This window comes from Kogia breviceps, chromosome 12 (genome assembly GCF_026419965.1).
Source record: "Kogia breviceps isolate mKogBre1 chromosome 12, mKogBre1 haplotype 1, whole genome shotgun sequence".
Taxonomy (NCBI): Eukaryota; Metazoa; Chordata; class Mammalia; order Artiodactyla; family Physeteridae; genus Kogia; species Kogia breviceps.
Window position 1 is genome coordinate 87,663,413 of NC_081321.1, and position 246,575 is coordinate 87,909,987.

Below are 246,575 nucleotides of genomic sequence, written 5' to 3' on the forward strand. Positions count from 1 at the left end.
CCAAAACCAGACAAAGACGTCACAAAGAAAGAAAACTACAGGCCAATATCACTGATGAACATAGATGCAAAAATCCTCAACAAAATATTAGCAAACAGAATCCAACAGCACATTAAAAGGATCATACACCATGATCAAGTGGGGTTTATCCCAGGAATGCAAGGATTCTTCAATATACGCAAATCAATCAATGTGATACACCATATCAACAAACTGAAGGAGAAAAACCATATGATCATCTCAATAGATGCAGAGAAAGCTTTTGACAAAATTCAACACTCATTTATGATAAAAACCTTGCAGAAAGTGGGCATAGAGGGAACTTTCCTCAACATAATAAAGGCCATATATGACAAACCCACAGCTAGCATCGTTCTCAATGGTGAAAAACTGAAACCATTTCCACTAAGATCAGGAACAAGACAAGGTTGCCCACTCTCACCACTCTTATTCAACATAGTTTTGGAAGTTCTAGCCACAGCAATCAGAGAAGAAAAAGAAATAAAAGGAATCCAAATAGGAAAAGAAGAAGTAAAGCTGTCACTGTTTGCAGATGACATGATACTATACATAGAGAATCCTAAGGATGCTACCAGAAAACTACTAGAGCTAATCAATGAATTTGGTAAAGTTGCAGGATACAAAATTAATGCACAGAAATCTCTGGCATTCTTATACACTAATGATGAAAAATCTGAGAGTGAAATTAAGAAAACGCTCCCATTTACCATTGCAACAAAAAGAATAAAATATCTAGGAATAAACCTACCTAAGGAGACAAAAGACTTGTATGCAGAAAACTATAAGACACTGATGAAAGAAATTAAAGATGATACAAATAGGTGGAGAAATATACCATGTTCTTGGATTGGAAGAATCAACATTGTGAAAATGACTATACTACCCAAAGCAATCTACCGATTCAATGCAATCCCTATCAAATTACCACTGGCATTTTTTACAGAACTAGAACAAAAAATTTCACAATTTGTATGGAAACACAAAAGACCCCGAATAGCCAAAGCAATCTTGAGAACGAGAAATGGAGCTGGAGGAATTAGGCTCCCTGACTTCAGACTCTACTACAAGGCCACAGTAATCAAGACAATATGGTACTGGCACAAAAACAGAAATATAGATCAATGGAACAGGATAGAGAGCCCAGAGATAAACCCACACACATATGGTCACCTTATCTTTGATAAAGGAGGGAAGGATATACAGTGGAGAAAAGACAGCCTCTTCAATAAGTGGTGCTGGGAAAACTGGACAGCTACATGTAAAAGTATGAAATTAGAACAATCCCTAACACCACACACAAAAATAAACTCAAAATGGGTTAAAGACCTAAATGTAAGGCCAGACACTATCAAACTCTTAGAGGAAAACATAGGCAGAACACTATACGACATAAATCACAGCAAGATCCTTTTTGACCCATCTCCTAGAGAAATGGAAATAAAAACACAAATAAACAAATGGGACCTAATGAAACTTAAAAGCTTTTGCACAGCAAAGGATACCATAAACAAGACCAAAAGACAACCCTCAGAATGGGAGAAAATATTTGCAAATGAAGCAACTGACAAAGGATTAATCTCCAAAATTTATAAGCAACTCATGCAGCTCAATAACAAAAAAACAAACAACCCAATCCAAAAATGGGCAGAAGAACTAAATAGACATTTCCCCAAAGAAGATATACAGATTGCTAACAAACACATGAAAGAATGCTCAACCTCATTAATCATTAGAGAAATGCAAATCAAAACTACAATGAGATATCATCTCACACCGGTCAGATTGGCCATCATCAAAAACTCTAGAAACAATAAATGCTGGAGAGGGTGTGGAGAAAAGGGAACCCTCTTGCACTGCTGGTGAGAATGTAAATTGATACAGCCGCTATGGAGAACAGTATGGAGGTTCCTTAAAAAACTACAAATAGAACTACCATACGACCCAGCAATCCCACTACTGGGAATATACCCTGAGAAAACTATAATTCAGAAAGACTCATGTACCAAAATGTTCATTGCAGCTCTATTTACAATAGCCAGGACATGGAAGCAACCTAAGTGTCCATCAACAGATGAATGGATAAAGAAGATGTGGCACATATATACAATGGAATATTACTCAGCCATAAAAAGAAATGAAACTGAGTTATTTATAATGAGGTGGATGGACCTGGAGTCTGTCATACAGAGTGAAGTAAGTCAGAAGGAGAAAAACAAATACCGTATGCTAACACATATATATGGACTCTAAGGGAAAAAAATGTCATGAAGAGGTTAGTGGTAGGACGGGAATAAAACACAGACTCACTCGAGCATGGACTTGAGGATATGGGGAGGGGGAGGGGTGGGCTGTGACGAAGTGGGGGAGTGGCAGGGACATATATACACTATCAAATGTAAATTAGATAGCTGGTGGGAAGCTGCTGCATAGCACAGGGAGATCACCTCTGTGCTGTGTGACCGCCTGGGGGGGTGGGATAGGGAGGGTGGGAGAGAGGGTGATGCAAGAGGGAGGAGATGTGGGAGCATGTGTGTATGTATAACTGATTTAGTTTGTTGTAGAGGGAAAACTAACACACTATTGTAAAACAATTATACTCCAATAAAGATGTTAAAAATATATATATATATATATGTATGGGGAGATGGATATATATGTGATAGTAAAATGTTCATTGCCGTATCTCAGTGGTAAATGTATGTGTTCACTGCACAATTCTTCCCATTTTTTTGTCTGAATTTTCATAATAAATTGTTGAGAGAAGAAAAAAGATATTAAGAATAATATAATGAATGCCCAGGTAGCCCCCACTTAGCCGAAGAGATCAATCTGAATGTGGATAGTCAGTATCCTAGCCATTTACTAGCCTTTTACTATAATATATAGCATTACTTTGTATGTTTCCTTAATTTTATATACAAGTTTTCATACTGTGTATTTTCTTCTGCAGCTTTTTTTTTTTTTTCACTCAGCATTTAGTTGAGCGATCCATCCACACTGATACACAGGATTCTGGTTTAACTCATTTTTATTATTGTTTTGAGGTCCAGTGTATGAACAAGTGACAAAGTAGTTATTGATCAGGTTACCAGACTTTTTAGGTGTTTACAATTTTTTTAGTCATAAGCAGTTGCCACTATGCCCATCATTTACATGGTTCCATGTCACCTTGTGTCCGTATAAAAGGCACGATGGTGTACAATTCTGTGTGGTAAAGAACATGGCCTGTGGAGCTTCAGGCACAGCTGGATCCAGGTGCTCATACTATGTCATCAGTAATCTGTCTAGTACCATCTCTTGGCTTTGCTTTCCTCTATGCTGGCTTCATTCTCAGTGGTCTCTCCACATAGGGTAGCCCCTAGCAGCTCTGGGCTTATATCCTGCCAGTGGACAGAGGTCACTCCTTTCTAAAAAGTTCCAGCCACAATGGATAAGATTGGGATATATGTTCATCTTGAACAAATCAGACCAGGAGAATGGGATTTTTCACTGGCCAATCCTGGGTCATGTGCTTATCCCAGTCAGTCTCATCAAAGCACAGTGGACTGAGAATGGGGAAGGGGTGATGTTCTGAAGAAAAAGAGGAGTTGTTGCCAAACAAGGGAGGACTGATGCTGGGCAGGCAAAAACAGAGGTCCAGGACCTCATCAGTCCCTCCTGTATGCACCCCTTTACCACTGCACACGTCACACTACATGTGCCATTTACGTATCTGTGTCCCTTTTTCAGCTGGGAATTTCTCAAGGAAAGGAGACCTCATCCTTCATTTCATCTCCCAGAGAGAATGCAATTCTGCCTGGTTCATAATAAACAGCCACTTGTGGAATCCACACTTTAACCAAACACAGCCTGAGGAGGGGGAAGGACTGTCAAAGTCCCTGCCTCTGTGGTTTTCACCTCTTTCCCTGTGGACCCAGCCAGAGAGGCGAGAGGAAGAACATTTCCACCACACCTCACCCTCTTTTTTCATCTCAGAGTCATTGACCAGTAAGATGGAGACCCCAAAATGTGTTATCCAGCTCAAAAATCCTTATGCACTCAAACAGATGCTGTTTATTGAGCACCTACTATGTGCCACATTTTTAAAATATGTGACAGAGGCAAGGTTTGTCAAATAAGAATGTGTCCAGCCTTCTGTAAATATACTAAGAACAATTGTACACATTTTTTTTTTTTTTCAGTACGCGGGCCTCTCACTGTTGTGGCCTCTCCCATTGTGGAGCACAGGCTCCGGACGCGCAGGCTCAGCGGCCATGGCTCACGGGCCCAGCCGCTCCGTGGCATGTGGGATCCTCCCGGACCAGGGCACGAACCCGTGTCTCCTGCATCGGCAGGCGGACTCTCAACCACTGCGCCACCAGGGAAGCCCTGGCAGGCAGATTCTTAAACATTGTGCCACCAGGAGAGTCCCAGGACTAGGTATTTTTAAGTGAAGAAAATAAATCAGTTATAGAGTAATTCAGAGCACAGGTTTTTAACTGGTATTTTCTTCTGAAGCCAAAGGGGAGACACTGAAGGATTTAGTGGGGAAAGGACACAGGCTAACTTTTGAGAAAGTCTCTTTCTCAGAGCTTTTGAGAAAGATCACACCAGTTACCCATGGAGGATTCCCTGAATGGGAACCAGGCTAGGGACAGGGGAGGCCAAATAGGGGCTGTTCATATCCTTCAAGACACGGACTGCAGTTTGTACATTTAGCTCTGTTTCTTTCCACATTTACTGCTGGTCTCCTCCCACCTGGACTGTAAGCATCATGAAGGCAGGAACCGTATCTGTCTTGTTCCTTGTCATCTCCTCCTTGTCCAGCAAAGAGTGTTGCTCTCCAAGTATTGTTGAATGAATATTGAGGGCACAAACCACATTTCTGTGGTAACAGGCAGGGGGTGCAGTCAGGGGTTGCTGCTGGAATTCAGGCACCATCTGGTGATGGAGTGAAGGCTGGGAGGAGTGGGATGGGGGTGGCTATGTCTGGGCTTCAACCTGAGCGGATGTGGAGGGACAGGAAAAGAGAGAGGTGGGGAGACATGGGTGACTCCTGAGCTTCTGTTTCAAGCAACGAGGGAGCAGTGGTTCCACTGACTCCAGGGGAAAGTGATGACTTCGGTTTCGAACCCTGTGAGATGTTAGGCAGTGGGGGCAGGGTGTCCAGATGTTACTGGAAAAACAGATCAGTAGCTCAGAATCGTGTTTTGAGGAAGACATAGGGTGACTGCAAAATATTTAAGCCCTGGCAAAGCATGGGTGCCCACCCATGAGAACTAATGCTTCCATGAGGGTGGAGCACGGTCCTGGAGACCTCACTACACCAAGGTTTTAGCCTATTAGTTGTTGGACTGTAAGGTTAGTGGTCCCGGGGGAGGGCACTCAGGGGGCTCAGGGGTGCAGCGATTTACCAAGCAGCACATAAGTATTTCCATCTTTTACCCTCTAGTGTGGCTGCACATGAATGAGCACTGGAGCTCTGTGTGCCAGATGCTGTGTCAAGCTAAACCCTCTCCACCCATATGGCCTCATTCAACCCTCACAATCATCTGTGAGGTGTCATCATCACCATCATCATCATCATCACTATCCTAAGTGACGTGGGATGTGGTGGAGCAGTCTCTTTAGCACGGCGCTACCAGTCTTGCTTGGGGAATTTCACTGCAGCCTGGTGAAATTCACTGGTCCTGGTGCTGGACCATCTGCAGTTTCATCAATACCTTCAATTACTTGTGCCTATCGTCTGTTCAAAGGGCGGGGCAAACTCATGTTTCCTGAGGGTTCCCATTACTCATGGACACATTCCAAGAGACTTCCCATAGGCCTTTGCAAACCTATTCTAACCACCCCAGCCCAAGACTGGCAGAACTGGCCACTCCCTATTCTGTACCCCATTACCCCCGGCTATAGCACCTGTAATTCCTTATGACATCTACCAGCTTACATGACTGTCGCTCCCACTTGGCTACAGGTCCTTTCAGGATAAGGATCCTGTCGAGTGCATCTTGAATTCACTGATACCTAGCAAAATGTCTGGCTATGGGCTCAATAAATGTCCACTGAATGAATGAGTGAGCAGACATGAGCAAGACTGAATTGTGATTGTTATTTGGGGTGAGATCTATCTCATAAAGCATTCTTTTTATTTTCACCACTTGAATTTATATCTAACTACTTCTCTGACGCGTGTAGATGTTTTCAACTATTAATATTAAATGAGAATATATTAAACTACTCCACAGTCTGAGGTTAGACTGCAGAAATGATGGTCAAAGAGCAAGAATATGCCTGATGCAGCCAACCAAGCTGAGAAGGAACAAGAACTTAGTTGGCTCGTGTCACACGTGGGAATTTATGCTGTTCAGCACCTTCCCCCAAAGAGGGCTAAACAAGCTATTAAAACATAAACTCTTTGACCTCAAAATAAAAGTACAGATGATTTCTAACACCTGTAAAGGGCCCATCCTGATTGCAGACTGCTTCGGGAGAAAGAGGTGTGAAGCCTTAAGGATCTGCCTCCCTCCAGGACGCAGAATGACTGGCAGAGAAGTTCAAAGATGAGGGACCCTCCAGCCAGAAAGGAGGCTTAAAGCTCCATATGCACTCAGGTCTTGGCCTCCCTCTACTCCCTGAGTGGGAGAGAAAAGAGCTCCTGTAGACTTTGGCTCTGAAATAATGGACGGCAGGTGCTGCACAGGTCAATGTGACCCTGTACTTGTGCTGCTGGAAGCTGGAGGATGCTGTCACAGTTAAGAGCAGGGACTGGGTTCAAACCTCAGTCCTGCCACTTCCTAGCTAATGATCATACATGATGCTTCTCAGACTACTGCCCCTCTGTAAAACGGGGAATGATACTGCCTACCTCCAGGGAATATTAGGAGGAATAAACAGAGGCCTATGAAGTGCTAAGCACCATGCCTGTTATACAGGTACTCAATTCAGTAAACAGTATCCCTTATTAAGTGGCAGGTGGATGGCAACCTGGGAAGTAAAGGAAACATGCCCAGGTTTACACGGGGGCCAAAGGTCACCAAGATAGTCCAAGACAGTGGTCCTTAAACCTGGCTGTGCATTAGAATCAGCAAGGGAGCCTCTAAAATGCTAGTGCCAGCCCTCTGTACACCCACTGAATCTGAATCCATGGGGATGGGCCCCAGGCATTTCTAAAAGCTCCTGGAAGATTCTAACAGGTAGCCAGGGTTGAGACCCTCTGCTATAGCTAAGAATTGGAGTCAAGCAATGACCTATAAACAAACCTAATAATCAATCAAAACTATGCCCCCAGGCCTAAGAGGGAGGCCATCTTGGTTTTAGAATTGAGAAAAATAGCCTTAAAATTGAAAACGTACCCATCTTTCTAATCCTGAATACTGCATGTTAGTAACATACATCATTCAAAGTTACTAAATTCTTAGAAAGCAACCACTCTGGAAAAGTCATAACAAAGCTCAAGTGTTTATTAAGAATTAAAAATACTGTAAATAAGCCATACAGTTCATTTCACAGTAAACTAAACAAACCTTTTTTTTCCTTTTTTCCTTTTTTTTCTTTTTTTCTTTTTTCTTTTTTAAAGGGCAAGACAGCCATTAAAGGACAGTACAGCTCAAAGGAGAAGGGAAACAGCAAACAGCTACAGAAAATGCACGTGTTCCTCACTGATGGATGGGGTCTGCTGACGGCAAACCTCTTCAGGGACATCGTGGTAAAATAAAGACGTGGCCTCCGTTCCCCAGGGAGGCAGCCCATGCCTTTATGAGCAGCTCTCATAATACATTTCTTTAAAGAATCCAAGGATTCCCTTTTCAGGGATTCTAAACCCTTATTCTAAACACATTATTTGGGGACCCTACCAAGAGGCGACATAGGTCGGCCTCAGGGGACTCTGGGGGGATTTTGTGCCTTCACATTCTGAACCATCTGGATTCTTTTGCATAGTTATCATTGAGATGGAGAAATGGTTCGGGAATGGAAAAGACACGTACCCCACGGACCACCAAGCAGTTGATTCTTTTCAACTAAAGATGGAGGGGCTTGTCCCCCTCCCAATTCAGAGCTGACATTTATGAACTGTAACCAGTTTAAAGTGGAAGACAAGAAGTGAGTGACATCTCATGAAAACCTCGGCCAGAAGTACTAAAAAACAAACCAAAAAAAAGTGAAATGAATTTTCCTTAAAGACAATTAGAAAAAAAGTACCTCCTCCCCCGACTTTTTTTTGTTTTTTTTTACTTGAAATCTGCCAGCCAGGCAGGGTTTTTGAGGTTAATCTGCTTCTGTTTATCCTCGGTTGCAGCCACTACGGTTCTTCCCTGACACTAGGGAGAAACATCCCTTCTAGAAGGCACCTCTGACGCACAGGGGCCGGGCCTTCAGGAAACCCACCCAAAGCAGAAGCAGAAGGCCTGCGCAACCAATAGCGCGTGGTAACCATCGTAAATAAACTAACCGGGCGCAAAGACAAAGAAGGCCCCAGTGGTCCTGGTGGTGTGGCCGGCTCTTCGGGAGGGACCAGGCCCTGGGGGGAGGGGCGCGGGAGCGAACAACACATTTTTTGGTCGTGAGAAGCTGGACTCGCGCCATCCGCGCCCTGCACACGCAATCCATTTAGACTTTCTCGTGAATCTTTTCCACTTTCACAAACAACCTATCCAGGTCATTCCTCAGGTCCTCTAGCAAATTTTTGGCTGACTCCAAGTTGTTCTCGTTGGTCTCGATCTTCACTGAGTACGCGACCAAACTGTCCACGGCAGTCCTGAGCATTTTCAAGTCCGACTCCACCTGGCCCACGGAGGCTCTGAGGTTGTCCAGAGAGGAGAGTCTGTCCAGCAGGTCCTGGGGGGGCGCGGCGGCGGCGTCGCGGCTGAGCAGCGTGCGGACCTGCTCCTGCACCTTCTGCAGCGCCTCCACAGTGCCGGGAAGCTCGGCCACGTGACGCTTCAGCTCGTCCACGTCTCCGACCAAGGAGAGCTGGGCCTCACCGAGGCCGCGCACCCTGCCCGCCAGGCCACCAGCGGCGGCGTCAACGTCTGCGTCGGGGGCAGGGCCCAGGCTGGCCACGCGCTCCTGCAGGTCCGCCAGGTGCCGCGCCTGCTCCTCGCTCTGCGAGCGCAGCGCCTCCAGCGTCTTGCGGTGGTGCTCCCAGGCCGCCCGCGCTGCCTGCACCCCATCTTCCACGCTCTGCAGCCGCGAGTCCAAGCCCTGGGTCTCCTTCTGAAGCGTTTCGAAGGCCTCGGAGGGTCTGAAGACCCCGTCTTCTTCCGGCCTGAGGGCTGAGGCCTTCAGCTGGCCGAGGTCCTCCTCGAGTCTCCGGATCTCCTCGGGGAGGTGGGCGGCCGACTCCTCCGCCCGGAGGACCTTCTCCATGAGCGCCTGCAGGGTGTGGTGCTCCGAATCCGCCGCCTCCTTGAACCTCTGCTGCTCCTGTTTGAGGCTCACCAGCTCTTTGACCTCCGTGTAGACATCAGACTCCATAGTCTGGACTGTGCTTCTCAGGGCCTCAATGTCCTTCTCTTTGGACTTCACCGAGGTTTGTATTTCCTTCACCGCTTCCTTCAAGGCTTTCAAATCCTGCTTGTATCCCTCCGAGTCTTCCAGAGAGGCGACCTTGGCCTTCACGTCGTTTATTTCCTTCTGGCTCCTCTTCTGGACCTCGGTGAAGATGGCGATGTTGTCATTGATGGACTTGGTGAGCTCGGTCAGCCTTTCCTCCACCGTGTTCTCCAGGGACGTGAAGTCCCGCTCCCGGGCGTCCTTGACCACGTGGATCCCATCCGAGAGGTCTTTGAGGATCTCATTCTGGAGTTTTTGTAGAACTTCACTGATGCGGTTGATCTCACTCTCCCCTTGCTTCACGGCTTTCTCTGTGAGATCTTGTTTATGTTGGGAGCTTCTCACGAAGGATTCAAAAGTCCCGAACGTGGCTTGCAGAGACTGCACCTGTAACCAAAATCCAGATGTTAACCACGGAGAAGAGCTGACGATTTTATGCAATTCAGCCGTATTTCTTTTCATTTGCCCAGCTTACAGGTCCCTCCTCCTCCAGAACAGTACCATAATTTTTCCTTTAGGGAACCATCCTTGCACATAGCCCATGTGGTTTGGGGGACCAACCCCAAGGCCGGCTCCAAGTGCTCCAGGCCTGACCAATCAATGCTTTCCGTCCACCCACTTCCCCACCCGCTCCTGGAACCACAGTGATTAGCCCGCGGATGGGCATGTGGCCTAAACCAGACCAACAAATCGATTCCAAAACTTCTTAAAACTGTTGGGAAAGGAAACCTCTTTCTACTGGGATTGCTGGCTATAGGATGAGGGAAGCCTGTTACAGCTCAGACCAGCACATGACCAAAGCCTGCCTACAAATCCAGCCAGCACAGAGGGAAGCAGAACTAAGAGATGGCAAGATCAAGTTCTGAAGACACAATTTAAATCCCTGGATACAGCTATACTGAAAGAACCTACTCTGGAACTTTTTTGTTGGAGCCAATAAATTCTTTTCCTTCCTCCATCTCTGTTTACACCAGTTTAAGCTGAATTTTTAGCTCTTGCAACTGAAAGAGTCTCAAGTTTTCATAGAAACAAAGCTGAGGCACATGGGAGACACTGGGCAGGGAGGCAAGAGACAAGGTTCAGGTCTCTGCTCACCAACTGTAGCTGTGTGGCCCTGAACAAATCATTGTCCTCACCTGAAAATGTGGTCAGTGGACCAGTGACCCTTAGCATTTTCTGGCTTTGTGGACACATTATGATCCTATTTGCCACTACACCTTCATTCTAAATAAATTCTACCCTAAACAGGGTCTGACCTGGGAACCACCCCCAGGAGCAGGTTTAATGTACTGAGAGGCTGAGTATGATAATTAATGGCCTGGGCTTCATCCTGATGTGGCACATGGTGCCACCGAAAATGGTTTCTTGCCAAAAAAAAAAAAAGAGAGAGAGAGAGAGAGAGAAGAAAAAAAAATCCAAATCTGTCAAGTTTCTAGCTCTAACCACCAATTCACAGAAAACATACAAGAGTGAAACATGCCATGAGGATACAGTCAAATCCACAGTGTAGAAAATTCTGCAGGACAAATAATCAGGATCTTTGACAAATAAATGGCATATTTAAAGGAGGAAATATAAGAAACTATTACAGATTAAAAGAAACTTAAAGAGATTTGTCAATTAAATGTAATGTATGGACTTATATGGATCCTGCTTTAAACAAACCAACTGTAAAAGAGACATATTTTTGAGAAAGTCAGGGAAATCTGATTTTGGACTGGGTATTAGGTGATAATCAAGAATTACTGTTAACTTTGTTAGGTGTAATATACTGTGTTTTGCCAAAAGAAACAAGCAGAGAAGAGGAAAAGGAAAGAACGGAAAGGAGCTCTTTATTTGTTAGAAATAAATCCCAGAATACTTTGGGTCAACTAATGTGTCAGTCAAAATTAAAATTAGATCACTATCCACGGGGTCTGCCAGGGCAACAAGGGCCCTTCAGAGGGTCTAGAATTGAACTGACAATATCTTCTGAAGCCCTGCACCCACTTGTGCCCACTGAATCTTCCAGGGAAGGACAGGCCAGCTTCTCTGCCCATGCTTAAGCCATTCAGCAGACCTGGGCCATTTCCCAATACCGAGAGCATCAGAGCATCTGAGAACAAGACAACCAGGTGTGCACCCAACACGGTGGTGGAGTAGAGTGCTTCAGACCCATACCGCTCCACCTCCAGCCCAAAAACAGCACAACAAAATGGGAGGAGGAAGGGCTGGTGAGGGGATGAAATTAAAATAGCAAAAAATGGATAACTATTGAAAACAGTGTTCCCTATATTGATCTCTTCTTTTGTTTATGCTTGAACATTTCCATGATGGACAGCTAAAAAAATAAAATAGCATGGGTTCTGGAACCAGACTGCCCATGTTCAAATCCTAGCTTGGACACTTCCTATCTGTGTGATCTTGGGCAAGTTATTTAGCATATCCGTGCCTTGGTTTCCTCACCCACAGGATGGAAACAAAGATAGTACTGTACCTAAGTCATAGGCTTGTCTTGTGAGGATTAAGTGAGCTTAATCCACTTTACATATTAATATGTAAAGTGCTTAAATTGTGCCTAACACATAATGATCAATAAACAGTAACTGTCACCTTCATTATCATTTAATCTTTCTTCTGGAGTAGCTCAGAAGTCTGGAGATTCCTAGCCCACCCTTGGCCCAATGCCAAAGGGCAAATGCTATAGGTATGTGAACAGGACCCCGGGCTCTAGTTCCAGCACCACCAATAACCAGCTCTGTGAGCACAAGTAAGTCACACTCATATTCCAAGTCCCAAGCTCCTCATCTACTAACAAATAGGTTTCTAAAGTCCTTTCTGGCTTCCACCGGTCTGTGATTTTAAGATTCTCAAGGACTCCAGAATACTAGACGATTTCCCTGCTTAACCGAATATAACCTAGAGCTCACCTCTGAAATTAGGTTATTCAATCACAGAACCTGCCTGTTCTGAGCACAGCATTCAGAACAAAGGTGTGAACAGGTAGGCACACTACCTGCAACATGGCAGGCGTTCATCACCGTTTTCTGAATGAATCAAAGAACGAACTCATTTACAGAGAAAGGCCTGATGAAGACGGAGCTGGTCCATTTCCCCCGACCCCTGACTGTCACTCCTAACCTGGGCTGGCTCTTTACAAGTGGCTAGGAAGGGGACTAGATCAGAAATTATGGATGAAACCAAACAAATCAACCCGTGACACTAAAAAGAGCACAAAAAGTGTCTCCCTATGATGGTGTTGTGAGCTGTTCACCTTCACATGAAAAGACCTCATTATAATCAATATGCAGGGGACTTCCCTGGTGGCGCAGCGGATAAAACTCCACACTCCCAATGCAGGGGGCCCAGGTTCGATCTCTGTCCAGGGAACTAGATCCCACATGTAGGCCACAACTAAGGAGCCAGCAAGCCACAACTAAGGAGCCGGCAAGCCGCAACCAAGGAGCCCACAAGCCACAACTAACACCCAGCGCAACCAAATAAATGTTAAAAAATAATAATAATCAATATGCAGTGGATACATGTTGCCCCAACATATGGGGGATACCCACTAAGTGGTGGAAAAGATGCCAGAGCAAAGTAACGCTAAGACAGGTTCCCTGTCATCAAGGAGCTCACAGCAGGGGGTAGGAGAAGAGAATAGTGGTGGCTCACATTCAACAGGACACTTGATGTATACCAATGATTATGCAAAGCACTTCAGAGACATCATCCCAATCCACCCTGATAATAATCTCATGAGTTGGTAGCTCCTATTAATCCCCATTTTACAAAACAGGAGCCTGGGAAGTGGTAGAGCTGAGCATCAAAATCCAAGAATGTCTGACTTTAGAACCTGCGCTCTTAGCCTCCAGTGATACGCTCAGGCAGAAGCATGCCCAACGTGCACTGAGTGCTTGGAGGAGATACTGCCTCAGCTTCAAGCCTTGACTCCTAGCCCAGAGTCAAGATGAGAAAACAAAGAAATACGACCAGAGATCTCACTCGTCCACAAACAGCTTTTAGTCTCATTAAACTGTCCCCACCAGGCCTAAGCCTACTCCTATACTCTACGCCACCCTGGTTCTGCCAGAGCAACCCAGGCCCTTCAGAGGGCCTAGACCGGAACTACAAACATTTTCTGAAGCCCTGCACCCACGTGTGCCTGCTGAATCTTCAGGGTAGGAGCAGACCAGCCTCTTGGCCCATTTAGCAGACCTGGGCCGTGTCCCAATACCGAGAGCATCTGAGAACAAGAGAGACCAGGTGGGCCCCCAGAAGGGCAGTGGAGTAGCATGCGTCAGAGTCACACTGCTCTGACTCCAGCCCCACCTCCACCGCTGAGGGTCTGCACGTCCCTGAACGAGTAACACAGCCACTCCAGGGTCAGCTGGCCCATCTACGAAATGGTGCTAACGCCTCAGAGGGTGTCTGGGAATGCCTGGCCCACAGTGAAGACTAATTATGAACAAAATAATACAGTAAGAATATGTCCCTGCGAAGAAGCAAACCCCAGCCCCCATCGAACCTCACAGGGCTGTGAGAGGCTCAAACTTAGGTTGTCAGAGGGCCCATCCATCACTACTCACTCCTCAATGCAGAATAACATTTCCTGGCCACCCCGAAGGTGCAGAGGGACGCGGTCACACACTGTGGAAGATCCTGTGTGCCAAATGCCCCCGTTCTGGGCACGTTCTGAGTTCCAAGTCAATGAAATAAGCATTAATTGAACACCTACTAGGTAGCAGGCAAGGCATGGGAAAGACAGCACGATGAACAGGCGACTGCTTAAGAGTGTCCTAGGAGTTCGCTGAAGTTTGAGTCCTAGCCCTGCCACTTGCTAGGTGTGTAACCACGCAGAGTTCCTTAGCCTCCCTGAGCTCACTTTCCTCATCTGTGAAAGGGGGATCATAACAGTCCTTACCTGTTGGTCTCGTGACAGGCAACAAAGATGAGTGCACAGTAAATACGAGGCATTAATTATTAGCTTGATTACACCACTAAATTAAAAAAGAAAGGTCATGATTTCAATGGTGTTACACCCAGGTGGACTCTTAAAAATCTGGACAGAGCCCCTTAATGTGGACATGGGAAAACTGGGTCCCCAAAAGGAAAGGAATCTGTACAAAGCTGTGATGGAGGAGGGGTGGGAAGCCGAAAGGAGACTAAGGGAGGAGCAGGGAGGAAGCAGAGAGAATAAAGTTCAATTTCTTCCACCTCAGTTCAAGACCTCCACCATCTTGGCCTCGACCTCCGCCTCCCCCTCCACAGCTTCCTACATGTTACTCTGCTACAGGCAGGGTAGCCACGTGCTGTCCCCCAAACCAACCTGTCTATTCTTCACTCCTCTCAAAAGTTATCCATTACCATCCAGATCTAGGCCGGCACTTCCCTGGCCACCAGGATATGGGCCTGGGCAAACTCCACCCTCTCTCTCTCTTCTGAACTCGCACAGCCGTTACCCTCAACTGAAACCTACCTGTGTGCTGCTTCACAAATAGGATTTGTCTTTTGCACCTTTGCACCCTCCGCGGGGCCTACGAGGAGCCATACGACCATCAGACTTCACCAAATATTATGACTGATTGGTAAGTGGGTGGATCGAAGAGAGGAAACGGAGAGGCTAGTGATTATACTCCAGCAGTATGTCTACTTTTTAAGAATGATTTGACGTTCAGGATAGGCAAAGCAGCACTGCCTACTTAATTCCCTGCGAAAAGTCACCCCCCTTGGCCTGCAGCATAGAGTGAGATGACTCACTCCAGTGGCTCTGCCAGTCTTGAGAGGAAATTCCTAGTCCTGCATATTCCACACAAGTCGATAGAAACTTGGCAGGGCAGGCAGCATGCTGGGAAAAGAAGGCAGCAGTTCCGGGCTCAGAAGTGGTGGCGGGATTTTTTGTTTCGATCATGCAACCCAACTTTCATTGAGCAATGACATTAGGGGAGGACGCGGGAATGAGGCTGAGGGAGCTGCACTCGGTGTAAGAAAAAAAAAAAAACAGAAAGAGTGGAACCTAAGCAACTTCGCGTTGAAAGGGAGATCCATCCAAACCTGAAATAGGCCCCTGTGGACCCTGCACTCCGCAGTGGCCTAGACACTATCATGCAGTCTGCCACTCAAGAGCTGGGGTCTTTATCAATTCACTTAATCTCTAAACCTCAATTTTCTGGTCTGGAAAATGGAGTCAGAACTGCCAGTCCTCCCTCCCAGGGTTGCTATGAGAATTAGATAATAAGTGAGTAAGCCCTCTAAACACCATATAAATGTGGTATTATTCACCGGTATGACCTAGTATTTTGGGCCTTTCCTTTCCTCTAAAGCTGAAATATGCTACTTCCAAGGCCCACATAGGTACACTGGTCCAATAAAGGGCAAGGAGCCTAAAGAGATGAGCTACTTCATTAAAACTACACAAATGAGTAAGACTACTAGCTTTTCTTTCCCCAGGCTCCAGGTCTATTAAAATCTGGCTCAGATGTCTCCCACTGGGAGAGCAGAGGTGAGGCCTTGCCCGAGGCTTCCAGGGATGCGCTGGCTTCCCTTCCAACCTCCTCTTCAGACAACTCTGCCCATTCAGCGATTCCTAATCCAAAAAGAATGGGCTTCCCAGAGCCTGCCGGCTTCCTTACAGGTCACCGCTAATGTCCTGTGACAGGCCCTGGCCCACCCTCCCGGGCCGGCCAGACCATTCTCGAAGCGGTCCATCCCTCGGGGCCGATTCCTCCGCGGCCATTAACAAAGAGGATCTGGGGACTCCTTTGGAACTAGGGGGCCGGGGCGGGAGCACCCCGGGCCGCTGGCGGGCCTAGGCCGGCGAGGGGCCCGGCTGAGAGGACACGAGGGGGCCCGGCCGTGGATGCGTGGGCAAGCCGCCGGGCGCACGGGGTTTGGGGAGCCGGGGTACCCACCTTCTGCTCGACGCCCTGTAAGCCCTGACCCAGGTCCTCCCTCTGCCGGGAGAAGTCCTGGTGGCCTCGCCGGACCTGCTGGACCTCCTCCAGGACGTGGTGGACACACCAGCCCGAGAAGGCGGCCGCCGCCACCAGGGCGAGGTAGAAGAGAAAGTTGAGCACCCGGCCGAGCCTGCGCGAGCAGGACGCGGAGGACGAGGCGGCGGCGGCGGCGGCGGCGGCAGCGGCGGCGGACTTGCCGCCGCGGTGGCCGCCCTTGCCGTGCGCCTGGTTCTGCGGATGCTGCGGCGGGTGCTGCTGCGGGTGCGGCGCGGGCGGCGGCGGCGGGTGCTGCTGCGGCGCCGGCGGCGGCTTCTTCGCCACGTCATCCGCGCTGCCCGACGGGTGGGCGCCCTTCTCCGAGGGGCTCGCGGCGCCGTGGCCGCCCTTGGAGCCCCTTTGTTTGGCCGAGGGCATGGCGGGCGCGGCGGCGAGTGAAGCCGCGGGCTGCGAGGCGAGCGAGCGGGGCGCGCGGCCCAGGAAACTTCCTCGGGTTCCCCCGGGGCTGGGCGAGCGGCACGCGGGCGCTGCTGGCGTCGGAGCGGCAGGGAGAGAGAGAGCGAGCGGGCGGGCGAGGAAGGAGGCCGGGCGAGCAAGGAAGGAGGAGGGGGCCTGCCTCCGCCGCCGCCGCCGCCGCCGCGGCGCCGACCCCGCCTCCCGGGAAGGGAGGCCGGCAGAGCAGAGCCGGGAGCGCCTGCCACGCACGCTGGGGCCGGCGGGCGGCCCCTCCCCCTGCCGCCACGACCCCAAAGAGGGAGGGCCGAGCGGGGGGCCGCTCCGCAGGGTTTAGGGGGCTGGACCAAGTCGGGGATGGGGTCGGTCGAGGGAAAGGTGGCGGCCCAGCGGGGACTACGGGAGCCGGGGTGGGATGGGGGTGACCGAAGGGAGAGGGACGGCCCAGCAGGGTCCGGGGGTCGGGGGTTCGGGGTTCGGCGGAGGGGAGGGTGGTAGCCGAGCGGGGTCTACTGGGGCCCGGTGGGGGTGGGGGACGAGGATGGTATCCCAGCCGGGTCACCGGAGGTCGGGGCAGGCGGCTGAGGTGGGAGGGGGCAGGAGGCGGCCGAGGTGGGAGCGACCGGGCTGGGTCAACGGAGGCGGGAACCGGCGCCGAGTGGCAGAAGGGAGTGGGCGGAGGGCTGGGTCGACTGGGACCGGGACTGGCGACTAAGCTGAGGCCACGGGGGCCCCGGGGATAGGCGGCCGAGATGGGGGTGGCCAGGCGGGTCGGAGAGCGGAGAGCCGGGGAAGACCTGGTGCAGTGGGCCACGTGGGAGCCCCGCTCCTTTCTGGACCTGTGCGGAGAGAGGAAATGAAGGGGGGGGGGGGCAGGAGCCTTGCCTCTGGGAGTGGGAGCAAAGGGGCGGGAACACACACCCCCCATTCCTTTCTGCTGGGAGTTGGGGAAATCCCCACCCCCCCTCCCCCCATCCCACCCTCCAAGCCTCTGCTGGTTGGACCTTGTCCCTTTCCTGGGGTTTGAAGGCGGAGGCAGAAAGGGCTTTCTGAAAACTAGTTGGCTCCAGGGACATGTTTAAGGGAAGTTAGCAAAGATTCTCGGACTGCGTGAAGACTGTTCAAGAGAAGACTTGAGCGGCCCACTTAGCCCAGCCAGTACGCCGTCAACGCTGTTGACTTTTTTTCTAAAGGCCTTTCAGCTCCATTTTCTCTTTGGGGGCCCACGCTCTGGCCTCAGCCCCTACCACAGACAGGCTCTGGGCTCTGTGCTGGGAAACCAGGAGCAGCTACAATGAGAGGGAGGCAGATCAGGGTCACCCCTACTTTGGTAGAAGGAAATATAATAATGCCAGGCTCTGTGCTTAGCAACTTACATATATATTCTCCAGACCTCACTGATAGCTTCTAAGATAGGAATTATTTTACCCACTTTATAGGAAGGAAACTGAGGCTGAGCCCCACCCCAACTGATTGGCTCGAGGTCTCACACACCGTGATTTGAACCTTGGTCTGCTCCTTTCAGAGCCTGTGCCGCTTAATGGGCCCCAGAGAAATTAAGCAATTTGCCCACTCTCAATAAGGCTAGTTAGTGCTGTGGCAGGGACAGAGCTCCACTCTACAAGCTACTTTACCCCTGAACCTGGTGTCTGTGTGTGCCTGTGCGTTAGGAACCCTGTTTCTTCAGCCTGGAAACTTCTCCCAATTCCTTCTTTTTAAAAAAATATTCCTGGGGTTCCCTGCTGGCGCAGTGGTTAAGAATCCGCCTGTCAATGCAGGGGACACGGGTTCGAGCCCTGGTGCGGGAAGATCCCACAGGCCAAGGCGCTAAGCCCGTGCGCCACAACTACTGAGCCTGCGCTCTAGAGCCCGTGCTCCACAACAAGAGAAGCCACCGCAATGAGAAACCCACTTGCCGCAACTAGAGAAAGCCCACTTGCAGTAACGAAGACCCACTGCAGCCAAAAATAAAATACAAATAAATAAATTTTTTTAAAGATGCTTTTAAAAAAATCACTCGTGAATGAATGAACACTTGTACCTGCCCTCAAGAGGCCTGCATTACATTTGGAGAAATGTGCAAAAACATTTCGAAGACTAAATTGTGTAGTTGAGAATATAAATGTAAAGGGAACTTGGAAAGCAAACCACTGGGCAGCGCGTGGGGAAGTCTTCTAAGGCTGAAAGTTCTTGAGCAAAGCCTTGAAGAATGCATTTGCATAGGAGGAGCAGGGGGGATATTTCTGTGTCGGAAATGGGGTGAGCCCAGGACACCTGTCTGACACGAAGGGTGTGAGCTGCGATTAAGAAAGAGACAGTTGAGCTGGGTGGAGTGGGTCCAGATTGCAGAGGTTCACAGAAGCCAGCTAGACAGGCGGAAGAGTCGCTATTTGTGTGGGAGGCCAGAGTAGATTATAGCAGGTTCTGGACTAGAAATATAATCATTTGCCCCAGACAGGAATGTTCCCACTCCTGGTAAATACCAGGAGCTCTTGTACAAAAACGCCTAGCTCTGGACCTACAGCGCTGATCTAGGAAGGGGGAAAGGAGATGGCAGAGGAAATCAGAAAACTAACTCATCATGAAGCTGCTAGAAGAACCTTGTTTAAAAACTTCAGCTAGGGCTTCCCTGGTGGCGCAGTGTTTGAGAATCTGCCTGCCAATGCAGGGGACACGGGTTCGAGCCCTGGTCCCGGAAGATCCCACATGCCGGAGAGCAACTAAGCCCGTGCACCACAAGTACTGAGCCTGCACTCTGGAGGCTGCAAACCACAACTACTGAAGCCCGCGAGCCTAGAGCCCGTGCTCCGCAGCAAGAGAAGCCACTGCAATGAGAAGCCCGCGCACCACAACGAAGAGTTGACCCCCCGCTTACCGCAACTAGAGAAAGCCTGTGCACAGCAACAAAGACCCAGCACAGCCAAAAATAAATAAATAAAAATTTAGAAAAAAAAACAATTTCAGCTGAATTCAGATTGTGTTTCAAAATCTCTAGTGCAAAAAAAGTAACCATCCTCCTTCAAGCAGTCATCCGTGTTAGGGGAGAGGTAGTGATAACTTGCAAAGCAGCTTTGGGGGCCCAGACAAGCTCTGGCCTGGGAGGCAGGTGCCCTGCTTTTTAGCCTCAGTTCTGCCACCAAACTAACTCTGTGACCTTGAGAAGTGTACTTAACCTCCTCTCTGTATTTCAGGGTCACCACTTGTGTATTTCTAAAGGCCTTTCTTTTTTTTTTTTTTTTGCGGTACGCGGTCCTCTCACTGTTGTGGCCTCTTCCATTGTGGAGCACAGGCTCCGGACGCGCAGGCTCAGCGGCCATGGCTCACGGGCCCAGCTGCTCCGCGGCATGTGGGATCCTCCCGGACCAGGGCATGAGCCCATGTCCCCTGCATCAGCAGGCGGACCCTCAACCACTGCACCACCAGGGAAGCCCTAAAGGCCTTTCTTATTATTAATCTATTTCTTAGAGATAGTAGTCATCTGATTATTATGAGAAATAATTAAATTTTTAAAAGTTGATTCAGAACATAGGCCAGATATAAGAATGACAGGTTTCTCAACTTTCTGCCTCTACTGAGCCCTGGAAGAATGAAGGGAGGGGGGAACTCACTGTGACTATTGAGAAATGACCTCCTAGAACTTCGATGTCCAGATGACGGGGACGATGATGATGATGATGATGGCGACAATGATGGGAGAGGATGACAGAGAGGATGACCGCTCACACCGTGAGGCTGTAGGGTAGCTGCAATATCACAGCCTGCTGACAGTCACTGCTCGCTCACTTCAGGCACTACGCCAGGAATTTCACATGCTTTACCTCCTTGCATGCAGTGAGTCTTTGATGTAGGCACCACAGTGGTACTGATCCAGTTAACCGATGAGGGGGAACAACTCTTACACAAGGTGACACATCTTGAGAATGGTGGGAGTCAGGCTAGAATCCAGGCGATTGATCCTGGAGCTCATACCCTCAACCAACACATGAATGTGTAGACCAATAAGAAGACAAAGCCTAGTATGATGAGGTAATTTATCCAAGGCTAGCCAGCCTTCTGATGCAATCCAGGCTCTTAATAAGCACCATGAATCTCAGACTGGGAAGGACAGGGGAGGGCTGTATCTCAACCTGACACTGGTGATTTACCTCCACAACTGCTCCTGATGGACCTATTTTTCACCCCTCAGGAGTGCTGTAGGAAAAAAAGAATTATGAGAACCACTGCCTTAGCATGACACTAAAAAATCCTTCATAATCTGGCCCCTGCTTCTCTCTCTCTAGCCTCATGTCTTCCTCAAATCTCTTCCTACCCTGTGTTAATCCAGGCTCAGCTTTCCTATAGTTGCCCCAATTTGCCATATTCTCTCAGGAACTCAGCTTCCTTGACCCTTTTCCTGCCCCACCCCCAGTCTGGATAAGATGTCCCTCCCTGGTGCTATCCCAGCTCCCAGATGGGTCGTAGCACTTACTATGATGCTATAATTGCCTGTTTGCTTACTGTCATTCACACTGAATCTTTCAGGGCAGAGACTGTCATCTGTTCCTTTTTCTCAACCCTAGTGCCAGGCACTTTGCCTGGATTGAGGAGGTGCTCAGTCCACAATGGATTGCTCATTGAATGGATACAACACTGTGTGACTTAAAATGCCAGACTTCTGATTCGCAGCCTCCCCCGTTTCAGGGTACCCACTCTTTAGTGGGTGGGGGTGTTGGGAAAGTCTCAAAGTTTTGAAAGTTTAGAAGTGGGTACTATGGGGAAATGCAATGTTTTGTGATAGGTTCAGATAATTTGTTAATTTAACCAAAAAACCAGGAGAGGTGTGTGGAGATGATGGATTCCTCAGTGAATGGAATGGAGAGGTAGTGCAAAACCTGTACTCTTCAGAGACCATTTTCATCCTGCCCCTGCCTTGATCAAGAATCTCCCAAGGGGCTTTCCTGGTGGCGCAGTGGTTGAGAATCCACCTGCCGATGCAGGGGACACGGGTTCGTACCCCGGTCCCGGAAGATCCCACATGCCGCGGAGCGGCTGGGCACGTGAGCCACGGCCGCTGAGCCTGCGCGTCCAGAGCCTGTGCTCCGCAACGGGAGAGGCCACAACAGTGAGAAGCCCACGTACCGCAAAAAAAAAAGAATCTCCCAAGTCTCCTTATTAGAGTCAAACCACAATGGCCAGGAGTGTGTTGGGGGGATGGGGCTATGAGAACTAAGCCTCCCCACTCACCAAGGATTCTACTCAACCTACCTCTCCCTGACCTACAGCCGCCTGCAAGCCTTTATTCTTTGTTCCAGCTCTTCTCGCCAGCCCTTCCGCCTGGAAGTTCCAACTGCCTCCTCCTCTAGGAAAATCTAGTCCCTGACCACCCCCTCCCAGCACCCCAGTCAGTCCCTCCATCAGGTGGGTTGTTTGGAATGAGGAAGGGTGGTAAGGATGCGGGTTGGGTTTGATGCTAACTGGTTGTGTCCCTCTGGAAAGTTGTTTAACTTCTCTAGTCCTCATTTATAGTGTAGGATGACTACTTCACAGGATTCATGGGAAGTAATGAGTATGAAAAAGACCATTATAACTGTAAGTTACATGTACATAATTATTATTACGTTAATGTGTGCCAACTAGATAAATCCAGCCCCTCTATAATTCAGAGCCTATCTGTGTATTTTCAGCTAGGAAAAAAAAAAAAAGCATCCGTAAACTGTGGTTTATAGTACCAATGGCCTAAGGTTGTGGTGAGGTTTCAGTGAAATAATATCAGTAAAGCACCCAGCATGCCCTATTTCAGCAGAATGGAGATTTTGTGATTAGTGTGATATCTTATCCCCACTAGGCAATGGACCTCTAGAGGGCAAAAACTTTGCCTCATTCACTGCATTATCCTTAGTGCTTATTGTTGTGTGGATAATTGACACTAAGAAAGCATTTCATGTGATTCATGCATTGGGCAAATTTGAGCATCAGACCTAGGCAAGGGGGCCAGAGCAGTGAACAAAGCCATCCAAAGTCCCTGCCCTCATGGAGCTTTCATGCCAGCAAGGGAGACCAGACAAATAACACATTAATAACTACAGCATGCTGGATAGTACTGAGTGCTAAGGGCAAAAAGTATAGTGTGGAAAGGGGAGCAGGATGGCCATGGGATTGGGAGGGGGGTTGCAACTTTAGGTTAGGTGGTCAGGGAGGTCTCACTGAGAAGGTGACATTTGAGTCAAGACCTGAAGGAAGCGAGAGGGCCAGCCATGCAAACACCTGGAAGAAGAGTCTTCCAAGTAGAGAAAAGAGTGAATGCAAAGTCCCTGGGATGAATCTGAGAAGCAGAGAGGAGGCCGGTGTAGCTGGAGCAAGTGACTAGTTCAGTCAACAAGTATTTATGGAGCCCCTACTATGTTTTGAATAAATGAATACATGAGCACAATGCCTGGGACGTGGTCAGCTCTCAGCATGTGTTGCTGTTATTATCATCACTGTCATCATCACTCTTATCTCTAGGTCACTCTCACCACCACCCAGTACCCAGCCCACGACCCGGCACCTAGTAAGAGCTCAGTGAACTGAATCTCACTATGTCCCTAACCATTAACACCTGGTTATCTCTTGAAGTTTAGCTTCGTTGGAGATATTGTTTCTTTACGGCTGACCTTTTGCTCTGAAAATCCTTCGGTTTTAAAGTAATACCAGAATTGTATGTAAGTGCAGTATTGTATCACATGGATTGAATTCCTCAACCTTCAAAAAGGTAGACAGGGCAGTCTACAGTTCAGATCCTGTGACTTCTGATTAGTCCTGGGCCTCTTCGTTTTATAGGGACAAACAGCAAGTGTCTGGGCTCTGGGCCCAGCATCCCCATCAGATTTGGGATATCACCTGGAACCCAGTGGCCAGAACTAGCAGCCTGCTGTCCACAACTCAGATTAGCCTCTGAAAAGGTTTCTGCCTAAAAGGGGGTGGATGAGAGTGAGGGAACTAGGAGCTCACCACGAAACTTTCAAACACAGCAATACTCACCGTTATTTGGGAGGCTTGTCCAGTGATGTGGAAATGATGTGGAAGAGCTTAAGAGTCACTAAGGAACAAACGAACTCCTCTCTGAGTCTCTGCCAGCCAGGAGGTTTCAAGTCACTTAGGAAGGAGACTCCTTGGTGAGGTAGGATAATCTCCTACTTTTCTCACAGCGAGGAAGTCAGTATTACTAATTTAATCCCCTCTTGCTTCAATAAGCCTAGGTCCCCTTGTTCTCTCTTCAACTGAAAAAAATACCACCCCTTTCTTGGTCTATTTCTCTGACGTCCAATGAAGGCGAAGCAGACCTCTAATTATAGGAAGCTGGCAATTCAGTTGCAACATCAGTCTTAATGCATTCATCCCTTCTGCAGCTCAAGTCCCCCCAGGGACTTCCAAGACATCTGTTCTAAAGTGGACTGTGACCAGGGGGCAGAAGGGCCCTTCTTTTGCTGTCCCAATGTTGTCTTTCATTGTTCCCAAACACACCCACCCCATAGGCAGCTGACCTCTTTCTCTCTCCTCCCTGGTACCACACAAGTTCCTGTCTTCTAGAATGAATGAATTCGTTCCTCCTCTCCACCCAAGAAAATGCAGTTCTTCCAGGAAGAGAGCACTGGCTTTACAGCAAATAAGACATTCTCATTTTAAAGAAAAATAAGGCTGCAGCCCAGAATGTTTTAGCGATTGGCCTAAAGTCACACAGCTCGTCCCTATAAAGAGTCAGGGTTTGAACCACGTGTGTCTGATTCCAAACCCCTCTCCCTTTCCACCAGTCCCCACTGCCTCTTGGATGAATGACCTCCAAGGAATACTGATTAGCACCCAATCCCAAAATAAATATTTGGTGTCAATTTGAAATGCAGGGAAGCATGGAAAACTGGTTTAAATGAGTACTGTGTAGAGAACAGATGTGGTATCAAACAGAAGTGAGATCAATAAATATTTATCAAACCACTGAATATCAGTGAAATGAAGTTAAGGCAGGTGGATCTTCTGAGAAGGAATGGCGTTTTCCATCCTCGAGAAAGGAGATTCTTTGCACTGTGAACAGATCTGCATGAGAATTTTTTTTTAATGACTATGCCTCTGTTATTTTCACAACAGCTGTCTTTGGTTTACAGGCTAAGCTGCCCAGGGGCTGGGATTATCTGTGCCACTGAGTAGAGGTGGCCTGCAGTGGAGCCAGATTTTGCCTTTGCCTAGTTTATGAAGGCAAGGCCTTGGTAAAGTTCAAAGCATCTCTCCATTTCTCTAAGGGAGAAGGGTTCCTTTCCTAAAAGGTACAGCCTCTCTGAAGGTTTCTGAAATCTCTGGGATTAAAGGACGACCTGGACCTCTTTCCGTTTGTCATCCTGACATGTATTTGCATGTTTTCTCTGGAAATATCTTATATCAGTTCATCCTGAAGCAGCCCCCTGTGCGAGCCAAAGATTCATTCAAGAGGAAGAGGGGAGAATTGATTAATGTGTCAGGTGCAGAGCCAGGCATTTTATACCTAATTTCCCATTGAATCATCACAACCCTATTAGGTAAATGTTATTAAGTCTGTTTAGGGCAGAAAAATAAGAAGACTCAGTGCGGACAAGCGATCTGCCCAGATAACAAAGCCTGCAAGTGGCAAAAATAGGATTGAAACCTACATCTCTGCCTGAGTCTAAAGTCCACTCCGTTCTTTCTACTTCTCCCCCAGAGGCTTCCTGGACGTGCAACTGAATTCAGCTTGGCATTGACAACTCTCTCCATCAGCTCCCTACTTATCCAATTAGCTTTATTCTCCACAGTTTTCTACATCATCAGTGCCCAGGGAGTTTTTAAAAACTAGTCGAACCCTGACCCCATATCAAAACTGCTAATGGCTGGCACCTTGATCTTGGACTTCTCAGCCTCCAGAACAGTGAGGAATTTCTATTTACAAGACACCCGGATTATGGTATTCTATTATAGCAGCCTGAGTGGACTAAGGCACTCTTCATATTCTTCCTAAATTTTCACAAAGAGAAAACATTTATTATTTGAAGGGAGATTTACTCCAAGTGTGCAGACGTATATTAAGATGTGGTTACAAGGCAGACGACTTGACTTTCTCCATGTCCAGGGCAAAAAAGCTACTCCTTTCCTACTGCATCGGCTTGTTCCCAAAGAAAAGCCTTGCAACCTGCAAGATTCAAGATGTCCATACAAATACATAGATTCAGAAAATCTCCCTATTGCTCACACATACTTGAGAGTTGCAATATTAAGCATGAAAGTTATATGTAAATGGTAATCATGTTTGTCACTGTAAAACAAGAGTGGGGATTTGCATGATTTGCTATATCGGATGTACAATAGAGGCAAAATCTTTGGGCGACGCATCTTTTTTTAATACATTTATTTATTTATTTTTGGCTGTGTTGGGTCTTTCTCTAGTTGCAGCAAGCGTGGGCTACTCTTCACTGTGGTGTGCGGGCTTCTCATCGTGATGTCTTCTCTTGTTGCAGAGCACGGGCTCTAGGCGTGCAGGCTTCAGTAGTTGTGGCACACAGGTTCAATAGTTGTGGCTCGCGGGCTCTAGAGCATAGGCTCGGTAGTTGTGGCGCACGGGCTTAGTTGCTTCTTGGCATGTGGGATCTTCCCGGACCAGGGCTTGAACCCGTGTCCCCTGCATTGGCAGGCAGATTCTTACCACTGTGCAACCAGGGAAGTCCCTGGGCGATGTATTTTGAATTAACATAGTTGAAAAGAAAGAAGCTGACCTGTTGAAGGTTAGTAAGAAATTTTTTTTTAATGTTTCCACTTCTTATCTTCTAAAAAAAAAAAATCCAAAAAAAAAAAAAAAAAAAACCATAAAACTGCTAAGGACCAAGGCATGAGTACTTCTTTAACTCTTCACAGTCAATAGGTATGTCCATCCCTGGTTAAGAATCACTACAACATCTGGACCCTTTATTCCAGACAAACCCCCATTAGTGCCTTATATTTCCTCCCTTCCTCACCATTTCCCATGCAAGTTCCCTAAACTGAGCAATTCCAGTTGTCCTTCAACAACCCCTACCTCACCTCTCCATCAATCACAATTCTGTCTGTCATTTTTACAAATCAGTAAAGAAGACTTCAGTAAGTGTTAAATGTTTGGGAAAAAATGACCAATTTTGATGCTCAGGTCACCCACACACTGTGACAAGCTACAAATGAATTAAATCATTAAATACAAAAGTTTCAACTTTAGGCAAATAGAAACTAAAGTGAATCATATCTTAAGATTTTGGTGAGGAAATGGAATTTAAACATAGAAGAAAAAGGTTTTATTAAAAGGGGAGAGTGGATCAGATTTAACTACACGAATACATAAGACTACTATATTAAAGAATAAGGAAAAAATATAGGAAAAATATTTGTTGTAAATACGGCAAGCAAATGTTAGTATATTATTATCTAAAAAGGTCATACAAATAGGGTAAGTGCTCTGAGGACTGGAACCCTATCTTGTTTGCTACTGTATTTCCTAAATCTATAGATGCTTGCCCTATAATAATGGATCAGTAAATATTTGTCGAATGAAGAGATTTTTTTAGAAACCTTAAAACCCCAGGAGATAAGTGAGAAAAAGACATGAAAATAATTCACAAAAGAAATACGATTACTCAACACATAGGAGCATATTGCTAACCTCACTTGTGATATAAGAAATAAAATATTTAAAAGACCAATGGGTTATTATTTTTGCCTATGAAATTAGCTGAGATTGTTTTTAAAACCATGACATATAATGCCAAGGCAGGTTCCTTCATGCTGTCATTGATTGGGCCACTTTGGAGGCTAGTAGAAATGGGGAACAGGTTCTAATGGTATCGAGATCATCACTGTAACGGTAATCATTGGTTGTATCTGACCACAACCCTCCATCCCCCTCTTCTGACAGACCCTACGATTCTCAGGCAGTGCACCTACCTTCTGAGTCAAGGGGAAAGGACAAGATTAAAGGCTGCTTGACCCTTTGCTGGGACTTTCACACCAGCGCTGGCTGGAAGAGAAGCCCTTCCTTTTCTCTGGTTGTGATTCAGTAAAGATGTGACTCTGGAAGCTGCCAGCAGTCATGTCTGTTGAAGCATGCCGAGAGTATATCTGTAGTAGAAAAAAACCCCAAAGATTGGTTTGCAGAAAGAATCCGATTGGCACTAGATTCCCTGGTTCCCATCATTCCTGAGGTCATTTTCTGTGTCCCTGCCCTCCCCACGTGTTGTTGACATGAGCCAATCAACCCCCTCCCTTAATGTACACCAGGTTGGGCTCCTTCTGGCTTGCAAGAGCCTATCGTTATATTTTTAGGAATTTTGCGAACAGGTTGTTAAACAGTTAGAACTTGAAATCAGCCCTGTTAGAAGTATTTACTCTATAGCCACAGGGGAGTTTCCAGCCCATGGAAATCTGCAAACACTGCAAATCAGGAGTTTTTTTTCTTTTTTTTTTTTTTTTTTCTGGAGAGGCAGTTGTTAAACATTTACCGGCACACCACTCTCTGTAAGCTACCCGAGCTGGATTTCTCTTAGCAATCCAGAGAACTTCGGGCAATGCAGCCAAAGATGCTGACAGCACCCAAATCCCACCTGAAACTTTTATTATCCCCAGTTTACAAATAAAGAAACCTCCCCAGGCAGTCCCCAAAGGAGGCAAAACCCCAAGGGGGAGTTTTCTTTTTAGCTGGGCTTTAGAATCTGCACCTCAGAGCAGAATTCTGATGCATGACTGTGTAGCAAGGTCACAGCTAGACACCTAAGAGGGCAGCCTTCTCCCCTGACCTGAATTCTGGGTCAGCCATTTGCAAGGAAAGGTGATACAGTGCACATCCATCAGTGCTGGGTGAGATGGAACCACAGAGAAAGAGATCTCAAGAAAATGTGCATTTGCCTCTAAGCCTAGTAGGGAGCCCTGGCAGGACCAGGGTGGGTCCCAGGCCTGCTTGTCATATGAGAGTTTTGAGAGCAAACGAAATTCCCAGGCATCCTTTGGGAGTTCATGCTCTGGGTCACCTGTTCTCTCAGACTGCATTCAACAAATCGGCAGAAAAAAGAGAAACGGTACCCATCTCCAGACTCCGTTCTGCGTGGTGATTCTGCCCACTGGCAAAGATGACCCAGTGAGTGCCTGGGCATCTGGTTAATCACTTCCCTCCTCTTCCACCTCCTCTTGGAAAAGAGGCAAAAAATAGGGCTGTAAGGAAAGAATCTGGAGATAGGAACCCCTTCTCCAAATGCCCTCAGAATTCTCTTGACAAGTAGGAACATTAAAACTAGTCATACCTTCTACAGCCCGGATTTTATTCCTAGGAATCATTTCTAAAGAAACAATATAAAATAACAGAAAAGGTTTGTGCACAGACTTGTTTATTATTGAGTTATTTTGAATAGGGAAAAAAACCCTGGAATCTACACAAATGTCTAACAATAGGAGAATGATTTAGTAAATCACAATACATCAATTCAATTTAATGTATCGCAGTCATTAAAAATGTTTTGAAGAGATTATAATAAGATGGAAAAAATTCTTATGTTAACTAAATAAAAATGAGGGTTTAAATTTTATATTCGGAATGACTGGCAATATAAAAAGAAAAGAAAAAAGCTATCTAAACTATGCATTAATTGAAACTGGAAAGGCATACTCCAAAATGTTAACTGTAGTTTTCTCCTTTGGGTGGTGGAACTATTGATGGTTTTCCGTTCTCCTTTCCTCTGTATTTTCCAAATTGCATTCAATAAACGTACATAAAAATGGATACCATATATTGAGTATTACTGAGTATTTACCTTGTGCCAGGCCCTATGCTAAGTACTTTTCATAGATTATTTTATTTAAATCTCCCAGCAAGCCTATGAGGTGGGTACTTTTAGTGTCTCCAGTTTACAAACTGAGGCTCAGAGAGCTTAAGTAACTTGCCCAGAGTCACACAGCTGATAGCCAGGATTTAGAGCCTGGCCTGTTTCATTTCAGAACCAAAGCCCACTATGCACCCCATCGGCCCCAATAAGAGAAGAAAATAGATAAATACTTTATATAGAACGATATATATATAATGTAAGCTTCTTTTAAGCAGTAGATCCACCCTTCAAGGCTAGTCCAAGGCCTACCTCTTTTGTGAGAACTTCGGTTCCTGTCCCTAACTCTGGCACTGACGTTTACTCCCTTCTTTGACTCTTACATTGCTGGCTCTCTTTTCTGCTCACTCTTATTCTTTCCTTCTTTTCTTCCTCTCCTCCCTTTTGCATCCTAGATGTTGGCTGCAGTGTCTCTGCACCATAAGGTAAAATGAGTTAGGTGCTCCCAAATTCATGTCCTAAGGGAAGTTTAAAAGCCTTACCCAAATATATGTGTTCTAAAAAAAAAAAAAAGTGGTTCTGATGAACTTAGGGGGAGGACAGGAATAAAGACACAGATGTAGAGAATGGACTTGAGGACACGGGGAGGGGGAAGGGTAAGCTGGGACGAAGTGAGAGAGTAGCATGGACATATATACACTACCAAATGTAAAATAGATAGCTAGTGGGAAGCAGCCACATAGCACAGGGAGATCAGCTCGGTGATTTGTGACCACCTAGAGGGGTGGGAGGGAGACACAAGAGGGAGGAGATAGGGGGATATATGTATATGTATAGCTGATTCACTTTGTTATAAAGCAGAAACTAACACAACAATGTAAAGCAATTATACTCCAATAAAGATGTTAGGAAAAAAAAAAGAAAAAAAAAAAGCTTTACCGAAGATTTCTGCAAATTCCCCGGGAGCCTCCTTTCTTAAGATTATTTTCTTAAGGCTGTTTCTGCCTCTAACTTCGGACTCCATTGAACTAGTTCATTCAGGAAATGGTCTCACCTTTCTGTCCCTGACCCAGATGGAAACTCAGCTCATTCCTCCGTTTCTATAGAAAACCTACTCTACCAGGTGATCTGAACATGTAGACTTTATCAAAGGCATTGGAGGGTGAGGAGAGGTTTACACAGCTGAAACTCAAACAACTTCAACGGGAATATTTTTCCTGTGAAAACAGAACAAAACAAAGCAGAACAAAACACAACCCTCTGGCTCCCAGGCCCTAGAGAGAATGTATTATTTATTGGCTGCTTTGCTCTCTGACTACCTGATTGGATCATCCCTCCCTGGCTCCCTCCCTTTGCCCTCCTGTCCCGCCCACACCCCACAGCCAACCCGAACTCTCTCTCCAGCATGCACAGCACAGGCAAGCCCCAACCCCCAGACTCAGCACCTGACCCTTCCAGGTGCCCAACTGAACAAAAGGACTTTTCATCGAAGCCGAATCCACTCCTTACAAGGCAATTGTATTGGTGACTTCTTCTGTTACTCTTAAATGTGTAAATATCATTGAGAACGTGCTTTGTGCCAGATGCTGGAGATATACAAAATTGGAAAAATACACAAGCAACAGTGCTAAGAATTTAATCATTAAGTTCCTTAGAACTCACAGCTTATGGAACAACTTATCCCCATACCAGGTCATTGGTGCTATAACAAAAATGGGGGCAAAGTGCTGTGGGACTTCAGGGGATGGAGCAGCCTGTAGATTGGGGCCCCTTAGATATTCAAGTTTGAGACCCAGAGGAGTCTTGAATTCTGAGTTCCTTTCTCAAGCCATGGGTTCAGCTGGTGTTCCTCACATTTCTCTTCTAAAAGCTTCTCCTTGGCTGTGGCTGCCAAGGGTCTTTCCATTGCATTACACAATATACAGCATTTATGACGGACAATCACCCCAATTTGAAACACGCAGAACATTAGCTCCGCACTAGTGCTGTACCACCCTGCAGGGTACCGTGAACGTCTGCAAGTCTATTTGGTGGGTTGAGCAACAGAGGATATTGAGGGTTCTCCAAGGAAGTCAAGGTGTGCTAAGTAACTCAATAAAGTCCATTTTCAACCTAAGTTTCCTGTTTTTTTATCTCCCGCTTTCAAAACCAAGTGCAAACCAGAGGTCTTTTGTCAGATTCTTTCCAAATAAATGGGGGCGAGGGAGGGCTGGTAATCTCTGTTATCACAAAGGATGTTGCCTGTCTTGACACTGGTTTCAACAGTTCCTTTACAAAATACTGTGACTGTGCTTTATTTAGTTTTAGCTTGAATTTTAAGCATGGAACCATTGGTTGTCAAGACACTCAAACTGCTTGTCTTAGAAGTTCTAATATTTGTGAAACACGTTACATGCTAGTTATTGTGCTAAATATAATATCAAATTTAATCCCTAAAATGAGCCTATAGGGTGAAGGATATGTCAGATCTAAAAAAAAAAAAAAGAAAGAAAACGGAAGCTCTGAGAATTTGCCCCAAGTCACACAGCTGATAAGTAGAAGAGCTGGAGTTTGAAGCCAGGTTCATTTGAGTCTAAACTCAGCGTATCTCTCAAATGCAATAATCTAGTGAAATAAAAATGTTTGTCTTGAGGTCATTTCCTAGTAATTTGAGATTGGAAACCAAATATTTTACCTTTTAAGGATATAATCAGGATTTGCCTTCAGTATCATCATATACTACTATTAAGTTTGAAGTGCAGATTTTAATTATTATTGTACTCTGGATTGAGATGTTTTAAATTCATTTTATTATAAAAGAGATATACAGTTGCTGTAAAAATGTTAAATGTTATGAAATATAAAGCGAAATAGAAATGTCAATAACCCACAAAAATTTGAATAGACACTTCACCAAAGGAGAGCTACAGATGGCAAATAAGTATAGAAAAACACACATCATTAATCATTAAAGAAATGAAATTTTAAAATACCCATTAGAAGAGCTAAAAGTCTTAAAAGTCTGATCCTGCCAAATGCTGGCAAAGATATAGAGAAACTGAAACACTCATACAGGGCTGTTGGGATGTAAAATGGTACAACCACTTTGAAAAACCAAATTTGCAGTTTCTTAAAAAGTTAAACATACACCTAACATATGATCTGGCTATTCCATTCCTAGGTATTTGCAAAAGAGAAATGAAAGCACGTGCAAGTACAAAGAGTGGTCCATGAATGCTCATAGGAGCTTTATTTGTAATATCCCCAAATTATTTGTTTTTAACAAATAATTTTTTTTTTTTTTTTTTTTTTTTTTGTGGTACGTGGGCCTCTCACTGTTGTGGCCTCTCCCTTTGCGGAGCACAGGCTCCGGACGCGCAGGCTCAGTCGCCATGGCTCACGGGCCCAGCTGCTCCACGGCATGTGGGATCTTCCCGGACCGGGGCACGAACCCGTGTCCCTTGCATCCGCAGGCGGATTCTCAACCACTGCGCCACCAGGGAAGCCCAAACAAATAATTTTTTAAAATTAATTTATTTTTATTTTTGGCTGCCTTGGGTCTTTGTTGCTGCACACGAGCTTTTCTCTCGTTGTGGCGAGCGGGAGCTATTCTTCTTTGCGTTTCACAGGCTTCTCACTGGGTGGCTTCTCTTGTTGCAGAGCACGGGCTCTAGGCGCACGGGTTTCAGTAGTTGTGGCACTCGGGCTCAGTAGTTGTGGCTCGTGGGCTCTAGAGCACAGGCTCAGTAGTTGTGGTGCACGGGCTTAGTTGCTCCGCAGCATGTGGGATCTTTCTGGACCAGGGCTCGAATCTGTGTCCCCTGAACTGGCAGGTGGATTCTTAACCACTGCACCACCAGGGAAGTCTCTCCCCAAACTATTAACACTCCAAATGTCAATCAGATGAATGGATAAGCAAATTGTGCTACAACCATACAACGTAATGCTATTTAGCAATTAAAAGGAATCAATTACTGTTACACTTAACAATATGGATGAATCTTAAATCAATTTCATTAAATGAAAGAAGCAAGACCAAAAAATAAGACATATTGTCTGATTCCATTTATGTAAAGTTCTAGAAAATTGAAACCTTTAGTGACAGAAAGCAGATCAGTGGTTGCCTGGAGATGGGGGCGGGGCAGGGTGGGATGGTAGAGAGGGAATACCAACAGGTGTGAGGAAACTTTTGAGGGTGATGGATATGTTCACTATTGTGATTGTGGTAACAGTTTCATAGGGGTTCATATAGGTCAAATTTTATCAAATTGTACACTTTAAATACATGCAGCTTATTGTATGCCAATTACACCTCAATAAAACTGTTAAACACACACACAGTGAGTAAGCCCAAAACCCTCTCTTGAATTTACCACTAATATCAATTTTTTTTTTTTTTTTTTTTTTTTTGCGGTACGCGGGCCTCTCACTGTTGTGGCCTCTCCCGTTGCGGAGCACAGGCTCCGGACGCACACGCTCAGCGGCCATGGCTCACAGGCCCAGCCGCTCCGCGGCATGTGGGATCTTCCCGGACCAGGGCATGAACCCTTATCCCCTGCATCGGCAGGCGGACTCTCAACCACTGCGCCACCAGGGAGGCCCTGATATCAATTTTATGATCATCTTTCTGGACATTTGCACAGCAGGGATCATATTATACACTATGCTAACAACTTGCTTTTTTCACTTGGGTATTTTTTATGCGGTACACACAAATCCACCTCATTCCTCTAAATGGCTTACTGGTAATCCAGTGCATGAATGTTTTGTGATATTTAACATATCCTCCATTTGAGGACATTTAAGTGACTTCCAGTTTTTGCTGGAGAATTTTTTTAATCAGTACAGTTCTTTTCTGAATTATGGGCACCTGACTTAGAAGCTTCCTGCCGGTGAAAACAACCCCTTGCTGGTGCTTTCTCCTCTTCTTTGCCAGCAACCAAGCTGTTCTGGCTTACTTACTCCACCTGGTGGGAAGTGTGGGAAACCGCCAAAGATTTGTTATTTTTCCTGTGTGAGTGGGTCTTCTTGACACCAATTTGCCCTTCTCAAATCCATCTTGTCCCTGGATACCAGAGTGACGTTTCTAAACATAAATCTGATCCTCTCACTCTCGTGATGAAAACTCATCACCTAAAATAAACACAGAGCCCCTTATCAGAACATACAAAGTATTAATACTCTGGCCCTTGCCCAGCTCTCCGGCCTCAATTTTGGTAACTCCCTTCCTGGCACTTTGTACTCCAGAAATACATAACCAGTTATAATTCTCTAAACACACAGTGCTGCTTCATACAGCCACATCTTTGTAGCTGCTATTTGCCCTTCCTGGAGTGTCACTCTGCCCTCTCCTATTCCATGTTTTCCTAGTAAACTCCTATTCAGCCTTCATAACCCTACTGAAGAGTACCCTCCTCTCTGCAAGGGGGTTTGGTTTTCAGTTTACAGTCTTGTCCGTTTGCAGGCTACAAGGAAACTATCCTAGCAAATGGAGAGTTTCCTGACTTTTTCCCTATTTCCTCAGGAGAGAAATTGTGGAGTCATCATGACTCTCTTTTTGCCTCCTTTGGGATCCAAAGGAAGATATTTCATCCTTTTACTCATTCACTCAGCAAATATTTATTTGTTTCATTGTTTCAGGCACCAATATAGGCAGGTAGTATACATAAGTGAATGAAACAATGAACCCTGCAGTAATGGAGGTTAATTCTAATGGAGAAAGAAAAATAACACTAATAAACATAAGTAAGCACATTTTGTAGTGTGCTAGAAGATATTAGGGAAAAAAGAAAAAGTCAAGCAGATCAGAGGGTTCTGTTTATAAAGATATGCATATCAAAATGTACAAGCAAACAGAATATTGCTGCTATGGGAGATGATTTCCCCGCTGTTTAAGCCAGTTTGAATTGGATTTCTATTCCTCAAAGCCAAAAGCATCTGAACTAAACCAAGGCACCCACCTTGGCATGCCTTCCTTAAGAGCAATGGTTGACATCCACTAGTTCCATCTGTTCCTTTGACAAGGAAAAATTAATTACAAGGAGATGCCATAGTCTCAGATTCCATTTGGGGATTTTCCTGAGGGCCTTTGATGACACTATGTTCTTACTCATGTACCATTCAATTATTTCCATCCCAGGTAATCTCCTTCTCACTGTCAGACATGGAATTAAGACAGCTTCACCTCAAAGGGAACTCCCAGGTCAGGATTCCAAAGGAGCACAGCCACCTGCAATTCATAGGCATGATCTATGCAAGGGACAAGGCCACCAGCACGACCCCAGGACAACCAGCATCATCTCCAGCCTGAATCGCAACCGCAGCCTCCCAACAGTTCTCCCTGCTTCCTTCTTGCTCTGCTAGGCTGTTACCTTCACACAGTCAGGGTGACTCTTTTAAAACATCTATCACATCCTGTCCTTTCTCTCCAATTGCTTTTCATCACTTACAGGCCTTGTGTGATCTGGCCCTGGGTTACTTCCAACCTCCCACCCCCAACCCCTTCCTTACCACATTCCAGCCACACTTGCTTCCTAGCTGTTTTTTTAAGTATGCCAATGTGCTCCCACCCCCTTTGCACTTTTTCCCTAACATCTTCTCTTTTTTCTCCATTTTCCATAGGATTAAAAAAAAAAAAAGTAGATTGGCGAGTCTAACAAAGAGGAAACAACTAAATAATGTGGGATGTAGCCATTTGCCCTTGCTTTTAAAGTCTGCATGCACTCCTATTTCTCACTTCTGTGCCTTTGGTCATGCTGTCTTCTTATTCAGAACACTGACTCCCTTTCTTCTTCCAGCTAACGCACTAACTCACCCATCAAGACAGCCTCAGGGCAGCTCATTCATTCACAAAATATTTATGTGGAAACAAACAATGCACCAGATACTACACCAGGCACTGGAGAGACAGCCATGAAGAGTGATGCAGCCCTTACCTGCATGGGGTCCAAGTGGAAGGAAGAGATTTAATAGGATATTGAATGAGAAGGCGATGGTATCTGTTTCATCTGCAGCCACAAGAAAGTGGCCGACAACTACTGCCCTGTCTCTAAGAGAGATGTCAGACTACTTAGATAGGACTTACAAATGAGGCGGTCAAAAACAAGTTGTGTGACTGGTGGCTCCTCATCCACTCAAAGGTAGAGAGGGTTAGACGTAGAGAGTCCAGGAGAGACACAGCACAGAAATAGGGAAGTCATGGAAGGGGACGAGGGAAGAGATGTGGGCAGGTCGAGAACAAGAGGGACAAGTCATCTAAAGGGCTCCTCAGGGGATGAAGAAACTGAAAAGACTGGGAGGGAATAGACAGAGAGGTGGGAGAGTTTGATGCACAGAAACAAAGCAAAGAATGTGCTTGAAGATGGGGAGAGGGTCCAAACTGCGACATTTACTATACAGAGATCAAGTAGCTTGAGGACTGAGAATTCACCATTGGATTTGGAACATGTCGGTTTTCCAGGAACCTCCCTCACAATTCTCAAACTAGCCTAAATACACTTCTTCTGTGCTCCCTTGGCATCCTGGGTGCTTTTTTTTTTTTTTTTTTTTCACATACTCCCTTGAAATTATCTGTGTTATTCTCTCCCATCAGACCATAGCTATTTAAATTTAAATTAGTTAAAAGGAAATAAAATTCAACATTGTGTTCCTCAGTTACACTAGCCACATTTTAAGTTCTCGATAGCCACCTGTGGCTTGAGTACACTGAGGTTATAGAATAGTTCCATCATCGCTGAAAGTTCTATCAGACAGCGTTGCTCCAGTCTTGGTCACTGACCACAGCAGTAGCATTTCCGAAGTATCACATCAAGTGACATTCTTAGGTCACTACTTCCCATCTTCCTTCTTCCTCCAGTGTCCCCATCCTAATGGATATTCATTCCCACAGAACCTCAAGCCCCTTGACTTTATCCGCAGAACTGAGTCTCAGACCTCAGCTGGGGCACCCACGGAGGGGCTTAACATATCTCTTCCAGCCTCAGCATCTCCCTCTAGCGCACAACCCCACCCCAATTTCATAACCTTAACCAGGAGCCCCTAGCAAAGGAGAAATGTAACCTGTAGGGTCTCAGCCTCAGCCTCAGCCTTTTCAAATCAGCCTTTGCATTACAAATCAGAGCACAGAAGGTGGGGTAGGGGTGAGAGTCAATCATTTAATAACTGGCTACCCTAACAAACCTTCCCTGACCGATTCTCCCATCCACCTCCCCCATCATGTTCAGTCCCCTTTCTGGGCATTATTTTTTCCATAGCTTATTGATACCTAAAGTCATAGTATATATTTGTGATTTGTTTTCCAGCTTCCTTCCTAAATTGTAAGCTCTTGGAGGCCTGGGCCCTTCCTTGACTATCTTGTATCTCGAATGCCTAGGATAGAGCTTGACCCATGGTAATTGCTCTATAAAAGCATGCTCTATATTTATCATATGTTATGTATATGCTATATGTCATGTGTGTTATTATTAAAAATTATATTTAATAAAGGTATATAATACAGCTATATTTTTAGTTTATATATTTTTATTACATGTTATATAATAAATGAAATGTTATACCTTTATTTTATATATTGTATATATAATAAATGAAGGTATATATAATTATAATCTATTATTATATATGTATATTATGTATGATTATATTAATATACTTTTTTTTTTTTTTTTTTTTTTTTTGCGGTACGCGGGCCTCTCACTGTTGTGGCCTCTCCCGTTGCGGAGCACAGGCTCCGGACACGCAGGCTCAGCGGCCACTGCTCACGGGCCCAGCCGCTCCGCGGCATGTGGGATCTTCCTGGACCGGGGCACGAACCCGTGTCCCCTGCATTGGCAGGCGGACTCTCAGCCACTGCGCCACCAGGGAAGCCCTGTTTTCTATTCTTGACCAGCCAATTCAATGAGTCACTCAATATCCCTTTGCTCAGTCATAAACCCTGTAATACCTTCTACTAGAACCCTCTGGAACTTAAGTAAAAACTATTGTACAGACACCTGAATGTTCGGGGCTCTCAATTTTTTATCCTCAAAAATAATATATATTTTTTAATATATTTTTAATATATATTTTTAATATATATATATAATTACTTAAGTCCCATACCACTTTGGTTTATCATCAAAGGAAAGAAACCCTTAGAGGTTGCGGGTGGGGCAAAACATGTTTTTAAAATCAAAGGAAACTCCATGCACCTTGACTGTCTAAGAATTGGGCTTGAAGGGAACAACTTAAAAAGTAAAGATGAGTATTCCACCCCCCCCAGCATAAATAAGTTTGACATACTTTAGTGAAGGGCCTTTTGCAAATCTATTCCTTTCCAGAGTTTACATAAAAAGCTCCTTTTCTTATCATGACTTTAAAAAAATATGAATACAAAGGAGATGGGAAAACTATTGTGTAGTGTTAATAGCCCTCCATCACTAAGGCATATTGAGGAGGACATTCAATGATAAGAGTAGTATCATTGTGAGGCCATGTGAAATTACATTAATAATGTATGAATGAATATATTCTCATTGTAAAAAAAACAAGCCATTTGTATGTATATAGAATAAAGGAGGAACATCTCCCAACTTGTCTCCTTTACAGCTGGAAGGCTAACTTTTTAGTCCATTTCTATGCATGTCACGTATACAAAATACATACATGTGCTCTCTAGTGCCTGCTCTCTCTCAAGCATAAATGGTATCACCGCACAGTGACTGTTCTATAATTCATGTTTTTATGTTGAACCCTGTATCTGAAGAGTCACATTTCTTAATCTTTTCCTTTATGTCTTCTGGGTTTTGCCTTTAATTTTAGAAGCTCTTCCCCCACCCCGCTGGGCGTTCCAATTGATTTTTAAATTGAGGGCCCAAATCTTCATCCATGGTTGAATGAAGGACTATGAAGACATTTAGAAAACAACTGCCTGCTGGCCCAGAGGTGGGGTAGAGAGCATGGCTGTCTTGGCTGAGCTCTGAGCCATCATCTCTTTGGCCTCTCATAGATGTTCCTTTGAGCTTCATCTCTCTTTGGCCCCTCCCACTTCCTGCCCAGAGCTGTCCTCACTGCTGGCCCTCGCTCTCTTTTTTGGCTTTCCAAGGGACAACAGTGGTTCCCAGGTAAGTGGAGGGGGCCCATGGAGGGTGAAGGGGGGGTACTAATTAAGAATGGTTTTCTTTTTAGTATGGTAGGTGTGAGGCAATTGGAATGAGAAATAATCTCCAATTTTACACCAATTCAGGTGAGTAGAGTCAGGGGAAAAACTGGTTTTGGTGAGTTGGAAACTTGATCAAGAATCAACATTTTGCTTCTCTCTCAGAACTGGTAAATGATCTAAATCTGCTTTATATTCAAGACCAAAAGAAAAAAAAGACAAATCTGCCAAGGTGTGGTTAAATTTTGAACATTTAGTGACCGATCATCTTGTTCATATATTAGCCAAATTATTTTTCTTCCTTCTACTTTCTATTGCCTTTTCCCCCCCTTTATTGCTTTTTAATCCTTCCTAGCACATTAAGATGGACAGGGGAGAGAAAAAGAGATGGGATTCCATTCAATCAATTTTTCTACTTACAGTGGAGTCATATATTATTTGAGGGGTTAGGTTCTAAAGAGAGACCATAAGGTCAAAATCATGTGCAGTCAAAGTTATCCTTAGAAATTCCTTAAGTGGACCATAAGACCTTGGAAACACCTTTTTTCTTTTCTTTTCTTTTTCTGGCTGTTCAGCTTTCGGGATCTTAGTTCCCCTACCAGGGATTGAACCCCGGCCCTGGCAGTGAAAGTGCCCAGTCCTAACCACTGGACCACCAGGGAATTCCTGGAAACAGATACATGTTTCTTCACCTGAGCACTAGATAAAGTAATTGACTTGTATTTGAGGACAGATAAAGGGAAAATAAGCACCTTCAAACACTAGACTCATATTCTGTGTGGTGAGATCAGGACCAGCGACATGATTTTCGAGGTCTTGTGCAAAATGAAAATGCAGAGCTTCTTGTTTAAAAAATATTGAGAATTTCAAGTTGGCAGCATCAGAGCATTAAACCTAGTACGGGGCTCTTCCAAGGTCAGGGTCTTGAGCCACCGCATGCTCACGAAACCAGCCTTGGAACATAATTGAGAAGCTTGGAAACTGAGATCAACTTAGGAAAGCGAAGCCTCACAACTCCCACAGAGAGGAAAAGGGGTTAAAATCATTGGCAGAGTTCCAGTTATGCTGCTGTGCTCCACACTCCCTGTCCCATCTCTGTCCAGTTGAATTTGCATTATGCTAGATCAGCACAAGATGCAGGCCTGCTATGAAATTTAATGGCTGAGAGGTTGCAAATCCATATTAAAATTACATTTTGGGGTCTTCCCTGGTGGCGCAGTGTTTGAGAGTCCGCCTGCCGATGCGGGGGACGCGTGTTCGTGCCCCGGTCCGGGAAGATTTCACACGCAGCGGAGCGGCTAGGCCCGTGAGCCATGGCCGCTGAGCCTGCGTGTCCGGAGCCTGTGCTCCGCAATGGGAGAGGCCACAACAGTGAGAGGCCCGCGTACCACAAAAAAAAAAAAAAAAAAAATTACATTTTGGGATTTTCTGATTTATACAAGGCTTCACTGTAATTTAAAATAATTACACCAGCTAAGGCTCTTAGCTGGTGTAATTATTTTACACCAGCTAAGGTTGTTTAGAGTGGTTTGCCAAATAGTTTCAACAACACTGATTGAGTGCTTACCGTGTACAGCTCTAAGCACTGCTTTATCTCATTTCATCCTCACAAAAACCCAATGAGACAGTTATCATGTTTTCCCATTGACCAAGATCTCATAGTAGTGTGAGCCCATGTTGTGACACTGAATGATTCCATCTAGGTTAACTGGCTTTCTGCCCTCCTTTAAAATGTTGCTTGTCTGGTTTTTTTTCTAGAACCAATTTTGCCTTCACAATCCAGACATGATTTCAGCACTAAATGGAAGTACTTGAGCCTATATAAAAGTCACTTACATTCTTGCATGAAACTGTCTCTCAGATAACACCAATGTACACCTGACAGAAGATACAGTGGCTTTCATGTGTGCGGTTGGGGGAAGGGTGTTTCTCTACACTCTGAAGCACACCCACAGCAGAGCCGAACAGTAGGCCTGACCGCACCGAGCTCCCTGGGACTGCTTATTTACATTAACCACTGTCGAAACTTCTCCGGGAGACAGATGGTGAAGAACCCTAGGGGAAGTAAGATGCTTTATCTTTTGGGTGCACACGAAGTTTATGTCTTCAGAGAGCCTGGATGGGTGTGACTCCCAGCAGCTAATCATCCTGTCCAGCCATATGCAAATCTGGACTCCTGTTTCTGTGGAGGTGCAGACACAAACATAGGTGACAAGTTGGTTGCTGACGTGCGTAGGAATGCACTTGCCCGTTTGTGGTTGCGTTGTCTCAGTTTAGACCGTGTAATAGTGGGCACTTAACTTGGATCGCCCAGTCTAGATGAGGGGTGTTCGGGCTGTAAAAGTTCCACGCGCGGCCGGGAACCTAGCAGCATTGCTTACGGTGGTGCGCCCCGGCAGCCCGGGGTCGGGGAGGGTCAACCCAGCGCTACACAAGCACCTCCGCCAGTGGCTCCGCCCTGTCCCCAGAATCCCCGTTCCGCCCCCAGAATCTCCGCTCCGCCCCGTCCCCAGCGTCCCGACAGGCCCCGCCTCCAACACCAAGAGCTGGGGATGGCACCGCTGCCCCAGTTCCGTAAACACTTCTCTCCCCGCCCCAGCAGTCCCCGGACCGCACCACTCTCAACCCAAGGGGGGGGAACCGTTCCCACTCGCACCCAGAACACACCCAATCCGAGATCTCCTTGGCCTCTTTCATCCGAAGACGAGGCAAATGCCCTGTTTTAGGTCAGATCTGTCAGATGTCGGACATCGAAGCTGAAGTGTCCTAGATTTCCCCTTTTCCCCGATGCCGTCTTCCCCCCTCTCTCCGCTTACGTGGTGGCCACGCCGTGGCTGCCTCTCTAGAGTCCCTCCCGGCCCTTTAAATGCCGCGTGGTGAGGAGGGGGGGGCGGGCCGGGGAGGCTGAGGGTTGCTGGACTCGTGGGCTTCTGAGGTGTTTGTGCCGTGCTGGGCGAGGGAACACCCAGAGACGCCTGAACCGGGCTCACTCAGTCGCCTTTCTCCTCCGCCTGTCGCCGCGCCGGAGCCGGTGCGTACCATCCCGGGGGAGTGGGTCGCGGGCTCTGAGGCGATGGGGCCGCGCCGGCGGAGAGGGACACGTCGCCCCCGGGCAGCCTGAGAGTCTCCCCCACCCCACCTCGGAGCGCCGTCCTGGGACCCGGGGGCAGGGGCGGTAAAGGCCCGCTCCTTGCTTCCCCAACCCGCCACATCACCTTGTTTGACCTCGAACCGCCGTCCCTCGTGGGATAGGGGCGCGGGCGCCGCCTGGCCACGGTGGGTGTTAGGGCGGTCGCGGGCTTCAGGCCCTGGAGGCGCCAGGGTCGGGGCCGCTTGGCCTCTCCTTACATCCCCCTGGGTCCGTGCCAGCGACCGCGCCGCTAGCGGCTTCCCACCATCGGGGCTCCGGGAGGGGGCATCCTGTCGCCTGCGACCCCTGGCCCGGGTGGGCGAACTGAGTCGCTGTCGGGGCCGGGCGGGGCCCCAAGTGTGTGTTTGGGGTTTGTTGCCCGGGTTTCCTCGGTGCTCGGTTCGGCCGCCGCCGTCCCCTCCCCCAAGGGTTTGTTTTGACAGGAAACGTGCTGCTGGAGGGGAGGGGCCCCCAGAGGACGTGGGCGAGGGGTGTGCAGATGCGTCCCCACGACTGTACCCTCAGTTGCGGGGAAGAGGCGGGACATGCCCACCGGGCCCGGGCTCGAACCCCTGGGGCTGTCAGGTATGCTTGTGCTTCCCAAGGCTGCTACTCTGTGTGGCGCCACTTCGGGTCACAGCGATGATTTGAGGTGGCACGTGGGCGAACGTGGTTAAGTGTTTTCGTTAGTATTAAGAAAAACTGTTCCCTTAAACCGAGCGATTTCACAATGATATAAAGTTTCCTTTCAAACTAAGTATCTGAATGCAAAAATCTAGTTCAGGTAAAGAGAAGTGTTTGACAGAGCACAGGTGAGGATGGCAATGTGGAAACAGGCGTGAAGAGTGGCCCTCAAGTGACTAAAGTTTATGATGTCTTCGATGGTTATCCTGTTACCTTCACCTTGAAGAAACTAGACAAGCTGTCCTTGTTCCCAGTCGGCTCCTCGGCCCCCAAGATCCCCTTGGTCCCATGGGTCTCCAGCCCAGTCAGAGACCTTGCTCTGTCCCACCTGCCACTTAATGAGGTTATGACAGTGGTTCCCACTGCAGGAGGCGCTCTGCCTGCCTTTTTCTCTTGCCTCCAGGGATTTCATCTATCACCCTGGCAGCCCGTGGAGTTTGCCTGACTTGAAGTGGCCGAGAGCTGAAGATACCCAGTCGTGTGTGGAAGCAGCTTCAATGCCATTTTGTAGAGGGTTGAGGGCCCAGAGGGGGAAACAGGTACTAAAACAGGCCAACCCGGGGTGGGAGAAGAAGTGTTTCCAAGTGTGAAAAGTGCCTAGAAATCCTTCTCCCTGACGTTGTAATGTTATGTGTGGCGTGAACATCTGCTTTTTTAGACAATCACTGGCTTTGTTGGCTTTTATCTAGCTCTTTGTTGGCTCTAATTTGATGAAGACCAGTATTCTCTAGCTGAATGGAGCAGGCACCTACCTCTCTGCCCTGTGGTTTTTGCTTTGCTGCGTATGAATAACTTTTTAGGTACTGCTGCTGTTTAGGACTGGTTCTAAAGCAGCACTTTGCAGAAGAAGATTTTTCCTTATCATCTGCAGTGTTCTTTTCAGAGCCCAGTCCTACTCCTCTGACTCCCTGCCCTTTACTACAGATACATGAATGCTTGTCCTTGCAGCTGACCTTGATCAGGTCTTGAAGAATGATACCTGCTAGATATTTCTTGACATTTTCTCTTTTCATGACTTAACCTTAATTGAATGGGTTCCATTCCTCAGGGCCCTGCTGGATAATCTGAATAATTTACTTCAAAATGCTTTTGACTCATGCTAGCTATAAGCAATTAACCCTTTTGATAATATTTGGGTTTTAAGGAGGGATTTTGCAGTGCGTAAAGAATGGCTCCCTGATAGAGGATTTTCAGTCACTCTAGTGGGGTCGTTGAGAATAATTTTGGTCAATGGACTCTTTCAGTGATGCCCTTCACGGTATAGCACTTAAGCAGACACCCCGGGGGTAAGGTCAGCTTGTTACCACATGTGGAAGTATCCACATGGTAGTGCGTAGGTCGATGGCATAGTGGGAGCGGAAAGAATGAGCAGTACACCAGATTTTCTCCAGCCATCCTAGAGTGGTAAAGAGCACAGGCTTTAAGGATCCACTGCCTGGCTTAGAGTTGTGCCTCTGCTGCTGCTATTAACCCTCGAGCAAATAACTTAACCTCTCTGAGCCTCAGGTTCTTATCTATAAAACAGGGATAATGATGATACCTTAGCCAATAAGGTTATGATGAAGATTCAAGAAGATAAAACATTTTAAGCACTTATCATGGGGGCCGAGTCATAGTAAGTATTCAATAACTGTTAACTCCAATTGTTATTATTTGCTATCAGTTAGCATTAGGAGGTTGGAAAGTCACAATGTAAAAGTTTCTCTAACCTCTGGGACTGTGAATCTTTGCTAATTTGCTAATTTGCACTGGGAATTGGAGAAGGGAAACATAGCTTCTTCCCACAAGGAGCTTAAAATTTAGTGGCAAGGCAGATTTGCAGAAAACAGCTATCGTACTTTAAATGGCTGCATAACGGGAATATGAACAGTGTGAGTGAGGCAGAGGAGAAGGGCGGCGCAAGTTGTCTTTTGAATAGAACGTGGCTTAATTTGTTCATCAGTGATGCTCACTGAGGTCCTTCTCTATCCCACTCGGGTGTTCTAAGCTCTAAGATGACGAATTTGAATGGAATTAGTGGAGATTAAGGAAGGTCACTTTGAAGTTGTAACATTTGCTTTCAAATCTGAATGACAACAAGGCTCCAACCACACAGAGATCAGGGAGAAGAACATCCCATTGAAAGAGAAAAGCAGGTACAGGTGCTCCAAAGGAGGAAGTTTGACATATCTGAGGAGCCCAAAGAAAGCCATTGTGTCCAGAGCATGAAGGATTGGGGAAGAGTGGTAACAGAATGAAGTGGGCAGAGGCCAGATCACAGAGGGTTTATAAACCACTGCCAAGAGACTTCTTAAGAAAAGGGAACCCACCTGGAGAAGAACTCTTAAAAGGGATGATTTCTTTTGCCTTTCCAGAAGGGCTCTGGATGATTTCCTGTTTTATTCACTAGGCACTGTTCAAGAAGGGCATTGGGATGGGTTTGACTGTCTAGAAGAGCTTCTGTAATAGAGTAGATCTAAGCTATTGTCATGGTGGGAACAATCAAGATCTGAAAACTACAGGAGACTGGGCTGTTCTGAATTAGACTTGAACTTTTGGTTCAGTACTTCTCTTTTAACCTTTTGCTTGGAAATAATTTCAAACTTACAGAAAAAGTTGCAAGAACAGTACAAAGAACTCCCTATTGTCTACCTTTTACTCATATTCACCTATTAACCTTTTGCTCCATAGGCTTTATTGTTTTGTCTTTTTCTCTCTCGTTGGAGAGAAATTTGCATATATCGCGGGCCTTTTTTGCTAAATGCATAATCACAGCACATTTATCAACTTCAGTAAATTTAACATTGTAATACAGACAGTAGATTCAAGTATTGTAACCATGTTGTCAATTGATGTAATAATGTTCTTTTTTTTTTTTTTTAACAGAAATGTTCATCTGGAGTGTTTTGGGAAAGGTATTATTACGGAGCCTCTGAGGCCACTGAGTCTGTATGAGTAACGAGGGGAGGTGTGGAAATCACGAGGTGGCAGCTCCAGCCGATGGGCTTGACCTTTAGTAGGTGTATTCACGTTTACAGGGAAATGGGTGTTGTTGTTTTTTTAAGAAGATGTTGGGGGTAGGAGTTTATTAATTAATTTATTTATTTTTGCTGTGTTGGGTCTTCGTTTCTGTGCGAGGGCTTTCTCTAGTTGCGGCGAGCGGGGGCCACTCTTCATCGCGGTGCGTGGGCCTCTCACTATCGCGGCGCGCGGGCCTCTCACTATCGCGGCCTCTCTTGTTGCGGAGCACAGGCTCCAGACACGCAGGCTCAGTAGTGTGGTTTACGGGCCCAGTTGCTCCGCGGCATGTGGGATCCTCCCAGACCAGGGCTCGAACCTGTGTCCCGTGCATTGGCAGGCAGATTCTCCACCACTGCGCCACCAGAGAAGCCCCAATAATGTTCTTTATAGCATTTTTTTCTTTGGTACAGGATGCAATCTAGGATCATCTATTGCACTCGGTTGTCAAGTCCTCTTTCATCTGGAACATATCCTCAACCTTTCTTTGTTTTTTATGACATTGATTTTTTTTTTTAATTCATGACTTCCTCTAATAATAAAATAATAATTGATATCTCTCGAGCACTTAGTAGGAGTTTAAGTACTTGACACAGACAATTTCAATTAATCTTCACAACAATTCTACAAGGTAGATAATAGTATTGTCCCCAATTCATAAATGGTAAGTTCCCTTTCTCCAGTCAGTAAATATCACGAGTCGAGATCAAAGATCCAGTCCACCTGGCTCCAGAGCCAGTGTTCTTACTGCTTCGGTGACATGTGCATTGTCACTGGTGGATCTTTGCAATCCTGAACCAGTGCAGGATCATTTGCAGATAGAGTTTGCTGCAGAAAGGAAATAAGGAAGTAAAGTCGGTAATCTGGATGCAGCCTGAGGATCACTGGCAAATTAAAAACTGATCTCTGCTCCATATGTGCTGGAACACAGGACTAGCCCCTTCAGGTCTCTGTACCTGTTCCCTCCTCTCTAAAATGTCAGTGGTCATACTGCCATTCATTCAACAATAACTATTCAAGTGCCTGCTGCTTCCCAGTCATCGACCTTGGAAGGAATGACATAATATTGCCTTTATTATTATAAAATGTGGAAAAGTACAATGAAAAATGTGATTATTCTCTTTGAATAGTGAAACACTGGAGTGTTGGAGGCTTTGTTTTGGCATTATCTTCTCTCTTCACATTGACTTTACTTTTGGCCAGTGAGTGAATCCTCCCAGGTAGGATGAGAAGTGGTGTTCCTGGAAAGTTGTTTGGTTTGTTTGTGAGTCGCAATGGTGAAGGTTAAGTAAATCTAGGTTTGTCAGTTTGGGAAACGTTACCTTTCTTAAAGAAACAACCTGTTTTCGTTATCACTATTCTAAGAGATAATCCAAAATAGCTTTAAAAACAGTCTAATTACCGTCAGTGTCTTTGAGTCAAGTAGCTTTGTCCCCAGATGACCTGTATGGAAACCCGAGACCAAGAAAGGTAAGAGCAAGTGTGAAGGAACTTGCAGAAAACTATTTACACCATGATGGGCCATTTGCTTTTGATTTTTGTATTTCAAACAAATGCAAGCATTCTGTCCTAGGTTAAATACCAGTCTTTGTTATCTGTAGGGTAACATGCTTTTATCATCATGGAATAGAACTGTTCTTCCCTCTAGAGTTTTTAATGACTGAAATGATGATAATAACAACTACTAAAGCAAATAATACTAACAATAGCCAACATCTGTATCCTGTTTACTCTGGGTCAGACACTGTTCCAAGCACTCTACCTAGATTGACTGAATGAAATCTCACACCAACCCTGTGAGTTAGGTATTATTAATATGAGGATGCAGGCGATTTCTTGATAGAGTAATAGTGTGCATTTTGGCCTCAAAGAAAAGTTTCTGCTTGCATCCACTAAAACCCAGTTGTAATGTGGAGGCTTAACTAAACAAGAGTTTCTAAACATTTTGATGCTTTTACATTTTCTGTTACATCCTCTATGCCAGAAACTCTACCTCCAGTGAATTGTTGGAAGAAAGCATAGTTGTATGTTATTAAGTATGTCTGCCATGAGCACATTTAATTTCTCAGAGCTTCTAGTGATGCCTCATGGAACTCTGGGTTTATAGCATGTTAGCAATTCCTCACTAAAAGGCACCTGGTAGCTGGCCCAGCCCCCTCAGAAAAATGAGGTGAAGAGAGCAGAGTCGATGTGGATAGAGTCATGCAGCAAATCAACAACAGACACAGGCCTTACACCCAGGACTTCTACCTCCTAACCTAGAGCTTTTTATTTTTTTTAATCTTTGTACTTAGCTGCCTTGTTAAAACACAGTTAAGAAACCTATGAAGTGTGCTGTTCAGCTGGAGTAGAAAAATGAAGTGGATAGTTATATCTGTTTACCCAGTTCATAAATTCCAGTGGATGGAAGCTCTTATTCACTCTTACTTGGAAAAATAGCCAAAGTGAAGAGAAATTGAGGGCAGAGCATCACAGCACAGTTGTTACAGTTGAATGAATGAAAGATATACTAAAATGGAAACAGAGTTTTAGATATTCTAGTAAGAGTGTGACAGGACCAGGGAATATTGAGGCTTAAGCCTAATAAAGCAGGTTGAGGTGGTAGGTACTCTGCTCCAGGCCTTGAACTTTGACAGCAGCAGGCCTGTAAATGTGAAGTGATATCAGTTTGCAAATATTCTGGCTGCAGCTATACCAGATGGGATTCAGTGATTCCCATTCAGCTAAGACCAAATGAATATTTGTCACATACTTGACAATGATGATGGTGGACGAGACACAGTTCCTGCCTATTAAGGAGAGTTGGAAGTAGCCATAGGAGGAAAATAGCTACAAAGGTCTAAGTGCTATTGTGCAGATACAAGAAATGTGCTGCAGGTGTACAAGGAAGAGTGCCCTTAGCTCTGGCCACGGCGTAGAGGGAAGGCTTCCTGGAGAAGCTAGCATTTTTGAGAAATGCCGTCAGTGAGAATTAAAATGTTGGCGAAGATAGAAGGCTAGAGGGAAGGGTAAGTGCACCATTTGGGATTTGGGGTTCGGTGGAATTGAAAGGGTTGGAGCAGACCCCTTTCTTCTGTCCTCTATCCTCACCCCCACCTGTCCCCCTTCCAGCAGATGGGAGTTAACGCTCAAGGAGAATCTAGTTTGCCTGGGGTAAAGGAGGTGAGTTCACTGCTGAGGATGCCAGGGGTTGGTCCTCAGTCTGTGTCTGAGATGGTTGGCTTCTGGGCTTTAGGAGAAGGCGAGTGTATCTACGGGGGAGCTTCCTGGCAGCTCATCCCCACTCCCTCCCTGCCCTTCGGTTTGCAGAGGCAGCCTCCAAGTTGGTGGTTTTCTGTTTGCCAAAGTGGTAGGCTGAGCACGGATGCATTCTGCAAGTGGCAGGACTGGAGAGGTTGTTTAGGTGAGGCCAGGGGCAAGCGCCCTTGGCTTTTGACCTTTAGTAAGTCCCTCTCAGGCCCATCCATTTCTCTGTCATCACCCGAAGGATAAAGAATAGCACTGTTTCTCTCAGCAAAGGCTCGATCCCCCTACCTTGGTCCCAACCCTGCCTCTCCTTTCTCGTGCTTCCTCAGCAATGCCTTGGTTTCCCTTTCCTTGTCCTCCAGCATCTGGCACACACAATTTTAGGTAACTGGACTTGAGAGCCATGAGAGGATGGCCCTGTGTATTTTGTTCACTGTTACTTTTCCCAGTGCCTGGTGCATAGTAGGCACTTAATACACGTGAAAGGAATCATTGAAGAAACTGCAGGCATTTCCAGGCATTCCATGGGTAGTTGTGGTTTCCCGTTCTGATAGCTTTAAAACCTCTGAGTACCTCATTGCTGGCTCAGGTTTAAAGAGACTCAGTGAACCCTTACTATCATTACCATCCGTTCAGGATTTGAGGTGCCTTTCTCCTCGGGCCCAGGTTTCCCCTCAGTGTCAGCTATCACCACACTCATATCACGGCCAGCTTCCTCACAGGCCTGGCTGAGGATCCTGATATCAGGCCTGAGCGTCCTGTATACCCAGGATCTCCTTTCCAGGGGCTGACTGGGCCCAACTGCCCTGCCCTTCCCTGGGAAGCAATCTGATGTCCCAGAAACAGCCGTGGATATAGAGTCCAGGGACTGGCTTTAAGGCACAGTAGGTCTCCTAGTGTCTGTTCTCCCCCCAACCTGTGAATCAGGATCTTTTGTGAGTGTTTGTTCATTGGATGACAGTGAGTACTGTCTAAAGCACAAACCAAATATCAGGCCTTACTCTTCAGAGCGTGACAGTTCATGAGAAAATGGAGGAGAAAAACCGATATACTTGCCAGCCAGAAGTTTTAATTAGTCTTCCTCTTTCCCTAGGAGGCTCACAGACAGCTAAAAAGGCTGATTTCAAAAATATTTTATTTAAAACAAAGAGGAACGATAATAATAGCAAACATTTGAATGCTGTGCTAAGCACTATCATAAGATCAATCCTATTTCATCTTCAAGCAGCCCTATGAGGTTAGTCTTTCAGCCCAGCTTGACTCATGAGGTAGGGAGTTAAGTGACTTATCCAAGGTCACATGTCAAAAGACAGAACAAGCTTCAAACCCAGAGCCCCACACTCTCACTCTTACCCTCCCATGCTTAAGCAACCCCAGGAGGAGAGAGTGTGTGCTCTGCGCATTGTTTTTTGAGGATGCTTTATTGCTGGGGGCTGCTCCACGTTCACACCAAGTATGTCCTGTTTGAGCTTACACCTTGGCTGTGGAATCCCTTTTTGGAAGGCAGTCTTGCAGGCCTAGTGATAGCCTTGCCCGGGTGCCATGGGAGGAAGGAGGTCATCTTCTGGGGGCCTTTCCAGTGCTGTGACACATGCGACACGGCTGTCTTCATTGAACGAAGCACCACGACCACTGGGGGGAGTACCGCAGAACATTGACACAGGGTCTGTTTGTCTGTGCAGGTGCTATCTCTTTACCTACACTCCAGTGACACAAAATGCCCTTCAATGGTGAGAAGCAGTGTGTGGGCGAGGACCAGCCAAGCGACTCAGACTCTTCCCGGTTTTCCGAAAGCATGGCTTCGCTCAGTGACTATGAGTGCTCCAGGCAGAGCTTTACAAGCGACTCTTCTAGCAAATCCACCTCTCCTGCTTGTAAGCCAATGGGGAATGGAGGTGGTTCTAGACACGCATGTTGGATTTTAAAACTCGGAAATGAATGAGAGCAAAGTACTGACTTTTCCCTTCTAGATGAACTGGAATGGCACTGCTGGGGCCCTGCAGCTGTCTTGTACGCGCTCTCAGCAATAAGTTGCCACTGACGTTTACAATCTGCCTATTTTTTATTGTCATCGCTGCCTCTGATCTGCTTTGGTTTGGCTATAAATCAGTTCTCCCAACCCCACCTGTCTTCTCTCTCAATTAGCAGAAAGCTACTCCTTCTTGAGATCATTTTTTGAGCTACATTCAAGGGTAAATTCAAATCGGTCCTTTCTTATTTACATGCAACGAAACTTGCCCCAACTCAAGGGTCAGGCAGGAAGTGAAATAATCTAGAGGGTTTCCTACTGATTTCAAAAACTGTTGTGCAAATCACCCCAGAAAAGTGCCCACGAGAAGAATTACTGCACTAGGAGTATGAGAAGGAATGAGAGAGTGCCATGGGGAAGGGAGATGTCTTTTTCCTTTTTTGTGTGTGGAAGCTAGAAATGTGTGAAGCCATGTGTTTGTCTTTTGGGGTTTTTTTTTAGCTTTTTAATTGACATTTTGTATGGGAAGTAATAACTCCTTAAGCTGCCCGAGCAAATGCGGAGAGAAGCAACTAGCATTTAATATGATCAAATGCCCACTTCAGAAGAAGTTTGTTCATTTGTATTTATTTATTTATTTTTTTAACATTCTTATTGGAGTATAATTGCATTACAATGGTATGTTAGTTTCTGCTATATAACAAAATGAATCAGTTATACATATACACATATCCCCATATCTCTTCCCTCTTGCGTCTCCCTCCCTCCCACCCTCCCTATCCCACCCCTCTAGGTGGTCACAAAGCACCCAGCAGATCTCCCTGTGCTATGTATGCGCCTGCTTCCCACTAGCTATCTATTTTACATTTGATAGTGTGTATATGTCCATGCCGCTCTCTCACTTTGTCCCAGCTTACCCTTCCCCCTCCCAGTGTCCTCAAGTCCATTCTCTAGTAGGTCTGCATCTTTATTCCTGTCCTGCCCCTAGCTTCTTCAGAACCATTTTTTGTTTTTAGATTCCATATATATGTGTTAGCATACGGTATTTGTTTTTCTCTTTCTGACTTACTTCACGCTGTATGACAGACTATAGGTCCATCCACCTCACTACAAATAACTCAGTTTTGCTTCTTTTTATGGCTGAGTAATATTCCATTGTATATATGTGCCATATCTTCTTTATCCATTTATCTGTCATGTATTTATTCTAAATTAGTACATTCTCATTTAAAAAAATGGAAAGGTAGGTAAGTAGAAAGAAAAGAAATTATCGCCTATAATGTCACCCAAAGATGACAGGTGATAGTGCTTTGTCATATCTTCATACTGCACATAGACATACGTATGTATATGTATGTGGACTTTTTTCACTTACTATTCTAACTAAAACATTGACTCATGATAATGTTTTTTTTTAAACGTTTTTATGACTGCTTACTACTTTACCAAGTGAAACTACCATCCATTTATTTAACCTCTGATTTATCATTGGGCATTTAGTTCATTTCCTTTTTTTTTTTTTTTTTTTGCTGTTACAAATAGTGCTTTATGAACGTCGTGGTGCATAAAGCCTTTCTAGGAATTCCTTTGGATATAATTGGATTGCTGGACCAAAGGATACAGACATTTTTAAGGAGAATCTTAATGGAAAAGGCAGAAGAATTTATTAGCAGCCCCCCAGCTTTCAGTGCTTTTTCTCACTCTTTATTACTATACATGGAATTGATGTCTCCAGCAGGGTACCTAGGTGTCCTGAAGAAGGGTTTTACTAATTGTATATCAGCATTCCTTCCTCCTCCTCTTCTTCCTCTTCCATCTCCACCTTCTCCACTACCTCCTCCTCCTCCTCCTCTTCTTCTTATTTATAAAATTATTTTAAGGACTTCTCTGGCAGTCCAGCGGTTAAGGCTCCGCGCTTCCAATGCAGGGGGTGCAGGTTCGATCCCTGGTCTGGGAATTAAGATTTTATATGCCGTGTGGCACAGCCAAAAATTTTTTTTAAATAAATTATTTTAGGTAGCAGAGTATTGCCAATCAGGATTGTTGTTTGAGGTAATGATTTTTAATTAACAGAAGCCAAGAGTTCCAACAACAATTTCAAAAAGACATGACTTGTTAGAATAATTTTTTGAATAATCTTTACAGATAACTAAAATAATTCTTTACCCACTATTTCCTACTGAGAAGTAGATTATCAGCTTATCAGATTTATTTTATTTTAATTATCTACATTTATTGAGTTCTTACCATGTTCTTTGCTTAAATTATCTTGTTTAGTCACCTCAGGACAGTCCTACGAGGAGGTAAGTTATGCTTCAGTGAAGTCAAATGATAACTACCAATTAGCAAAACTTAGAATTGTGCTATACGGCATATACTTTTCAAAATTATAGTTTTAAAAAATCAGTTCATTTTGAGTCTGCTTAGATTAATGGGAGTTAAGAATTACAGAATAAAAAGTAGTCATCAATTTCCTGTAGAGTACATGTAATAAATGCAGATATCAATATTCACTAAAAAATGAGGTGATTTAATTTTTAAAAATAACTTACAATAGCCTATATTAATAAAATTTTCTCAGAAACATTTGACAATTTCTTTTCTTTCTTTTCTTTTCTTTTTTTTTTTTTTTTGAAGTTGTAAAGAATAGTTTTATTGCTTTGCCAAGCAAAGGGACCACAGATGGCTAATGCTCTCAAAACTGAGTGTCCCGACCTGGAGGGGGTAGTGAGGAGTTTTATAGTAATGGTTCAAAGAGGAGGAGGTGATCAGCTCATGGGCTTTCTTCTGATTGGCTGGTGGTGAGGTACGTGGGAGTCAGCATCATCAACCTTCTGGTTCCAACCGGTCCTGGGTCTGAGTGTTGTGGCAGCATATAGTTAACTTCTCCCACCTGGCGGGGGTTTCAGTATCTGGTTTCAGGATTTAATGAAGCTCAGGTTCTTGATGTCTCATGGCAGAAAGAATTCAGTGAGAGACAAAGTGATAGGTAAGAAGTGGATTGATTTAGAGAGAAACACATTCCACAGACAGAGCGTGGGCCATCTCAGAAGGCGAGAGCGGCCGACAATTTATTTTCAATACAGTAACTGAAGCTATCAAAGGAGTTCTTAAATTTTTGGAGCCTTAAGTATTAAGCAGGGGAATCGATCTATTTTGATATATATTCTTCTTACCGAAAATATATGTTGGAGTAACTTAAACCCTGTGTGCATCAGGAGGCTTCATTGGATGACAACTCCTCTTTCAGAGCATTAACTGGTTTTTGTCTTCCTTTCAGCAACAAGCCCTCCTAGGGTTGTAACATTTGATGAAGTGATGGCTGCAGCAAGGAACTTATCAAACATGACTCTTGCTCACGAGATTGCTGTAAATGAGAACTTTCAGTTGAAACAAGATGCCCTCCCTGAGAACAGGTAACCTGGAGGCATGTGTTGTGCATAACCTGTGCTGCAGACTCTGTGTGTGTGTGTGTGTGTGTGTGTGTGTGTGTGTGTGTGTGTGTGTACTGCAAACACAGATTTTCACACTGATTCCTGGACAGTCTTGTATAATATCCACTGGGAGTTAACAGTATTTAGTTCTCTAACAAGGTCTTATAGTTGTTTTTAAAACCACTCTTCTAGGGTATATGTTACTCATAATCTTTAGAATTCAGCTTATATGTCTCTTCCTGAAGGAAGCTTTACCTGACATTCCTGAGCCCACTAGACTACATTAAATCCCCTTCTAAAGACTCCTATAAACCCCCTCTACCTCCCTCTTGTTAAGATGTTTTATAATTTTAGGTTCAAAGTTTGTCTTTCCCACTTGACCAAAAGCCTCATTAACAGAGAAACTATGTCTATGTTGTTTGCTCTGTCCTTATTGCCTAGCAGAGTGCCTGACATGTAGTACCTGCTCAAGAAATATTTGCAGCCTGACTTATTAAAAACTAATATTCAGGTTGTGAAAGATAAATAAATGCAGCTGAGCTGCCAAAGTGGTAAGAGGTGATTCAGAAGCCTCTGGAGGGAGGAATCACAGCTGCATAGGCACCCCTGGTTAACCTTATGCCCAAGGGATCTCTAGTTAGAGCCATGCCCTTATATCCTACCTCAATCTTTCTGGTTTCAGTGGCTCACAGGTCCCCTGGAACAAAGAGGAGAAAAGGCTTGCAGCCATTACTGCAGGTAAATCATCTTTAGAGGCAAAATTGGCTCATGGATAACGGCACTGAATCTTAAAACTCACAGTGCCAGGGCTTCCCTGGTGGCGCAGTGGTTGAGAGTCCGCCTGCCGATGCAGGGGACGCGGGTTCATGCCCCGGTCCGGGGGGATCCCGCATGCTGCGGAGCGGCTGGGCCCGTGAGCCATGGCCGCTGAGCCTGTGCGTCCAGAGCCTGTGCTCTGTGGCAGGAGAGGCCACAGCAGTGAGAGGCCCGTGTACTGTTAAAAAACAAAACAAAACAAAACAAAAAAAACTCACAGTGCCATTCATAAATTGGAAGGCATTCTCTCTGTCATTTAAGACAACATATAATATTTGATTCCATTCAGAACTCTTTTTGTTTTAAAGCAGGAAAATAGTAAACACAATAATTTTCCTTCTTTAAAATATGGATCATAGTCCTCCTCCTGGGGATGTTGTTTATAATAATCACTAATACTTTTTAGGATTACTGGCCAAAGTAGTTTTATCTGTTTGGTTTTCTATGGTGACTGCATTTCACCATGATCCTTTATATCAGCTGTGCTGCTTACACCCCCAGGCCAGGCCACCATCGTCTCTGACCTGGACTCTCTGTGTCCTAACTAGTTGCCCAGTCTCCATCCTTAGCTCCCGCACTGTCCACCCTCCACATCCACAGGTAGCCACAGTGATCTTTCTAATGGATAAATCAGATTAGATCATGTCATTGCTTAAAACCCTTCAATGGTTCTATTACACTTAGAATAAAAATTCAAACTCTTTAGTATGATGAGCAAGGCCCCCCCTTCGCTGACCATGTCTCTTACTCCTTTTCCTCCTGCTTGCTGTGCTTCAGCCACACTGAAGCTTCCTTGCTGGTCCTGGAGTACACCAGCTTGATCCTGTCCCAGGGACTTGGACCTTCTTCCTTCTTTTTTAATGTTTTTCCCATAGATCTTCACCAGCTGCTTTCTTTTCCCCATTTGGGTCTCAGCTCTAAGGTCGCTTACTGTCTTAGAGAAGCTTTCTTCAACCACCCCGCCAAATCGGCACCTCTTCATCACTGGACCACATTGTCTTCCTCTGCCTTCCTTGTGGCTCTGAAATTGTCTTACTTACTTTCAGTGTGTTTTTTGTCTTTCTGTCTGCTAACATGTAAGCTTTTTGAGAGCAGAGGCTTTCTTCTCACTACACCCAAGCACCTGGAACAGGGCCTACCACATATTGAATTTTGAATAAACATTTATTGACTAATAAAAATGAATTTTTGAAGTTAAAATAAGTATGTTTTATGAAGTACAGAAAAGACAAATTGGGAGTGTTTGTGCTTTAAATTCAAAAGCTGCAAATACAGGCAGAATGAAGGCCCTTTAGGATCAGACAGACCCCGGGGTTTGAATCCTGGCTCTGCTGTGACCATATCTGAGCCTCGCATTCTCCACAACACTCACTCTAAATGCATGCTCCTGGGCATAATAGTGCCTGCATGTAAGTACTTTGATACTATGGAAGATACGAATTCCCCTTCTCTTCATTTTCTGCCATGGCTAGAAAATGTGAGCAAGGGAAACAACACGTAGAGTTGGGACACATTACCTTTGTTTAAAAGTGGAATAACATATCATTAGCTGCTGAGTTTTCAGATGACCCTCCACAATGACCAAGTCATTACTTTTTTTTCTTTTTTTTAATCAAAGCGTAAGTGTTTATTATTTGTGACAAATAAGGAGACAGGGTGATAGCTCTCAAAGCACTGTCTCTTGTTACTCTTTAAAGTATGGCCGACTCTCATATTTTACCAAGTGGGGGGAAACACTTGGTAAAATAAGTCAGATTTCTGATACCAGGTAGGAATGCTTATAAATGATTTGACTGATTTCATCTCCACCCCTTCCTCCCTACCTCTTCCACTCCCCCAAATTAAAAAGCTTGTAGCCTTTGGGAAAACTTAAACTCCGACAGTCCCTCAGGAAGCTATAAAGTTGTTTTAGCTCACTCCTGGTTGGTCCATTCAAGCCAAGTACATGAGGCTTGTAAAGTTCAGAGCAAAAGTCTGTCCCAGCAATTTATGTCTTTCTAATTGTTCTGTAATTGCTCAAGAGAGTCTCAAACATTGGAAATGGCAATTATGTTGAATAAATCTATTCAGGCAACTAGAATAAGTTTTCACATTTAAAGTGGCTGAGTAGAATATAGTATTTGCAGTTACAGAAACAGTTTTAACTCATACTCTTCAGAAAGCTAATTTTCAGTTCTCATAGCATTATTGTATATTTAGCTATTTGTACTTTAAAAGAAAAATTAGGAGATATGCTTAACTATCAAATTATTAATGCATTCACCATGCATTCAGTGAACCCTCAGTAAATGACAAGTGCTATGCTAGGTACAGTGGCAGGTACCTAGAAGAAGTGGCCTCTACCTGAGAGAGGTGTATAGCTCTGTGTGGGATAGAGACTTGCAAGTAATTACAGTTCAGGGAAATATGCGCTTTTCTAAAAGCTGTTGCAAAATGGTGTAGGAGTTCAGTAGGGATGTGTGTTTTATTTATTTATTTATTTTAAAATTTATTTATTTATTTTTATGGCTGCGTCAGGTCTTAGTTGTGGCACGCAGGATCTTCTTTGAGGCATGCAGGATCTTTTGTTGCGGTGCACGGGTTTCTCTTTAGTTGTGGTGGGTGGGCTTTGTAGTTTGTGTCTCACGGGCTCTAGTGAGGCACACAAGCTCAGTAGCTGTGGCGTGTGGGCTGAGCTGCCCCGCGGCTTGTGGCATCTTAGTTCCCCGACCAGGGATTGAACCTGCATCCCCTGCACTGGAAGGCGGATTCTTTACCATTGGATCACCAGAGAAGTCCCTGTGTGTTTTAACATACACCTATTTTAGGGCACTGACATACAGGGTAAAGCAAGGTGGCCACCTACTCTATTGTTAGCTTTTCCTAGGAAGGCTCCTATTTCAGCAGTTTTGGTCTGGCCAACTTTAAATGGGACATCTAAGCTGAAGCTGGCAGGCAATCAAATGCATGTCTCCATGGGCCAATCTGTTCTGTTCCATTCCATGAAACTTCAGCTGTTAAGGAAAGAGCAATTTTGCCATCTCATCCCCAAAATCTAGACCAAGTCTAAAAGTCTCTGTAGAAGAGTAGCTAGGTAAATTATGGTGTCTCCTTAGGACAAAATTTCATGAACATATCAAAAGCTATAAGGAGGAAGCACTTAAAAAATCTAGGGGAGACACTTAAGACAGAATATTAAATGAAATAATATTGTACAGACTCAGTATTAAAACAATTATATTAAAACAATGCATTCATTGAACATATGTCAAATATGTCAAAAGATTAATAATAGGATTATGAGCAATTTTTATTCTGTTTTTCTGCATTTTCTAAGATTTCTACAATGAGCATCTTTCTTTTATAATCAGGAAAAATAGTGCTTATTTTAAAAAACGATCCATTTCATTCCTGTAGCTTGGCTGGTAGAGTGAGGCACATTGTCCACCAGGCCTTCTGGGACGTCTTGGAATCAGAACTGAATGCTGAGCCCCCTGAGTATGAACACGCCATCAAACTGTTTGAAGAAATCAGAGAGGCAAGTTGTTGTTGTCTGTATTAATTAGTAATTTTCCCCCCAAAGGCTGTTTTCATGTCCTGCAAAGAGTATTGGAGACTCTTGAAACACTGAGCCAGTTCAGTCACCAAAAGGGTTTTTTCCTGCACCTCCTGAAATGGGGTGCAGGCTGGGAAAACGGCAGCGGCAGGAACTCAAGCCAATGCTTAGCATGTAGGACAGTGGCTGTGGTGCTTCAGAGCACAGAGCCTGAGTTAGATAGACCTGCTTTAGTGACAGGCTCTCTCTTCTTAAGTCTGTCTTCTCCAGGGTAGTTGTGAGAATTAAATCAGATGACAGTCATAGCTAACTTTTACAAGACACTTGCTCTGTGCCAAGCACTAGATTATTCATCTATCCTTACCATAATGCTGTGAGGTAGTTATGCCTGTTATTATCTCATATAAAGAAACCAAGCTCCCTGACTCACCCAAGGTCACGCAGCTTTGAGGGGTGAAAGGGATTTGAACTGAGGCACTCCGGCTCAGAGCTTGTTCTCCTAACCACGTGTTGGGTCTATAAGTACAGTGTCTGCTGTGTAGTGAATGCACAATATAGGTTGTTCATATAATATGGAATATTTCACATGTAAATATACTAATAGAGCCCATGGGGATGTTTCTATTTGCCCTTCTTTAAAGGGTTGTTTTGGAGCTATTATCTGCAACTTGTCTTTGCATGGTTTCTCTGTAAACTTTTTGAAGTTCTTTCAATAGTATTGCTTCCTTGCCAGTTGTTTTCATTCCGACAGTGTTAGTAACTTCCCATGGGAGGGGAGGGGAGGCTTTCATTCAGAAGACAGAGCTTTCTTTTTAGAGTCAGGACCCTGGAGTGCTCCCCTGATCCACCACTCAATGCAAACTTCTATGGCATCTGGGGCATTAAAATATGGACAGGGAGCTTGGTCATCTAGACATTGAAATTAGAAATGACAACCTTTATTCATGTAAGGATGCTTTTAATTTTTCTTTCCTGTCCCTGTATAGGTTCTCCTCTCTTTTCTGACTCCTGGTGGCAACCGGCTTCGCATCCAGATTTGTGAAGTTTTGGACACAGACCTCATTAGGCAGCAGGCTGAGCACAGTGCTGTCGACATCCAAGGACTGGCCAACTACGTCATCAGTACAATGGGAAAGCTGTGCGCTCCTGTGCGAGATGATGATATCAGAGAGTTAAAGGCTACCTGCAACATCGTGGACGTGCTGAGGTTAGCGGTTCTGCTGCTTGCATTTTCTTAGAGTACCTTTAAGTTCATTCAGAGGGGAAGTGTGGGAATTGAGGAACACAGAATAAGGGTTCCTCCTCTCCCAAAGGGACCCTTGACCCTAGGAAGAAACCACCTAAGCAAGGGACAAGTCAATCATTTATTGTGTGCATGGAGTTTTCACACTGAGTCACCCAACAAGGTTGTTAGTTGGCAGTGCTGGGCCCTAGAGGTGCAGTGATGAAAAAGGCAGATGCAGTCTCTGATCCCAGGGAGTTTACAGTCTAATGGGGAGACAGCTCTTGAACAAGGAATTACAGTTGTGATAGTTCTATGAAAAGGGAAGTAGAGGGGATTAATGGAGCTTCCAGCAGGGGGACCTAACCTAGTTAAGGATCCAGGAAGGCTTCTTCATTAGTTAGGGTATTGCTAGCTGCTATGACATGTAAACCCTGAGTTCTCAGTGATTTAACCAATAAACGTTTGTTTCTCACTCATGTCAAAGTCCGAGTCAGGGATTCTTGGTCAGGCAGCCTTCCATGTGTCATTCAGGGACCCAGGCTCCTTCTCTCCTTGGCTCCACCCTCTCCCAGCTCCTTGGAGTCCTTTACATTCAGCTGGTGAATGGGAAAGAGATCATGAGGAAGGCATATCCAGTATTTAACCACCTAGGCCCAGAAGCAGTGCATTACATTGACTATACCTAGTCCCATGGTACCACCTACATTGAAGGTGGCCTGGGAAATGTGGCTGCTGTCTGGAAACACATTTCCCAGCCACAAATCCACACTGCAGGAAGGCAACATGGATCTTTGGTGGTCGGCTAGCTATCTCTGCCACAGCTTCCCTCAGGAAGTGATGTGTACAGTAAGATCGTAAGACTCTAATCTGGCTGTGTAGACAGTAATTTCTTTGTGATCCCAGAGGAGAGAGGAGTCTGCAGTACTTTTTGCCATTGAGGGGAATTCTTCTCCTTTTTTTGTGAATACAGCCACATTGAAAATTAAGTTTCACGTAATAGTATAGGAAAGGGAAAGGGAAAGGAAGCTGGTTTGCATATAATGGGTTACTTACTTTATGACTCTGGGAAAGTTGACAACCTCTCAAAGTCACACTTTCCCCATCTGTAAAATAAGCTGTAAGTATCCTTAGAGTTGCACTCAGCTCTGGCAGATTGAAATTCTCCAGTTGTAGAATCCTTGCTTTGAAGGATTTTCTGTGGTGCTCATCCTCCTCATGTATTGAGCTCCTTCTCGTTGTCACTCTCCCCTGCATTTTGCATTCATTATCTCATTGACTCTTCACAGCATCCTCCAAGGTTGATCTTGTCCCTTTCTTTCACAGATGAAGAAACTAAGGCTCAGGTAGATTGAGTAACTTGTTCCTGGCCACAGAGCTGGTCAGTTGTAAAGCTGCAATTGAATACAGGGCTGCCCAACTCTAAAATGCAGTGTTTTTCCCCTGTGCTTTACTGCCCTGTCCTTTCTTTCCTTTTCTTTTTCTTCTTTCCTTAGGAACAGAAACAATGTACACTATGTTCAGACTCCGTAAAATTTCAAATGAAAATTTCTTCTTGAATCTTTTTTGTCTCATTGTTAAGACTCATTGTTTATGCTTCTTAGTGTCTATCAGTTTATGGCTGAATGTAATGGATCAGCTGGAGGTATATTTGCTAAAGTAAATACTCTTGAGATATCTGGAAGAATACATTTGGAATGCATGTATAATGGCTTTTGTGAAAAGTGACCTTATCAAAGTGATTGGAATTTCAAAACCATTTCGTGGATGTTTATATTTTCCAGCCTGTAAAATTAGTAATAGTTAATGAATTTCAGATTGATTTCTTAATCACCTCTCTAACTATTTTAACTCTAAAATTTTTAGACAAATATTTCATGTCCTTGACCTCATGAAAATGGACATGGTCAATTTTACAATTAGGAGTCTGAGACCACATCTTCAACGCCAGTTGGTAGATTATGAGAGAACCAAGTTCCAAGAAATTTTAGAAGAAACTCCGAGTAAGTACAATATAAGTGTGTATATATATTGAAATTGGGTGAAAATATGATATTTTTATTTTTGACATCTTAAATAGTATCACTAAAGACTTTTGGCATTTCTGTTCAACATTTTTTTAATTTCTAAATTGACATAATAAACTTATAGCTATTGACTCTGACCCAGGAACTGTGCTAAGCACTATTCACCTTTTTTTAAAAAATTTATTTATTTTTGGCTGCATTGGGTCTTTGTTGTGGCGCGCGGGCTTCTCACTGTAGTGGCTTCTCTTGTTGCAGAGAATGGGCTCTAGGTGCATGGGCTTCAGTAGTTGTGGCATGCAGGCTCAGTAGTTGTGGTGCACGGGCTTAGTTGCTCTGCAGCATGTGGGATCTTCCCGGGCCAGGGCTCAAACCCATGTCCCCTGCACTGGCAGGCAGATTCTTAACCACTGCGCCACCAGGGAAGCCCTTCATACATTTAAAAAACAAACAAACAAACAAACATTTATTAAGCACCTCCTGTGTCCCAGACACACCTTGGGTGCTATGGATAGAAGAAAACAGAATAAAGCTGCTGTCACCAAGGAGCTGACCTTCTAGTAGGAATGACAAACAAAAAACGTGTATTATCAGATGTGTTATTAAGTGCTATGAAGAAAAGTAGGATAAAGGGACAGATAGTAATGGGACAGGAGTGAGGGTAGGGGGTGTTTTTTTAGATGCAGTGGACTGGGAAGGCCTCTCTAATAAGTAACTATTTGAGCAGAGTTTACAAAGGAATGCGGAAGGGTCATAGGAAGATGTGAGAGAATAACATTCCAGCTAGAGAGAACTGCACATACAAAGGCCCTGCAGCAGGAACTTGCTTGTGAAATTGGACAAACACAAGGCAGACTGTGTGGCTGGAGTGGAGTAGGCAGGAGAGAGTGGTAGCAGATGAGGCCAAGAGGTAGGCAAAGGCAGGTCACAAAGAGCCTTGTTAGGAAATTAGAGTAATTTAGATTTCATTCCAAGTGTGATGGGAAGTCACTGGAGAGTTTGAGCAGGGGCGCAACATCTGATTTTGATATTTTAAGTATACACTGGCTCCTGGATAGAGAACAGATTGTACAGGAACAAGAAGGGAAACGGGTACCAATTAGGTGGTATTGCAGATGGTGGACTGGTCCAGGTTGTAGTGGTGGAAGTAGTGAGAAGAGGTCAGGTTCTGGTTGTATTTTGAAAATGGAGTAACAAGTTTTGCTGAAAGTTGGATGAGAGAAAAAAGAGAGTTGAGGGTGACTCTAAGCAACTGGGTGAAGAGTGATGCCTGTTAGAGAGATGGGAGGGAGAGACTAGGGAAAGAAGGGTGGGAGATGGTATGGAGTCAGCATTCAGTTTTAGATGTGTGAACTTTGAGATCTTGTTTGACATCAACATGAATATGCCAAGAGGCATTTAGATTTAAGAGACTGGAGTTCAGAGAAATGGTGGGCACTGGGGATATACATCTGGGAATCATCAATACCTTTATGGTGGATAAAGCCATGGAACTGGATAGTAGCTAACATGTATAGAATGCTTACCACATTCTAAACACTTTACCTGTTTTAACTGATTTAATCTTTACTAAAACTTGAGAAAATTACTCCCCATTTTATGGATGTGGAAACTGAGGCATAGAGAGGTTAAATCACTTCCCTCCACAACACTACCTGTGAGTTACAGAGCTGGGACTCACCCCAAGCAGTCTGACTCCACACACTCTTATCCTCTCCATGCTCTTCTCCACAGTATTGCACTGGATGAGGTTACCTGGGGAGTGAGTGTAGATACTGAATGGGCTTGACCTGGGACTCTAGAGCATCTAGAGCTTGAGAAGAGGAAAAGGATCCAGCAACAGAGAGTGTGAAAGGGTATCCAGAGAGGTGAAGACAGCCAGGAGAGGGTGGTGTCCTGTAAGACAAGTGAAGAAAGTGTTTGAAGAAGGAAAACACGATCAACTGCGACAAGTGCTGCTAAGTGGTCAAGAAAGATGAAGGCCAAGGCTTGACTATTGGATGTGACCATGTGAGGATCCTTGGTAACCGTGATGGGAGCAGTTTCAGTGGACTAGTGGGCATTAAAACCGGACTGGAAGAAACGTCAAGAAAGAATGGGAGTAGAGGAACTGTTACCTCATTGAATCCTCACAATTACTCAGTGAGAGAGGTACTGTTATTCCCTTTGTTTCACAGGTGAGGAAGCTGAGATGCCAGATGTTTGACAGCTGGCAAGAGGCTGGTTAACTGGTTGCCTCATTGACAAACCCTTGACAGCAGCCTCTGGGCTTCGGTTAACCACAGTCTAAGGCTGGGTTAGGTGAGGCACCCACCCCACCCTACCCCTCGTGGACTGAGCTCTTCTGTCAAGATAGTCAATATGATAGCCTCATGTAAACAAAGCCAAACAGATGCCACTTTAAAGGGGCTCCAGCAGGCTGGAGCCTGTCCAGGGAAGAGGGCATGGGCCATGGAGGGGACAGGAGGAACAATCAGTGAAGCTGGGCCCATTCTGCTTGATAACAGGGAGACTCAGGTGGGCCATGAGCACTGCCTTCCCTGTCGTTAGTGCTTCAGGGCTTTGGTTAAGCTCTGTAAGGCAGATGAGGACCCATGGGGAGGAAGCAGCAGACAGCCAATTTTGGCCTTCCTAGCAGCTGGAGCTGCTGTTTTAACTTTGGAATGGGCCTCTCTATTACTAATAGTAGCCCATGCTAGCTAACATTTTGTTTGAGCACTTATTGTGTGCCAAGTCCTTACTGTGTGCCAAACACCATACATTTATTAGCTCATTCAAGCTTCACAAGTCACCCTATGAGGCTGGTACTGTTATCACCTACTGTTTATAAAAGAAGAAACTGAGGTTAAGGTATTTACCCTAGGTGACTGCTAGTAAGTGGTAAAGCCTGGATAACCCAGCTATGTCTCTGCCCCAAAGTGTGTGCATTCAACCACTATGCAAAACTGACTCTCTCCAGACAATGTATCGACTATCTTGGGGGGATTTGCAGAGGGAGCTCTAGCATCAAGTGACAGATATGACTAGATGACTTCTAAGGATCCTTCTACAACAAAAATTCTATGACTTCAGAGCTATATTGTTTTGGCTTCAAAGGCAGAGAGGTATTATGAGACATAGAACCCTACATAGAACCTGGATCTGAAACCTGAACTATGATAACCACATTCTTAGCAGCATTTTCCTGAGATTCATTGGTTGGTTTCATTTGTGTCCCTGTATATGTGTATATACACATGTGTGCAAATGTCTCCATGTCTTGAGTCAAGATAGCCTGTAATCTTGAACAAATTCCTTACTGTAGGGTTGAACTACAGTTTAGTTCATCTGAAATGATTTGTTTCTCTCCTTAAAACCCAGGCTTAGTGACTTATATTTCATTTGCACCTCTCACATTGACTTGGATATTTCCAGAGATTTAAGAATAGAATAAATCCAGCTGTGCAAGTAGGTCATTGTTGCCCAGATCTAAATATGTTCCCAGAGAAATCAAGAGTCCAGGAAGCAGAGTGTATGTCAACTATTAATTATATCCTCAAGTCACTCTGCTAAAAGTCGGCCACTGTGCCCTAGTATCAAAATAAGAGTCTTACAGTATTGCACAGAAGGACAAAAGTGTTGGATTTTTGTGTGTACATGATTTTTATAAAATAATTATTCAGAAAATTAATACAGAGAAGTACTCTGGGTTTCTTAATTGACTCCCCCCAAAATTGTATTTTGCCGACAGAGAGATTTTATATAATTGCCCTATTAAAATATACCCAAGAGGGCTTCCCTGGTGGCGCAGTGGTTGAGAATCCGCCTGCCGATGCAGGGGACGCGGGTTCGTGCCCCGGTCCGGGAAGATCCCACATGCCGCAGAGCGGCTGGGCCCGTGAGCCATGGCCGCTGAGCCTGCGCGTCCGGAGCCTGCGCTCCGCGATGGGAGAGGCCACAACAGTGAGAGGCCCGCGTACCACAAAAAAAAAAAAAAAAAAAAAAAAAAAAAAAAAAAATATACCCAAGAAAGCCTTAGGCAGTGATTGGGTGAATGTATTAAATGTCAACAAAGTAACCACATTAGATCCAACAACTAAATTACCTGTAGAAAGAATGGCACATGACCCCTGGGGGGCCAGGCCACAAGTAATTTTTCAGATACTCAGAAAGAAAAGGTTTTATTTATTTAGATAATCTCATATCTGATAAAATGTTCTCAGGAACTTCATTTCTTGTGATTCAGAAATCCTTATGGGACATAAATGTTTTTCAGAAATATATAAAACTGCATTATGATTGTCTTTGCCTGGCACCCAGGGCATTCAGGAAATATTTATGAAACATTTTAGAGATGAGCAAGCTGATGCTCGGCAACGACCGACCGCAACGAGCCGCACAGCTGAGATGTAGCGGAGCTGGGACCGGAAGCCAGGTCTCTCACGGCCAAGTCAGGAGTAAACCAAGCTGCCGCTTTGGCTCCTTTCTTTGGATTTTTCTATTTTGTGTTATATCAGCTGGGGTATATCGCAGGCAACAGAAACTAACTGGCTGATTTAGCAGAAAAGGAAGTGAATGGAAGGAGTGGGGCAGTTTACAGAAAAGCGAGAATACCTGAGTCTGCGCAAGGCCAGAAATTCCTGCGCAAGGGCATCAGGAATCTGGGGAGGAAAAAAACAAGGGAAAGTTCCAAGCTCCATCCTCAGATGGTTAATGTGCACTTCAACATGGGCCATCCTTGAACGCTGTGGTCATCATTCAGAGTCCTAGGAAGGAGTCTGATGGACATATGACTCAGTGAGGCCCAACCCCTGGTCAGGGAGGTTGCCTGGTCATGGGACCTCTAATTGATGTTCACAAAAAGAAAGCATGGAGTGAGGGAAAATGATTTCTCAAAATCAGTACCAAAAAAAAGGGAAGGTGAGGTATTGCTAGGCATAAAAGAGTGGATGTCATGGATAAGAGAACTACATTCTTCTAACTGAAAATTGGGGTATTTGCTCTGAATATTTTCCAGAATATTGAAAATAGAGGCCATCTAAAGCTTTGGACAACATCAGGGACTCCCATCCATGTATTCTGCACCATTCTCCTAGTTTATTGAATGGTGCCTGTTCAGAATTGTACAGACCAAGAGCTAGCCTGGCCATCCCCCAAGTCCAGGATGTAGAGTCATTGCCTTTTTAAGGGTCACTGAGATTTCATGCTTAGGTACCATATTAGAAGTCGGTAGAGAAGGGAATTGTATTCCTTGATGAATCCATACAGGGATACCCTTGATGCATTCATCTCAGAAAGCTCAAATACTAAACTCATTCATACCAAACTGGCAGAGTTCACAGGGCATTCCCTGGACTGAATTCTCTGAAGCACTAAATAGCACAATCAATGGCTTTTACATAATGTAAATATTTACATGTGTGTTCTATGTTGATAAAGCTTTATGTGAGTTTATCACATAGGTTGTTTGCTAGGTTTTTGCCTTAGACTCAGTGACTTAGTTGGCCAACCCGTAACCCATATCTTTTTTAAAAAAACTTCATTGAAGCATTCAATACATACAATAAAAACATGCCAACTCTAAGTATACAGTTCTGTGAGTTTTGACTAAAGAATATACCCATGTAACCACCACTAGAAACAAGAAATAAAGCATTTCTGTCACTCCAGAAAGAATCCTCAGGCCCCTTGCAACCAACCTCCCCCCATCGAGGTAAAACTGATAAAATTTTTGTCAATGTAGATTTTTGGCTTCAATGTAGTTTTGCTGCTTTTCAAACGTCATATTAAATGGAATCACACTGTATGTTCACTTTTCTGTCTATAGCTTCTTTCTCTCAACATAAGGTTTTTGCTAGTCATCCATGTTGTTGTGAGTATCCATAGTTTATATTATTGAAAGTTATCCTATTATATTGTAATCCTATACGATTACATACCTCATTTATCCATTTAGCTGTTGATGGACATCTGTGTTGTTTCTGGTTTTAGGCTACTATGAATAAAGGTTCTGTGAACATTTGTGTACCAGTCTTTGTGTGGGCATGTGTTTTCATTTTCTTGGATAAACACCTAGGAGTGGAATGGCTGAGTCATGTGGTAAATATATGTTAATTTTAGAAAAAACGGCCAATTATTTTTCCAAAATGTAGTTGTGCCATTTTATACTCACCGTCAGTGTATGAGAGTTCCAACTGCTTCACATTTTCACCAGCACTAGGTATTATAAGTCTTTTAAATTTTACCCTATATATATTTATAGAGAATGTGAAAGTATCTCATGTGGTTTTAATATACATTTCCCTGATGACTAATGATGTTTAGCATCTTTTTATATGCTAAATGGCCATTTATTTATCTTCTTACGTGAAGTGTCTGTTCAAATCTTTCACCCATTTTTAAATTGGGTTGTCTTATTAATTGATTTGAAGAGATCTTTATATATTGCGGAAGCAAGTCCCTTGTCAGATTTTTGTGTCATGAAACTTTCTTCCCATCTGTGGCTTGCATTTTTCATTCTCTTAACCCTATCCTTTGAAAAGAAGAAGTTTTTTATTTTGATGAAGTGCAAATAATCAAAATTTTCTTCTATGGTTTGTGCATTCAGTGAATTGTTTACAAAATCTTTGTATATCCTAAGGTCATGAAGATTTTTTTTGTATGTTTCTTCTAGAAGTTTTAGACTTTTAGGCTTATGAATCATTTCAAGGCAATATATTTCAAGGTTCAAAATTTTCCATTCATATATCCAATTCTAGAACTATTTGTTGAAAAAGACTATCTTTTCTCCTTTGAATTGCTTTGGCATTTTTGTTGAAAATCAATTGACCATACATTTGTGATTCTATTTCTGAACTCTTTATTCTTTTTTTAAATTGAGATATAATTTACATACCATAAAATTAAATTTTAAAAGTGTATAATTCAGTGTGTTTTAATATTTTCACAAGGTTCTGCAACCATCACCAGTCTTTAATTCCATAAGATTTTCATGCTTCTAGAATAAACCCCAAACTCATTAGCAGTATCTCCTCATTCCTCCCTTCCCTTAGCCCTTGACAACCACACTTCTACTTTCTGTCTCTATGGATTTGATGGTTCAGGACATTTCATATAAATGGAATCATATAATACGTAGCTTTTTGTGTCTGGTTTCTTCCACTTAGTATTGTGTTTTAAAGATTTACCCATGTTGTAGCACATATCAATACTTTATTCCTTTTTATTAGGCTCTCTAGTCTTTTCCATTGATCTGTATTTCTACTCTTAGCTGATACCACACTATCCTGGTTACTGAGGCTAAGTCTTGAAGTCAGATAGTGTTAGTCTTCTAACTTCATTCTTTTTCAAAATTGTTTTGCCTATTTTAGATCCTTTGAATTTTCATATGCATTTTTTAATTAGTTTGTCTCATTCTGCATAAAAGCCAGCTGGGATGGTGATTGGAATTATGTTGAATTGACATCTTAATAATGTTGAGTCTACCAATCTGTGAACTCAATATCTCTACTTAAATCTTTAATTTATTTCAGCAATATTGTTTTAGTTTTGGTGTACTGGTCTTGTAATTTTGTTTTTTAATTTTATTTATTTATTTATTTTTGGCTGCATTGGGTCTTCGTTGCTGCACGCAGGGTTTCTCTAGCTGCAGTGAGCCGGGGCTACTCTTCATTGTTGTGCGCAGGCTTCTCATTGCAGTGGCTTCTCTTGTTGCATGCAGAGCACGGGCTCTAGGCGCATGGACTTCAGTAGTTCCGGCACGCGGGCTCAGTAGTTGTGGCTCATGGGCTCTAGAGCACAGGCTCAGTAGTTGTGGCACATGGGCTTAGTTGCTCTGTGGTGTGTGGGATCTTCCCAGACTGGGGATCGAACCTGTGTCCCCTGCATCGGCAGGCAGATTCTTAACCACTGTGTCACCAGGGAAGCTCCTATTTTGTTAAATTTAATCTCATTTTATGTTCTTCTGGTGTTATAAATGCTATTTTATAAAACTTTTTGTTTTCTAGCATATAGAAATATAATTGATTTTTGATGATCAACTTTGTATCCTGAGACCTTGCTAAATTAACTTATTACTTCTAATAGCTTTTTGGAGTATTCCTTAGGTTTTTCTATAGTATATACAATTATGTTGCCTTTTATTTCTTTGGATTATCTTATTGCACTGACTGGGACCTCCAATCAAATGTTGAGTAGAAGTCATAAGAAAGGGCATCCTTGCTTTTCTAGCAGAAGAATGTTTATTGTTTGACCATTAAGTATGATGTTAGCCACAGCTTCTCATAGATGTCGTTTTTGGGGGTTAAGGAAGTGTTCTTCTATTTCTAGTTTGTTGAGAATTTTTATCTAAATAGGTCACATATTAAATTTGTTCACATGCTTTTTCTGCATTTACCCAATTGGTCATATTTTTCTTCTCCTTGATTGTGTTAATGTGGCGAATTAGAGTGACTGATTTTTTTTCTAATGTTAAACCAAGCTTGCAATCCTGAGATGTTTATGCAGTCACTTGGCTCTGGTATATTATCTTTATCTTATTGCCTTTCTAATGCTTCCTTAAGGATTTTTACATCTGTATTTATGAAAGATGTCCCCCTGTAATTTTCTTTTCTTGTAATGCCATTGCTTGGTTTTGGTGTCAGAGCAAAGCTGCCCTCCTAAGATAAATTAGGAAGTGTTCCCTCCTCTGCTTTCTAAAAGAGTTAAAACACCCTGTGTCTTCTAGTTTGATTTGCATGCACAGTGTATATTAGTAAACATTTTACTGCATGACAGTTGAAGGGAAAGATATCTTCAGGTATATAGGACCAAATCAATTTGAGTCAGTACCTCCAGAGATGGTGAATTAAATAGGAAACCTACCGGGTCCCTCATGCCAGGTATAGAGAGCAGAGGCTTTTTGAGAACCTACTAAGTGACAAGTACCACTGGAAAAATGTTTGATTAGTTTCCAATGCAAAGGGGTCTTCCAAGACAAGGCCAGATATCTCACACACCTATCAGGTTGTGCTATGAGCTAAGTCAAGGCAAAGCTAGATAAAAAATAAACGTCATAGGCTTGGACGCTCAAGGAGTCTCATTTTCATATCATTAGTAATATTAAAGGCACATGAACTATTTAATAACTTTTTTTTTTTTTTTTTTTTTCAGTACGCGGTCCTCTCACTGTTGTGGCCTCTCCCGTTGCAGAGCACAGGCTCCGGATGCGCAGGCTCAGCGGCCATGGCTCACGGGCCTACCGCTCCGCGGCATGTGGGATCTTCCCGGACCGGGGCACGAACCCGTGTACCCTGCATCGGCAGGCAGACTCTCAACCACTGCGCCACCAGGGAAGCCCTAATAACTTTTTTTAATAAATAGAGAAGCTGTTTTTCAGGTCAGCTATTTAAGAGAAATTACAGCTAGATCAAAAATTCAAAGGCAGATGTGCCTCAAGAAGGCAGTGATAGGGCTTCCCTGGTGGCACAGTGGTTAAGAATCTGCCTGCCAGTGCAGGGGACATGGGTTCAAGCCCTGGTCCAGGATGATCCCACATGCCGTGGAGCAACTAAGCCTGGGTGTCACAGCTACTGAAGCCCGTGCACCTGGAGCCCGTGCTCCGCAACAAGAGAAGCCACTGCAATGAGAAGCCCACGCACTGCAACGAAGAGTAGCCCCCGCTCGCCCCAACTAGAGAAAGCCCGTGCAGTAACGAAGACCCAATGCAGCCAAAAATAATAAATAAATAAAATAAATAAATAAATAAATAAATTTATATTTTAAAAAAGAAGGCAGTGATAAGGATGGGTCCATACAATCAAGAAAGGCTTCCCACAGGAAGAGGCTGGACCACTAAGGACTGGCAGGATATGGATTGAGAGAACCAGAGATGGTTTCAGGGGGGTTAGGCCAAGCCTTCCTGGCAGGAAACAGGAACATATATTGGTGGGGAAGTGCTCTTGGGCCTCCACTGCCCCTGAGAAATTCTTAGGTAAATGCACCTGTAAAACCATTGCCTATTGTTCTGTTTCTCTCTCCTGGTAGATAAGGAGGTTTTTGAGTATGGGGACTGTGTTTACTCATCTGTGAATTCTCTGCACTTGGTATAGTATCTGGTGTATAGTAGGTGCTCAGTTGTCATTGAAGAAATGAATGGAGAGGCTCTTTTCCATATGACAAACCGAGGGTACCAGTGCCTCATAGGGTTGACCTCGATTTTGGAGCCACATAGAACAGTCAGTGTACTAGCCTGTGGGAGTGAAATCTCAACAGATCCCTTAGAGAAAAGCCCATGTTTCCCCCTAAACTCATGCTCTTTCTGCTTTACCAGTTGTACTCAATTTTGGCTACATATTAGGATCACCTAGGGCGTTTCAACACAGTTGCCTGAGCCCCATCTCAGACTGATTAAATCAAAATCTCCAAGAGCCAGTGCCCAAGATCACATTTCTTTCTTTTTAAAGTTCCCCAGGTGATTCTACAATCAGCCAGGATTGAGAACCTCTATGCTACCCGGTTGCTTTTGTTTGAGATAAAGAAATGGGCTTTAAAATCTGTCAGCTGTAAATGATTAAACTTGCAGCATAAATGCGTATTACAGCCATATTGTAATTATATCCATGATGTTTTCCACTTTTTCTATCTGTGGGGTACCTTTTAAATAAAAGACTGCAAGTCTTTTATATCTTTATAAACAGAACTGGGAAAACCAAGAACAACATTTGCCAACTGAGGAGAAACAAAGTTGTGAAATTCTGGAGGTGGTGTTGCTTAAGTGTGGCAAATGGAGCTGCTCATAAATTACCCCTGTTTTCAGGGTGACTAGTCTTTCTTTTGTCCTCTGGGTCTTTTTAAAAAATCTGCACCTGTGTTCAGTCTGCATTTTTAAGCAGTTGCCACCTTATAAATTCCACCAAATACATAATTTTATAAGAAATGTGGTATAAAAAGCAATTTATTTCTAGGGGGAAACCTTAGAACTGGGTCTGAAGTAAAATAAAGTGTGCACACCAGCATGCTGGGAAAGGCATAGCTCTTGCTATTCAGACCCTCTGAGGGGTCTGGAACCCAAAAATGTTTAATCATCAATGCCTTTAATCTAAATACCTTCTCTGCACAAGACTCAGGTCATGTGTGAGCTGGCCTGTCTATCCATCTAATGCCATCCACTGCCACTCTCTCTCCTGCCTAGTTCTTTATAGACCAGCAGTACACATTTGCTTGTAGCATCCAAATTACCATATTTTCTCACTATTCCGGGTCTTTGTGTGGGCTCTTCTCCTAGTCTGGAGTGACAGCTCTTTTCTCTGTTTGCCTTGTATCCTGAAGTGTCACTTATGGAGTTCTTCCTCTTACAGTCTGTCCTGGACAGCCTCTCCTCCCTCCACTCCTGCTGTGTCTTCTAGTATTCACTGTATTCTGCTGTAATTGTGAGCTTACAGGTCTGTCTGCCCATCTGGACTCTAAGCTCAGCTCCCTGAGGGCCATGGCTGTCTTGTCATTTATGCCCAGCACCTAACGTGACATCTGTCATGTAGAATGCACAAATGAAGGAATCCATCAGCTGTAGGACAAATATGTGGCCTTTGCACTTACAGGTGCTCTTGATCAAACTACAGAATGGATAAAAGAATCTGTACATGAAGAATTACTTTCTCTTTCTGAGGCTGTTTTAACTCCCGGGGCCAAAAACAGCTCCAAGCCAAGCCTGAGCCCTACATTGGTGCTAAATAATAGTTATTTGAAATTGTTACAGTGGGATTATCAGAAAAAAGAATTACCAGAGGTGAGTGATTTTTTTTTTTCCTTCACTCAAGTTTTCCAGTATTCTAATTCTTAAGTTCAAACTGTGAATCAGCTGGTCTGTCTGTGTTGTATGTGATTTAATGACTTTACTGAAATCAGATAAAAATGGGGGTTTGGATGTAACATTGCTTATTTTACAAGTTCATGGTATTGAGCTTCCCTTACTATTTTTACATTTTAAATAAACATGCTAGACACTCATGACAGATGGAGCACGTCTTCAGGAACTGACAGAAAAGCTGAATCAACTGAAAATGATTGCCTGCCTGTCCCTAATCACCAACAACATGGTGGGTGCTATTACAGAAGGCCTACCTGAGCTTGCAATCAGGCTAAAAAAGATTTCAGCTGTTCTACTTGAAGGCATGAACAAAGAGTAAGTTCCAAGCATTTTTATCTGCTCCGCCTTGTATTCAGGGTCTGCATGTGTTTCAGAGAATGTGAATAGCTTTGACATCTGGATGTGATATTCAGGACTGTGCTTTAGAGAAGCTTAGCTCACACCTTCTCCTATTAGAATTTCTTTTAATATCACTGAAGGCTTAGATGTCCCATCGTAGGAAAGGAAAGGTCTTTTCCATAACAAGTGCCAGGGTGAGTATAGTGTTTCCACTTAGGATGGGTGTGTGCAAAAGCTCTCCTTTGACAGTGTTGTGGAAAAAACCAACAAAATGCAGAAATCCACCATGCTCAGTGTTTAGAACACCCTATCAAAGAGGCTTTCCGACTCAATTGTTCCAACTCCATAGGTTTTCTGCCATGAAATGTTTACCAGCTTCACTGATCCAGCCTCTGTGAATCTTCAGAGTGGTGACATCTCTGTCCTTCAGAGATGCTCTGCAAGTCCAGTGAAAGTTTTGTTTTTGCCAAATTCATTTCCCAGTATCAAACCTTCATTGAATACTAGAATCCCATTTCAATTTTGCATGTAGATCATCCTATTGGGAATCCTGTCCAAGTTAGAAAATTCCTAGTCTTAGCCAATGGCCAGATGTTTCCATGAGTCTCACATGGGTCAGCTCCTCTTGCTGGTTCCCCTTTCAGGTGTTTTCAGGGACTTTATTCCTCTCTTTGAAGGGAGATACACCCAGCCTCCCAGCCTCTTGCCCATTACTTAGAGAGCACATAAATGACTTGATAAAATCCTAGAATATTAAAAGCCAAAAGAAGCCCAAGTGGTTATAGCATCCAAAGTTCTCATGTTGACCTGAAGCTCAGAGAGAGAATAAGATTTGCCTTGGGCTGCACACCAAGAAAAGGACAAGCCAAGGCCTGAACCCTGGCCTGTGTCAAGGCCCTGCCCTTTCTACTGATCCTGGTGCTAACTTGCCAGGCTCTTTTATTTCACATTTCAGGACCCAAGACCTATAATAAAAAGAAACCTGCTCTGGCTCTGGTTTTGCAAAAAAATCTTATCTTAGCATTTTCCCACACTGGGTAACCATTATTTTCCAGGAATTCTAATTTATTAAGCCTTTAGTGAACCCCCAGTACTACTTAAGTATTACTATAAAGCACATAGCAAAATGGTTACTAAGAGGACAGGCTTCGGGGTTAGACAAACCAGGGTTTAAATCCTAGCTATGCTACTGACTTGTTACGTACCATTGAATAAGATCCTGAATCACTCTGAGTCTCACCTCCTCATTTGTAAGAAGGGAATAATTGTACCTACCTTAGGGTTAATGGAAACTTAAGATGACTCGTGTGAAGCACTTGGGGCAGGTGTCTGGCACATGGTAAGTGCTTGATAAACGTTAGCTTTTAATAATTACTTAGTTGTTAAGTCATCTTCTTTATAGTTGTTCTGCCTATCTGATTATATTATTGTTTTGTCTAATTTCCCCCACCCCATCCCCCCATCTCTTATCCTTTAATTCCCATTTTGCACAAAGTTGTCTTAAAGACCCTTTCTGACTAGTGAGCAGCAGTTTTCCATCATCATTCCCCAGTAGTGCGGATCCAACAAACGCTGTTTCTAATTACACCTTTTTCCTTACCTGTTAAATAACCCACCACTAACTACTTTTTACAATTTTCTGGACTGTATATATTTGGGATTACTGATCACTTACTTGAAAGTAACAATGAGAAGGAGTTTCTTACCTTTCATCATGATAGGTCAAGAGTTTTAGGTAACTTGTCTTTATGGTATTGGCTTCTGAATATCTTCATTTCTTGTTTTTGACTGGTGTTAAAGATTTACTGCTCAGGCATGGATAAAGGAATTGATCGCACCTCATTTTCCAAGCACATTAAAAAAAAAAATCGGTGAATGAATCCACTAAGACCAGAGGGTTTATTTTAAGAAGTAAATAGGTTACTTTTTAAAGAACCTACTCTTTCCCTTTCTGATAGCCCTGCCTGAAGATGGGGTTGCAGACTTATTTTCAGGGACCACATTTTTCTGTCTGTGCTTTCCTATTTAAACATTACCCACAGAATTGAGTGGTTTTAAGCATTTACAAATCTGCTACATATAAAGGATGGTTGGGAGGAGTTACTATTTTCTAAGCTCATTCTAATAGAGGTAATTATTGTCGGAATGGGGGGAAATTGGTAGACATTTGAAATAAATAAGTTGGTATATTTTTAAAACAACAACAACAACAAAAATCCTGCTAAATAAAAACTATCCCTGATAGGATTTTTGTTTCATGTTTTGTAGGACCTTTAACTTGAAGGAAGTCCTAAATTCTATCGGTGTTCAGACTTGTGTTGAGGTAAACAAGACCCTGATGGAGAGAGGTTTACCTGCTCTAAATGCTGAGGTTCAAGCTAATCTTGTAGGTCAATTCTCAAGCATCGAAGAGGAGGACAATCCTATCTGGTCCTTGATTGGTGAGTCTTCATGTTTTTACTGGTTTCTGCTTCAATTCCAATTTGCTTTACCATGCTGGTTTGGGCTAATGTTAAGTGTCAGTCAAATTTTAGTCTTAAACAGATTACCTGCTTCTTTTGGTGAGTGAATAAATATTGAAAATATGAAGAAAGCATTAATATTTTCAAAGGTTTGGGACTCATTGCTGCTTCTGTGTGTATATGTAGCAGAGTTGGGGGATGTTTCAGAGCCTTCTAACTTACTACCCAGCTGGTAGGTTTTTATGAAGAAAATAACATCATGCTGCCAGTAATGTTAAATTCCTAGATCAATAGAGCAATCCAAACCAGCTGGCAGTATGTTCACAGAAAGTAGACACGGGCTTTGCTGGAAGCTAACCTGTGTGAGCTGAGGCCCCTATGTTGGTCAGGCTTAGAGAGACAAAGAGTTAAAAAGACCCTGGAACTGAGAGGCATAGTGGGTAGACTTTTTTTTGTACTTGATTGCTAAGAAAATGAATATCTTAAGGTCAAGTTGTATTGGTGAGTTGGGGAGAAATGTATCAGTTAGGACTTTTTCTATTACTTGTAACAGAGAACCTAAGCTTCTAAAGTGGCTTAAGCAAAAAGGGAATGTATTTGCTCATATAACAGAAAAGAGCAGGGTGGGATTGGCTGCTGGTACAGCTTAATCAGAGCTTAAACTATGTCCTGGGCGCTGGTTTCCCCACTTTGGTCCCTCAGCACTGCCTTTCTCTGGGCTGGCTGTCTCCACAGATAGTCTCTTCCCAACATAGCAAGATGACTTCAGCTCCAGCCTACATCTTTCTGTGTTTAAGTCAAGCCAAAAAAAAAAAGGGAGTCAGTTTCCCTCCCCTCTTAGCTCAGACAGTGACCCCAGAATTGAGTCTCATTGACTCCAGATGGTGGTCATGTCCCATTGTTCATTGTTGACTCAGTCATGGTGGCCAGAGGGGAAGAAACTTAAACTTGAGACGTGTTCAGTTCCTGGTGAGTCAGCTTTACCTGTAACACCTGGTCTGAAACTAGGGAAGAGATCGTTTTCCCCCCAAACAAGATCAGGGTGCTGTGGCCTTAAGAAGGGAAGAGGGCGATGTGGGACACAAAGCAAGTGTCTACTGCAGAGGGTGAGGAATGGACCAGACCGAGGAAAGAGTGTGGCATTCGAATATACTGACATTCCAGGACTAATCTGCAAGTTTTCAAAGTACAGATTAGAATACAAGTACTTGTTATTATTTAGTTGAGGCTCTTAAATAGTTTCTCTCATTCTTATCCCTGGGGACACGGGATGCTGGAGATCTAGGCCACCCAGGCCACTTAATAGCTCTAGGCTTCAACCCCACCCCCAAGGAAAGAGCCATCTGGTGTGTAGCATGTGGGCTGCTGAGGCGTGACGGGTGAAAACAGTAACACACACAGCATAACCGCAGCTGCCTGTGGCTGAGCCCTTCCCTGCGTAACCTCACTGCTGACATGCATCTCATGGCCTGTAGTCTCCAGCTGTACGCTAACACCTGGGAGATGGTGTTCCCCAGAGAAAGAGGGGCAGGCCTTCTGCAGTCTCCGCCCCGTACCAAGAGACCCCCCACTAGTGCACAGGATGCACTCACGAGGATGGGGTGCATATTTGCTCACTGCTATTTCCCCATACCATGCTGGGCCCAGAGATGACCTTTAATAAATATCTGTGGAATGGGTGAATGCATGGAGACTTAGAGCAGTTAAGTAACTCTCACCTGAAGTCGCATAACTAGCAGCTTGCAGAGTATGGCTTCTTCCTGAGCCTCTCTGACTCATATTCTTAACTGCTCCAATGGGCACTACAGTCAAAGCTGGAGCCCTGCTGCTCATTGGCAGGGTGGCCAGAGCATCGGGTGTCCTCCATGCCCTTGCTTTAGATCAGGGAAGTACTTGCAAATTCAAGGGAGAGGGAAGCTGGGGTCCAGGAGATGCCCCACCCCGAGGTGGCCTCTTAAAATCCAGTTAAGCAACTTTTTTCCACCCAGCTCTCCGCAGTGCAAGTTTCCTGTTCTTTTGCAAACTGGAAGTATTTTGTAACCTCATTCAAAGTATTGTTGCCTAGCAACTTGAATGACTCACTTGAGCGTCCTTCCCTGGGCTCTGGAAGCCAAGGGCACGTCTTTGGCAGGGGCTCAGTTTGGCTGGTCCTAAATGGACAGCCGCTTCTGTCACCTTAGTCTTGGCCTAAAAACTGACTCATCCACAGAAGAGATAGAACCACTTGTCAGCATAATAACAGTTTTGAAAAAGTTTCATTCTTTAAACAGCCTTGTGAAAAGTGTTTGGACCATATCTGTGATGAAAATAGACCCAGCTTCTGAGAGTCGAGCAGCCAGCCTAACGGGGAATTTAGTAGACAGTTTCCTCTTAATTCTCGAGGAGCTGGAATACATTAAGCACTTAGAGGGATCCCTGGGACAGAAGAAGGGCTCCAATTTACCCCTGGCTTTCCTCCCCTGTGGTTCATGGTACCCACAGTCTGCCTTCTTTTGTTCTTAGTTGATGTGCTATTTGTTTACAATGGAATTACAACTCCCACTGTGTTCTTAGCCATTAAAAAAGGTAATTAGAGAGGGAGTTTTCCTTCAAACCATTTTTTTTCAAATATATACCAAAACCATGTGGATTACCTGCTGTATAAATTATTTGCATGCTAATAGCCACCTACATTAAAAAAAATAATTTTCAGTTATACAAGTGATACATCCATGAATAATTTCCTCTTGTTGACAAATTATGGATAAGGCCCAGATCATCTTGACTGCCTTCCCCACCCCCATTCCTCTCTGGCTCCCATTGCTTTCAGTTTGGGGTTTATCTTTATAGACCTTTTTCATTCCAATCTCACTTTAATTCAAGCAGCATTTATGACGTGCCTGCCACATGCCAGACCAGGGATATTATAAGACAAAAAAATAGCCCTAACCCTTAGAAAGCCCACTGTCTAAGAAGGGAGAGATACATTCTCAAGTAACAGTAATATGGGGTGATAGTGTAACAGTTGCTAGGAAAAACCACAGAAAGGAGGTGACTTTAGCATCAGCATTGAGGTATGCTCTCGACTTGGGCAGAGATGAGGTGAGATGGAAAGGCATTCTGGTAAGAGGAAACAATTTGGGCTAAAGATATGGACATGGGACACCGGGGACTTTGAGTTCTAGGTCAGGTCTGGCTGAAACGTGTGATTTTGGGGAGAAGTGTTTAGAGATAAGTTTCAGCAATATATAGTTATCTGTATTCGATGGAGTGTATTTTCCTTAGTAAACTTCCTTATTTGTGAGATTTCTGTTCCCAAAGCCAGAGAACATCCTTGGAGCAGCATGGGCTGGGGCATGTCAGGCTTTTCCAGTACCATTTGTCCAATACCACTGCAGCTTCACTTACTTATGCATTTGCGTGCTTTTATGAGGTCGTCTCAAATGCAGATACATTGAGGCACTGAAGCAGGAAGAATGGAGAAGGTGGCAGTGCCAGTTGGGGTGGCCCTTCCTTAGTGACTCCAGATTGTTGCCCACTTGGGGGGTGATCATATAATTTATTTTCCACCCCAGGACACTGTTGAGAGTGCTCTTTTTAATTATGCCAAGACAGCCGGTGTCAACTTTAACTGTCCTGTGAAAACTCGGATGTGTGCTCACCCTTGCCATGCGGCGGTTTGGGCCCCCAAGTTTGCCATCCAGATCTGTAGATTTTTCAAGAAGAACCAAAAATTTGATTTTCTATGTGAAATCCCCTCAATTTAAATGACTTCTATTTTTTAAAAACACTACGTGGACCAAACTGGCAGTGCCAGTTTACAAACTCAGCTTTAGGATACAGAACTAAAATTATGGACGTTGAGTTTTTGTAAAAGATTCCCCCCCCCACCCTGAAAATGCTATGCATGTTTTGTTAGCTAGCTATTACTGCATAACAAATCACCCCAAAACTCCATCTGTCATCGCTTACAAGTCTGTGGGGCAACTGGGTAGTTCTTTTGGTCTTGCTGCACGCACGCGTGCATTCTTGGTCAGCTGTGGCTTGGGTGGCTAGCTCTGCTGATCTTGCCTGGGCTCTCTCAGGTGCTTGGGAGTTGGTTGGCTGCAGGTTGGTCTAGGATGGCCTAAGATGGAACAACTGGGCTTCCCTCAACATGGTCCCTCATCAGGCCCAGGCTTGTTTACATGGTGGTGGTAGGCAGAGAGAGTGGGTTCAAACCATGCCTCTTGAGCATGGAACTCACGTACCAGCACTTCTGCCACATTCTGCATTGGCCAAAGCAAGTCGTAAGGCCATCCCTGCTCCAAGGCATGGGGAAACAGACTCCAGTCTTTGATGGGAAGAGCTGCAAGGCTACTTTGGAAAGGTTATGAATATAGGGAGAGGTCAAGAATTGAGAATGTTGCTGCAATCCACCTACCACAATTACTATTCTCATTTTTCAAAATCATGTGCTTTAATAATGGGACAGATAAAGATGCTTTCTTTTTCCCCAGAAAAACGAATCCAGCTATACATGAAAAGCCTACTTTGTCTGCCAAACCCTCAAAAATGCATGCCTCCCGTGCCAGGAGGCCTCACTGTCATTCAGCAGGAGCTAGAGGTGCTAGGCTCTCAATATGCAAACATTGTGAATCTCAACAAACAAGTGTATGGACCATTTTATGCAAATATACTTCGAAAGCTGCTCTTCAGTGAGGAAGCCACGGGGAAGGCGGAAGCTTCATCATCTACTAACTAAAGAGGAACTGACATTGGATAAGAGATTGGAAGCCCAGCACTTAGGTACCCAGTCTGTTTCCATCAACGGCATTTCAGATGTGATACCTTCTCAGTCCTGTCTGTGGCACAGCGTTAGCCCAAATCTGTATAATCCAGTAATATTAGCATTGCAAAGACATGCACGTCATAATGACCCTGTTTGTGTACCATCTACAAGTCCAAAAGGATGTTTTTAATGAACAGAAAGCAATTTGTAATTAATTATATTACATATATAATACTTGTAAATGTTTTCTTAAGCATATATATCTGGCTTATTCATTCAACCCATAAGGAGTTGTATTTCACATCAAATCTAATGATTTTTTTTAACTTTGGTACAGCTTCTTAAAGGGTTGAAAGTTGTGAACATAACCAAGGGGATTGATGTTCTGAATAAATGATGTGAAGTAAGGGGTAATCGTATTTGAAATGTACAATTAAATTTTATTAATGTGTAATAGAAACTTACATAGTGTAAGTCCTCAAATTCTACAAATATACCAAATCACATTTTGTGATACCAATTGTCAGTATTTGTTTAGAATTTCAATGTATTAAATACATTTCAAAGCTGCATACAAATTTTAGATAAAACCTCCCTTGTTCATTTAGTGAGAATAGAAACAAACCTCTTCTAAAATTTTATTCTAGAGGGTGGATTCTTCTCACTTATCCTGCTCTCTGAGGGAAACAGTTTTTGCATACATCTCTTCGTGAATGTCCCTGCATTTCTCAGGCCATTGATAAGGTTTATATAAGATTTTAATATTTTTACATAAGGCAGGAGTGGTTTGAATTGTTTTACTTGTAAGAAGAAGAAAAATTGATAAAATGAGATCCCCATTCTCAGTGAAATTCATGTCTGAAAAAGAAACAGTTGAACTTTGGAATTTTTAACCATATAATGTGCTAGCAAATGCCTTCTGTGCTGATTAAATTCTTACCCGCTGTGACCAAGATGCTCTTCTAAGTATCATCATCATTTGCCATTCTTATGCATTAAATTAAACTTTGCCAAGATGGCACTGGTTGTCAGGATTCTAGAGAAATCTGCATACTGTCCTGGAATTACATACTTCTTCCGAAGTGTTAAGTGAAGCACTACCTTTTGGACGGACTCAGCCTGGAAAGTGCTTTATTTGCATGAAATGCATTTTGATTGTTTGGTTTTCTTAGGACTCATTCAACCTTAGTAATCTGATGGGGAAGAGTGGGTAGGAAGTAAAAAATAATGCTCCTTTCTTCCTCACCTCCTCTTCCTCACCACGACCTTCACCATTATGGTGCTACCTAATTATTTGATAAAGTTCTAGGAAATGATTGTGTGAGTAAATTATCTCCGGTCTTTACAATTTGGAGGGGTCTGCCAGAACTTGAGGAAATTTTGAAAGTCAGTTTTTTTCTCACATGACCAATACATAAATCAGCCATTCTGTCCATTTGAGCAGCTTTGTATAAATGGAATTTTACTGAAGAGCACATCATTGGTCTCACCCATTGTTTCCCTCTTCCTGTATTTCCATCCTGCCTGTTTCCTATGCTTAGAAACCATAAGGTGCTGTAGATTATTGTTTTCATTTTCTCTTAAGTTGAAGTAGTTTTCAACTGTGTTCACTTTGGGGCCTGGACAGCAGGGAGGGTCTGACATAGAAATGTAATGTGTAGCATAACTTTTTGTTGCTTTCTGAGGTGAACTGTATATTTAACCAGAAGACCAGGTGGTACACTTTTTTATTATCAGATTGGAATCCGTCTGGTATTCTTATATACTTGATTATACTGAGTTGCCAGCAGGAAAACAATGTGCGTTTTTTTAAAAATGCATTTAAAATGAAGGGCATTCTGCCTTTTTTTTTTTTTTTTTTTAAGTGACAAAGTAAATCTCAATGTCTGAAGTCTGGATTGAGGCAACTACATTTATTAGGATTTTAAAATCCTATCCCTTAGCGTGTTGTTTACTTGGTTTTTACTGAAATGTTTACTTCTACTTTTGAGAATTTTCTTAACATGGTCTCGTTTTGTAATGTCAATTTTATTAAACACCATACACACATTTTCATTCTTCCACTGCTAAAACATGTATTGTGTGCACTAGTTACATTTTAAAACATTAAAAATTATTTCAAGATAGCTGGTGTCTCTGTTTTCTAAACCACCTTTGGGTAACTCAGGGCTGGAATGCTGCAGTCTTTATTGCAGTTGTTTTAGAAGGATTCTTCTGCTAATCATCAGAGCCTCACAGACATCAGATCATGTTCATTCATTCATTGAGTCAACAAATAGCTAGTGAGCATCTACAGTGTGCCAAGAAGTATCCTAGATCTTTGATACACAGATGGCTAGACAGACACTGTCCTGAAGTAGTTTGTAACCTAGTAAGAAGGACAAACTTGTGAACAATTGCAATAAAGTGTAATTCGGGCAATAAAACACATACATGTGGTGTTAGAGGAAATACTGCCAGACCGTATTTCGTGGAGGTCACCCTTGAGCTAAAGCATGAAGGGTAGGCAGGAACTTGCCAAGAAAGGGAAAGGCACACGAGGCCAAGTGCACAGTGGGTATGACGGTGTGGAGACATGGTAAGCCAAGGGTCCAGCCTATAGAACAGGGGAAGTGATGAAAGGGGAAACAAGCAAGGTAAAAGGCTTCCAGGATGTCATGCTCAAAAGGGACGGTTTTGTCCTGAAAGAGATAACCACTGAATCTTTTGAAACAGGAGAAGGTTACAAGCAATTTATGTTTTGGAAGGATTTCCCTGGCCAAGGACACTTGCTGTTGGTGCTAGAATATTCTGTGTTGTGTGCGTATGTGTGTACACACTCACACATGAACATATGGCACAAGAGTCCACGTAGAAATGGACTCTAGCTAGCAGAAGCAGAAAGAGAGTTTATTGGAGAGGTTTAAGTACCTCATGGAATCTGTTTTACCTGGGGAATTAAGCTTGGAAGATGGGTAAGAACCAAGGCAATGCAAGCGTAGGACCTCAGCCAAGCTGGATTCAGAGATTGGTTTCTCAATTGTCCTTGCTGCTTTGCCTCATTTGCTCAAGATTTAAAGTCTCGGATATCAACATTCAGTTGGAAGAATCTCTGTCAAGGGCCCAGGCTCTAATTTTCAGGGGCTGGAACAAGACAGTAGCTGACCCTTAAGACTCCTGTGTTCCCACCTAGGTCACCCAACTAGGGATTTCTTCCAAATAGGAAGGAGCAGAAAGTGAAAAACAAATCCACTATCATGTGCACTCATGATGTCTTTAAAACTTGAATGGGAGGAATGTGTGAAGAGGTCCCCCAATCCAGTGTCGCCTCTAAGAATGACACGAAAAGATAATTCCAGGAAGGGCATAGTCATTGAAGTCAACCTTTATTGGTGTGTGTAGATGAACTGCTGAGCAAAGCCTCAGCATAACCTTATTTCTCAAATTGTAGTTCAAAGTTTAGGGAAGGTTGGTTCATTCAGCCACTTAGAGACTCAACTTCCATCCATCTTGTAACTCAGCAGTCCCCGAAACCTTCAGCATCTCCTTAATCACTAAGAAGATAAGGGAAAGAAAAGGATCACCCACTTCTACTCATGGTGCATTGGCCAGAACTAACTAGATCGTTAGTTGATGACTAGATGGCTAGATGGTCATCTGGCCCCATCTAACTGCAAAGGAGTCAGGAAGATGTGCCCAGGAGGAAAGGCAGGCATGGGTGTTGGGTATTGTAAGCATTAGCAACAGTCTCCACCTCAGATCCCTCCAGTTTCCTTGAGTAAGCCCTATGAATCATCTTTTTATGAAAATAAGTTTATTTTTTTAATGAACAACAGAACTTACTGGGTCCTTACATTAATGAAGTGCTGGGCATTGCCTAGTAGACCATGCAGGAATTACCTGATTCCCCGCCCCCCTCCCCCCTACTTTGGCCATGCCACACGGCATGCAGGATCTTAGTTCCCCAACCAGGGATTGAGTCCGAGACCCCTGCATCGGAAGGGCAACGTCCTAACCACTGGACCACCAGGGAAGTCCCATTAAAATAAGTTTAAGTTCATGTGTCTGCTCTGATCTTTTAGTATTAGCTCCCAGAGCACTGTGTTGAGAGGATTGTGAAGCTAAATCCAGGACAAGCAGTAAAGAATTCTGTAGCTGATTAGCTAAGTATGCCATGGGTGTGGGGAGTGCCATCTTCTGTGCAACATATTTTTTTCACTTGAATCCTTCTTAAAACTAAAATTCAGCCTGTTCTACCTCTGGGGATGTTAGGTACCAACATTTTCCACTCCTTATTCAGTAAAAGTAGCATGGGACTGAGAGTCACAGGACCTGAGTTTGAATTCACTTCTGCTTCATAGCTATATGACCTCGAGCCAATCCTTTAGTCTCCCTGAACATCCATTTCCTAACCTACCTGACTGTCTCGCAGAGCTATTGTGAGAATCAAATGAGATAATGTATTTGAAATTGTCTACAAACTCTAAAGCATAATGTGGACAGAATACATTACAATAGCTCATTTATTTGTCCTAAATCTCCTTCACACTTTAAGAGGTTTTAGTATTTTGAGAAGTGATGATTGAGTACTTAAGTACAGAAGACCAAAAATTGTCAAATCATATCACAACCGTGGTTCATTAAGCCCAATATTGTTATTGGCAGAGAAACTCAAGGGTACATAGAAGGCTGCAGTTATTGTCCTTGCCGTCAACTTCAAAGGATAGTGACACACCCAACATGTTCTAATTTCATTTAGTAAATCAGGTATGACTTTATCCTCCATGATTTAATCTAACCTTTTAGAAGGTACATTTGTTCTAGCAGCTTGTACCCTCTTGTTCTCTGTTTTTCAAGTGAAGCTTTATCTTTTCATGTCTCAACTTGGTATGTTAGCCTTGTTCAGCTTTCAAGGGAAACGGACCTAGGGATTTATCGCAAGGCTTTATGAAGAAGAAGGGAAACCTAGTAATCTGTCCCAGCAGCTGCACTTGACGGCATGGTAGAGAACCTGAATATAATTTTTTTCTTTCAGAATGTAGTAAAATAATTACTTACCATATGGCCTAAGCACTTTATATAAATGATCTCATATAACTGCACAACCCGCTACAATGCAGGCTCTATCATTTTTAAAAAAATGTTGCGTCGGGTCTTCGTTGCTGCGCATGAGCTTTCTCTAGTTGCAGCGAGTGGGGGCTACTCTCGTTGTGGTGCGTGGGCTTCTCATTGCGGTGGCTTCTCTTGTTGCAGAGCACGGGCTTTAGGCGCACGGGTTTCAGTAGTTGTGGCATGCAGGCTCAGGAGTTGTGGCTCACAGGCTCTGGAGCGCAGGCTCAGTAGTTGTGGCGAACGGGCTTAGTTGCTCCGTGGCACATGGGATCTTCCCGGATCAGGGATCGAACCCGTGTACCCTGAACTGGCAGGCAGATTCTTAACCACTGCGCCACCAGGGAAGTCCCTGTAAGTTCACTTTAAATTAGGGATGGATACCAACCCTTTCTCTTCTGCCAACTTGTATTTCTTGAAAACCATTCATGGTGATTTTTAACCATCTGTTCAGAAAATTTTAAATTTTCCGTGGAATCATAAAACTATGGCTAGAATTATATTATCCAATCTATGAATATTTTCCTTTATGATTTCTGACTATATTGCTATCCTTGAAGGTGGCCACAGCTCAATGTTATGGATTTATTCATTTATATTTTCTTCTAAGGTTTTGTTAACATTTAAATATTTAATCCGTATAGGATTTACTTAGATGTAAGTTTTTTTCTAAATGGCTAATCAGCAGCTCCAACATCATTTTTTGGGTAAGCCATCTTTCCCCTGCTGATTTAAAATGTCATCTTTTCATACTAAATTTCTGCTGGAATTTACTCCTGTATCTTCTGTCTAGCCCTTTTAGGATATAACACTATCTTAATTACCGTCCTGTTATGCTCTTCTCTCTAGGTAAGTTAACTCCTCCTCACTTTGTGGTCATTTTAATGATTGTATAATAGGCCATCACACGCATGTACCTTAATTTTTTAACCAATCCCCTCCTACTAGGCATTCGGTAAATTTCCTATTTTTTCCATACTATACAATGTGTAGTAAATTAAATGAATTCTATGCCTCGGTGGCTCAAGTTGTGCAAATTATCCATTTACCGTTTTCTCTGAATTATTTTTAAAATGACAATACCCGTTGTTGGTCTTGATTGTGGGATAACGGATAAAATCTGCCTGCTGGGGTTTAAGATTACCTAGGCGAGACTTCCGAGCGACACCAGGGGGCGCAGTTTCCAAGCTCCGCCTCAGCCACATCCGGGTTCAACCGCAGGTTCTGACCGAGAGCAGGCGGAACCTTTCTTCCGCGCCTCCAATTAAGTTGCGCGGTGGGGACTATTTAGGCCACCGCGCACCGCTCTCCACGGGTACAGCAGTTTTCCTGGAGCAGCGAAGGCGCGCGTGAGGGTTCTGTTTGTTCCTTCCTTCGTCGTGAACAGCATGGACGTGCTTGCGGAGGAGTTTGGGAACTTGACCCCGGAGCAGCTGGCTGCACCGATCCCGACTGTAGAGGTGAGGGCAGGGTACGCGGCGAGCGGAAGAGAGGCTGGGATGCGTCCCCGGGAGGCGTTGCCCCGAGAGCTCTGGCCGTGGAGGGGGCGGGCCGCGACTTCCGCGCATGCTCAGGACTCCTCGCGTGCTCGGGGCTCCGCGCGTGCTTGGGGGCTCCGCGCGCGAGTCCTTGCCGGAGACGGCCACCGCTCGTGCGTGCGAGGGTCAAGCGGAGGGGAGATATCAGCCGCCGCGCAGACCCAGCGGCCCCGCGTACGGCTCTCGGGTTGGACGAATTTTAGTGTTCGTGTGTTGTCAGGGGAGGACTGACTCTCGCCCACCTTGGGGGCCCGTATTGCATCTTTGACGGCTTATAAGGCATAATGAGGTCCAGGAAACTTAGGCCGCGTTGGTGAGGTCCCACAGCTGGCTGTGGTGGGAAAACCAGATCGTCTGAATCCCAGGCTAGTAATTTCCCTGTTTCACCGGGAACTCAAGTTTGGCCTGCAGGAGTATTTTAAACGCCGAGAAAATTTACTCCAAATTTTGCCTAGGTGTTTTCGGGGGAGTAGCCCCGTAGCTTTCATCAGATTCTCAGAAGTTAAGGATGACTGTCCTACAGTGAGCTGCCTAATGAAGTTCAGATGTTGACTTAATTTTATTTTCTGGAAAGGTACATATAACTTCTCTGGGCCTCAGAATCTTAGTTGGCATGGGATGGGAAGTGGAGAAATAGTCAAGGGAGAGATTCAGGTAGAGGGAACAGGACACTGGAAGCCTGGAGTCAAGACCATCTGTTTTTAAGGAATTAAAACAAATCCAGTAGTACTGGAGTGAAGAAAAGTAGAGGAGAGGTTACGGGTGACAGATAAGGGTCGTGATTATGAAAGGTTTTGTTAGACATCTAAAGGAGGCCTGGGATGCCATTGACAAGTTTAAGGAGGAGAATGGCCGACAGGATCAGTAAATCTATTTCTTTAATAATTATTCGGCAAATAAAGGAATTACAATCAGTCTTAGATTCAGTCTGTGAGTGCCTGCAATACACTGCTGATCTTCATTGGGCAATACTGGATTTTTAACTTTTTTTTTTTATATTGGAGTATAGTTGATCTGAATTTTTAGCTCTTGAACAGCTATTTAAAAGCCAGCATTTACTGAGCACGTATGTGCCAGCTCTGTTCAAGGCTAACGAGCGTTATGTTATTTAATCATCTGAAGCAAGTAATATTTTTGCTCCATTTTGCCAGTGAAGATTTTTAAGGCCCAAAGAGGTTACGTAACTCACCCAGTTTTCAGAAGGCTGTTTAATGGCGATCTGTATTTTGGACCCTGGCAGTCAGACTTCAAAGCCCTCATCCTTAACAGCTGACTGGACTGCTGCTCCAGAGAGCTGAAGGAATAAGCCTAAAGGATTTCTGTTTCTTATCTGAATTTGCACAGCTGTGAAGGGACCAGTACTACATTTCCAGTCTTCTGATTCAGGAATAACAGTTTCTTTTCCTGGCCCTTTGCATCCAATCCACCGTCCCATCTTAAGGGCCCCCAACTACAAAATGTACTCAATTCTGAAACTTCATTTCTCCTGTTCTCCATGTCTGAATCACTGTCATCTCTTATTTCCTAGGCTCCTGACTTGTCCCATTCCAACAGTCTGTTCTCTGCTCTGTAACCAGAGCCATCAGTTTAAACAGGCAGATATGATCACGTTGTTCCCTTGGTTAAAATTCTTCAGTCTGGCCATTGCTCTCAGAGCAAAATCTAAAGTCCTTACCATATTTATATGAGTCCTTTTCTTATTCTGGCCACTGCTTACTTCTCTAACCTGTTTCCCCCCCGCACCCAGATCTCCTCAAGATCTTTCTACTCTCCTCATATAGTCTTCTCTGATCTTTCTCACATTCTTCTTTGCAGATTTACATACAGTAAGATGCATGAGTACTAAGTGTTGATTTACATTAATTTTGATAGTTATGTATACCCAAATAACTAGCACCCCGTACAAGATATAGAACATTTTCAGCATCCCACAAAGTTCCCTTTTCAGTCTGTGCCCTACCACACCTTTTGATTTCTATCATCATAGATGAGTTTTGCCGGACTCAACATCTTTTTTTTTTTTTTAAGATTTGACTTAAAAAATTTTTAGAGTAGTTTCAGGTTCACAGCAAAATTGAGAGGAAGGTATAGAGATTTTCTACATACCCCCTGCCCCCACCTACCATTTTTCTTGAAAAATGTTTTTACTTTTTCCAGGTTGTCTGCCTCCCTCTCAGGCCATTCCTCAGTCTTCTTTGCTACATGTGCTTTCTGCTCCTCATCTCTAAATGTTGGAGTGTTTTTGATCTCACTTCATGGAACTCTTCTCCACCTATATACTCTGTAGGTGATTTCATCTGTTACACGGCTTTTACTACCATCCATTTGCTGACTTCTCCCTGATTTAGACCTCCAGGTCACTCTCTTCCCAAGTTCCAGACCTATATTTGTTGTCTATTTGGCATCTCCAAATAGACAAATGGATATCTCAAACTTAACATGCCCCCAACCAAACTCCTGATGACCCCTGCACACCTAAACCTGCTGCTCTGACAGCATCCAGAAATCCAGCATCCTCCTCATCTCCAGAAATGTCAACTCTAAGGTGTCAGTCTCAACTCCTCTTTCTCTCAGAGTCTCCACCTAACCTACTGTCAAGTCCTGTTGGCTCTAACTTCACATTGAGTTTCCTAGCCAACAGTTTCTCACTACGCGTATTGTTATCAGCCTGAAGTTTTGCAGTGAACTCCTGAATGGTCTCCCTCCTTCTCACCTTGCCTGTTCTCACCCCAGCAACTAGAGTGATCCAGTTAAAATGAGTCACGTCATCTTGTCACTCTTTTGCTCAAAACCTTCCAATGCTTCTCCTGCTACTCAAAGTAAAAAAGTTTACAGTTCTTGGAAAGTCTTACATGATCCTGGGGCCCTTACTCAGAAACTGTATTCTTACTTAAGACTCACTTTTCCCATTAACAGATTAGATACCATTCATGAAGAGTTTTATCATGGTAAGCTGTTTATGACCTCAGGAATTTGTGAAGAGCAGGCCTAAGAACTCAAGAAGTGTGGCAGTTTGCAGCCATTTAAAGTAGGAGGTGGACACCATGTGATATCCTTCTGCAGCCTGAGCTCTGACCAGGCACTAGTGGAGAGAAAATAGGGGGGAGAAAGGACTCCCTTTGGGTTGAGAGACCTAGCTTCCACACCAGACTCTCTGAAACTTACTCACCCTTCCTCAAACAAGCAGGGTTTGCTTCCTCAAAGCAAACCCTGCTTACTCAGAAAGTGTCATGAGAATAAAATAAAGATGAAAAGTACTTGGAATCTTGAGTCACCAAGAAGAGATTAAAGTATATTCTATTTAAGAAATCTGTGGTTTATATATACTTGTGTGTGTATATGTTTGTATACATGTACATACACAGCACATACATGATTTCCATAAAAGTGGTTGCAATGTAAAAATTGTTCTTTTTGTTTTCATTTACTTTCTTTTGCTTACTGTGATGAAGTGAGTCATTTTGGGTTCATTAAAATAACTTCTCATGAAAATATTGTGATTGCTAGCACAGAGTTCTGATACTTTTGTTGTTCTGATTCACAGGAAAAATGGCGGCTGCTTCCAGCATTTTTAAAGGTAATTAATATATAATAATAATTAGTTTTTCCAATGAAGAGTCAAGAAATAAGCCTTTAAAAAAATTTTTTTTTCACCATTTTTTTGACTTTGTACAACTGTGTGCTTTTCTAGGTTTTAGAAATACAAGAAATTATAAGGCAGTATCCCTGTCTAGAAAATACTAGTTAGGGGATTGCTAATCTAATTTTAGAGATAGGAAGTAGTATACATTGTAGCATGGCACATGACTAATACAAACCAAATTGCTATTGGCAGTAGTGATGCCACATGTGGTCAGAGAGGGCCTCCCAAAGGAGGTGAGATGTAAGCCACATCTTAAGAGGAAAGGAATTAACTGAGCTGAAAGGTAGGATGCAGGGAGCATGGCTTAATAAAAGTGCTCAAGAGGAGCCTCCACAGGGTCTGTAGGAAACAGAGTCCAGTCTGCTTGGCTGGAACGGGTGAGTAGCTAGGCAGAGGAACTACAGATTATAAGGTTCCTATTATTATTGAATCTCAGTTTTAAAGAGCTTATGCTGAGTAGTAGCAGGTTCCACAATGATAGACCCCTTGACACACAGTAGGATGGTTATAGTCAAAAAAAGAAAGACAGTAGCAAGTGTTGATGAGGATGTGGAGCAATCAGAACCCTAATACTCTACCGATGGGAAGGTAAAATGTTGCAGCCGCTTTGGGAAACAGCCTGGCAGTTCATCAGATGGTTAAACATAGTTACCATCTGTCTGATCCTGCCATTCTACTCCTAGGTATTTACTCAAGGTAAATGAAAACATATGTCCATGCAAAAACTTGTACACAGATGTTCATAGCAGCATTATTCATAATAGCCAGAAAGTGTAAACAACTCCCATGAACACCAGCTAATGGATGGATAAATAAAATATGGTATATCCATACAATGGAATATTATTTGGCAATAAAAAGAAATCAAGTGCTGACATATGCTACAACATGGATGAATCTTGGAACCATCTTGCTAAGTGAAAGAATGAAGACTTGAAAAATGAGTAGAGTTCTATCCAACTTAGTTTTCTGTTAATAGGCGAGGGGAGAGTGCTAGAAGATGAAGCTGGGAAGCTGTCAGGGCCAGATTTCTGACCAGATTTTATGGTTAAGGAATTAGATGTGGAGGATTTTGGCTTTTCTTCTGACAGCAATAGGAAGCTCTTGAAGAAGTTTTAAGTAACCAAAAATGAAATAAAATGATAGTAAGGTTAAGGGAAGTTTTGTTGTTGTTGTTTTTAATTATGACTTTTTTCTTTTTCAAAGGGAACTATGTATCTATACATATGCATAAGCAGAGAAGGGGTAGGATTTATGATTCAAAAAAGAGGAGACGGTGGTATGTGGTCCAAGAAGAGGTTGTCTGTTACATATTGGCATTTACCATTGGCACTTGCCATCTACCTCTACAATGATTAAATCATGTGCCGCTGCAGCTGCTGACTTTCAACACCCCCTGAAAGGAGTTCAGGGTGGAGAGCAGAAATGAGGCACTGTGTGCTCTGGGAAAAACTGGCAAAACAGGTCTTCAGATAGTTAGATATATATATTTTAAAAGTTACTTTATTTGGGCTTCCCTGGTGGCGCAGTGGTTGAGAGTCCGCCTGCCGATGCAGGGGACGCGGGTTCGTGCCCCTGTCCGGGAAGATCCCACATGCCCTGGAGCGGCTGGGCCCGTGAGCCATGGCCGCTGAGCCTGCGCGTCCGGAGACTGTGCTCCGCAACGGGAGAGGCCACAAAAGTGAGAGGCCCGCGTACCGCAAAAAAAAAAAACCAAAAAACAATAAAAGTTACTTTATTTATTTTTATTTTTGGCTGCGTTGGGTCTTCATTGCTGTGTGTGGGCTTTCTCTAGTTGTGGTGAGCAGGGGCTACTCTTTGTTGCGGTGCACGGGCTTCTCACTGTGGTGTCTTCTCTTGTTGCGGAGCGCGGGCTCTAGGCACGTGGGCTTCAGTAGTTGTGGCTCACGGGCTTAGTTCCCCCTCAGCATGTGGGATCTTCCCGGACCAGGGATCAAACCCGTGTCCTCTGCCTTGGCAGGTGGATGCTTAACCACTGCGCCACCAGGGAAGCCCGATAGTCAGATATCTTCTGGAGCAAATTTTATGAGCCCAATTCTTGCATCTCCTCGTATCTAGAAAAGCACTAAAATCCTTCATGGGGACGTCTGCTCCTCGTGACTAGCAGTAACCTTCATGAGACTAGCAGAAACCTTCTGCAAAAAAATGTGCTTGATTGCATGTATTCCCCCTTCACCAAAATCACATATATACTGACCTTCCCCCCTGCATCTTTGGAGCAGTTTCTCAGAGCTCTCTGGGATGCTGTCTGGTGGCTGCAGTCCTCATTTTGCCCCAAATAAAACTTAACTCGCAACTCTCATGTTGTGCATTTTTTAAGTCGACAGACAGTTACTATGGCAACTATGAAAGGACTGGAACCTTCAACCTTCTGACCTGTTGACTAGAATGTTAGTGCTTAGATGGCAGGTGCGAATGGAAAATGCCACTTTGTAGTTGACAAGGTAGAGAACTTAACAGAGACATGAGACTACAGCTATTTCATTCATTTAAAGTTGGGGTTCCCTTTTACTCAGACCACCTTGAAATATATTTGTCCAAGAACAAAATATAAAGATTTTTTTAATATGTAACTGAAGACAGGAACTTGAAGCTTGTGAGGCTGCAGTGCTGTGGGCAGGTAGAATCGAGACTTGGAATGTTAGGTTGGGGTGACAGCAGTGAAGAGGGACTCACGTAAGTCCTTCTTAGTTTTGCACAAGTACCAAGTGGGGTGTGCTTGACTTAATAGCATTCTTTTGTGAACATAAAAATTACCTTTTGAGTTTTAGTTGATCAGCCTGTAATGTGACCTTGTTTTTTAATAGCAGTGGTAAAAACATCCAGAATGAGGGAGGTATGTAGTAGCCCCACTGTGCGCTGGTCAGACTGTGGAGGGTTGTCGGTGAGTTCAGGGCATCCATGTGATGACCAAGTGGAGCCCACTCAGAAGCAGTTCATGGGCTGCTGAAGGGTCTGGAAGGCATGCCTGCGAGAAATAGTGGAAGTGCCTGTTCAGCCTGGAAGTGAGAACATGAAAGAGAGACGTGATAACATACCATAACATACCATAGTCTACAGACTACGGTAGAGCAGGCATTTTCTCCAGAAAAGACAGTTAAACCCAAGGGGTGGAAACCGTGGGAAGGCAGACTGCAGATCATTATAAGGGTGAATTTTTCCCCTAGCAATCTGGACTATTTCATAATAGGATGGCTGCTTTGTAAGCCAGTGAGATCCTGAATAAGGAGGTGGAATTAAAGCAGAGGCCTTGTGATTATCTGTCTGTTGAGAGTGTTCTAGAAGTGTTGAACTAATTGTGTTTGAAGATTAATGTAAAAAGATGAACATATTACAGTCCTTTAAATCCTAAGACTGGATTCTTTGTGTTTATCATTTCAGTGTTTTTCATAGCGCTTTGTGCAGCCATACTGACTTCCGAGATGAAAGGAAGTCACTCACTGCCAGCTGATCGACCTTAGGTCCCTGATGTTCACTCTGCTTCCAATTTTAAATGCAATTATTTTTAGTTTTCTTAATAGAGATCCTTGTTTTTTCCCTTCAAAGTGTTATGAAAGACAGATATGTGGAAATCATAAAACTGCTTACATAGGAGCAAGACAAGAAAGAAAATAGACATTGTTTGAGGGTTGAAGAGATGATGCTCAACTGCTGTATTTTTTCTTGGATGTTTTTTGTAAATTCAAAGCATGTAGGGAAAATCCTGCCTTATTTGTTAGCTCATGGGGAGTCATTAGGTATATTCAGGTACTCATATCTTGAATTCCAAAGGTCAGATTGTTTTTCAGGGAGGAAAATTTGAGGGTGTTCTAGTAAGATGGAGGAGAGATGGAGTGAGGACACATAAATGTAAAGCTTTGCTAAGTAAAATTCATGGAGTTTTTTTTCTCACTTTGGTTTTGAGGAAAATTTATGGATCAGGTGAGATCCATTGTGTAATCTGCTATTTTGTTGCTAACCCACTTTTTACTTTTTATCTGTTTAGGTGAAAGGCCTTGTGAAACAGCATATAGATTCATTTAACTATTTCATTAATGTAGAGGTAAGCATCAGATCTTGGAAAAGAATATGGTTAAGAATTAACTGGAAGCCAGAGTCTTTCCTCATGTTACTCTTTCCCCTGCAGATAAAGAAAATAATGAAAGCCAATGAAAAGGTTACGAGTGATGCTGACCCCATGTGGTACTTAAAGTAAGGAATCAACTACTCTTAATTTGCTATTTTGATTATGTCTAACATTTTTTTTATAGTGAATGTAGTTGCTGTCAAAACTGTTTTAACATAATTCTCCTTTTATCTGTTTGATAGGAAGATATTTATCAAATGCTTAATTTTTAATTGGTAAGCTAAGGATAACAGGTAGTTAGGAGTGAAAAGTTACTGAAACTATTAGGTTTAAACTTTTTAAAAAATAACTTTAGAGGAAAATTACAAAAATAGGACAAGGAGTTCCCATGTTACACTTCACCCAGTTTATACTAATATTAACATCTTATGTAGCCATAGCATAATTAGCAAAACTAGGAAATTAGCACTGATATAATACTGATGACTAATCTACAAATCTTAGTTTTCCCACTAATGTCCTTTTTCTGGTCCAGGATTCAATCCAGGACCTGCATTATGTTCAGATGTCATATGTCTCCTTCATCCTCTCCAATCTATGACAGTTCCTCAAGCTCTCTGGGTCTTTCATGACCTTGACACTTTTGAAGAATTCTGGTCAGTCGTTTTGTAGAAAGTCCTTGATTCGGGTTTGTGCGGTATTTGCTCGTGGCTACATTGGGTTATACCTTTTTGGCCAGAATACCACAGAAGCGATGCTTCATGTCATTCTCACTGTACCATATCAGGGGGTACAGATGTCAATATATTTAACGGCTGGTGATTTTAACTTTGTTCACTTGATTAAGATGTTATCTTCCAGGTTTCCCCACTGTAAAGTTACTAATTTTTCCTTTAGTAATTAATCACTATCTTATAAGGTGATCCTTCGAGACAATGCAAATATCTTATTTCTCATTGCACTTTACCCACTACCTTTAGCATGTATTGATGCTTGTTGTAGCAATTACCTACAACAGTAATTGCTGTGGTGTTTACCTATTGGCAAGTCTCTATTTCCATCATTCTTTCTACATTAATATTAGAATTCTACTGTGAGGAAGAGCTTTTTCTTCCCCTCTTTTACTCTCTATCTGTAATTTTATTTATACCAATATGAACTCATGGATGTTTATTTTATTCTATGCATCATAATCCAGTACTGTCATTGTTTTATTTCTCAAATGGTCCCAGATTTGGCCATAGGGAGATTCATCAAGTTGACTGCTGCATCCTTTCAACATGCCCCTGTGAATTTTCGAGCACTCCTCTACTTTCTGGTACCATGAGATGTGGTTCATCTAGTATTTTTCCTGTCCCAGCCTGGAATCAATAGTTTCTCCAAGGAGCTTTAGTCTCTTTTATTGGAGAGTAGTGTTTAGACACCAAGATATGGGTACTAAAGTCTCAGTAGACAGAGCTATATTTACTTATTTATTCAATCCTAGGATATACATAAAGTAGTTTCAGAATTGTTAATTCATCACTCTGTGGGAATAAAATTTACTGATATTTCTATACTGCTTTTCTGTCTTTGCTGTATCCAATCAAAATACTGTTTTCTAAAGTTACTCAGGTTATTTTCTTTCTTACCTTTTCAGTGCCGTTATATTATTCATTTGTAGTGCAGTAAGGTTTGTATTCCATTTTGGGTGTGTGAGACATCATTATGGTTGTAAGAGTTAGACCTATAGAAAAAAGTCTATTCAGAAAATTGTCCCTCCCCTTCCAGTTCTTCCCGCCCTGTTCCCAGTGCTCCCTGTAGGTAACCAGTCTCATTAGTTTCTTCTTTCTTCTTCCTGTTTCTTTTGCACAAATGAGCACATATATTTTTTCCTCTTATATCCTTTCTTATGAGAATGGTAGCGTACTATAGCTACTCTTTTGCATTTGCTTTTTTCTGTAAGTATCATTTGTAGGGAGCTATAGTTTCAATATTTTTGTAAAGAGATTTACAGTATTTTTTTTAAAAGATAACTTGATAACATTTTGTAAACTGTGTGTTCTATGACTTTAAGATCTCCAATTATAATTTTTAAATTTGTCATCCTCTGCAAGATAAGCATTTGTCAAAGGGCAGTCTTGTATTTGGGAGGAAAATAGCTTGATTGTTTATATGTTCTTTGAAGAACTGTAATTGGTTCTGGAATAACTTGCTTTTCAGATATCTTAATATCTATGTTGGACTTCCTGATGTTGAAGAAAGCTTCAATGTAACTAGACCAGTGTCCCCTCATGAGGTAATTATCAACCTTAATTTAATTGGATTTGTTTGGTTTAACTGGAAGAGTCAGTGCCCTTAAAATATATTCTTAAAAAATGATTTAAAAATGGGAAAAAAATCTCTTATGAGACAAGATAACCAAAATAAATAAGCACCTGTATAATACCATACTATATTAGGAAACAGTTTTGTATGAGTTGGTTTATCATTTAATCCTAGTTAACTTGCATTGTTAGGTCACTGTGTCTTATTTATGTCCCGTTTCTGAGTTTTTTCATGGTCTCTCCACCCCCCATCCTTGCTGACCCCTGGTATCTGGTGCTGTGTGCTGTTCACTGCAGGGGTTTCTCGCTTAGCGCGTATTTTGAGGGTCAGCAGGCCTTGCATTTGCAAAGGGACTGAGGACAAGGAACTCACAGTCTAGCAGAAGAGGCAGAGGAGAAGAAAATGTAAATGCCAGAGTTTTAAAAGAGCTACAGACAACGGCTTCTAGAAGAGGCCTGTTTATTGGCCTTTAACGGATTCTAGATTTCTCTTCAAATTCTTCCACTTAGTGTTCATAATTGGGCACTGATTGAGGAAGGAAAATGATTTTTGTAGATTTTTCTGGTTTGTATTAATGTAAAGCTAAAATAGCAATTAGGAAACATAGCACAGGAATGTTTAGTAAAGAACAAGTAAGGTGTTAGAGTGCTATGGTTGTTGTCTAAGCAAGGTGAAACAGGAAGTGTGATCAAGTAACCAGATATTTTATATAGGTAATTTTGGTATTAATCACCGAGTATTGATTGAACATTTATTTTGTGCTGCAAAATTGGGAGATACAAAAGAAATAAGACATAATATCTTTGCTCAAGTTCATACTCTTGTGGATTAAAATAACAAAACAAATGAAACAGAGACACCAGAGTTTGCAGCCTAGACAGTAGGTAAGGCAAATATATGTGACGTTGGATTGAACAGGGAGTAGTGAGGACTGGATGTTGGAAACTGTGTGCCCCGATTTGGCTTTCCCCACCTCCGCTTTCCATTTGGCTAGAACTTTCCAATTTTTCAAGACTAAACAGCCAATTAACAATTTCCAAGTCACCTTCTAAACTAGTATATTACTGGGTTCAGAGAAGGGAGAAGACGAAGAATTCGAAGTAGTTCAAGAAGGCCGAAGCCACAATTGTCATTATAATAATTATTCCTGATGTTGAAAAAAACACATGGGTTTTTACTGCAATTAGAGAAAGAGGGTGCAAAGATTTCTTGGAGGGATATTGACTCTTAGCGAGATGGGGAGCGTGGGAGAGTAGGTGGGTGGGCCGTCATGGGACCCACAGCAGGACCGGGGATCCAGGTACTGCAGGCTCTACCCACAGAGCCCTATTCCTGTTGATAAGAGAGAGTGTGAGGGGGACAGAGGGGGCCCCAGAGGTAGTTTGGGGCTCCATGTTTACCACTTCTGTCAAATTTCATTTCCATTTGAAGGGATGAGTTTGTTAAGACCTATGAATGTCTGCCTATCATGGGTGTTACATTAGTTTTATTAACAAAAATGAGATAATATTTACATAGTACTCTGTACCAGGCACCATTCTAAAAATATATACTCATACTCTTGGGAATTTAAATTATTCACATTCCCATTTTACATATGAGGAGACTGAGATGCAGAAAGGTTATTTAAAACTTAATTGGTAGAGCCAGGATTTGAGCACAGAAAATAGAGTCCACACTCTGATCACCATGCCACCCTACCTTTGGTCAGGCCTGCAGGAGGCTTGATATAATTAAATATAAGGTAATATACTGGTCAATAATAGGACTATATAATATTTTTAAATCCTAGGCACTGTTAGGCTAGAAAAAGTTTGTATCTGTCTTTGGTGCAGTAAAAGCCAGAGAGGATTCAGCATCATGAATTGTATGGTTGAGGTTCAGAGAAATTCTCTTTTTGAGACTGCAAGGCACCTGGTGGCCATCAATATAATGGAGAAGGTCATCGGAAGATTTTGATGGGGTTTCCTGATCATGGCCCAGGCAAGGGCTTCTCTTAGTGAGTCAGCTCCACGTGAAAGGAGAGCACGCACCAACAATTCTAAAGTTCCACAAGTGACTCAGAAATTGTTAGAATGATGTGTTGAGTGATTCATGCCCTGACATATCCCTTGGAAAGGAATTTTGTGATATGGTTTAGTTTGTTTGGAGAATAAAAGGCAATATAGTTTAATTCCTTTAGTTTGTGCGTGTACATACTTTAGTTATTATTATACTGGTTGTTAACTATTTTGAATAAGCCAGCCACATTGATGACTTTACAAGGACCCAGTTTGCCAAGGATGATCTAATGGCTTCAGAGATGTGGGAGCAGACTGGTGATGGCATCAGATCAGTGAGAAGAAAATCAGTACCACATTTATTGTCCCATTTCTGGGCTGGCAGGGGTGGGGGTGCTGTGGCAATGTCTAGATCCATGGCTGGCATCGCCCCCTCATGGAGAAGGTAAGCTTGTAACTCCCAGTGCCCTTAAGGCAGCACAGGGGGTAGCTGTGTTCCATGGAGGGATCAGAGTCCAGCATGGGCCATACTTCTACTCGAGAAGAGCTCTTTGAGGCTGCCAGGATCCTATCTTTTCCAGAGGGGAGGAGCCGTGATTGTCTGATTCTCTTTCAGTGCCGGTTGCGGGACATGACGTACTCCGCCCCCATCACAGTGGATATTGAATACACCCGAGGCAGCCAGAGGATCATCCGCAACGCCTTACCCATTGGCAGGTGAGGACTGACACCTCCTGGAGCCTCACTGCCAGCATCGCGGCCCTGTGAGGGGACCGCGAACAAGTACTAATGCTCTTCTTGCCCTATTTCCTCATCTGAAAAATGGGGCAGATGGATCATACTTCACGGGGTTATTTTATGGGTCCAGTGAGTCAGCACATGGAAAGCACTTGGAGCAGCGTCCGTCACGTTGTTGTGGTTGTTATATTTAAGTTGTGAAACCTTTTCTATAAAGTTAAGGAAATTGCTTCCATTTCCTCCTGTAACTCCAGGCTCTTAGGGAAACATTGGGTAAGATAGCATTTCACCGAACTCTCCTGGGCTGGTCTTCTTGGTGGATTCTTACATATTTTGAGTTTTCCTGGAAGAATGAGTGTTCATAGCAGTATTTAAGGCAGAACTTATTTACTTGCCCAGAACAAGTTTGGAAGTAATAGATAGCATCAGCTAGCATTTTTGCTGCCTGCTTTTCCTAATTAGGGAAATATATTGATTCTCCTGTAGAAATGGACAAAATCCACAATATTTAATAATGAGTTTAATAATGATGGTGGACTTTAAACTTAGTGCAAATAATTACCACTCAAGTGTTCCGCCCCCCTTCAAAAGTGCTAAGAGTTTAATAAACATCCATTTGTTCATTAAATATGCACCAGCTAACTGTCATTGTCTGCACTCTGCTGGGTCCTCAGGTAAGTAGAAGACGCTTAAGACATCACTTGTTTGGCTACATTCTCCTCATTCTTCACTTAGGAAAAGAAGTAGGGATATTAAAATGTTAATCTTTGTCTTAGCACGACTGTTTATCAGTGTTAAGATCACAGCTTCTCTCTTTCTTATAAATGGACCATACTTGTGTCCAGTTAAATCTTGGACTGTTGCTAAATGATCATTCAGTTTGAGTATTGTGAAAGAAAGGCAGGAGATCCTGGAGCAAACCAGAAATACATTTAGGGTTCAGATCCTGGGTTAGAGAGGGGCGGGGAAGGATGGGCATGTAACTGGTATTTGTTGAATACCTGCCAGGTGCCAGGTCCTGTGATAGGTGATTTCATTTGTTAGTCCTGCATTCCAAAAAACGACTCTGTTAATTAGACTGCTTATATGTACCATGTACTACCATAATTGGAAACGTTATCTCATTTAATTGTTTTTTTGAACTAAGAAGTTTTTCGTTTAATCCAAATAATATTTATACTTGGTAGCAAATCAAATAGTACATAAGAACATTTGATACAAAGCAGGAGTCTTCCTCCCTACCCTTCCTCATCCCTAGTCCCATTCCTGACCTTGTAACCAGTTCTGTTATTTCTGCCGGTTATTACATCCATAACTTTAAATGCTATGCTTATACCTTTTTTTCTTGCTACATCAATTTTAGATAACTATTTTTTGACTCCTAATATAGAAGGTGTGGATTGGTTTATTTGTATCATTCACTTTCCTTCTCCCTTCCTCTTCCAAATTTTGTTTCTTATTTTTAATTCTTCTTTTGGTTATTCTGGTAATTTTAATATTCTTAAAATTTTTAAAATAATATTCTTATATATTAGTCAGTGTCTTTTTTCTTTATTTAAATATCAAAATGAGGACTTTTTTTTTCTGGGTGGTTTTTTTTTTGTGTGTTACAGCGGGCCTCTCACTGCTGTGGCCTCTCCCGTTGCGGAGCACAGGCTCCGGACGCGCAGGCCCAGCGGCCATGGCTCACGGGCCCAGCCGCTCCGCAGCATGTGGGATCCTCCCGGACCGGGGCACAAGCCCGTGTCCCCTGCATCGGCAGGCGGACTCTCAACCACTGCGCCACCAGGGAAGCCCTGGCTGGGTTTTAAATCTTCTCGTTGTCTTTGATGTTTCGCATCTTGATTATGATGTGGCTTTCTCTTTATTTATTCTGAATAGATATTGTGTGGTTTATGCTTTCATACATTTTTTAGAAGTTCACAGCCATTGTTTCTTTGAATAGGACTTCTCACATATTCTGTGTATTCTCACTGTGTAGAAATCTGATTAGACATACATGAGGCCTTCTCACTCTTTCCTTCCAGTACTCTGAAACCCTCATATCTTTGTCTCTAAAATACATTCTTAATAATTTCTTCAGATCTCTTTTTCAGTTCAGTAATTCTGCCTTCAGCAGCATCAAATCTACTATTCAGCCTACTCCTAGATTTTTAAGTTAATGCTTACATTTCTCATTTCTAGAAGTTTTGCTTAGTTCTTTTTCAAAATTGCCTGGTTAGTTTTGATAGTCTCTTGTTCCTTACACTTTGATTCATTGTGCTGTTTCTGCCTAAGGGGAGTCACTTTGTTTACCACAAATGAAGTGTTGCCATTTGTGACTTTTGCTCAGGCTTGTCTGCAAAGTTTAAGGAAACCACGCATTTGAGTTTTTGTTATCTGTACCAGAAGAGCAGTGTGCCTGAGGAAATACTTCATTTCACTTGGCTCTTTCATGCAATACCATCTCTCCACCTTTCCTAGCATGTCAAACAGGAATGCAGACCCCTTGGTGATGTGTGCAGTGCCCAGTATGTATTATTTTCAGCTTTTTTTTACCAGTGACAACCTGTATGTGACATTTTCTTTTGTTTTATTTTAAACAGAATGCCCATAATGCTACGTAGTTCAAACTGTGTTCTTACAGGAAAAACACCAGCAGAATTTGCCAAACTGAATGAATGTCCTTTAGATCCAGGTATGTGTGATTTCTTGATTTGTGTCCCCTTCCTTTTTCTTTTTTTTCTTTTGCTTTTGTTTTGCTCTTGCTGTTGTTTTACCACTTTTCCTTAGAAACAATACCAGCCTTTCTGCTTTATAGTCAACTTGGGTAAAACTTTGCAAAACATTGAGAAATTTGGTTCCAACTTTATTCTATTAGTCTGTATTTTTAAAAGATATACCGTTTCCTCTTTTATTTCAAGTTTAAAACTTTAATACCCCAAGTTCTGATTTATTGCTGTGGCTTATCAGGCTTTCCTTTGTCTCTTTGCTCCGTGGTTTCTTTTGGTATGCTTAAAAATTCAAGAGTAATCTCACAAAGTTCCTTGTCTACCTCATCTGAAAAGTCACAAGTAGCTCACTTCAGGCTGTTTTAAATGCCGTATAGGGACAAGAAATGAAGGTCTTCTGTTTAAATTTTTTTAAGTTATGTTTTTGTACTTATTTCTAGGCAGTATTTTTTTTAAGTTTCAATATTAGCACTTAACAGAAAGTTCTTTTAATTCTTTAATTCATGTTTCACATTGATTTAGTTTATAGTTGCTCTAATCTAATTCCTTTAAATTTGCGTTGATATAGAATCCCAGAGGGTTTTGGAAAGAGGTTAACAAAGAACATGACTTTATTAGAAACAGAATTTTGCATAAGTCAAATATATTGCCTTGTTTTTGCTTATATCCTGAAGGTAAAATGAAGTCTCACTTTATCCTGTTCTGAATTGTGTGCAAAAGTATGTCATAATGTTTTACGAGTTTTATTGAATTTTGAATATTATTTTGGAAACCTAATCTTAATCTGCCGTTGTCAATGATTTGTTAGAAAACTAAGAGCAAATTTTAGATTATATTGAAGATTGTCAGTTAATTCTGTGCTTATAAAATCTGAAGACTAGGGCTTCCCTGGTGGCGCAGTGGTTGAGAGTCCGCCTGCTAATGCAGGGGACACGGGCTCGTGCCCCGGTCCGGGAAGATCCCACGTGCCGCGGAGCGGCTAGGCCTGTGAGTCATGGCTGCTGAGCCTGCGCATCTGGAGCCTGTGCTCCACAACGGGAGAGGCCACAACAGTGAGAGGCCCACGTACTGCAAAAAAAAAAAAGAAAAAAAAAAATCTGAAGGCTAATTTATTTAACATTTTTTTCATTCACCTCTCATATATGTCAGCTACTGGTGATCCATAGACCTTGTCTTCAAGAGTTTATCATCTTGTGGTTCATCTGTATAAAATTACGTGCTGAGACTATTACCGATTCGTAAAACAATATTGACAAACCCCTTCGAGCTGAGTGATGGCCAGCACCGTGAGGTGATGGAAGAGTGATCAGGAGATCACCGCCATTACTAAATCACGCTGTTGGGAGAATAGCTGGTGACACCTTTCTTGTTTCCCTTGGGCAGGGGGCTACTTCATTGTTAAAGGAGTAGAAAAAGTTATTCTTATTCAAGAGCAGCTGTCTAAGAACAGGATCATCGTGGAGGCTGACAGAAAAGGAGCCGTGGGTGCTTCAGTTACCAGGTATGGATAGCAGGGATGGTGTTCTTAAGAAATATTGATCATTCCATTAGTGTCAGATGATTATCGTTCAATACGGAGGTAGCCAGTTATTTCTCTCCAATCTGCATTCAATTAATTGTGTAAGTCTGTAAGCATAGAGTATTGATTTAAAATTTCCAGTGATGAAAGTGTGAGACATTGCTCAAAAGGCCATTAGTTATTTTATTCAAGTTGAACTTTATGTTAATCTATAGCATTAAAGGAACTTTTAAAAAAGAAATTTAAAAAACCACGCTTTAGTTTTTCATGTGACTTTTCAGTCTTTCACCATTTTACAAATGTATTCCTACTCTGATATAATCAGAGACTTTTATACTTAATGAATTGTATATCATGTACTTAACATTGTTAGTTTTCTAGACCAACCTCCTTCAGAGTGTACTCATTTTTCTACAAGAGTATCCCGTATATCACCCCTGTAACTTCTTTTCTCTGACTTATTATTATGTAATTTGAAATTTGGATGTTAATGAGTTCTGGGAATAAAAAAATGTGGCATAGTTAAAATGTCAGTATGCAATAGAGTTTCTCTTCTGACAACCTACAGTGAACTGCTTGGCTTAGAGTTTCTGCATTTTTCTTTCTGGTGGAGAGGCAGCTAACAATAGTGCCCATTTATTGAGCAGTTACTAGGAGCCAGGCAGTGTACTAGGTGCTTTATATATATTTAATTGTCACCTCAGCCCTCCAAGATAAGTGCTCTTATTTCCATCTGAGTAACAGGCCTTGAGCACAGGGTGACATCGATCATGAGGAAGCCAGCCAGCATTTGAATCCAGATCTAATAATTCTGCAACCCACATCTTCCTGTTGTACGCAGCTTTTGAAGCCAGGGCAATCAGGATTTGAATCCCACAGTTGTTCACTAGCTATGAGCTAGTTGGGGGGAATAGTTACTTAGCTTCTCTAAGCCTTGGTTTCCTCGTACGTGATTTAGGGGCAACACTTCGAAATTAGTGTTAGTATGTAGGAGATTAGAGCTAGTGTAAGTAGAGTGAGTAACAGTGCACACAGCATGTAGTGGGTGATCAGTATGTGTTATTATTGTGGTTGATTAAAGCTTGGAAATGTTTTAAAATCCACTAGGAAAATTACAGCTAACAGAGATCAATAGAAGGAGATTCCTTAGTTTCTTTTGGCTTCACTGTATACCAAGATTGTAGGTATATTTTATTGGATTATTAGTTTAAAAACTCAGTATTTATTCATTTCCGTGTAGTTTTCCCATTATAGTCTAGGCTCATTTTGAAGTTTTTCATTTCAAATGTATAAAATTGATCAGAAATATATCCCACACTAGATCAAAGCAATTCAGGTGGAATCAAAGTAAAGTAGGTCAAAATGAATTGGTGATTGTCACTCATTCACGCACAAAACTTCCACCGTAATCTCAAAGCTAAAGAAACAATTCTAGTGTTTTAAAATGTTGATGGAATTGGCGGTGGAGGCAGGAGAGGAGTTGTGTAAAAAGACACCTATTTGGAAGGACCTCATTGATCGTTGTTGATCAATTGAATCTTATTGATGGGTGGTCATTTGCTACTACCTGTTAACTAGCTTGGAACTAAGTGGGGATGTAGTTTAACCAACTTGTGTTTCCTTACAGCTCTACCCATGAGAAAAAAAGCAGAACCAATATGGCTGTGAAACAAGGACGATTTTATTTGAGGCATAATACTTTGTCAGAAGATATACCCATTGTCATCATATTTAAGGTGAGGCTGCAGGTATCTACTGAAAATTATAAAGAATTCTTTTTATGGTTTATTTTCATATGTAATTAGAAATTTGGAGCATAAGGAGTTCTAGGAATAAAAAGATTTGTGGCATAGAGAAGCTGTCAGGATTTAAAATTAAAAGCTAATAAGATTGGGGTTCAGGTACTTTTAAGAGTAGTGATTGGGCTTCCCTGGTGGTGCATTGGTTGGGAGCCCGCCTGCCGGTGCAAGGGACGTGGGTTCGTGCCCCGGTCCGGGAGGATCCCATATGCCGCGGAGTGGCTGGACCCGTGAGCCATGGCCGCTGAGCCTGCGCGTCCGCAGCCTGTGCTCCGCAGTGGGAGAGCAGAGTGAGGGGCCCGCGTACCGCAAAAAAAAAAAAAAAAAAAAGTAGTGATCTATTTTGTTTTTTTAATAGATACATGATAAAGAATTCCAGAAGTACAAAAGGGTATATAGTGATTAGTAAGCCTCCCACCCACCTGTACCTAACCGCAGTTATCCTACCAAAGGATACCACTGCTGCTGGTTACTTGTGCACGTCTCTAGAGATAGTCTGTGCATATACAGCACATGAGTATGTAGTAGGTTTCTTTTCTGTTGTTTTTTACTTACATACATTGCACACTGTTTTGCACTTGTTTTCTTTTTTGTAACTTACATCTTGAAGATAGTGTTATATTAGTTCATACAGAGCTACCATATTCTTTTTTTTTAAAATAAATAAATAAATTCATGCATGTATGTATGGCTGTGTTGGGTCTTTGTTGCTGTGCACGGGCTTTCTCTAGTTGTGGCGAGCGGGGTCACTCTTCATTGCCATGCACAGGCTTCTCATTGTGGTGGCTTCTCTTGTTGCAGAGCACGGGCTCTAGGCATGCGGGCTTCAGTAGTGCCACAACTATTTGTTGCAGAGCACGGGCTCTAGGCACGTGGGCTCAGTAGTTGTGGCTCGTGGGCTCTATAGCACAGGCTCAGTAGTTGTGGCGCACGGGCTTAGTTGCTCCATGGCATGTGGGATCTTCCCGGACCAGGGCTCAAACCCATGTCCCCTGCATTGGCAGGAGGATTCTTAACCACTGCGCCACCAGGGAAGCCCTACCATGTTCTTTTTAACAAAGGGTTCCATTTATGGGTGTACCATAATTTATTTAACCATTCTCTTATCAGTGGACATATACAGCTTTTGCTATTACAGAGCTGCTGTAATATTTTATACAGGGCAAGGATATCTGTAGGCTAAGTTCCTAGCAGTGGAATTTTCTAGGTCAGAGAGTATGGACCAAGTTTTTTGTTCTTTTTTATGGACTTCAGGATTCTGGTGAATTTCTTCATAAACACGAATCTTTAAAGCTGATTTATCTTGTTTGTGAATTGTTGACTTAGAACCCAAAAGACATTTTCCCATAGAAATAATGTTTAAATGGTAAAGTCTTCTCAGATTATTCTCAGATAATAATGGTCCATTTAGCCTGCTCTGCAACTTAAATATTATACATATTCGATGAATGGTTATTTGTAGTATTAGTCATTAATCAAACAGAAAAATAGTCAGCATTATGTGATACAGTTGATGCTCAGTAATTGCAGATTCTATATTTGGCAATTCTCCCACTTGCTAAAATTTATTTGTAACCCCCAAATCATCATGTATGGTGATTTTACTGTTATTCACAGACACGTGCAGGCACAGAGCAGCGAAAAATTCGAGTCACCAAACTCGTACATTCCCAGCTGAGATCAAACATGGGGATACCCTACCTTCTCATTTCAGCTCTCGTACTACAGACAATGCCCTTTTTGCAGTCTATTTAGTGCCATGTTTTTCAAATTTTTGTGCTTTTTGTAAGCGATCTTGTTGTTTAAAGTGGGCCCAGGCATGGTGCTGACGTGCTGTGTAGTGTTTCTAATCACAAGAAGCCTTCAGTGTGCCTTACGGGGGAAAATGTGTGTGTTAGATAAGCTTCATTCAGGAATGAGTTACAGTGCTGCTGAACACAATCGCAGTGTTAATGAGTCGAAGATGATGTATGTTAAATAAGGTGTCTTTAAACAGAACACACCTAAAACAAGGTTCTGTATTGATCAGTTGAAGAAAATGTAACCAGAGGCTCACAAGAACCTAACTCTGCATTTCTCCTGGGAACAATGTTTCACTGTTCACTAATTCAGTGTTTGCAGCAACTTTGTAGAACATGAGGTATATGGGTATAAAATGAATCTTGACAACTAGGTTAATTGAAATAAAGAGCTCAGGTTATTTGAGGAATTACTGAAAGATACTGGGTAATTCAGATAATTTTAGAGGTTGATAAGCCACCACTTGTTCATAGGTATTGAATGGATATTGGCAAGTCAGGTTCATTAACTCAGGACATATCCATATTCTAAAAGCAATTACAAGAAGGAGGTTGTAGGAAGTTTTTTTAATGCTTAGTATAGCTTAATGTGCTTTTGATTTCTCTAAGTGAGATGATGCCATTTATTTTCCTTTTAGGATGATGATGATGATCATAATAGCAGTACCATTATATCAGGGGGCCAGAGAGAATTCTTAAATTTACTTTTTTATTACCTTTCTTCAAAGTTTATATTTTTTGTAGTTATAATTTTTGTAAAAGGCAAAGTAATTTTGTCTTTTTTTTATAGGGATCCCACAGTGCTCAGCTCAGTATCTTGTGTACATAGTGGGGTTTAGTGGATAAAGAAAATTTTATCTGTGTAAAATTACATCTCCAGCAGAGGGCAGTATGGTACCATGCATCAGAAGGACTTTTATGGATGGTTTCAATGCTTGAAGGTGCATAGGACTGCTTTCCTTAGACCAGAAATTATAAATTAATTATAATGCAGATAATCTTATATCACTCATGTGGAAAATGGATCACTAGACACATGCATGCCTTCAAACCAGAAAATCTTTATTAAATACTTTTTTTGACTAGTTGACAAAAGTTTGATAAGACAGTTTCTTCTGTCAAATTTGTTTAATATTATGTTGTAAATGTATACATATATTTATAGCTGACTTATTAAATCCTTTTTAGAATGGGGCTATAAATTAACAGTGTGCATTTTTATGTAGCCAGTAGTTGAGATTTCAAACTTCTCCCTTTCTGACTATAAAATAGTCCTTGCATTGTAAAAATTCAGAAAGCCACTAAAATGTATAAGTACTTTTTTGGATATATTTTTTTCAAGACCTTTTTTCCTTTGCTTTTGTGATACACACATTGATTTTATTTTATTTTTTTTCATTTAACAATGAATTGTGACTAGCTTTCCTCATCTATTAATAAAATCCACATCATTATTTTTAGTAGGTATTGTATAGAATGTGTGTATGTGGTATAATCTATTAAGCAAATTCCTGTAGTGTGACGTTTACGTGTCGTTTTTTTTCCCCTAAGTTTTCACTCTTATACACAACTCTGGGGGTCCTTGTGCATACATATTTGTGCATGTTACTGATTATTTTGTGAGACTTAATTCCTGGACGTGGGATTATATATATTTTTAGAAACTTGGTGCATGTCATTATTTTTCTCCCGAAACATATTCATTACATCTTAATCAGTATATATGAATTAAAATAAATATTTATAAATTTTCAGTTCAAATAAATTAATTAAATTCATTGGTCACACAGTCACTTTTTTTGGTCTCCCACAATAGGGACGTTTTAATAAACTTGTTTGATAACCGCTATTGAGACTTTCCCATCTGGGAGGGAGCACAGAATATTGGTATCTTAGAATCAGACTGATCTAGGTTGATTTCCAGCCTCTCCACTTATTAGCTATGTGTCCTTGGGCAGATTTCCCAATCTTCCTGAGTCTTGGATAACTATATCTAGTTATTTATCCAAGTGAGCATTTCACCTAAGGGGTTTGTTTGAAGAGCAAATGATATAATACATATTTTGAACAGTAGACTGCATAGAAAGACAATGCTATTTCTTTTTACTGAGTTCTTACACATTTAACGTCAGAAGCCCCGGAAAATAAAGTAGGATACGAGAAAAGTCACATCATTTCTCTTTTTGTGTTGTGTGGCCCTAACACAGACCTTGACAGTCATGAGGACTTGATGGTTGTTGATTGTAGCCAACAATTGGCTAAAAGTGACAGAAGCAGCAGGGTTTCCAGACTCCATGCTGAGTCTGAATATGACGGATAAAGCTTTTAAGGCCTAGATCAGCCTTATTAATGGACTTGAATCACTACAGACGTTCTCCTGCCCAGGAATCTTCCCTACTTTACATTTGTATCCCTCAGTATTCAACAGTTGCACTATGATGGCATCTGTAGTCTGAAAATTTTTATGGAAGAGAGGACAAATATCAAGGGTGTTGGGCATTGTGTTATATTGAAATTTTTGATCTTTAAAGAGAAAAAAATTACAAAGTTAAAGTGGGCCATCACAGTTCTTTTATTATCTGCTAGGACTGCTTTTGGTAATGATAGGTTGACTTCTGTCTACTTTAAAGAAAAATTAGTGATTTCTGAATGTTAGATATTTTAACAACTTACCCATTTCCCTTCTTCACGTGATATATTTCAACATGTCACCGTTAGCTTACATGTCATTCTCTTCTGCTCATTAGTATTCTTCTTTCTGTCTCTAAAAATCACACTTTTAGTCACACTTAGTGGATATCCAAGGAGAAGACTTCCTGCCACTTTTTAAAGAGCACCTCCCCTTATTTTTGTTCTTATTGCTGATCGCCAGACTGGGTGACCTTCTGCTGAAACGTATTCTCTCTGCTGTTTTTTCATAAGGTTATTGAATAGCATTCACTTTTGACTTATTAGTTAGGTGAAATGATTTCAGATATCTGGAGTACAAAGAGTTCCATATAAAGCTAGTTTTCAGATGTCTGAATTATGTCTGTAAAGCAAAATGGTTGGGCGTTTTGCTGTCATTTCCATAGCAGTATGTCATTTATTTGTAGCTGTGACTTCCAAAGGCTAAATAGTCCTAAAGTCAGCTCCATCTTTGGAGCTGGAGCACAGTTGATGATAACCTGGCTGAGTTATCACCCTGTGTTTCAGTGATCTGTTATAGGAAGAGTTTAGGCCTTTTAGAGCAAAGCTTTGCCACTGATCATACTTTCTGCACATATGGTGTCATTTACCGTGTGCTTGGCATATCTTTGCTTCAAAGCTTAGAAATATTTGGTAGGCCTAAGTAGTCTGTTGAGATTCACGTTAGGCCACTCGAGAGTTTTGTGCAATTATAAAATTACTGCCTAGATCAGCAAGCATCAGGACAGCTTGAAGTGGCAATCCATATGTCAAATAAGGAAGGACTTTTTCATTATTAAACTCCAAAAGAGGCAATCAAGTATATAGTCTTTTTTACTTGGAGATTACTGAACTAAACAGCATTAAGGTAATATAGGTGGCATTCAGATGATTTAGATGTTAACTTGCCTAAAGAAAGGGGGCTCAACCAGAAAGCCACTGCCATTTCAACTCTAGGATTCTATTTATGTTTTAGTGAGACTTCTTCCTGCTGCTTGGTTTGCCATCTGTCCTGTACAGCAGCGCTCCCCAACCTTTTTGGCACCAGGGACCAGTTTCGTGGAAGACAGTTTTTCCATGGATGGGGCAGCAGGGGGGATGGTCCAGGCGGTAATGCCAGCGATGGGGAGCGGTGGGGAGCGATGCTGTGCGGCTCGGTTCCTAACAGGCCAAGACCGGTGCGGGTCCACAGCCCAGGAGTCGGGGACCCCTGCTGTATAGGTCTCTTTTTAGTGTTTAGGCTTTCCTCTGAGAAGGGAGGTGCATTCGTAACAAAGTTTCACATCAAAGGTTTTAGAGAAGGTGACTGCAAGCTATTGCCTTAGTATTGTTTTTTTAAAAAAATGCTTTGGTTCCATTGAAACCCATATAACATTATTTTGAGAGATTGACAAGTAAAAATTAACCTATATTCTATTTAGCTTTTCACAGAGAAATATTCTCATCTGATGTTTCTGAGTGGCTACTTGGCAGACCAAGGAGGAAGTGCAGGTGGTTCTACATATACGCCCTCCCCATTGGAGTAGATGCAACTCAGTGTGTTTGATCAAAGGATAATCCAGTTTTCTGTTTTTTGTTTTCATTTGTTTACAAATTAGAACTGATAATTTTTTAGGATTGCTTTCTTCTTTAATCCATGAAAGACTAAATGCCTTAATGAAGTTGTGTAATTTTTGGAGTCAGTGTCTAGTGTCCATTTGAATAAGTGCTTCATATCAGAGAGTAAAAAAACACGAAGATTAACGTATAAAAAAGAGATCTGTATCCTTAGAACTTCTTTATTTGTTCACTAAACAAAACTTTTTTTGAACAAAACAAGTTATACACTTAAAATATATTTTTTTAAGTTTAGTAGATTTAATTCCCAAAGTTGGTCTATTAGTTACCTGTGCTGAATAACAAACTACATCAGCGTCTCTGTTGGTGAGGGGTTAGGGCATTGCTTGGCTGAGTGCTTCTGGCTCAGGGTCTTTCATGAGTCGAGGTGTCAGCCAGGGCTACAGTGGTCTGAAGGCCGGAGTGGAGGTGGAGGGTGGCTCACCCTCAGGGTGAGAGCCTTTGCTCCTCACCTCAGGACCTTCCATGGATGCTTGAGTGTCTCCATGACATGGCCGCTGGCTGCCACAAGGGAGCCAGCAGGAAGCGGCAGTGCCTTCCGTGACCAAGGCTCCAGAGTCATGCAGCCGTTTCCACCTTTTCTGTATAAATGAGTCATTAAGTTTAGCCCACACTCAAGGGGAGGAGAATTAGTCTTTACCTTTTGAAGAGAGTGTCAGAGAATTCATGAATGTTTTCAAAACCATCACAGTTGGCCTGAAAGGGACATAGCATCTATTTAACTGCCCCCGAAAGCTTCAAAACTTTCAATAAGCTTGCATCTGATCCTAAGGTATCCAAATCGAATTTTAAGATACAGACTACTAAAATTCAAATGTTGAGTTGTAGGATGTTGAGCTGGAAGGGGCCTGGTTGTGCCCTGTCGTGACAAATGAAGAAACTGGGGTGGAGGAGGTGACGTGTAATAGTGGTTGTCAGGCCTGTTGTTGACATTCTCTCTTGGCTTTGGAGAGGTTCCCTTTCCGTTGTACTCAGGTTCATGTTCTCCATGTTCTGCCTCGGACTCAAAATTCCTTTTTCCTCTCTCTCTCTTGTGTGTGGAGAACTGAGAACTAGATCATTAAAGTTTAACTAGACAAGTACCCCTGGTTCTCTTTTCTCTATGTAGCTAAAGGAAGAGTTTTAATACAAACACAACTTTCCCCTTCACTCCTCTGCCAAGGGAGGTTTAGTGAGATTATCCTGTATTTCTTGATACGGCAGAATGCCAGGCAAATGTGTGAAGGAGTAAGCCTTAGTACCATATGGAATCTACAAAGACCTGCGTTGCCGGCTGCCACCTTGAAACACTTAAAGATAAGTGGGTTTCTTAAACCTAAGTGTGTTCTTGGTTTTATAAAAATCTCTTTAAAAACCTGCATAAAGTAGAGCTTGATATCTCTAGAATAGTGAAGTAAAACATCCATTAAGAAAAATTATTTTAGCCTGAAGGTGCATGATTTGACAATTCTCAGAGAAATTAATCTTGTGGCAAAACTAACTGGGGTTCTGTTTATTTTCAGCCATGCATATTTTCTGATTTACTGCTCTTTGCCTGTTTTGTCTTGTTTTGTTTTTTTCAGTTTGCCTTTGTAACGGTGACCAGTGTCTCCACTATACCTCCCTACTTCCTTTCTCATGATGAAAATCATAGGATACTTTAAATTAGAGAAGACAGTACACGTACAAAAAGTGCTTGAGAATGTTTGTTTTCCTCTTCCTAATCAAAATTTCTGTTTCAGGTTCTTCTGCAGCTTGGGCTATGGCTGCCAATGCCAGATGGCACCGTTTCTGAGAAAAGAGCTAGCTTTTGCTTAGAAGTAATACCCACAAACAATGCCAAATTAGCATAAGCAAATGTCAGTGAGTTAACACAAAGCCAACACTCATTCTATCTTTTCTTTCCTTCCTAGGCCATGGGTGTTGAGAGTGACCAGGAAATTGTGCAGATGATTGGAACAGAGGAGCACGTGATGGCTGCATTTGGGCCCAGTTTGGAAGAGTGCCAGAAAGCTCAGATTTTCACACAGATGCAGGTGTGTCTTTTCATGTTGTCCTTTGCTATGAAAGGGCATTGGAGATTTAATGCTGCTCATTGATAAAGCATCAGATGCAGTGACTTCTAAGGGTATAGGTTTGGGGAGGATGTTGGGGAGATGGGGGGAGTGGTAGAGAAGCTTCTTTGACTCATTATTTGAGGGATTGGAGGAAGCAGTTTGCCTAGACAAATTATCAGCCTTTGGTGTGTAACTTAGAAGCGGGGGGACCAAGAGGCTTTTGTTCTGATAGAATAGCAAGTACTCTTCTTTTCCTTATTTGCCTGAGTGATACAAGTTTTTAAACGACAGCAACCCTAGTGTAGAAGGATTTTTTTTTCATGTGTTTCTCTTTAGTATTCCTTTTTATTCCCTACTTCCAGTTGCTTTCAGCATCCAGTTGTATGTGGTCTGTATCCCTTTTCCTGAATTCGCAGTGTGTCCAGCAAGAAACACCCAGGTTTAGAACCCCTTTACCACTACAGAGCCTTCGTTGACCTGCCTTGGGCACTACCAGTTGGAACCTGTGGATTGTAGGACAAGACTCAAAGATGAAGTTAGGGAACTGTATATATGCTAAACGTAATCCGAACCATTGTACTTCCCTTCCTATGTGACAGGGAGCCCTAATTGCCATACTTAGGATGTTTAGTTATACATTTGTAAAGTGCTGTCCTAAGTGTAAATCAATAGTGACATTCCTCATAGTCATCCTGGGAGGTAGGAATTCCTTACTGTAGAAGCACAGTGGACAATTCTTATATATCCGTACATATATTGTCTGTTCTGTGGGTTGTTTACAAGGTATAAATTCCATGCTGCTTTTTTCTTGTCACCCAGGATGTTATTAGAGATAGCATCTTATATCTGTTAGTGTGTGTTCTGAAAAGTCAAACCACTCTTGATATTTTCATAGACTGAGCCAAACATTTAGGAAGGTTGATTGTCGTATGTAAGTACATATAATTCAAAAGCACAAATCAGTAGGGTTTATTCTTATCACTGCCTTCTTTTTCTGTAGTTAATTAACAGTCAACTCCAGTTATCAGGCAGGCAGCATCAGGAGAAGTTGTGTGGATTTAGGAGATTCTACTTTTGCCCTTCATTGAAAGTGAAATATTTAGTGAATATGCATTTTTGTTATAAACTGAAATTACATTGTCCAGGTGCTCCAAGAACGTGAAGCGAAAGCGTTAAGAAACACGGAGGAATTGGCTCAATTTTGGAAGACGCACTCTATGCTTTAAAGCTGTATAATGCCTTGGAAGAACGGTTTACCTTAATGCTACCCCTGTGGGTTCAGTGAGATCCAGTATTCATTTATTACAAACATCATCATTGTCGGTCAGAGAACCTTTTCACTGTAAAGCTATTTGAGCAGGGGCTAAACAGTGGGTTGGAAAATCATTCATTGATTTCTCTTAAATAGGTACTGACAGAAAATTTTAGCTAGCGGAACTAGAAAAGTTCAGTTAAAAGATGAGGAGAATGTGCACTTATTTAACTTAAGAAAGACAAATGTTCCTAACGTGAGAAAGACAAACAGGAAGTAGAAGTTTGAGATGGCTTGTTCTCTGTATGCTGGATTAAAGCAAAGATTAATTATTTGCAACTGATGAAAGGTTACAGAGGCACAGGTAATCCAAAATGGTGGATAAATTGAACATATGAATTAGGGTAACATGAATATTTTACGTTATTCTAATCGAACATGTAGCAAGTACGCTTTACCTTACGTAATAGAACTTCTGACGACATGGCACTTTAGTGGATTGCTTAAAATCTGTGTTTTGTTTTGTCTTTAATGCTTCCCTTTTCAGTGATTCCTCCACTTCTGCTCACAAAGCCTTTTTGCTGTTATATTGGTCACGGATGTTTTACATTTTCATTGCCAGGGGCTCTGATAAATAGAGAAGAAATTCGTTATTACCTTTTTGGGAGGATAGGATGCACTAGGGGTGTCATCTTGGCCTGTTTATGAACAGATTGGGCTCTTACCCTAACCCTCACACTGTGAACCCCTGGCAACTTTATTAGGTATTCTAGGGAAAAGGTGACTTTCTGCTACATCAGAAAGAATACCAGGCTCCCCTGTGTTCCTCTGTTTCTTCCTCAAAGAAGTGAAGAATCTTTAGCCTCTTTCCCAAGGGAACTAGAAGACCAAAATTTAATGAAGACAGCTCAGTTTAGGGAAAACTGAAGTGCCTATCTTCGTGGTTCCCACCAACTGCTGACTTGCCTCAGTCGGTTACTTAGTTACTACTTACTGCCAGGTTATGTAGCTTGTGTTTTAAAGGTCTTAGTTTATTTTACACTCTAAATGACCTTTTTTTTTTTAACCAGGGAAGATCCCTAGATTTGATGTCCAGTCTTAACAGAGGAGTTTCATTTAGTTCTAGGCACTATTTTAGTCATTAGGAATTGAGGGAAAAGACGACATGTCATCTAGTAAGAGAGCCATACAGGTAAATAGACAATTAAAATATAGTGTGATCTGAACATGAATGGAAGTACTCAATTCTTTATACATAAGGAATTAAAATAGCACAGAGAAAGGAGTGTGGTTAGGAAAGGCTTCAAAGAGGAAGTGATACCTGATCTAGGTTTTGCAGCATGGAGAAGAAATTTCTCAGGCAGGTAACTGGGGACAGGAATTCCAGGATAAAGAATCAGCCGTTTCTTCTAACTGAAAACCAGTTTTAAAAAAAAATGCCTTCAGGGCTTCCCTGGTGGCGCAGTGGTTGAGAATCCGCCTGCCGATGCAGGAGACATGGGTTCGTGCCCGGGTCCGGGAAGATCCCACATGCCGTGGAGCGGCTGGGCCCGTGAGCCATGGCCTCTGAGCCTGTGTGTCGGGAGCCTGTGCTCCGCAACGGGAGAGGCCACAACAGTGAGAGGCCCGCGTACCACAAAAAAAAAAAAAAAAAAAAAAAAAAAAAAAAGCCTTCATTGCTTTTACAAAATAATAAGAACCACATTATCCTCTTCTTTTCGAACTTTTTTTTATGGAAAAATTTCAACATATACAAAGTATACGGAATAGTATTATGAACCCCATGTGCCTATTACCCAGCTTCAACGATTAAAAACACTTTGCCATTCTTGTTTCATCTAAATCTCTACCTCCTCCTCACCTATTACTTGATTAGTTTTTAATATTTCGTTTTTTAGGTAAAATGTATATACACTGATAAGTACAAATCTTCATTGTATAATTTTTATAAGATACAGAATATTTCCGTTACCCCAGAAAGTTCCCTCATGCCCTTCCTAGTTAGTTTTCACCTCTATTATCTTCTCCCCCCACTGATCTTATTTTTTTCACCATAGATTAATTTTGCCTGTTCTAGAATTTTATATATGGAATTGTGCAGCGTAAACTTCTTGGTGTCCAGCCCTTTTTGTTGAGCATATTGTCTTAGATTCAGCCAAGTTGTTCCTCTTTATGTCATCTATCCATGTGGTCTGTTCCTTTTTATTGTTCTTTTGTTTTCTGTGTGGTTTTTTTTGTCTTTTTTTGTTTAATTTGGCCACATTGTGCCGCTTGCAGGTTCTTAGTTCCCGGACTAGGGGTTGAACCTGTGCTCCTGCAGTGAAAGCACAGAGTCCTAACCACTGGACCACCAGGGAATTCCCATGTTCCTTTTTATTGCTGAGTAGTGTTCCATTGTATGAATATACCACAGTTTGTCATCTTTTCCTGTTGATGGACGTTTGGTTTGTTTCACTCTTTTCCTGTTATAAATCAAACTGCTGTAAACGTTTGTGTACAAGTCTCTGCCTGAACAGTTTGGCATTTCTCTTGGGTAAATAACTAGGCGTAGAATTGCTGGATCAAAAACCAGTTGTGTATGTAACGTTTATAAAGTTGGAACTGCCAGATCTTTTTCCAAAGTGATGGTACCATTTTGCAGTCCCCCCAGCTGGCTCTGAGAGTTCTGATTGCTTCACGTCCTCACCAACATTCAGTGTTGTCAGTCTTTTTAACTTTAGCTGTTCTAGTGGGTGTTCAGTGGTATCTCATTGTGGTTTTTTTTTTTTTTTTTTTTCGGGCCTCTCACTGTTGTGGCCTCTCCCGTTGCGGAGCACAGGCTCCGGACGCACAGGCTCAGCGGCCATGGCTCACGGGCTTAGTTGCTCCGCGGCATGTGGGATCTTCCCGGACCAGGGCACGAACCCGTGTCTCCTGCATCGGCAGGCGGACTCTCAACCACTGCGCCACCAGGGAAGCCCTCATTGTGGTTTTAATCATGCATTTTCCAGATGACTAAGGATGTTGAACACTTTTTCATGCGCTTATCGACTTCCTGTGTGAGGTGTCTGTCCAAATCTTTCACTCGTTTTCCTTATTGAGTTGCCTTTTTATTATTGAATTTCAGAGTCCCCTTTAAAAAATATAAATATAAAAAAAAAATTAGAATTAAAAAATATACATACATATATCCTGGATATAAATCCCTTGTCAGGTTTATGTATTGCAGGCATTTTCTCCCAGCCCATTACTTCCCTATTCATTATCTTAACTGTGATGAGCAGTTTTTAATTTTGATAAAATCTGATTATCAATAGGGTGTTTTTATTTGTTTTTTTATGGTTATTGATTTCCATTTAAAGAAATCTTTGTCTACCCCAAGAGCAGTAACATATTCTCCTATATTTTATTCTGGAAGCATTATAGTTTTACTTTTTATGTTTATGTCTAAAATCCATCTTAAACTAATTTTCTGTTTGGTGTGAAATAAGGGTCAAGGTTAATTTTTTACTTTATGGATATTTAGTTGTTTTGACATCATTTATTGAAAAGACTTTCCTTCGCCCATTGAATTGCTTTGGCACTTTGGTCAAAAATCAATTGACCATAAAAGTGTGGTTTATTTCCGCACTTGTTATTCTCTTCCACTGATGCGGTTGTCCTTACCCTCGCATCTCACTATCTTGATTACTATAGCTTTATAGTTGAAATCACGTAATGTAAATCCTCTGACTTTTTCAGGATTGTTTTGGCTATTCTTTTTCATTTCCAGATATATTTTGGAATCTATCAATTTTTGTTTTTTAAAAAGCCTGCCAGGAGTATAATTAGCAAGTATGATATATCTCTTGGTCAGTTTGGAGAGAATTTTAACAGTAAGCCATCTTAACACTATTATATGTTCCAGTCCATGAAAATGGCATAACCCTCAATTTATTTAGATTTTGTTTTCTTTCAGCAGTGCTTTGTTGATTTCAGGATAGAGGTCATACGTGGTGTAATTCCTTCTTGAGGGGAAAAACTATTACCCCAAAGTGTTAACTATAGACTGTGGTGCTCTCTGGGAGGAAGATTGATGGCTGATACATCTATCTCCTCTGTATTTTCTAAATTTCCTACAATGATCATGTATCAATTTTATAGTAAGAAAACAAATTATAAAATAAAAAGGGAACCAGTATATTAAATAGCATGTAAATGCTGCTTTGTCATTGATTTATGACAAATGTTGATTTTTGACTAGGACCAATTCAGCTTTCTCTATAACCAGGATCCTTGTCTGTTTTGCTTATAGTGTCATGTATGGGTAGTTTAACAAATTCTCTCTGATGATGTCATTCAAACATTATTATAAATATATCCTGTTTTTTACAGGCATTAAAATATATAGGAAACAAAGTAAGAAGGCAAAGGATGTGGGGAGGTGGACCAAAGAAAACCAAAATAGAAGAAGCAAGAGAGCTCCTGGCTTCTACCATTCTGACCCATGTACCAGTGAGTAACCCCTTTGGAACTGAATAATGATCATTGTGGGGTCCATGCATTTCTGTTAAAGAATTTTGAATACAAGTTTACATTAATTAAAGTTTAGCTCCTTAAGAAAAGAGAGAATCCTAAGGAGGACTCTCCAGTGGACTGCCCTGGAAATAATCTTCCATTATCAATAGTGTATTTGTACTTAGAGAGTGTTAGCTGTATTGTATCATCATCATGTTTACTCTCTCTTGGTTCTTCTTTCAATCCAAAATTACAGTTTTTTTATATTCATGTATATAGTAGCACTGCTATTAGATTTCTCCTTTTGAAGGACAGGGATGGTGTCTTAGATATTTTTAAATAACTTAAAACAAGCTTACAGTGCCTTGCCCATATGGATACTTTTTTAAAAATTGTGGTAAAATATACATAACAAAATTTACCTTTAAAAAATTTTTTTCTTTAATTTATGTATTTATTTTTGGCTGTGTTGGGTCTTCGTTGCTGCGTGCAGGCTTCCTCTAGTTGTGGTGAGCGGGGGCTACTCTTCGTTGCGGTGCACGAGCTTCTCATTGCCGTGGCTTCTCTTGTTGTGGAGCATGAGCTCTAGGCGCCTGGGCTTCAGTAGTTGTGGCACGTGGGCTCAGTAGTTGTGGCTCATGGGCTCTAGAGTGCAGGCTCAGTAGTTATGGCACACAGGCTGGGATCTTCCCTGACCAGGGCTCAAACCCATGTCCCCTGCGTTATGAGGTGGATTCTTAACCACTACGCCACCAGGGAAGTCCCCCAAATTTACCATTTTTATATGTACATTTCTGAGGCATTAGGTACATTCTCAATGTTATGGTACCATCACTACCATAGATACTTATTAAAATATTGGACGGGCTTATCTCCTAGACCTTGAATTTTAGAGTTCACATTGTCCAGCCTCCTTCACTTACAGTGAAGATGCTCAGGTCTGGAAAAGCTAGATGATTTACCTTGTCATCCAGCTGGTTAGTTGTCAGAGAGAGAGAGAGCTAGAATCCCATCTTCTGACCCTTAATATTTATTTTTTTTAATTAACTTATTGTTAAACAGAGATCAGCCATGTTGGCAAGAGTCTTTCTTCCCCCACTCCCATTTAATATATATGCTACTCTTTCTAAATTATAAAATTATTTGCTAGTCAGACTGTCTTGTTAACCAAATAGTCTGGTTTTTGATGAATTGGCATGTGTATTATGCACAATGATCTAATTCAGGGATTGCAGACTCTACATTCCGGGGCTGATTATAAATAAAGGAAAGTTGAAGGCACTGCAGAATTGGACAGTGACCACCTAAACTGCATCTTAGTGATTGTTTTCTTATTTTGAAACACCTTGTCAGCCAAATAATATGGGTCTCTGATTCTGCCCTTTGGCTGCCACTCATTTATGTTTATCCTTGATCTAATTCAAAGAATTAGAAAACTCTTAATGTTAAAGCTGTGTCTGAACTGAATTTTAGGTGATTAGAAAAACAGTGTAAAACTCAAAATAGCAAAAATGAGTAGTGGAAACAACAAGGGCTTTAGAGCCAGAGAGATAAGGGTTCAAACTGGGTTTCTCAACCTCCTAGCTGATTTTACTTTGGGCAAATCTTAACTTTTCTAAGCTTCAGTTTTCTCATCTGAACAATGAAACTAATACCATTGTGCCAATTCAGTGATAGGGTGCACATAAAGCTCCATGGTTTGCTGGCTCCCAGACATGGCCATCACGTCTCCATTGGAGCCTCACTTAGCTTTGTACGACAGCTGAGGAGACCTTTTGGTTAAAGAGCCTTACCTGATAGAATGCTGGCTATACCGAAATTTATTTATGTAAATTGTAAAGCTGAACATTGTTATTTTTGTGTGGTTGCAGTGGGCCTAAGCTGCTGTTTTTATAGTTTTGTTAGGGCTTCCCTGGTGGCGCAGTGGTTAAGAATCCACCTTGTAACGCAGGGGACACGGGTTTGAGCCCTGGTCCGGGAAAATCCCACATGCCGTGGAGCAACTAAGCCCGTGAGCCACAACTACTGAGCCCACGTGCTACAACTACCGAGGCCCGCATGCCTAGACCCTGTGCTCTGCAACAGGAGAAGCCACCACGATGAGAAGCCTGCGCACTGCAATGAAGAGTAGCTCCTGCTCGCCGCAACTAGAGAAAGCCCGTGCGCAGCAACAAAGACCCAATGCAGCCAAAAAAATAAAAATAAATTTTAAAATAAAAGAAGTTTTGTTATATATGATCCAGTGAGGAGTAAAGTCAGAATAGATAAACCAAGAAAAGACCTTCATTTTCCAGAATGGTTTAGGACAATATTTACCTAAGAATACTGTTAGAGGTGATTTTAGATGATATAAGGACATTTTTCTTTAAATAATTATGTACTTATTAGAAAAAATACAACTAGCACATTAAATCCATTTCTGTGGTATTTAGGATTTTATGGTATTATAGTATAGATGAAGCTTACTTAAAAATGAGTTGTTTAGGGCTTCCCTGGTGGCGCAGTGGTTGAGAATCCGCCTGCCGATGTGGGGGCCACGGGTTTGTGCCCTAGTCCGGGAAGATCCCACATGCCGCAGAGCAGCTGGGCCCGTGAGCCATGGCCACTGAGCCTGCGCATCCGGAGCCTGTGCTCCGCAATGGGAGAGGCCACAGCAGTGAGAGGCCTGTGTACCGCAAAAAAAAAAAAAAAAAAAAAAAGGAGTTGTTTAAAGTTGACTAAAAATATTAAATAATTAGTACTTTAAGTGTTACAGAGATATGACAGTAATCATGATGGTGGTACTTGAATGACTAAAATGTAGAAAGCACTGGTTCAGATGTATCTACATAGAGGGAGAGAGATGGGCAGGAGGCTCAGCAGTGCCTGCACTTGTACTTGACGCTTTGGCTCCGAAGCCCAGCCTCTCAGTTCCTTGGAAGTGAGAGTTTTTCAGACTACGTAGTAGAGTCAGCATCACCTGGGAACTTGCCACAAGTTCTTGGACTCTACCATAGACATACTGAGTCAGACACTCTGGGAGTGGGGCCCAGCAATCTGTTCTAACAGGCCCTGCAATAATTGTGATGCACACTAAAATTTGGAAACCACTGCTCTAAGGGTTTCCCCAAGATGCCTAAGACCTCTTTTTCCTCCAAGATAATATTAAAAGGATTCCAGAGTTTTGGCGATAACAATTCTGTTTCAGTGTTCCAAGCTCATTTGGTAGGTCTTTTTTCTTTCCCTCTTTCAGATAGTTCACAAAGGGATAACGGAACTATTATTGGCATTCTACCAAAAAGTGATGTCAGCTACTAGATTAAAGGATTCCCACTCTCCATATCAGTAGGAAAAATGGGCTCAGTATTAACTTATTTTTTTCAATTTAGACGTAAGGTTTATTTTTCAGCATATAGTAGTTTAAAAAGGGGCGAACGGCAAAATGAGTTAATGTTCAAGTGCCTTTTAAAGTGCAGTGGGGCATCTGCTGTAAATATCCATATTTATTTCTACTTATAAATGTCTTGGGGGCTTCCCTGGTGGCGCAGTGGTTGAGAATCCGCCTGCCGATGCAGGGGACATGGGTTCGTGCCCCAGTCCGGGAAGATCCCACATGCCGCGGAGCGGCTGGGCCTGTGAGCCATGGCCGCTGAGCCTGCACGTCCGGAGCCTGTGCTCCGCAACGGGAGACGCCACAGCAGTGAGAGGCCCGTGTATCGCAAAAAAAAAAAAAAAAAAAATGTCTTGGGAGAGTCTCCCACTATTTATGCAAAATAAACACATGATATGGACTTTGTTAAAAGTTGAAAATTTGCTTCATTTTTTTCATTAACAAAAAAAGTAAATACAACTAGAAGAGTTACATGTTCAATGTAACTCACCACATTAAAATCAGAAAAAAAAATAAATTAGATGTATCTGAATGGAGGACCATACAGTTTGTAAATAGCAACTGGGAATGTAAATCACTTACAGCTACTCAAAGACTGGGTTCTTCTGCTCAGTGTTGTGGTAATTGGGGTTAGGTTGTAGGGGTTTTTGTTTGTTTGTTTGAGGATGGACCAGAGATTTTTCTTTATGAAGATCTAGATTTATTCCAACCTTTCTTATTGATGTAATTGTTTTGTGAGTAAAAAATGACAAAATAGCTTTTAGGGCTGCTTTTTCTCTTACCACATTCCAAAATTAACACATTTCTTTTAACACATTCTAAAGTTCTCAGTAATAGAAAGGGGATAAATAGACCTAATGAAGACGTGAAACTTCCTTTAAAGGAGAATGAACTTTTGGAAACATATACAGAATTTCTAACATCCTATATTATTTAGTGTAATTCCTTAGCAGCAACAGAAAAATGTGTGAAGGAGACCGGTTGCTGTTTTTTAATCTGTCATAGTGATAAACTTAATAGGATGTCATTGGGATCTTACTCAGTGATTAAGGAAAGTAAAACAGAAATTTTATAATATGAATTTTCTATAGACAAGCCTATAAAATGTTCCTTAGAATTGGCAGAAGCTTAGTCCATACTCTCAGAACTCATCGTTTAGGTTGTAGAGAAAGAATTAACCTAGTTACCTAAGGTTTTTGTCTCCCCAAACAAACCAGTGCAATGATTTAACCAGTTCTGATTTAACTTACTGATTGGGCCAGATTTGTTTACGTAGATTTCAGTTGTAGAAGAGAAGATTGAATAGAACATTTGCAGCAAATTTATTCATCAGTCTGTTGATTCATTCCATAGATATTTGGTGAGTCCTGACAATATACCATTCCTGTTATTTATTGCTGCATAACAAACATTTCCAAAATTTAATGGCTTAAGATAACTGTTTATTGCTCTCTCTTATTGGTTCTCTGGTTTGACTGGGCTCAGTGGTGGGGAAGGAGGTTCTCACTTTGGGTCTCATGAAGTTGCAGACAGATAGCAGCTGAGGATGGAGTCATCCAAAGGCTCGACTGGGGTGGGTATCCAAGATGCATCTTCACTCATATCTCTGGCTCCTCATTGCTTTTCCATGTGGCCCTTTTCTCCCCGACAGAGTGTCCTAGACTTCTCACATGGTACTTCAGGACTTTAAGAAAAAGGAAGTGGAAACTTCTAGTTTACAGGCCAACCCAAAGGGGGTGGTGGACTCCACCTCTTAATGAAGGAATGGCATAAAACATATAGGGAGGGAAGGAGTTGATGGTGGTCATACTTGAAGAAAAGCTACCACAGGTATTGAGTACAAAGATGAAAAGTCATCATCTCAGCTCTCAGGAAGTTTATAGACTAGTTGAATTTCTTTGAATAGGGAGAATCAAAACAATTCATTATGTTCTTATTTAAATATGATAACATTGACTGTTTTCTTGAGGCACCTTAAATTTTAATGTGCATTGTCTCAAAAATTTTCTCTGATTTCTGAATTACAGGTTAAAGAATTCAATTTCCGAGCCAAATGTATCTATACTGCAGTGATGGTGCGAAGAGTAATTCTGGCCCAAGGAGATAATAAAGTTGACGACAGAGATTATTATGGTAACAAGCGATTGGAGTTGGCAGGACAGGTGATTTAATTATTTTATGTCAGGAATCTTATTTTATTTTCCTCAATAAAAAGTAATTTAGTGTTCATTTTAGATAGGAAGAGATGGTTGAATGGAATATGGGTTTTGTATATTTGGAGTATAAACATTCACACATGACTTACTATCTCTTTGACTTAACAATTGCTATGAAAACTCTTAGTTCTTTAAATATGTTAATAGTGTTACCTATATTATATCTTCTTTTGAGATGATTACCCTCATTCTGTTTAACGTAGGACGTGATGTATGGCTTTAAGTAATATCATTTATTTAGTTAACACATATTTATTAAACTCCTATCGTGTGCTAGGCATAGTTCTAGAAACTGGTATACAGGGAAAATAAGACAGACAAAGGTCCCTTTTCTCTTAGTCCATATAGTCTAGTGAGAGAGATAGACAATAAACAAGTAAACAATCCCCTAACGTTTTTGGTGATGTAGTAGAAGTAGGTTAGTGAGGACATCTTTTATCTCATTTTCAGTCTTAGCCTGATACATTTTATCTTATTTTGAGAGTATGTATCTCCTTCAACTGGGTAACAGGTGTCTAAAACTTTGAAACTTCATGTTTCAGCATTTAAATCAGAAATTCCCTTTAAATCAAACAGCTAGAATATAGACCTGGCTGCTTTTGATACTTTCTCTCTGTTTTACTCATTTATTTATTTATTTATTTATTTATTTAGTTGGTTGGTTGGTTGGTTGGTCGGTTGCGCTGGGTCTCAGCTGTGGTGGGTCTTAGTTGTGGCAGGCAGGCTCCTTAGCTGTGGCTCCAGGGCTCTTTAGTTGCAGTTTTCCAGCTCCTTAGTTGCAGCACATGGGCTCCTTGTTTGCAGCAGGCGGGCTCCTTACTTGTGGCATGCAAACTCTTAGTTGCAGCATGCATGTGGGATCTAGTTCCTTGACCAGGGATTGAACCCAGGCCCTCTGCATTGGGAGTGCAGAGTCTTATCTGCTGTGCCACCAGGGAAGTCCCTATCTTTGGTTTTAAAGAAGTGCCTTGGTGTGGTGGTCTCTGTTAATATCCTACTTAGGGTTCACTAAGTTTTTAAGTCTGTAAATTTATGTCTAACCAAATTTGAGACATTTTTAGTCTTTATTTCTTCAAATATCTTTTTTGTACTATTCTCTCTTCTCCTTCTGACTCAGATTATATTGTTAGACCCTTTGGTATTAAGGCTCTGTTGATTTTTTTTCAATTTTACTCTCTTCTTCAGATTGGATAATTTCTATTGCTCTATTTTCAGGTTCCCTTACTTTTTCTTATGTTGTCTCTAATATGCTATTACACTCATCCAGTTAATTTTTTAGTTTAGATATTATATTTTTCAGTTGTAGAAATTTCATTTGGGTATTTTTTCTCTACTGAGATTTCTTGTTTGTCTATTCATCACAACCATATTTTCATTTACACACTTGAACTTTAACAGCTATTTTAGAATCCTGGTCTAATTCCAACATATCAATCATCTCCGGATCAATCTCTTGATTAAATTTTCTCTTGAGTATGGGTCATGTTCTCCTTTTTCTTCATGTGTGTAACAATCTTGGATTGTATCCTGATGGACATTGTGGATGATGAATGGTAGAGACTCGGGATTCTGTTTTATTCCTCTGAAGAATGTTTGTTTTTTGTTTGTTTTAAAGCATTTAACTTGGCTGTAAACCTCTGAATCCTGTCTCCTTGCAGCAAACAGCTGAAACATTCTATATAGTTCTTTCAACCATAGCTGGGCTGTAGGATGTTCCTTCCCCCTTCTTGTGGTTATTTGTCCTACCAATTTAAGCAAGTATTTTTAATTTGTAAAGAACAATGTTATGATTAAAAAGTAATGTAACAGTAACCATTATAAAACAGATATTAAAATAAAACTAATAATACACAGTAAGAATGTTTTTAAAACAACATATTAGCACAGTAAAAAGACTTTCAGGGCTTCCCTGGTGGCGCAGTGGTTGAGAGTCCGCCTGATGATGCAGGGGACACGGGTTAGTGCCCCGGTCCGGGAGGATCTCACGTGCCGCAGAGCAGCTGGGCCTGTAAGCCATGGCCACTGAGCCTGAGCATCCAGAGCCTGTGCTCCACAACGGGAGAGGCCACAGCAGTGAGAGGCCCGCGTACCGCAAAAAAAAAAAAAAAGACTTTCAAACAATTACAAGTAAGTTTACAGTGAAAATGAGTCTTTCTCCCACTCTGACCCCCCCACCCTTTCACCTGATCCAGTTCTCAGATCCTCCCCCCAGTAATGGTCACTTTTCTCTTCATCTCCTCTATCCTTCCAGAGACACACTATGCATATACAAATATCTTTATTAACTGGATTTTTAAAGTTTTACTGTTGGAAACTCATGGCTTGTGGACATTCAGGCCTTTGTGAATTTATGCTAAGTTTTCTGGCCTCCTTTGGGGTCCTTTGTCAAGGGCAAGTTTGGAGTCAGGCTTTGCAGTTTTAGAAGAAATCACATAAAGGAACATTTTGTCCTTATTAGTATGAAACATATATTCAAAGTAGTATGTCTGCTTACTTAGTGGGGATTTAATCATTAAATGTGTGTGTTGCCACAGAAATTGACATATGCCTGCTTTTGTGTGTGTGCTTTTTAGTTATGAAAATTTTCATGCATACAGGACTATATATAACACATATGTGTGTTTGTGTATTAAGACTCAAAGCAAATATTCACATGTCCCAACTCAAGGGTGAACACAGCATTAGTATATTTGAATCTTTTTATGTGCTTTCTCTGATTCTCACCTGCCCCTCCCATCTGTCTGTTCCGGAGGCTCTGGCCAGGTGCCTGCCTTTTTACGTGGTGCAAAGCCATCCCAACCCATTCCTGAGCATTTACTGTGAGACTGGGTGAAGCACAGGTCCATTTCCCGGGAGCACCCCTCAGCAGGCCTGAGCTTCAGATGTGAGTTTCAAGATTTTTAAAGCATGAAGTCTTACTCAGAATCCCAATATTGAAACAGGTAAAAGTTGAGCCTCTCTGGTTGAGGTGGGCTGTAAGGGCTTGTTTCTCTGCTTGTTTGCCCTTCCCCTGAAACTCCTGTGTGAAGTTCATAAACACAGTCTTACTGCTCTACAGAACCACGTGTAGACTCTCTTTTTTTTGGCCCCGAGGCACGTGGGATCTTAGCTCCCCAACCAGTGATCGATCCCGCACCCCCTGCACTGGAAGGTGAAGCCCTAACCACTGGACCACCAGGGAGGTCCCCAGGTGTAGACTCTTTAGCAGGCTTGTCAGGGTCCTTGATTCTCTTGCCCCTGTGCACCTTTCCAGCCTCGTCTCATGCTAAGGTGATGAGCCACTCCTTCCCAAACACAGTGTGATGCTCTTTCATCCTTTGAGTTATGTCTTCTGCCTAAGTTGCCCCTCCCTTCTCTCTCCTTCTTCCCCATCATGAGGGGCTCCTACGCATTCATCATGCTTTGACTCACCCTCTTTGAAACCACCTGTGAACCCCAGGAGTAGTTAGTAGCTCGGTCGTTTAGGTCTTTATTTGCACGCTGAATTACTACTGTACAGTTCTCTACCTGCTCGCTTCTCTCCCCCTTTAGACTGTAAACTCATTGAGGGCAGGAACCACTTACATTCATATGCATCTCTCTGTCCCCAGATAAAGTACTAGACACCAGAGATACAATAGTGAATGAGACTTGATGGGGCACCTGCTCTCAACAGTGTACATTTTGGTAGAGGAGACAAACAAGGAACAAGTAAACAGTAAATAAATGTGATATTAGATGGTCGTAAGTGTTTAAGGCAAACCAAAAACAGACTAATTAATATTAGAGTGTTGGGATGTTGGTTGGGGGAAGGGGGTTACTTTATTCTGGATGGTCAGGAAAGACCTCTTTGAAAAAGTGATATATTTTAAGCCGAGCCCTCAGACATTTCAGCTGAGACTTGAGTGAAGAGAAGCCAGTCTCACGCAACCTCAGGAACTACCTTCCATCAAGAGACCCGCACAAGCAACATACATCCCCAGGCAGCCGCCTGTATTGGAGGAACTGGAAGAGGACCATTGTGGCCAGAGTGTGAGGTTTAGGGGTGGTGAGAGAGGACATTGTAGAACTAGCATCGTAGGCCACGGCAAGAGTTTTGGATTTAATTTCGCATGCAGTGGAAAACCACGAGAGAGTTATAATCGGGGAAGTGACACCATCTGATTTGCAGTTTAAGAGATGTGATTTGGAGATGAACAGGCCAGGAGTGGACAAGTTAGGAGACTATGCAGTATTCCAGATGTGGCTGGAATGATAACAGCAGATATTAATTACCACATCTAAAATGTAAAAAACTGGAATTGAAAAATTAGAGCAGTTTTAGGTTTTGAGAAAAAATTAATGCCTGGAATACATGGGAAGTTCTGTTTATAGTTAATGGCTAATGCCAACAGGTGGGTTTTTGGCCACCTTCAGATTGACCACTGTTCAGGGGACTGTGCGAATCCCCACCACCAACAATCCCAATTTTTACAGTTTTTTATTTGGAAAAGAAATCGTGCTGTTAAATGAGTCCTTTAAGAACAATGTTGGGTGTTTGGAGGACTAAGGAATGGAGTTGAGAGGGGAGAGGAGAGACTATCCTGTTGCTTAAAAAATTAGAATTACAAAGAGGGTTCCCATGTGCAAGGAAACATTGCTTTATAAACAATGTAAAGGCATAAAAGACATTGTGTTGGCAAAACTGTGTAAAAGCAGTATCTGCTAATTTCACACCCCGTGGGATGAGGGAGTATAAATGTGCTTCAGCTTTAGATAACAGAGCTGTATCCACTGGCCAAGCGGGTTCACAGAGCTTTCCCTTAGTCTCACTGCCACCAGAGGGCTGGCCGGCCAGCCGCCAATAGAGGTGTTAGCAAAACCTACCGATTTCAGGCTTAATCTTTTCACCTACCTTTTCTTTCTCAGTAATGTGTTCATTATTTGCTGAGCATTACTCTATTCTTCGTCTGCAAATTTTTTTGTTTCTAATGCAGCTTGCTTTGTATGGGTGAGATATGGAACGGCACCAAAATCCGGCACCCTGGAAAGCCAGGGATTTCCACCCTGTGACAAAAGAATGCCGTCTTGACTTCAGAGATTGCCTAATCCCAGCTGTTCTGATAATGTAATTAAGGCTGCCTAATGTCTTTAATTTTGCAACCAGCTTGTGTGAAAAGGAGAATTTGGCACTCTGAAGGCTTAAACACTAAATAGCAATCTCAAGACGCCTAATTAGAATTCTCTGACATTAAGCTAATTGGTGAAACTGTATTTCAGCAGCTTAACTTCTTTATTAATTTTTTTAGCATTTTCATTGAAAATCAATTGATGAGCTGTCAGCATTTTTTCTTAAATATAATTTGCTCTTTAGTGCTCCTGTCTTAGGCAGGCTGAAAGGCCTCATGCTAGCAATGAAAGGTATTGAATATTATCACCAGCATTCCATCCCTTTTAATCATTTTACTCTTGACCTAAATAATGTGGCTTATTGTGTGACTTGGCCTTGTAGCTTCTCACTGCTCTGTGAACTGGAGAACGTTATTTCTCTTACGGTGAAATTTTAAGGGTGGAGAAATGTATTAATGAGGCATTAGTTTTGTTGAGTGTACTCTTACATTTTACTTATTTAGTACGGGGCATTTCCTTGTGCTTGAATCAGGGGGCTACAACAAATTCAGCTAGGATCCAAAAAAACTTTGTCATAATTTGAGACACAAAAGTCTAAGTGTACGGAACTAATTAAAATAGAGCTGAGCTTTTGTGGTTTAGGTTAAGGGCATTTGCTTCTGTTCAGGATGCTTATTCAAGTTCCTTTTGCCAGTTTACACAGGAAGTTGCTGAAATGGGCTTCTCCGTCCCTCTCCTCCCCTGCACCTGCTTCCATTCCCATATTCTTTCTTCCGTGAAGGAAACTGCTGGGTCTGAGTGGAAGATAGGATTAAGCTCTCAGAGGAGGAAGTTTTCTTTTTAGAACACTTCTGACATGGTAAATCAAGTTCAGGATCCTGGCTATCCCGTCTGCAAAGTTGATTTTAGTAGAAAAGTGGAAGGACTTGTCTACCTTAAGGGGGAAGAGTGTAAAGTAACATTCCACTTAGGAAATGCTTTCTTCAGCAGTGGCTGGAGGAGACTCATTGGTTTTAATGTCTTCATTTTGAGTCAGAAAACTACCAGTGGGTTATAAGCATTCAAGAATAGTGTGAAATTTGGAAAATCTTTAGCTTACAAGATTTCACTGAACTTCAGGATTCCTGTATAATGGGTGCATATATAATGTCCCCTAATAGTACATTATTGTTTGGTTAGGTAGCTTAGATTACAAATATATCCTACTTTTTTCTTCCTCTATAAAGGAAAAAAACTGAATATAATTAATTTTGCAGGGGAATTTAAGTCGTTGTAATAATATATTTGATTATTGAAGAACTATGCCTGCTATTTATTTGTCATAAGCCACTTATTTAGTTTTGCGAACTGTATATAAATGGTGTTCTGGTTATGTCTTTCTGCGTTGCATGGCTTAAGACAATCACCGTTTTTTTGTATCTCACAATTTTGTGGGTCAGGAATTCAGGCAGGATTCGGCTGTGTGATTCTTCTGTTTCACATGGAGCTCGGTTGGTAGTTGTTCTGCCAGAGGTGGTGAGGTGTCTGGAAGGCTGGGGTCAGCTCGGTCTTGACCATTCCAGTGCTGTGGCATCAGAGTGGCTCAGGACTCCAAGTGAGTTTCACATGCACAAGAGAATCTGTGTGGCCGTAATGACCTGGTCTTAAAAGTCACTTACTTACTTCACTTACTTTACTTTATTGAAAGAAGACTTTATTGAAAAAAGCAGTCACAACCCACACCTGATTTGGGGCAGTAGGGGACATGGGCCACACCTTTCACTGTGTAGTTCAGGGGTCAGCCAGAGAGTTGGGCAAAGTTTATATACATCATCCTGGGGTTTTCTCCCAAGATTAAGTTGGTAGTGGATTTGAGGGTGTTGATTTTATTTGTGGTTCTTTCCTTTCTGTGAATTTCCTCTCACTTTCCAGCTACCATGGTGGCTCAGATCTTTTCCCTCTGGTCCTTCAATCCAGTAAAACTGTGGGTCTCTCTCCAAGTTTTAGCTTCCAATGTAGCTTGGACCCTTTTTAAAGTGTCCTACCATTAATTGAAAAGCCTTAAAAACGGAAATGCACTTTCGTTAAGTGTCAACTTTCCTCCAGTTTCTGCCTGCTTTTACTCTCCAGTGCCTTCAAATAGTTTCAATATTTTGTCCAGCGTTTATAATTTATATGAGCAGATGAATCCATCTGGTAGGAGCTACTCCATCAATTCTGGAGACAGAACCATCCTAGTCTATTTTTATGACTTCCTATTCCATCCCATTGATTTGTTTTCCATGGTTACTATGGTTTAATATCATTTATTATATAATTTTTAACATAAAAAGTATAAATAAAAATGTCACAGATATGTAAGTTATGAAGGGGACAAATAAAATCAACACCCTCAAATCCACTACCAACTTAAGTAATTCTTAATAATTGACCATTAATTACCATTTCATTTACTTATATATTTCTTCCTTACTCTGTCTTCTCTTTTCCCCACTATCCTGAATTTGAGTACTTACTATTTTCTTTTTTAACGCGTCATTTATTTAAATTTTTTAAAACAGTTTATTACAATATAAGTTTCATTTTTTTAATTGAAGTATAGTTGATTTACAATGTTGTGTTTCAGGTGTACAGCAGAGTGATTCAGTTATATATATGTTTGTGTGTTTGTATGTATGTAGATTTATATTCTTTTTCAGATTCTTTTCCATTATAGGTTATTACAAGATACTGAATGTAGTTCCTTGTGCTATACAGTAGGTCCTTGTTGTGTATCTGTTTTATATATAGTAGTGTGTATCTGTTAATCCTACGCTCCTAATTTATCCTCTCCCCCCTACCCTTTTCCTTCTTGGTAACCATAAGTTTGTTTTCTATGTCTGTGAGTCTATTTCTGTTTTGTAAATAAGTTCATTTATATCATTTTTTAGATTCTACATATAAGTGATATCATAAGATATTTATCTTTCTCTGTCTGACTTACTTCACTTAGTATAATAATCACTGGGTCCAACCATGCTGCTTCGAATGGCATTATTTCATTCTTTTTTATGGCTGAGTAATATTCCATTGTATATATCTACCACATCTTCTTTATCCATTTATCTGTCAATGGACATTTAGGTTGCTTCCATTCTTGGCTATTGTAAATAGTGCAGCAATGAACATTGGGGTGCATGTATCTTTTCAAATTATAGTTTTCTCAGGATATAAGCCCAGGAGTGGGATTGCTGGATCATATGGTAAGTCTATTTTTAGTTTTTTAAGGAACCTCCGTACTGTTCTCCATAGTGGCTCTACAAATTTACATTCCCACCAAGAGTGTAGGAGGGTTCCCTTTTCTCCACACCCTCTCCAACATTTGTTATTTGTAGACTTTTTAATGATGGCCATTCTGACTGGTGTGAGGTGGTACCTCATTGTAGTTTTGATTTGCATTTCTCTAATACTTAGCAATGTTGAGCATGTTTTCATGTGCCTGTTGGCCATCTGTATGTCTTCTTTGGAGAAATGTCTATTTAGATCTTCTGCACATTTTTTATTGAGTTGTTTTTTTTTTGATATTGAGCTGTATGAGCTGTTTGTCTATTTTGGAAATTGATCTCTTGTTGGTCACATTGTTTGCAATATTTTCTCCCATTCTGTAGGTTGTCTTTTCATTTTGCTGATGGTTTCCTTTGCTGTGCAAAAGCTTTTAAATTTAACTAGGTTCAATTTATTTATTTATTTTTTTATTTATTTATTTTTTTTAATTTTTTTGCAATACGCGGGCCTCTCACTGTTGTGGCCTCTCCCGTTGCAGAGCACAGGCTCTGGACACGGAGACTCAGTGGCCATGGCTCACGGGCCTAGCTGCTCCGCAGCATGTGGGATCTTCCCTGACTGGGGCACGAACCTGTGTCCTCTACATCAGCAGGCGGACTTTCAACCACTGTGCCACCAGGGAAGCCCCAATTTATGTATTTTTGTTTTTATTTCCATTACTCTAGGAGATGGATACAAAGAAAACATTGCTGTGATTTATGTCAAAGAGTGTTCTGCCTGTATTTTCCTCTAGGATCCAGTATTACATTTAGGTCTTTAATACATTTTGAGTTTTTTTTTTTAATATATAGTGTTAGAGAATGTTTCATTTATTTTTTGAATTAATTTTTATTAGAGTTAGTTGATTTGCAATGCTGTGTTAGTTTCTGCTGTACAGCAAAGTGAATCAGTTATACATGTACATATATTCACACTTCTTTAGATTATATTGCCATATAGGTCATTACAGAGTATTGAGTAGAGTTTCCTGTGCTACGCAGTAGGTTCTTATTAGTTGTCTCTTTTTTAAAAAAATTTTTATTGGGGTACAATTGATTTACAATGTTGTGTTAGTTTCAGTCTCTTTTATATATAGTAGTGTGTGTATGTCAATCCCAGTCTCCCACTTTATCCCTCTCCACAACCCTTTCCCCTAGTAACCATAAGTTTGTTTTCTACATCTGTGACTCTATTTCTGTTTTGTAAATAGGTTAATTTATATCATTTTTTAGATTCCACATATGTCATACTGAGTGAAGTAAGTCAAAGACAAATACCATATGATATCACTTACATGTAGAATGTTTTAATTTCATTCTTTTACATGTAGCTGTCCAGTTTTCCCAGCACCACTTAATGAAAAGACTGTCTTTTCTCCATTGTGTATTCTTGCCTCCTTTGTCATAGATTAATTGACCATAAGTGCGTGGGTTTATTTCTGGGCTTTCTATGCTGTTCCATTGATCTTTGTGTCTGTTTTTGTGCCAGTACCATACTGTTTTGATTCCTGTAGCTTTGTAGTGTAGTCTGAAGTCAGGGAGTGTGATTCCTCCAGCTCTGTTCTTCTTTCTCAAGATTGTTTTGGCTATCTGCGGTCTTTTGTGTTTCCATACAAATTTTAAAATTATTTGGGCTAGGTCTGTGAAAAATGCCATTGGTAATTTGATAGGGATTGCATTGAATCTGCAGATTGCTTTGGGTAGTATGGTCATTTTAACGATATTTGATTCTTCCATTCCAAGAACTTGGCATTATTTTTGAGTTTTATAAAAATGGATTCATATCATATATGTTCTTCTGTAACTTTTTTCTTCATTTAACATTGTTTTAAAGATTCATCTATATTGTTTCATGCCACTGTATTTCACTTTCATTTTTGTATTCAATTGTGTAAAGATATGATACATTTGATAAATATCCCTTTATCCATCCTACTTATCAAGACCTCTGTATGACTTCCCTTTTTAAAAAAAAAAAGAACTTTTTTTTTTTTTCTTTTGCAGTAGGTGGGCCTCTCACTGCTGTGGCCTCTCCCATTGCGGAGCACAGGCTCCGGACGCGCAGGCTCAGCGGCCATGGCCCACGGGCCCAGCCGCTGCGCGGCACATGGGATCTTCCCGGACCGGGGCACGAACCCGCGTCCCCTGCATCAGTAGGCGGACTCTCAACCACTGCGCCACCAGGAAAGCCCCCAAAAAAGAACATTTTTATTCATATCTTCTGGTGCCTACATGACAGTTCCTACAAATAGGATTGCCCAGTCATGGAATCAAGTTAAATCTTCAACTTGACTGGAGAGTGTCAAACTAGTTTCCCAAGTATTTGTACACTGCACTGTATGTAAGTCCTGATGGTCTCCATCCTATGACTTAGTGTCGAAATTAAACATTTTTGTCTGATCTAGGGGTGCACAGTACCATCTCCTCGTGGGCTTAATTTGCATTTCCTTCATTAGTAATGAGGTTAAGCCTCTTTTTCATATGCTTATTGACCATTCCTGTTTTTTCTTAAATGTCTTTTGGGTTGTTTGTATTTTCCTTATTGGTTTTAAGATTTTTTTGGTGTTCTTTGGATCCAGTTTTTTGTCAGTTACATGTGTTGCTGGTATCTTCTCCCAGTCTGGATTTTTTTTTTTTTTTTAACTTTATGGTATCTTTTAATTCTAGAAGTTTGTAATTTTAATTTGTCAACCCTTTCTTCTTTTTAATAGTTAGTACTCTTTATATTTTAAATGTATGCCTTTGGTATTTGTTCTTTAGTCATCTGGAATGGATTTTGGGTATGGAATGAAGTAAGGAATGCAGTTTCATTTGTTTCTGAAATGAATAACCGGTTGTCCTAGCACCATTTATTTGTAGTCTTTGATTTACTTACTGATCTGAAATGCCATCTCTATCATATGACAAATTTTAATATATGTGTTGTTTGTTTCTGGACTCTTTGTTCTGTCCACTGGTCAGTTTATCTATATGTTAATCAGTCCATTTGCCTTCTTTTTCAGGAGCGTCTTGGCTATTTTAGGGTCTTAGCTTTTCCACATAAATTTTAGAGTTAGCCTCAATTTTCATTAAAAACCCAGGGATTTTGCCTCAGTTTTCATTGAAAACCTGGGGATTTTGATTAGAGGTGCATTGGAATTGTAGACAAATTTGGGGAAAATTAGTAATCTTAAAATAGTCTTCTCATCCATGAATATTTTCTTCATTTATTTAGGTCACTGGTCAATGAAATCTCAGTCTGGGAATGACTGGTCTAAATTAAAAATCTTTGAATGCAGGGATTGTCATCTTTGCTCTTATTCCCAACACCAAGCATAGTGATAAGCACATATATCAATAAAAGTACATGTCTATCAAATTGAATTTTAAAATATTTTTTTCAGTTTTAAGCAGTTTCTCCATCTTTTTTTAAACAAAGTTTAATAAGGACCTAAAATTTAGTAAATAAGCTAGTAATGCATTTTGAAAGTTCACCATATACTTTTTTTTTTCCTTTAGCTTTTATCTCTTCTTTTTGAAGATTTGTTCAAAAAATTTAATTCTGAAATGAAGAAGATTGCAGACCAGGTGATTCCTAAGCAAAGAGCAGCCCAGTTTGATGTCGTGAAACACATGCGTCAGGACCAGATTACCAATGGCATGGTGAATGCCATTTCAACCGTAAGTCTTCAGTCATTTGGGTAGAGTTTTGTAACTTACTTGTAAATCTGTTCAGTGGGAAATTTAAAGTACTGATACTTTGAGAAGCTAGGTGAAAAAAGTATATATATATTTAAGTCATAAATTTTCTACTTTGAAAGATAATCTACAGTTTAAATCAGTAGGAATTTTACTACTATATGACTTCATTGCCAAATTATAGTTCCTGTTACATGAGGCGATAAGAAAATAGATATACTTTTACATAAAGGAAAAATCTTTTAGTTTAACTGTTAATAACCATTCTTTCAATGGATACTTTTCCCCATTTTCTTCTGTCATAAAACTGATATATTACAAGTAGGTTTATTAATGACAATGTTTGTCCAAAACAGTACAGAATGTTTCATTTCATTGTAGGTTTATATTCCTCAAAGAGCTATCAGCTGTTCTCACGTGAGTGATGAATTCAGGCCTCAGCAGCTGCTGTGTGTTCAGGGCCTCCGGCTGTTCATAAAGGGTTATCAGATAGGTTTTTGCTCCCTTTCTTAAAGCGTAACATCTATAGGTCTATCTGATAAAGTCTTGTTCACGTTTTGTATGCCAGGCATAAAATTAGTTTTATGGATGGGATTTGGTCCCAACAAAAGAATAGTATAGTGTAGCACGTGGACTCCCTTCCTTAACAATGAAAGAATTAGTGGTTGACTTGCTGCCCTACTTGACTTGAGAAATTTGCAGTGGGTCTGTTTGAGCAGCCCTCGCCATGACAGCTCCATCTAGACCTGAGGGGAGCCTGGCCTTTGTGCCTCTTTGGGCCCCTCACGCTCCTGTGGCCCAAACTTATCTGGAAGTAGATTCCTGAATATTTGAAGAGAAGCCTCCAAAGAGCACTTGAACACGCTTCTGTTAGAATGACTTTTCCTTGCTTTTGACCCATAATTTTCAGGTCAGAATAGCTGTTTTGAGTATTTGTTTTGCCCCTAAGTGACACCACTTTACGTCTGGGAGCTGACTGCTTATTAGGAAAATCAATAGTAGGCCTTGTTACAGGTGAACCCCAATCTGTAGACAACCAGAAAAAGATCAACTTCTAAAATTGTGATTGTTGTCATATGTAGACTATTTTCAACAAATAAATTTTCTCAGAGGAGCAGTTTTAGACCCTTTGTCTGTTTCTCCTCTCTCCCTTTTTAAAACTCCTGAAGAACATTGGAACAGATTATCTTGCTGAACATCTCGGCTTCACCCCTCATCTACTTCCTATTTGCCAGCAGCTGTGGTCTTAGTTGAATTCTGTGCTGAATATTTATTTATCTTCCTTGCTCTTACTTTCTGGTCATAAGTCAGTTTACTAGGTTCATTCTCATTCAGAGAATAAAAGGAGTTAACTGAACAAGCAATATGAGAAGTTAACTTGTGGGATCAGTGTGTTTGCTCCATTTCTTTGCTTTGTAATGCATCAAGTTTCTTCCTAGGTTTTAGCTTTTTTCCACTCTATCAAAAACTCAAGTTTCTGAAGTGATAGATCTTCACTGAAATAATGCTTAAACTTTAATTTGTGAGGAGCTCCCCTGAAGTCAAATATTTAAATTCAAACAGATGAGTTTTTCTACTGTGAGGGGTTTTAATCTGGGATCTATGAGTCCTTCCTTGCAATTGAAGGCAAATTTTGTGTTTGTGGTCCTATGTGCATTTTTCTCGAGAATAGTCATAGCTTTCATCAGATTATCCAAAAAATTAAGAACCACTGTTTAGCAGATGTAATTTTTTCCCTTTGAATCAGGAAGATCATTGAATCAATCACTTTTTGACATTTTGTTTTCTACTTTGCTTTTTCTCTGCATACTATTTTCTATTAATTCACGTTACCATGAGTTGAAAACTTAATGATTCCTAACCTTAATCTTGAAATATCCATGAGGCTATTTAATGTGTACAATTAATACCACTATAAAATAATATATTTAATATATTTCAGTACTTTTAATGCATAGGAAATAGGTAAATTTAATGTTTAAAATTTATTTCATATGAATCTATTTTAAGATTGACATGGTAGCCAAAGAAGGTATATAATATTTATTAATATGAATATATGTGCAATTTTTAGCCTTGATTAAGAAGCCTATTCATTCATTTTCCCCGATAACTGCTATTAGAGTCTTTTTTCTATTGCTATATTTTCCTCTCATTAAAACTAATTTTGGAAGACATCCAGATAATGGCACATTCCAACATGAAATTACCTCTATGAGCTTCAAGCTAGTTTTGCCTTAAATGTGTGTAGAAACTGCTAGTGTTCTATTAGTTAGCTTATTGCTTCCAGTGGAAATCTTTGAGCTGGCTTGTTCAGAATATAATTAGTTCTTCAGAAAATACCCACTCTGATGTGATAATGTTGATACATTGAAGCATTCCGAGGTGGTTGCTAGATATAGGTAATATTCATTAAATTCCTAGAAAACCCCGGTGAGTAACTTGGCTGAATTTTAATTGTGACATTTTGATTTCTGAATATATATCATGGCTCTCATTTCACAAACGAGCAGTTCCTATGCTGAGCCTCTCCCAGTGACTGCAGAGTATCAGGCCACATGAATGGATCAGGGGTAGTCTCATGTCTTTCCTCTCCCTTCAGGGAAATTGGTCGCTGAAGAGATTTAAAATGGATCGCCAGGGTGTGACTCAGGTGCTGTCTCGCTTGTCATATATATCTGCACTGGGCATGATGACAAGAATCTCTTCCCAGTTTGAAAAAACAAGAAAAGTGAGTGGTCCTCGATCCCTCCAGCCGTCTCAGTGGGGAATGCTCTGCCCTTCAGACACTCCTGAAGGAGAGGTAAGGTCCCCAAGGAGTCTCTGCTGTGTCAGAGGTCATAGCTGTTGGTGATGCTCTGCTTCTTCTCCCGTTCCCCCAGGCTGTATCCTTTTTGGGGTCAGCCGTGTATCTGGCAGAGAAATGTTGATGCAGCCACCAGAATGTCATCAGTATCATTCCTGAACGGTACCTACAGAAGTCTTTGATTTATTATCTCACCTAAATAGAAATATTGTCCAAATTTTCTTGCTTGTTTTAGTTTCTCCCAAGAGTCAAACCAGGCAATGAAGAGGGGATAAGAATATGAAGGAAAATTAAGAGACCCATCACCTTTGCTCACAAGGAGCTTGTTTTAAGTAACTCCTTATTTTCTGTGGCTGTACTTAGAGGACATCAGAGTCACAGATGCAGCCAACTAGGAGCACACAGTCCAAGACCTAAGTGGGATTCCAACTCAATTATATAGGAAACATAAGCAGCTACCTGAACACTAAACCAAGGAGTTTAAATTGGTTTATATCCAATTTATATCCCACTACTTCCTGTGTCATGGCCCTTTCTACTTCATGTTAACCACTGTTGGTTTCACTTGATTTTATGCCTTCTAAATTGTAAAATTCTGGAGGAAGGAACCATGTTAGGTTCACCATTTTATCCCAAGCTCCTAGCCCAGAGCCTCATTCAGACTAAAGGCCCCATAAATGTATGCTGAGTGAATAAATAAGTTAAATATGACAGATAAAGGATATACGTTCCAAAGTGTAGGAATTAGTTATGACTTGGGAGAGGTGAAAAAAACAAGTCCATACAGGGTTATAAATTTTAGAAATTATCATTCTTCTCCTGATTTATCTTAAACCATATGGAAATTCACATTAAAATTGTGCAGCTTGTCAAATTTGCATAACTTACACATCTTGAGTTTTGGAACACTAAATTTCCCAGAGATTGCTTCAACTAATCTAGATAAAGTACCTGTTTTGTGCATCACTACAGCAGATGGTTTCTAAGATTGAAGATGTAATCTTTACATGTCACATGTGTCTGAAGTGTTTTTGTTTTTGTTTTTATTCTTAATTTGCTGTATTACGTATTTGTTTATATGTTTGCTTTAGATTTTTTTCCGCTGGTTGTATAGAAGTTTAAAAATACTTTGTTCATTTCCTTTTTACTTTGAAATGATTTCAGACATACAAAAAATGTTGCAGGGCTTCCCTGGTGGCACAGTGGTTGGGAGTCCGCCTGCGGATGCGGGGGACGCGGGTTCGTGCCCCGGTCCGGGGGGATCCTGCGTGCCGCAGAGCGGCTGGGCCCGTGGGCCGTGGCCGCTGGGCCTGTGCGTCCGGGGCCTGTGCTCCGCAGCGGGAGAGGCCACGGCAGTGAGAGGCCCACATACCACCAAAAAAAAAAAAAAAAAAGTTGAAAAAATAGTGCAAAGAATTTCCATGATCCTTCACCTAGATTCCCCAAATGTGACATCTTATGTAACTATAGCACAGTTATCAACCTCATAGCCCCAGTTATCAACTTTCATAACCCCAGTTATGAAATTAATATTGATAACAGTATTGTAATCTGTGGACCTGATTCAGATTTTGCCAGTTGCCCCACTGTCTCTTTTTGACCCAGGATTGCTCTCAGTTGTTGAGTCTCCTTAGCCTCTTGATCTGGAGCGGTTCTTCAGTCTTTGTCTTTTATGACCAAGAATCTTGGAGAGTGCCGGCCAGTTATTTTGCAGACTCTTTCCCATTTCAGGCCAGCAGTTTTATATTTTTATGTATTCACAATTATCAATGTTTTCCTTTACTGTTTTTATACAGTGTCATCTTAATGACTGTGGTGTTCTGTTGTCAGGGAATAGCAATTTAGGTAATTGGTTTCTTTGGGGAGGGGACATTTATAATGCCATCATTATTTCCAGTTCAAATAGTACTGTGCTGAGCATGTCTGTGGCTAAATCTACGTTTATATCCTTGCTTTCTAGTTCAGGATAAATTCCTCTGGGCTAAGGGGTAGGTATGTCCTTAAGGCTTTGTATGAATCTCCAAAGTGTTCCCTACGAGGCTGTACTGCTTTGCCTTGTCACCAGTGGAGTGGTGAGCTAGTTTCAGACACAAACTGTACTTTGTGTTACTCATGTTCATTCTTAGAAATGACTGTCTTTTGTTTTTTAGGCATGTGGTTTGGTTAAAAACTTGGCCCTTATGACGCACATCACAACTGACATGGAAGATGGACCCATTGTTAAATTAGCCAGTAACCTGGGGGTAGAAGATGTGAATTTATTATGTGGGGAAGAGCTGTCTTACCCAAATGTGTTTCTTGTCTTTCTTAACGGTGAGTATATTATGGAGACATGTTGATCCTGAACAGTCTGTGGGGAGGGGGAGGGAATCGACTATTATCCATGTATGTAGAGCACAAATGTACTTTAATTCTGCAGTCAAATTCTCTGCCACTGAGCTGTACCCCCTGAGTATACTTTAATTCTGGACCCAGGATGACTTTAACTGAAAGGTAGGAAAAATGGTAACAGAAACAGTTATTCCACTGGCTGAGTGATCCAGGTACTGAGACAATACAGCTATCAGAGCTAAAGGGTAATAGTGCAGAGGCCATTTGCTTTCTACCCTTTGACAGCTGGCAGCGCATCCACAGTGGAATGAGGCTCAATACGGTATCTTTAAGTTCAAGTTAAATATATGAGACGTTCTGCACAAATAATCAGATCAGCCCTTATAGTGAGATGACTTGTATCCAGCCACTGAGTGCGTGATTGTCAGCAGCCTCTGGCCAGAGGGTCCCTTTCCTTCAGCCCCTGCTCCAGTTGCTTCTCTCGCACCCCTTCCCAGCCACTTCAGAGTCCTCCAGAGATGCTGCAGCAGGTGTGGCGTGGCGGCCCGGGTGCCTGTCCCCTCACCGGTGTGCGGCGTGTGCTCATCCTGGCCTTAGCCCCCGTGCTCTTCTCCCCCTTCTTCCTGCTCGGGGAGGCCTGCAGCATTTTCCGCGTGGGCTGGCGAGAAGGAAAACAGGGCTGTTGGCTGCCTGCCTCGCTTAGTGGATTCTGGCAGCTGACGCTGAGTGCGCCCTTACTCTGGGTACTCGCCTGGTATCTCTCTAAATCCTCACACTAACCCTGGGAGCCAAAGGCCATTTCCCTCATTTCTCAGATCATGACCACAAAACCGGTTTAAAAATAGCAGTTACTAGGCGCTGTGTCCAGGTCTAAGTGCTTCCCAGGAGATCAGCTCATTTAATCCTCACATCGACCCTGTAGAAGTGGTGGAGCCAGTGTTCAGACCCAGGGCTGTGGAACCCGAGTTCATGTCCCTGCACGGTGCTGACAGATGAGGAGACTGAGGCTGACTTCACCAGCGTTGTGCAGCCAGGGTGTGGTAGGCCTGGCCCTGGACTCCGGTCCCCACCCCGGGCTGCCCTTGACCACTCCACTTGCTGCTCCCTCCAGCCTTGTGGATTGGCTGCAGGCTTAATAACAGTACTTCCAAATGACTGCTCAGTGCTGCTTATTGTTTTTATTGAGTAGATATTTTAAATCCCATTAGATTTATTTTTTATTTCGGTCTTGAATAGTCTTACTTCTTTCTGCTTAGGTAACATCCTGGGTGTCATTCGAGACCACAAGAAGCTGGTGAATACATTTCGACTGATGCGAAGAGCAGGATACATCAATGAATTTGTTTCCATCTCAACGAATCTGACAGATCGGTGTGTCTATATTTCCTCTGATGGAGGAAGGCTGTGCAGGTAAATGTGGCTAGAAAGAGTTGTTAAGATCTCTTTATGTTTGCTTTTGAAAGAAATGGACTTGTTTTTATTTTTGAAGCTGCTTTAACCTCTTTCATTGTTAAGATAAATTTAATTCACTTAGCAAACATCTCATGAATATGCATACTGGCTACTGGGGATTCAAAGATTAATGGGAGTCAGTCTCTGCCCTCAGAGAACTCAGTCCGCTGGGAAAGGCAGAAATAATTAGTAATAACAACCAACTCTGTGAATAATAAGTGCTAGCCATTATTTATTATCTTAATAGATGTACTATGTGTAAGGTTTTAACTGCATTCAACCCTATAAGGTTGGATTATTATTTTCATTTAATGAATGAGGTACTGGGGTTTAGTGAGACTAAGTAAATTACCCAAAGCCAGATAGTGGTGGAGTCTGTTTTTCACTCAGAAGTCTTTAGAATTCATTTGACTCCAACAGTCCTGATTTTATCCACTATATTCTGTTGCTATGAACTGACCTTTAAAGGATGAGTAGGATTGCTTTAAAGGATAAAGGAGGAAAGTAGAAAGGCTAAGGAATGGCAAGAATAAGCAACATAGCAGCATGAACAGATACCATAACATTAGATCTGGTAGAAAAGTAGGTGCCTTATATTCATTCTGCACATATTTAGGGCCTATTTTGTACAGGTGCTGTGTCGGAGGTGGGCTTACAAAGGTGAACATGACATGGTATCTGGTCCTTTGGGGACAGGCAGGGACTTCAGCTGAGGATGTCACCTTGTTTCATAGGCCTTCACTTGATTCACCAAAGTCTTTCTTTGTGGGCCTCAGGTAGTGTGAGGGCACAAGTCAGTGAGCTGGCAGTGGTTAGAGTGGTGGCAAGAGCTTGGAAGTCTGCCCAGCCGGGAGAGTGGACTGCCAGTGTCTGTGTCTGTCTGGCATCCTTGTTTCCTTCCAGTTACCCTCCTCATTCTTCTTTGAGGATTGCCCTTCCCCACTGGCAGTCTTCTTGGGATGGTCAGTCAGGTGCTGTCTCCTGCTCAGCCAAAGGTCAGGCGGATGACCCAAGCCAGGCCAGTCAGACTGTCTCTTCAGAGAGTTTAAATCCCGAAGAGAATAGCTCAAGGGAAGAAGTGGTCGGAACAGATTCATCCTGGCAGCGATGCATACAAGAGACTGCTCATTACCCCTGCCTTTCTGGATCCTTGGGACTGGTCTAGCTCCTTTTCTCTCTGAGGCTGAGCCTTGCACCTTTTTCTTTGATTCTTAGCCTTCTAGTAAATTCTTAGCCTTTTGGTAAATTCCTTAAAATTTTCTTCTTATGTTTTAGTGAATTCCGTCTTTGCTTAAATCTGCCAGAGTTGGTTCCTATCCTTTGCAACCAAAGAGCCCTAACTGATGCTATACCTTTGTTTGAATCCTAATGTCCCACTTACTGACTTGTGTGACTCTTGAGTTTATTACTTAAGTCTCTGGGCCTTGATTTCCTCAGCTGTAAATATGTAAATAACAGTGCCTCCCTAGGATTGATATAAGGTCTGGTTAAGTGCCTTGTAGGGTGCCAGGCAAACACTGGATGCTTATTTATAGCTATTAACATGGTCCAATTAAGGGTGGGGAAAACACTGACATTTTCTAGTTTACTCTTTTTTAGGATTTTTCTCTTTCATTACATCCCATGTAATACGGCATAGCCTAAAAGAAAATGAGTTCTTTATTATTATTTTTTTTTTTGCGGTACGCGGGCCTCTCACTGTTGTGGCCTCTCCCTTTGCGGAGCACAGGCTCCGGACGCGCAGGCTCAGCGGCCATGGCTCACGGGCCCAGCCGCTCCGCGGCACGTGGGATCCGCCCGGACCGGGGCACGAACCTGCGTCCCCTGCATCGGTAGGCGGACTGTCAACCACTGCGCCACCAGGGAAGCCCACGAGTTCTTTTTCTTTTTTTAGAAGTCATTGTATAACAACACAACATAGATCTGGCAGGAAGAATTAGTAGAATTCATTGAGTAAACTGAAAGGTAACTGAGGTGGCCAAGTGTGGTCCCCTCCCTCTCCTACCCCTGCTCTGCCATCACTTCTCAGCCTCTTAAGCTGAGCTACAGTACAGGCCCAAATGAGGGAGGCAGCAGGGTCTCTGCTTCCCTGCCAAGGGGCAGCCAGGATTTTGAGGCAGTGTTGAATCCCATGAAGAGCTCACCCTGTTCACTTTCCAGCAGCTCGCGCCCCCTTTTGTAACTGTGCAGCTCCTCTTCTTAACTGCTTACAAGTGCTCATTAGTCCTCAGATAGTTATTTGGACTTGAGGGTGGAGCGCACGAGTGTCTGCTGGTTGCTTGCTCCTCTCCGTAAGAGCTGCTTGTCCAAATAGCAACAGCCCTTGACGTTTCGTGCCGCGTGCCATCCTTTGTGTCGGGTGTTTCCTCGTGGTGGTGAAGCCCTCAGAGGCAAATCACCACTGACAGTTACAGGTTAATCTACCAGGACATGTGGACCAAAGCTCTCTACCTTATGCCCATGACATCACTAAAAATCCCGAAGTGAAAAAGCTATATTCCCTGCAAACTCATACCCACTCTTTGGTTGTGTGTAGCTTTAAGTACCCTGCTAGCGTAGCCCAGGGATGTTTATCCTAAAGCAAACCACTCTAGACAGCTGATGGTCATCAGACCCTCACTACAAAATGCCATTGTTTTCCTTGGTGATGGTTTTCTGCCTGCTGACCTCTCCATATTCCCAGTATGAAATCAGGAGATGCTTTTGGTATGATGGATGCATTTACACAGTTTTTTTAAAAATATGATGTTAAAGGTATTAAAGATTTTTTTTCTAGACTTTATTGAGTATCATTTCATACTGCTTTCTCATTCAGAACCAAATATTTCCTAAGATACTTGGAGAAAGGACTGTGTGTTTATACATGTATGTGTGCACACATGAGCTGGTGTGTGCGTGTGTGTGTGCGTGTGTATGTGAGAAAGAGAAAATAGGCCCCTGTGCACTCACACTTGTAAAAAATACCTGGTTTCCTCAAGCACTCCAGAAATAAGTTTGATCAAATCTACCGCTTCCCTCATTTCACTATAGTAAACTTACTGATTTAATTCTTTTGTTGAGCTACTGTAAATCTGTTTTGTTTTTTGTTATTTTTTTCTGTTTTTCTATTCCAGACCCTATATAATTGTTAAGAAACAGAAGCCTGCAGTCACAAATAAGCATATGGAAGAGCTGGCTCAGGGGTACAGGTAAATAGCCAAAAGCAAAACTCCTCAGTCTCCTTGATACTCATTTATATGATCTAAACAGAAGTAATGTAATTTGATCTGAGCTTTTAAGAAAAGTGTTACATATTTTCATTTTTAGTCTCTTAATTCCTCTCTACCAGATATATCAACCTGTTAAAAACCTGTTCTTTTCTATGTGAACTTGCTTGGACATTGTAAAGTATTTATCAATTTAGATCATGAGGATTACAGAGTCTTGGTGTAAATTAGCACACTCTTCAGTGTTTCTAGGACGAGAAGGATATGTTGATGTAGACATCTGACATACTGTGGGTCTCTCATCATATGGGGGTTTTAAAGTCATAGAAGGTATTTTTTAGAAGTGGGACCAGGTTGACAAGAGTCACAGATGTTTAACTGTTTCTGTTTTGGTGATTTGTGATAACTCTATGATCTAAGAATAACATGTTTCAAATATCCCAACGTATTGATACTTTTTGGGAGAGAATGATGCTTCGGGCCTAAATGAAAGCATGTGTCTTCCACTGTTGCATATAAAATACTGCAGTAAAATGCTTTTTAACAATGTCCATTTCACCAATATTTTCCCAGGAATTTTGAAGATTTCTTGCATGAGAGTCTGGTTGAATATTTAGATGTGAATGAAGAAAATGACTGTAACATTGCACTCTATGAACATACAATTAATAAGTAAGTAACAACCATAATTAAAACCCGTTCTGATGATAGACACTACCTTCTTTTTTCATTTCATCTTCAGTTCTGTTGTGTATTCTTAGTAGGAACTGTTAGAAGTATACTGTTTTGTAAGGAAGCATAACCCATAGTTTATCCCAGGAATATCACAAAACTGCTAACAAATAATCTTTAGATTTAATTATCCTTCCTTTTCATTTTACACTCACTGTACATTTCTTAAAAGGAATTGCTTCTCTGATTTTAATATTCGATTACTGCCAAAATTAAACTAATGAATCAGGATACATAATGGTGTATTTATCTGTTCCAGGGTTGATTTTGTCAGTGGATGTCTGAATTCCTGTTGTCAATGCAGGAATTCCCTACCTTGTATGTTGTAAAGATATCTTTAAACTTATGTGCAATATAGACGTGAAATGGTAAGATGTTCACAGTGTTTCTTCTAGAACAGTGATATTTTTAGAAACATCTTTGTTCCATTTGGAATACATTATAGGACATTTATATAACTTGCTGTCTGATGCATGTGGCTGAGGTACCACTTACCTGAAATTAGAATTTTTGCAATTATGCTATTAAGTGGTTAGGGAGTTTAATACTGCCACCTGATAACTATTCATGTCTTCAGTCAGGAAAGTAGTTTTCTGTTTTCCACTACCAGATGAGATATACCACTTTATTTTTGTCCTACTGTAATTTAGTAAATAATGCTTTTCAGCAGAATTTTTATTCCTTAAAGGTATGAATCTCTCAAAGTACTATTTTTATACCCCTCGTTTAAAGATTGACTGGAGAATTATATAGTAACCCCACAAATAACGATTCCATCCTCGTTACTCAAGCCAGAAACCTCAGTTTCAGCCTTGACTCCTCTTCCCCTCTACACCCACATCTAATCTCTTAACATACCATGTGGACTTGCAAAGTATACCCGGAATCTGAGCTCTTTTCACCACCTCCACCTACTGCCCTACTGCAGGCCACTGCCATTGCTTGTCTGGATCCTTGCAAAAGGCTCCTGACTAGTTTTGCACTTGTTCCCATATAGTCTGTTCTTCATAGATCAGAATGGTCTCATCACTTCTCTTCTCAAACCACGCCCCCAGCCCCACACCACCCAGTGGCTTTCCATCTCCGTCTGAAGTCCTTACAGAGACCTTCATGTTCCTACAAGGAAGCTATGGCTGCAGTGTCATTGCCTCCCTCTCCCTCCTCACTCTATTTTAACCACACTGGCCTCTTCTTCATGCTCCTGCCCCAGCCCCTCTGCCCTGGCCGTCCCCTCCACCTGGAACGCTGTCACCTATCTGCATGGCTCACTCCTTCACATCCTCCAGGTCTTCACTCAGGTACCACCTTCTCAGCGAGTTTCCCTGACCACCCTATTTAAAGCAGAAATCCCTCCTCTGACCACCCCTCTTCGCCGCTTTATTTTTCTAGTGCTTAAATCTTAAAATCTGTAAAATGTGTATTTTATTGATGCATCTGTGTATTGTCTATCTCCTGCCACTAGAAGCTTCATGAAGGCAGGGATTTTTCTCTGTCTTGTTCACTGCCATAAAGGAATATAACTATCAGTATCACCCAATCACCAAGCTAGCCCATACATCAAATTAATTTATTTTAAAATAAGAAAAAATTCGTATTAATTCATACTTATGACATTTGTTAATATGTAGAAATGCATAAAGTAATTCCCCATCCCACCAAACTCCACCCTCCAGAAGTAACCAGTGCAAATGGTTTAATATGTACTCTTCTAGATTTTTTTCGAAGTGAAGGCAAACATACATACGTTTTGCAATTATTTTTCAGTGTCTTGATTTTTTAACTTAAGGTAATTAACATTATCATCCTGGATATTTTTCTACATTAATGTATGTATATATATATAATTTTAATTGCTTTTTATTACATTGAGTACATATAGATAACTTATTTAATTGTTCCCCTATTGATGACTATTTAGGCTGTTTCCAGTTTTTTCACTTGCAAGCAACAGGTCACTTAGTCTTAATTTGAGCTAAATTTAAGGCCCTAATGCATAGTGAACAGGAAGTCTCCTATTTCCTGTTCAGGATAGAAACTTAGGGTGGTTATAACTTTGAATAATAATATTCCTCTCTTTTGTAAAATTTGAATCCAGACTTTTACAAAGTTTGGACTTTCAATAATTATTAGATAGTAAGATAGTATATGATCTTATGTATGTGGTTGTCATGAAAAAAGAAGAAACTTAGATCTTTACCTTCTTCATTTTCAGCTTACCCCAGTCTTTACATCGGAAAAAGTAGTTTTAATTTGCATCGGTCAAATTGGCAATATATAAACAGAACAGTACATTTTAAACAAACTGTTTTATTCTAGGCTATAAAATGTCACTATAAGCTGTTTCTCTGTAAAAAACAGAAACAAAGAAAACAAAACCTAGAGCCCCTTCCCTCTCTGCTGACAAAGGCCTAAAGTGACTGAGAGGATTGAGGTTCTGCGAGGTCATAAGGTCAGAATTATAGTCTTCAAACCAAGAAAAGAACTACATGGAAAGCATCCTCTCTAACCAAACGAGGGACACAATTCAATAATAATAATAATGTAATGAAAAGCAAATAGATGGATAACTGGATAAGTGGGAGATCTTTTGCCATGTACATTGCAACTAATTTTCCATGATGTGATGGGTTATCTTGGAAATCACTTCTCTTCAGAAGTACTGTAGTGCTTGCTTCGGCAGCACATATACTAAAATTGGAACGATTCAGAGAAGATTAGCATGGCCCCTGTGCAAGGATGACATGCAAATTCATGAAGCGTTCCATATTTTTAAGAAAAGATGAACATAAAACAGATAATTTTTCATCTATTTCAATTTCACCAATCACATAAAAAAGAAGAAACGTCTTCTTTGGAAAATTATGAAATAGTAAATAGGAACATCTCATTATATACCTATGATGTATTATGTTGATATATAATGTATATTTAAATTGTAATACAGATGTAAGAGATGTTATGGTAAATCAGATCCTCTCAATTTGTTGATTTCAGTGGAATTTGGTACAATTATTTTGTATTTCAATTTGACTATCAAGAATAAAAAAAAAAACTTATGTCATTTGGCTCAGGAAAAAAAAAAAAGAAGTACTGTAAACTGTTGAAATTATGATTAAAGTTATGCTTCAGAAACACTTGAGGAAGGGACAGAAGGTCATTGGAGACCACAGATCCTGGATGTGAGATCTGTTACTTTCAGCAAGACCTAAAAACAGTCTGGCTGCCCTTTCCCATTCAGGTGGCTGAGTTGCTTTATCATTTAGCCAAAACTGAGTTTTCTGCAAAAACATACTATGAAAGTAACCAAGATTCTAACATCTATTAGGTCAAGTCTTACTTGGTGTCCCGTATCTATAAAAATATAGTGCAAGTCAACGTATAACTTTGTTTTCTAGTAGCCACATTAAAGAAGTAAAAAGAAACAGATGAATTTAATTTTAATAATTTTATTTAACCCAATATATTTGAAAGATTATCATATCAACATGTAGTCAATATAAAAATATTGAGATATTTTACCTTTTTTTCCTACTAAGTCTTCAAAATCTGGTGTGCATTTACACCGCATCTCAATTTGGATGCTAAATTTTTATTGGAAATACTTTTTAAAAAAAATTATTTTATTCATTATTTATTTTTGGCTGCGTTGGGTCTTCATTGCTGTGCGCGGGCTTTCTCTAGTTGTGGTGAGCGGGGGCTACTCTTTGTTGCAGTGCGTGGGCTTCAGTAGTTGTGGCTCGCAGGCTCCGGAGTGCAGGCTCAGTAGTTGTGGCACATGGGCTTAGTTGCTCCACGGCATGTGGGATCTTCCTGGACCAGGGCTCGAACCCGTGTCCCCTGCATTGGCAGGCAGATTCTTAACCACTGCGCCACCAGGGAAGTCCCTCATTGGAAATACTTGATCTGATTTCATAACATTTACAATTGAAAAAGAGTAATACATGTAAGTGGTTACAAACATAACTAAAAGGTTTTAAATAACTGAACTGAGCTATTTCAATTTAAATTTGAGCTTTAAAATGTAAGATTATTAAAATTTAAGTAAAATTTAAAATTCAGTTTCTCAGCCATTCTAGTCTAACTTTTCAGGTGCTCAATAGCCACATTTAGCTAGTGGTTACAGTATTGGTCCCCATAGGTCTATGGTAAATATTCTTAAAAGGGATATATTCTTCTCTCTAAAATGGTAATACAACTTTCTGATTGATATATGTTGGAAAAGTGGGGAAAAGCAGGCCACTCATCCATATAGATACATTTAAAAAATTTTTTTAAGACATATTATTGAAGTACAGCTGATTTACAATGTGCCATGTAGGTATTTTTGATACTATGTGCTATGTATTTCTATGTGCTTAATATAGTAATTTCTTTAAATGAGTTATTATTAGTTAGTATGTAATGTTTTTTTTATATAGGCATTCCATATTGTCTCCTATCTCTTATATTTCTACAAATAATAAAAGTTTTACTCTTTATTTTCACTGAAAAAAATAATTTGCTTTGTTATATTTTCTTTAAGTATGTTTTTCTTCTATCAGTTTTACTAGCATCAAATTTTATTGTTATGAGGTTTTATTATTATATTGATATAAATGTATGTGTTTTATATATACATTTTTATATGTATTTATGTAAACTTAAATTTTAAGTTTAGTCCTCAGGGACCTAGATAGTAATATTTTTTTATACCCTTTAAGAGATACTTATTTTAATACTTGGTGCCTAAGATGTCTGATTCTTAATTAACTTGATAGAGATACCACCCACTTGGAGATTGAACCCTTCACTCTTCTTGGCGTTTGTGCTGGCCTGATCCCATACCCTCATCACAACCAGTCCCCAAGAAACACATATCAGTGTGCCATGGGGAAACAAGCCATGGGTAAGAGTTCCTCCTTGAACTTGGTTCTAAATACTTGGATAAATACTTATGTCTTTATTCTTTTTTTTTTTAACAGCTCTTCATTGGAGTATAATTGCTTCACAATACTGTGTTATTCTTACTTCACTAGTGTTGCATGTTGGACCAGGCCACGCGTTGCTAACCCCTGAGTGTTACCAAACTCAGGAGGTTGTCTGTGGAATTCTGCAGTGCTTGTAGGTGCCCCTGTCATGTCTAAAGCTTAAACAAAAATGGAGAAAACCTCTCTGAACGTGTCCTCTTGACCAAACAAAGGGATATATAATAACTATCACAGAATTACAAGGGGGTAAATATAAAGAGAAAAGCCCTATATAAATGTAAGTTGTTAAGCAGGAGAGATGGAGGAAAGAGCAGGAAAACTCGAGGTTAAGGGAGGAGAGCAAAAGGCAATAGAGATAAAGATGCACAGTGTGTATTAGAATGTACTTAGTAATTGTCTGGGTGACAGTCATTGAACCCATTATATCCACGCAATTGCTCCTATAGCTCCTGAAACACCCGGTATGTGTCACACCATTTTCTGAGTTCATTTTCCTTTCTTCTTTCTGTTTTTCTTCCCTTTCATTCATTTATCTATTAATTTATTTATCATCCATAACATTTATTGAGCATAATAATAAACCAATCATTGAGGCTGGAACCTTAAAATATAGAGACAATACAGAGCCCTGCCCTCAGTGAGTTCACAGTCTAGCAGGAGAGACCAACAAATACAACAGTAAATCAATATAGTCTGATAAATGCCGTAGTAGATGATAGCCAGAATCTATGGGACTAAGCAGAAAGAACACCTAAGGTTAGAGAGTGGGTTGTTTCTGAAGACTAGAACTGAACTCAGCCTTGAAAGATACTGAGTATCTCTCACAGGTATGGAAACGTAAGCAAGCAGTGTGGGGGTCGTTTTGTATAGTATACGCTGTAGTATGGACATAGAAGCATGGTGGAGAGATGCCATATGTTGGGGAGTTTGAGTTTTGAGGATACAGAGAGGATACTAGCAAAAAAAGTTTTGCTTATAAGCTTTTTTTTGAAATGTTTTTTAAACTCATTTAAATCCTAATAAGTTTAATAGGTTTTATTTTCATATATGTCTATGACATCAATATGACTTGTCATCTCTGATTTAAAGTATGATACAAAGAGGTTCATAAAGAAACTGTAATAGGTTTCTGCATTGCATTTGGGTAACAACCAGAATGCAGTTAGCTGCTCAGTTACTTACCATTAGCTGCAGTTGACCATAGCTTGACAATTAAGTCATTCTGTTTCTCCTACGGATAAAGAGTATGTATTTCCTTTCGAGTTTTTATATTGCCCTTTGGTTGGCAACAGAGACATAAGAAGCATGTTGTCTTGCTACCATTTACCTGAATGATGTAATGCCTGGACAGTTCAGAATAATTCCCAGTGGGAAAATCTAAACAGCGGCTCATCAATTTAGCCTTTCCCATTCATACTTAGCAGCAGTGTAGGCTGATTTCCCGCTTGTGCTTCTGACTTGCTAACAAGTTGAAATATACAGTACTGAATCCTGTGTGTCATGAAAGGGCTATCACTTCTATTGGGTTTACCAAACCATTTTGTTTCATGATGTGAATCCCAGCTGAAACAATACACCTTTTGTGTAGAACTTTCAGCAGAATTAACGGAAGACTAATCACTTCATCGCTAATGCCGCTCTTTAGTGTGTTTGAAGATTGAAACGGAAAGCGCTGCATCTATCTCCGCTTGGCAAATCTTTTTTTTTTTAAATAAAGAAGTGATTGAATGAAAGAAATAATATTTTTATTTTTGTAACTCCTCTTCCTACCAAAAAAAAAAAAAAGCCTTTTATTTTGTAGCCATGAGCATCTGAAACGTTCGGCTAGTTACCACACACAGTTAAGCAGGATCAGTGTGTACAGAAAGCCAATTCAGTGTCTGTAGAGTTCTTTTGTAGTTTTCTGTGTGAAGGTTTTTTTTCTCGTTTTGTTTTGAGTGTCATTTGCAATTCATTGTCTGTGTTTTCTGAGGTTGGTGTATTCAGCTGCTCTGACCCTGGGTCCTGCACATTTAGCTCCTTGGATACAATCCTCTGACGTGACTGCTGACGCTAGGAAGACAAAAGCTACTGAATATCTTAAGTAATAAAAAAAAAACCTTTGTTACTGTTTGTTATTATAAAACACCTGACTGGAAAGAAAAGCCATGAGATTAAAGTATATTTAAAGTTTGCACATGAGAAGGCCACCTTGCTCTTTGGACACTGTAGTAGCTGCAGAAGTATCGAGCGAGGTCTGTAGGAAAACTCGCAAAAGGAAAGAAGCCAGCAGAGGGAGAGACCCAGAACAGAGATCCGGGGCTGAAGGGAACAGAACAGGGACCTGGCTCTTTGAGTTGGACTTCTCGGAGTCATTTTAATTCCCTGCTGTCTTGACAGCTGATAACTAAAAGTCACACTATCCCATTTTAAATATTAGCCATGCTGAAGACTATATACATCTCAGAGATTCTGTGTGGATTTTCTAACATAATATTTTAGTGGCTGTTCCTCTGTTAGTCCATATGGAAAGTGAGTCCATGTGGAAAGTGAAAGACAGGATCCCAGAATTAATTTGCTAAATATTCTTACCAACCTGGAAGTTTACTAATATACCTTTTACTACCAATCCCTCCCATTCAACAGAGTGAAAAAATAAGAGAAAGTCATTTTCTGTCAGTACGAAGGAGACCAAGACAGCACAAACCACAGAGACCGAGAGCCTTACCTTGTACATAAGAGAGGACTGACTTGATTCAAACATGAAACACCAGCAGAGGGTGTTTCTTAAATCTAAGGCTCTTTAAATTATTCATAAAGTTCAAGTTTCCACACAGCGTCTTACTGTGCTACTGAGAAGCACCTCCCTTCCATGGATATGGCTCTGTTTGTTGTGACATGGTTCAGAGCAAGAAGTCAGGTAGACGTGTGTGGAAATGGCAAGGTCTCCAGGTCACTCAGTGCTACAAGTGAAGGCTGTGTGATGGGGCTGCATTGTATGCTCTCTCCCTGGCACCAGACGCCAAGTTCACATGAGTCACACTTTCATATCCTGCCCATTTTATTAGTTGGCAATCCTCTAGTGGAACACTTTCTCCTCTTTAAAAGGATCTTTTAGTCACTATCAGCTCGGTTAATGAATATGCATCACATACCTCCTCCAGCCCCCGCTCCTTCTCACCACCCCTTCCTCCTTCAACTCCAAATTGCTGGGACTGTTTTGTTTTCTGTTTTTTTTTAAGTCAGGAGCTAATGCAACTTCTGTTTTGGTTTTTGTTTTCAGTAGAATCTCTTCCTAAGTGGGTAGTTCCTTCTCTTGTTTCCGCCACTTTACAGTAGGATGGGATGTACTAGAAACAGGCTGGAGAATTTTAAAGTATTAAAAACACATAATATACAAAGATCCTCATAAAATGTTGTTTCATTCTACATCTCCTCTTCTCCCAATTTCTGTTTGAATTTTTTTTTTAGACTATTTATTTTTTTATCCATTTGGCTATACACAATGAAAAGGTGTCTTGACCAAATTATCCTTGGTAATTCTTTTTTAGAATTCTGTTGGTTAAAAAAAAATAAGGTCATTGTAGCTGTTTTAGATGGAAGCTTATGTGACAGTTCCTGAGACTAGAATGTTAATAATGAGCACTTAACGGAGGTAAAATTGAAGTTCAGTATGTCGGGTTAGAGTTGGAGGTAGGATGGGTGGTATTGCAGGGTGATGGGTGTATATTTTCATTATGAATATTGTTAGTATTAGTCATAATGCTTCCACTTAGTGAATACCCAACTGATTTACATACATTTCTTTTAAATCATCTTAATAATCCTGTCAACTATAATACATACCTTTTTTGTTTCTGACAAGGAAACTGAATACCAGTTTGGTTGAGAAACTTATAAGAAGTTTTTATACCATGACATTTATAAAACTTACTAAAAGTTTTCCCCACTGAAACTAACTTCTTTCCTCACTTTTTCCAATTTGCTGTGGATCATGATGAAGGTACCTTCCCTGCTAGACCATAGATTATAAGTTCCTTGAGGACAGGGACTATGTCTGTTATTTATTACTATATCCCTTGGGCCTAGCCTAGTGCCAGTTTAGTAGGTACTTAATAACTGTTTCAACAACGAATAAATCTCTGAGCACATTAAAATTGTTAAGAAATCATATGCAGATTTTTAAAAGCAATCTTTGAAATGAAGAACTAAGTTGGAAGACATACAACCTGGTATTTAGACTTACCCTAAAACCACAGTAATGATACTGACGTAAGGGTAGACATATAGATCAATGGAACAGAATCCAGAAAAAGATCCACACATTTATGGGCAATTGATTTTTGATGAATATATCAGGGCAATTTAGAGGAAAGGAAAATCTTTTCAACAAAATTAAATGTCTCAGTATCTATATAGAAAAAAATGAACATCAGCTTCTACCTCATACCATACAAAAAGTTAAGACAGAATGAATCACAGGCCTAAATGTAAGAGCTAAAACTGTAAAACTTATAGAAGGAAACTTAAGCAAAAATCCTTGTGCACTCAAATCACCTAATATTTCTTAGCTAGAACACAGAAAGCACAAATTATAAAAAAGGAAAAAATTAATAAATTGGGCTTTCTCAAAATCAAACATTTTCTCTTTGAAAGATACTGTTCAGAATATGAAAGACACCGTTAAGCCACAGAATGGGAGAAGATACTTGCAATACATATATCTGATAGAGGATTTGTATCCCGTATATATACAAAGAACTCTTCGATAATAAGACAACCCAAGTAAAACGGAAAAAAAAAAACTCAGACGCTTCACAAAGGAATAACCAATAAGCTTATGAACATATGTTCAATGTTATTAGTCATCAGATAAATGTAAATTTCTATGAGATGTGACTGCACACTCATTAGAATGACTCAAATGAAAAAGACTGACATTCTAAGTGTTTGTGGGGATGTGGAGCAGCCAGAATGCTCACACACTGATGAAAATGTAAAACAGTAAAATCACTTTGGAAAATTCTTAAGTTGTTCCTGAAAGTTAACCATACCCTCAGCGAACAACACCGAAGCGTCACTCCTATGTATTTATTCAAGAGAAATAAATATACAAAGACTTCTGCTTGAATGTTCATAGCAACTTTATTCACAGTAGCCCCAAACGGGAAACATCCCAAATATCCATCAACAGTTGAATGGATAAACAAAATGTATATTCATATGGTGGAATACTACTCAGCAATAAAAAGGAATGAACTCTGTTACACACAGCCATGTGGATGCATCCCAGAATCATGCTACATGAAAGAAGCAGCACAAGAGTGTACACACTGTATGATTCCATTTATATAAAATTCTAGAAAATGCAAACTGATCTATACTGATAAACAGATCTTTGGTTGCCTGGGGCCAGGGACAGAGGGAGGGACCTTTTGTGAGTATTGGAAATGTTCTGGATCTTGACTCTGGTGGTGGTTTCACAGATGCATATATCTGTCAGAGCTCATCAACCTGTATACTTTATTTTATTATTATTTTTTTTTATGGGATCTTCCCGGACCGGGGCACGAACCCGCGTCCCCTGCATCGGCAGGCGGACTCTCAACCACTGCGCCACCGGGGAAGCCCCAACTTGTATACTTTAAATGGGTGAAGTTTATTATAAATCAATAATATCGATTAAGTAAAATTAAATTGGGCAAAGGAGGATGGAAAAAATAGTTAAATGTATAAAACTTCATTTTATGTTTCTCGGTATACATTTTCTAAACTATGTGCATCCTTGCTTTTTTTCATCTCACTTTAAAATAATAAACTTCTTCACTGTTTTAACGTACATTTACATACTTTGTTATGCCAACTTGTGACTCCTTAAGAAAATTTTGATCAAGAAAATAAGACTTCATAGGAAAGAGTAGGTCCTGGGTAGTAAGAAAATGAAATCGTTGGAGATTATAGTTATACCAAAATGGGACAGTAGAAGGAGAACTCAGCTTATAGATATTCTTGTTGTGTTAGTTATCGTATATATGCAGTGCCCTTAAGGAAGCTGAAAATACTAATAGAGGCATCCCAGTTTGAGCATGTGCTTCACCACAGGCTAGTGTTATAATGTAATTTCTACATGACATTTTCTCAAAAAAGCTTGCTTATTGGTAAAAATAACCAGCCATTCATAATTTTTATAAAAATTGTGGTGTGTGGTGGCATTTGGAAGTTTTATAATTTAGAAGTCGTAGTTTATAAATCATGTTTTAACCTACACACCCATTGTCAGTGCTGCTAAAGATGTGTATATATGTATACGCCTGCAACTTCTTTAAAAAGTCTTTAAAGAAAAGTTTCTGATGAGATCGTAAGCACCAAACTTTTACTAAACCATTTTGCTGTTCATCTATTCGATGGTCAGTTGCAGTGCCCAAGAATTAAGTTCTGGGCCTGGTAGCACAATTTATAGCAGGGTCCCTTCTCTTTCACCGTTGTTTAGGGGTGCAGGCGGCTATGCTTCCCTGCTGCATAATAATGCTCGTCTCAGGTTTCAGAGGACATGTTTGGCAGCCTAGTGGGACACTGCCTGAATCCTTGTCTCATTGGAGCTGAAATCTCAGCATAAATTTGAAATGATTTCATGTAGAAGAACCAACTTATTGTCAGTGAACAATCCAAACAGCGACAATTTTCTTTCTAAAACAGGAGGTGATCTATGACCAGGTGTCCTGCCCAGTTTATTAGTTGGCACTAAAATAACATTAATTGGCAATTTATAGTGTAAACTTGACAAAAACCTGATGAGGTTCAGTTTAGCTATTGTTTTTCAGCTGACGCTTGATAAATTTTCTAGAGAGTTAAGCACAAATATGTATTCTCATAATTTCACTTACTTGACATTTATTGGGCATCGGCAGTGAGCCCAGCACTGTACCAGGTGCTCGTTTCTTTAGAGCCCTACAGATTTCATTATTTCTTTCAACAGTAATCGTCAAGGAGTATTGTACCGTACCGTTTTTGCTGCTTGAATAGGTTATTTTCATCCCTGAATTGAAATCACCATTCATTTAATGACATAAGAGAAAAAGGTAAAGAAAATAAATACTGAGTTTTGGTGTCTGCTCGCATTAAAGCTTAACTCCATTAAATGGAACGTTAACGTCTTGGGGTGAGTGAGGGTCGTAGATGTGCCACTCAGGGCAGGAAAGAAGAGATACCTGGGAGAAGCCCACACTCAAGCTCGACAGTAGGACAAACGTGAGTTCCGTGGTTTTTTAAGGTCTCTGAGTAGGAGTGATTGTGTGTTCACAAGCCCAGGAGACTGAAAGCCTTTTTTCAGGCAGGTCTTTGAACCCTAATGCACCCCGATGGGGAAAAAGGGGAAGGGTAGGTAACATTCTGGTTTTACTTCAGGTGACAGTGATACCCCTCCAAGGTCCAATCAGGTGGAAAGGCTGATTGCTAAGGAGAGAAAAGCCTATCCCTGATTGGACAGGGCCCTGGATTCCCTAGGGGAAGGGACCCTGCCTTTCCCCATTTTATCTCCAATGCTGGGCACAGAGTAGGTGTTTATTAACTGCTTAATAAATGAATAGTTAAGCAAATGGATAAGTCTACTCTTCTCTGCTTTCACTCTCCTCTTCATCCTGTTCCCTCCCTTTTTTCCTGCTTTCTTTTCATTTAGAATATTTGTAATTGTTGATTTCTTTTGAAGAAATGTATCTGTTTGTCCTACTGTATGAGCTTTTTGCCTCTCAGCACTGGGGGGTGTTCTCCAATTGCAACTGGAAACGTGCCTGGAACATAGTAGAACCAAATACAGAATTGTTGACTTACATGTGAAATTAACCAGTGGAAACTAAAACTCTTCAAATGGGATCAATTTTATAAATCCAAAAAGTTGAAGTTATTTAGATTAGTACACCTTGAATGTGATTTTTCTTCTTTGTAGGATTTTTAACATGACTGAGAAAAATTGTTTTTAAAAGTTGTTGGGCTTCCCTGGTGGCGCAGTGGTTGAGAATCCGCCTGCCGATGCAGGAGACACGGGTTCGTGCCCTGGTCCGGGAAGATCCCACATGCCGCGGAGCAACTAAGCCCGTGAGCCATGGCCGCTGAGCCTGCGCGTCCGGAGCCTGTGCTCCGGAACGGGAGAGGACACAACAGTGAGAGGCCCGCATACCGCAAAAAAAAAAAAAAAAAAAAAAAAAGTTGTTAATCAGGGCTTCCCTGGTGGCACAGTGGTTGAGAGGCCGCCTGCAGATACAGGGGACGTGGGTTCGTGCCCTGGTCCGGGAAGATCCCACATGCCGCAGAGCGGCTGGGCCCGTGAGCCATGGCCGCTGAGCCTGCGCGTCCGGAGCCTGTGCTCCGCAATGGGAGAGGCCACAACAGTGAGAGGCCCGTGTACCGAAAAAAAAAAAAAAAAAAAAAAAAGTTGTTAATCACTATGAGAGTATTGCTCTTTAAATATTTGACCTGAAGATGTTCTTCATTTTAATTAGTAAAATTAATGTGTTTATCTCTGTATCCATTGGTACCTAATTATTTGATATAATAGAAAGTTGCATTTCATTTTCTCCAATATCAATGAAGGTACCATTGGATACAACCAGCGGAACAGAATTGATACTCTCATGTATCTCCTGGCATATCCACAAAAACCCATGGTTAAAACAAAGACTATTGAGTTGATAGAATTTGAGAAACTGCCAGCTGGACAGAATGCGACAGTTGCTGTGATGAGTTATAGTGGCTATGATATAGAAGATGCTCTTGTTTTAAACAAGGCTTCCTTGGACAGAGGTAAGTGAATTTTCAAAGCTCTAACACCAAAGGTGCTTTGTGCAGATTTAGATACAGGCATGATCAATATGAAAGTCACTTGATGTCAAAATGGTAATGTCAGTTTCAAGTGATTGCAATTTATAATATACAAACAGGAGGTGGTCATGTTTTGGTGTTAACATTTTTTTAATGAATATTATATAGAGGTAATTAGTTAAATATTAATAAGGAATCTTTTTTTTTCCTTTATTTTAATTTATTGCTGACTTGAGACAATTCAACAGAAAATGTGTAAGAACTTGTTTATTTCCTAGCAGGAATTACAATAAGGGAAATATGTTTTTTGAAAATAGTTATGTATTCAACAACAAACCTGTTTGAGAGGATGGTAGCAATATTTGTATGTAAAAGGCTATTTTAAAGATTGTATATCTCAACCCTATAATGCTGTACCTTTTTGTTAGCAAAATGATAAAAGTACACATACACAAACGCTGGCTCATTGGTTTTACGCTTGTCTTCCCCAGTTTTGACAGTTTACCTTTGCAGGTCCCCACTTGGTGGTTTGTTAGCCATCACCTGATCCTCGGTCTGACTTCTGTCTTCATCGTCTGTTTCTCTCCTTCCTCCCTGCGTACCCACTCTGCCTTCCCTTCACTCTTCCTAGTTGCTAGGCAGCCATAATAGTACTCCTAGACATGTGTCTTTGGCATTAACGTTGGCTGCACTTAATTTATGCCTCTTTTTTTTCCTCCAAATGACAACAGCCGTGCTTTAAAACTAGGTGTTTTCCTTTCTGATTAACTGGTTACATTTATGTGGAAATCTGAAGACGTTGTGATATCTGTCAGAAACTCCACAACACAATTTAATGATCTGAGTTTACTGTCCTCTTGCTTTTAAGCTCCCACCTGTAAATAAAATGTCCATTTACGCTTAGAAGAAAACGCTTCTGATTTCATGCAGTTCAGATTCACACAGCACTCCAGCACGTTGCACTTAATGGCCATTGTAACGAAATTTCAACATCATGTAATGTTTCCAAAGCAGCTGGCTCTCAGAGCCGAGTTTATTATGGCCATACACAATTTACCAGGAACCATAATGACGAAGACCTTTCTCGAAGACACACAAATATCTTCCTCTACTCTCCAGTTGTAGAAATGTGTTGTTTCATCGCATGGTCACTTTCATATTTAAAAAATTACGTTAGAGCACTGAGATTTTATTTAGAAATCCACTCTTCCCTGATTGATTTTCTGACTCATATTCTTAGATTTCTTGAAAGAGTTCTGCTTTTGGTGGAGAATCATAAGCAAAGGATTTTACAGCCATGCATTCATTTCTTCAGTAATAGCTGGCATTTAATCTGGAGACTTCTTCCTGTTTAAGTGAACTCTGACATGGCTCAGTATATCCTCAGGAGACTAGAGGGAGAATCCAGTTTAAAATAACTGCTTGGCCAAAGGGGAAAAAAGAAATACAGCCATAGCATGTTAGGAAATGTTATTTAGTGCAGGATTGGCAGCTCTTTTGAACAACTGATGAATCTTTTTGTGGGATTCAGTGGTTGAGTTTTTTGCTGTACTAAAGGTTTCCTTCTGTTCATTTTGCTTACTTTTCTTAATGTTTAGATTGTTAATTGGTCCTAGAACTTTTCCCTCATCCACTAGATAAATGTGGTCTAAAAATGTAATCAAAGTAAACTCTAATCTTCAGGGCAGCGGTGAACTGTCTCTCCCATTAAAATTATTTGATTGCTCCTTTTTATTCTCTCTCCTCTCTGGAGAAAAATCAATGTTTTTGTTTGCTTGTTTGGGACTTCCTCTAAATGCCAAAATCAGCAAAAGGAAAACCTTCCAGAGAAGGTTAGCAGAAGTTATGCACCAAAATGATGTATGAGAAGAATGCTGGCTGATCAGTGAACTCGGTCTGTCTCAACTCAACCACCACCTTGCTGGGTGACCTTGGCCACTTAATTTCTCTGCTACTCACTCGTAGCACCTGTAGGATAGAGGGGTTAAGCCAGGTGATTTCTAAGGCCCCTTCCAGTTTTCATGTGCTATGGCTCTGTGCTCTCAAAGAATCCCAGTGACATTCTTAGGTTTCTCTCACTTTCCTCCAACCTGACAAGGTATATTCCATGCTGGAAAATGGTTGTAGAGATTCTAGTGTTAATATGGTTAGTACGTAGAGATCCTGAGCCAGTTCTTCAAGTTATCAGATTGTTATATGGTTTGGCCAGTCTCAGATTATCTAAATGTAGAGCAGTTTTGGGGTGTTCTTTTGGTTGGGAAGGGAGGTAAAGTGTGGTGGGTTGTTGAATAACACAAATCTTGACTTCTCGTATGTTCATATTACTTGTGGTTCTGAACCCATTTTGGTTTCATTTTAGGCTTTGGGCGTTGCCTTGTATATAAAAATGCTAAATGTACTTTGAAACGATATACCAATCAGACTTTTGATAAAGTGATGGGGCCGATGTTGGATGCTGCTACAAGGAAACCTATCTGGAGACATGAAATTTTAGATGCAGATGGTATTTGTTCTCCAGGTATAAGCCTTAAAAATTTTTTTAATGTATACATTTTTAAATTATGAAAGTTATTCAACAGTATTTCTAAATGTTTGGTATACAGGGCAGAAAAAAATAGCAACCTGTAAAACCCTATCCTAACTCAACCAGTGTGGTCACCTTTGATGAATTTCCTTCCAGTCTGTTTTTCTGTGCATACGTTTTTATATAACAGCAATCTATTCTAGTTATACTTTTCTAATTATTATTTTGAATAAAGCCACTTTAAGGAAATATTTAGAATAAGGTCGTGTCCCTGCATCTACACCAGCATTTCATCATTTGTGCATTTAGCTTACAGACTGACTTCAGAATCCTCTTCCACTAAAAATTGTGACTCTGTTGTCCTTATAAACCTGTGATTAATTTTGTTGATACAACCCACAGCCCCTGCCCCTATGAGTCTTGTGGGCTAGTGTCAGAGACTAACGTTGATCAAAGGATCGCACACAAACATAGGTAAAATTACAGCCAGGTTAAGGAATCATATAAGGAGCTATGAGGCCATTTTATGGCAAGAGTATTTGACCTAGTCAGGAAGATCGAGGTAGCCTTTCCTGGGGAGGTGACTGGCAGCTGCAGGATAAGTGGAGTTAACCAGTGAAGCAGAAGGGGGGGTGTCTAGGCGGGGGAAGGGCTTGTGCAGGTGTCCTGCAGCTCGCTCACTAAAGGACCCAGAGGAAGGCCAGTGTGCCTATAGGGATGGGGGGAGGGGCAGGGCGCAGTGTGGAGAAGTAGAAGGGAGCCGAGATAGAGGGGGCCAAACGAGAGCTCTTGAGGCCACCAGGCAACAGGAGCTGCAGGGAGGTGGCGAGAAGGGGGGCTGGGTTGGAAAGGTGGGTGGGAGAGGAAGTCCACACGGCCCTGCCCACGGATGCTGCCCGGGGGGTGGGTGCCGGTGGGTGATGCTGCATCCGCTGTGGTGCCCCGAGCCACGTGCTACATGGCTTCCCCTCCCTCTTGCTGCCTTTATACTCTTAAACCTGGGTGCCGTGGCGGGGAAAATAAGCGCAGTGACAGTAGTGTAGTAGTTGGTCTTCGAGCTTACCATGAACAGGTACCAAGCAAAGGTGAGAATAGCAGGAAAATCAAAGAAATATTTGTATTTTCTCATTGTCCAGGTTAGGTTGGTGGTGACTTATTACTGGTTGAAATAACTAGTAAGTGGCCCAAACCTGTTCTAACACTCAAAGAGATATTTTAAATTGCTACCTACTGACATGAATTTTCTCGCATTAATATGGTCCCCTAAATGAGTTTCTTAATTTTATACACAGTGTGATCTTAATCTATGGGTTTTTCAAATGGGCTTGCAAAATTACAGACAAGCCCTGTTGAGCTCTAGTTCCCACTGTGTGGACTCTTTTTTTCTTCCATGTCTGGATTTCATGCACCAGGTCTAATCACATGGTTTTATGCGCCAGTAATCTTTGCGTTCCACACAGATGATAGTGATTTGTCTTAACACCCTTCTCTCTTTCTTAGGTGAGAAAGTAGAAAACAAGCAAGTGCTTGTAAATAAGTCCATGCCCACAGTGACTCAGATTCCCTTGGAAGGAAGTAATGTGCCCCAGCAGCCGCAGTACAAAGATGTGCCCATCACGTATGTATTGGAAATACATTGAAAGGTTTTTAAAAAGAAGGAGTAGGGGAAATTGGAAGTTAGCTCCTTTTGGCTGGTGACTCCCAGATAGACATCTGCCCAGTTTCAGCTCCATACCAGCACCTGGGACAGCAGGGGCCCCAAACCCAGATCCAAACCATCTTTCTCCCCTCGCCTACCCCAGCCTCAGACATGCTCCTTCTGGGTCCCTCTCTTGGTGAGTGGCACTGCCATCCTTACAAACCTTAATTCGGTAAATCCTGTAAGTTCTGTCTCCTTAGCAGTTCTCTTACCCACCGATGACAGCTGTAGCTGTCTGAGTCTGGCCCTCCTCTCCTGCCGGACTCATAATTATTGGCGACCACTTATCCGCCTCCAGTCTTGTACCTCCCCACATCTCTCAGGCTCTCTCTGTTACTGCCAGAGTAATTTTTTCCCCTAAAGTAACTAGAATAAAACTTGAGTAGATTGAGTAAAACTCTCAGTGACAGTGTTGCCTGTAGGATAAAGGCCAAATGAAATAGTAATACATACACGACTGTCCAGGACCCTTGGCATACGGCTCTAGCCTTACCCTTTTGCACATTGGCCCCCATATTTCTAGTAAATTGTCTCTTATTCTCCAAATGTTCCATCTGACTTCAGTGCATTTACTCATGCTGCTCCCTCTGCCTGGAATTTCATTCCCCCTGGTCAGGCCTCAGCTCTAGGGTCCCCTCCGCTGGGAAGCAGTCCTTGATAGCCTGCCCTCCCCTGCTGCCACCCTCATCCCCAACCCCTGGGAGGACTGACTGTCGCCTCCCTCGGGCCTTTCCTCTTCCCCATACCACTGATAACCTTCTAGCACTTACCTTTCTCTCTTCCTTTATTGGTTGTGTGTTTCTTTGGGGCAGGAACCATGTCTACTCAATCTTTGTATGTCCAGAGCCTACAAGGATCTGACACAGAGTAGACTCTGAATAATGGTATGAAAAACAGTTAAGAGGTGAAGTGTGTGAAAACATTCACGATGGGAGAGCTGAGTAGATAAAAGTAATATTTAAAAAGTGGTTAATAATTTGGAGTGGAGTAACAGGTTCCAGCTCAAATCCCAGGTCTGCTTTGTATGAGGCATGTGTCCTGGACAAGTGCTTAACCTCTCTTAGCATCGGTTTTCCTATAAGTTTTCCTTATTCCTTATTTCCTGTAAAGGAATAACAACGTGTGAATAGTATGTGTGATGAAGATTAAACTGCATTATGCCTGCCTCATAATAAATGTTAGCCATTTTAAACTAGGACTGTACAAGGGAAATCGTCACATTTGAATTTGTTATTGAAAAATGAAAGTCATTTTTTCCAGAGCCCAAAATGGGAATGTCAAAATATTCTGTGATAGGTATTACATAAAATATGGCCAGGGTGATAGGTTCCTAGGGGGCAGTTTGAAAACTCTGCTTTAGTGACTTCCTCTTAATGTTTAGCTACAAAGGGGCAACGGATTCATATATTGAAAAAGTGATGATATCTTCGAATGCCGAAGATGCTTTTCTCATTAAAATGCTGCTGAGACAGACGAGGCGTCCAGAGATTGGAGACAAATTCAGCAGTCGGCATGGGCAAAAAGGTAAGTTGTTTCATTTCTCAACTTTTTAATAAAACTATAGTAAAGTATTTATTAACCACTTTGTATAAGAACTCCTTTATAACTCTGCTCATTGGAAAAATTTAGTATGTTTGAAAAGTTATTACTGTGTTATCGGAAGTATTCTTGTTTTATTTCTCAGATTAACCTGTTTATATTTTAGTGGTATTTAAAAATATACCATAGTTTTGCTTCGCTATGCTGTTTACTTCATTCTACAACTGCTTGGGCCAAAATTATAATTATAAATACATTCTAGATGATGTACCTACTAAAATACAAGCGGCTGTTCAGAAATAAATAGTAATACCTATTTTTTATGAAAGGCATATATTTAAAATACTGTATGTTCTGTTGGGGCATGGTATCGTAGGATGGCAGCACCACAGGATACCTTCCTCTGCCCCTTTATTTAACAGATGAGGAAGTTCACACTCCGCTTGGTAAGCAGCCAGTCAAGGCTGCCCGTCTAGTCACTGAGCTGGTGTTAGAACCCTGATCTCCCGCCTCCAGTGCAGTGCTTTGTCCACTGCACAATGATCCTTCTCCTAGAGGCTGCTTCTCCGTCTGATCCCACTGGCGAGCCTCACTCTTTCCACTGATGGTTAATGCTGGGTTTTCATTCCTTTTTTGTTTTGTTTTGTTTTGTTTTGTTTTTTGTCTTCAAGAAATGTGTGCACTGTGTCACTATTGATTAACTCATTATCAGTCAGGTCTCTTTTAGTCAATATATTACCTAGTATTTAAGCTTGTCCTGGGGTTTGAATTTTTTCTCTGTCTGCCACTTACTAGTTTTAAGAACAGCGACAGCAGCTGACACTTTTGTAGCACTAACTGTGTGTGTGGCAGTGTCTTCAGCACAGTATATTTCCTGACTCATTTGCTTTTTGCACAATCCCAGGAGGTAGGTACTGTTATGATCTGCAATTTATAGATGAGGAAGCAGAGGCACAGAAAGGTTAGCCGCTTGCCCAAGGTCCCCAGCTGGTGGCAGAACTCGTTTCTAAACCCTAGCACCCTGGCTTCCGAGCCCATGCTCTTAACTAACTACTATGCTATCCTGACTGTTAAGCAGTTAGGATTGTGCCTGACACATAGTAAGTGCTCAAGAAGTGAGAGCAGTGATCATTAATATTAGCTGTTATTCATTCACTCTTCAACTTTGAACCTCACCTTTGCTTATAAATTGCTGGTATGGTATCTTCCTGTTTTTAATTGATTGGTTTGAGGATAATTATACATTGTATTCTTGATGATTTTGACTGTTTATTTGCCAAGCAAGTATATCAAATATTACCATTTGTATCGTCAAATGAATCTAGCCTCAGCTGTCATTCCATCAATGAAACTGTTTCAGACTAAGGTGCTATTTCATCAGAAGCATTTGTTAGTTCAGTTAACAGACACAAGATTATTTCAGCCTATCAATATTTTATAAGAAAGAATTGGTTCCATCTATAAATGTGAATTTGACACCTCTACTTCATACAGTTTCCTAAGATGCTAATTCTTAACTTTCGAGTGTTTTTAAACATATCTTGAGGTTCTCGTATTTTCCACTGCTTACTAGTGAAAGTCAAATTCTCTATATTGAGACTGTTTCTCCTTCTCTCTTGGTCTTGACAATTTCTGAGATACACTCCTGAGTCTTTTTGGGGTAGCCTGGCCTTGTTAACAGCCTCTATTTTACTTGACCTATTACCTAGACAACAGCAAAGCTTGATACTTCCCTTGTGAAATGTTGGCACTGGAAGCTTTATAAGAATGCACACCGTAAGAGGACAGCTCCACTGTGAGTCAGTTTGCAAACTTGAAGCCCAAATCCTTGTGCGTTACTCCATCAGAGTATTGTGTAAAGAGCTGAAAGCTGGAGTACATTTTAGGGATTATCCACTGTGTTCTCACTCCACTAAACTTCTTGAGGACAGGGACCGTGTCTTTATATTCTCATAAGAGCCTTTCTCATAGTAGATACTCAATAGGTAGTTGCTAATGGTTGAATATATGAATGAATTGAAGATAGGGGGAAAGTGAAAAGGAACAGATTCCCCACTCTTGTTGGATTGATTTTACCCAGGTTTTAATCTGTATATTATATATGAGTGTATATATGTTACAGTATAATCAACGTGCTACTTTTTTTTTTTTTTTTTGGTGGTACGCGGGCCTCTCCCTGTTGTGGCCTCTCCTGCTGCGGAGCACAGGCTCTGGATGCACAGGCTCAGTGGCCATGGCTCACGGGCCCAGCCGCTCTGCGGCATGCGGGATCTTCCCGGACCGGGGCACGAACCCATGTCCCCTGCATCGGCAGGCGGACTCTCAACCACTGTGCCACCAGGGAGGCCCCAGCGTGCTACTTTTGAAAATGAAAACCACACTTGATTAGTAAGTTCCTGTGAATGCAGACCTCTAGGTAAAATGTCAACAAATCTTTGTGCTGTTGCATTTTTGCAAACAATTAATATGATATGGATAATGTTCATTGACAAGTGGTTTCCAACTTGCAGTGATCTGAAATGTAGCAGGTTTTAAAGGTCTGTTCACTCTTAGTGGGCTTTGACTAGTATATCACTATATGAAACTGAAAAAAGTCCTCCTGGGTCTTGATGACCTTTCACTTGTAGTGAGGAGTTTATCTTGCTAGTTTTCCTTTTCCAGATGGCTCTTAATCCAAGGGTAAAACCTTCTGATTAGCCTAGATTCCCTTGATATTCCCTTCTCTAACAGCTTCATTAGATTTATTGAAAAGATTGGGGGGAAAAAAAGCAAACAAACAAAAATATAGGTAATGTAAGCTTTAACAGAGTAATGGGAGGAATGACATAGGACGCTTAACTGAACATAATTTTTATTTCCTTTAAGTATTTTTTTTATTAAATAATAAATGCACATGGCTTAAAAAAGTCAAATAGGGGCTTCCCTGGTGGCACAGTGGTTGAGAGTCTGCCTGCCGATGCAGGGAACACAGGTTCGTGCCCCAGTCCAGGAGGATCCCACGTGCCGTGGAGCGGCTGGGCCCGTGAGCCATGGCCACTGAGCCTGTGTATCCGGAGCCTGTGCTCCGCAGCGGGAGAGGCCACAACAGTGAGAGGCCCGCGTACCGAAAAAAAAAAAAAAAAAAAAAAAAAAAACGTCAAATAGTACAAAAAAGTGTGGCTTGTACTAAAAAACATAAGTCTTTGCCTTTCTTCCAATTCTGCTTCCTAGAAGCAATTTCGTCTTATCTTCCGTCTTTGTATTTCTAAATAATATTCTTAAGCAGCCCTATATTCATTCATCCGTTTTAGATGTCACCTGCTGATCCCCCATTATGACAGGTAGGAGGACTGAGCACTTTGCTACCTCTCTTTCCTGCTCCCAACCTCCATTCCCTGCATGGATTTATCATAATTTTGAGTTACTTAATTATTTAGATTGCCTAATTTGACTACATAAATATTGTTCATTCCCAAACCAAGTAATTGTTGAGTATATTTCCTTTGCTATGTAACTTTTATTTTTTCAGAAGTTAATAATTATCTCATTTAAAATTTTTGCTTAATTTTCTTTATTCTTCTTACCATTCTTCTGACCATCAACAGCCTCTCAGCACATCTTCCACATGATTAGTAGTCTGTTAGGATCATTTTCTTCCCCAGATGTTTTTTTTTTTTTTTTTTGTGGCACACGGGCCTCTCACTGCTGTGGCCTCTCCAGTTGCGGAGCACAGGCTCCGGACACGCAGGCTCAGTGGCCACGGCTCACGGGCCCAGCCGCTCCGTGGCACTTGGGATCTTCCCGGACCGGGGCACGAACCTGCGTCCCCTGCTTCGGCAGGCGGACTCTCAACCACTGCGCCACCAGGGAAGCCCCAGATGATTTTTTTTATAGCACCCCGACTCTTCCTCCTCCAAACTGTGGTGGTTATATACTCTGATCCAGACCTTCCCAGCCAACGTTTTAGGAATCGTAATAGGTGAACTGAGAGATTAATCCTTGTAACCCTCAGGAATGCAGGGCAGAGCCTGGGGCAGCCAAGACCCTGAGCAGCTCATCTTGTGAGCCCTAAAATGTTTTCCAAAAAGGTTGGGGAGCACTCTGTGTCAGTTTGCTAGGACTGCCAAAATAAAATGCCACAGACTGGGTGGCTTACACAATAGAAATCTATTGTCTCTCAGTTCTGGAGGCCAGAAATGTAAGATCAAGGTGTCGTCAGGGTTGCTTTCTTTTAAGGGCTCTGTCCTTGGCTTGTAGATAGATGGCTGTCTTCTTCTGTGTCTTCACATCATCTTCCCTCTGTACATGTCTGTATCCGCATTTGCCCTTTTTATAAGGACATTAGTCATCCTGGATTAGGGCCCACCCTAATGACCTCATTTTAACCTGATTGCCTCTTTAAAGACCCTGTCTCCCAATAGGGTCATGTTCTGAGGTACTCCAGGAGTTAGGACTCCAACATGTGAATTTTCGGGGACACAGTCCACAACGCACTCTAAGCCTGCTGAATGGTAGTCGTTTATGAAATCCCCATCTGAGCCCCTGTTTCTTGGCTCTTCCCGTGTCACTTTTCTCTCCAGCCCACGCCCCCCCCCCCACCATAGTGGGATGGTCTGTCCATTACGTTGCTGAGAAAGTGTGCATGGAAAGTAAATTTTTTGAGCTCATGTATGTCTGAACATGTTCTGTCATCATACCTGATGTATATTTTGGTTGAGTATAGAATTCTAGATTTTAAAATTCTTCTCCCTAAGGATTTTGATCACATTGCTACATTATCATCTGGATTCGATGCTACTTATCTGAATTGTAATGTCATTCTTCCTGATCATTGTATGTATGCTCTGTTTCTCTCTGTTTTCCTCCTTCCATCTTTCTCTCTTTCCTCACCCCACCCCACTCTCTGGAAGCTTTTACAATCTTCTTCTTGTCTTGAATTCTGAAATTCCATAGACCCTTTTTTCATTCCTTGCCCTTGGAAATCAGGCACCCTCTTATTCTGGAAGTTCGGGTTCCTTCAATTCTTGGACATTTTCTTATATTTCTTGTTGGTAATTTCTTCTTCATCATTTTCTCTGTGTCCTTTCTGGGTTTCCTATTAGTTAGATATTGGATCTTCCAGATTGATGCTCTAGTTTTCTTACCTTTTCTCCCCCCACTCTCCATTCTTTTCTCTTATTTTTCTTTCTAGGTGATTTGATCAGTTTTATTTTCCAGATTTTTTTAACCTACCTATTTTTAATTTCTAATTACAATTTTAAATTTAATTTGTACTCCTCGTTTTTACAACAACAGGTATATATGTATATATTTTTAGTTTTCTTTTAGCTTTTAACTTTACTTTTTTGGTTGTTTTGTTTTTTGGTTTTCTTCTGTTTCTAATTTTGTCTCTGTTTCTAGAGAGGTTTTTTCCCTCCTATGTGTTTTAGGGTCTGGTTGTTGTGGTTGGAAGCTTTCCTTTAATGTCTGCTGCCTCCTTGAACTTTGGAAGCTCTGTGTCCCAGGGACAGAACTTGTTGACTGGTGGCTCTCATTGTAGGGTGATCAGGCAGCGAACCATTCAGTTTCTACATAGTAGGATCTTTCTAGCTACTGCCTGAAGGTTGCAGCTGGGAATGAGGGTGGCTGCAGTGCTTCAGGCTATCAGCTGACCTTCTGGAAGCTAGATAGGGGCAGGGGGCTGCAGCCCGTGGTTCAGTGCACAGACTTTCACTTAATTCCTCTGTATCAGACCAGCCCTTCACCCCACCCTCTGCTGTAATTGCTACCTGTGGATCAAGGGTCATTGTGGTTCAGTTTCTTGGGTAAGTTTTGGGGTAGAAGGGTAGTTTCTTGGCTGTGTGGGGTGGAGAATAGAAACTCAGGTTCTGATGATTTCTTATACAGACATATATTTCTACAGATGTTTATTAAGTATCTCCTAAGTGTCTGGTACTATTCTAGGCCCTGGTGATAAGCAGTGAACAAAACAGACAAAATCCCAGCTCTGTGGGGCCTACATTCTTGTGGGCAAGAGAGATAATGTTAAGTGCTGAGAAGGAAAAAAAAAAAAAAAAAGATAGGGGAGCAGAATAGGAAGCATGTGGGGTAGAAGTGGTTAGTCCTGAAGTTTTTTGGGTTTTGTTTTTTGCAGTACGCGGGCCTCTCACTGTTGTGGCCTCTCCAGTTGCGGAGCACAGGCTCCGGACGCGCAGGCTCAGCGGCCATGGCTCACGGGCCCAGCCGCTCCGCGGCGTGTGGGATCTTCCCGGACCGGGGCGCGAACCCGTGTCCCCTGCATCGGCAGGCGGACTCCCAACCACCGCGCCACCAGGGAAGCCCTGTCTTGAAGTGTTAAGTAAAGTGGTTGAGGAGCAGCACCTTGTTGAAAAGGTGACTTTGAGGAAAGCCCTGAGAACAGTAAAGGAGCAGACTCTCTCAGGTGGAAGAGCAGTGGAGGGCAAAGGCAGGTCTGAGGCTGCAGCCAGCCTGGAGTGCTCGAGGCCTGGCCACGAGGCCAGTGTGGCCGGAGCAGAGGCAGTCAGAGGTGAGGCCTCGATGGTCACTCTGTGAACTTCGGCTTTTACTCTGAGGGAGAGGGACGCCCCTGGAGGAGCCTGAGCAGATGAGAAGTATGATAGGGCGAGTGAACGAGCAGTGACACCAGTTAAAAGGCTGTTGTAAGAGCCCTGGTGGTGAGTGGGAAAAGCCTGGTGGTGGGGGAAGTGGTGAGAAGGGATCAGTCCAGACACATTTTTAACGCAGAGTCCACTGGACTTGCTGATGGATGGGGGCCTTTGAGTCGGTCCTGCAGTATTAACCACATTTTGTCAACTCTTAATTATCTGAGAATAGCTTATCTTTTCCCTGGATTATTATTGTAACTAAGGTCTACCATTTTGATCCTTTCCTTGAATGTCACCCATCTGAAGTCAGAGGCATGACAGTAGCAGAAGCCTATTTTTTCAAGTTCTTTTCATTTATATATAAATTGTAAAGATTCAAAAATAGCAATGGTTTAAAAATATTTGTATATTTTGTTGTTAAATATCTGAATACCTTGTTTGCTAACTTTAAGTATATTTTACATTTATCAAGGATAGGAAACATGCCCTACTCATTTATTTAACACCCCCCAAGCCCCCATCACAGCACTTTGCATATTATATGGTTTTCACTCAATGTGTCTGTGAAATAATTAAATATCTTAAATGTACAGGTATAACAAGACAAATCTTCCCTCCCCAAATTAGTATAACTTATTCTTCCTAGTAAATATCAGAAATGGAATGTCTCATCTTTCTCCAGACTGGTACCAGGGCTTGCATCACCCTAGACTCATAGCTCCCCAGTCCTAACTGGCCAACTGGCCACACAAGCCCACTGAAGCTTCTCCAACCAGAATAGCTACATGCACATGCCCACCCATATGTGCGCCCTGGGCTTCAGTGAGAACCTGCCTTGACAGCCCAGAGAAATCTATTTGGTCATATTTAAGTCACTGCCACGGGCTCAAAACCGTGTTGGGCTCTCTAGGAGGTAGAAAGGAAACTCAACCCTTGGCTAATGCCCCTAAGGAGTTGGCAAAAAGATGAATACAAAGACTTACATATAGTTAAATAGTAAACTATATGGTGAAGACCATTCATGAGAGAGAAGTTGAGAGCTTATTGTAGATAGGGACAAAATCTCAGCGTTTAAAAAGGCCTTTTAGAAGTCTAGTCCAAATCCATCTTCCCCAGTATAAGAATTTCTTTTAGATTGTTTTTGGCAGATGGTTTTCCACTTTGCACGTGAGCTGTGGAGGGGGCCCTTGCTGCTTTCTGAGGCAGCCGTTCTGTGGTGGCACCGTTCCGATGGTTATATTGAGCCTGAGTGCGCTTTCCTGTAACGTATACCCGTTAGCCCTGCCCTGCCTTGTGGGCTTACTGAATGGACACATTTCCCCTTTTCTTCACGGCCACCTCTGTTCAGCACTCAAAGAAAGCCTTCAGGCTGAGAAAAAGTACAGCAAAGAGGTAGAGGTCCTGAGCGCGAAGTGAGCAATTTTATCCCTTTGAAATGGAGACGGTTTCCTAGGAGTTGTTCCTGGGATTAAACAAAATGATGTGTGTAAAGCAGGGAGCACAGAGCCTGGAGCATCGCCAGCAGTCAGTAAAGGTAACTGCTGGTAGGTCTGTCCCCTGTCTTCTCTTGCAGGCTGGGCAGGAAAGGAAGGCGGCCTGGGTGGGGTTTGCACTTGGAAGACTGTGATGAAGATTTTTTTTTCCTGTGAAAGAAAAAATGGGGAGCAACAGGAAAGAGCAAATCAGTGCAACGTGTTGACCGACAGGAATAAAGAGAGCCAAGGAGAGGAAGGAGGCCACGGTGACTGGTGTTAAGCCTGGAAATGAGGGCACCGATCACAAAGCAGCTCTGTGTCTTGTTGAACTTGAGATGATGGAGGATCATCTCAAGTGCTTATATTATTAATTAATTGATCCATTTCTGGAGCTTTCACTATGTACCAGGCACTGTTCTAGATACTGGGAATACAGTGGTAAATACTGACAGGGCCTCTGCTTTCCTGGGGTTTATGTTTTCTTAGGGAAGAAAACAGATGGAAAAGAAGTAAAAAAACACAAACACAATAATTTAAGATAGCGATAAGTGCTGCAGATGAAGGCTGATGAGAAAGAGTGACTGGTTTGCGGGGAGAGGGGGTGTACTGTGGATTGATGGTCAGGGATGGCCTCTTGCACAAAGCGACATTTGAGCTGAGACCTGGAGGATGAAAAGGAGCCGGAGAAGCAAGGGTCTGGGAGAGTGAAGTTCAACAGCCCCGAGGTATCAGTGATCTTGGCATAGTCAGGGAATAGACATAAGGCCAAGTCTGGCCAGGCATGTGCCTGAGGAGGAACATGGTTTGAGATAGTGAGAGAAAAAGCATGGGGCACATACTACAGGGCCTTATGGCCAAAGGAAAGGAGTTTGGGCTTCATACTGAATATATTGGGAACCAGTAGGCCTGTTGGGTGGTGAGTGTAAGCAAAGGAGTGACAAGATCTAATTACTATTTTAAGAAATCACGCTGGATTCCATATGGAGAGCAGACTGGAGGGGAACAGAGAGGGAAGGAGGGAGACTGTGGCAGTGGTCCAGGCAGGAGAGGACGGTGGCTTGGACAAGGGCAGTAGCAGTGGAAAATTGGAGACAAGTGATGGATTCTGGATATGTTCTGGAATTAGAGCCAACAGGACTTGCTGATGGCAGAGATGTTGGAGAAGGAAAAGACAGGAACTGAGGGTGAGTTCTGTGGCCTGAGCAGCTGACAGGGCTATTTACCAAGAAGGGGGAGGACTGGGGAAGGAATGGTTTTTTGGGAGTTAGGCAAGGGCGGGGGTTGAGATTTTGGCCCTCAGGTTCGACATGCCCATTAGACTCCAAGTGAAGAGGTTGAGTAGGCATTTGGATATAGAGTCGGGAGCTCCAGGGAGAGGTTAGGACTAGAGATAAAATTTGGGAGTCACCTGCATTTATAGTACTTACCTTTTGTGTGTTAATAGTTTGTAAGTATTTTCATCTATAGTCCATCCTTTAACCTTTACAATTCTAGTTGGTATTGTCATTTCTACTATACAGAATAGGAGATTGAGAGTCAGAGTTGTGAGTAGCTTGCCTGCCTACTACAGCTCAGTGCTGGCAGAGTCAGGATTCAGATCCAGATGTTTGATTCCAAGTACATTGTCCATTCTGTTCATTCCAGTTGAGGTGTTTCTTGTCTCTTTTGATATCCCATTACCACTCTGCCCCCAAGATTGCCCTATTTCCTGAGATTTCCCCTTGGAAAAGACGCAACCTTTCCTTGGGAGAGAATTCTAATATTTCTTAATATTATATTTAATATTAGTAATTTAAATATTAATTCTAATATTTCCTTAATGAGACACAAAATTCCCTTTCTTCCTGGATAAGCAGCTTCACATAGCACTCCTCTGCCACCACTCCAGAGGAAGCACTATCCTCACATACCTTGTTTTAGAAATGTCTGCCAAACCTCCATATTAAGATATACTCCTGGGCTTCCCTGGTGGCGCAGCGGTTGAGAGTCCGCCTGCCGATGCAGGGGACACGGGTTCGTGCCCCGGTCCGGGAGGATCCCGCGTGCCGCGGAGCGGCTGGGCCCGTGAGCCATGGCCGCTGAGCCTGCGCGTCCGGAGCCTGTGCTCCGCAACGGGAGACGCAAAAAAGATACACTCCTAACACAGAGCTGTTTTTTCAGGTATTCCTGTCTTTCTAAAATCACCTCATTGTAAAACACTGTCCCCACTCCCTTTTTTTTTTTTTTTTTTGTGGTACGCGGGCCTCTCCAGTGTTGTGGCCTCTCCCGTTGCAGAGCACAGGCCCAGCGACCATGGCTCACGGGCCCAGCCGCCCGGCGGCATGTGGGATCCTCCCAGACCGGGGCACGAACCCGCGTCCCCTGCATCGGCAGGTGGACTCGCAACCACCGCGCCACCAGGGAAGCGCCCCACACTCCCTTCTTTAATTGGTCCTCTGGTCAGGCTTGGCAGCTTTGGTTAAAATCCCAAATCTATCAAGAATTTGAGCATATGTAAGAGGAAGTAAATTTTTGAGTTCTCCACTTTTCCCATTCTCCTGATTCATCTGGCTAGATGTGATAGTTAGAGCCAGAAGAGGAGGGGTACTTGAGGGGAGCGGCTTGGGCAGTGCTGACGGAGAGCTGATTTGGAATATTCACATGCAGCAGGCACAGCTGGCGGCGTCTGTATGGAGCCATGCAGCAACCGAGCCCTAAGCGTGGGACCCAGAGATGAGCTGGGTGAGGCCTGAAAGAGTTGGATGCCAGCAAGTAAGAATGTGAATGAAACGGAGAATAGTCCACAATGTCGGTTATGCTATTGTGGTTGTCATGAAATGAGCTGATAAAAATTTCATGCATCTCACCGTGACTCCTACAGTGATTTCTTTCTGTTTTGGTCTAGATACACACCAGCGTAAGCGCAGTAGTTAGTTGAACTTAGTTTTTACTCTTGAAATATACAATTGTTTGGAAATTACATATATATATATGTATATTTTGGTAACATCTCCTGCAAGCTGACACACGTGTGTTCTCTATGAGAAAATACAAAGATTGTCCTGATGTAGGTCATCTTTATGCCCATCTCTTTATGCCCCTTCCACTTAGAGCATTGCATTTGTTATTCTCGGTGTTTAGAAAGCGATGTGGCCCTGCGGATGGCCTGATTTTTGTCTTTTGTTAAAAGTTTACTTTGACAAAGCTGTTATTAGGAATTCTTTATGTATATGCATACCACGTAGATGGCATTTCTGTACCTAATGCCTCTTAAAATATCCTCTCTAACAATTAAAGGAGGCTTGAAAATTTAGTTTCACGGAACATGAGTGTCTCTCCTGCTCAAGCCTGCTCACTTCAAAGATGGTAGGATAATTAGTAGCTAAATGAAATAAATGTGAAGAGGAAGCTAAACAGCAGTAGCTATGTGTTCTGTGTTATAAAAGCTCAGCAAGAAGATTGAAGAGGCCGCAATAAGTGGGTGATCTGGGGCAGGAGAGTCAGTACTAAGTAGTTGGGAATCAGCATCAGTGCTGTGTAATAAGCAAAGCTTGAATGTAATCGATCAGACAGAGAAGCCCCACTGGAGAAGTGAAAGTGTTTGATCAGTAGCTGTTAAAAATGTGACAGACCCAGTAAACAGCATCACTTTCTGTGACCTGGGTAATGGAAGAGGACCAAGCAGAGAGAGCCAAGCGTGGAGGAGGGAGAAAGTATTCCGTAAGGAAGAGTGTGTCACAATTAACATGAAGACTCCTCCAGCCTGAAAAGCAGGTAATATTCATTCACAGCACACTTTTTAGATAAGGGAATTCCAACATAGTTTTTCAATGAGAAATTCAAAGAATTTTAATGAAGTACATTCGTCCTTTGGGTCTTTGTGAGGTCCGTTGCGCATCTCATCATTAAATGCGCACTGAATCAGCTCCCCCTCAGAGGAGCTGGCCTTTGGTCAAGAATCTCGAGAACAGTTCATCCTTTAGTAGTACGCAAAATATTGGAAAAGGTGAGATGATTTAGTAATAACCTGTACACCAAAGTTATGAAATTGTTGTATGTTTGTTTACCAGGAAGGAAAGTTTAGTTTTGTTTCAAATTCGAGTGGTGCTGGGAAAATATTAGAACCCCAGAGTCTTGATCTCCTTTCCCAAGTGTTCTAGACTTCCAGGTACTTCAGAGTGAAGCCATGACTTACGTAATAGATGCATAATGATGCTTCACAGGGGAAAAGAGAGCAGAGATGGGTCTGGAATGTTCTTCATGTTTTGTCTTCACATTCTTCCTTGATCAGCTTTATAGATAGAGTTAAAGATAGGAAGACACATTCACATAGAATGCTGATTGGAGTCATGTTTGGAACTAGAATTCTTATTAAAATCAAAATAAGTTATGTAAGCCTCTTGAACTTTGGCATAAGTTGTATATGAAGGGAACTCATCAAAGGCAAACAGTTTTATCCTGAGCCTTGCCTTCTATGATGGTTAGTGTATTTATTAGAAGCGTGAGCAGATTTCCTGCTCAGTTGGGGTTTTTGTTTGTTTGTTTTATTTTTTAATCCTTTAATAAAAATTATCTGTCAACCTAAGGAATTCCCCAAGTTAAATTTCATTTCATTGCTCAGGAAACCAAATTATTATATTTCCAGATTTCCTCTTACTTTTGCTGCCATTCACAATGAGGGAGGAAAAAGTGGAATCCTTTGATGTAGGGGGAAAAAAGGCAATATATCACTTCTCTGAAAGAACGTTTCTCAGTCTCTCATGTGAAAAAGGATTAGCACCTCCAACAAAGGTCCTGTAGATCACAGAATCGGCTGCAATACCAAACAGTATTCCAAAGGAGAGGAAAAACTGTATTTGAGCAAGAGTGTTTGTCCTGGCAAACAGAAGCTTTTTAATAACTGCAAATCTGAGATAATGGTATACACTCCTCAGTATCGCCCCCTAAATCCTCAGACAGCTAGTTTAAGTGGAGTGAAGTCAAACTTTGTTTTAAAATAGAAATATAGTCTTACCAAGTGCAGTTTTTTCACAGTATTGGTTCCTAAGGATTATGCATTTATGGATAACATTGTTTGGAAGATTCGTCTTTGGCCCTCTCTTGTTCAACAAAAGTTTCATTATAAGGTCACTTGCCTCCATTTTGCATTAATAAAAGTTATTCAGCAACCTGTTAAATTAATTTATTAAGATATTAACTGAATGTTTATTAGAAGAAAAAAAAGTCTACCCTCACTTTCCAACACATGAAAGAATCTTTATACAGTAGGTATGAAGAGGCTGTGGGAAGTAAGAAAATATTAATTTGTGTGTGGCAGAAAAGCCAAGAGGAAAGTTTGTTTGTTGAACAAGACTGGGCAAAACTTTGCCTTTTCCAGACCTTCACTTGTTATTTCTATTCTCTATATTATGTTCTCTGAAATTGAGAGAATGAAAAGACTCTGATTTAAAGTAATAATAATAATAACACCTTGTACTCATGTAGCACTTGAGACTGTCTAAAATCCCCTCTGCTAGTCTGAAGCTTCAAAGTCTGGATGTCTTTGGCTCCCTACTTTGCTTGATCCTGCTTGAATGAAAGACTCCAAGTGGGAGGGGAGAAGGGGGCTGATGGAGCTAACAGTGTGAGCCCCAAGATAAGGTATATGATGCCAGACAATCCTTCAGAGTTTTGTTCCAAAAAGAAGTTCTGGCAACTCTTACTTTAATGTTTAAAATCAAGATTATTTTGTCCACATAGACACCTCGAGAAGATTTTATTTAATTTAGTTTTTTAAGAACAAATTTTGGTCTTTGGTAGCTAGCCAGTAACCCTCTGACCTTTCAGTAAATATCCAAGTAAAGCTTTGAAATTAGGGTGTTTAGTGTTTTATGGCCCAGAATAAAAATCTCCAATTCTGTTTCCAAATAGTGTAGCCTCAACACATTTTATTAAGCTCTTGACACATTCAGCCATGTGTATTTTGTAAAGTTCCTATGGTTATTGTTTTACAATAGCTGCTTCCAGAAGCATTGTAAGGGTTTCAATTAATCAGCCCTTTGTGTGCTTCAGACTATGCAAATTTATCACATCAAACCATTCAACTGCTCATGGGAAAGCCGTGTAAAAACTGTATTGTCTTCTAGCGCCTCCTCTCATTTAGAGTGATGTTTTAATAAGAAAGCTAATCAAGTTTTCTTATGCATTATTTATCTGTTAACATGTAAGGAAGAGCCGAATTAAAATTATGTCAACCGGGATGTGGCAAGTGATGTGATAGATCTGGAAGCGATTCAACAACAGAACAAAGCTAATATGATTCAACAGTTTTTGTCTCCTCCCCTCCCCCTTGCGATAATTTAAGGTGGTGGTGTGAGAATAAAAGAAGGTTAATTCAATAACTGGAAAGGGGGAAAGGAAGAAAGGAGTAACCACCTGTGTTAGCCTTCACGTTTTGATTTAGAGATTTACATTTCTGAATATGTAAAGGCTTATCGAGATGCGTTTGTTCAGAGTAGAAACATTTCTTATTTAACACGAACAGTTGAGCTTGAAAGCATTTCTCCTGCTTCTTCGGCCCCATTTACCACCATATTCATCAGCAGCAAGCTACTCTGCCCTGGAAATCCGCAGCCCAGGTCCTGTGAAGTTCTGAAGTTATTAGGAGACACCGTCCTGATCGTGTGAAATGATCGGAACAGCCCAGCGGAGTGAGCTGCTTTTCGGTCTCTTCAGCCACAGTTAGTGCAACTGCATCTGCCCCTTCCATTCATTAAGTTGGTCTCCTTTGCGTTGCTAGTTTGCTTCCTGCTGAGAGTAATTAGGTTTCTTATATAATAATAATTCCTTGTATTTAGATGCCACCTTTCTCTGAGGACCTTAAAGTACCTCTCGGACATTAGCTCATCCGTTCTTCTAACACAATTGCCTCATGAGATTGGTGCTAATTATTCCCATTGCAAAGACCAAACAGCTAAGGCTCACCAGAAAGTGGTGCTTTATCCCCAAGGTAACAATATCAGTTGAACAGCACAGAGACAAATTAAGGTCACCCGATTCCAGGATGTCCCACCCTACACAGGTCTGAGCTTCCGAGGGGTGATGAGCCCGTTATAGATCGTGTCCCCCCGGCCCCCATTTATGAACCTCATTAATACCGGGCATTAATACAGTGACCACTCCTTCACCAAACACCAACCCTCTTCTTGCACTAGGACTGATACAGAGAAGCATCGCAGCATCATTTCACCTTTGCTTAGTGACAGTGTTAAACTGTGCAGAAAAGTCTTGTCTAACTGGTACTCACAGAAAGTAAAAGTAGGCAGTTTAGACTCTGATTAGTGTTATTTCAGCAGGACATACTGCCTGATTTGCTCTGCATCTCTTAAAGCATTAGAACGTGGTAAGCTGAACTATCCAGGTGTTTTCATGGTCAGTATTCAGTTAGGCTCCTCTGTGTGGGACACCTCTCGAGTGGACTCAAGTCCCTGAACCTCTTCGTATCCCCCACCTCCGTCACAGCATTTGTCACGCAGCTTATTAACTGAGGGCATCGAGGGAAATGATTCTCTTTTCTCACTCAGAAAAGGAAGAGTGAAAATATATATCAACCTGAGAGTGATAAACTTAATCCAAAAGTGGTTACATAGAAGGTAGACTTGCTAAATAAAAATAGTTTAAATTAACAAGTGAAGCAGAGTGTGATCTTAAGGGGAGAACTGGCTATCATCAACGAAAGAGAAAACCCTTTGCTAGCTGGCTCTCAACACGTTAAAGTCATACCAAAAACAGATCTCAGATTAAAGATGTTATTACAGTTGTCTTTTTCCAGTTGTTACTTGCTTTACTGTCTTTATATGGTAATATAATGCTCTAGTTTTCTTCCTTATCATTTTTCTCACGTTCTTACCTTTTTTTTTTCCTGTTTGGATTGAGATGGATCCATTACACTAAGACTAGTTTAAAAAAAAAAGTCCACAAATGACTTTTGAACAAGTGAGTTCTGTTTACAATTAGAAATACTTTCTAAGAGTGATTTGTCAGATTAACTGGACTTTTGCTGGGTTTTCTTAAAATGATTTACGTGTTCTGCGAGGCCACAGAAATAGAAATAACAAATTGGTGTTAAGAGCCTCCAGTGTAGGGGCCGTGACACGGAGAACCGTGGCAGTGGGTCCCCAGATTTTCCTTTCCTGTGTGGCTTGGCGGTGAGATTTGTGGCTTCCTGAGACTCCCTAAATTCTTTACCTTTACAACTTGAAATTAAGATTGACGGTGATGGGGTAATATTTTATTGACTGGGTATCTGTAGAACCTTTCTGCTCTAACTTTCTGTGTTCCAGTTTTTCCTTGTTGTCTGTTTTCATTTGTTAAAAGTTCAGTAGTGTAATCTGTGGTCTAATTCCCATTTGGACCCTATGAGGGCATTAAGTGTTCCCGGGCCTGTTAAACTGGTGTATTTGCAATTCGCTGCCAGGAGGTTGTGCTATAAACAATGGAGTCGAGACACCAGCATGGGGGGGGGGGGGGGATGAAATTTTATTTTAAAATCTGAAATGCTGTGTAAGCATTTAAGGTATGAATCAGTAATTGTTTCACAACAGCTTCCATTAGATATGGTTTATTTGTAGTCCATCCCCTTTTCAAGGATCCAGGGGAGTGTTAACACACTGAAGCGTACTGCATATCATTTACATTTTAAAACCAGTGTTAAAGGAAAGCAACTATAACTTTTAAGAGTTCTAAATATTGGAAGAGATTTTTATTCCTCTGTCCCTGGAGAAACCAGGGTTTTAATTTTTCATTTGAAAAATAAGAAAAAAACCTTCCTACTTTAATTAAGGATTTGAATAATTCTGAAACAGAAATACCTTTAAAAAAAGAAAGAGAAGTCTGGTTCTAAAATTGAGAACTCTCTTCCCCCCACCAAATGAATTCAGTAAAATACAAACTTTGAAAAATCATTTGTCTAATTTGAGATTCGAGATCATCAAATTCTGTCTAAATATTTTGTTTTAACTTCTAAGCTCATTATGGTTTCTTTGTGTTAACTTGTATTAAAATCTGTCAGCTATGACTGGTCTCATAAGCACAGTCAGCGGACCAGAATAAGTTAATTATTTACTTGTGTCACTAGTGCTCTTCATCTAATGAAATGCACAGCTGTGTTAGATCTGCAGTTGGATGTGTAGCTTCCATTGTTCCGCAAGTCAGCAGAGGGTAGAAGCCGCAATGATGGAGAGCCCTCAGTTCTTTCTGCTGTTCTGGCTTTCTGTGTCGATTTCATGGATCTTTTATCATTCACTTTCACACAAAACAAACAACACAGGCCTGTCTGCTATGGGAACCATCTTGGCATATGAAAGGGTTTTCAGAGCCTAAAGTAATTTTAAGTTAGCTAAGATTTAATTTTTGGCTTACAGGTGCCATTGATTCAGATGTGGCCAAAGCCATTCCTATAATGGAATGAAAAAATCTGTAAGTGACTTACATAACCAATGTATTTTTAAACTGCAACGTCAGAAAAGGGCTGATAAGAAAATAACTTCCCAACAAAGGAATCTCTATACCAAATATTAGTCAGATTTCAAGCAGAGTTATTGGAGGTTCAGATTTCAGGGGAGGGAGCATTGCTTTCATTTTAATAACAAAATGAAGTTAAATTTGCTTGATTAAACTTGTCAACTAAGACTGAGAATACAAAATGCAAATCATCTCACTCCTTACCCTCCCCCAATATGAGTGTGTCCTGCTTCCGCAGTGGGTTTCTGTACCTCCTGCACCTCACTCCCACCTTGTCTTGTTGGGGGTGAACAGGCAGCTTCCTCTTGAGCAGACGCCAGCATGCCCCTGTGAACTGCTGCTGAAGGGGTGCCGAGGCTTTTCTTCAGTTTTGTTTTTAAGGGGTGTAGCTGAACCTTCCACCTCCTCACCAGCCAAAGTGACATTCTCACCCAAGCACGTCCCAGGGACTGGCCTCTTTAGGAGTTGCCGTTTTTAACATTTTGTTCACTGCTAAACAATGTTGTTGTCGGTTGCACCTAGATTTACAGTTTGATGTCTTTCAGAGTAGATTTCCCAGTAGCCCTAGTGTTTTGTCAGATAATTTCAGTGTGGACAAGATGGATTTTTGGAGGGGAGAAAGGAGGGTCACAGACTCTGCTTGATTTAAATTCTAACACATTGTAGCTGAACTTGAAATAAAGTGAACTGAATGTTTCTGGGCTTAATGTAGGAAAGCATATGTTCTTTATAATAAACAATACTATTTCAACCAAAAAGGCATGCTCTAGAATTCAACTTCATAAACCGAATCACCATATTGTTCGTAGCCACTGGAAATCTGAACATTGATAACCGATGTTAAATAGGCAGATGGCACTGTTTTTCTTTAGGCTTCAGGTCTTGGTGATTATAACATGCACAAAAATTTTATTTTAAAATAGTTTGAGTAATTATGTAGAAATCAAACTGAGGAAAGAAACATTTCTTTGAGAACAGTTTCTTTTCAATAGTTGCAGGTGGTTGATAACTTTGTATACAAAGGAAAAGAAATTTCATGTTAAGAAATATAAAAGCATTTTTTTCTTGGTCCAGTGCCGTTGCACACTAGTTTTCTAATTCTGAATTAGGTAGCTTGTGGTGAACAATCTGAATTGTACCCGTATAGTCGTTCTACCAAGAAAGAAATCAGAGGAATTTAAAACTATTTAAGCAGTAAGATCCCTTACAGGTTAGAATAATATTTAGGGAGTAAAATCAAGTACAACTAATTTAAGAGACCATCAGTAGAGTGCAGAGAGTTGGTGGGGTTTGGTTTTGTTTTCATTCTTAGAATTTCATTTCTAATTCCAGCCTTTTCTTCCAAGAGTAATTTGGCATTTAATTTTCTCGTTCAACACTTTTCTAGCGTGCCGTAAGCTATAGGAATTGCAGTTCCCTAGGGCAGCTTAGGCTTGGCCAGGGGAGCCCTTGCAGAAACCAGCCCACCAGCCAGGGCTCGGCAGCCAGTAGGTAGACCTGTCAGCGCATCAGCCACTCACAAGGACTCCTTGTCCCAGGTTTTAAAACCACAGTCTAAACACATCCCTTGCCCAGTCAGTTCTGGTGGTCCAAGAACTCGCATTCCTGTGCTGTGGGTACGGTAGGTAGCAGATCACAGACTGGCTGACAAGGAGCGAGATTGCCGCTGACTTGCAGCGTCAGGAACGACAACGGGGCTGGGGCGTGGGGAAGCCACTGCTCTCCCCTGTCTGGGGCGAGAGAGGCCGGGCAGACGGCCTGACGGCACGTTGTGTGTCATGCCAGAAGGCCGACCCGCAGGCTGCAGTGCCTTTCTGCATGGACAGTCGTTTTCGAACTGTTCGTGTAGCAGGATTGTTGGAAGTTGCCTTTATTACTCTCGATGGAGACCACGGAGAAGGTTTGAGAGCAGTGGAAATAGAGATGGCAGCGGGGAGATCCCAGTTAAGTGCTGTGTTCTTCCTTTGTGCCGGTCGGCTCTACATGGCATGAAATCTTCTCTCCCCCAGGTGTTTGTGGCTTGATCGTCCCTCAGGAAGACATGCCATTTTGTGATTCTGGCATCTGTCCGGACATCATAATGAACCCCCATGGCTTCCCATCTCGAATGACGGTCAGTACGGGTTGTGTTTTTTTTTTTTTTTTTTTTTTGGTTTTTCTGTTTTAAGAAGGAATGTTATCTTTTTTAAAAAAAGAATAAATTTATTTATTAATTTATTTTTAGCCGCGTTGGGTCTTTGTTGCGGCGCTCGGGCTTCTCATTGCGGTGGCCTCTCTTGTTACGGAGCACGGGCTCTAGGCGCACGGGCTCAGTAGTTGTGGCTCGCCGGCTCTAGAGCGCAGGCTCAGCAGCCGCAGCGCACAGGCTTAGTTGCTCCGCAGCATGTGGGATCCTCCAGGACCGGGGCTCGAACCCATGTCCCCTGCATTGGCAGGAGGACTCCCAGCCACTGCGCCACCAGGGAAGCCCAGTTAGTACGGTTTTCAGAGGCGCTGCCTTTGAGGAAAAAGGCAGGCAGTTGGTTTGTAGTGAGCGGAGGAGATGGGGCCCTGAAACTGATTTTCAGAAAGGGCCCTTTTACCTCTTGCCAAATAAATAGGTCCCTAGACCCTGACAATGGGGGCTAATCTCCTCTACAGAGGGGGTGTGGAGAGGTCTGGGCTTCCCTTCGAGAGCAGTCTTCTGAGTGATGAACTCACCCCTCAACAGAAGAACCCCATGTATCAATGTATCTCCCTTTCTGTGGTTACCGTTCTGTCATCCTCTCTCCGGCACTTACCAGCTGTGGGACTTCAAAGTTGCTTAACCCCTCTGTTTCCTCACATGTAAACTGAGGGAGGTAATAGTACCTATCCCGTCGGGGTTTTGGAGGCGTAAACTTAGGTCACAGGAAGAGAGGATAAATATTTGCTACTACTGATTTATCACTCTTATTAATAGGAGTAGTCTTATAATCTTTTGGAAGAAATGGGCCAGAGCTAAATAGACAGAATTCCTAAACCACAGGAAGGTGCTCACTTAATTTGTTCACATCCCACAGGTGGGAAAGTTAATAGAGCTGTTGGCGGGCAAGGCCGGCGTGTTAGACGGCAGATTCCACTACGGCACTGCGTTTGGAGGCAGTAAAGTGAAGGATGTGTGTGAGGACCTCGTTCGCCACGGTTATAACTACTTGGGGAAAGACTATGTTACATCTGGCATCACAGGGTGAGTATGTGTTTAGACGTCTTAAAGGAAAATTACGATTTTATTAAAGTAAAAGTATTAAAGTAAAAGTATGATTTTATTAAAAAGTAAAAGGATAAAAGTAAAAATATGATAAGGCATAAGAGCCCTTAAGATATACTGCTTTACTCCTCTAAGAAATCTGATACAAGAAAATCCAGATTTATGGATGTCACAGCTAAGCTATGGTGGTAGTGATTTTGCAGTATGTGTGTATCACATCAACACGTTGTACACCTTACATGATGTTATTTGTCAATTATATCTTGGTGAAACTGGGGGAGGGGAGAAAAGAAAGTCCAAATTTAGAAAACTAATAAACTAAGGAGTGCTCTTTTGCCGATAAGGCTCCCATTTAAAAAGTAGAAAATATCTTACTTACCAAAATAGGATTTCTACACAGCTTTTAAAGAACACATAAATTGTCTATAATACAAAATCTCTTAACTGTTGGCCTTTCTCTGCACTACTGTGATGAATATCAGATACTTAGTGCTCTGACAGATAGCCTGAGGCCTAACATTTGTGTGTTCATTCCCCAATGACATGTTAAACACCTAATGTGCTAGGTAGTAAGTATGTAACTGTGAACAAAATAGACGTGGTCCCTGACCTGTGGGTCTGACCACTGAGATTTGTTACTAGACATTAGAAAATAAGACAAAAAGGTAACTTCTCAGCAGAGCCTACCCTGACTACTTACTTTAAAACCACAACTCAGTGTTGCCTATTTCCTGCTGTATTTTTCTCTGTAGCATTCATCATTATCAAGTAATGTAACAATACCATATAATATCATTATCTGTCTCTCCAATGGGAATGTAACCTACATGAGAGCAAGGCTTGTCTGTTTTGTTTACTGTTTTATTTCCAGTGTCTAGCACACGGCCTGACATACAGCAGGCGCTCCATAAATGTTTGTTGAATAAAGGAATGAAAACAAATCAATACAAGTACAAATAGCTCTCACCAAAATGAAACCAAAGAATAGGTTAGAAGACCCCTGTGAGGAGGTGGCTATTTCAGTGGAGATACAGAGGATGAGAAGAGACATTTGGAGAGTGTTTCATGCAGGGCAGAAGCGTGTTGAACACCTTACAAGGGGCAGAGCTTGGGAAGTTCAGGGAAGTGGAAGAGGCAGCGGCTGCAGCCTGAGGAGAGGCTGAAAAGCAGCCTGAAGGGAGACACAGCAGAGCGCTGAGTCATCCTGGTTCCCTGGAGAAACTCACACATGGTTTTAAAGGATCAAATCAGTTGCTTAAATTAAGACCCACTTGGGGCTTCCCTGGTGGCGCAGTGGTTGAGAGTCCGCCTGCCGATGCGGGAGACGCGGGTTCGTGCCCTGGTCCGGGGGGATCCCACGTGCCGCGGAGCGGCTGGGCCCGTGAGCCATGGCCGCTGGGCCTGCGCGTCCGGAGCAAAAAAAAAAAAAAAAAAATTAAGACCCACTTAAACATATTTTATGCCAGATAGAACTCTGGGACATAGCATCTATACCGTTCTTCTGAGGTTTCAAACTGCTTGAGCACAAGTGAAGCTCAGCATGGAAGCATGTGTGAGAACACAGAGCTTGATGTTAGTGCTGCAAATAGACTATCCAGATATGATGAAAATGGCCAAAATCCGTTATCTGTTAAAAATATTGCCTGCTTTCTCAAATGACCTATCTAGACTGTAATAATGTGGATTTCTTTAGGTGTATCATAATTGAGATGTTACAGGAAATAGCATTACAGGAAAAGAGTGATGGTCCATTTCAAAAATGATTCAGTGAAGTAACTAAGGTCCATTTCAAAAAAACGTTATCTAAACTGATCATTTTAGTCTTTGCTTCTCATCCAGAAATGATGCAGTAGTTGACCAGAAAGTATGCAAAACCAGTGAATCAATTTGGTGGACCTTCTGAACATAATTTTACTGGAAGATTTGGATGGGTTGTGCTCTGCTTCCTGTGGACAGCTGTAGGCTCTGTCTGCACCACCTTCCCCATTGCCCCCAGCCAATAAGTGTTTTCATTTCTTTGCCATTCATCTCAGTTGCAGAGTTTGAGAAACACTACTTTAACTTGTTAGTTGAAAGTTCCATAAAGGGCTTACAAACATATTCACCCACCAGCTTCCATCCTTTGTCACATTTTTGAGCATAGCTAGGAGGAAAAATTGCATGTGGCTTTATTCAGTTAATGATAGAATGGCATTAGGTGACAGAGTTCTAGAAATTCTACTATGAGCAGCCGTACAGTAGAGGAATTAGAATCATTTATTATTAAAACTGGAAAGAACCTTAGTCTGACCCCCTTGTTGTACAACTAAGAAAACTGAGATAAAGAGGTCTTTATCTCAGGGACTTTATGCAGAGACTTCCCTGGAGGCACAGTGGTTAAGAATCTGCCTGCCAATGCAGGGGACACGGGTTCAACCCCTGGTCTGGGAAGATCCCACATGCCTCGGAGCAGCTAAGCCCATGCGCCACAACTACTGAGGCTGTGCTCTAGAGCCTGCAAGCCACAACTACTGAGCCCACGCACCGCAACTACTGAAGCCCGTGCACCTTGAGTCCATGCTCCGCAACAAGAGAAGCCACCACAGTGAGAAGCCCGTGAACTACAACTAAGAGGAGCCCCCACTCGCCGCAACTAGAGAAAGCCCACGCGCATCAACGAAGACCCAACACAGCCAAAGATAAATAAATAAAAATAAATAAATTTATTTTTTTTAAAAAAAGCTTTCCACTGTCAAAGCATTTAAATATTCACTCTCTTTTTAAACTCTTACTACAGAGTTTCTAAAGGCTCATGAGTCAGCTCTGTGACAGACGTTTACTGAGTATCTGTTGTGTGCCAGGCAGGGTCATTAGTGCAGGGGCCACAGTGGCAAGGAGATGAAGTGCTTATTCTGCGACATTTACTTCTTCTGGGGAAAACAGGCGATAATTAGAGAAATAACAAATGTGTACTTTTTTTTTTTTTTTTTTTTGCGGTATGCGGGCCTCTCACTGCTGTGGCCTCTCCCGTTGCGGAGCACAGGCTCTGGATGCACAGGCTCAGCGGCCATGGCTCACGGGCCCAGCCGCTCCATGGCATGTGGGATCTTCCCGGACCGGGGCACGAACCCGTGTCCCCTTCATCAGCAGGCAGACTCTCAACCATTGAGCCACCAGGGAAGCCCACAAATGTGTACTTTAATAGCAAACGGTGACAAGTGCTCTGAAAAACATAGAACCAAGGTGAGAGTTGAGACTGCACTGGCACTGTGACGCTGGGGTGGGAGGAAGGCGCCTCTAGAGAATGTGCTTGGGGCGCACCTCTCGGAGGAGATGAAGGGTTTGGCAGGGCCATGTGAATACCTGGTGGAAGAATGTTTCAGGAGGAGGTGACAGTAAGCGCAAAGGCCCTGGGGCAAACGGGCTTGCTACATTTGAGGAACAGTGAAGAGGCCAGTGCTGCTGGAATAGAATGAGCGGGGAGGAAGGGGAATAGCAAATGAGTCAGGTGGACAGGAGCCAGGTTGTGTTAGACCTTGTGGCCATGACACAATATTTGGGTGATGCAGAGTCTGAACGTAATGGGAAACCATTGGGAATTTAGAGCAGAACAATGACCTGCTATGATTTATGATTTAGAAGGAATCACTCTGGCTTGTTGTGTGAAGAATAGATTGTTGAGGGATAAGAGTGGAAACAAGGAGGCCAACTGGAGGATTGTCTACAGTAGTCCAGGCAAGAAAGGATGGTGGCCTGATGAGGGTGGCAGCAGTGAAGGAGGGACTGTCTTGTTCACACTGTTTCACAACCTGTTTAATTTTTTTTTCACTGTTTTTTTAATTGAATGAACAATTCTTTAAATTCTGTGGTGCTTTACAGTTTTCAGAAGTTTCACACATGATTTCATATAATCCCATAATAACCCTTTTTTCCTACCCCTATATTGCCCCTCCCCCTTCCCTTTCCCCACTGGTAACCACTAGTTTGTTCTCTATATCTGTGAGTCTCCTTCTTTTTTGTTTTATTCACTAATTCGTTGTAATTTTTAGATTCCACATTAAGTGATATCATACAGTGTTTGTCCCTCCAAGTCCATCCATGTTGCTGCAGATGGCAAAATTTCATTCTCTTTTATGGCTGAGTAGTATTCCATTGTGTGTGTGTGTGTGTGTGTGTGTGTGTGTGCATGTGTGTATATATATATATATATATATTCATATATATACATATATGTATATATATTCATATATATACACACACGCACACGCACACACATACACCACATATCCATTCATCTGTTGATGGACACTTAGATTGATTGCTTCCATACCTTGGCAATTGTAAATAATTTTAAAATTTGTATGGAAACACAAAAGACCCCAAATAGCCAAAAAAGTCTTGAGAAAGAAGAACAGAGCTGGAGGACTCGTGCTCCCTGACTTCAGCCTATACTACAAAGCTGCCATAATCAAAACATCATGGTACCGGCACAAAAACAGACACACAGATCAATGGAACAGGATAGAAAGCCCAGAAATAAATTTACACACTTAGGGTTAATTAATCTATGACAGAGGAGGCAAGAATATACAGTGGAGAAAAGACAGTCTGTTCAGTAAGTGGTGCTGGGGAAACTGGATAGCTACATAAAAAAGAATGAAATTAGAACATTCTTTAACACATACAAAAATAAACTCAATGGATCAAAGACTTAAATGTAAGACTGGATACTATAAAACTTCTAGAGGAAACATAGGCAAAACACTTTGACATAAATTGCAGCAATATTTTTTTGAATTCGTCTTCTAAAGCAAACAAAAGCAAAAATAAACAAATGGGACCTAATTAAACTGAAAAGCTTTTGCACAGCAAAAGAAACCATCAACAAAACGAAAAGAAAACCTACTGAATGGGAGAAGATATTTGCAAATGATATGACCAATAAGGGGTTAATATCCAAAACATAAAAACAACTCATACAACTCAACATCAAAAAAAGCAAAAACCCGATTTAAAAATGGGCAGAAGAACTGAATAGACATTTCTCCAAAGAGCACATGCAGATGGCCACCAGGCACATGAAAAGATGCTCAACATCGCTAATCATTAGGGAAATGCAAATCAAAACTACAGTGAGAATCACCTCACACCTGTCAGAATGGCTGTCATCAAAAAGAACACAAATAACAAATGTTGGCGAGGATGTAGAGAAAAGGGGACCCTCATACTGTTGGTGGGAATGTAAATTGGTGCAGCCACTGTGGAAAACAGTACGGAGGTTTCTCAAAAAACTAAAAATAGAATTACCATATGACCCAGCAATCCCACTCCTGGGTATATATCCAAAAAAAACAAACACACTAATTCGAAAAGATACTGCACCCCAATATTCATAATTTTTTATTTCTTAATTGAACAATGCATCTTTTATTGCATCCATGGTACTTTTATATTTTCAGTTCTAGCATATTTGTTCACTGCAGACTGAAAATGACTCTCTTCCATTCATTCAGTCATAAACTTGTTCGTAAACAAATAAGGGCCTGCCAGTGATGAGTCCTAGAAAAGGCTGTCTCTTGTTAGCCCAAACTTAGTTTCTTAACCGAAAACTCTCACCTTTCTTGCAGTGAACCCTTGGAAGCATACATCTATTTTGGCCCCGTGTACTATCAGAAACTGAAACACATGGTGCTCGATAAGATGCATGCCCGGGCCCGGGGACCACGAGCTGTCCTTACCAGGTAAGAGAAAGGCATTTATAATGCGGTTAAGTCTACCTTGCATTTCTCGGATATAGCAATAGGCAGATGTCAAAATTTAGTGTGTTAGGCATCAAAAATCACATATGTCTGATTAAAATGAAAAAATAGCAACCAATTAAAAATCAATTCATAAGCGCAAGAGCAAGCCCACCATAGGTCTTACCAGTAGTCTCCTAACAGGGTCATTTGCATTTATGCACCAGTTTTAAATATGGTCGTATTTTACAAGGTTCAAATATAGGAATGTAGGTACACTTTAAATGCACACGTATCGATATACCTGCACGCTCCCATGTGTACACAGAAAACACGTACATAACGTTATTTGGTAGCGAGGCCACAACTATCATTTTTTAAAACTGTTACTGGAGCATTAGGCACCTGTACTTGCATGCTTATTAGAATAAGCTCTGGGAGGTTAAGGTCCACATGTGCCCTTTCACCAGTGTGTCCTCAATTCCAAGCACAATGTCTGTGTGTTGATGAATGGGTACAGTTGTTGGGAAAGGGAGTTATAAATACTAGGTTTCACATGTGCTTAGTACTACATCTTCCAGTTGGAGAAGCAGGGTCTAGGGCAGTGGTTCTCACCCAGGGGCGATTGTCCCTCCCAGGGGACATTTGACAGTGTCTGAAGACATTTTGGGATGTCACAACTGGCGGGCGGCGAGGAAGCTCCTGGCATCCAGTGGGTGGAGACCAGGGATACTGCTGAACATTCTACAATGCACAGGCCAGTTCTCACCACAGAGAGTTACCGGCTCAGTCTGGCACTGGTGCCGAGGTTGCAGAGAGGGTGGGCCCAGGGAGACAGACAGACGTGGATGCGAACTCATCTCCACCTTATACCACTTCCGCCAGCCTTGGACACATCACTTAGCTCCTCTCAGCTTCAGTTTTTCCCGTATATGAAGTGGAGACAGTAGTTCCCACTTTGCAGCGTGCTGGTGAATGTCAGATGTTTTAAAATAGAATGTATACAGTGCCAGTTCATGGGAGAGGCTCAACAAATATCCAGTTCCCTGCGCGCTCTGACCTGGCACTGCAACTCTCCCCTGAATGCTGTCCCCTCCAGAACTTCCATCTCAGTCACAACATCCAAAAACTATTTCAGGGAATTCTCCGGGGGGTTAGGACTCCGCGCTTCCACTGCCTAGGGCCTGGGTTCGATCCCTAGTCTGGGAACTAAGATCCCACAAGCCATGCGGCACGGCCAAAAAAAGCAACAAAACAACAAAAACAAACAAAAAAACTACTTCAGAGTAACATATTTCAAAATACGTTTCCTGTTTTTTGCCTTGTTGTGTAAAAAACGTTGCTGCTTTAGAATTACTTTTGTGTATTCCATATGAATCTGCCTGGAGTGTATTTGTAGTCTGTGATCTCAGTTGGTTAAAATCCGAGTTTTGGGTTCTGCCCACATGTGATCAGATCCCCTCCACTTGTCCAGTGACCACAGGTGTAGGGATGCCCCCGACTCCCACCCTAGAGAAAAACCTAGATATCGTGCTCAGTTAGGAAGTGGCTACTATAAGGTGTTTACTGAGACCTATTTGTAAGTTTTTCGTAGGTAGATTTTCTTTCAACAAATAAACTACGATTTGATTTCCCATTGTAACTTTCAACAATAGAAGGTAACGTTTCAGCATGTGCTGGTGTACACTGTGTTTACCTTCTTAACTCTTTGGGAAACTGGAGGCAACAACAAAGATTAAAAATGCTGTGGAATGAAGCAAACAAGAGGTTTACAGTCCACCCCTGCTCAGACTACCTCGAAGGACTGTCACTCCAAAATCAACCAGCCAGGGAGCTCACTTTTTTCTTTTTTCTTGTTCTCTTTCTTTTCTTTACTTTTTTAAAAAAAAAAAAAATTTCTGTCATCAGTACCTAGGTGGGATCTAGTTGGGTTTGCCTGAGTTGTTTCAGAATCCCCTAATTTTACCTACATGTCTGGGTCTTGGATTCCTAACCTTTTAAAGTATTCTCAAGCCCAGCAGATACATAAACCACAGGGAGTCCATTCTGGGGGCTAATAGCTTCCCAGTTCTCATACAAGAAGGAACGACCTGAATGGGACACACAGAACTTTCCCAGTCTCTGGGGAACCTCCCATCTGGCTCAGGTACTCCATCCTTCCAGATGATTCCTGATCTATTCCAAATTTTATAAAACTCTCTTTGCTTCTTTCCATGCTTAATTTATTTCTTAATAGTAAAGCTCTTCCCTGGAGCCCTGGCAATAACAATTGGGGACCCACGTTTTCTTCCGAAGTGCATTCTGCTTAGTTTTTCTGCCTTTAAATAACAGAGAACTGAGACATCTTTGAGAGTACTCGAGAGACATTCTACCCTGATTTGAGGACTATACTGTGCTAATAATGATGATAGTGATGGTAATAGTAATGCTAGCACTGCTGTTTTATATGATTATATATTAATTTATTATTATATCGCAGAAGATTATGTGATTATTATTTCTATCTAATAATAATAATAGCAGCCACTAGTGTTACATCTCTTCTCCTTTAAGCCTCTTTGGGATAGGTTGTCTAACATGCGTTTTACAAGTGAGGCTGAGAGGCTGAGCAGCCTGCTTTTGGTCACCGTCTAAAAGCAGTTTGAATCCCGGTGAGCCCACTCTGAAGCCTGTGCTCTTAGCTGGCATGCGATGCTGCCTCTTCGTTTGTTTAGTATAACAATAACACATTTGTCTAACTTGTTTCACAGGCAGCCTACTGAAGGTCGATCTCGTGATGGCGGTTTGCGTCTTGGAGAAATGGAACGTGACTGTTTAATCGGTTATGGAGCAAGTATGCTTTTACTGGAGAGACTGATGATTTCAAGTGATGCCTTTGAGGTTGATGTCTGTGGGCAGTGCGGACTTCTTGGGTACTCCGGCTGGTAAGTGGATACCACATGTCTCTCATACCACATCCCTTGCCTCTTAAATCACAGCTCAGAGTTTGGATCATACCCACCTATTCTCCAGCCTTCACCATCCCGGCGTTCCTGGAATTGGGGATTCTGTATGTACATGCTTAGTTCGTTTGCCTAATGTTCTGCTGTCTGCAGCCACTAGGGTTTAAGCTCCCAAGGAGACTTTATTTTCTTTTTAATATTATCTCGAGTACCTTTTATAACACTATGTATCTGTAGAAATACTAGCAGATTCAGAATTACAGCATATTTTAACTAGCAGCCTTTAATAGAAGACTGTGTTGAATGCCCTCGTTTAACCTCAAACCCGAAGAACCAGGCATGTTGCCCCAGCTCTTATAGCAAGTTGATGACAGAGCCAGGACGTTGTCTGTACTCTGTCTGCTTTACACTTGGACTGTGAATTCCATGAAGACAGAGACCATGTCTGTCTCAGTCATTCACTGAACATTTAGTAAGAATCTGTTGAGTCCAGATACTGTTCTAGGCCCCAGAAATACAGTGGAGAGTAAGACGGGTGAATGGCTGCTCAGGGAGCTTATCTTCTAGCTCATTCTAACTCCAGTCTGTCTTGTTTACCCCTGCTTCTCCAGCCTGTGACCTGGTTGATGCTGAATAAAATATAATTGCTTAGGATTATCAATAGGTAAATTATGTCATTCATAAAGTTTGTAATTTCTGTGTAGAGCTCAGTACACAAAGACCAGCTTAAAAGATGTTGCCACATATTTTTTTGTTGGTGTTTGTACAGTTAGAACCCCTTTCCTCCTTGTAATGGTTCCACTCTACCACCAAAGGGCCGCTGCTCTGTTTAGGGTTAGTCATGATCCAGAGCCCCGAAGTACTCCTGTAGGCAGGAGGGCGGGTAGTTCCCCAGTCTCTACTCACTCTTCCATCAGAGATGAGGTCTAACAGGTGTATGAGGCAGATGCTGCAGGGACAGGAAATAGCCTCAACTCCCTCATCAGCCCTCACCCACCCTCCCAGAGCCCCTTTTCCCTGGGCAGGGGTGGGGCATCCTCAGAAGGACAGGGTTAGGCCCAGATGAGCGTTCATTGCCAGAGTCTGAGGAATACAGGGGCCACCTTTTTCCCATCAAGCCCCCCCATCATAGCCTCCTTCCAGAGAGAGCCCCAACTTTTTGCCATCTTACGCTGCCAGTTTCTTGGTGAATGAAAGCAAATCAAGAGTCGGAATGAGTGAGCTTCTTAGAACACAGTATACACCTTGCTAGTGAAATGACAAAACCCTTTAGCCAATTATTTTATGATTTTTTTTGGTGTAGAAGAGTTAATGAGAAGGAATCGTTGTCTGTTTCTTCTTGTCTGTGAAGAAATAGTTTCATTATAAAAACTAACGCAAGAGGTGGCTATTTGCAGTTCGTTCCTTTCATAAGGTGGCAGGGATGAGGTGACATTATTCTAAGCATAAGCCTGGGTGTTTCTTATATCAGTGACATGGAGCAGATGTTTCAATTCTGAGATGTCTTTTTGTCTTTTGAAATGCATATTGAGTTTGCATTTTATTGTCCTGGTTGTGTAACAACAGCAACAAAAAAATATAATAGGAAGGTGCCTGGAACCTAGGTCTTAGGTCTTCAAAGTTGGCACAAGGATTTTTATGTAATTTATTTTGAAAAGATGGTACAGAGGAGTCATTTTATTAAGAATAGGGATCATGAAACTTCAAAAAGAGTTTCCTTTTCTTCTCCATTCTCCTCACATTCCCTCCCATGCCCCCTTAACGGAAGAAGAAGGAGAGAAAGGGAGAAAGAGAGAGAGGAAAAGAAAGGAAGCAGTAAACCAGCTTCCTTCATGCACTTTGAAAACCTTCCCCTCTCTTCCTCTGAATACTCAGGGAAACTAACATAAACTGTAATTGATCCCAACATTATTCTGTTAAATTCATATCTCCTTTCCTGCTTAGTGTCTGTCTCATTTAGAGATCAGCTGATGGCAGTGCCTGATTTTGAAGCTCATGTGTTCAATGTGTATTGTATTTGAAATCCTTTGAAAGAGGACTAAATCAGGTTACACTGTTTAAGGGTCTTTACTGTAATTAAACAGACCTGGATATACCGTATGTCTGATTTTGAGTGGCCTACTTATACCCTTGTTGCCAACAGAAAAAAATCCTCATCCAGTCTGGTAGTCTAGCAGCCTGCTCGCGCTGCGTTCTGGCAGAGGAGCATAATGAGGCTGTCATTTTCCCGTCGTTACCTGATCCTGTGTGATGGGTTGTGTGGGAGGGAGCACAGGCGTTTGTTGGAGGAAGTCGGTCTTTAATGAACAGCACAATGGAGGCTGAGTAATTAGAGCAGTTCAGAACCTTGAAACTGGCCTTTTATCAGTGATTTGCACATTAGTAAGGCATTGCTATGGGGATGTTTACAGCAAGACTGTTGTTCTGCAGAAGACATGGAGGGCATAAGTCACAAAAGAGAGGAAAACTGCTGAGAGAAGAAAATCCCTATTAAGATAATTAGCTCGTAGAGGATATTTTACTGGACAGTCATTCCTCATGTGAAGCCACAGCCTCCTTCTTTTGCTGCTTTTCCCTAAAAAGTCAGTTTATTTTATTGTTGTTTGGGTCAAGTTTCTTTCTTTGGAAATCTTTCAGAAATAGGGTAAAAATTTTAATATTTTTCTTTATGTGTACATATATACGCATGTGCATGTATGTATATACAGGCATTGGAACATTTTAAATGATGGAGAAATATTTAATAATTGAGAAGATGAGTGGGCTTTCTGGATTATGAATCAGCACGTATGGAAGTTTTAAATGGATTAGCTTGACCTGAAGTCACCAGGTAATGTACTGGACAGGAGAATCAGCAGGAAGTTGCCCCAGTTAAATCCATTTCTCCAGTTTAATTAAAGCATGAACATGATTCCTGGATAAATTAGATCAACCCAGGCACATTAAAAACATAATTCTTAAACTATAATGCATTAAAGAGGTCTTTAGGTAATCTTTTAGGAAAAAGTCATCCACCATGTTCCTATTATTACTGTTGATGGAATCAAATCTCCACAGTGCTTGTTAAGGCCTCTGCAAGTCCCCTAGTGGGGACACGAGCACAGGTCCATCATGGCTCATCCCTTTCCCATACTCTGCTCCTCAAGAAGTTCACATCTGCATACTCACTCACCATCACATTCAAATTTTCAGCCTTAATGCTTTTCTTTTCTAAAATAATAAAGCTTTATTTTATTGATGGTGAAAACGATCCCTGCTCTTTGTAAAATATTCCAAGTTATTAAAAATGTTAATGATACATATATAGAGAAGAAACACAAACAGTCACACGAATTCCTACCATCCACAGATGACCACTGTTAACATTTTAGTGACTCTTTGGGGGACATCTCTGTTTGCCAGTAGTCCTGTACCCTTTTTTATTTTCAGTCGTGAGCCCTTCTGAGATTCTGATAGTAGTATAAAAGTAAAAATACGTACACCAGAAAACCTTGTTACATATGATTTGGGGGCTTCATACATTTACTGAAACCCATCTGAGGACCCACCCCCCTGGTGATCACACTGTTTAGCAAACTGCTTTTCCTACTCCACAGTGTGTCCTGGACACCTTTACATTTCACTAATGTGGGTCTACAGCATCACGTTTAGTGGCTGCACAGGATTCTTCTGCATAAATGTCCTGTAATCACAGAACAAACTGCTTATTGGACACATGAGCCACCTCCTGCTTTATGCCGGAGTAGTATGCATATGCCACTGTGCGCTCTAAGTACTGTGACCGTGGACATTCTTGTGCACACTTCTGTGTGCTTTATGTGCACATATTTTGCCACTCTTGTGATTACTCAGTGAAATAGCGTGTGTCTATGTTTTTAACACACATTGCCTTCCTGCCCTCCAGAAGGGCCTTTACCGCTCACTAAGGAGTCTCCCTCGAGTCCCCAGTCAGCACTGACTCTTCTAAGCCCTGGTTGCTGTTCCTCTTGCACTCATTTTGCCCCCTGTTAACTGGGAGGACCTAGTTTTCTACATATTAAGTCTCAGGATTTTTACTGGAAACCTATTGTCCCAGATGCCCCAGACCCTTGAGGTATAGGTTAAGGTCCTATTTTGGTCTGAAACCTGAGAAAATAATTCACTTTTTCCCCAGGGACCCTTCTTTAGTTGTAGCTATTTACTAAGATCTAGGTTCAGTTCACTGGCTCTTCCTGAAGGAAAAGAAAATCCTAATTGGAAGAGCAGGCACAGTGGTTAGGAGCAGGTGCTGTTGTGAGGATTAAATGAGAATATATGCACACACACACACACACAGGTTCCTTGGTTTCGCACCGGGGTCAGCGCGGTAAGTGCAATGGCTTCCAGGACTAAGAGAAATAAGCACGCTTGAAGAGTGCTGGAAAACTAGGTAGCATTTGATTGGATACCACCTTTCTATATGAAAGTCTTCTCTTTCCCATCACACTTCAAGCATTTCAGTGACAGAAATCAAATTGAGCATCTTGTCTAGAATAGTATAGAGTAGTAGGTGCTTTTCAGATGCGTGGACATGGATTCAATCTGTTTGGAACTCTTTCAACAATAAAAAAATGTCTAAATCTGAGTAACTTTCAGACAGTTCAGATTTCTGGGCCTCGTTCAAAATAAATACATAAGCAGGTATTTTGCATTTTAAGGAGAAAGGTCTAGAAGTGTGGAAGTACTGATTAAAATTCCATGCTTTTAAAACTGGGGGAGTGATATTGTTTTGTTCTTTCTTTTGCTGCCTTGGATGCTTCTTTTTATTTTGGGGGCACATACATACGTATTTGATAGTGTGACTGAACACTGAGGAATAGAAAACGAATGAACTAATAGGATGGTCATGGAATTTTCGGAGCAAGTCCTCACTTCCGGTGTGCAGGCCTCTACCTCTGAGTTGCTCTCCGTCTAACACAGCTGACTTGGGTTTCAGGTGCCATTTCTGCAAGTCATCCTGCCACGTGTCCTCCCTGCGCATCCCGTACGCCTGCAAGCTGCTCTTCCAGGAGCTGCAGTCGATGAACATTATCCCCAGGTTGAAACTGTCCAAGTACAATGAGTAAGGATGGCAAAAACGGTTATTTACAGAGAGTAGATGGTATGTTAAACACAGCGGAAAGCGGAAGGGTGGAAGGGATGAGGACCACTTCTGCTCCCGGGAATAATTCCTTTGAATGTTCTCTCTCTCTGCAAAAAAACAAACAAACAAACAACAACAACAACAGCAACAGAAAACCCATGAAATTGATGGAGAGGCTTTTTACACATTAGGAGACGGGCTGAACAACCTCGATCAACGAGCCTCGGGCCACGGAGGAGGTACCAACGGCATGGACTGTAACAAAGCCTCTCATCCGTGTACCGAATGCGATTCACAAGGGGATATGACCTAAAAGATAAATAAACTTTTATTTATGTTCTGGTATCTTGAAATTTACTCATTAGAAAGACCTTCCTCCTTAAAAAAAAAATGTTTGGGGTTAAATAAAACTCAGATTCTTATGAAGTGGGAAAGACGTGAAGAGCCTTTTTGAGTTGGTTGACTCGGCCTTTGTCCAGGAGGCTGATCTGAGCCGTATCTGAAGGAGAGACAACTGCAGGAAGCTGGGAACGCGAATGGTAAGAGGGGTGCGGTTCTTATCTTGTGCGGTGAGGAGATAAATTTTCCCAACCATTGAATCTTGTCTGTATATACCCAACTTTTAAATTCTAACCTTTAGTGAAGATAATAAATGTCTTCCTACCATCTTAAGCAAGTTTGCCAAGGATGTCACATTTTCTTAAGGACTGCTACTCTTCCGAACCTCCGTGATCGTACCATACAATAATATTTGTTGAATATCTGAAAATAATTCCATGGATGCTCTATAAGTGTTCTGTCCTTTCCATTCCTGCCAGGCTGTTAGCTGTCCATTTTGTTTTTAATCTGACAGCCTTCTTCATCCAATTCTAGGTTGTTCTTAATTGCTCTGCCCTGAAGGCAGATAAATATTTGTGTTAGGGATTGTTTATAAAATAAGTCAGAAAAGCTTTGAGTAATGGTCTAAGGCTGCATTCCCATCATGTCACATTGAACATGTCCCACAGAATATTAATAGGTATCATACACCAACAGGAATCAAGGTCCAGTGTCAAATAAGGTTGAAAAACTGCATGTATCCCAGATAAACATACCAAGGACTTTTTCAAAGCCTTTACCAAGCTGCTGTGTGCTGGGACTCTTCAAAAGAGGGAGCCAGGCTAGTCCCGGACTTGAGAACCCAACCCTGACAGTCTCACTCAGGTGTAAGAGTCCTCGAGGCTTCATAGGACACGCTCCAGGGGAGTAAACCTTCCCCAGACATCTCCACGTGTCTCCATTCCCTTCAGGGACTCAGTAGGATTACGAGGGCAGAGGAGTTTGAATGCCCAGATCTTCGGTTCTGTCGGTGGTTCCTTCCTTGCATCTGGCTTTGTCATTCTCAAAAGTGATGGTGCCTAAAGATGACTGAATTAGATTGAATGTATATGTACTGCACTTTGTGGGCCATGTAAGGAGCTTTGTAGGGTGATTCTGACTCTTTCCCGTTATGTGACAACTCCACTTACCAACTCTGCTGAAGATGCCGTTGCCCTGCCCTGTGAGGCACGCCACGTCAGAGAACACTGGCAGGAGCTGCCAGCACATGGGGTGCCGAGCGGCATGGGGGTTACGTCACATTACGCGGCACCTCCCCTGTGTGAGGCCCTGTGCTGAGGATAGAAGGGGCAGGACATGACCTCTGCCCTAAGGAACTCAGAACCCAGTGGAGGAGGCCAGGACATCAGCTAGGAACACTGTCCCTCAATCAGCGCTAAAGCTTATTAACCCCGGCAGTGCTGAGGGAGCTCCCAGGGCAAATGATTAGCTGTGCTCTGGAAATTCAAGAACACTTCACAAGCTTGATTATGCCTTTTATACAGCTAAAGAAACTGAGGCACCAGGACAGGATTAAAGAGTCAGACGTAGAGAATGGACTTGAGGACACGGGGAGGGGGAAGGGTAAGCTGGGACGAAGTGAGAGAGCGGCATGGACATATACACACTACCAAACGTAAAATAGAGAGCTAGTGGGAAGCAGCCGCGTAGCACAGGGAGATCAGCTCGGTGCTTTGTGACCACCTAGAGGGGTGCGATAGGGAGGGTGGGAGGGAGACAGGAGAGGGAGGGGATATAGGGATGTATGTATCCATATACCTGACTCACTTCGTTATACAGCAGAAACTAACACCATTGTAAAGCAATTATACTCCAATAAAGATATTTAAAAAAAAAAAAAGAAACTGAGGCACCAAGTGGCTGACTCACCTAGGGCCCCACCACTAACAGGGAACAGTATATGGGCCTTGAAACCAGGCCTCCCGATTTGGAGGGCCCTCTGGGTTTCATCCATGATTCTGTCTTTCAGTCACTAAATGTAACAATTTTTTTTTTGTTCAGATGCCACTGAGTATTTGAATTTCTTAAACCTCTTTTTTCAAAAACAGTTCGGGCAGCTCTGATCATGTTGAGGGTAGTCGCCTAACCCAGGACGTCAGTTGTCCACGTTATCAAGGATCTAGAAAGTGTGGGTTCCAAACTGAGACATCCTTAGAGGAAAAAATTGTGTCTGGTTGATAATTTCAAAAATTAGCAGATACTACATGTGAATAGCTAGTTGACTGAATAATACATTAGTAAAAAGAGGCCAGAATTGGTGTTAGTCCTACTACAGTTTTATTTTGTTATTTGTAAGCTCCTTGTTTTAAAAAACTACCAGTTAGATTTCCATTTCCAGTAATGATAGAGTAACCTTTTGTAGGCCACCCTCGAAGCACTGTTTCCCTCAAGGCTTTGCCAGGCTGGAATGGGCACAAGGATGAGAAGCTAAAAAGCCAGGTCAGAGCCACTGAGAGGCTGCACCCCTTTCACAAGCTTTGGCAGAGTCCAGGGGCTGGGGAGACAGAACTGTGGGCTCAGAGTGGCCAAGACACCAGGCCTGGAAAGGCCAAGATCCCAACTAGAAAGAAAGCTCACTGAGGCTAACCCAACTTTTCCACCGCTTTTCCCCTTGTATTAGTCGGCTCCGGCCGCCGCAACGGGATGCCACAGACTTGGTGGCTTACCCAGTAGAAGTTTATTTTCTCACAGTTCTGGAGGCTCAAAGTCCAAGATCAAGGTGCTGACAGATTTGGTCTTGGGTGAGGACTCTGTTCCTTCCTGGCTGCAGACGCCCCCCTCTCACCGTACCCTCCCGTGGCCTCTCCTTTGTGTTAGGGGAGTGAACAAGCTCCAGGTCTCCTCCTCTCCTTCACAGAACACCAGTCCTATCGGGGTAGGGCCCCTGTGACCTTATTTAGTGTGAATCACCTCCTTAAAGGCTCTGTCTACAAATACAGTCACACTGGGAGCCGGGGCTTCAACATAGGACTCTTGAAGAGACACAATTCAGTCCGTTATACCCCTCAAGACATTTGCCAGCTCACGGCAGCCCTGGCTGAACTGCTAGCAGAGTATCTTTTAAAGCTGAATGTGCCCAGCAGTGCCTTTCCTGGGTGTGTGTGGGCCCGGCAGAAAAGTGTGTGTATGTTATCAGTAGGCGTGAGCAGAAATGTTTCTAATAGCACTATTGTTATGGCCCCGACTTATAAATAACTGCTGCCTGTTAACAATGGAATAAATCAATTGTGGGATGTTTGCACAGTGGAATACTATATAGTGATGAAAAGCCTCATATGGTATCACAGATAATCTCACAACTGTAATAGTGGGTAAAAAAAAAATGTTAAATACAAAGGAATACATACTGGATCGGTTCCATTTAAATTCAAAAATAAGCAAAACTAATCTATGATCTAAGAAATCTTGATAACAGTTCCTGTGTAGAGTGGGTGGCTGGTGACTGTGTAGTACAGGAAGGGGGCTTCTAGGGTGCTGGCCATATGTTTTTGACCCGAGTTGGTTACATGGGTGTGTTAATGAAAATGCACTGAGCTGTATACACAAGGATTTTTCACTCTTCTGAATATACATTATACTTCAACAAATAAGTTTTTTATAAGAACACAGGTTCTAAACCTGTGTTTGTCTCTTCACTTAATAGTTTTGTCACCCCAAATATGTTGTCTTTGCTTTAGTTTACCTATCTTCAAAATGGGAAAAATAACTACTGACAGCCAGGGACATTTTTAGGGTTAAATGAGATAATACATCTAAATGACTCAGCGCAGTACCTGGCACATAATGAGTGTTCACAAGTGCTTGTTACTGTTCTCGCTGATAGTCTCATACTCCTCACAGCGCTGCCAGGACTGGCCTTATCCTGTACAGTGCCATCAGGAAAGGGTTAGGAAAAGCCCCAGGTTTCCTCTGGAAGTAGGAGTTTGGGAACCAGGGCCAAGGGCAGAGACTGTAGGGTTTTACAAAAGCTATCTGTGAAAGCTGCCCCATTTCATGGTGAAGCGGGGGGAAGGAGTGTGCTGGAATTAGAGAACACACTTCCCTGGAACAACCATTCACCGCTGACATCAACGTGAGGCCTTTTGTCAGTGTGGGAGTCCCGGAAGTTTCTGGAAGCCCAGAGAGCTAGGTCTCAAAATGCTGCCATGTGAGGAGAGTCTAGTAAAGGGGGAGGGGGCTTGATTGGGTGCTATATAATGGGATCGTTTTCAGCTGCTTCAGAGCATTTGGGGCCAACACATTCATTTGCAGTGATGAGTCACAAGAGAGCACAGGAGGGCTGGTGGCTGGGCCCGTCTGCTGCCCAGCCGGCCGAGGCATAGAGAAGCCAGGTTCTGAGAGACCTGTAAGTAATTCCTTTGTGAGACGGATGGTCAGAAAAGTGACTATAAAAATAGCACCTCTTTACCATCCATATTTACTCCATATGTGTCTTGAAAACAGTTTATTTCATTTGCTGACTTAAAAGTTGGATTTTTACTACATCAGTCCCACGGGGCCGAGGTTGGTGGGAAAGTAATGTCAAGCCTTTAAAGAGGCCATTTTAAGTGGAGAAAAAAAAATAAGCAGTGGCAACCCAGAAGTATATATACTGTTTGTTACCAAAGCCAAGCTACCAGTTTGGGTTTCAGACACAGGCTCCGGAAGCAATTAAGAGATTTGCTTCAGCAAATCAAATTTACTGTGATCAGGATGTCATGGCAGAAATTCTCAGGACAACCTGAAACTCACATTTTCACTCAGGTCTAAAATCTCAGACCATAATCCAAGGCCTTAAAATATTTTTCAAGTCTGGGTAACGGATCTCATTCCATGCCTAATACATTTTAAGGCTGGTTAACTCCCAATCATCCACGTTAATGAAGGCAAGGAGTGGTGTGACTAAATTAACACAGATGATGGATCCAGAATCCTTTGTATTGGACGCCGGGGCGAAGTTTACATTCACATTTTTAATATAATTTGAGTGGAGGTTTGGCGAATTTGCTATACGTTGAATAGGGACTCCTACGAACACCGTCTCTGAAGAAACCGGAATAATAATACCCTTTACGGTTAAGTAACGATGACAGATCTTTGGAGGGGGTATAGGGTAGCCTGACTCAAAGTGTGGTCCCTGGACCAGTGGCATCAGTGTCACCTGGGAACTTGTTAGGAATTTTGGGTGGAACCCAGGGATCTGTGGTTTAACAAGCCCTCCAGGTGGTTCCAGTGCAGGCTAAACGTTGGGACCCACTGTTGTAAGCTACGTGAAGAGCTCTGGAGCCCATCCTCTCTTAGAGCCAGCCTTTGGATTTTTAGGGGTGCCGAAGAACCCACACCTTGGAAACTAGCTCCCCACTTTCCTCTTTCTGTGGCATGACTGACTTCCCCTTAAGCAGCAGATTGTATTGGACCACGCCTCCCACAGGGCCCCAGGCTCCCCTACCCCACCCCTGCCGGTGGAGAGCCTGCCCAGAGGACGCTTTTCATTACAGGCTAGACTTACACAGGAGAAGCTCCTCTCCAGCAACCTGGGGTGCTGCCCGCACTTGTGCTAACTGGTTTCTGACTCTGGCCCTGTGGTTTCCGCTTTCTCCTTCTGCAGCTTCCTTCCACTCAGTACCGGATCTGCCTGCCAGCCCCACAGACACGTCCCACATCGAAGGGGACCTTTCTGAAGTGACTGTCCAGAAAACTCCAGTCTCTGCCCCTGTCCCTGCTGGGCATTTCAGTCTGGTGTCCAGGTCCCCCCAGGGATGCCCCAGCGCCACCTCTCCCCAAGCAAGGCACAAAGTCAGCAGATAGGCTCTGGGTGCTGCACAGCTTCCTTGGGCCCCATGGGCTACTGTCACAGTTCAGTGCTGTGATTTTTTCCTACTCTTTCCAGGTGCTGAGCCTGCAAGAGTGGGTGTCGGAGCCCCAGAGCCACGTAACCTTGGAGCTGCCGCCTGAACATGAATCGGCAGTGGTGTTACCAACAGAAGGAGAGGGCAGAGCCACTCTGGCCTTCCTGCTCTGTGCATGTGAACGCAGCAGAGGCACCGCCATGCCCTGCACTGGACGCCCAGGTCTTCCCCTAATGTGCCGAGTCTCAGTCTTCTCATCTGTTCCACAGAGTATATAACCTACCTGTCTGCCTCCACCACTCCACCCAGGCTTGTACACGGTCAGAATAGGACCACCCCACAGGTTTGTTGTGATGAGATGAGTTAATTCCAGTGAACAGTGCCCGCCCCCTGGTAAACACCCAGTAAAGGTTAGCTTTCCTCTCCCCATATATGTAAACACCAGACTAGACCAGAGTTTCTCAGCCTCGGAGCTATTGACATTTTGGGCCGAATCATTCTTTTTGTGGGGCACTGACCTGTGCGCTGTAGGATGTTGAGCATCACCTCTGGCCTCTACCCACTAGATGCCAGTAACATCCCCCTGGCCCTGATGATCAAGAATGTCTCCAGACAATGTGTATGAAAGTGGTTTAAATTACAAAGCAAATGAGAACAATTTGAGACTGTAGTTATATGGATTTGTCCTCAGTACACCGACAGCCAGTGGGCCTCTGGATGAGTGAGTGACTATACTAACAAATGTGAACGTGAACCACGAAGCCCTTGTCTTTTCTTCAATGTACCAGTCGTAAATGGCATCAGATAAAACATGTCAATCATGTTGGTCATTAAGTTAACTAAGTTTCATTCCTGTTGTAAAATGTGCTTTTATGTATCTGATGATAATGTTACAGATACCAAAAAATACGACTAGTTATAGTATAGGTTTTTATTCACATCTGCCCACAGCCTGACGTTGTATTAGATCTCACCATTTTTTGTTTCTGTCAAAGATGCATGCTAATTCTCATCTTTTACCCAATCAAGCCTCAGCTTTGCATCTGCCTGCCATGTGGCGAGACTGTTCAGCCCCCAGCCTACCCCAAAGCCAAAGACTGCCCTCCCTTTGAATAGTCCTGTGGGAGTAAATAGGGTCAGAGCCCTCCTAGCAAGCCAGAGTACTGTCTGCACTTTAAGATGACAGCACTAGGGCTGGGACTCCAGAGCCGGAATCTCAGTAGCAGCAACTGTCTTCCTGAGTTACTGTAAAATTTCCTTCATCGTTACTCTAGGTCTTCCTTGTCCCAAGTAGGTCTACAATCTGTCAGGACCTGAAACATCACTATGGGTCCAGAAAATGAAACAGGAAGCTGTTAGTGATTCGTTACCTGCTGTACCTGCAGGGAGAGTTACTCTAATTACTCAGTGTCAGATGTTACCAAAATCCAGGAGTAAATATTTGTAGAGACTGAGGCAGGCATGGTTCTGATAGTACAGATGGTGTAGGACCTTTTTCTGTTAAATAAAGTCAGGGATGCAAGTACCCATACATGTGCTTCTATTCTGTGTCTGGATCCCTTTGGCAGCTCTCTGATTAATCGTGGCAGTCCAGCCTGCTAAACCTGAATTTGCCCTGAGACCCTTGAACACCAGGCTCAGATAGCCATCACCCACGTGCTGGGAGGCCAGAGCATACCATGGTTGGGAGCTAGGACTCTGCAGTCAGACTGCCTGCCTTCAAATCCTGGCTCTACCACCTACTAGCTATATAATCTTAGGCAAATTATTTTGCCTCAGTTGCCCCATCTGTAAAAATGGGGTAAGAATACTCAGTTCACATGACCAACATAAAGAGTGCTCAATAAATACAGCTCTCGTTATGATTGATTGCAAGTGACTTCCGTATGGAACCTATTTGCCTTTCCTCTATAATAGCATTTCTTCTCTTTCTGAATTAAGTTCAGTTCAGCTGTGTGGTTTGTTACCTTCTCAGAGCAGCCTATCATGCTGATAAAGCGAACGTTTGATTTTTTTTTTAACATCTTTATTGGAGTATAATTGCTTTACAATGCTATGTTAGTTTCTGCTGTATAACACAGTGAATCAGCTAGGTGTATACATACATCCCCATATCCCCTCCCTCTTGTGTGTACCTTCCACCCTCCTTATCCCACCCCTCTAGGTGGTCACAAAAGCAACAAGCTGATCTCCCTGTGCTATGCGACTGCTTCCCACTAGCTATCTATTTTACGTTTGGTAGTATATATAAGTCCATGCCACTCTCTCACTTTGTCCCAGCTTACCCTGCCCCCTCCCCGTGTCCTCAAGTCCATTCTCTATGTCTGCATCTTTATTCCTGTCCTGCCCCTAGGTTCTTCATAACCTTTTTTTTTTTTTTTAGTTTCCATATATATGTGTTAGCATACGGTATTTGTTTTTCTCTTTCTGACTTATTTAACTCTGTATGACAGGCTCTAGGTCCATCCACCTCACTACAAATGACTCAATTTCATTTCGTATTATGGCTGAGTAATATTCCATTGTATATATGTGCCACATCTTCTTTATCCATTCATCTGTCGATGGACACCCATGTCCTGGCTATTGTAAATACAGCTGTAATGAACATTGTGGTACATGACTCTTTGGGAATTATGGTTTTCTCAGGGTGTATGCCCAGTAGTGGGATTGCTGGGTCATATGGTAGTTCTATTTTTAGTTTTTTGAGGAACCTCCCTTCTGTTCTCCATAGTGGCTGTATCAATTTACATTCCCACCAACAGTGTATGAGGGTTCCCTTTTCTCCACACCCTCTCCAGCATTTATTGTTTGTAGATTTCTTGATGATGGCCATTCTGACCGGTGCAAAATGATATTGCATTGTAGTTTTGATTTGCATTTCTCTAATGATTAATGATGTTGAGCATCCTTTCATGTGTTTGTTGGCAATCTGTATATCTTCTTTGGAGAAATGTCCATTTAGGTCTTCCTCCCATTTTTGGATTGGGTTGTTTGGTTTTCTTTTTATATTGAGCTGCATGAGCTGCTTGTAAATTTTGGAGATTAATCCTTTGTCAGTTGCTTCATTTGCAACTATTTTCTCCCATGCTGAGGGTTGTCTTTTCATCTTGTTTATGGTTTCCTTTGCTGTGCAAAAGCTTTTAAGTTTCATTAGGTCCCATTTGTTTATTTTTGTTTTTATTTCCATTTCTCTAGGAGGTGGGTCAAAAAGGATCTTGCTGTGATTTATGTCATAGAGTGTTCTGTCTGTGTTTTCCTCTAAGAGTTTGATAGTGTCTGGCCTTACATTTAGGTCTTTAATCCATTTTGAGTTTATTTTTGTGTATGGTGTTAGGGAGTGTTCTAATTTCATTCTTTTACATGTAGCTGTCCAGTTTACCCAGCACCACTTATTAAAGAGGCTGTCTTTTCTCCATTGTATATTCTTGTCTCCTTTATCAAAGATAAGGTGATCATATATGTATGGGTTTATCTCTGGGCTTTCTATCCTGTTCCATTGATCTATATTTCTGTTTTTGTGCCAGTACCATCCTGTCTTGATGACTGTAGCTTTGTAGTATAGTATAGTCTGAAGTCCAGGAGCCTGATTCCTCCAGCTCCATTTTTCTTTCTCAACATTGCTTTGGCTATTCGGGGTCTTTTGTGTTTCCATACAAATTGTGAAAAAAAATTTTCTAGTTTTGTGAAAAATGCCATTGGTAACTTGATAGGGATTGCATTGAATCTGTAGATTGCTGTGGGTAGTAGAGTCATTTTCACAATGTTGATTCTTCTAGTCCAAGAGCATGGTATATCTCTCCATCTGTATGTGTCATCTTTAATTTCTTTCATCAGTATCTTATAGTTTTCTGCATACAGTTATTTTGTCTCCTTGGGTAGGTTTATTCCTAGGTATTTTATTCTTTTTGTTGCATTGGTAAATGGGAGTGTTTCCTTAATTTATCTTTCAGATTTTTCATCATTAGTATGTAGGAATGCAAGAGGTTTTTGTGTATTGATTTTGTATCCTGCTACTTGACCAAATTCATTGATTAGCTCTAGTAGTTTTCTGGTAGCATCTTTAGGATTCTCTATGTATAGTATCATGTCATCTGTAAACAGTGACAGTTTTACTTCTCCTTTTCTGATTTGGATTCCTTTTATTTCTTTTTCTTCTCTGATTACTGTGGCTAGAACTTCCAAAACTATGTTGGATAATAGTGGTGAAAGTGGGCAACCTTATTTTGTTCCTGATCTTAGAGGAAATGGTTTCAGTTTTTCACCATTGAGAACAATGTTGGCAGTGGGTTTTTCATATATGGCCTTTATTATGTTGAAGTAGGTTCCCTCTATGCCTGCTTTCTGGAGAGTATTTATCATAAATGGGTGTTGAATTTTGTCAAAAGCTTTTTCTGCCTCTATTGAGAAGATCATATGGTTTTTCTTCTTCAGTATGTTAATATGGTGTATCACATTGATTGATTTGCATATATTGAAGAATCCTTGCATTCCTGGAATAAACCCCACTTGATCATGGTGTAGGATCCTTTTAATGTGCTGTTAGATTCTGTTTGCTAGTATTTTGTTGAGGATTTTTACTTCTATGTTCATCGGTGATGTTGGCCTGTAGTTTCCTTTCTTTGTGACATCTTTTTCTGGTTTTGGTATCAGGGTGATGGTGGCCTCATACATTGAGTTTAGGAGTGTTCCTCCCTCTGCTACATTTTGGAAGAGTTTGGGAAGGATAGGTGTTAGCTCTTCTCTAAATGTTTGATAGAATTCGCCTGTGAAGCCATCTGGTCCTGGGCTTTTGTTTGTTGGAAGATTTTTAATCACAGTTTCAATTTCAGTGCTTGTGGTTGGTCTGTTTATATTTTCTATTTCTTCCTGGTTTAGTCTTGGAAGGTTGTGCATTTCTAAGAATTTGTCCATTTCTTCCAGGTAGTCCATTTTATTGACATATAGTTGCTTGTAGTAGTCTCTTAGGATGCTTTGTATTTCTGCAGTGTCAGTTGTTACTTCTTTTTCATTCCTGATTCTGTTGATTTGAGTCTTCTCCCTTTTTTTCTTGATGAGTTTGGCTAATGGTTTATCAGTTTTGTTTATCTTCTCAAAGAACCATCTTTTAGTTTTATTGATCTTTGCTATCGCTTCCTTCATTTAATTTTCATTTATTTTTGAACTGATCTTTATGATTTCTTTCCTTCTGCTAACTTTGGGGTTTTTTTGTTCTTCTTTCTCTGATTGCTTTAGGTGTAAGGTTAGGTGTTTTATTTGAGATGTTTCTTGTTTCTTGAGGTAGAATTGTATTGCTATTAAACTTCCCTCTTAGAACTGCTGCATCCCATAGGTTTTGGGTCATTGTGTTTTCATTGTCATTTGTTTCTAGGTATTTTTTGATTTCCTCTTTGATTTTTTTCAGTGATCTCTTGATTATTAAGTAGTGTATTGTTTAGCCTCCATGTGTTTGTATTTTTACCGTTTTTTTCCTGTAATTGATATCTAGTCTCATAGTGCTGTGGTCGGAAGAGATACTTGATACAATTTCAGTTTTCTTAAATTTGCCAAGGCTTGATCTGTGACCCAGGATATGGTCTATCCTGGAGAATGTTCCATGAGCACTTGAGAAGAAAGTGTATTCTGTTGTTTTTGGATGGAATGTCCTATAAATATCAATTAAGTCGATCTTGTTTAATGTGTCATTTAAACCTTGTGTTTCCTTATTTATTGTCATTTTTGATGATTTATCCTTTTGTAAGAATGGGGTGTTAAAGTCCCCTACTATTGTGTTACTGTTGATTTCCCCTTTTATGGCTATTAGCATTTGCCTAATGTATTGAGGTCCTCCTATGTTAGGTGCATGAATATTTACAATTGTTATATCTTCTCCTTGGATTGATTCCTTGATCATTATGTAGTGTCCTTCTTTGTGTCTTGTAAGAGTGTTTATTTTAACTTTTATTTTGTCTGATACAAGAATTGCTACTCCAGCTTTCTTTTGATTTCCATTTGCATGGAATATCTTTTTCCATCCCCTCACTTTTCAGTCTGTATGTGTCCCTAGGTTTGAAGTGGGTCTCTTGGAGACAGCATATATACGGGTCTTGTTTTTGTATCCACTCAGCCAGTCTATGTCTTTTGGTTGGAACATTTAATCTATTTACATTTAAGGTAATTATCAATATGTATGTTCCTATTACCATTTTCTTAATTTGGGGAGGTTTGTTATTGTAGGTCTTTTCCTTCTCTTGTGTTTCATGCCTAGAGAAGTTCCTTTAGCATTTGTCGTAAAGCTGGTTTGGAGGTGCTGAATTCTCTTAGCTTTTGCTTGTCTGTAAAGGTTTGAATTTCTCCATCGAATCTGAATAAGATCCGCTGGGTAGAGTAATCGTGGTTGCAGTTTTTTCTCCTTCATCACTTTAAATATGTCCTTCCAGTCCTTCTGGCTGCAGAGTTTCTGCTGAAAGATAAGCTGTTAACCTTATGGGGATTCCCTTGTGTGTTATTTGTTGTTTTTCCCTTGCTGCTTTTAATATTTTTTCTTTGTATTTAATTTTTGATAATTTGATTAATATGTGTCTTGGCTTGTTTCTCCTTGGATTTATTGTGTATGGGACTCTGCGCTTCCTGGACTTGATTGACTATTTCCTTTCCCATATTATGGAAGTTTTCAACTATAATCTTTTCAGATATTTTCTCAGTCCCTTTCTTTTTCTCTTCTTCTTGTGGGACCCCTATAATTCAAATGTTGGTGCATTTAACGTTGTCCTTGTGGTCTCTGAGACTCCTCAATTCTTTTCATTCTTTTCTGTTTATTCTGCTCTGCGGTAGTTATTTCCACTCTTTTATCTTCCAGGTCACTTATCTGTTCTGCTGCCTCAGTTATTCTGCTACTGATTCCTTCTAGAGAGTTTTTAATTTCATTTATTGTATTGTTCATCATTGTTTCTTTGCCCTTTAGTTCTTTAGGTCCATGTTCAATGGTTCTTGTATTTTCTCCATTCTATTTTCAAGACTTTGGATCATCTTTACTATTATTACTCTGAATTCTTTTTCAGGTAGACTGCCTATTTCCTCTTCATTTTGTTTGGTCTGGTGGGTTTTTACCTTGTTTCTTCATCTGCTGCATATTTTTCTGCCTTCTCATTTTGTTTAACTTACTGTGTTTGGGGTCTCCTTTTTGCAGGCTGTGTGTTTGTAGTTTCTGTTTTTTTTGGTGTCTGCCGCCAGTGGGTGAGGTTGGTTCAGTGGGTTGTGTCAGCTTGCTGGTGGAGGGGACTGGTGCCTGTGTTCTGGTGGGTGGGCCTGGATCTTGTCTTTCTGGTGGGCAGAGCCACTTCCAGTGGTGTGTTTTGGGGTGTCTGTGAACTTAGTATGTTTTTAGGCAGCCTCTCTACTAATGGGTGGGGTTGTTTTCCTGTCTTGCTAGTTGTTTGGCATGGAGCATCCAGCACTGGAGTTTGCTGGCCGTTGGGTGGAGCTGGGTCTTAGCGTTGAGACAGAGGTCTCTGGGAGAGCTCTCACCAATTGATATTACATGGGGCTGGGACATCTCTGGTGGTCCAGTGTCCTGAACTCGGCTCTCTCACCTCAGAGGCTCAGGCCTGACACCGGGCCGCAGCACCAAGACCCTGTCAGCCACACAGCTCAGAAGAAAAGGGAGAAAAAAATGAAAGAAAAAAAAAAGTAAAGAAAAAAAGGGAAAAAAATTATTAAAGTAAAATAAATAAACAAATCCACCAATGTTAACAAGTGCTAAACACTAAACTAAGATAAACATAAAAATCAGAAACAAATCAGTCTCAGACAGCAAACCCCAAGTCTACAGTTGCTCCCAAAGTCCACTGCCATAATTTTGGGATGATTCGTTGACTAGTCAGTTATTCCACAGATGCAGGGTACATCGAGTTGATTGTGGAGATTTAATCAGCTGCTCCTGAGGCTGCTGGGAGAGATGTCCCTTTCTCTTCTTTGTTTGCACAGCTCCTGGGGTTCAGCTTTGGATTTGCCCCACCTCTGCATGTAGGTGGCCTGAGGGCATCTGTTCCCTTCTGGGAGGTCTGAGGTCTTCTGCCAGCATTCAGTAGGTGTTCTGTAGGAGTTGTTCCACATGTATATGTATTTGTGGGGAGGAAGATGATCTCCACATCTTACTCCTCTGCCATCTTGAAGGTCTCCCAAGGGTTTGATCTTGGTTGGAGCCGTAAGTTTAAATGTGCCCCTCACTTTTATTCAGGCACTCCCAAATGTGTGCCTTGGTGACAGTGGAGACTGGGTCAAAGGGTGTGGCTGACTGAAAGTGAAGTCATTTCCACTCTTGGAAAACAAACAGCTTCAAGTATTTGCCTACTACTTGGTTAGGAGCACAGTCTTCGTGTGTGAAAGAAATTCAGGATGTGCACATGGCATTTTTGGCCTTCCCATCTGGCATCCTGACTCCCTCAGTTACCAGATTTTGTATACTTATATTCATATATATATATATTCACATTCAGCTGTGTGCATTGAACTCCGCACTAATGTCCCCCATGCAAGAATCTGATGACCTGCGTAAGAAAGAATTTGTGTCTGAAGGAATCTTTGGCTTATGTGCAAAGGAAAATGTCTCCCCTGGAAAAATGCAGGCCTTACACATTTAGCAGACCCTCGTGTCCACAGAAACAGTCATTGGCAATTAGGCGACCACTGAAAGATCAGAGACAGGAGACTGCACATGAAATAGAGGCGTCGTGTGGAGATCGCCGCCTTGTGTCTCTGAGTTATGGGCAGCTAAGGCTGCCTCCCCCCCAGGCCCAATCTACTCTGAGCTTTTCCTGCTGTGGACAGAGGCCCCGGGGACTTCGATGCACCCCAGTTTTCATGCAGCTCGCTGATCCCTTTTCACATGAATAAAAACCGCCTTTGATTTTGAATACTCACGTCTGTTTTGTGTAACACTTAACTGATGTGCCAGAATCATTCTGTACCTTAAAGGGGGTCTTGCACTGGGTTATTAAAATCAGTCCTTCTGTGAAGAGTCACTTTGCTCACTTAAAGGATAACCGCCCTGCCTTTCTTAATGATGCTCATCTCGTTAAACCTGGATTAGGGAAAAGAGGGGCAAGCAGACCAGCAGTTGGAACACAGCCAGAGCTCGATGAGTTGGTCCAGCTACAGGAGAGGCTTCAAAGCGATATTATCTGCTGATCAGCTGATCTGGAGCTCTCTAAGCCTTTCAATCCTGCTCCTCTTTGGGAACCCAGCTTCAGAGCTTTAATTGCAGTTAGAATCCTGGGAAGGCAATAGAGACCTTGAACCAGTGGGTCTACTTCATTTGTTCAGATGACACAATGGCTTGTTTCATTATCTGTGGAATTCCCCATCTCTGGAGAGGTCCGAGGAGAAGTTAAACCATTAATCCATTCAACCAACATTCTCTGTTTCTTCTAAGTGGAGGGCTTTCTACTAAGTCCTGGGAAGGTAGCCATGAGTTAGATGCTCACAATTGGGAGGGAAGACAGAAGCTACAACACAAGGATGAGAGAGGATGCGCTGTACACATGTAACTTTGGCAAATTCAACTATATGCTCAGCATTGGGAAAGAGAAGGAAGGGTAGTATTTAAACAAGGCAGACATCCCTGCTCTCACCTCGCCCGTGTCCAGTCTGATTCCATGAAACATGATCCGCTGTGTCCTCATGGCTCTGACAGTGTGAGAATCTCTGCTCTGGTGTGAGTTTCTAGAATTACAAAGATTGTGGGTGATTTTTTGTTTTTGTTTTGTACATTATGGGCCCTGAATTTAAGACACCGTCCCATTAGGTGATCAACAAAAGAAATGAGTTTATGTTGTCTTCGAGGGTAATTTTGACTTTATGGGTTTTTTTCCTTTAAATGCTGACTATAGAAGCTAATTCCCTAGTGGGAGCAGGTTCCTCCATCTGCTGGCATAAGGGGGAGCCAGCCTGTGACGTCACAGAGTGGAAGCTCCTGAGCAAGTTTCCCAGAGGAGGGGACTGCCAGAGCTGACTTTGTTTTGTTTTGTTTTGCGGTACGCAGGCCTCTCACTGTTGTGGCCTCTCCCGCCGCGGAGCACAGGCTCCGGACGCGCAGGCTCAGCGGCCATGGCTCACGGGCCCAGCTGCTCCGCGGCATGTGGGATCTTCCCGGACCGGGGCACGAACCTGCGTTCCCCGCATCGGCAGGCGGACTCTCAACCACTGCGCCACCAGGGAAGCCCGGAGCTGACCTTTTTTTTTTTTTTTTTTTTTTTTAACATCTTTATTGGAGTATAACTGTTTTACAATGGTGTGTTAGTTTCTGCTTTACAACAAAGTGGATCAGTTATACATATACATATGTTCCCATATCTCTTCCTTCTTGCGTCTCCCTCCCTCCCACCCTCCCTATCCCACCCCTCTAGGTGGTCACAAAGCACCGAGCTGATCTCCCTGTGCTACGAGGCTGCTTCCCACTAGCTATCTAATTTACATTTGGTAGTGTATATATGTCCCTGCCACTCTCTCACTTCGTCACAGCTTACCCTTCCCCCTCCCCATATCCTCAAGTCCATGCTCTAGTAGGTCTGTGTTTTATTCCCGTCCTACCCCTAGTCTCTTCATGACATTTTTTTTCTTAGATTCCATATATATGTGTTAGCATACGGTATTTGTTTTTCTCCTTCTGACTTGATGAATGAATAGACATTAGCCAAAGGAAGGATAGTCTGGGGTGGGACTGGAGGTGAGGAGGAGGAGGGTGGGTGGAGAGAGTAAGGAAGTAGAATTGACAGGATGTTGTAGGAGGTGGGAGAGAGAGAAAGGAATCAAGGAGAAACTCAGGAGTAGTGGCTCAGACAGGCAACTAACTGGGTAGTGAGCCACCAAGACGAGGGGCAGCTCGCGGAAAGCCGGTGGGGGGGGCCGCGGGTGATGAGATGTTTCATTGGGAACATACTCAGCTGGGTGCCTACGGGACACCAGAGTCAGCGGCCCTTCGGCGGGTGAGGGGCAGGGCTGCCAAGGCAGGTTTGGAAGTCACTGGGGATCAAGGTTTCCACTGACTGTGTACAAAGTTAGGTTCATTTATTTCGCTTGATTCTGGTTTTTTAGACTTTTAAATTTAATTTTGTTTTATATTAAGTCCAGCTTCTATCCCTGTCTTCTCCACCTTATTCTTTCCTTCTATAGGTAACCCTTTAAATGTTATGCTTATATTTGTATTGTTTTTTTAACTATATACATATATCCTCCTCTTTGAAAAAGAGAAACATACTGTGTATACTTCTCCACCTTGATTTTTTTCATCCAACATTATATTCATGAGACCCCTCCATGGTAGTATATAGAGTAAATGGGTCTCTGTCAGTGGGATCAGATATTACATACTACTTTGTAGGCTGCCTTTTATCACCTAATACCCCAGATGCCTTTTTTCCCCTCTTCCCCTTCTGCTTTGGAAATACCATCAGATGCACACCAGCTTTGTGGGAGGGTCCCCATGACGATACATCTCAGGCTTTTGTTTTCATCCATCAGCTAAAGACTACATATATGTAGTCCATCAATTTTAGGTCAAATAATACGTAGAGTTTCAACACATTTGGTAGACAATAAAAAACAATATTTTAAATTATTTCCACTTGTTTAAAATCTGTGAAATGGATGATATTTGCCATTTTCTTACCCAGGTTTTATATGCAGCTTGGTGATGAATGGCTACAGGCCTAGGCGAGGGTACCCATCAGTCTTTTCTTATTTTTTTCTCAACTATTAACTTTTACTCAATTAGAAAATCCTAACTCACAAGTCTTCAGTGGTTCTAATAAGTAGTTCTGGATGTTCATTGTGGAAAGTGTTTCTATTGCTACCTTGAATCACCTCAAAACTTGGCAGCTTAAAACAGTAGTCTATTTCTCATGATTCTGTGGGTCAGGCATGTGTGCAGGGCTTAGCAGGAGGTTCTTCAGCTCCATGCCTTGTTAGCAGAGGTCTCTCGGCTTCATTCAGCTGTGGCTGGGCTGGGCTGGAAGGTCCAAGAAGGCCTCACTAATATGTCTGGGGCCTCAGCTGGCATGCTGAGGAATGACTGACAGTCTCTCTTGCTGTCTCTTCAGTGTGGTTCCCCAGCAAGTGTCCAGACAAGTTTACAAAGGCAGCTGGGCTCCAAGGGCGAGTGTTCCAAAAGGACAGCTCCAGGCACTTATCAAGGACAGCTTACTGTTTGCTAATGTCCTGTTGGTCAAAACAAGTCATGTAGCCAAGTCCAGAGTCAGTGTGGGAGGGACCACACAGGTGTGTGAACACCAGGAGGCATAACTGGAAGCCACCAAAGTAACAGTCTACACAGGAGACCTTGTTCAAGCCTCCTTTCAGCTCTGTGTTAGACTCTAGCTTCCAAATGTCTCTGCCCAACATTGACAAGAGTCTGTTTCAATTTGGGATACAATGATTAAATGCACCCCTTGAGGCAGTCTTAGAATTTCACCCTGGAAAATATTTCCTCATTTCGATTGCATCTCTTGGATGTGGTTTTTTTAAAAGGTGCCCTGGGCTTCCCTGGTGGCGCAGTGGTTGAGAGTCCGCCTGCCGATGCAGGGGACGCGGGTTCGTGCCCTGGTCCGGGAAGATCCCACATGCCACGGAGCGGCTGGGCCCGTGAGCCATGGCCGCTGATCCTGCGCGTCCGGAGCCTGTACTCCGCAACAGGAGAGGCCACAACAGTGAGAGGCCCGCGTAACACACAAAAAAAAAAAAAAAAAGAAAAAGAAAAATCGAAGAAGAAGAAAGCGAAAGAGAAACAAAGAACAAATGCAAGGAATAGAACAGAGTTACAAACATAGTAGATATTAATCTAACTATACCAATAGTCACTTTTAATGTGAATTATCTAAATATACCAATTGAAAGACAGAAATTGTCAGAGTGGATTAAAAAAAAAAAGATCTAACTATGATACTGTCACTGTCTACTCTGTGTTGTTACATACACCTAATATCCTTAAAATAAATTTCCAATTTTTTTATTAAACTATATCCAAGTTTACTTGTAACCCAAAGAGTTCAAACTAATACTCTACAGAAAACTGCAATCAGCATAGATAAGACAATATGTGCACATGCATTATAAAGACATTTAAAAACAATGAATGCATGCATATTGAGAAAGCCTTCCTCAGATTATTTGGGACACACATGGGAAATGTGGCAGAAGGAAGCATAAAGGTTGCCATGTTATAAGCACAGCATCCGGGGGATGCTGTGCTATAACTACTCTATAATACTATCCAGAAGAAATCTGTAGTAGCTATATTAATTTCAGACAAAGCAGACTTCAGAACAAGGAAAATTATCAGGAATAAAAAAAGACATTATATAATGATAAAGGGGTCAATTCTCCAAGAATACAAAATAACCCTTAATGTATATGCACCTAACAAGGAAACATCAAAATACATGAACCAAAAACGGATAGAATTGAATGGAAAAATAGACAAATCCACTGTTATAGCTGGAGAGTTCAACACTCCTGTTTCAGTAACTGATAGACCAAGCAGACAATCAGTAAGGACATTTAACCTGAATAACACTGTCAATCACCTCAATCAAATTGACATTTATAGAACACTCCATCCAACAAGAGCAGAATATGCATTCTTCTCAAGCTCACATGAACATTCACCCAACAAAGACCACTTTCTGGGCCATAAAACATACTTGAACAAAATAGGTATAGGATCTATATGAAGAAACTGCAATACTCTAATAAAAGAAATAACAGAATATATATTAATAAATAGATGTTCCATGTTCATGAATTGGAAACTCAGTATATTAAGATGTCAAATTTCCCAACTTGATGTATAGATTCAGCATGATCCAAACCCGATGTTATTTTGTGGATATCAACAAAAGGATTCTAACAGTTATATGGAAAGGCAAAAGATCTGGAATAAGCAAAATGGTCTTGTAAAAGAAGAACAAAATTGGGGGTTTCACCTACCCAATTTCAAGACTTACTATAAACCTCAATAATCAAGACAGTGTGGTATTGGTGAAAGAACAGACATATTGATTAATGGAACAGAATAGAGAACCCAGAAATAGACTTACACAAATATAGTCTACTTACCTTTGACAATGGAGAAATAAGAGTCTTTTCAACAAATGATGCTGGAACAAATGGATGTCCATATGCAAAAAAAAAAAATGAACCTACACCCAGACCTTACACTTTTCACACAAATTAACTCAAAATGGATCAGAGACCTAAATATAAAATTCAAAACTAAAAACTTCTAGAAGAAAACATAGGAGAAAATCTAGATGACCTTGGGTTTGGTAATGAGGTTTTAGATACACTAAAATCATGAGCCATGAATGAAAACTTGATGTTATTAGACTTTGTTAAAATTAAAAAGTCTGCTCTGGGGAAAACAAGCCACAAACTGGGAGAAAATATTTGCAAAACACATATCTGATTAAGCACTTGTGTTTAAAATATACAAAGAATTCATAAACTCCATTATAAGGAAACAAACAACTCAAAAATGGGCAAAAGATCTGAACAGACACCTCAACAAAGAAGATACACAGATTTCAAATAGCATGTGAAAAGATGCTCAACATCATTTGTCATTAGGGATTTCAAATTAAAACAATGAGATGCCACCACATACCTATGGAATGGCAAAACCCCCAAAAAACTGACAATACAAATTGCTGGTGAGGGTGTGAAGCAACAGGACTTCTCATTCATTGCTGATAGAAATGCAAAATGGACAGCCACTTTGGAAGACAGTTGGGCAGTTTCTAACAAAACTAAACATTGTCTTACCATGCAATCTAGCAATCATGTTGCTAAGTATTTATCTAACTGATTGGAAAACTTATGCACACAGGAAAGTCTGCATAGGACTGTTCATAGCAGCTTTATTCATAATCCGCAAAAGAAGGGAAGCAACCAAGATATCCTTCAATAAGTGAATTGATAATCAAACTATGGTGCGTACATGCAGTGGGATATTATTAAACATTTAAAAAGAGCAATCAAGCCACTAAAATATGGTTGAATCTTAATTGTGTATTGCTAAGTGAAAGAGTCTGGAAAAGGCAAAACTTTTTGATAAAAATGAGATGGTAAAAACATCAGTGATTGTCAGGTGTTTTGGGGCAATGCAGGAAGTAGAATAGGAGAGGTGAAGCACAGGAGATTTTTTTAGGGTGGATAAATTATTGCATATGATACTGTAATGGTGACTACAAAATACTATGCATTTGTCAAAACCCATAGAACTTTATACTACAAAGAGTGAACCTTAATGGATGTAAAGTTAAAGAAAATCATTTAAGAGGTTGGGGGATCCCAGGATGGGATGTAGAGGGACAAAACAACCTGTGTTATACATTTATGAATCAACTTCATTGATGGGAGTGGGAGGAAAATGCGCTGACCTAAGTAACCTTGGAAATTAGTAGTCTGTAAGACCTAGGCCCTGTACTCTAGTTGATAAAGTTGTTTCCTATGGGGTATGGGTTAACAATTTTGTCACCACTATACAATACTGGAATTGAACAATTAAGAAAATGATGTAGTATGGTGAGATACAGGTTTCTCACTGTTGGAGAGGGAGGGGCGAGAGGGAACCAAGAGGACCCTAAGGAAGCATGATTACTAAATGTAATATGTATCTTGGATGGGATTCTGAAATAAGAAAAGGACATTTAGGTAAACAGTAAAGAAATCTGGATAAAGGGCCGACTTTAGTTAATCATGAATCAATGTTGGTTCATTAGTTAGTAAGTATACTATACCAATGTTAGATGTTAACAAGGAAAAATGGGTGTGGGGTTTATGTGAACTCTCTGTATGATCTTTGCAATTGCTCTGTAAATTTAAATTGTTCTAAAATAAAAACTTTGGGAAGTTCCCTGGTGGCTTAATGGTTAGGATTCTGAGCTTTCACTGCCATGGCCCATGTTCAGTCGCTAGTTGGGAAACTGAGATCCTGCAAGCTGCATGGCATGGCCAAAAAATAAATAAATAAATAAATAGATAGATAGATAGATAGATAGATAATTTGTTTAGAAAAAAGTATTATAGAAAAGTGAGAGTTCCTCAGAATTGCAATTAGAATGATCTAAACTGATATTTAATCTGTGTATGACAGTAAAATAATAAATGAAACAATATTGAGTGCTAAAATTTTGAGGAAAGGATTAGAGAAAACCACAATGAGATACCAATAAACCCATTAGAAGAGTAAAATTTTTAAATTTGACAATATTGAGTGATGATGTTGGCAATGATGTGGAGATATTGGAACTCTCATACATTGCTGATGGGATTGTAACATGCTACAACCTCTTTGGAAAACTGTTTTTGACAGTTTTCTTATAAGTTAAAAATTCACTTACCCTATGACCCAACAATTTAATTTCTAGGTGTTTCCCCAAGAGATGTAAAAGCATATGCACGCACAAAGACTTGTTCATGAATGTTCATACAAGTTTTACTGATACTTGCCCAAAGCTGGTAACCGCCCAAATTGGTGACTCACTAAACAAATTTTGGTATTTTTATGTAATGGAATACTATTCAGAATTAAAAAGGAACAAACCTACTGCATATGCAATGAAATGGATCAATATAAAAAACATTATACTGAGTGAAAGAAGCCAGGCAGAAAAAGAGTATATACTATATGATTCTATTTTGATGAAGCTCGAGGAAAGACAAATCTAATCTATAGTGATAGCAGATCAATGGTTGCTTGAGGCTGAGGATGGGAGGTGGAAATTGAGAAGGAACAAAAGGGAACTTTTTAGGATAATGAAAATATTAAATATTGATTCTGGTGATGGTTATACATATGTATATGTTTATCAACACTCATCTAACATTGTACACTTAAAATGTGTGCATTTTATTATAAATCATTTCATAATGAAGTTTATTTTTAAAAAGGAGTAGAGGGGGAAATGACAGATTAGAAGGTGAAGGTGATTAAATTTGTGCAAAATTGACATCCTTGAAGAAGGATACCAAACAAATAGAACAACAGCAACAAAATCTTCAAATTACAATTCAAGAAAAGTTTCTAGGAAAAAGAAAAGGCTCAAACTAAAGCTTGACAGACTCATCATATTCCAGGAATATTTGATACAGAAAAATCAACACTGAAATTAGAATATTTATTAGGTATCAAAGCAAAATAAAGAATATTGGGGGCTTCCATGTAAAAAATCAGGTTACTACATATTGTAACATAAAAAGACTAAAAAATATCAGATGTATCTGTTGCTATCAATAAATTCAAGTGGATAAACTAACTTATTAAAAGGAGAAATATTCTGGCTGGATCACAGTGCAAGACTCAGCTATTTGCAGTAATGAATAGACACAAAACATGATAACCAAGAAAGTTTAAAATAGAGATATGGGGGAAAATCCTGGACTATATAAACAAAAAGAATGCAAAAATGATCACAATAAAATTCAGGGCAAAAAGTATTAAATGGGGGTAAAATAAAGGCAATTTATATTAAGGGGCAAACTGCCCGATGAAGACCTTACATTTAAATTTACATACCAATTACAATATCATCCTAATTTATGAAGCAAAAATATAAGGAAATAAAAGAAGAGGTAGAAATACAAGTAGGACACTTCATGTCTCTTAGCCTAAGAGATAAAGTTCAGTAAGCTGAGAGAAAACTTAAATAAAATACCTAAGACAAATTTAATGCACTGAACTTTACACAACCAAAACAAATAATCATTATCTTCTCAAGAGCCATATAACATAACATTCTCCAGTCCCAGTGCAAGAAAACTAAAAATCAATGGCAAAACTAGAAGACAAAGAAAAGCAAAAAACCATCACCAACTGCCGAGTCAAAGGGAAAATCAAAGCAAAAATTAGAGAATATTTTAAAAATAATGGTAATGAAAACATATTTAAACTGATGAGATATGCCTAAAGTAGTCTAGAGAGAGAAAAATCATAGCAAAAGAAATAACAGTTATAAATAATAAAAAAGAAAATTAATTAGTAATCTAACTCAGGAAATTAGAAAGAGAACAATGGAATAAAGACAAGGAAGCAGAAGGAAAACGAATATAAGAGTAGAATTTAATACATTAGAAAGTGAAAAAAAGGTATAACTAATAAGTAAAAGGAGTTATTTAGAATAAAAACAAGAATCTAATCAAGAAAAAAGGAGAAAGCACAAAAAACACAAAATGTAAAGAAGAACAATGAAAATAATCTGAGAGTAAACTAAAATAATTATCTCTAATTTGTTCAGTTTCAAAATAAGATTTCCAGGGAAATATGAATATCTAATATTAACCTTAGAAAAGACGGTAAAATCTAAACAGGCCATTAGATAGAGAAAAGCTACGTGTTAAATATTTAGTAAGCTATCTTCTGCCAAAGAAAAGCCCACATGGTTTCCCAGGGGAAATTGAACCAAAATTCTAAGGAACTGAAATGCTTTAAATTTTCTTTTCTTGAAAATTAAAGAATAACGTTCTGTAAGTTTATGCATTGAGGTACTCCCTTTTTTCCCAAAGATAGCAATAATGGACAAAATAAACAGAAAATTAAACAAACATAGCCAGTTTCAAAAAACAAATTCTTTTTTTTTAAACATCTTTATTTGAGTATAACTGTTTTACAATAGTGTGTTAGTTTCTCCTTTACAACAAAGTGAATCAGTTATACATGTACATATGTTCCCATATCTCTTCCCTCTTGCATCACCCTCCCGCCCACCCTCCCTATCCCACCCCTCTAGGTGGTCACAAAGCACAGAGGTGAACTCCCTGTGCTATGCGGCAGCTTCCCACTAGCTATCTAATTTACTTTTGGTAGTGTGTATATGTCCCTGCCACTCTCGCACATCGTCACAGCTTACCCTTCTCCCTCCCCATATCCTCAAGTCCATGCTCTAGTAGGTCTGTGTTTTATTCCAGTCCTACCACTAATCTCTTCATGACATTTTTTTTTCTTAGATTCCATATATATGTGTTAGCATACGGTATTTGTTTTTCTCCTTCTGACTTACTTCACTCTGTATGACAGACTCATATCTCTATGCACTGGGAAACAGGACAGTAACACAAAGTGCAAACCTCAGCTAAAGAACTGGCAAACTGGGTTCAGAACCTTCCATGGCAGCTTTTTCAGGGTCAACTAGGTCATCACCAGAAATCAGAAGCTGTACCAGGGCTCCCCCATCTGTGAAAGGAGGCTGAAAAATCATTGCCAACTGCTGCCTTACAAGACTTGCATGAAGCTCTGGTCCTGGGAAGGCACAGTTTATGACCAGGAATTAAATCAAGCTGTCCACTGACAGCTTGGTAACATATTTGCCATTGCTTCAATATCACCATAGGGCAGGAACCCTACACTGCCAAATAAGACCTGGTTCAGGAGAACCAGGAGAGTGGGAGAGTGAAGAAAGGGGGTGGGGTGGGGAATGATGACAAAAGAGACATTTTCCAACATACAAAGACTAAAAGAATTTATTACCCTTCAGCAAGAAGAAAAGAGGAAAGCTGTGGGATTCAAGAAACAGTGGTGAACACAGAAATTAATAAATGTGTGGATAAATTTAATTAACTGTAGACTAAAAAAGCCATTAACTTTTTGTGTATAGAAAAGTGAAACACATTATGGAAATCAGTATTAGGTGGGGTTATGTTCAATGGGCAGTTACAGCATGTTCAGATTCTTGTTTTATTTGTGACTTTAGGCTTTTTATAAGAAAATTAACTAAGTATATATGCTGCAACTTCAAGGGCAACCCTTAGAAGAACAGAAATCCACTCAGCACAGAGGGAGGTAAAAGAATATAGAAAACCTTATTTGTTATACTATAACAAATTCCTGCAAACTCGGTAACTTAAAACAACGGAAATTTATTCTCTCAGTGTTCTGGAGGCCAGAAGTCCAAAATCAGGTGTCAGTAGGGCTGTGCTCCCTCTGAAGTGTCTAGGGGAGATCTTTCTTTGTGCCTTCCAGCTTCTGGTGGCTTCAGGAGTTCCTTTGGCTTGTGGCTACATAACTCCAACCTCTGCCTCCTTTGCATGGCCTTCTCTTCTTTCTGTGTCTCTCCCCTGTGTCACTCTTATAAGGACACATCATCAGGTTTAGGGTGCATCTGAATAATCCTGGATGGTCTCATCTCAAGATTCTAAACTTATTCACATCTGCAAAGACCCTTTGTCCAAATGAGGTTATATTTACAGGCTCTGAGGGTCAGGAAGTGGACATGTCTTTTGGGAGGGCACCATTCAACCCACTATAAAGATTAACTTACCTATTATAACAAAAAAAGAGAGACTACCAAATTGGATTTTTATAATACATCTATACACCAATTACAAATGATATGCCTAAAAGTAAATTACATATAATGATTGAAAATCAAGGGAAAAATATATCTACCAAGGAAGTGCTCAAAAAAGTTATAGCAATGTTAAAGCAGACAGCTTATAACTTGCATTGTCACTTTATTTTTAATGTCTTTTGATGAACAGTTCTTAATTTTATAGGGGCAAATTTGTCAGTATTTTCACTTTTTGAGTCTTAAGATCTTCTTATCTTCCCCCAAATCAGAATAATATTCACCTTTATTTTCTATTAAAACTTATAAAGTTTTGCTTTTGACATATAAGTTTGTGATCCACCTGAGTTAATTATTTGTATGGTGTGAGGTAGGGATCAATTCCACTTGTTTTTGATATGGATAACAGGTTTTTTTTTTCAGTTTCACTTACAGAATAATACCTCTTTTCAACACTCATCTGCCCTGACAGATAAGTGAGTCTGTTTCTGGGATCTCTATTCTATCCAGTATTCAGATTGTTTATCCTCTCCCTATACTGTGTTATCTTGGTTACTATAGCTTCATAATAAGTCCTAATAGCTGGTAGGACAAGTCTTTCCTCCCTACTTTTTTCTCTAGAAGGTATTGACTTCTTTGGACCTTTTATTCTTCTATAACAATTAAGAGACAGTAAAGATCTAAATAAAGAAATCTACTATGTTCATGAACAGGAAGATAACAATATAAAGATGCCAGTTCTCCCCAAAATGATCTATGAAATTCCAATCACAGTTCCAACAGGTTGTTCATGGAACTTGATAAGCTGCTTATTCTCTTTGATCTAGCAATTCGATTTCTAGTAGTATATCCTACATATACTAGCACATATATGCAAAGTGAATGTACAAAGCAATTCACTGCAGCATTATTGATACTAGAAAAAAGATTACAAACAATCTAATATCAACAAAGATGGAACTGATTAAATTATGGAACATCCATATGAAGAAATATCATTTAAAAAAATTTAAAGACAAAGCCAACTCCACATACATGTACTATGTCGTGAACTCCAACATACATTGTTTAGTGGAAAGGAAAGGAGAATAGTAATTTAAATTATACTTCTAAATTATTAATTTTGATTTTAATTATCATTAATATCACTAAGATTTATTGAGCATTTATTATGAGACAGACACTTTCCTAGATGACAGAGCATGGCTGAGATGTTTTTACCCTAGTGGAGTTTTGAGAGGTGGCATTACCAGTCATCTACCATTCCCAGAGAGAAGGGTGGTGCAATAGAGGCAGCACACACTTATATTTAACTTGAGGATTCAGGCCTGTGTTGAGGAAGAGGGAGGCAAACTGGAAGACACCTCGTCTATCGTGTGGGCCATCCTATCCACCATTCCACTCAATGAGCACATGTACAGAGGAGAAGGAGCCATAAGGGAGATCAACATTGAAATAGTAATTAAGACATTGACTGAGTGTCTCAAAGGAGAACTGGGGATGATAAAAGTCTATGATGTAAGAAATTATTTATGTGGGGCCTTTTGGTTGCAAGTAGCAGAAACCAAATTCAAACTGCCTTAAGCAAAAAGGTGAACTTATTGGCTCACATATCTGAAAAGTCCAAAGGAAGATTGAACATCGGGCATCACTGAATCCACTCAAAAGGCATCACTGGGACTCTCTCTCCCTTCATTTTTTGGCTCAGCTTCCATCTAGGTGGGATTCAGTCTCAGGCAAACTCCCTTCTCAGGTGGCCTTCAGCAGATCCAGAATTTCATCCTTCCAATTTAAACTCTTGTTTGCAAGAATTCTAACAAAAGCCCTGGCTATGTTTGGACCACATGCCCACACCCTGGCACTGGGAAAGGGGTCAATTCCATATAGTTCAACCACATAGACTGAAGCAGATGGTATCAAAGAAAAAACAGAGCTGTTTTCAATAGAATGAGTGTGAATAGATAGATGCTGAGCAGGCAGAACCTACAATTGTCTACAGTTGGGGCTTAACCTAGTTTGGAAACCCAGGAATGGCTATTTTAGGAATATAGAATTCAAGGTGGGGGTTTAGAAAACCCTAGCAAATATGAAAATACTTACTGCTCTTCTGAATAAAGGTCCTTGGAGGTGCCTTTTATTGCTTCTACCCTTATGTGATGGTATTGAAGGGTCCCCTAAATTGGGAGGTAATAGAGGAAGAGCCATGATAGACTTGTCTTTTACTTTTGCCTTTATCTTGCGTCTCTCCCTGAGTTTAAGAGCAACATCTTATTCATATTATATACCTAGCACTTAGCCTGGTCTGTAGTGGGGAATAAATAAATATTTGACAATCAAAGGATGAACTAATGAATAAAATATAAGTTCTAAGAGTATCTTTCTGAACCGTATTCTTGCAATGAACTGTTTTGTCTTCTCACTTCACTTGCCATTCTTTTTCTTGGTTTCCCTGGCTCTTCTGCCCCTTGATTTTGTATCCTGGTTCCTGATAACCACTTCAGGCTACTCGTGTTTTGATGACTCATTTCAACTCTCTGTTAGATTCTTCATTCTTCCATAGAAATTTAGCCCTCAGTTTTTATACAGCTACATTGATGCTCAGTTTGAAAATGATAGTTTCAAGCCCCCCTTGTAGCTAAGAATGGTCATGTGACTTAGTTCTGGATAATAGGAGGTAAGCAGAGGTGTATGACAACTTCCAGAAAATTCCGTGGTCGCTAGCTTCCAGAGATGGCCCCCAACAATTCTTCCCCTCCTGTACATACCACTCTTCACATCAAGAGATGGAGTGTGTCCACTATCACCCCTTCTTTGGGCTTGTCCTGTGACAGCTTTGATCACTAGAATGCAGAGGAAGGACATTCAGGGAATTCCAAGCTTAGGCTTCAAGAGGATTGGAACTTTCATTTTCTTCCTCTTGGGACACCCATGCTTGGAATGATACTTTTTGAATGCACTTCCATGCTATGAGGAGTCCAAGCAGCTGTGAGGAAAAATCCTCATGAAAGAGAACGGAGGCTTCAGGCAATGGCCCCAGCAAGCTCCTAGCTAATAGCCAGTGCCAAGTTTCCAGCCTTGTGGTTGAGGACACCTTGGACCTATCATTTGTCCCAGAATGCTGGCCAACACCAAGTGAAGCAGAAGAACTGTGCAGTCTACTCACAGAATCATGAGGTATAATAAATTATTACTATGTTAAGCCACTAAGTTTTGGGGTAGCTTGTTATGCTTCAGTAGAAAATGAAAACACTTCCCTTAGAATATGGTTATCATACGTTCTTCGCCTCTTCTTTTTCCCTTTCTCCTTCATGTATATAGGAATATATACATGATAAATAGAGCTGAAGCAATCATATTGGACTATGAGGTAATCTTAGGAATGTAGGTCATGCAAGAGAAAATAACTTGAAGTATCTCTACTTCATGTAAGAAATATAGCTTCTATCTTGAATAAGCCACTCTTATTTTGGGTCTCTATTCAAGCTGAACCTAATTCTAACTGTATTGACTCATTCTCAGGCACCATTCAAATGATAACATCTGCACATCCCCTCAGTTTTTTCAGTTTGCTTGTTCTTCCATTAATTTTTAATTAATTTTTGTTTTATCAAATATACGTGTATACAGTTTTAAAATCCACATAATTTTGGAGTTCCAGTTCCTGACAACATGAAGGATCACCTTAATCTCACTAATTCCTTCCTCCAAATCCTACTTCATAAATGCCACAAAAGCCAGAAGGAAGTTGTGTGAAACGAACATAAATGCATGAGAAAACTCTGTGCAACAGGAGGTGTTTAGGTCCTGGTGTGTGGGAGAAGTAGAAGCCCAGAGCCAAACATGGCTGAGCCCCATGGATGAAAACCGGGTCATGTGGGTTGCGGAGACTTTGAGATGTGCCTTTTGCTCTTTAACATTGTTCTGGGCAGACTTTGCTCATCTCCATGCCATGGTGAAGCAGAAAAAACAACAGCCAGCTATGTACTGTCAGGACTACCAATGTAACATCGGAGCAGGCACACTAGCCAAGTTGGATTGTTAAGAGGTGGTTAATAATGGGTGCAAGCAGACTGGCCATCCCCTTAGCATTCCTTGCTTGCCCTACCCTGCATTATGGTGACTGCTGCTTCACAGACAACATTTGAAAAATAGCAGGTCCAGGATGGAAGTCTAAACCATAAAGTCCTGAGGTGTGTTCTCACTCTCTCTCTGCAACCCCTATGTAAACTTACCAGGAAAGGTAGAAAGTAGGGTTTATGCTTTGGTCCTCCTCACCAGCTCAGACATCAGTATTTCCAGGATAGGATTTCTCAGTCTTGGCTCTATTGAAATTTGGGGCAGATAAATTATTGTTGTTAGAGGGTGTCCTGTACACTGTAGGGTTTTTAGGAGCATCCCTGACCTCTACCCACTAAAAGCCAGTAGCAATACTCTATTACTGTCCCCCTGCCCCTCGCCCAGATTGTGGCAACCCAAAATGTCTCCAGAAACTTCTAAATGTCTCCTGTTGGAGCAAAATCACCCCTGGTTGAGACCGCTATTTTAGGAAAATGGGTATAGGGCCCCTGCATTGCAATGTGATAGCCCTGAATATGAACTCATAGGAAAAAATAATTAGGCTTGTTGGGAGAGCCACTGGGATAAGAGAGAAACAACAAATGGAAAACTCAAGTATATTAAATATATAAGAAAGGATACTGCTATAATGCCAAGGGCATAAAGGAGACCCAAGAATTTCTGAGTATGAAAACAAAAACTGAAACGAGAAATTCAATAGGTTGACTATTGAATAAATAGTAGATGGCAGAGCAGAATAAATATAGAATAAATAAATGAAGTGGAGGATCAGTTCCAGAGAACATCAGGATGGGTTATATAGTTGAAATATTAAAAGGAAAAGTGAAGAGACACAGTAAATAGAAATATAAGGATCAACATTCAAATAATAGAAGTCCCAGAAGAAGAGGAAAAATAGAGATAGTGGAACATTTAAAGATATAGTAACAGAAGATTTCTCAGGTTAGAGAAAATCTTAAAACCTCAAAGTACAAATATAAGTACTTAGACAAATATGATCAATGAGGAAAAACATGCCTAGATATATTTTTGTAACATTTACATGCATTGAAGATGAAGGGAAAAGTCTAAGCAGTTCTAGATACAAAGCAAATTGCCTCCAAAGAACAAGAATCAGACCAACATCATATTTCTCAGAAGCAACATCTGCAAGGAGATCGCAGAGCAATACTTCCGGTGTTGAAGTAAAAAAACCTGGGACCTAAATTCCAAATCCAGCTAAACTACCATTTAAATGTGATGTCAAAATAATTATTTTTACCATACGAAGACCCTCTTTGAAAACCTTCTGAGAAGAAGTGCTCCAGCAATAAGCAAAAAACCACCAAGGGGACGTGACCAAAACTGGAAAGGTAGATAAATAACTTGGTGAATTTCACTGTTGTTAAAACTCAGCAATCATTACAACGAAATAAGCAAACGAAACTTTACATGCATGGCAATCAGTAACTAAAATTGATCAGCTAGATTGAAATTTCTTTTGCTTAAAATTATACATTCAATTTTATTCTTGTTGTTGCTCGTAACTACTAAAATAAAACTTGGTTTAATTTTACACTTTGTAATGACAAGTAATAAGGATGACAAAAACGAAAAGAAGGTGTGATGAATAGAATAAGGCTGATATTATTTTTAAAGAAATTTAAATGTAAGAGTAATTACAATAAGTAGAAATAGATAAAACAGTATAAAATATAAAAACACAGAGAGGATTAATGTGTAACATTATTTACAAGAGAAACACTTAAAGCAAAAGGATACAAAAGGATTAAAAATATAGAGATGGGGCTTCCCTGGTGGCGCAATGGTTGAGAGTCCGCCTGCTGATGCAGGGAACACGGGTTCGTGCCCCGGTCCGGGAAGATCCCACATGCCACGGAGCGGCTGGGCCCGTGAACCATGGCCGCTGAGCCTGCGCATCCGGAGCCTGTGCTCTGCAACGGGAGAGGCCACAGCAGTGAGACACCCTCGTACCGAAAAAAAAAAAAAAAAAAAAAAAAAAATATATATATATATATATATATATAGGGATGAAGAAAGACAAATTAGAGAACTATGAATTTTTTAATATAGCAATTTTATCATAAGAACCAAAATGACAAAGAAGGATGCTATATATTTGTAAAACATACTTCAATGGACAGTGATCACATATATATTCATCTAAGAATTCTCTGAAATATATATATATATTTAATGACCATTGAAAGAAATAACTAGGTCAACAAGTATAGTTGGTAGTGTGAGATACACAGGTGTAAGCATTTGTCATACTTATGGAACAGAAAACAAGATCTGTGCATTTTACTGTATGTAAATTATTCCTTGTCTCAGCTCAGGTCCTCCAAGAAGCAGGAGCCAAAACACGATTAGACACGCAAGACGTTTACTGGGGAGAAATGCCCGTAAAGAGTAAAGGGAACAGAATGGAAAAAGATGGGGAGAATCTTCACACTGCAATACACATCTGATCCCTGTGAAAGGAGAGGGGAAAGGCAGACTAGGCAGAAAGACTCCCAGACTTCGACATGGTTCTAGAATGTTTCAGCTAGGGGAAGAGGGAGACCTCAAGCCAATGTCTGCATCCTGCAAAAATGAGCAGCCCTATTCCCCCTGCTGTGCCCAGTGACTGAAGTGTGGCCTCAGCAGGCAAGAACGCGATGGTGGATTCAACCATGTCCATCAGCCGTGCTCTCTGCAGCAGGTTCTCTTGAGGGAAATCCAGGCAGCATATCTCCATAACTGTCACGTGCCTAAATATGGTTATGAGAAAATAATCCAATAGTGTTCCTCCACACCAGAAATAACCACTTATGAAATATAACAAACGAGATGTCATGCACAATAGCAAGTCGACCATAAAGTCTCCTGGAATAAATCAACCCAAGGCAAAGACTTTTACCAAGGAACTCAATTAAAGGGCACACCGATTTTTTGAATAAATGGAGAGATTATACTGTATTCGTATATGGAATGACTAACATGCTGATTCAACTCAAAATGATTTTAATTTTAATTCAAGTCCAATTAAAATTCCTCAAGGATTTTTAATAAAGCTGACAAATTTATTCTAAAATATATATGGAAAAATTAGTTCATGAGTAGCTAAACCAATTTTGAAATAGAAGAGAAGGGAGAACTTGCCTACCAGACATAAAGAAATGTTATAAAGCCATAGTAATTAAAATAGAGTAGCACCAGATCAGAAATAGGCAAAGAGATGAAAGGAAAAGACTAGAGAGTACCTGTACAGGAAACTAGAATATGATTGCAATGGTCCCAAAAACCAGTGGGGAGAGTATGGATTAACAGTTGGTTGCTGTGGACTGACTTGTATGCTCTGCATCCCCTACAAATTCACGTGTCATGGCTCTAACCCTCAATGTGATTGTATTTACAGATAGGGCCTTTAGGAGGAAATTGACGTTAAATGAGGTTTTAAGTGTGGGGTCCTAATCCTATAGGATTGGTGGCCTTATAAGAAGAGGAAGAGAGAAAGATCTCTCCATCTCTAGGCACGCACACCAAAGGCCACGTGAGGACGCAGAGAGAAGGCGGCCGTCTGCAGACCAGAAAGACAACTGTCCCATGAAATCAAATAGACAAGAACCTTGATCTTGGACTCATAGCCCCAGAAATGTGACAAAATAAAATTCTGTTGTTTAAACCACCCAGTCTGTGGTATTCTGTTATGGCAGCCTGAGCTGACTAAGACAATAGTTTGGTGGAAAAAAAATGGTTAAATATATTGAAAGAATATATATATATATATATATATATATATATATATATATATATATATATATATATCCAGACATATATATGTGTATAAAAGATGAACTGCAGTTGGATTAAATGTTTGGATGGAATGGTAAAAAGATTAAACTAATGAAAGAAAAATAGAAACTTTGTAATTTTGGAGAAGGGAAGGTTTCTTAAATAAGATCTTCAAAGCATAAACCATAGTGTGGAAAAAAATTGGTAGTGATATCCCATCATTTTTGCCAAATTCTATTCATTAGAAGCGAGTCAAGTAGGTCCAGCTCACACTCAAAGAGGGAGAATTACATGAGTGTCTGAATACCAGAGGTGGGGATTTTAAAGGTTGCTTAACATAGGATAGAAATAAGCAATCTACAAAGGACAAAATGCTACAATCTAATAAATACAAGAAAAGGTGCTGAACCTTACTAGTTAAAACAGCAATTATTAACCATTTTTACTCCACATTTGGCTAAAAGTTTTTTAAAATAATAACGTTTAGCACAAGCAAGGGTACGCATGCACTTTCATATATTCCTGGTGGAAGTGTGAACTGTTAAACTTTTGAGGAGAGAAGTCCATCCATGTCATTCAAATATTAAATAACCTAGCATTCCCCTTCATAGCAATCTATTTGATAGAGATAAAAACACCAGTACTTAAGAACATATGTGCAAGGATGGTCTATTGTAACATTATTCATAATGGGAAAAAATAACAAAAAACCCCCCAAATCTGGAAGCAACCCTAAAAACCTTCAATAAAGTAAACATTGGAGAAATTATGGTACAATTACACTGTGAAATATTCTCATCCAGTTAATTTGTTTATGTTTGAGCATGGAGAAAGATGTAGAATCATATACACTAAACTATTAATACATGTTACCACAATAGGATTATAGGGGGAAGGGAGCTTATTCATTTTTAATACATGCTCATATATAACTTGAGATTTTGCAGCAAACATATTACTTTTGTTATTTAGCAAAGGCAAAAATAATTTTTTTTAAAAGATAAATTTACATATCCAGATGAATTACTATCACACTGGAATTTCTTTGGAATTGCATTTAAGTGTGTAAATTATTTTCTCCCAGTCATTTATGCATTTTAAAAGCTTCACATAGTCCCTTAGTATGATCTGTCTACTATACGTAGGAGCAGCAGCTACCAAGAGTCAAGCATTTCACTGTGGTTAATCAGTTCTCATGAACAACAACGGTAAGAGAGATTTTTGCAGGACTGGGGACATGGGTCTTCTCTGCACTAGTCAAACCAAACCAAGGAAGCGAGTTTTGAAGATTCCATCTTGAGGAATGGGTGGAGTGCAAAGCTTTGTGCCATTCTCAGTGAATATTTTTTCTCATGAGTGAACTGTTGATGGGAATCAAACGGGAGAGTGTTGGAGGTCATGTGCTCCAGCAAGGCAAGGACCTGGAGCGAAGGTATTCATGGACAAGATGTACGTTTTGTTAGTTGAGCAGAGGGCCCTTCCCACTACACAGCATGAAGTTATGCAAGGCTGATCTTCTTTTAAATGGTATGGCAGACACTACTGACGGCCTACCCATTCCTCTCCTTCTTCCTTGGTAACTGAACACAGATTTGGTTCAGGTACCTGGTGTCTGTGTATTTCAGAGGAAGATGGACCCCTTTCCAGCCCCAGGGGAGAGTTTTGGTTCATCTTAGCCTATCATGGTATTTAGTTGCCCTTTGTCTATTATTGGTAAAGGAATGGACAGGCAAGTCAATTGTTCCAAAGGACAGGAAGAAAAATCTTCAAAAAGGCATTTTAGAAAGTTTTCCTACTCTTAAGAAAGGACAAAAGAAGAGAGATATTCTCTTTTCTCCTTCCAGTCTTGGCAAGGGGTTATTTATCTTGTAATTCTCTTAATTGGCAGTTCTTTCCTTTCTCCTTTCCTTTCCCTTCATTTCCTTTCCTCCCTCCTTCCTTCCTTCTTCATTCTCTCTTTCTTTCCCCTCTCTGAACTCCTTTTTGCAAATGCGCATTTATTGACTCCCTCATAAGACATCTCCCTAAGACAGTGTTTCTTAAAATGGTTCCAAGAACCTTCTTCATCATATCATATAGGGCATTAATTTTAAAATAACTACGACAGGATGATAAAGTTACTATAGAGGAGAGAGAATACAGAATAGATAGGGATAGAATAGGAAATCTTTATTAATATACCTTGTTTTGCCAATTTGATCTGTATATTTGGCTTTGGAAACTTGCAAATGACTTATATGTGTTTTTTAAAAGAAATCAAAGTGGAAAGAAAAATCTAAATGAAACGAATAAACTTCCAGTTTCAGCTCTCATGTAGAGAGCTTGGAAGTCTTCAGTCCCATCCTTACGACAAGTAAAGGCTGGACAAACTGAAAAGTAATGACTTTTTGGACCCATTAGAGAACTGAGGTTGCAGGGCAAAGTACCACCCCAAACTATGGAGAGAGATGAGGATCTAGAGCATCATAATGAGACCTACTTACCTGGAGCAAAAGGCACTGGAGCCATGAACTGATGGGCGTTTAAATGGTAATGTTCATGAGTTGTTGGAGACTGAGTGTGGACTAGTATGAGTGACAGTCCCTGTGGATCTCAGTCTTAAGGGGATCCCCAAGCTTCATGGGCTTTATCTTCAATAACCATACCAGGGTCTCAGGATAAAGAGCTGAAAAAAACCCTCATAGCTCTGGCAGGGGGAGGGAAAGAATAATAATTGTGAAATATGCCCAGAGCTTATTCCATAACAAATGCCTACTCTCCAGGGCAAAAGACTACCAGCACCTTGTTCCAGAGCCCTGGGAGAAGGGCATTGTTCCCACTCCAGCCCCCCCCCCCCCAGCTTTCTTGTCTAAGGGGAGGGGAGGTAAGAAAGTTACTATAGAAGAATAAACACTTGTGAAAATTACAGTCCAGAGACACAGGCCCACTAAAAGACTGAGATTTATTTGGAATATTAGGGAAGGCTCCCCCTCCCTCACACCTTACTACCACAACAACAGGGGTCCAGGATAATAATGGATCCACTGAAAGAGCTGCCAGATGCAGACCATGCATGAGAAGGAGTAGTTAAGGGAAGCCTGAAGTTGAAAGCGGATACAAAAACAAGGACACTGAGGGAAACTGAAGCCTCTGACAACCTACAGCTACAGCAAACATCAAATACAGCGCAGCTCCTCGCCAGATTAACATAAATCCTCACACTAAAGGCTCAGTTCCTATTACCCAATGCAGCGTACCCAGTTTTCAACAAAACATTAGAGGACATGCCAAAAGGCAAGAAAAAAAACAGTCGGAAGAGACCCAGCAGACATCAGAACCAGACTTGGGTATGACGCAGATGTTGGAATTATCAGACATTTAGTTTAAAATAACTGATTAATATGTTAAAGGCTCTAGTGGAAAAGTAAACAACATTAGGAATAAGGCAGGTAATTTAAGCAGAGAGATGGAAATTCAAATAAAGGATCTAAAGGAAATGCTAGAAATCAAAAACAGTGTAACAGAAATGAAGGATACTTTTGATGGCTCATTAATAGACTTGACACAGCTGAGGAGAGAATCAGTGAGCTTGAAGATAGGCCAATAGAAACTTCCCAAACTGAAATGCAAAGAGAAAAAAAGAATGAATAAAATGGAACAGAGTGTCCAAGAACTGTTGGACAATTTCAAAATATGTAATATACATGTTGTTGGAATATCAGAAGGAGAAGATAGAAGAAAGGAAAAGAAATATCTAAAGTAACAATGGCCAAGAACTTTCCAAAATTAATGACAGACGCCAAATCACAGACCCAGGAAGCTCAGAAAACACCAAGCAGAATTCAAAACAATACAAAACAAACAAACAAAAAAAATCACCCTACACCTAGGCATAACATATTCAAAATGCAGAAAACCAGAGACAAGGACAAAGCCTTGAAAAAAGCCAAAGGGAAATACACCTTACCTAGAGAGGAACAAGGGTAAGAATTACAATGGACTTTTCATCAGATACCATGCAAATAAGAGAATAGAGTGATATGTTTGAAGTTTTGTTTTTTTTTTTTAAAGAACCCCAACTTGGAATTCTGTATCCAACAAAATTATCCTTCAAAATGAAGAAGAGAAAAAGACATTGTCTAACAAACAAAAACTGAGGAAACATTGCCACCAGACCTTTTTTGCAATAAATGTTAAAGGAAGTTCTTCAGAGAAGGAAAAAAATCAGAAACTCAGGTCTGTGTAAAGAACGTAAGAGCATTGGAGGAGGAAGAAATAAAGGTAAAATAAAATCTTTTATTTTTCTTATTCTTAATTGATCCAGTAAGATCAATTTTTTTTTAAAAAAACCTCACTGTTATTTAAAGGAATAATAGTAACAACGTAATGAGTGATTATAGCATATGGATAAGTGAAATAAATGACAGCAATGTCATAAGGGACAGGCAGGAAGAATTGGGACTACTCTGTTATAAGGTACCTGCACTACATATGAAGCAGAACAGTGTCATTTGAAGGTGGATTTAGATTAGTTAGAAATGTATATTGAAAACTCTAGGGCGATTACTAAAAAAAATTTTTAAGTATAATTTACTAGGAGAGGAGATAAAGTGCTCAATTAAAACTTAAAACCAAGGAAGGCAGAAAAAGAAGTTTCTGTCAATGAAGAGAAAATGGTTATAAACATATTAATGTTTGGTTGACATTAACCCAAATATATCAATAATCACTTTAAATATGAATATTTCAATATACCAATTAAAAAACAGAGATTGTCATGGTAGATGAAAAACATAAGACTCAACTATATGTTGTCTACAAAAACACAATTTAAATATAAACATTCTGATAGGTTAAAAGTAGAGGGATACAGAAAGATATATGTCCTGTGCCAACACTAATCAAAAGAAAGCTGGAATAACTCTACTAATTTCAGACAAAGCAGAATTCAGAATTAGGGAAATTATCAGAGGGGCACGACATTATAATAAAAAGATAAATTGTCCAAGAAGCTATAACAAATGAATAAAGTTGATACCTTATCTACACAAATATTTTCCCCATGGGACTTTAAAACAATTATTTCTACAGTCCTTGGAAAAAATACCCTAATGACAAAATGCACCAAAAGAAAAAGATCTTAAATGACTTTCAGTAATCACATTGTTAATAATAATATTGATATTCTGAAACTATCACACACACATGCACACAACTATAAAGAGCTGGGTCCTATCCTTCAGGGACTTAAGGCCAAGTGCAAGAGACAGACATAAAAGCTATTAATCATGGCAACATGATAAGTAATATAATAGGGCTATGAACAAATGCTGGGGTAATAGCCAGGAGGAAACACTTAACTTTGCATAATACAGTCAGGAAAAGCTTCCTAGAGAAAGTAACAATTGAGCCATTATTTTTCCTTAGGGATTGAATAAAGGTAATATTTAATTCTGTCATGCCTTCTGCATATATTAGCTGGAATTCTCAATTTAAAAAATTTCCATCAACTATTTTGTTGCTCTGAGATAAAGTTCATATAGGAAAGGCAGGATAAAGTTTTGACTTTCCCCCTTTACTTACTAGTTTTTTTTTTTTTAAACATCTTTATTGGAGTATAATTGCTTTACAATGGTGTGTTAGTTTCTGCTTTACAACAAAGTTAATCAGTTATACATATACATATGTTCCCATATCTCTTCCCTCTTACATCTCTCTCCCTCCCACCCTCCCTATCCCACCCCTCTAGGTGGTCACAAACCAACTAGCTGATTTCCCTGTGCCATGCGGCTGCTTCCCACTAGCTATCCACCCTACGTTTGGTAGTGTATATATGTCCATGCCACTCTCTCACTTTGTCACAGCTTACCCCTCCCCCTCCCCATATCCTCAAGTCCATGCTCTAGTAGGTCTGTGTCTTTATTCCCCTCCTACCCCTAGGGTCTTCATGACATTTTTTTTTCTTAGATTCCATATATATGTGTTAGCATACGGTATTTGTTTTTCTCCTTCTGACTTACTTCACTCTGTATAACAGACTCCAGGTCCATCCACCTCACTACAAATAACTCAATTTTGTTTCCTTTTATGGCTGAGTAATATTCCATTGTATATATGTGCCACATCTTCTTTATCCATTCATCTGTTGATGGACACTTAGGTTGCTTCCATGTCCTGGCTATCGTAAACAGAGCTGCAATGAACATTTTGGTACATGACTCCTTTTGAATTATGGTTTTCTCAGGGTATATGCCCAGCAGTGGGATTGCTGGGTTGTATGGTAGTTCTATTTGTAGTTTTTTGAGGAACCTATGTACTGTTCTCCATAGTGGCTGTATCAATTTACATTCCCACTAACAGTGCAAGAGTGTTCCCTTCTCTCCACACCCTCTCCAGCATTTATTGTTTGTAGATTTCTTGATGATGGCCATTCTGACCAGTGCGAAATGATATCGCATTGTAGTTTTGATTTGCATTTCTGTAATGATTAATGATGTTGAGCATTCTTTCATGTGTTTGTTGGCAATCTGTATATCTTCTTTGGAGAAATGTCTGTTTAGGTCTTCTGCCCATTTTTGGATTGGGTTGTTTGTTTTTTTGTTACTGAGCTGCATGAGCTGCTTGTAAATTTTGGAGATTAATCCTTTGTCAGTTGCTTCATTTGCAAATATTTTCTCCCATTCTGAGGGTTGTCTTTTCATCTTGTTTATGGTTTCCTTTGCTGTGCAAAAACTTTTAAGTTTCATTAGGTCCCATTTGTTTATTTTTGTTTTTATTTCCATTTCTCTAGGAGGTGGGTCAAAATGGGTCTTGCTGTGATTTATGTCATAGAGTGCTCTGCCTATGTTTTCCTCTAAGAGTTTGATAGTGTCTGGCCTTACATTTAGGTCTTTAATCCATTTTGAGTTTATTTTTGTGTATGGTGTTAGGGAGTGTTCTAATTTCATTCTTTTACATGTAGCTGTCCAGTTTACCCAGCACCACTTATTAAAGAGGCTGTCTTTTCTCCATTGTATATTCTTGTCTCCTTTATCAAAGATAAGGTGATCATATATGTATGGGTTTATCTCTGGGCTTTCTATCCTGTTCCATTGATCTATATTTCTGTTTTTGTGCCAGTACCATCCTGTCTTGATGACTGTAGCTTTGTAGTATAGTATAGTCTGAAGTCCAGGAGCCTGATTCCTCCAGCTCCATTTTTCTTTCTCAAGATTGCTTTGGCTATTCAGGGTCTTTTGTGTTTCCATACAAATTGTGAAATTTTTTGTTCTATTTCTGAAAGAAATGACAGTGGTAGTTTGATAGGTATTGCACTGAATCTGTAGATTGCTTCAGGTAGTAGAGTCATTTTCACAATGTTGATTCTTCCAATCCAAGAACATGGTATATCTCTCCATCTATTTGTATCATCTTTCATTTCTTTCATCAGTGTCTTATAATTTTCTGCATACAGGTCTTTTGTCTCCTTAGGTAGGTTTATTCCTAGATATGTTATTCTTTTTGTTGCAATGGTAAATGGGAGTGTTTTCTTAATTTATCTTTCAGATTTTTCATCATTAGTGTATAAGAATTCAAGAGATTTCTGTGCATTAATTTTGTATCCTGCTACTTTACCAAATTCATTGATTAGCTCTAGTAGTTTTCTGGTAGCATCTTTAGGATACTCTATATATAGTATCATGTCATCTGCAAACAGTGACAGCTTTACTTCTTTTTTCCGATTTCAGTTCCTTTTATTTTTTTTCTCTGACTGCTGTGGCCAGAACTTCCAAAGCTATGTTGAATAAGAGTGGTGAGAGTGGGCAACCTTGTCTTGTTCCTGATCTTAGTGGAAATGGTTTCAGTTTCTCATCATTGAGGACGATGTTGGCTGTGGGTTTGTCATATATGGCCTTTATTATGTTGAGGAAAGTTCCCTCTATGCCTACTTTCTGCAGGGTTTTTATCATAAATAGGTGTTGAATTTGGTCAAAAGCTTTCTCTGCATCTATTGAGATGATCATATGGTTTTTCTCCTTCAGTTTGTTAATATGGTGTATCATGTTGATTGATTTGCATATATTGAAGAATCCTTGCATTCCTCGAATAAACCCCACTTGATCATGGTGTAGGATCCTTTTAATGTGCTGTTAGATTCTGTTTGCTAGTATTTTGTTGAGGATTTTTACTTCTATGTTCATCGGTGATGTTGGCCTGTAGTTTTCTTTCTTTGTGACATCTTTTTCTGGTTTTGGTATCAGGGTGATGGTGGCCTCATACATTGAGTTTAGGAGTGTTCCTCCCTCTGCTACATTTTGGAAGAGTTTGGGAAGGATAGGTGTTAGCTCTTCTCTAAATGTTTGGTAGAATTCGCCTGTGAAGCCATCTGGTCCTGGGCTTTTGTTTGTTGGAAGATTTTTAATCGCAGTTTCAATTTCAGTGCTTGTGATGGGTCTGTTCATATTTTCTATTTCTTCCTGG

The 246,575-nt window shown here is 41.5% G+C and overlaps 3 protein-coding genes and 1 non-coding gene across 9 annotated transcripts; 3 read left to right on the top strand and 1 right to left on the bottom strand.

Annotated features, from left to right (window-relative positions):
• Positions 1 to 7,442: 7,442 nt before the first annotated feature.
• Positions 7,443 to 16,985, bottom strand: CKAP4 (cytoskeleton associated protein 4). The gene is made up of 2 exons (XM_059081160.2): positions 16,443 to 16,985; positions 7,443 to 9,939 (listed from the first exon to the last, which is right to left on the bottom strand). Exons 1-2 carry the CDS (start codon positions 16,899 to 16,901, stop codon positions 8,608 to 8,610), a joined length of 1,791 nt encoding a protein of 596 aa, XP_058937143.1. The 5' UTR covers positions 16,902 to 16,985; the 3' UTR covers positions 7,443 to 8,607.
• Positions 16,986 to 42,686: 25,701 nt separating this feature from the next.
• On the top strand, positions 42,687 to 84,399 carry TCP11L2 (t-complex 11 like 2). Of its 4 annotated transcripts, none has more exons than XM_067010028.1 (11): positions 42,687 to 42,873; positions 46,522 to 46,651; positions 51,582 to 51,773; positions 55,149 to 55,284; positions 59,515 to 59,635; positions 60,640 to 60,860; positions 62,742 to 62,878; positions 74,455 to 74,642; positions 74,857 to 75,038; positions 77,331 to 77,503; positions 82,003 to 84,399. In XM_067010028.1, the coding sequence occupies exons 3-11, from the start codon at positions 51,617 to 51,619 to the stop codon at positions 82,245 to 82,247; spliced, it is 1,560 nt and encodes a 519-aa protein (XP_066866129.1). In that variant the 5' UTR covers positions 42,687 to 42,873; positions 46,522 to 46,651; positions 51,582 to 51,616; the 3' UTR covers positions 82,248 to 84,399. The 4 variants fall into 4 exon arrangements, with proteins under 4 accessions (XP_066866129.1, XP_058936737.1, XP_066866131.1 ...); XM_067010030.1 differs by having other exon boundaries at positions 42,784 to 42,873; positions 46,522 to 46,550; positions 82,003 to 84,393; XM_067010029.1 differs by lacking the exon at positions 42,687 to 42,873 and adding an exon at positions 44,084 to 44,195.
• A 4,217-nt stretch (positions 84,400 to 88,616) lies between these two features.
• Positions 88,617 to 204,187, top strand: POLR3B (RNA polymerase III subunit B). Of its 3 annotated transcripts, XM_067010026.1 has the most exons (29): positions 88,617 to 88,822; positions 92,445 to 92,477; positions 96,550 to 96,606; positions 96,691 to 96,755; positions 98,833 to 98,908; positions 101,554 to 101,654; positions 104,261 to 104,352; positions 105,770 to 105,887; positions 107,533 to 107,641; positions 115,680 to 115,802; positions 121,429 to 121,548; positions 126,949 to 127,083; positions 139,005 to 139,166; positions 141,787 to 141,987; positions 144,141 to 144,303; positions 145,578 to 145,731; positions 148,887 to 148,961; positions 149,553 to 149,651; positions 154,469 to 154,596; positions 163,244 to 163,453; positions 165,831 to 165,989; positions 167,496 to 167,613; positions 169,076 to 169,218; positions 188,782 to 188,885; positions 189,814 to 189,980; positions 195,608 to 195,721; positions 198,469 to 198,642; positions 203,615 to 203,779; positions 203,907 to 204,187. In XM_067010026.1, the coding sequence occupies exons 1-28, from the start codon at positions 88,751 to 88,753 to the stop codon at positions 203,742 to 203,744; spliced, it is 3,402 nt and encodes a 1,133-aa protein (XP_066866127.1). In that variant the 5' UTR covers positions 88,617 to 88,750; the 3' UTR covers positions 203,745 to 203,779; positions 203,907 to 204,187. The 3 variants fall into 3 exon arrangements, with proteins under 3 accessions (XP_066866127.1, XP_058936711.1, XP_066866128.1); XM_059080728.2 differs by lacking the exon at positions 88,617 to 88,822 and adding an exon at positions 88,929 to 89,265 and having other exon boundaries at positions 203,615 to 204,187; XM_067010027.1 differs by lacking the exon at positions 88,617 to 88,822 and adding an exon at positions 88,978 to 89,074 and having other exon boundaries at positions 203,615 to 204,187.
• On the top strand, positions 152,376 to 152,482 carry LOC131767545 (U6 spliceosomal RNA). Its single transcript, XR_009338751.1, has one exon. It is a non-coding gene; the product is annotated as a U6 spliceosomal RNA (small nuclear RNA).
• Positions 204,188 to 246,575: the final 42,388 nt, after the last annotated feature.

Coding starts and splice junctions, on each gene's coding strand:
- POLR3B (XM_067010026.1), top strand. CDS start 88,751: ATGGACGTGCTTGCGGAGGAGTTTGGGAACTTGACCCCGGAGCAGCTG. Junction 96,607..96,690: donor ACTATTTCATTAATGTAGAG/GTAAGCATCAGA, acceptor TTTCCCCTGCAG/ATAAAGAAAATAATGAAAGC. Junction 121,549..126,948: donor CCATTCTGACCCATGTACCA/GTGAGTAACCCC, acceptor TCTGAATTACAG/GTTAAAGAATTCAATTTCCG.
- CKAP4 (XM_059081160.2), bottom strand. CDS start 16,901: ATGCCCTCGGCCAAACAAAGGGGCTCCAAGGGCGGCCACGGCGCCGCG. Junction 9,940..16,442: donor TACAGGGCGTCGAGCAGAAG/GTGGGTACCCCG, acceptor TTTTGGTTACAG/GTGCAGTCTCTGCAAGCCAC.
- TCP11L2 (XM_067010028.1), top strand. CDS start 51,617: ATGCCCTTCAATGGTGAGAAGCAGTGTGTGGGCGAGGACCAGCCAAGC. Junction 74,643..74,856: donor AGAAAAAAGAATTACCAGAG/GTGAGTGATTTT, acceptor TAAACATGCTAG/ACACTCATGACAGATGGAGC. Junction 77,504..82,002: donor TCCTATCTGGTCCTTGATTG/GTGAGTCTTCAT, acceptor CTTTTTCCCCAG/AAAAACGAATCCAGCTATAC.